General features: G+C 44.3%; 2 protein-coding genes, 1 long non-coding RNA gene and 1 pseudogene across 4 annotated transcripts; 2 read left to right on the top strand and 2 right to left on the bottom strand.

The window, feature by feature from the left end:
- The first annotated feature begins 6,463 nt into the window (after nt 1-6,463).
- On the top strand, nt 6,464-60,949 carry LOC120932907 (cystine/glutamate transporter-like). Its single transcript, XM_040345747.1, has 12 exons — nt 6,464-6,789; nt 13,185-13,311; nt 19,253-19,368; nt 24,383-24,508; nt 27,792-27,891; nt 30,562-30,606; nt 31,663-31,786; nt 37,520-37,623; nt 37,700-37,796; nt 38,624-38,773; nt 53,555-53,732; nt 60,165-60,949. The coding sequence occupies exons 1-12, from the start codon at nt 6,585-6,587 to the stop codon at nt 60,227-60,229; spliced, it is 1,437 nt and encodes a 478-aa protein (XP_040201681.1). The 5' UTR covers nt 6,464-6,584; the 3' UTR covers nt 60,230-60,949.
- A 23,096-nt stretch (nt 60,950-84,045) lies between these two features.
- On the bottom strand, nt 84,046-205,490 carry KDM7A (lysine demethylase 7A). 2 transcript variants are annotated; one of them, XM_040345744.1, is made up of 20 exons: nt 205,321-205,490; nt 168,656-168,741; nt 131,718-131,835; nt 131,407-131,567; nt 119,555-119,696; nt 117,194-117,380; nt 115,967-116,129; nt 112,438-112,525; nt 110,519-110,625; nt 109,012-109,103; nt 107,680-107,769; nt 103,486-103,692; nt 101,969-102,099; nt 99,330-99,490; nt 97,497-97,594; nt 93,119-93,249; nt 90,973-91,169; nt 88,812-88,885; nt 85,140-85,425; nt 84,046-84,629 (listed from the first exon to the last, which is right to left on the bottom strand). In XM_040345744.1, exons 1-20 carry the CDS (start codon nt 205,419-205,421, stop codon nt 84,535-84,537), a joined length of 2,715 nt encoding a protein of 904 aa, XP_040201678.1. In that variant the 5' UTR covers nt 205,422-205,490; the 3' UTR covers nt 84,046-84,534. The 2 variants fall into 2 exon arrangements, with proteins under 2 accessions (XP_040201678.1, XP_040201679.1); XM_040345745.1 differs by having other exon boundaries at nt 93,119-93,246; nt 205,321-205,489.
- A 13,230-nt stretch (nt 205,491-218,720) lies between these two features.
- LOC120932905 lies at nt 218,721-249,160 on the bottom strand. Its single transcript, XR_005748040.1, has 3 exons — nt 249,018-249,160; nt 231,264-231,395; nt 218,721-219,005 (listed from the first exon to the last, which is right to left on the bottom strand). It is a non-coding gene; the product is annotated as an uncharacterized LOC120932905 (long non-coding RNA).
- Nucleotides 223,541-223,720, top strand: LOC120933959 (annotated as a pseudogene).
- Nucleotides 249,161-288,026: the final 38,866 nt, after the last annotated feature.

Below are 288,026 nucleotides of genomic sequence, written 5' to 3'. Positions count from 1 at the left end.
CTAAGGTCTCTATTACCGATCTATGAGGAGACCCTCTTAGTATCATTTTCCCACTTGCATTACCTCCCCCCTCTATGCTACATCCCCCCAAATGCTGCAACTGCGCCGCCAAAAAATAGCTATACGGATGCGGGACCGATAGCCCTCCTCTGTCTGTTGGCAGTTGCAGTGTTCGGAGACTGATCCTTGCCTTTCCCTTTTTCCAGATTAGGGTCCTAAAGAGGGTCTCTATCTTTTTAAACCATCGGTTATCAATCCACACTGGGGAGTTGTGAAGTATATACAGCAATTGTGGCATCCAGATCATTTTAATAAGGTTGCTACGCCCGGCCACCGACAGTGGCAAGTGTCCCCATACATCCGCTTTGCGTTTAAGTTTGCCCAAAAGTGGCACTAAATTATTATTTATAAATTGTTCTGGGTTACGTGTTACCACGATGCCCAAATACTCCATCTTCTCCCCAATTTCTTCCAAGCCAACACTTCTAATTGGATGTCCAGCAGCGGGGATCTCTTAGGATTCAGAAGGAGATCAGTGTTCTCAAGGGGACCATCGCAGCACTGGATCAGCGGTCCCTCCACCCAGAAACTGGCACCATCAGTGAGGGGACTTAGGTCTGTATATCTTAGCACCTCAAATTAGAGATGGGTAGGAGGGAGGCACCAGCCATTAAAGTTAGCTCACTCTGCTCTCTCACACTCATAAATGGTAGCAAAAGCCACAAAATTCCTGCAGATTCCTTAACTTCTTCCGATTTGGGAGTGGCTGGTCGGTCACATGACAAGATGCCTAGGCATTCTGTAATCTGATCTCTGGTGAAGCGGAGGATCAGAGTGGCCCATCTTTGATTTAAGCAGAGATCACATGACCATTTGGCCTAGGCACTGGGTCATGAGACTTGCTACTCTTGGATTCCTGAGCTATGAATTCTGTAGCTTGCGGCTTTTTCTGTTGTTTATGGGGAAGAGGGTAGAGAGAGGAAGTGAGGATGACAGGGTGCAATAGGTCCACTTTTATCAGCCTGGGGGAGTGTCAAAGGAGACATTAAAAGCAATGAGCACTAGACAATATTTTAATTTTCTATTCTGCATGGGGGAAATTACAGCTAAAATGACTTTTGATATAGATTCTTTTTTTCATATTGTGCTGACATTTTTCTCACAGTGCAGAGCAAAGATCATGTGGATTAGTCACTGTCCCTGGAAGGAGCTTACAGGCTAATGTCGGGCATAGCTGCACCAGTCTTGCATGGAAGCTGATTAACTTATCAAGACAAAAAGAAAGCCAGGAACGCAAAACCTGGGGAAACCTTTGTGAGAATAGGATTCAAAACTCCAGTGCTGTGAGGCAAGAGCACCAACAACTGAGCCATTGTACTGCCCCCATCTGATTGCTAGGTAAAACACACACTCTCCTTTAATAAAATGCCTTTTAGCCCTGGTTCACACTGGGTACGATTTGGAACGATTTGAGATGCGATTTGACATGTCAAATCGCATCTCAAATCGGCGGCAATTGTCGGCAATGGCACTGTCCTAATCAGTGCGACGCCGCATCTGCGATTTCAAAAAGTAGTTCCTGTACTACTTTTTGCGATTTCGGGCCGAGATTTACATTAAATTGCGGCCGAAATCGCGGCAAAATCGCAGCCGCGAAATCGCGGTAAAATCGCGCATTTTACCGCGATTTTGAATTCGCAGCAGTGTGAACCTAGGCTCAAGTAGAGAAGTATGTTTTTTTCCCCCCTAATCATACTTACCGGATGCAACATCGGTCCGTTGTTGTATCTGTCAAAATCTACTACCCTCATTGTGAGGGAGGAAAAAAAAAAGTTTTTTCTTTTTTTTCCTCCCTCATCATGAGGGTGGTAGATTTTGAGGTTTTAAATTTTTTTTTTTTCTCTCCTTCACAATGAGGGCAGTAGATTTTGAGGTAAAAAAATATATATATTTGTTTTGCCCCCTTAAGATAGAAATTTATAGTAGTCACAGGAACTAATTAAAGGTTAAGAGATGGGATAAACACGTACGATGCACTTTGAATAATATAGTATGGGTGGGTATGGGGGTTTCCCCCCTCCCCCCCCTCTTTTTATTTTTAGTTTTTCTTCCTCCCTTAAAATTTATAGAAAAAGTGCATTTACCCACCTTATGTTTATATAGTTTGATGTGTTGTACTAAAGTACAGTAAAACCTTGGATTGCGAGCATAATTCGTTCCAGAAACATGCTTGTAATCCAAGGCACTTGTATATCAAAGCATTTTTTTACAGGGTATAAAAGAGAAGAGAGGCACCTCTAAGGCCGGGTACACACGAACAAACATGTACGGTGAAAGCGGTCCGTCGGACCGTTTTCACCGTACATGTCTGCCAGAGGGCTTCTGTACGATGGTTGTACACACCATCGTACAGAAGTCCGCGCGTAAACAATACGCGGGGCGTGTCCGCGGTGTCGCCGCGTCGATGACGCGGTGTCGCCGCGACAATGACGCAGCGACGTGGGCGGCCCGCCTTTAAAATGCTTCCACGCATGCGTCGAAGTCATTCGACGCATGCGAGGGACGGCGGGCGCCTGGACATGTACGGTAGGTCTGTACTGACGACCGTACATGTCCGAGCGGGCAGGATTCCAGCGGACGGTTTTAAAACACGTCCAGGAATATTTGCCCGCTGGGAAAAGGCCCGGCGGGCAAATGTTTGCTGGAATTCGGCCCGCTCGCGCCCACACACGACCGAACATGTATGCTGAAACTGGTCCGCGGACCAGTTTCAGCATACATGTTTGGTCGTGTGTACGGGGCCTAAGTGTAGCAATAAGTTGCTAAATGTTGTACCTTCATTAAAGGTAACCATATTGCTAAAATTGGAGGCTCCTCTCTTCTTTTTTATACTCAGTTGTGACATGACGCTACTCTTATATCAAGACATCGCTTGTATATCAAGGCAAAATGTATTAAAACATCTTGCAAAACGCTCTCAAACCAAGGTTTTACTGTATGTTTTTTTTATGTATTTTACTGACATTTTTTTTTTTTTTTACAGTTTTCCATTGTTTGGTTGTTTATTTTTCTTTTGTTATAAAAATGCAAAGAGCATATTAGCCCTAGTTCACTAATATGTGGCTCTATGTGCCACAGGTGCACAGGCACGGCAGCCCACTCATTTGAATAGGCTGCTGTGCCTGCGTTTTCTGCAGGAAAAATGGCCCTGCGCCTTTTTTTAAATGCGGCTGGGGGAAACTGCACCTTGTTTTTCAGTGTGTCGGGTGCCATTAAAGAGTTTTCTGGATCACGTTTTGTGTGTGGCTGCTTGCGAGTTGCGACTGTGTGCGATTTACACACACTCCTGCACCCGCATATATGTGAAAGGATGTTGAGGCTTGTCTGTTGTTTCTCTACCTCTAGTTTCAGTCATGTTGGCTGCAGATTTTGGGGTTGGCTGAGACAAATACCCTGTTGTTACTGTATGCCTTGCAGGGCAAACGTGCCCCTGGGATGCCAATAATTGGCAGAGAACTGACCCCACAGTGAGGATACAGCGTTGGGCCCCTCTACATGGATGATTGCAGCAAGATACACTAACTGGAAGTGAAGGAATAACAATGCCAAGACTTCAACCAGCTATTCTATTCCGAGAAGAGCAAACTGTTATGTCTGTATACAAAACATTTAATAGATCAAGGGGAAGCATGGTTTTCATATATACAGTATCTCACAAAAGTGAGTACACCCCTCACATTTTTGTAAATATTGTATTATATCTTTTCATGTGACAACACTGAAGAAATTACACTTTGCTACAATGTGAAGTAGTGAGTGTACAGCTTGTATAACCGTGTAAATTTGCTGTCCCCTCAAAATATCTCAACACACAGCTATAAATGTCTAAACTGCTGGCAACAAAAGTGAGTACACCCCTAAGTGAAAATGTCGAAATTAGGCCCAATTAGCCATTTTCCCTCCCCGGTGTCATATGACTCGTTAGTATTACAAGGTCTCAGGTGTGAATAGGGAGCAGGTGTGTTACATTTGGTGTTATTATCGCTCTCACGCTCTCATACTGGTCACTGGAAGTTCAACATGACACCCCATGGCAAAGAACTCTCTGAGGATTTGAAAAAAAAAAAAGAATTGTTGCTCTACATAAAGATGGCATAGGCTATAAGAAAATTGCCAAGACCCTGAAACTGAGCCGCAGCAAGGTGGCCAAGACCATACAGCGGTTTAACAGGACAGGTTCCATTCAGAACAGGCCTCGCCAAAGAAGTTGTGTGCACATGCTTAGCGTCATATCCAGAGGTTGTCTTTGGTAAATAGACGTATGAGTGCTGCCAGCATTGCTGCAGAGGTTGAAGGGGTGAGGGGTCAGCCTGCCAGTGCTCAGACCATACACTGCACACTGCATCAAATTCAGGATGAAACCAAAACCAAAAATGACAGTTTAAGAAAAATATATATTTATATGTAATTGTATTATATGCCAAGAATATGACAGCAAACCCAGGTGGTTTTACACACAGCTGTCATGTTTTGAGAGGAAGTGAGACGAAATCTCCCTAATTAGGAACACAGACATCGATAAAAAAACGAACAGAGGTCCTAACCCCACACTACTCTATCCCCCCAAAAAAGGTTTTTTTTTAGTGAGTTGGAAACAGGCATCAATAAAAACATAAGAACCTGTGGCTAGACTATGGACATTGAATTGTGTGCACATTCATAAACATGCAGTAATCCAGCTTTATGCCCTGGTTCATACTGGTGCGATTTGACATGTCAAATCGCATGTCAAATTGACGGCATTTGCTGGCAATTGCACCGTCATAATCAGTGCAACAGAAACTGCACAGATATCTCTGTAATCGTGGCCGAAATCGGGACTGACAAGCGGTAGTGAAATTGTGCGAGTTCAGCTGAACTAACCATTGTAGCTTCAGGCACTGTGCAGAAATTCATTCACAAATTCACAGCAGATGCTTCTCTCAACAGCTCGGCTCCCAGCAGTGACTCAGCAGCTCACCTCACTCTGCTCCCTTCACAGTGGTTTAGCATCTGAGCTCACCCTGCTCTCCCCTCTCACAAGTTTATCTTCCCGTTTCGCCTCCCAGCAGTGATTCACCATCTCAGTTCACCATCCTCCTGCCCCTCAGCAGTGACTCCACAGTAAGGATGAGCTCCAGCGTGTTCGCATAGAACACGTGCAGAGCCTGCCAGGAAGTCTGCACGGCGCTGTGCTAATCACAGCCAGGGAGACATTTCCAGATGCTCGGCTGCAGAGATCAGGAAATGTCTCCCTGGCTGTGATTAGCACAACGCGGTGCAGACTTCCTGGCGGGCTCTGCACGTGTACTATGCGAACACACTGGAGCTCATCCTTACTCCACAGCTCATCGACCTGCTGCCTTCTCAGCAGTGATTTAGCAGCTCAGCTCACCCTGCTCTCTCCACTTAGAAATAACTCAGCAACTATGCTATACCATCTGCCCCCTTTTCCAGCAGTGACTCAGCAGCTCAGCTCCCCCTTCCAGCAGTGACTCAGCACCTCAGGTACTCCTTTCAGCAGTGACTCATCAGCGCATCACTATAGTGAAAAATCACTAGTAAAAGCACCGTGTCTGGTGACAACTCGCCAGCTATAAGATCACTAACTAGCGCAGGGAAAATACCTGTTTCTGCATGTGATTTCCTGACTGATAGAATCACTGCAGAATATCACTTGCCTGCAACAGAGCATCATCTCACTTATCTAACCAGCAAAGCAGCAATGTGTGAAAACGGAGGAGTATTTCTCTGCCCTCAGTGCCCTGTATAGTGATTTAATTGGGATGGCACCCTAGTATGCTCTTGGTGATTGCAAGTGATTTTTCTACTGAAAATCACCCCTGTAGCTCCACCCTTAGGCTCCATTCACACCTAGGCATTTTGTCGCCTGTAGCGCGACGCTATTGCAGCCTGAAATACGCTGGAGGGGTGATTTAACATTGTCGGCTATGGAGATAGTTCACATCTCCATGCCGAACGCCGTACGCCTGATGCTCAAAACAAGTCCCGGACCCCTCTTTTCAGGTGGCGTTCGGCATAGCCGACAATGTTAATCACCGCTTAAAAAACGCCACGTTTTGTCGCGGCAAATCACGGGACAAAACGCAGCAATTTGTCGCTGCAAATCGCGGTAACATACGCCGTGTTCAGGTGTGAATGCAGCCTAAAAACTAAGCAAGCTGCATTTCATGATTCATTGAATAAAATGTGGAACCTGATTGAATGTTCCTGGCTCCAGTTTTCATAAATCATCTGAACTTTTGATTGAGTTCTGCAGCTCTTGTGTACTTTAGACATAAAACAGCATGCAGCTGCAGAGTTTTTGCTGATGCTCTGCAGGGCATATTTGGGTACCCCCCATGTCCCCCCAGATGTGAAGTGCTTTCATACAGCGGTGACACACAGGCCCCTGGACCTCCCACAGCAAAGGGGCTGTGATCAGGAGCTGAAGAGAGAGACAGCCTTGTTCCTGACCATTCCACAATCTCTCCGAATTTTCCATCTGTAAGGAGTGAGGAATTGCAGGCTGCAGCTATACAGACATGGGGGCTTCCCAGGATATGTCAGGAGATTCTGGGAAAGTCTACCTGAGGAAGAAGATAACTCTGACCCGAGCCATCGCCTTAACAATCGGTACCATCATTGGTAGTGGTATCTTTATATCTCCTAAAGGGGTCCTGAAAAACTCTGGCAATGTGGGGCTGTCACTGATCATCTGGTTGGCTTGTGGGATCCTCTCCATGTGCGGTGAGTACTGTGCTTCGAATTGTTGCTTCATCCTAAATGGCTCACGTGGACTTTCTTGGGTGAGTTCTATGTACCTGAGATCTCAGCTCCACCCACTTGCTGCCACTATTTCAAAGTGGTCTGGCTACATTGGTTTATTGAAGTTCCTTCATATATTGGTGGTCTGGGTGAAGTGCCCACATACATTGGTACTCAAGGTGAAGTGCTCCTGTACATTGATGGTCTGTGATTAGGTTCCCACTTACAATCATGGTCAGTAGAGATGTGTCCTCTTATATTGGTGGCCAGTGGTGTGGTTACCCCATATATTGGTGGTCAGTGGTGAAGTTCCCCCTTACATTGGTGATTAGGGTGAAGTGCCCTAATAAATCTGTGGTCATATTGATGTGTCCCCTTACATTGGTGGCCAGGGAGGCGTGCCCCCATACACTGGAGACCAGGGTGTAGTGCTTCCGAGCAGTGGTGGTCAGATTGATGTGTCCCCTTACATTGGTGACCAGGGAAACGTGCCCCCATACACTGGAGACCAGGGTGAAGTGCTTCCGAGCAGTGGTGGTCAGATTGATGTGTCCCCTTACATTGGTGACCAGGGAGGCGTGCCCCCATACACTGGAGACCAGGGTGAAGTGCTTCCGAGCAGTGGTGGTCAGATTGATGTGTCCCCTTACATTGGTGGCCAGGGAGACGTACCCCCATACACTGGAGACCAGGGTGAAGTGCTTCTGAGCAGTGGTGGTCAGATTGATGTGTCCCCTTACATTGTTGGCCAGGGAGACATGCCCCCATACACTGGAGACCAGGGTGAAGTGCCCCCTTACTTAGGTGGTCAGTATGAAGTGTTTTATAGAATTGTGATTAGTGGTGAAGTGCCATCTTACATTGGTGGTCAATGTGAAGTGTCCCCATACAATTGTGTTAAGAAGTGAAGTGCCCTCTTACATTGGTGGCCAGTGTGAAGTTACCCCATGTAATGGTGATTACTGGATAAGTGAACCCTTTACATTGGTGGTCAGTGTGAAGTGTTTCCCAATACAATGGTGATCAGTGTGAAGTGCCCCTTACAATGATGGTCAGTGTGAAGTGTCCCTATACAATGGTGATAAGTGGTGAAGTGCCTCCTTACGTTGGTGGTTAGTATTAATGTGCAACTTATATTGGTCAGTGGTGTAGTGCCCAAATTTATTTGTTGTTAGGGTGAGGTGCCCCCATACACAGGTGGCCAGGGCGAAGTGCTTTTAAACATTAATGGTTAGGTAGAGAGTGGCCCCTAGATTGGTTGTCAGGGGTGAAGTGCCCCCTAACAATGATGCGTACAGACGGCGTTTTTTGTGATAGAAAAAAACGACGTTTTATGTGATGAAAAAAAACTACGTTTTTGAAACTTCATTTTTAAAAACGACGGAGCATACACACCATCGTTTTTTCAAAATGCTCTAGCAAAGCGCGGTTACGTTCAGCACGTACGATGGCACTCGTTGAATTCAAGCTCGCTTCATAACTTGCTTCTGAGCATGCGCGGGTTTAAAAACGTTGTTTTGCCCACACACGATCATTTTAAATGACACAAAAAATGACGTTTTGAAAAACGACACAAAAAATTCAAGCACGTTCGAATTTTTTTTTTGTCGTTTTTCAGAAGACATAAAACGACGTTTTCCCCACACACGGTCATTTTAAATGACGTTTTTAAAAACAACGGTTTTTTTTAATAACAAAAAACGACCGTCTGTACGTGGCATGATAGTCAGCAATGATGTGCCATCTTACATTGGTGGTCAGTGGGGTTCTGTCTCCTTACATATATTGGTAAACTTTCTCCCGTAAATTGGTGGCCAGGATGATGCCCCCATTACATTAGTGGTCAGTGGTATAGTGCCCCCTTACATTGGTGGTCAGTGATTAAGTGCTCCTTACATTGGCAGTCAGTGAAAAATGCCCCTGTACATTGGTGGTCAGAGGTGAAGTGCCCCTTACATTGGTGGTCAGAGGTGAAGTGCCCCCTTACATTGGTGGTCAGAGGTGAAGTGCCCCCTTACATTGGTGGTCAGAGGTGAAGTGCCCCCTTACATTGGTGGTCAGAGGTGAAGTGCCCCTTACATTGGTGGTCAGTGGCGATGTACACCCTTACAAAGATGATTAGTGGTGAAGTGTCTCTGTATATTGGTGGTTAGGTTGAAGTGTCCCTTACATTGGTGGTCAGTGGTGATGTGCCCCCATACATTGGTGGTTGGAGTCAAGTTCCCCTTAGGTTATTGGTCAGTGGAGATAAATAAATAATCAGATCATTGGTGTTAGTAGTTACCTACCTGAGAGGGCACCTCAGACGATGGGTCTTACAAATAAGCAGCTGCCTTAAGTCCAGTAGCTCCAACCACAAACCACTTCCACTCCATCTGAACAGATACTATATGCAGTGCCAGGACAAGGTAATCTAGAGCCAAAATTACACCCCCCCCCCCCAAGATGTATTTGCATATTGGGGGGGTGTATGTGTCAGCAAACACCCCCCCCCCAAAAAAAATGAGCGCTAACCTTCTGCATGTTAAGTTCAAATCCTCTCATTGAACATATGCTCCCATCACAATCCAACCCCCCTCAAAAAAAAGAATCCCCTTACTAGCACAAATGCACTACCCCCCAAATTACCCCTCCGAGGAAAAATTACCCTCCCACAATCCCCATCCTAACACAAATCCCCCCTCTTAGCACAAATGCCCCACTATCATCCCTACTAGCACAAAACCCCCTTCAAAATGTTTTTTTCTCCCAGCACAAATCCCCTCCCCTTCCCACCATATTATCTTTTCTAGCACAAATCCCCCATCCTAGCACAAATCCCCCCTCCCCAAATCACCACTCCTAGCGCACACCTCCCCAAATTTTCTCTTCTAGAACAATTCTTACCTCCTGTTACCCCCCCAAATCCCCCCCCCCCCCTCAACACAAATCCCCTTCCCCAATCTCCTTGGGGTGCCCACGGTCCTCACATGATACCCAGAGCAGCCGTCCCTCCTTTCCACCCCTTGTCCCTGCCCTGACTATATGTGTGTACATCTGTATACTGTTTATTTTATTTTTTTGAGAGGAGAACAGTTTGTACACATTCATAAGAGTCACCACATTAAGTAGAGTTTGTAAAGATAACCAAGCTGCAGAAAACCTGGATGAATTGGGAGACTTCTTAGTAACCCCTCTCAGGAATTCTTGTTTTTCTCCTACAGGTCAGACATTTGCTTCCAAGACCTTTTTCTGCAGCCAAAACCTTTCCCTTAGACTTGGAAGCTGCACATAATAGCAGCAGCTGTTTGGCTTATTTATTAGTATACAGTATGTAAAATGTCACACGATTCTGAAGTAAAACTATTAATACATTTCATGACAGAGTTGTATGAATAGGAAAGAAAGGTACAAAAACAGACACATGTAAGCGGGTCCCAGAACATGACTGAATTACCCACGTGTACTTCTCCAGTCCAGGGACCGCCTGTATCAGGGCTCATATAGGCCACACACTGGATATACTCAGTCCACAGCTCTCAAAGCATTCTTCTCCACCTTCACACCTGTACGTACGTGTGCCTAAACCAGGTGCGCCATGCTGGATGAGGCATCACTGGAGGCACGACTGACACTGAGACCAAGTAAGTGCCAGTGCCACTGATCCCGTCCCCACCACCGCTGCCTCTGTCTGAACCCCCTCACCACCGCTGCCTCTGTCTAAGCCCCCCCCCCACCATCGATGCCTCTGTCTGAACCCCACCACCGATGCCTCTGTCTGAACCCCACCACCACCACCGATGCCTCTGTCTGAACCCCACCACCACCACCGATGCCTCTGTCTGAACCACACCACCGCTGCCTCTGTCTGAACCCCACCACCACCACTGCTGCTTCTGTCTGAACCCCACCACCGCTGCCTCGGTCTGAACCCCACCACCGCTGCCTCTGTCTGAACCCCACCACCACCACCACTGCTGCCTCTGTCTGAACCCCACCACCGCTGCCTCTGTCTGAACCCCACCACCACCACCGCTGCCTCTATCTGAACCCCACCACCACCACCGATGCCTCTGTCTGAACCCCACCACCACCACCGCTGCCTCTGTCTGAACCCCACCACCACCACCGATGCCTCTGTCTGAACCCCACCACCACCACCGATGCCTCTGTCTGAACCCCACCACCACCACCGATGCCTCTGTCTGAACCACACCACCGCTGCCTCTGTCTGAACCCCACCACCACCACTGCTGCTTCTGTCTGAACCCCACCACCGCTGCCTCGGTCTGAACCCCACCACCGCTGCCTCTGTCTGAACCCCACCACCACCACCACTGCTGCCTCTGTCTGAACCCCACCACCGCTGCCTCTGTCTGAACCCCACCACCACCACCACTGCTGCCTCTGTCTGAACCCCACCACCGCTGCCTCTGTCTGAACCCCACCACCACCACCGCTGCCTCTATCTGAACCCCACCACCACCACCGATGCCTCTGTCTGAACCCCACCACCACCACCGCTGCCTCTGTCTGAACCCCACCACCGCTGCCTCTGTCTGAACACCACTGCCTCTGTCTGAACACCACCACCGCTGCCTCTGTCTGAACCCCACCACCACTGCCTCTGTCTGAACCCCACCACCACTGCCTCTGTCTGAACCCCACCACCGCTGTCTTTGTCTGAACCCAACCACCACCACTGCTGCCTCTGTCTGAACCCCACACCACCACTGCCTCTGTCTAAGCCCCCCCACCACCACCACCATCACCACCACCACAATTGCCTCGGACTGAATCCCCACCACCAACTCTGTTGCATGTAAATCTGACTTGCTGGTAAATGTAAATGTAGTTTCAATTATTATGCTAAAAAAAAAAAAAAATTCTTCCAAGTTCTTTATAGAGTGGTAGTGTACCTTTGCCTGATAGCAGGGGAAGAATAATGATGCTGTTTTCTAAAGCCGGGTATACACAGGCTGAATATTGGGCGACAATGCCAGAGCTCATCCTTAGTCGGCATTCGGCCCGTATGCCGGTGTGGAAAACCAGCATTTGACTAACTCCCGATCAGCGCTCTCAGCCAATGTCAGAACACAACAGCTCAGCGGGGGAGATCGATGAACTAACCTTGCATAGTTAGTATAGCGGCTCCGACCATAACTAGTTTTTTTTTCCGTTCAACCCCACGGGTGTGTACCAGGCTCCTAGAGTCAAAATTAACCCCCCCCCCCCAAGATGTATGAGCATATTGGGGGGGGGGTGTATGTGTCAGAAACCTTTACAACCCCTTTAAGTCATCATCCGTCTCCTATCTTCCCATCAGCCAGCCAAAGACACTACTCCCTCTGCTAAACTTCAACCCAGATATTGATATGATCCTGCCAGGAGGAAATTAACTACATTCTCTTTCCTGGATATAGTTTAATGTTAAATAGCATTTGTAGTCAGAGTCTTCGAGTATGAACTGTGATAACCCTAACAACCAAGGCCTGAGGTGTACCTTGGCCTAGCTGGTCGGTATGCCTGAGAAGAGGGCATACCCTAAATGTAAGAATAAGAAAAAGAAAAAGTACCAAGAGAAATAGTGTGTGAAAGCTGGGGGAAACGTGTGGGTGGGAAACCTAAAAAGGCGCCAACACAAGACCCGATGTGGGAGGAAGCTTAAGTACTCAGCAGACTCCTCCCACAAACCCAGGCTAGCCTTGGCCAGCCTTTACACTTGTGCATTTCTCTATTGAACATAGAGTTAGGCCTTGTACACACCAGTCGTGTGTACACTTTTCAACGAGGAAACCGCCGAGGATCTCGTCGGGCCAAAAAGAAAGCATGTCTTCTTTTTGCTCGACGGCAATGGGAAAATTTGGCTCGCCGAGATCCTCGGCGGCTTCACAAGGAACTCGCCGAGCAAAACGATGTGTTTTGCCCGTCGAGTTTCTCGGCCGTGTGTACGAGGCCTCAGGCCGCGTACACACGACTGGTTTTCTCGGCAGAATCCAGCAAGAAACTCGATGGGAGACGTATTCTGCCGAGAAAACCGGTCATGTGTACACTTTTCGCCGAGAAACCCGTCGGGAAACTTGTCGAGCCAAAAAGAGAGCATGTTCTCTATTTCCTCGACGGGCAATGGGAAAATTTGGCTCGACGAGTTTTTTGACAGCCGAACAAAGAACTCGACGGGGAAAATGATGTGTTTCGCTCCCGTCAAGTTTCTCGGTCGCGTGTACGCGGCCTCAGACTATTCCACAGTCAGTGTGGACACAAGTCCCCCAGCGTAGGTGATTCAGCTGTATGTATAGTGAAGTATTTTGAGTAAGAGAACTTGCAGACTGCTAATGAGTCTTTGTAAATCTCCTCCAATGTATAACGGGAATGTCTGTCTCTCTTGTGTGATCCAGGCGCCCTGTCTTATGCTGACCTTGGCACATCTATAAAGAAATCCGGTGGGCACTACATCTACTTGCTGGAGACTCTGGGGCCCATCCCTGCCTTCTTGAGGCTGTGGGCTGAATTTGTTATGATACGGTAACCTGTCACTGTCACACCTCTAAATGTGAAAATGATGGATGCCTGACTGTTATGCCAATCCTCATCCTTGATGAGTCCCTGACCTGAAACAAGTCTGCGGTTTATATATTCAGAGTAAAGTCAGTATGGCATTGGGATTGTTCAAGAATGAGGATCAACGTGACAACCAGGCAATTTGCATTTGTAAAGCAAGAATGTCTGTCTGTAAATAATTGGATAATTCTGTGCAAAAAAAGTGAGGGTAAATGAGGGTTATACCAGTTGTGACTAGAGCAAAAAGAGTGGTGCCCTGTCAGAAAGCTGCTACCCATCAGAACATGTAATGGAAGTGATGTTCCAGCACAGCCATCTTGGTACTCCCACACTCGTCCGCAGTAAGCCTACAGTCAGAAGGCGGCAAGCAGACATCTTTTTACACCCACCGGAGTCTTGCATTTCACACTGATTTTGATCAGTAAACTCAGCTGCTGCCGCATTTCACACTTATTTTTACCAGAAAACTGAGCTTATATAGTGAAATACAGTATTTGGAACTCAGACACTTTTTTGATGTTGAATTTTAAAAGCATCGGCAAGCCTGCAAATCTCACAGGTTTGCTAATCTGACAGAACACCGCTGCTTTTAAAAATTAACATCAAAACAGTTTCATGGATTTCTAAATACTGCATTTCACTATATAAGTTTCCTAGTAAAAATAAGTGTGAAATGCAAGACTCCTGTGGGTGTAAAAAGATGTGCACTTGGGGACTTCAGACTGTAGGCTTACTGCGGACGAGTGCGGGTGTACCAAGATGGCCACGATGGAGCGTCACTAAGGTTGCATTTTCTGATAGAACACCGGCAAATGTCTCAAAGGGGAAGTTTCTGAGGTGGAATTTTTCTATGCTGTGTGGAGCTTTCCTCTCCCTTCATGTCATGTCTCCAGGGCAGGCTGAATCTCCCCAGCAGGGAAACCAATAGCGAAAACCTGACAGAGGTTGTAAACCGTATTCATGTGCTGTCACTGGCTCCAGCACATGCCGATCAGCAGTTCCTGGCCAATGATTTATGGCCAGGACCCTCCGATTGCCGGAGCAAGTAATTGGAGAGACCTTTATGTATGTAAACACAAAGCTCTCTTCTGACAGCAGTGATGTGCTGGTTTTTGTTTCCCTGCAAAGCAGGGAATAAAAACTGGCACATTGCTTAGTAATATCAGCACACATTACACATAATAAACATTGCTAGACACACATTTTAAGCCCTTGATTGCCCCAGATGTTAACCCCTTCCCAGCCAGTATTATTAGTGCAGTGAGAGTGTATAGTATTAGCACTGATCACTGTATTAGTGTCACCGGAGATGTCAGTGGCAGTTAGCCAGTTCCCACAAAGTGCCAGTTAGTGTCAGATTTCCCGCTGTCCTGCTATAAGTGCTGAATAGAAAAACATGCCCTGGTCATGAAGGGGGTAACATTTTCTAGAGTTGAACTTTGTTTTGGACTGGAGCTTCAATTACATATTTTCATACAGTAATGCCACGTACACACGACCGTTATTCATGTCATGGAAAAAAACAAAATTTTTCTCGACGCGATTCCTCTCGCTTGTGCAAAGCGCGGTGACGTACAACACTTACAATTGCACTATAAAGGGGAAGTTCCATTCGAATGGCGCCACCCTTTGGGCTGTTTTTGCTGATTTTGCTGATTTCGTGTTACTGCGTGTTAGTAAAAGTTTGGTGAGAGACGATTCGCGCTTTTCAGTCTTCGTGCTTTTCAGTCTGTTACAGCGTGACGAATGTACTATCTTCATTACGAACGCTAGTTTTACCAGAACGAGCGCTCCCGTCTCATAACTTGCTTCTGAGCATGCGCCTTTTTCCCCCCTTCGTTAAAGCATACACACAACCGTTTTTCACGACGTCAAAAAGGACGACGCGAAAAACGACGAGAAAATATAGAGCAGGTTCTACATTTTTAACGCCCTTTTTTCTCGTCGAGAAAAATGCTCTGGAGCATACACGCGACCGTTTTTCACGACCAATTAAAAAAAATTGCATTTTTCTCGTCATGAAAAACGGTAGTGTGTACGCGACATAAGTGTTTGTGGTATATGCAGTCTGTATTTTCTGTTTTTGTGGTTCAACGCAGTGGACGCTTGTCCTAACCCACCACAATTTTGGGTCTTTTAAAACCCCTAGAGATGTGTTGAAATCAATGCACTGTCTAAGGGGCCTATCCTGCAATTAGTTTTATTTCAGTAGCTGTTTAACAAGGATGCTCACTGAGTTATCTGACTAAGCCCAGGTTTACACTGAGCTGCGGGAATGAAGCTGTGCAAGTTCAGCTGAACTTGCACGATTTCACTCCCGCATGTCAGTCCCGATTTCGGCCGCGATTTCAGAGACATCTGCACAATGCAGCATCACACCGATTAGGACAGTGCCATTGACGGCAATTGACGCCGATTTGACATGTCAAATGCTCCAGTGTGAACCAGAACTTACACATATAAAAAAAATAAAAATCATCATAAATCATCCTTGTTGGATCCCATAGTAAAGTGGTATCAAATATAAAACCAAGCATGTAATATATTGCAGTTTACGAATTCTTAGATGTGGTGACTGCATTCGTATTCTTTTTTAGGCTTTTCTCCCCTATTTGCACCTTGTGATCTGGCCAATAGCACACCTCCTGTATTAGAGTGATGAAGGAGCACAGGAGATACCTTTGGACAGCAGCAATGTCAGTCTGGAGGGGGGCACTGTTCTAGCAGATTTAGATACACTAACAATTTGAAGTCACACTCCAGTTCACACTTTTTAAGTACCCTGTCAGTGGTAAGTGGTTTGTCTCAACCAGTGGTGGGACAAGGTATTTCAGTGCCCAGGGCGGGGATGCCAAAATGCGCCCCCCCCCCCCCGAAGAGCAGGGGGTGGAGCTAGAAGCAGCATAAAAAAACATATGTAATGGTTGCGGAGTGCACCATTATTTCTATTTAAATTTGTGATTGGTCATCACAATGATCACAAAGTACACCGCTTTGCTTTGATGGGGTTCGCAGCCAATAATGAGTAACTTGGCTGCCCGAGGGTGATTTCTGAAGATTATAAATGATGCGCTAGAACGAACTAAACCTGATCTTGGTCTTGCTCAAAAACCTCTTTCGATGTATGGGCAGCTCTGATCATTGTATTCTGACAGTGGAGGAGTCCTGCTGTCAGAGTACTAAAGAAAAGAAGGGGGATTCCTCCATCCATCTTGTTTGAGTGAAGGCAGGAATCTGTTCAGCCTGCTGGAAAAAAATAGCGTGTACTAGGGTTGTACTGATACCGCTATCGCTGCTGACACTAAACATTTGCACAAGTACTTGTACTCATGTAAATGCTTCGATACCTAAAAACAATATTTTGCAGTGTGATTTGAGCTCATACATAATGAATGGGCTCATATTCCACTGCAAAGAATTGCATGTGATATGAACAGGAATACGGTGCGATTCCTGTCCGAATCCCATGCCTTGTCATAGTGACTTCAGCCTGGGTTCACACAGGAGTGGTGCAGGAAATCGCACTGCATTCCTGTTCAAATCACATGCGATTCTTTGCAGTATGATATGAACCCATTAATTTTGTATAGGCTCATATCTCGCCACAAAAGGTATCAGTTACTGGTATAAGTGAGTACTTGAGCAAGTATTGGTACTCCTAATTGCCAGTGCAAAACAGGTATTGGCGCAACCCCAGTGTGTACCCATCTTTAGACAATGTGTCCGGGTGTTTAATGGACTCAAAGACAAAGCTCCTAGGAAAACAAATCTGCAAAGATGAGAATAAAGATAACAGGGAAAACATGAAAACATTTGTCATTGTTATTACTCATGCACAAGAACACTATTCTGTAGGTGAGCATACACTATACAATCTGATTGTACAATCTCTACGCAATCTCTGTTAGATTTACCAAAATATTGTAATATATGGACAAACCTAAACAATTAATTTAACTAGTATCCAATCAGTCAGGCCTTTGTACTACATAGTTGGTGGTAGATCCAAAGGGTATTGTACAATCAGATTGTATAGTGTATTGTAAGCTGGAGGCTGCCCATAAATGAATCCGTATATATATATTTTTAATCGGCCTATGTCCAATCACAGAAAACTGAGCAGATCCCCCCCATCCACACAACTAAGGTGGTGCAGACATGTGTGTCCTGTGCAGAGCTCTCATTTATCAGCAAGGGGATGTACAGACATTGTGTGCATCCCTGTGCCAGCGTATCATTCACTTCTATTGGGACCTGCACCTGTATGTCATGTTAGGATACGGTGGCTGTGTCCATGCAGCCTCATGTCCCAGTAGATAAGAATGGGGTACTGGCATGGGGATACACACAACACCTATGCAGTTCGTTTTGCACAGAGTGACCCTGATCGCTGTCAACGCCGCTCGCGGCTCCTTCTCGCATCGGAAAATCCCCTAGGAGAAGCACTCTCCCTGGGGGTTTACCAAGCGTGCGCGCTCCTGAGTCCAGCATTTGCGTGCATAGACACAGAGAGCCAGACTCAGCCCCACCCCCGGCGTCCGCATCATTGGATTTGATTGACAGCAGCAGGAGCCAATGGCTGCGCTGCTATCAATCTATCTAATGAAGAGCCGAGACCCCCGGCTAGAGAGCGTTTGTGTGTCTCCGGCACGGGAACAAACGGGCTCAGGTCAGTAAAACACGTGGCTGGGGGCTGGTCATTGACAAAAGTTTTTTCACCTTAATGCATAGGATGCATTAAGGTGAAAAAAACATGAAGGTTTACAGCCCCTTTAACAGTGATATGAAGCATGAAAGTATGTTAGTTACCTGTTTGCTGAATAGTGAGTGGCAGCCCAGCAGCACAGAGACATCAGTCAGCTTGGCTGATCAGCTAGAGAGGAGGGGGTCCAAGGAAAAGGACACAGGAGGAGGGGGCACTACAAAGAGGAGGAATGGGCTCCAAGAGAGAGATAACATTTATGAGATTAGGGGGGCAGAGCTGGTGAGGTCCCTCGGACATCAGGACATTGTGAAAGTGAAAGTAGGAGTGATAGAGATGAGTGGAGAGGGGGGAGAGAAGACGCTGTTTAGGAGAGGGAAAGCACTGATAGCCGATGCTCCACTCTATCACTCACATGTACTGGTATAGTGCACAGTGCAGACAGGGGGCGGGCGCTACGATCGAGCTTACATGTAGGGACAAAGCCGCTCTCTGTCTGCTGTGTTACATTCTGCAACCTGTTCTGTGGTGGACATGATTGTACCAGGCAAACTGCGCCCTCCTCCTGCACTAAATCATTGCGCTCAGGGCAGCTGCCCGCCCCGCCCCTGCCTAGTACCGGCCCTGGTCTCAACCCTCTAACTCAGGGGTCTCCAAACATTATACACAAAGGGCCGGATTATTGTCCTTCAGACTCTTGGAGGGCCGGACTTTGGCAAGCGGGGGGTGGACATTTTCCTGGCATCAGTGGGACTTAACATATAGTATTAGGGGGAGAAATGGTGCCCCATCATTTGTATCATAGGGAGGAATAGTGCCCCATTAGTGGTGTCAGTGGGAGAAATGGTGCTCCACTGTCGGTGTCAGATGTCAGAATAGTGTCTCGTATTAGTGGGAGGGATACTGCCCCAAGGGCCGGATAAAGGCAAGCAAAGGGCCGCATCTGGCCCTCGGGCTGCAGTTTGGAGACCACTGCTCTAACTGCTACATCTGCAGGTCACAGACTTACCAGCTGGATCACCAGGTGAAAGAAAGCCTAAAAAAAGAAAACGAATGCAGCCATCACATCTAAGAAAAATGACACTTGGAAACTATACTATATTGACACACACAGCTCTTCTTTCAAATGCTTGGATAATTCCAGCCCATTAGATCCATGTCTTATGGTTCCATGTATGAATTATTCTAGTGTGTGTTTTCTAGGCCAGCAAATATCGCTGTGGTCTGTCTGGCGTTTGGACGGTACATAATAGAACCGCTGTTTGCACCATGTCATGCCCCAGCCATGGTTGTGAAAATCATCAGCGCCATTGGCATTGGTAAGCCGTGTGTTTTTTTATTGTTTTTTTTTAGCATATACATTTTTATCAATGTATTATACATTATTAATTATACAAAGCTTACAGCAGCTGTGCATACAACTTCAAAGCACAAATACACATAGTACAGATCTTGACAATCGTATTGCAACGCAATATGGAGATCTCAGAACCAACACGGCTAAATAACCTTTTTCACATTATTAACCCCTTCAATACAGGGCTTTCATACCCACCTCCATACCGGGCCTATTCTGGCACTTCTCTCCTACATGTCATGCTTTAAAATTGCGCTCACTCATGGAATGGCGCCAAACTTTGTTACTTAAAAATCATAGGCAACACTTTGAAAATGTTTACAGGTTACCAGTTTAGAGTTACAGAGGGGGTCTAGTGCTAGAATTGTTGCACACGCTCTAACGCACGCGGCGATACCTCACATATGTGGTTTGACCGACGTTTACATACGTGGGTGGGACTTATGTGTGCGTTCGCTTCTGAGCGTGAGCTACCAGGGACAGGGGCGTTTACATTTTTATGTTATTTTACTTATTTATTTATTTATTTTTTACACTTTTTTTACATTTTTTGATCACTTTTATTCCTATTACAAGGAATGTAAACATCCCTTGTAATAGGAATAGTGTGTGACAGGTCCTCTTTAATGAGAGATGCGGGGTCAATAAGACCCCACATCTCTCCCCCAGGCTGGAAAGCATGAGATCGGGAATTCACCGGGATCGGGAATTCACCGATCTCATGCTTACGGCCTCCGACGGTCATAGAGATGACTGGTGACCATCTGGTCACCAGTCATCTCTATGCTTCCTATCCGGCGCAAGGCGATCCTTTCTCCGGGCCCCCGATGGCACGGGAGAGCCCGGAGAAGAACCGGCGGAACCGCCGCTATGATCGTTCTTATGGTGCGCAGGCATCATTCAGATATCACCGTACAAAGTCCAGGACGTCATATGACGTCCACCCGGGATAGGAGATCCCCTTTGTGGACGTCATATGACTATGTGCGGTATTGAAGTGGTTAAACAAAAAAAACAAAGAAGCAAAGAAAACAAGATACAAAATACCAGCTGCAGTTCTACTGAGCCAAAATGAACACCAATGTTTTAAGATTATTCCTTAATTCCGCAAGTGGCAACAAGAAAATAAAAGACAGCCAAGGCGTTAGAATGCATCACAGAGCTCCTGGCCAAACCGATCCATGGCAAGAGATGGTTGGATCAACAGTCAGTAAATAATCATGTCAGCATCAATGGTAAACTGATGGAGGCTCCATTGTTTTACTGCTGATACTGGCACAATTGATTAACTATTACATTATTCTTTCTTGAGTAGGAATGATTAAGGGGGAATAGGGCCATCATGTATGATATAGATAGGTGGTCCATATAGCAGGGACGTGTGGTGAGGTCAGTGGCTGGTGAGGCACTGGCTAGTATCAGAACCAGACACACAGGTTACATACGCCACGATCGTTAGAGCGAGAGCAATAATTCTAGCACTAGACCTCCTCTGTAACTAAACATGTACAGTAATTTGTAAAAAATTATAAAGTGTCGCCTATGGAGATTTTTAAGTACTGAAGTTTGGCGCCATTCCACGAGTGTGCACAGTTTTAAAGCGTGACATGTTAGGTATTTATTTACTTGGCGTAACATCATTTTTCACATTATACAAAAAAATTGGTGTTTTTCTTTTTTTTTATATATTGTTTGAAAAATTGCTGCACAAATGCAGTGTAAAAAAAAAGTTGCAACAACCACCATTTTATTCCCTAGGGTGTCTGCTAAAACAATTTATATAATTATATAATGTTTGGGGGTTCTGAGTAAATGATGATTTTTACATGTACAAGAGAAGGGTCAGAATTGGCCTGGGTGGCAATGCGTTAATTACCATAATTAATATTCAAATAATATAAAAGTAAGTAATATACAAATAATTATTATATATTGTTTTTAAGGTAATTTACTATATTTTCTAAAACTGTACTCAAGCAGGGGGCTTAACCACTTAACCCCCGGACCATATTGCTGGTCAAAGACCAGAGCAATTTTTGCGATTCAGCACTGCGTTGCCTTAACTGACAATTGCGTGGCCGTGCGACTTGGCTCCCAAACAAAATTGGCGTCCTTTTTTTCTCACAAATAGAGCTTTCTTTTGGTGGTATTTGATCACCTCTGCGGTTTTTAGTTTTTGCGCTATAAACAAATTTTGAAAAAAATGAATATTTTACTTTTTGCTATAATAAATATCCCCCAAAAATAAATAAAAAAAGATTTTTTTCCTCAGTTTAGGCCAATACGTATTCTTCTACATATTTTTCGTAAAAAAATTGCAATAAACCTTTATTGATTGGTTTGCGCAAAAGTTATAGCGTTTACAAAATAGGGGGTAGTTTTATGGCATTTTTATTAATATTTTTTTTTTACTAGTAATGGCGGCGATCAGCGATTTTTTTTTCGGTGACATTATGGCGGACACTTTTGACACATTTTTGGGACCATTGGCATTTTTATAGCGATCAGTGCTATAAAAATGCATTGGATTACTATAAAAATGCCACTGGCAGGGAAGGGGTTAACACTAGGGGGCAGGGAAGGGGTTAAGTATGTTCCCTGGGTGTGTTCTAACTGTAGGGGGGGTGGCCTCACTAGGGGAAATGACTGATCGCTGTTCATACATTGTATGAACAGAGACGATCAGGCATTTCTCCCCTGACAGGACCGGGAGCTGTGTGTTTACACACACAGTTCCTGGTCCTTGCTCTGTAACGAGCAATCGCGGGTGCCCGGCGGCGATCGCGCCCGCCGGGCACACGCACGGGAGTCAGGGACGAGCGGGGGGGCACGCACGCGCCCCCTAGTGGCCGCTTAGAGAGCCGACGTTATACTACAGGCTCTCGCGCAGGGGAGCCGACCTTCCCGCCGTAGAACTGCGGAAGCTGGTCGGCAAGTAGTTAACAGACACATTACTGAAGTTTGAAGTTATAACTTCAAACCAGTCATTTCACAGTAAATAGATAAATAATAAATTATTATCTTATAAAATATAGCATATAAATATATTATTTAGCTTGATTATAAAAGTAACTTTTAACAGCAGAAGATCCTCATTCTCCCTCTTTTAACTGTGTGAGAAAAAACATGGGATTATGGGTAAATACTCATACCCTTGTATTTAAGAGGGCTGGGCTGGAAGGGAGCATTTGTCTTTTAGACACATGCCCCTTCTATGACACTGCAGTGAGAGGCGTGCCTCCACTGCAGAATTTTTATTGGACAGCTGGGGCTAATGGTACTTTTCTAATGGTACTTTACCATTGGTCCAAGACTCCAAGCTGTCCATTGAGCTCAGTGCATCTGACAGAAGTGAGAAGAGGCACTGTAAGCTCAACCTCTCAGTCCACTGCAAACAGAGTGTGCCAGCTTGTATTTAAACTGGCCGCTCTGTGTATGTAGCTTTTGAAAGGCTGTGCAAGGAGCCCCGTATCTCTCGAACCATAGGTCGTAGGAGCCCCACATTTTTACCAGAGGTGGGGTATGACTTAGGCTACATAACCCCAAATCTCTGTGATCTCATGTCGCTGAGCTATGACCCTCGATTTTTTTTAATTTATGTTCATGGCTCTGCCCCACCTGCCTCCCCTGACTGCACGTCCCTGCCATATAGTGAGCTTGGTACAGAGTTAGTCACTTGCAGCTCCTACCAGAGGACAAGGAGGCACACTTTGGGCCAGATTCTCAAAAGAGATACGACGGTGTATCTCCAGATACACCGTCGTATCTCTGTTTCTGAGCCCGGATATCTATGCTAGTGATTCTTAGAATCATTTACGCATAGATACGGCGTAGATCCGACTGGCGTAAGTCACTTACACCGTCCCAAACGTTTTTGCGCCGCTTTGCCATAGTTTACGTTGTTTCCGTAAGCGTAAGGTTACCCCTGCTATATGAGGGGTAACCTTACGTCGGTCCGCCGTATGCCATGTTAAGTATGGCCGTCGGGACAGCGTCGGGTTTTTCCATCGTTTACGTCGTTTACGTAACTCGTCGCGAATAGGGCTGTGCGTTAATTACGTTCACGCAACCAATGTATTTGCGGCGTACTACGAAGCATGCGCAGTGGCCTACGTTTAAGGCCGGCGCATGCGCAGTTCGTTCGGCACGGGGGCGCGCTTAATTTAAATACAAGCCGCCCCCTTTGATTTACGCGGGGATACGCCGGGCCATTTAGACTACGCCGCCGCAAATTACGGAGCAAGTGTTTGGAGAATACGGCACTTGCTCCAGTAAGTTGCAGCGGCGTAGTGTTAATGGCATACGCTACGCCCCTGCTCGTAGATACGCTGATCTACGAGAATCTGGCCCTTTACGTCTAGCTCAACAGTTTGTTTTAAAAAAGAGATAGATGCATTCCTAAAGGCACACAATATAACTGGATACTAAGATTTATAGGTAATAAAACCAGAGATTGTTGATCCAAGGAATATCCAATTGCCTTCAGGGGGATCAGGAAGGATTGGATCATGCTTTTTTTGTTTGTTTTTTGCCTTCCTCTGGATCAACTGTGCGTATAGGTTTTTGTATATGGAGGTTTTCTAGTTATTTTCTTTTTCTATTGGTTGAAATTAATGGACTTGTGTATTTAAATCAAACTGACTATGTAGCTTTGATATAAGAATAGTGAATAACAAAAATAATAATCACAACAGAATTCTTACAGAAATCAGTAAACACTATAGAATGACTATTTTATATACATGAGAATTAGTTTGAATCAATGGGAATTGTTGGAGAATAAAAATCACACACACACATGGGTTGAACAGGAGGGATCTGTTTTCACGCTTCATTCACACTTGGCATTTTGGGATCGTGGCAGAATCGCTACGATTCTGCCCGCAATCTCATAACACACTACAATCGCAAAATGAAAGTTCAGGTGCCATTATACAAATGATGTTACTCTTTCATTCAACCTTGTGTCTCTACAGCAGTCATCATCGCACTGAACTGTTGGAGCGTGAGCTGGTCAGCAAATCTTCAGACTATATTCACCGTACTGAAGTTAGTGGCTATTGGACTTATCATAGTGCCTGGAATGATGGCATTAGCCGCTGGTATGTAGGATTTGGTGATCTGTCTTTGTTGGTTGTTCCCTGTTATGTACGATGTCAGTGTGATTTCAGTGATCAGGTAAAGTCGGTCTTTGGTTGCTATGAGCTACAGCCACACCTATCGTGTATGTAGCGCAGGCATTTTTTTTTTGTAATGCAATTTCTCCTTTTGGCCACAAGATGGAGACAAAGAGATACTGACTTGTCCTTACAAAAAGACTCACTGAGGTAAAAGGGGAGTGTCGGGAAGTGCTGAACAGTGAGGAGAGGGGAAGCCTGAGGTGAAAGTGAGGAGAAAGGCTGACAGGACACTGAGGAGAGGAGATTGCTTGTGTAGCGCCTATGTACTATATAGTACTGGTGCTATCTAAATGTATGTGTAGATCAGAGTGTAGTTAAACTGATCCAGATTGTTAGTAGCAAAATGCAGTCTCTGTCTCAGCTTGGCTGTGCTGTGAGTCCATTCTGCTGTATTGGGGTGTTCTTCCAGCCCCGGTGCTGCAGGTGGCAGCAGTGGAGTCAAGGTTTGGGTGCTCTTTCCCAGCAGCAAACCACGGGGGTTTGTCCTCGCTGTGCATGCTGGGGAGGGGTATTTATGGGGCAGACGCCATTGGTTCGGGGTCTTCTTCGTCGAGTGTGGCACCCACCTTTAGGGTGGCCACATCACGGCGCTATGGGCTACCTGGCCGGGGCGTGCGTGCCACGTGGTGTTTCTGGTTCCGGGACCATGCTGGCCCGGAGCATCTGAACCAGCGATGGGGATTCAGTGAGCGACTGAGTTCCCTCTTTTGAAGATCCCAAGCTGTGTGCTGTTCGGTGGGGGAATTGGTCTGAGAAACGCCATTGAGAGACTGGTGGTCCAATAGGGCTTGGACTGATCACCTGTCAGTCGGTACCTGAGCGACAAGCTGAAGGAGATCCAGACGTAACTCAATTAAGGAGGCATATATCCAGGAATTCAATCCAGAGGGGACCTGTGGCAGAGGTATCTTCTGAGGCTCATTGAGAGGGGTCTGTGGCAGAGACTTTCTCCCAAGTTCAAGTTCACCTAGGAGGGTCTGTGGCAGAGACTTATTCCTACAATTGTCCAAGTGATACTCCAGCTGCCAGGTCAGTGAGAGAGGCCTGTCCAGGTACACTAAACCCATTCCGGCGGGAGTGGTGTTAAGAAGTGTTACGTTTGGGAGCAGGACTGTTTCCTATCATTACGCCTGAATCTGCTATTCTCCTATGTTCCTCAGATTTACTTTCCTCACCACAAGTTTACTGTTTTTACCCGAGTGGGTAATAAAGAGCACTGCAAAGAGCACCTGTCTGGACATTCCTTTTACTTCTACTAGATGTACTATACATCAATTACCCCTAGGAATTTCGGAGGAGCCAAGAGGTAACACGCCACCCAAAAATCCAGCAGCTCCTCCGGGGGTAGTGCTAAACTTAAAAGAGAGGGAACTACTGAGGAGAGGAGATTGCTTAAAAGTGAGGGAACTACTGAGGAGAAGAGATTGCCAATGCTCAAAAAGTCCTTTGCTGGGACACAGTGTCACTTAACAGTGAGGAGAGATGGAGTGTGTGAGGGGAAGGAACTGAGGTGCCAGAGTGAGGAGAGAGACACACACTGACACCAGGGACTGTGTGTGCCCCAACAGAGGAGGGATATCCTGAAGCCTGAGAAAAAGAGTCTGTGAGGAGAATAAGGAGAGCCGTCTGAAGAGAGGTGAGGATGCCTGAGGGGAGCCAGGAGCAGACAGCCATGTGGTCCACTACTATTTAGTCCAGGGACCCTACTCAGCAGCCCAGCACCACTCAGCTCAGCATAGACGACCCACACCTTTCAGGGATCGAGATATCCACCAGGTATCAGGTCAGCCGCTGCCAAGTCATCTTGTGAGTTTCGCTATCATTCATATCGATCGCCCAGCAGCAAGAGATCCAGTGCCTTATAACATTGCTAGGAGCATCAGGAGCCTGAACCAGCACCTGGGATTATTGTTGTGTCATCGCACCAAGGATTAGTGAGAGGGTGCAAACCCAACATCCTTCTTGACACCATACTGACACTGCATGCAGACATCAATTTCCCCTTTAATTGCCTTTAAATGTTTGTTTGAAAACTACCATTTCTAGTAGTTTGCCCCTTTTTAATCTCTACCGAACAGAACATTCTAGGGGATTACTGCTCCATGCAAGCTTGTTAAAACTACAAGGGCCCCACCATTTGCTAGCCGAAGACACTAGTATTCTTCACCTCAGAACCTGCAACATTACAGAACTGTGTCTACTGTACTTGTGTAATCCATTCTTTTCTTTGCATAGTTATTTGTAGCAAGGTTCAACAGTGTTGTAAGTTTCCATGTGCTTTAAACCGTGCTAATATATTCAACTTGTTTATCACTGCCAGGTGTGTGTCTATTTTTGATGATAATTCCACAGCCAGGATAACGGTATTTACTGCATGTGTCCTTAAATGTGTTTGGAGTAATTTTATTTAACCAGGAGGGGCTGAGGTCATTCTAGGAGTTGAGGCGGAGATCAGAGAATCCAAATTCACCAAGCGGCTCCTTCGGGGGTGGCGCTACATGTATTTCCACTTTTGCAGCCAAATTGGTATAACACTGACATTATGGTTATTAAAAATGTAAAATGATTTTTTGTGGTTCCTATATTTGCCTGCAGTTCCTCTTTAATTACAATGGCTGTATAAGGCCTGGGTCACCTCGGACATTTAGATCTCTATATGTTGGGTGAAAGATAAAGTTAAGCCCTGTACACACGGCCCGGATTCTCGTCAGGAAAAAAAAAATATTTTCCTGACGAGATTCCGGCTGAGTGTACACACGTACGATTCAAAAGCACCACCGTTCTTTTGAATGGCACGAACGCGGTGACGTCATCGACTTCGACGAGCATGCGCTTGTCACATTCAATGCCGTCGCCGCCATCTTGCTTCACCCTACCTATGCCTTGGAAGCTACCACGCATGCGTCAAAGTCATTTTGAGCATGCGCAGGTTTCCATGGAGACAGGTAAGTATACACACGCTCGGGTTTCTCGGCAGGAAAACACTGCCAAGAATCACGACAATTAAATAGAGAGCAGGTTCTCTATTTTTCTCGTCTAGATTCTGGGCAGTTTTCTCGACGAGAAACCTCAAAGCCTCGTACACACGCACGGTGTACTCGGCAAGAAAGCTCTGCCAGAGCCGAGAAAACCGTGCGTGTGTACGAGGCTTTAGACAATTTTTCATGATGGATTAAGACCTCTGTGTTTTGTCTTCTGCTTCCAGGACACACAGAGAACTTCCAGGATGCGTTTGATACCTCCAACCTAGCTCTGGATAAAATACCCCTGGCCTTTTATTCGGGGATGTTTGCATTTGGAGGCTGGTAAGTTCATTTTAAAAAGTCATTACGATTTTTACATTTTCGGCAGCTACATTCTAGTAGCCAGATTCAGTAAGACTTACGACGGCGTATAAGTAGATACGCCGTCATAAGTTCGAATCTGCGCCGTCGTATCTTTAAGCATATTCTCAAACTGAGATACGCTTAAATGTTGCTAAGATACGACCGGCGTAAGTCTCCTACGCCGTCGTATCTTAGCTGCATATTTACGCTGGCCGCTAGGGGCGTGCACGTGGATTTACGCCTAGAATATGCAAATGAGCAAGATACGCCTATTCACGAACGTTTCCATAATTTGTGAATGGGAGTAAAACTAAGCCTCCCATTCCCCACTGACTTCCGCGCAGCACCCGCACTGAAAGCAGGGGGGCGCTACAACCAACTGAGCGTCCACCTTGCTTATAATAACCTCCTTAATCCCCTTCAGTCTGGATTTCGTCCTCAACATTCCACAGAAACTGCTCTCCTAAAACTAACAAACGATATACTAACGGCCAAAACTAAGGGACACTATTCTGTGTTCTTACTCCTGGACCTCTCTGCCGCCTTCGATACGGTTGACCACCCACTCCTCCACACCTTTGGTCTCCGTGACTGTACTCTTCGCTGGTTCTCTACCTACTTATCCAACCGCACCTTCAGCGTTACTTACAACTCTACTTCCTCCTCTCCTCTTTCATTCTCTGTTGGGGTCCCCCAAGGTTCTGTTCTTGGACCTCTCCTATTTTCTATCTACACCTCCTCCCTGGGTCAGCGGATAGCCCCCCCCCCCTCGGCTTCCAATACCACCTTTACGCTGATGACACTCAAATCTATTTCTCTACCCCTCAACTCACTCCTTCATTCTCCTCACGTATCACTAATTTACAGTGATACGTGAGGAGTGATATCAGTTTGGATGTCGCACCACTTCCTCAAACTCAATCTATCCAAAACGGAACTTATCATTTTCCCTCCCCCACGTGCCTCTTCCCCTGATCTCTCTGTCAAAATAAATGGCACAACTATCAGCCCATCCCCACATGTCAAGGTCCTAGGAGTAGTCCTGGACTCTGAACTGTCCTTTAAGCCTCACTTTCAATCACTGTCCAAATCTTGCCGCCTCAACCTTCGCAACATCTCCAAAATATGCCCCTTTCTAACCAATGACACCACAAAACTCTTAGTTCACTCCCTGGTCATCTCTCGCCTTGATTACTGCAAAACTCCCTGACAGCCCTTAATTTGGTTTGAGATTTAAAAATAATCACTGGGTCTATGTGAGATATGTTCCAGGCCAGCATTTGGAAGCAAAGAAGGAGCACATCCTACTTGCCAACAGTCCTGGATTTGCTGCAACAATCCAGAATTGTGTTCCCCCCGCCAGGCCATGTCCCGGGATCACAAAATCAACCTAATCTGAGCTACTGCACATGCAGGGTAGAGCAGGACCAAACCATAAAGGGCACCAACCTAGAGATAATAGATATGCAGACAGTGTAGGGTTAACAGCGTCTCAGAATCCAGGACCACAATATAGGTGAGTATGCGATTGTGGTACAAAGGGTTCTCTGATTGGACAAGGTGGAGAGGCGGTGATGGCATGCTCTCCACCTCATTCAATCAGAGAACACTTTGCAATAATTCAGAAAATGTAAATCATCCTCTGAATAGTGCCCGTGCTATGTGGGGAGCACTGAATAATCTACTTCCCGGTTTTCCAGGTTTCAGGGGCAGGTCAGGTACGGTATACAGGGCCGCCATCAGGGGGGGGTACAGGCAGTACACCTGTAAGGGTTCGAAGGTCCCCAGGGGCCCGGATGGCAACCCCTTTTTTTTGTAAGGGGTCCGGAGGTCCCCAGGGGCCCAGATGGCAACCGCCCTTTTTTTAATTTATTTTTTATTTAAAAAAAAAATATATATTTTAATATATTTATTTTTTATTTTTTATTAAAGGGCCCGGAGGTCCCCAGGGCCCTGGATGGCAACCCCCCTTTTTTTTATAAAAAAAATGTACATTTTTTTTATATATTTTTTTCTTTCTTTTTTTTTCTTTTATTACCAGAGGTACCCAGGGGCCCGGAGGTCCCCAGGGCCCCATGTGGCAACCCCCCCCCCCTTTTTTTTATAAATGTTTATTTTTTTTATATTTTTTTTTATTTATTTTTTATTAAAGGGCCCAGAGGTCCCCAGGGCCCCTGATGGCAAAAAAGGGTTTCTTTTTATATATTTTTTTATAAAAAAAAAATTATATATTTTTTTTATTTATTTTTTATTAAAGGGCCCAGAGGTTTATTTTTTTATTTTTATTAAAGGGCCCAGAGGTCCCCAGGGTCCCGGATGGCAACCCCCCTTTTTTGTAAAGGCCCCCCCACCTCTCAATTAGCGGCGGCACCCCCCGCTTCTCAATTCGAGGCAGCCCCCCCCCCCCCCCCGCTTCTCAATTTCAGGTGGCAGCACCTCCCCCCCCTGGTTCTCTGCTCCAGGAGGCCCATGCCTGAAGCTGTGTAAGAAGGGGCCCCATAATTCCTGATGGCGGCCCTGACGATATATACATAGTTACAGTGCTTCAAGCTGAACCAATATACTATGCCTGGAGTTCATCTTTAGAGTCTTGAATATTATGGTCTGTGGACACAAAGTCTAATTATTCCTTTTTTATTTAAATTCCAGGTTTTATGTTACTTTTGTTACTGAAGAGATAGTGAACCCAGAAAGGTAAGCCGACTTTTTTCATTTGATGCAAAATAAACTTTGTTGAAGGGTAATAGGTAACAGGTTCAGGTGTATAACTTCTGTCCGGAAACACTCCTGTTTCCAGCAAGGTAGCTTTCGTCGCCACTCTAGCCAGAGTGGGTATTGCGCACTCGAATAGGCCTCTCTCACTAGCCTAGCAGCCAAGGTGACGCACGGAACTTTGGTTAAAGTCTCTGCCACAGACCTTCCCAAAGATGGAGGTATGTTCAGTCCAAAATCCTCTCAACACAGGATTCAGCACCCGGTTCTCTCCCAATTAACTTCTTGTGAACTTAAAACTGACAGGCGACCATCATTCAGCCTTTCAGTAATGGTGCGTCCTTCGATGAAGTTTAAGGCCTCTCCTGAGAAACCAGCATCGTGCTCTGTGTTTTCCAAGACAGATTCTTCATCGAGTGGCTTCCTCCCTCCAGGACGGACAGCACAGGACCACTCTGCAAACGTACACCCAGTCTGACTCCCGGGCTACTCAGTAGATCACAACTCCGGACCAACGAGCCAGGAACACTTGAACACGCATCCCCGGGAGGAGGGCCACACACGGGGGGTGGTGGGACGACAGACCCAGGATCGACGACGACCCGGACCAATGGCGTCTGTCCCTTAAGTACTCCTTCCCAGCATGCACAGCGGGACGATCAACCCCCGCTGATTGGCTGCCGAAGGGAACACCCAAAACACCTTGACCTGACTGCTGCCACCCTTGGCCTGGGCTGGTAACGGCACCCCAAACAACAATAGTGGTCACTCACAGTTCAGCCATGGCTGGAACAGAGGCCCAAATTTAGTAAATAATCATACAGTCTGAGTCAACTAACTCTCAGGCTACCCTCTAAATTTAAAGCAGCGCCGGCTAAAAAGTAGCAGGCCGCTACATATATATATATATATATATATATATATGTTTGTGTCTGCAAGAAAATATCACCAGGGTGAATTACATATTGCAATATTAGTTTCTATATGTTGGTAATAAAAGGTATGAATGCCTAATGTGCACCAGTGTGTTTTTCCCAGGAATATCCCCATAACTGTGATTGTGTCACTGATCATTGTCACCATCTGCTACCTGCTCACCAATGTGGCGTACTACACTGTCCTCACAACCAATGAAGTGCTGGCTTCTGAAGCCGTTGCCATGGTGAGTACTGACTTTACCTTTGCAAAGGTAGGTTAGCAAGCCTATAATGGCCCATTTTTTTTGGTGGAATAGTGACTATTTGTACAGTTAGTTGCCTTGATGATGTCATTGTTTTCCTAATTTCTTCTTATTGGAGAGGCCTTGGCACTTCTGCAGCAGTGACAACACAGCCAACAACATCTTGAAACCTGTAGACTTCCTCCACTGACTTTCCTTGGCTGAATATATTACCATTTGGCCCAGTATGTGTTATCAGGCAAACGTTTTACTGGATGGTCAGGCGGAGAAAGTCCATCTATACTGGTCTTTAGCTCTAAAATTAAAGGAAATCATGAAGCTAAGTAACTTTCTTAGAATCTTCTGATGTGTAAATTTTTTTTTAGATTTTATTTATGAAAGTCATTTTTTTTTTTTTAGCGTTTGCATAGAAATATGCTGCCTTGCGAGACAGCGAGAAAACCCCCCCCCCCCCCAAGGAAAACAAAGTACAGATCAGTATTCAAACATTTCCTCCAGCAGATATAAATTACACCACAGCAATTAGATGAAAACGTGCGCTACCTTAACCGCAAAGAAAAAGGCCTAGTAACCAAGCTTCCTCTAATGGCTGGGCACATAGCGCCAAATCCTCAAAAGGGATACGCAGGCGGAACTGCTGTTCAGCCTGCGTATCTCTGTGCCTATCTTTGGAACTGATCCTCAGAAGCAGTTTTCCAAAGATAGGCAGAAGATCTGACATCTGTAAGAGACTTACACTGTCAGATTTTAGGATACAGTACCGCATCCGCCGCTGGGGGCATTTCGCATTGAAATGCCGCTTTGCGTATGCAAATGAGGACTTACGGAGATCCACAAAGCTTTTCAGCTTTGTTTTTTCTGCGTAAGTTTACGTTTGCATACGTAAAATTAGGGCTGCTTTTACAAGGTGTAAACTGTTTACACCTTGTAAAAACAGACCTTTTTTTCGATCGCCGCGATTTTTTTTAAATTTTGAATTTTATTTTTCGGCGCGTAACTTTTTTTTTACCCGACGCAACTTTATTGTCCCGTCGCAATCCACAAAGCCCGGCGTAACGTAATTTCTCGCGCTGCCCGTCGGGAAAATGACGTCACAAGCATGCGCAGTACGGCCGGCGTGGGAGCGCGCCTCATTTAAATTGTAATCGCCCCCTGGATAACAGGACCGCCTTGCGGCGGGAGAATTTAGGTTACACTGCGTGAAATTTCTAGGTAAGTGCTTTGTGGATCAGGTACTTAGGTAGAAATTTCCCGCCAGTGTAACTTAAATGGGAAAAATTAAGTTAGGCTACGATTTTGAGGATTTGGCCCATAGATTCTGTCCAGCAAGACCATATTGAACCTAACGTTTGCATAGCATTATGTAGGAGAAAGCTATGTTCTTCAAATGAAATGCACTTATTGAATTTGGTGATCCAGTCTTCAAGTGAGGGTGGGTTGGGCATGGTCCACTTTAGAGCTATCAAAATGCATATAGTAAATAATGATCTAGTATTGCTATAACCATATGTTCATCCCTAAGGGAAGAGTCGTGATAGCCTAATGCCGCGTACACACGATCAGAAATTCCGACAAGAAAAGTCTGATGTGAGCTTTTGGTTGGAAATTCCGACCGTGTGTAAGCTCCATCAGAATTTTTCTGTCGTCATTTCTGCCAAGAAAAATTTGAGAGCTGGTTCTCAATTTTTTTTCCGACAAGAAAAGTTCTTTGGGGAAATTACGATCGTCTGTATGCAATTCCGACGCACAAAAAACATGCATGCTCAGAATCAAGTCGATTCATGCTCGGAAGCATTGAACTTCATTTTTCTCTGGCTTGTCGTAGTGTTGTACGTCACCGCGTTCTTGACGATTGGCATTTGGTGTGACCGTGTGTATGCAACGCAAGTTTGAGCCAGGATTCCGGCGTGGAAAAAAATCCATGGTTTTCTTGTCGGATTTTCCGATCGTGTGTAAGCGGCATAAGATACAAGTGAGCGTGGTAAGGTAGACCCCCAAAGAGACCATTGATTGTTCTGAGCACTTTGTCCCAATATCTCCTCAATTTCTGGCAGTGCCAGAAAAAGTGAATGAGATTCCCATTTGTTGCAGCAAGAGTCATCTCAAAGTAACTTAGGAGTGCGATAAATTCTACTCTATGAAGTATAAAGAGTCGTGTTAACTGTAATTCCGCGTACAGACAATCGGACATTCCGACAACAAAACCGTGGATTTTTTATTTTTACGGATTTTGGCTCAAACTTGTCTTGCATAAACACGGTCGCACAAATGTTGTTGGAAATTCTGATCGATAAAGAACGCGGTCACGTACAACACATACGAAGGCACTATTAAAGGGAAGTTCAATACCAGTCGTGTTAGTAGAAGTTTGGTGAGAGACGTATTCGCACTTTTCAGCCTCGTGTTTTTCAGTCCGTTACAGCATGATGAATGTGCTATCTCCATTACAAACGCTAGTTTAACCAGACCGAGCGCTTCCATCTCGTATTTGATTTGGAGCATGCGTGGAATTTTGTGCCTCGTTTTGTGCGTCGGAAACACACAAATCTGAATTTACGAGGGCGGATTTTGTTGTGGGAAAATTTGAGAACCAGCTCTCAAATTTTTGTTCTCGGAAATTCCGTCAGAAAATGTCCGATGGGCCCTACACACGCTCGGAAAGCTCCCATCGAACATTTGTTGTCGGAAATTCAGAGCGTGTGTACACAAAGATACGGGTTGTGAGGACTGTAGAACATCATCCCTTACATCATCTTTAATCGGTCCCAACTCTTTCTCCCATCATCTACTACATAAAAGTGGGAATCTGAACAGGAATCTGTCTATTAGCTGTGCCTAGGCCCATTTAGTGGTACCTGCTTGAACTATTGTGGCAGGTAATGTAGACAGGGAGATTGTAATCGAAAGCACATTTTTTGAGCTTGTAGTGAATTAATTCTGCTAGACGGAAGATGTCATCTCAAGGCCCATACACATGATCAGGCTTTTTGACAACAACGGTCCGATGGACCTGTTTTATCACACAATCCGACCATCTGTATGCTCCATTGGACAATTGTTGCTTTTTCAACGGACAAATGTTCGCTGTGCGTGCGCTCAAACTTTTCGACAACAAATGTCCGATGGAGGATAATCCGATCGTGTGTACACAAGTCCATTGGTCTAAAGTCCAAAGTACAAACACGCATGATCAGAACAAATGCTAAACATCAGACAACAATAGCAAAAGTTGCCCAAAGGGTGGCGGTAAAGAGCTGAAAAACCATGTGATTTGGTGAAAGTTGGCTGAAAATGTTCTGCCGTGTGTATGCAGAACAAGTTGACGGCCAACGCCAATTCGGACAAAAATCCACGGAAAAGTCTGATGGAAGTCCGATCGTGTGTATGAGGCTTAATTCTTGATAAAGCCACTGGACTAGAGCTCCAGGACTGCTTATTAATAACGAAAGGTGGAACTTTTTGGAAATATTATATTGTTGCTGTCTATTGTGACTTAGGAGACAGAGGGTGGAAACGCTGCACACCGGAGCCCAGCCACAAATACTGTAGCTGCTGACTTTTACTATAGGGACACCTGTCCAGGGAGCCCGCGATATCGGCACAACAGCCGATCTTTGGAACGACTGTTAGGGTGCAACCGCTGCCGTTCCAGGTAAGGGAACCTGGCAGTGAAGCCTATTGGCTTAGTGGCCGGTTCCATACTACGCATGCGGGAAGCACGCTGATTGGAGCAGTAGAGGAAGATGGAGAGGGCCGAACTTTTGGGAGATCAGGCCGCGACCCGGTTTCCCGGAAGTGGAGAAGGGGAACCATGAAAAACAGGCCCTCACTTTTGGGTGGAACACCACATTGATAGATACTGTTCCACCCCCATTTATTTTTCCTGCATTACCCACGTTTTTAAATGCTTCAATTGGCCCGCCAAAAAATATAAATATAAATCTGGCAGTGTCATTCCTGCTGCTGTTTTGGGTTGTTGTAATGTTATAAGTTTTAATTTACATCTACCGTTTGTCATATGAACTTAGAAATCTGAGAGTTTGGGTATCCTTACTTGGGAATGGAAAAACAAATATAGGCACTTGGGTAATATAATTGATTTAGGCTCTGTTTCCACTATTGCAACCCCAAAGTCGCGCGATTTTACCATCAAAGTGGGACCAAAGTAGTGCAGGGACTACTTTGAAGTTCACTGCTGGTCAATGACCGGGCCACTTTTTGCGATTCGGCACTGCGTCGCTTTAACTGACAATTGCGCGGTCGTTCGACGTGGCTCCCAAACAAAATTGGCATTCTTTTTTTTCCCACAAAGAGAGCTTTCTTTTGGTGGTATTTGATCACCTCTGCAGTTTTTATTTATTGCGCTATAAACAAAATCAGAGCGACAATTTTGAAAAAAAAAAATGAATATTTTTTTACTTTTTGCTGTAATAAATATCCCCCTAAAATATATAAAAAAACATTTTTTTTCCTCAGTTTAGGCCGATACGTATTCTTCTACATATTTTTCGTTAAAAAAAATCGCAATAAGCGTTTGATTGGTTTGCGCAAAGATTATAGCTTCTACAGTTTTATGGCATTTTTATTAATATTTATTTTTTACTAGTTATGGCGGCGATCTGCAATTTTTTATCGGTACTGCGACCTTATGGCGGACACTTTTGACACATTTTTGGGACCATTGGCATTTTTATAGCGATCGGTGCTAAAAAAAATGCATTGATTACTGTAAAAATTTCACTGGCAGGGAAGGGATTAACACTAGGGGGCGATCAAGGGGTTAAAAATGTTCCCTCATTGTGTTCTAACTGAAGGGGGGGGTGGGACTGACTAGGGGAAATGACAAATCACTGTTCATACATTGTATGAACAGATGAACAGTAATTTCTACCCCTGAAAGAACCGGGAGCTGTGTGTTTACACACACAGCTCCCGGTTCTCGCTCTGTAACGAGCGATCACGGGTGCCCGGCGGTAATCGCGCCCGCTGGGAACTCGCATTGGCACCAGGGGCGAGCAGGGGGCGTGCCACAATGCGAAATCACGTAATATTATGTGATTTTGCGCAGCCGACCCGACCTGCCGCCGTAAAACTACGGTGGTCGGCAAACGCTTAAAGTCGCACAGATATGAACGGTACTCATTGGAAGTCATGGGGAATGACTTGTCATGCGACTTTGCAGTGGAAACCGAGCCTTAATAAATGTATTCTTGCTGACATTGACAAGGGTCATTTATTCTATATCCTCAATTTACTCTTAACATAATCCAACAAGGGATATACACTAGCTTCCAAATTAATGTTTATTCCAAGATATTTAAATGAATCCACGACTTTTAATGAAGTTTGGGACCTGGGGCATGTGTATTCTTACATGAATCTTGGTGTGCTTTGTGTATTTCTTCCAGATCTGTGCAGTGATCCAGTGTGGGACTTTACCTCTGCAGTGAAGCTTCCTGTAATAAAGACCAATCGCTGCTCTCTCTTCTTGTGCAGGGTGACTGGTCTTGTCTCTGCCCCCTCCTGTAGTTTTCTGCAGGCAGTCTGTAGTGGCTGGAGCTTACTGGGTCTGCTCTCTGCACAGGCTTTGTGATGTTGTTTAGTGTAGAAAAAGTGGATTTATATCCTTTGTAGTTATTAAGGAATATAATTAATATTTAAGTTTTTGTGCAGCATTAAACTCTTCTGTCTTCTGTCCTGTTACCTTTCTATAAGACCTTTACTGACCACACCCTGAGTCAAGTCTCCTGGTTGATCTCCATACTGGTGGCGATGTCATGCTTTGGAGCTCTGAATGGGGGAATCTTTGCCGCTTCTAGGTAAGTTATCTTCACAGCCCCTGGTCTGGTGTATACGGCATGCAGCTCACCAATGTTATCTGTCCATCTTATCTAGGATGCTGTTTGCTGCTTCCAGAGAAGGTCAGTGGCCATCTCTGTTCTCCATGATCCATATTAGAAGGCACACACCACTTCCTGCCTTGGTATTAATGGTAATGTTGTTTGTACTTCCTTTCAAGTATGGTTCTTATTTATGCATTTCTAGTTTAGTATGTGTGTGGGCAGGTGCAGCGTGGTGCGGTGGCAGAAAACACGCAGAGTCCAGGTGTAGAGTAACAAGAATATATTATAATTTAAGTTTGGCAATACACAACAAGCCCAACAGGACCTCGAGCACTCACATGATGCAACAGTGATTTGTCAGTAGCAGAAGGTCCCATGTGTGCCGACAGCATCCATCTTGAGGAGCAGAATGCGATCTGGCCGGTTTGTACCCAAGTGGGGAGGCTGACATGTCCCTGCACTTTCCCTACTCCTCTGGAACCTTTTCCTAATGCCAAGCACTGTCCCTGACAGACAGGAGACCTCTCCCTACTCTAGCCACACTCAAATGCATGCCAAGCCAGGGTCTTAAGTAGACTCTGCCTGACCCAAGATAGCCACCAAAGTCACATGGGGCATCAGGATCCAATCAGATTGCTGCCTCTTGTGACCCAGGAAACCATAGAGCAGGGGTGTGCAACCTGGGGCCTCAAGCTGTTGTGGAACTACATTTCCCATGAGGCATTGCAAGGCTGGCAGTTACAATTACTCCCAGAGGCATGATGGGACTTCTAGTAGTTCTGTAACAGCTGCAGGGCCCCAGGTTGCCTACCGCTGCTATAGAGGAACTATGGTACTCTTGAATTCCTCTCCCTCTGCAATGTAGCTGCAGTCGAGCGCTACCTGCAGTGGAAAATATAGACTACACCTGCCTACACATTGGAGTGAAAGGTAAAAATTCTAAATCTTCACTAGGCCATGTGTTTATCTCTTCTAGATGCCTTTGGTCTTCGTAATGATTGGAATTGGTGACCTTTATGGACTGTTGAACTTTTATAGCTTTTCTCGATGGCTTTTCATGGGATTAGTAACGCTCGGTCTGATTATCCATCGCCGAAAACACCCTGACTTGCCCCGACCATTTAAGGTGATAAGATGTAGTCTACAGAATGTCATTAAAAACGTTTTGTTGTATTAAATATAGATATTTGTAGATTAGCTACTAGAGAGGCATTTGATTAATCCTGATCCAAACACTGTGCCTAAAATCTAATATTCTGACTCCGATTGTTGTGATAGCGATATATCCCTTGCTGAGACCTCTATGCCTGGCCTATATAAGCAGATATACTCACTGCGGACAATCCTTGCCAGACAGTTGAACTCGTCAATACCGATTCATTCAAAAGAGGTGTTTATTCCTTAACTTCAGGGGTTACAGCAGATAACAGGAACAGCAGATGAATGGTGATAGTATTGTGCGGTCAAAAGATGATGCCTTTCCTACCCTGGGCAGAGTACATGAGTGTCCTTCTACATGTGGCTTGCTGGCTGGAGAGATGACACAGGAAGTACTCCACACAGGAAGCAGGGAGGGGCATACATACAGTGAAAATATGTGGTAACTCAAAGAATCACATAAACATGTGCATGCAACAAAGGCCACTAGATGGCAGCATAGGATAACACATATATTTAGCTATGAGAAAATAGTAGGCAAACCACACTATATAAACTCTAATCTATATAACAATGCTAATATTAACTGAGGCTATGCATCTCATATTCTATGCCCCTATTGGGGCAGCACACTCCCCGTCTGGCATGATAATGCCACTATTTACATAATACAACGGTAGTTATGCAAATAAACAACAGCGCAATTTGCTTGATGTCTTGAAAACCTGAAAGACATAATGGAGAACATGCATATAATACAACAACTATAATATAAGGCTTCAAGTTGTGACAACTAAAGTTCCAGATACTTCCTTCTCGAAGTCACAGGTAGGATCCAACAGCATACCCAAGTAAGTTCAGTCTCCAAACGGCAAGAGCAAAATGAGTTCCGTGATAGGTCTGATAAAAGTCTTTACAGTCCCTATAATCCAAAGGCCTGCAACTCTTATGGCTCCCTCTGTGAAGTGTCTACCTTGGTGTTTCACCCTTTCATGGTAGTGCCGTATGAGCAAAGTGGTGATGTGATGGCGAGCAGGTATAATGAGAGGATTCTGTTCTTGCTCACTGAACTTAGCCTTGTTTAGGCGTCCACCAACCCTTAACGTGCCATCATTGTCAATGAATGGGTTCAGGTTAGCGATTGGACTGTTTTTTGGAATGTCCCCCTTGTCACGGATACGTCTGATTTCTGAGCCAAAGACATCCTGTTGTACACTGCGTATTACGATCAGTTCAGCTTCAGCAATGTCTTTTGCAGAAAGAAGCTTTTGGCACATGTGCCAACCTTGACAGTGAGCATCTGTGAGCTTCGTGTGAAAGCAGTGTGCAATATGAACTAACCTTGCGGTGGTGTGTACCAGCCTTGTCCACTTGGAGAAACGTTCAAAGCGTTGACAGCCCAAGGCACATCTTTGTTCAGTTCTGGTGACAAGGGTTTTAACTTCAGGACGAACCTCTGGATCTTTGTCGGGTTCTAGAAGACTGAAGACGTCAGCCGTGGTTTCTTCTGGATCAGCCAACAAGAATTCAGGACCTGTTAACCAAGAAGAATTTACGAAGGCACTCGCAGACACTGGCCTGGTGCCATGATCTGCAGGATTAATTTCAGATGGAACATAATGCCATTGTTCAGGTTTAGATGATTTTCTTATTCTTTCTACACGGTTGCTGACATAGACATAGAAACGTTTAGTCTGGTTGTATATGTAGCCCAGAACAACCTTGCTGTCTGTGTAGAATTTGATGTCATCTATCTGAATGTCTAGCTCACGCAGTATGAAATCTGCAATCTCTACAGCTAGCACAGTCCCACAAAGTTCAAGCCTAGGAATTGTGTGTTCAGGCTTGGGTGCTAACTTAGCTTTCCCAAACAGAAACCCTACATGGGTTAGATTAGCCGAATCCCTTACCTTGAGGTAGGCAACAGCCGCTATGGCCTCAGTAGATGCATCTGAGAAGATGTGCAGCTCTTTCCTCCGACTGGTAGCAAGGGAAGTCGGAGTGTAGCAGCGTGGTATACGGATTCCATCTAAGGCATGTAACGACTGTTTCCAGGACTCCCACCTTGAAAGTTTGTCTATTGGTAGTGGGGCATCCCAATCTTTGATAGTCTCTGAGAGCTGTCTAAGTATGGATTTACCTTGTATGGTGATGGGAGCCACAAATCCCATTGGATCGTATAGGCTGTTCACCACTGACAGAACTCCACGCCTGGTAAATGGTTTGTCTGCAGAGCTGACTTGAAAGCCGAAGCTGTCCTTTAATAAGTCCCACCGTAGGCCCAGACTTCTCTGCACAGGTGGCATGTCCATCCCCAGATTTAAGTCTTTAAACCCTGTGGCATGATCGCCAGGTTGAAAGGCTTTCATAACAGCAACACTGTTTGAGGCAATCTTGTGTAGTCTGAGGTTAGCCTCAGAAAGCATAACTTGTGTCCTTTGGAGCAGGTCTATGGCTTCTTCCGCTGTAGGTAAAGATTTAAGTCCATCGTCCACATAGAAATCTCTCTCGACGAAATGTCGAGCATCTGCGCCATACTCCTGTTCTCCATCAAGAGCAGTCCTTCGTAAACCGTATGTTGCGACGGCAGGTGAGGGGCTATTTCCGAAAACATGAACCTTCATGCGGTATTCAATCATCTCATTGTTCATGTTGTTGTCACGGTGCCACAGAAACCTTAGGAAGTCCCTATGGTCTTCTCGTACAATAAAGCAATGAAACATTTGTTCAATGTCCACAGTTATGGCAACTGGCTCTCTTCTGAACCTCATGAGTACACCTACAAGGTTGTTGGTAAGGTTAGGACCAGTGAGAAGAATATCGTTCAGGGATACGCCCTGATGCTTGGCACTGGAGTCGAACACTACCCTAATTTGTTTTGGCTTACGTGGATGGTACACTCCGAAGAAGGGTAGGTACCAGCACTCATCGTGTATTTGAAGAGGTGGAGCTGGCTCAGCATGCTCATTGTCAAAGATCCTCTTCATAAAGGTAATGAAATGGTCCTTCATTTCAGGCCTGTTCTTTAATGTTCGTTGAAGTGAGTTGAATCTGGATAAAGCCTGTTCCCGATTGTTTGGCAGTTTGACCCTTGCAGCACGAAGAGGCAATGGTGCAACCCAGCTGTTAGACTCATCCTTGAAGAATTCTTTGTCCATTATTTTGATGAACTCTCTGTCTTCAACTGACAAGGCTATTTTGTTGTCGTCACTTGTGGTACAAAACACTGTGGTACCTAGGTTGTCATCACACAGGATAGGAGTGGCATCAGGTACTTGGATGATGTCAAGAGGCTTCTCCTTTATTTCATAATGGTGAGGGCACTCTTTGAAGTGGGATGCGCGTCCATTTCCTAACATGTAAGTTTTGAAGGAGTGGATCTCAGATGATGTACACATTCTATCCAAGCATACATCGCCCACTATTACCCAGCCTAGATCAAGTCTTTGTGCATAAGGGGCATCCTCAGGTCCATCACACTGCTCACGTACCTTATGTACTCTAAGAATGTCTCTTCCTAGCAAGACTAAGATTTCAGCATTTATGTCCATTGCGGGAATCTCATCAGCAAGGTGCCTTAAGTGAGGATGGTGATATGCAACCTCTGGAGTAGGAATCTCTTCTCTTTCGTCTGGTATCTGGTCACACTCGACTAATGTTGGTAGGAGTATGCCCTCTTTCCCTTCGATATGAGACACCATGAACCCATCGACCCTTCTGCCGAAAGTCTCTACGCGACCAGAACAGGTTCTGAGAGTATACGGTGTGGCATGACCCTCAATGCCAAAGATCTCAAAGAATTTAGGCTTGACCAGGGATCTGTTGCTCTGTTCATCTATTATGGCATACATCCTGGCAGCTTTTTCAGGTTGACCCTCTGGGTATACCTTAACAAGGCATATCTTGGCACAGCACTTGTGATCTAAACCTTCTCCACAGACTTCTGTGCATGAAGAAGAAACATTCTCCTGGGCTAGAGCATGGCTTCGTTGCTCCCCGCCATGATTTGAGAGAGGGGTGGAGGTAGGTAGCTGCTGTGGGCTGTCTGTAAGTGGAGTAGGATGCATAGCTGTCACATGTCTTTCGCTGCTGCATTCTGTGCACTTGATGACAACTTTACAGTCCTTGGCAAAATGACTATAAGAAGCACAGCACCTGTAACATACTCCAAGTTTCTGGAGAATCTCCCTGCGCTCTTGTAAAGTCTTTGCTCTCAGCTCTCGGCATTTCTTAAGAGGGTGAGGCTTCTTGTGAATAGGGCACTGACGATTAGGATCTTTGTCACCCGAATTACTCTGGTATGCATGAGAGGATACGGGTGGTGAGATGTCTGTCCTTTTAACAGATATTGCTCTATGAAAGTCTCTGTGTTTAGCTGCTGTGTTGTCATACCTTGGAGATGGTGATGAAGCAGGCAAGTTGGGTTCACTGAAGCTGAAGCTGGGATCATTTCTCATCCAGGCTTGTTCACTGATGAACCTGCAAAAATATGAGAATGGAGGAAAGGATACGTTATAGTCTCTTTTGTACCTTGAGCCCTGCTGCGCCCATCTCTCCTGCAGGCCGTATGGCAGTTTAGACACCACTGGATTGACACCATGAGCAGTGTCCAGGAAGCTTAGACCAGGTAGACGTGGGTCTGTCTTTGCCAACTCTAACTCCATGAGGAGGTCACTTAGATCTTGGAGCTTGCGATAGTCTTTGTTCCCTATTTTTGGGAAGTTTTGCAGTCTCTTGAATAGAGCGCTTTCTATGGCTTCTGAGCTACCATAGGCTTGCTCAAGTCTTGCCCATGTGGCAACAAGACCTGCATCTGGGTGGTCAACATGTACTGTCCTCAGTCTTTTAACACGATTTGCAGATTCTGGCCCCAGCCACCTTATGAGCAAATCAAGTTCGTCCTTGCTATTAAGGTTGAAATTAGCAATAGCAGCCTTGAAGGTTGATCTCCAGGCCCTGTAGCTCTCTGGACAGTCATCAAACCTTGAGAGGCTGGTGATAATGAGCTCACGGCGTGCCATATAGCTGGCTAAGTCATTCAAGTCTGATCTCTCACTCTTTGGTGCCAAAGTAATCTGTGGAACCCCTTGGGTGTGAAAGTTCTCTGGTGAAGAAAGGTGAGGTTTACCAGGATGAAATGATGTTGCATGAGCGCTTAACTTTGGTGTAGTCTTTAAGGCTTCTGCTGGCTGTGGCTGGAGCTGCGGCTTGTCGCTGGAAGTCACCTTGTTGATGGCAGGAGTTGATGTGGTTTGCTGCGTAGATGCTCTGGCGTTGTGGACTTGAGGAGACTCAGGCATTTTGAGCTGGGAGGTCCCTGAGTTGAGAGTCAGAACAGTGTTGTTAGTAGGAGGTACAGGAGATGACTCTGTATCTTTGTAAACATTATGCTTTAGCACATAATCACTGGTGCGATCAATTGGATCTTCCAGTTTTGCTGGGATAAGACAGTCTGAATTAGTACTTTGACCCATTGCTTGTTCAAGGACTTTCAGCCTTGCTAGCGCACCTGCTTCCTCTTTCTCTATTTGCAGAATCTTTATTTGGGCTTCCATCTCTGCTTGGCGAGTTTTGCTCTGGGCTTCAAGAGCTTTGCTTTGGGCCTTCATCTCTGCTTCTTTCTTAGCAAGGGAGCTTTGCGCTTTTTTGGATTCAGCATCAGCGCGGGCCTCTATTAGCTTGTCGCTTAATGTTGAACTTCTGGAGCGAGAGGATCTAGAAGAACGTGCAGTGTGCTTGGTTGATGTTGATCTGTGAGATCTGGTCTCTTGCAGTTGAGCAATGCGGAGTTCTGCCTTACACTGAGCATTTTTCACTAAGAGATCCCTTTGTTGGTTCAATGCATCAGTCTTGGTCAGTTCTGCTGAAGAGTCCTCTATATTACAGTCTTGCAAGAAAGCAGTGTATTTTGCAGACAGCCGTTGGTAGTGTTCATACGCAGCAGATAGGCGAACTATAGAATCTCCTAGTTCAGCCGGTTGATCATTAAAGTGTGGCAAAACTGACATGCAGTGTGAAGTTCTGTCCCAGAAGTCTGATAGCTTGCTGGAGAACTTATCTCTAGTGTATTCGTAGTTTTCTCTGAGTTTCTGTATTGGTTTTATTGTACGCTTGGGTCTTACACTCTGTTCAGCAATATCTGCAGAGTCTGCTCCCTGTACGTCTGCGGGTTCAGAGGCATGATGAATCTGCGTTGGTTCAGCCGTAAAAGAGTGTTCAGAGCCTTGTCTAGACATTTCTCACGGTTTTGTAAAAAATGGTACTGTCTCTTTAAGAAGACGAACAGCAGCTTAGACAGGTGGGGTAACACAGTTCAATTAGAGAAACAGCTTTCAACATTCACATGAAGCGCAGTAAGCTTGTGCGACCATGTGCTTACACAAGATGGCGGCTGGCACTGAGCTTGATTGCAGATTAGGCACACACATATACCCAGCAGGCTGTAAGAATTCTATGCATCTTTTGACTATTCTGACTCCGATTGTTGTGATAGCGATATATCCCTTGCTGAGACCTCTATGCCTGGCCTATATAAGCAGATATACTCACTGCGGACAATCCTTGCCAGACAGTTGAACTCGTCAATACCGATTCATTCAAAAGAGGTGTTTATTCCTTAACTTCAGGGGTTACAGCAGATAACAGGAACAGCAGATGAATGGTGATAGTATTGTGCGGTCAAAAGATGATGCCTTTCCTACCCTGGGCAGAGTACATGAGTGTCCTTCTACATGTGGCTTGCTGGCTGGAGAGATGACACAGGAAGTACTCCACACAGGAAGCAGGGAGGGGCATACATACAGTGAAAATATGTGGTAACTCAAAGAATCACATAAACATGTGCATGCAACAAAGGCCACTAGATGGCAGCATAGGATAACACATATATTTAGCTATGAGAAAATAGTAGGCAAACCACACTATATAAACTCTAATCTATATAACAATGCTAATATTAACTGAGGCTATGCATCTCATATTCTATGCCCCTATTGGGGCAGCACATCTAAATCTTGAGGACATTTTTTTTTATTTTTTACATTTCATTTAGAAAATATATACATACATACACACACACACACACACACACACACATATCAGTGTTGCCAACCGCACATATTTTTACGGGCAGCCCGTAAAAGCGGGCACTTTTTTCTCCGTTCGTAAATGCCCGTAATGCTTAATTGCTCCATCGTGAACCTAACCTCCCCCACATGCCACTTTTATACTGGCTGGATCGGATGTAATTATCCATGCTCTTATTTGACATTGATTGGTTGCATCCATATTGTGGGAACAGTCTCCTTCTGATCAACCCCTGGGTGTCCTGGAGTGGCATGCTCAGCAGTGCCTTTTCATTTAAATGAGGCACTTCCCTCATCATCCAGCAACTTGTGTATCTTTATATCCCCCGCAGCGGTCATCCAGACAGGCTCACTGGGACTTCCACATACCCGCACAGTTGGGATTAGGTTCTGTGACACATATAGGAGGCATTCCAACACAGAGGTTGCCAGTACCAGTCCCCAGTCAGATTGTCTCACAGAACGATGAAGCGGCGGGATCGCCGATTTGATCGTTCTTGTCGTGCACAGAATCGGCGGCTGAAGACAGCGATATCTGAATGATGCCTGTAGCTGCAGGCATCATTCGGATATCACCGCACAAAGCCAAGAGGTTAATATCTACCTTAAATCACATTGCTTTTTGCCTTGCATACTTGTTTGTAGCCTAAATACTGAAATTTGCACCTAAAATGTAATTTTGTAACTTTTGTGAAATGCTAGTAAAAACGTGGCTGTGCCAGTAATTTTTGGGTGTGTCGTGCCCGTAAATTTCAATCTTGTAGGTTGGCAACACTGATTATAGATCTATATCTATATAGATAGATATAAAAAAAACATATTCAATAAAAAAACAAAATTACTTCATAAATTTAGCCCATTATGTATTCTGCTGCTACATTATTTTTGTAAAAAAATTAAATCTCAATAAGCATATATTGATTGGTTTGTGCAAAAGTTAGTGTGTATACAAACTATGGGATTTTTTTTTTATACTTGCAATGGCCATGATTATAGCAGGACTGCGATATTGCGGCAAACATTTAGAGACTAACCAACAGTATACTATACTGTGAGAGGTGCTTTTACTAGGGGAAGACATGGATCCTAGTCCCTGCTTAGTTCCACCCTGTGAGAATGGCGATCTGCCTTACATAGGCAGACCGCCATTCTGCCTGATAATCAGCGGGTGCCAGGAGACATCGAATCCGCAGTACCCGTTGATGGCGCGCATTCGTGCCCTCTACCCAAAAACAGTTGGATCACGTATATATATATATATATATATATATATATATATATATATATATATATATATATATATATATATATATATATATATATATATATATATATATATATATATATATAACGTGACCCAGCATAGAGGTGTCAACCTGTAGCAGTAAAATTGCTATAGGGTGGACCTTAAGTGGTTAAAGGCTAACACTGCAAAGCAGAGCGTGTGCATGCAACAAGCAAATACTGCTTGAATGGCCGGTGCTCAGGCATAGATTGAGGCCTGCTGAACTGAAGAAAGGAAGATCGTTTTAGCTTTATGACAACATTGGTTTATACAGCACAAACAATCAACGTGTTTCCGCCATAACAGCCTTACTCTGGCCAAAAGTAAGGTCATTATGGCGGAAGCACGTTGACTGTTTGTGCTGTATACACCAATGTCTTAAGAAATGAATGTTTTGTTGCACTTGACCGTGATGCCGGTCAGCTTCTTTTCTTCAAATTCTGTATAGCTGCCTCAAATGTATGAATCAATAGAACTACTAAATAAAATAAAAAATAAGATTGTTTACATTTAGTTCATGTCCTTTATTAAAATGATTGAAAAGACTATAAATCTCTTTATGGCAAAACTCTAGCTAAAAATAAGATTAAAACGAAGAGCCTATTAAAAGATAAACAAAACAGAGCCCTTGCACAACACAGTACCCGTACCATAGGCTCCTATTTCGGTGGCAGGGCGCAGCCGCGTGGCGGGACATCTAAAATGGTGGCCGTGAAAGGCAGGGGGATGGACGCTGCAGTGAAGACCACAGCTAAACCTCCATCACAGCCGCAGCCCGGAGGGTCCCCCATCCAGCCACCGCAACTGGTAAGAGATGCGAACCCCCCTGAATCCCCTGGCTCTTCAGCTTCCTGTGGTCTGGGCTCAGACATGTCTGAACTGGTGGGGGACAGAGACTTAAAGTGGAAGTTCACCCAAAAAGTAAATTTTTAACATTAGATTGAGGCTCGTTTTGTCAAGGGGAATCTGGTTTTTTTTTTTAAATCGAAGCAGTACTTACCGTTTTAGAGAGAGATTTTCTCCGCCGCTTCCGGGTATGGGCTGCGGGACTGGGCGTTCCTATTTGATTGACAGGCTTCCGACGGTCGCATACATCGCGTCACGATTTTCCGAAAGTAGCCGAACGTCGGTGCGCAGGCGCCGTATAGAGCCGCACCGACGTTCGGCTACTTTCGGAAAATCGTGACGCGATGTATGCGACCGTCGGAAGCCTGTCAATCAAATGAAAAAATGAATACCTCTAAATAAGGTGGAATTTTTCGGGCAACCATAAATATTGATGACAACTAGGTCATAAAAATATAAATTTATTACAAAATATAAATCAGCATAAATAATTCACAATACCATATAAATATTCAGATAAAAAATAGAAACATTGTACTGCTCTAGATCATCATATACCCCAGGACAAAGCTAAGGGTATGGATGGTCAAATGTTAACTGTACATCCTTCTTCAGGGAAAATAAGCAGTAGAATTTGTATCTGAAAGATGAAAAATACAAAATAAAGAATACAACAAAAGAAACTCCTGTGGTCAGGCATAGACATTGCAGCGTGTGGACATAATGGGGAAAAGGAGGAGGAACCAATTGTGCAAAGGAAAAGGACTCACCTTCTCCCAAGCAAAGGGCACCTAGGTTATCCCCAGGGAGCGGTAATACGGCCGGACCGAGTGGTGTGTCCAGTGCCCATGGGGTCTCTCCGTTCAAGAGGGCTCCAGAACCATGGGGGGTGGGATGAAAGTAAAATCCACCATTCAGGTCAGCAACCGACAGTAATACGCCTAAGCGATCACAGCTATAGGAAGATTTAAATGAATCATTAATATTATCACTTATCAAAGAGTAAACAACAAAGCAAATAGAGTGGGAGAGAAAGGCAAAAGCCTTAAAATACACTCACCACTCCCGTTGGCCCAACTCAATTGGAGATAAACCGATGTTCCAGTGGGAAATCCAGGGTCAATTATGACCAAGTATCATACACAAAAATCACCTCCCACTCCAGCAGGAGAAGGGAGGAAAGTGATTGCTGAAGCTACCCCCCTGACTTCCTTAAATACTTACCTTGGAAATGCTCATTGGCCCCAGATGGTGAGATTCCCTCCCCTTCAGTAGGACATGTGTCCTCTAATTAATTAAAAGGATGGCAATTAACTGGAGAAGCGGTGGGCATGTAACTAGTGCACCACCGCATTCTCCTTGTTGCAACGCTGGAGGTGCCGGGCGCGAGGACATCGCACCGAATACTGACGTCGGCACTCCGTACGTCACGTGACTGGCGGGCGGCGAATCCGACGCGCCATAGGTCACATGATACCAGCGTGTCGAATGCAACAGCTGGTGTCGCACATCGGACGCATCAATCACGACGCGACCGTGGGCGCCCAGCCGCTGCGTCACACATCCCAGAGGCAGTCAACGTGGTGTCTGCACGGAAGGTGAGAGAACATCCTTCAACCATCTATTGCCTGCAAAAATGCACGGCAACAGAAGGAGTATAAATAGACGGCCAATTGGGATAGTGACAACCAGGGGCATCCAATCCTAAAAAAATGTATATATATATAAATAAAAATAAAAAAAAGAGAAAAGAAAATGTATGTATGTGTATATATATATATATATATATATATATATATATATATATATATATATATATATATATATATATATATATATATATATATATATATATATATATATATATATAAAAATAAATATACATGTACAACATATGAAGGGGGATAGGGGCGGGGCCCGGCTGTCTCAACATTTACCACCCAAGGGGGAGGAAACGGAGACCAGGAAAGATATTAAAGTTCCTGGGACTCCTGAAGGGAGGGCTACGATGTTTACTGGCCCAAAAGCATTGGGAACTGACAGACTGGGAGTCTGTCTGTTATAATAAGGAATCAAATAACCACTGCCGGAGGGGAGAAAATGCCCTCTAGGGCATGACACGCCCCAGGGGCAAAGCACCTAGGTGCTACTCTCCCCCGGCAGTGGATGGAGGAGCCCTCTATAAGCGGAGAGGCCATGGACATCACAGATGTCTAGGAAAACACCCAAGGAGAGCCGGCCATAAGGTGGTGCCCCACCCACTCCCAGATGGAGGTCCACAAGTCATTCGCTGCAAAGACAATGCTATATCTGGTCACAGGTTAACAATCCAAAGTTAAATATTAACTGTAAATTCAACATATCAAAGTATCTCAATCTGTACAGTCACAGAATAAAAAAACATACAGCAGTTAAACAAAAAATCCTACTTTTACAAATCTCGGCTTACATCCTAAAAAAACTCAGTACCTATGCAGGGGGGGTGAAGGTGGTTTTTATGTCCCCCGAAGGCCTGTCAATCAAATAGGAACGCCCAGTCCCGAAGACCATACCCGGAAGCGGCGGAGAAGATCTCTCTCTAAAACGGTAAGTACTGCTTCGATTAAAAAAAAACACCCGATTCCCCTTGACAAAATGAGCATCAATCTAATGTTAAAAACATTTTTTCGGGTGAACTAGCACATCTTGTCTCTCCCTACACGAGAGGACCTGGATCGCTTTGCCATGGGAGTTGAAAAGGCCTTTAAGCAGGACATAGAGCAGCTGAAAACTTACACTATTATCATAGTTAATTAAATAAGGTATAAACCTGGTAAAGAATTCATCACCAGTGTCAGGTGCAGGGGAGAGGAGGTAGCACTGGACAATGGCTGGGAATTCTGGGAGCCCATGTCTATAGGCTCCCATGTCCCAGCCGTTGTTTGCGCTTTCTCCTCTCCCATGCAACTGCTACTGACTGACACAGGGGAGCCAGAGCAGCTGATCCCATGGCCAAACCAGAGTGCATTAAAAAAAAAAGTAAGTTGGGCTGGAATTCTACTTTAAATCCAGAGATTTCTCCTGTAGTACTATTTCAGCCACTAGATGTCCTCACTCTGATGGCCAGCATAATTTAACTCACTTCCCCTGAGCAATGGTAGTTCTGGACCAGCACCAGCCTGTGACTGAACAGAGGAAGGAGAAGCAGCACAGTGAGGAGACTGTCTCTGTCAGCAGTGATTTAAAAACTGCATTTCAAAATTACTCTGGTTACCTTTGTGTAATAATAAAATTGTTTTAGCCTAGGTTCACACTGCTGCGAATTCAAAATCGCGGTAAAATGCGCGATTTTACCGCGATTTCGCGGCCGCGATTTTGGCCGCAATTTAATGTAAATCGCGGCCCAAAATCGCAAAAAGTAGTACAGGAACTACTTTTTGAAATCACAGATGCGGCGTCGCACTGATTAGGACAGTGCTATTGCCGACAATTGCTGCCGATTTGAGATGCGATTTGACATGTCAAATCGCGTTCCAAATCGTACCCAGTGTGAACCAGGGCTTAAACCTGAATCATCTCATCAAGTGTAAAAAAATATGCAAATGAAAAAAAAAACAGGAAGGGGCAAATACTTTTTCACAGCACTGTGTTGAGCACCCAGGCCTGTTTTCTTTTGGATATATGTGCAGTGGCAACTACTAGTATACAGTTGTGCTCACAAGTTTACATACACTGGCATAATTTATGATTTCTTGGCCATCTTTCAGAGAATATGAATGGATTACACAAAAAAAAATTCACTTGTGGTTAGTGTTTGTTTGAAGCCATTTATTATGAATCAATTGTGTTTACTCTTTAAATCATAATGGCAACAGAAACTACCTAAAGGACCCTGATCAAAAGTTTACATACCCTGGTGATTTTGGCCTGATAACATGCACACAAGTTGACACAAAGGGGTTTGAATGGCTGTTAAAAGGTAACCCATCCTCACCTGTGATCTGTTTTCTTGTAATTAGTGTGTGTGTGTGTGTGTGTGTGTGTGTGTGTGTAGCTGGATTCACACCTATGCATTTTTAGTACTTTTTGCATTTTCCAGATTTGCACTACAGATTGTGTTCCATAGGAAACCATATTAAATGGACTGTAATGCAAATCTGCAATATGCAAAAAGCACTAAAACTGCATAGATGTGAATCCAGCCAAAAAGGTCATTTAGTTTCTGGACTCCTGACAGACCCTTGCATCTTTCATCCAGTACTGCACTGACGATTCTGAGTCATGGGGAAAGCAAAAGAATTGTCAAAAGGATCTGAAGGAAAGGGTGGTTGAACTGTGTAAAACAGGAAAGGGATATAAAAAGATATCCAAAGGAATTGAGAATGCCAATCAGCAGTGTTCAAACTCTAATCAAGAAGTGGAAAAGTAGGGGTTCTGTTGAAACCAAACCGTGGTCAGAAAATTTCAGCCACAACTGCCAGGAAAATTGTTTGGGGTGCAAAGAAAAACCCACAAATACATTCAGTCGAAACACAGGACTCTTTAAAAACATGTGATGTGGCTATTTCAAGATGCACAATAAGGAGAAAGATGGTCTGCATGGTCAAGTCGCCAGAAGAAAGCCATTGATACACAAATGCCACAAAGTATCCCGCTTACAATAGCAAAACAGTACAGAGGACAAGCCTCAAACCCTCTGGCATAAAGTCATTTGGAGTGAGGAGACCAAAATGTACCTTTTTGGCCACAACCATAAACATAAAACCTAAAGAGAGGAGTCAACAAGGCCTGATGATGAAAGGTACACCATATGTATGTTATCAAAAAATACTGGAGGAACATTTTCATTCATCAGCCAGGAAGTTGCGCATGGGACGTACATGGACATTCCAACATGGCAATGATCCAAAACACGAGGCCAAGTCAACATGTCATTGGCTACAGCAGAATGAAGTGAAGATTCTGGAGTGATCATCTCCTGACCTCAATATCATTGAACCACTATGGGGAGATCTCAAATGTGCAATTCATGCAAGACAGCCCAAGAATTTACAGGAACTGGAGGCTTTTTGCCACGAAGAATGGGCAGCTTTACCATCTGTGAATGAAGCTCTTTATCTTCTCAAATAGCACAAAAGACTTCAAGCTGTCATTGATGTTAAAGGGGGCAATACACATTATTAAGAACTGGGGTATGTAAACTTTTGATCAGGGTCATTTGGGTAGTTTCTGTTGCCATTATGGATTTAAAGAGTTAACACTTCAGCCAAACGCTAACCATGAGTGGAAAAAAAAAAAAAAAAAGGTTGTGTTTTCTATTCTATTATATTCTCTAAAAAATGGAATGGAAAATAAATAAAATTTTTCCAGGGTATGTGAAATTATGAACACAAGTGTATATACGCCTAATGACTTGTGGGTCATCTATGTTTGCTGATTGCAGATTGCTTTTATAATTAACAAATTTTAATTTCTACTTTAAATGATGAAAGTACAACTACAGGTTTATGAAAAGAGGATCTTGTTTCCGTGACTCACATTTCTTGTTTTCCAGGTTCCCTTGATCTTTCCTATTGTGTTTACTACAATGAGCCTGTTTATTGTGTCAATGTCCCTGTACTCAGATCCAGTGAATACAGGCATTGGCTGTCTTATCACTCTGAGTGGTTTACCTGTTTATTATTTAACGGTCCACAAGCAAAGAGTGCCCCAGCGGTGGAGAGATGTCTTCAGTAAGTAATTCACATTTTCCAAGTGCAGGCCTATTATCACACCTCTCAAGCATTTTCAAAACCGTCATTGAAGATTATCACACGTGTCTGTTCTGTAAATATTGAAATAAGGAGTTGGGCTTTAAGATGTAAAATATCTAACTGTTGAAGCTATAGGGTCCCCCTAAACAACATTTTTGACTTACAACCCCAAAAAAAGTTGAAACTCTAAAATCTACATAAAAACAGAATGCAATGATTTTCAAATCTCATTAATCCATATTTTATTCACAATAGAAAACATATCACTTTAAAATGAGAAAATGTATTTTAAGAAAAAGAAGGTCATTTTGAAATTGATGGCAGCAACACATCTCAAAAAAGTTGTAACAGATAAACAAAAAGCTGTAAAAGGAATTAGTACCAAAAGAGAAAAGCTGGAAGAACATTTTGCAACTAATTAGGTTAATTGGCAACAGGTCAGTAACATGATTGGGTATAAATAAAGCATCTTAAAGAGTCAGAGGGGTTGATTTACTAAAGACAAATCTACTTTGCACTACAAGTGCAGTCGCTGTAGATCTGAGGGGGACATGCAAGGAAAATAAAAAACTGAATCTTTTTTGCTTATACGTGATTGGATGATAAAATCAGCAGCGCTTCCCCTCATTTCAGATCTTCCCCTCAGGTCTAAAGTTAACTGCACTTGTAGTGCAAAGTGGATATTCCTTTAGTAAATAAACCCCAGAGTGTCTCAGTAAAGCTTGTCAGAGGTTCAGCAATCTGTGAAAAGCTGCATCTAAAAATTGTCAAACAAGTTAAGAATAATGTTGGGACAGGGCAATGCCTACGACTGTGTAGCAAACCCTCCTCTAACAACACTCTTTAAATGTCTGGGAACTGAGGAGACCAGCTGCTGGAGTTTTGGGAGAGCAATGTTGTCCCATTCTTGCCTGAGCATATGCTGCGCTAAAACCAGGATATACCGTATTTATCGCCATATAACACGCACAGGTGTATAACACGCACCTTAATTTTAAGAGGGAAGTTTCAGGAAAAAACGTAAATTTTAAATAAAGAACTTTGAAGCAAAATAAGGGTCATTTGCCATCAATGCAGCCTGATCAATGCCCATCTGCAGCTTCAAAATTGCCCAGTAATGCAGCTTGATCAATGCCCATCTGCAGTCTCACCATTGCCCATCAATGCAGCTTGATCAATGTCCATCTGCAGCCTCCCCATGGCCATGAATGCAGCCTGATCAATCTAAGAGGGGGGGCGGGATGAGCGCCGTCGGATTACATACAGCGAGAATCTCCTTTTTACTCAGCGGCCTCTTTAATACAAAGTCCCGCCTCCTGGATCGGCTTCTATGATAGACAGAACACTGGTCCAATGCTGGCCCAGGAGACGGGACTTCCTATTACAGAGGCCGCTAAGTAAACAGATTCTCGCTGTACTAATCTGACGGCGCACATCGCACCCCCCTCCCCTCCGAGGCCGTCCAAATTGCAGTATCGGCGTATAACACGCACACACTATTTGCAGCGTGAAAAAGTGAGTGTTGTACGCCATTAACCAGTTCCCGACCCCCGCATGTACATATACGTCCACAATATGGCACGTACAGGCACATGGGCGTACATGTACGTCCTCGCCTATTAGCGGGTGGGGGGTCCGATCGGGAACCCCCCCGCTACATGCGGAGGTCGGGTCCGCTCGGGGAGCGATCCGGGACCGCGGCGCGGCTATTTGTTTATAGCCGCTCCGTCGCGATCGCTCCCCGGAGCTGAAGAACGGGGAGAGCCGTGTGTAAACACGGCTTCCCCGTGCTTCACTGTGTCGGCGCATCGATCGCGTCATTCCCTTTATAGGGAAGACACGATCGATGACGTCATTCCTACAGCCACACCCCCCTACAGTTGTAAACACATACTAGGTGCACCCTAACTCCTACAGCGCCACCTGTGGTTAACTCCCAAACTGCAACTGTCATTTTCACAATAAAGAATGCAATTTAAATGCATTTTTTGCTGTGAAAATGACAATGGTCCCAAAAATGTGTCAAAATTGTCCGAAGTGTCCGCCATAATGTCGCAGTCACGAAAAAAATTGCTGATCGCCGCCATTAGTAGTAAAAAAAAAAAAAATTAATAAAAATGCAATAAAACTATCCCCTATTTTGTAAACGCTATAAATTTTGCGCAAACCAATCGATAAACGCTTATTGCGATTTTTTTTACTAAAAATAGGTAGAAGAATACGTATCGGCCTAAACTGAGGAAAAAAAATGTTTTTATATATGTTTTTGGGGGATATTTATTAACCACTTCCCGACCCCCGCATGTACATATACGTCCACAATATGGCACGTACAGGCACATGGGCGTATAGGTACGTCCTCGCCTATTAGCGGGTGGGGGGTCCGATCGGGACCCCCCCCGCTACATGCGGAGGTCGGGTCCGCTCGGGGAGCGATCCGGGACCACGGCGCGGCTATTTGTTTATAGCCGCTCCGTCGCGATCGCTCCCCGGGAGCTGAAGAACGAGGAGAGCCGTGTGTAAACACGGCTTCCCCGTCCTTCACTATGGCGGCGCATCGATCGCGTCATTCCCTTTATAGGGAAGACACGATCGATGACGTCATTCCTACAGCCACACCCCCAAACAGTTGTAAACACATACTAGGTGCACCCTAACTCCTACAGCGCCACCTGTGGTTAACTCCCAAACTGCAACTGTCATTTTCACAATAAAGAATGCAATTTAAATGCATTTTTTGCTGTGAAAATGACAATGGTCCCAAAAATGTGTCAAAATTGTCCGAAGTGTCCGCCATAATGTCGCAGTCACGAAAAAAATTGCTGATCGCCGCCATTAGTAGTAAAAAAAAAAAAAAAAATAAAAATGCAATAAAACTATCCCCTATTTTGTAAACACTATAAATTTTGCGCAAACCAATCGATAAACGCTTATTGCGATTTTTTTTACTAAAAATAGGTAGAAGAATACGTATCGGCCTAAACTGAGGAAAAAAAATGTTTTTATATATGTTTTTGGGGGATATTTATTACAGCAAAAAGTAAAAAATATTGCTTTTTTTTCAAAATTGTCGCTCTATTTTTGTTTATAGCGCAAAAACTAAAAACCGCAGATGTGATCAAATACCACCAAAAGAAAGCTCTATTTGTGGGGAAAAAAGGACGCCAATTTTGTTTGGGAGCCACGTCGCACGACCGCGCAATTGTCTGTTAAAGCGACGCAGTCCCGAACTGTAAAAACACCTTGGGTCTTTAGGCTGCATATTGGTCCGGGGCTTAAGTGGTTATAGCAAAAAGTAAAAAATATTGCATTTTTTTCAAAATTGTCGCTCTATTTTTGTTTATAGCGCAAAAACTAAAAACCGCAGATGTGATCAAATACCACCAAAAGAAAGCTCTATTTGTGGGGGGAAAAAGGACGCCAATTTTGTTTGGGAGCCACGTCGCACGACCGCGCAATTGTCTGTTAAAGCGACGCAGTCCCGAACTGTAAAAACACCTTGGGTCTTTAGGCTGCATATTGGTCCGGGGCTTAACTGGTTAAATACAGTATGTCTTTTAGTATTGACGATGCCCTTCCAGATGTGCAAGCTGCCTATTCTGTACGCACTAATGCACCCTCATACCATCAGCGATGCTGGATTTGAAAGAAGCGCTTATAGCGAGCCAGAAGATCCCTCTTCTTTAGTCCCGAGGATATGGTTGCCAAAAAGAATGTCAGATTTCAATTCATTTGACCACGGATTAAAGGGGTTGTAAAGGTACAATTTTTTTCCCCTAAATAGCTTCCTTTACCTTAGTGCAGTCCTCCTTCACTTGCCTCATCCTTCCATTTTGCTTTTAAATGTCCTCATTTCTTATGAGAAATCCTCACTTCCTGTTCTTCTGTCTAACTCCACACAGTAATGCAAAGCTTTCTCCCTGGTGTGGAGTGTCGTGCTCGCCCCCTCCCTTGAACTACAGGAGAGTCAGGACGTCCACTGACACACATCTCCTTTCTCTATTTGCAACATAGAGAACGTCCTGACTCTCCTGTAGTCCAATGGAGGGAGCGAGCACGACACTCCACACCAGGGAGAAAGCCTCACATTACTGTGTGGAGTTACAGACAGAAGAACAGGAAGTGAGGATTTCTCAGAAGAAGGAAGGACATTTAAAAGCAAAATGGAAGGATGAGGTAAGTGAAGGAGGACTGCACTAAGGTAAAGGTTGTAACCTTTACAACCCCTTTAACTTTGCAACAGCCCAGAGAAGACGGTCGCGTTTCTGAAGAACATTCAGATATGGCTTTTTTCCATGAAGAGCTTTACCTTGCATTTTTGGATGGCACGGTGAGCTGTGTTAAACAGAAAATGATTTTTGGATTTATTCCTGAGCCCATGCAGTGATGTCCATCACAGAATTATGCCTGATTTTAATGCAGTGCCTGCAGAGGGCCTGAAGATGACATCCAAATTCGTTTTTAGCCTTGTCCCTCATGCACAGAGATTTCTCCAGAGTCTCCGAATCTTTTGATGATTTGTACTGTAAATGATGATTTTAAGTCTTTACAATTTTACATTGTCAAACTATTTCAGAAAAATGTTCTTCAATTTTTAGACACAACTTTTCACAGATTAGTGAACCTCTGCCCATCTTTACTTCTGAAACACTCTGATTCTCTAAGATGCTCTTTTTAGAATACCCAATCACGTTACTGACCTGTTGCTAATTAACCTAATTAGCTGCAAGCTTTCTGTTGCCCTGTTGCAACTTTTTGAGATGTGTTGCTGCTATCAATTTCAAAAACACCTTATTTTTCTTAAAATGTTATATTTTCTCAGTTGTGAATTATTATTATTATTCTTTTGTGAATAAAAAGTTTTTATGAGATTTGTAGATCATTGCATTCTATTTTAATATAGCTTTTAGACAGCATCCCAGCTTTTTTTTGTAGTTGTAGAAAGGGTGTTTCTTTAGATGCAGTTAGTAGAGTACTTAACCACCAGGCACGTAAACCCACTTAATAACCAGACCAATTTTCAGCTTTCGGTGCTCTCACAATTTGAATGACAATTACTCAGTCATACAACATTGTACCCAAATGAAATGTTCGTCCTTTTTTTCACACAAATAGAGCTTTCTTTTGGTGGTATTTAATCACTGTTGGGTTTTTTATTTTTTGCGCTATAAGAGGAAAAAGACTGAAAATTCTGTAAAAAAAAAAAGAATTTTTGTTTGTTATAAAATTTAGCACATTTTGTATTTTTTCTTCATTCTTTTGCATAATGTGAAAGATTACGAAGTTACATCGAGTAAATAGATACCCAACATGTCACCCTTCAAAATTGCACACGCTCGTGGAATGGCGCCAAACTTCGCTACTTAAAAATCCCCATAGGTGACGTTGTAGGGTATTGTGGGGTATTGCAGGGTATTGTGGGGTATTGCAGAGTATTGTGGGGTATTGCACAGGGTATTGTGTATTGAACAGTATGGGCAGGGATAGCTGAGCATGTAGGGATGGATGGATGGCTGGATCTGTGACTGCATTTGTCACAGATCCAGCCCACAGCACTCGTGCTGCATCCGCTCTCTCCCCTCTCCTCTCACACTGTACCGTTCGGTACGGGGAGGGAGGAACCGGCGTCATCACATGACGCCGGTTTGTTTACAAGTGATCGCTCTGTCATTGGACGGAGCGATCACGTGGAAAACCGCCGCCATCAGCGGCGATTTACCGTGATGCGCCGGGTCTTCCGGACCCGGCGGTCACGGACATTCCCATGTGCACGCCCCATGGGGCGCGCGGGAGCGCAATTCTGGGAGGACGTCCATGGAGTTAAGGAACCGCCTTGTAGACGTCTTTCGTCTATAGGGCGGTGATTAAGCGGTTAAAGGGGTTGTAAAGGTTTGTCTTTTATTTTTTTAAATAGGTTCCTTTAAGCTAGTGCATTGTTGGTTCACTTACCTTTTCCTTAGATTTCCTTTAAAACATTTTTTTTCTTTTTTTTTTCACTTCATGTTTCTCCTCAGTAAGCTTTCCACCATTATCCGAGCGGTAGAAAGTAATTTCGAACAGCTTACTGAACAGCTTACTGAGGAGGAACAGGAAGTGAGAAATTCAGACAAAGAAAAAAAAAACATTTAGAAGGGAAATCGAAGGAAAAGGTAAGTGAACCAACAATGCACTAGCTTAAATGAACCCATTTAGAAAATAAAAATCAAACCTTTATAACCCCTTTAATGTAGAGTTCTTTCATGGCGGAAATGGAATTTTTTTGCTTTTATGTGGCAGTTAATCACTTAAAAGTAGAAGCTCTGGCACTTGTACCATAAAATAAATAGGAATAACGTGTTTTAAAGCTGAAATAGTTTTCACCTGTGGGAGTATCTTTTTTACTAATTCATTTTTTCCCCAATTATCTCCTAGATTTACTAACGATGAAACTACAAATACTGATGGAAGTTATCCCTCAGGAAGTTAAGACATACTAGACAGGAAAACCCAGTTGGCAACAGCCCCAGGACATGGCAGATGCAGTCTGACACGCATAACTCGTATATATAGAAAGATGGAATATGCAGACTTAAAACTGAATTTGTTGTCAGGTATATTAAATAATAATTCCAGACATCAGCATATTCTAGACATAATTACATTGGCCTAGCTTGGACCAATATAACTATGCATATGACCTACATAGCTGATGCCAGTGGAAGCTGAAAATCATTAAAGTAGATAAATACACTCTTGCTTCCAGATCCCATGCCGAGCCGCTACCCTACTACATTATGAACACAGGAGGTCAGCCACTGGGCATGGGCTCCATTCAGAGAACACTTCACATTTTCTGAATGGATGCAAAGCATGACATTCCTGTCCTGCCTTTCCACCTTGTCCAATCTAAGAAAGCTTTGCATTCATTTAGAAAACAAAAAGCATTCTCTGAATGGCACCTATGCTGAGTGGCTGACCTCCTGTGTTCACAATGCATCAGACTGGCTTCTCGACATGCATCCTGGAAGTAGGTGGCGATCACTGAAGTAGTGGTGTCTACTTGAGTGATTTCCAGCTTCCACTTGGCACCGGACTGGTATGTCAGTCATATTGGACAAAGCTGGACCAATGTAACCATGCATAACATACCGGTACCAAGGCCTACAATTATTCTTTAAATCATAAAAAACAATAAATGTATTTTTATATTCAACTAGGTTAACTGGCTGATTTTTTTTTTATTTTTTTTAAATATGAGACTCCTGTATACCTCTGCACAGCAACACCTAAGAGTGGGAGTGGACTGGACAGGAACCAACCAATAAGGTTCTGCTGCAATGGTGACCGGAGAAGAGAACCAAGTCAGCCAGAGCAGAATTTCATCAGTGTGCTTCCTTTTCATTGTCAAATCAGCACGCTGGGAGTGTGTCCTTGACTAAGCTGTGCTCCTGCAGTGAAGGTTGAGAACCAGGCTGTGCTGTCTGGCAAGAATGCCCAGGAAAAAAAAAAAGGGACTGCCCAGCAGAACAGAAATACAAATACTTTGACTGGCAAAACAATTCCCATATACACTAGAGATTAAAATGAGAGAACAATGAACATTTGATTTTTTAGAGAGAATTTCCATTGCTCAAAGTTTGATGAAATATTTGTTGTGACTATACCATGCTAATAGAACAGTGTTTTAAAAAATAACCGAGATACTTGAACAAAAAATAACTATTTTGTAGAAAACACAATAATCAAAATTAGAGCGCAGCAATGACTGTAGCACGAAGAAAGATTACAACTAAAATTCCTTGAAGGTTACAACAATCAACAATTAGTAGAGAGAAGATAGTCACCGCTCCAATTAGGTATGTGGATGAATCCGTATCCTCTCAGAGAAACCCAGGTGCCGGCAATGCACGAAGCAATTGTAGAAAGAAATGTTTGGACAGCCGCACTCTGGAAAAACCTTCTCGGTTGCCTTTTATTGGTAAAAGTATTCAAACACCACACATCACAGCAAAGACAGGGGCATACAGCTGACGTTTCGCACTACAATCAGTGCTTACTCATAGCTATGAGGAAGTGTACAGGCCCTTGCTTTGAATGACTTCAGCACATCTGCAGCCACAGGACATCACTAGTCTCTAACACAGCTCTGGTGCGATTTTGTTCCAGTCTCTTCCACAATTCGGTGTCTGCAATGGGTTTCTTGGCCATAACTTTGTCACCAAGGATTTTCCAGAGGTTTTCTATTGGATTTAGATCAGGACTTTGGGCTGGCCATTTCATTATTTCAATGTTTTCAGCTTCCAGGAACAGCTTTACCCATTTTGCTGCGACAGGGGGCATTGTTGTGCATGAAAATTGCTGGCTGATGAACGCATGTTGTCGAAGGTTCTGCATTCACTCTGCCAGGTAGCTTTATAACAGGCCCAACTTCTGCTGCAGAAAACATCCCAAAACCATGACGCTTTCCCCTCCACCTTTCACGGACTTCTTTACACACTTTAGGTTGTCGTTCCCCAGATAGATGACAAACATAATGTTTCCCATCGGACCCAAATAAATTAAAATTGCTTTCATCACTAAAGTGAACTTTGGGTCAGTTCTCCTCAGTCCACACAACATGCTCTTAAGCAAACCCGTTTGATTCTTTCTGCTAATGAGAGGTTTGGTCACTGCAGAGTGGGCTTTCAGTCCAAAATCTCTTAAACGACGAGACACTGTATGACAAAACAAATCCTTAGTCTGTTTAGTGCTAAATTGGTGAGCAATCGCAGCTGCAGTGTTGAACCGATTGCCCATTGAGATTCTCTGCATAGCCTGTTCTTTCTTGCATTTGTCTTCCATGGGCGACCCAGTCTTCTTGGGGGACTTGAAATATTTTAGAAGACACAGATTTGGAACAACAAACTTCTCTGGTCATAGCTGAAAGGATCATCCCTTTAGCCTTCATCTGGACAATCTGCTGCCCAAGGGTTTCAGTCACTTTAGAACAGCTCACCATCTTGCAAAGTCAGTGAAAACTGGAAAGTTAAGCTGGTGTTTCTCAACTCCAGTCCTCAAGGCGCCCCAACAGGTCATGTTTTTAGGCTTTCCATTATTTTGCACAAGTGATTTGATCAGTTTCCCTGCCTTAATTATTACCACAGCCGTTTCAACTGAGGGAAATCCTAAAAAACATGACCTGTTGGTGCGGCTTGAGGACTGGAGTTTAGAAACACAGAGTTAAGCTGCCAGTTAAATTGGGTCTGTCAGACAATTTAAAGAAATTAGCACAAAGTGCCAGATTAAAACACCAATAACTGGGAGGGATCTGAAGGTGTTCTCCAATTTTGATCTTTTTCAAAGTTTATTCTGTGCTTCAAAATATATGTAACTCATGAAATATGCTTAACAAAACTGCTTTTACTCCAGTTTAGATAATTTCAAATAGGACTAATCAGTGACCTTGAAACTTAGGAAATCGTAGGTTGTTCTCCAATTTTGATCTCCAGTGCATCCAGCTGATCTACAAAAAGTGTAGCTGCTGACTTAATAATCAGACACTCGCCTTTCCCACGGTCCAACAATGCGGGTGCAGGAAGCCTTGCTCTTCACTCCCTCCTCTCCGCGGCGCCGGCATTCTAACTGTGGGCGTGCACTGCGTGAGCCTGCAGTGAATGGCCGGGCAATCTTCTGGAACCTGTGACATGTCCCAGAACATTGCAGAGAGGGAGGGGGAAGAGGTGATCTTCCTTCCAATAATCAGACCTCTGAAAAGTATAAGCGTGCATACGTACTCAGTACCTGGTTTGGGCCCCTTTTGCAGCAGTTACTGCCTCAATGTGGCGTGGCATGGAAGCGATCAGCCTGTGACACTGCTGAGGTGTTATGGAAGACCAGGAGGATGCTTCAATAGCGGCCTTCAGCTCTTCTGCATTGTTTGGTCTTATGTTTCTTTCTCTAGGCAATGCCCCATAGATTCTCTATGGGGTTCAGGTCAGGCAAGTTTGCTGGCCACTCAAGCACAGTACTCCCACTGTCATTGAACCAAGTTTTGGTGCTTTTGGCAGGTGCCAATTCCTGCTGGAAAATTAAGTCACCATCCCCATAGAGCTCATCTGCGGAAGGAAGTGTGAAGTGCTCCAAAAATCTCCTGGTAGACGGCTGCGTTGACCCTGGACTTAATGAAGCACAGTGAACCAACACCAGCAGATGACATGGCTCCCCAAATCTACACAGACTGTGGAAACTTCACACTGGACTTCAAGCATCTTGCAGTGTGTGTCTCTCTATTCTTTCTCCATACTCTGGCTCCTTGGTTTCCAAATGAGATGAAAATAGGACTTTGGACCACTGAGCAACAGACCAGGTCTGTTTTTCTTTAGCCCAGGTAAGACACTTCTGACGTTTGTTATTCAGGAGTGGCTTGAAAAGAGGAATACGACATTCGAAGCCCATGTCCAGGATCCGTCTGTGTGTGGTGGCTCTTGATGCACTGACTCCAGCCTCAGTCCACTCCTTGTGAAAATCCAACACTTTTGAATGGCCTTTTCCTGACAACCCTCTCCAGGCTGCGGTCATCCCTGCTGCTTGTGCACATTTTTCTTCCACACTTTTCCCTTCCACATAACTTTCTATTACAGCACTTTGGGAACATCCAACTTCTTTTGTGATTACCTTTTGAGGCTTTCCCTCCTTATGGAGGGGGTGTTAGTGATGGTTTTCTGCACAAATGTAAGGTCAGCAGTCTTTCCCATGATTGTGATTCCTACTGAACCAAACTGAAAAACAATTTAAAAGGCACAGGAACCCTTTGCAGGCGTTATGGCTTAATTAGCTGATTAGAGTGCGACACTGAGCCTAGAATATTGCACCTTTTCACAATATTCTAATTTTCTGAGATTGTGGATTTGGGGTTTTCATGAGCCGTAAGCCATAATCATCACAATTATGACCAAATCACGGCTTGAACTATCTTGCTCTGCATGCAATGAGTCTCTCATATATTAGTTTCACCTTTTAAGTTGCATTAATGAAATAAATGAATTTTTGCACGATATTTGAATTTCTAGAGTTTCACCTGTACTTGGCCGAAAAACCTGTCCAGCTTTTTATTAAATGTGGACACCATGGTGTCCACATCTGGTGTTCCTCATTTCTGACAGAACACCAGAAAGATCTTGGGGTGAAGCGATCACTTTCCAGAAACAAGGCAACTCAGGAAGTCAGCTTGCCAACATTCTACTCCTGGTATGTGGCTAGCCGAAAGTGTTGGAATATGGTTCATTGCCCATGAGAGAATCAGACTTGCTTTTTTCAAGATTTCCCAACTTCTGGTACCCACTTGATGGTTTATGTATTATATAGCCACAGCATTGTCTGACTGCAACCTGACTGGGTATTTTGTAGGCGAGTCAGTCTTATGGGTCTCATTTCCAGAATGTTGATCAGGAGCATCAACTCCTGTACGGACAAGGTCAGACAGTCAAGTAATTGTAGATCACAGGCTTGCATCCATCATGACCATATTCCATTGAAGAAAAAAAAAAAATTTTTCCCAGATTCTAGGGCAAGAGTAGTGGCAGATCCAGAGCCGTAAATTGAAAAAGTGTTGGTCTCCCACAGTAAGGTGTAGAAAGTGTTGTTAAAAAGTATACATACCTAAACTATCACCTTTCTATTGTATGTTAAATCAATTATTTTCCTACTGTGAAAATCCTTTGAATAATAAATTGTAAATCATGTCATCTGTATCTACATCATGCTTAAAAAAAAAAAAAAAAAAAAAAGGTATTCACAGCATTCTAATGCAAAAGAGTCCAATGTTAAAATACACAGCTGTAGTGCTTTAAATTCACTATATTGCTTCACAAACTTTTCACTGTTTAGAACTAAAAGTGCTTCTTCCATATGCCATTGTGCAAAAACATCCAGCCCCTCCATGATCCTCAACCAGCCACACTGAAACTCACCAACCCTGAATGATATGGATCTCTTGTTTCTTTAGAGCACTCCCAGAATTGGCTTTTTCCTCAAAGATACAAAAAAGGTAGTATAGATCTCTCGCACTCATTTATACCAAAATACCTTTCTCTCAAAGGATGCTTATATTATTGGATGGAAAGTGAAGAACAAAAACTCATAGTGTAAAGACATTAAAAAATATTATAAAACACAATCCTTTAAACTCACATGTATTAAGTGTCTCTGGACACTAAGGGGGAAGATTTAATCCGCTTTTAACTTCAGGTTGTTCAGTTAAACTAGAACTAACTAGAACTAAAGGCAAAACTTGTCTATAGTTCCACTTTAAACTCTGGAAAAAAAAAGAGAAAAAACACTGATTTTGCACTCTCCAGTTTTGGTAAATAACCCCCCAAGGATCAAACAATTGTAAGAGGAAGATGGGGATATGAAGACAGGCAGCTTGGAGATTCACTGAAGCCAGAAATTACTTTGATCAAATAGAAATGTTGGCAGATCTTACAGACTCCATACAATTTTGGGGACATGCAGATAATATTTTATGGATTTTAGGTTCAAAATATGGTGAATGCCTCCATTCAGATTTGGAACTGTAAATAGGTTTAAGGAAAACCCTTTGAACCGCACCTCTGCAGAAACTAAGAGTACCACTCCTTGAATCTGAAGTGTCTCACAGAGGCCCACAAATATGGCCGTTTGAGATGTTGGCAGATTGGAGGGAATGAATTGAGAAGGCAAGGAAAGAACGTTATTTGTAGCCCATGGAAATATGATAGAGGCCAGGACATCTTTGATCCAGGTTGGTACAAAATGCCAGTGGTCATGCCCTGACTCCAGAGACTGAGGACGACACCACTTAATTATCAGTAGGGTTTCTGGGTAGGCTTGGAGGGTTTTGGAGTCCAAAGCTTGAGATGAAGAGGGCCCCATCCTTGACTTAGAGAAGGACACCTGCATGGAATAAAAGAACCTCTATCGAACGATTTAGTAGCCATAATAATAGTAGTCTTTTTGTGGTGTGAAAGTACTTTCTTCTAAGAAATGGTCTTGATAAATTTATCAAGGTATTCCCAAACAAGTTCTTACCATCAAAGCCCAAGCATAAAAAAAGGTGCCTTTTAGAAGTAGGCTTAGCAGACCAAGCCTTTAGAGAGCAGTGCCATCCTTGAGACCCCTGGCAAGGTACATTCTCTACGGCAGTGGTGTCCAAACCGCAGCCGGTTGCATGCCTTTACTGGGCCTTGGGAATTCCTCCCACTGATACAGATGGGGGCATTATGCCTTTACACTGATACCAATGATAAGAATAATACCTTTGTTTTTTTTTTTTCCACATCAGACTCAACCAAAAAGCAGGATAGCGAGACATGCTCACAGTAATTCCACCCTTCACCTCTCCTGAGGTCTCGCATCACATGTGGTTTATCCATTCATTTACCTTTTTTTTATATTTATATTATATACTTCTTTTCTTTCTGCTATATACCAAGAAAAAATCACTCTTGAATGAGCATTATTAGTTATGGCCATCATTTCATGGAGAAAGTCCCGCCCCTGAATTACTACTCTTCTTTCATCTTTTTGTTCCCCTTTTTTTTTACCCCCCCCATCCCCCCACTCCCTTCGGTTCTGTCGGACACTGTTTAGGTTTAATTTCTCTGTTTATACCTAGGTATAACCTGTCTATTTCTATCATTGCCTGCACAAATTTTTCTGACGTTTTAAATGCTCTCCATTTCTCCCAGACTGTTCTGCTTCTAGCCTCTCCTCCCATATATTCCATTTCTGATATGTAATCAACTCGGTGTATCCATTATTTTATGGATGGCCTCTGTGGGTGTAGCCAATTTTTTGGGATTAGGCCCTTTGCTGCATTCAGCAACACCGGAACCAAAGTCGCTCCGAACTGTTTTTTTTACCTGTCCGTTCCGTGGAACACAGGTCAAGAAATTTCGTAGGATCTTTTCGCCTGTAATTTCTTCAATATATTCTAGGACTTCTTTCCAGTACTCTTGTATTTTTTGGGCAGTCCCACCAAACATGCACTGTGGTTCCTACTTGATTACATTCCCTCCAACACCACGCAGAGTTATTTGGATGAATTTTATTCATTCTCTCAGAGGTCAGATGCCAGCGAACCATACATTTATAATTTGTCTCAATTGTGGTAATGTCAGTAGCATCATTGAACACTGCACCTATCATTTGTGAGTCCTCTAGCTTTTTCACAATATCTTGTCCCCACTTTGCTACGCATGTCAGTGTTCCCTGCGTCTCCAAGTCTGTTAATATCCCATATAGTGCCGCAATTCCATGTTTTAATGGTTTTCCAATGGAACATAACTTTTCTATTGAATTTAATGTTTTATCATCTCTTATCAGCTGTGGTAAAGCGCTCACAAAATGTTTTAATTGAAAGTATTCCCAATCGCTAATATGTTGTTTGCAGATCGTTTAACCTTATTTTTCCATTGTGTAACAAATTCCCCTAATCTTTTAGTACCCAAATACTTTCCCATTCGTGTCTTGTTGCCTGGTGGAAAAAAAATGTGTGCCTGCTAATGGGGAGTTATATTCCCATTTTTCCCGCCTATATATTGTGTCCCATATTTTAAATACATTCTTCGTTATACTATGTGTATCCGTGCTCATTTTTCTAAATTTAGGTGGAATCCAAACATTCTTGTTTAATTGTGTTAGACTTTGTGTCTTCCAACTGTGCCCACTTCTTTTTAGTGTATGTGTTTGTCCATTCTGCTAACCTTGCTAAAATTACAGCACGGTAATATCTCTTTATGTCTGGGAGCGCCAACCCCCCATTTTTTTTTTTTTTTTACGACTTAGAATAGTATAATTTACTCTGGCCTTTTTAACCTGACAAATATATTTCAAAATTATAGTTTTCATTTTCTTAAAAAAAGCTTTGTGGAATTTTTATAGGGAGCATTTGGAACTTGTAAATCATTTTTGGTAAAATCATCATTTTAAATGCATTGATCCTACCTACCCAGGAGATCGGTCTCTGCTAGCTTTTTCAGGTCTTGTTTTATTTCATTAAGCGGTGGTTCACCCTCAATAACAACATTCTAGCATTAAATTAAGCATAGTAGCGCGAGCTACAGTATGCCTTTATTTTTATTTTTTTGCCCCGTACTCACTGTTTAATCCTATAGTGAAGATTCAGATGCCCCGCGGGGAATGGGCATTCCTATCCAGAGGGAATATGATTGCCGGCCGGCTATGGCACGTCACGCTCCCCGAAGATAGCCGGAGTAGGTCTCGGCTCTTCACGGCGCCTGCGCACAGACTAGGCGCAGGCGCCGTGAAGAGCCAAGTCCTATTTCGGCTATTTCTGGAGAAGCGTGACGCGCCAGAGCCGGCCGTCAATCATCTTCCCTCTGGATAGGAACGCCCATTCCCCGCGGGGAGTCGGAATCTTCAATATAGGATTAAACAGTGAGTACGGGGCAAAAAATTAAAATAAAGGCATAGTGTAGCTCGCACTACTATGCTTAATTTAATGCTAGAAAAAAAAAAATTATAGGGTGAATCCCCTCTTTAACTAATGGAATATAATTAGCCACGTATAAAAACGGGGGGGGGGAATTAATGCGCAAAACCAACCTAAACAAGGGCACAACAAAGCTAAAATAAGAAAATCAAACTAATAATGCAGCTGCCACGACTAATAGTGTTCACACACTTAAAGCAATTAATGACAAGGGGGGGTGTAATGGCGCTTGCAACAGGATCCAATTAAAACTAAATACCAATAACGATTTCCATAATGTGAATAAGTTGTCAGGAAAATGTGCTCCACTGGTTCCTGTGTAAAATGTGTTCCACTCTGAATAAAATCAAATACCCACCCAACATTAACTGAGTAATGTGGAGAGTAATAAGAGTGGATAAATGATAAAAAAGACAAATGTGCCAGTGACCCGCACAATATTAATACCGAGTGATCTGGAATCGTTCAGATAAAATTAACAAGCAGTAGCTATCTTCATAAACATATAACATATATAGTGCAAATATGCAAATGAGCTCAAACCAATCCAAAGTGCATAGTGCAATAAATGAATAATATCCATAAAAGTGAAAAAAACATCAAAAAGTGGAAGAAATATAAATAATAAAATTCCAATCCATGCATAAAAGTGAAAAAAAATTCAATCCATAAATGACTGCAGTGAAAAATGTCCCATATAATTCACCAAGGAATTAAAAAAAAAAAAAATATATATATCAAGAAATGTCAATATAATTTTTTATATATATATATATATATATATATATATATATATATATATATATATATATATATATATATATATATACACACACACACATATATATATATATATATATATATATATATATATATATATATATAAAAAGAAACGTGTCCAGTGCAATAATAACGTGAAAATGAAAAACAATCCAATAGTCAAGAACACAATATCAAACAAAGAATGAATGAATATAATGTGCATCACTTCTATTAAGATTCCATGATGAGTGCTTCAGTGCAAAGTAAAAAACGTGCTTCCAAAATGACAGACTCCAAACCTTTCCACAGTGCAATAGTGAAGATGGAAATAGTTAATACAAGCCCCTTACCTTGAAGCGGCTTGTATGTAAGCCTTATAACATGTAAATGAAGGATGTCCCACAGCCAGCCTGCCGTTCTTACACTGCATAAACAGAGACCTGATCCCAGCAATGACACTCAAAAAGAACACAAGGAGGCTTCCATAGCGTAAGACCATTCACAATTGAATGAGTAAAAACGGTTAAAACACTTACAGACAGAGCTGTATAAACAGCGTGTAGTACGATCGGATCTCTGCTCTGCGGCCGCGAGCGGATGAAGTCACCAGCAATCCTCCTCTTCCTCACGCGTATCGTAACGAACACACGTTACTTAATCATATGATTAACTACTTAACCCCCGGACCATATTGCTGGTCAAAGACCAGAGCACTTTTTGCGATTCGGGACTGCGACGCTTTAACTGACAATTGCGCGGTCGTGCGACGTGGCTCCCAAACAAAATTGGCGTCCTTTTTTTCCCACAAATAGAGCTTTCTTTTGGTGGTATTTGATCACCTCTGCGGTTTTTATTTTTAGCGCCATAAACAAAAATAGAGCGACAATTTTGAAAAAAAATAATATTTTTTACATTTTGCTGTAATAAATATCCCCCAAAAATATATAAAAAAATTTTTTTTCCCTTAGTTTAGGCCGATACGTATGCTTCTACATATTTTTCGTAAAAAAAAATCGCAATAAGCGTTTATTGATTGTAAACGCTATAACTTTTGCGCAAACCAAAATAGGGGGTATTTTTATGGCATTTTTATTAATATATATTTTTTTACTAGTAATGGCGGTGATCAGCGATTTTTTTTCGTTACTGCGACATTATGGCGGACACTTCGCACACTTTTGACAAATTTTTGGGACCATTGGCATTTTTATAGCGATCAGTGCTATAAAAATGCATTAGATTACTATAAAAATGCCACTGGCAGTGAAGGGGGTTAACACTAGGGGGCGGGGAAGGGGTTAAGTATGTTCCCTGGGCGTGTTCTTACTGTGGGGGGGGGGGGGTGGCCTCACTAGGGGAAACACTGATCTTCTGTTCATACATTGTATGAACAGAAAATCAGCATTTCCCCACAGCTCCCGGTCCCCGCTCTGTAACGAGCGATCGCGTGTGCCCGGCGGCGATCGCGCCCGCCGGGCACACGCACGGGAGTCGGGGGCGAGCGCGCCTCCGGCGGCACGCACGCGCCCCCTAGTGGCCGCTCGAAGAGCGGACGTATAGCTACGGGCTCTCGCCCAGGAGAGCCGACCTGCCGCCGTATAATGACGGTGGCTGGTCGGCTAGTGGTTAAAACATTTTTCCTTTAGTGACCCTTTAACTATGCCTTCTGGTTTCAATTCTGCTGGGTCTTGAGCCAACATTACAGTCACACAACAAATCTTAAAAGGCAAATTTTCTCCTTTGCTTCGGTGAACACAATATAAAAAACTGTTATATGTGTGTGTGTATGTATATATATATATATATATATATATATATATATATATATATATATATATATATATATATATATATATATATATACACACACACACATTAGGGCTGTGCAAATTAACTTTTAATTGATCGATTAATCTTAAATTTTTTTAAATCGATCAAAATCTTTTCGATCGATTAAAATTCTTTTGATTGGTACTCACCTCTCCGCCGGCTTCTGGGCCTTCAGGGAGTTCCGTCGGAGATCTAGTAATGTCACCGGCGGGGCTTGCCGTGTCCATCTGAAGGGCTCCTTTGCTGTGCCTTCATATCTGCATGCCGGCGGGACCTTACTATCTGCCACACGCAAGGGCTGTTACACTTCCCTCTATCAGCCTGGGATTCTACAACCATCCACTGAGAGTTGTGATAGTTCCCTTCACGGGACATCTACATGCCGACGGACTGATGTTAACCTCTCCTCATCTGTATTCAGCAGTGGTATCGTTGTACACATTTTTATACCAGTGTCATACTTAGCTACATGTTTTTATGACTGCTTTTGCTACCGTTTGGTATTACTCGCACCATTTTTACAGTTTATGCAGCTACATCGATTTTATCTCCAGTGCAATATTTATTTGGTTACCTACTTCAAGACTATAAAAGTTTTAATGCTATTCCCATCGAGCGTTGCCTTTGTGTGTTTTTGTATCCTGCTATCCATTTTTCCAGTGGTTGGGAATCAGCCTGGAAGGAGATCAGCTAAAAGTAGTTGGATCTGTATGTGCGTTATAATTAATCGAAATTAGTCGATTAATCGATTAAAACTAAAAACGATTAATCGAACAGAAAAATTTTGATCAGTAACAGCCCTAATATATATATATATATATATATATATATATATAAAGTCACAGTAAATAACTCTGCTTTTATCTCTCACATATGAACTGTATTAAAGTTATTAGCAGGTCTAGCTGTATATACATACAAGTCACGTTAGCAACCTAGCACAGGTCTTAGCTGGCCAGCTACACCCTGCTTTAAGACACAGTTGCTGTGAAATCTGCCTTAAGCAGATAGGTTGAGTGTCTGAGATGGGGCTAGAATTAGAGGAAGGGAGTTCCGTTAGTGTAGGACTTTGCTCTGGTGCAGGGAAGCAGCTATCACGCTCAGCATTATGCTGGTTTTCCTACATGCCATCTGTAGCATGAGTGATATTAGGCCCTTTTTTCCTCCGCTCTTTACCTCAACTGTAGGGTACTCCCAAAATGGATGCAGAATGGGTCAAGGAAAGGAATCAAAAATAACCCAGGTTGACTGATAGTAGCGTCATTGGAACAGCAGGCTGTCAGGAAACCAGCAGACATGCTCCTTCTATTCTTGGAGGAAGGCATAGAGCAAATATGTCACCATCTGAGTAACAGTGTTGTGTGTGTGTGTGTGGAGAACTCTGCCACGTTGAAAAGGTAAGCATTAGAATAACATTACCTACTGCCAAAGTAGAAGCCACATATACAGTAGTAAAAAAGCACAATAGAGTAAATAACGCCCAACATGTAGAAACAGGACTTGGTCCCAAATACTGGGAAAACCTGGTCTTGCCTTATCCACATGCATGCTCCCAGAGGAAACCAAACTATCAACCACAGCGAGCATACATCTGTAAGGGTCTTCAGGGTCTGGGTGGCATAGGAATGGACCACTGCCTTGGACCTGTATAACACCCTGCACCTACATACACACATTACACCCCATGCCAAAGTGAGCACTGAACTCAGGACCCAGTGCCAAGAGCAAACATTACAGGCTGGCCTGCTCTCACAGTTCCCAAAGTGTACATCAAGTGTAACCGATCCAGAAACTAATATTGTGCCCTGAGAGAATAAGAAGTAGTTGGATCTGATTAGGATGGTCAGTTCAGGTAGTGAATACATTTTTTTTTTTTTTTTAAATAAAAGTTTAGAAACCATTATCATAAAAGAGGTCCATTACCTACAGACACTAGAAAAACATGTAGACCCATTGAGTGGGTGGGGTTTATACAAAGGGTGTACTGGGGCATTCTCAGCTAAGCTGATTTGGGTTACCATGGCCCAGACAACTAGCAATCACAGGAGGCGTTAAGCACAGGTTTCCTTTACATGGCAACTAAAATTTTAACTGTGTTAAAGAGGCAAGCTTGCATCGACCACATTGCTGCTGTCCAGCTTTCTTGTTAAAGCGGAGTTCCAACCACAATTAGCATTTTTTAAATGTATGTCCTTTCATCCTGCGTTTTTATAATATAAATCCGGTCACTTACTATTTTACAATCCGCCGCCGATCCGCATAGATATTCAAAAAAGATAGTTTATAAAACTATGCCTACACCGTTGTCATTTTGCTTGAGGGCATTGTGAAGTCTACAAGCACTTCCTGAAAGTCTTGGATGGGGAGTGATAATTGGACAGCGCACTGCATCCTGGGAAATGATGACACACATTTCCCAGGAGCATTAGAGGGAGATGTCAGAATCCTAGGTGGTTTCAAAGGCAGATTTTGTGGGACCGCATAGCAACAGGCATTTCCAGATGAGTAAAAAAAATATTTTTTTTACTTTTTAGGTCTAATGAGCACAATAATGAAAAAAACATTTTTTTGGGATGTAAACTCCACTTTAACCACAGAAAATACAGCATACAGATTTTCAGCCACCAAGATAAACACCTTTCTTCCTTCAGTCTATGCAAAAGCACAGGTCACAGCTCCTGAAGCGCATTGGCTGTGTCGGATCCTTTATAGAAACAGATTTTTATTTCTGTGTACTACAACACAGTGCACCACTTCATTCAACCCCACTTTGTTTTCCTGCAGTGCAGTACACAGCCATCAATTTCAAAACCCCCTTTTTCCCCCCCTCCTTAACCACTTGCCGTCGCCGCACCGTCATAATACGTCCACAAGGTGGCTCTCCTAGGCGAGATCACGTATTATGACGTCCTACCTTTTAGCCGCCACTAGGGGCGCACACGCGCCGCCGGAGGCGCGCGCCCCCCGCTCGCCCCCGACTCCCGTGCGTGTGCCCGGCGGGCGCGATCGCCGCCGGGCACACGCGATCGCTCGGTACAGAGCGGGGAACGGGAGCTGTGTGTGTAAACACACAGCTCTCGTTCCTGTCAGCAGGGGAAATGCTTTTCTTCGGTTCATACACTGTATGAACCGAGGATCAGTGTTTCCCCTAGTGAGGCCACCCCCCCCCCCCCCCACAGTAAGAACACACCCAGGCATACTTAACCCCTTCCCCGCCCCCTAGTGTTAACCCCTTCACTGCCAGTGGCATTTTTATAGTAATCTAATGCATTTTTATAGCACTGATCGCTATAAAAATGCCAATGGTCCCAAAAATGTGTCAAAAATGTCCGAAGTGTCCGCCATAATGTCGCAATACCGAAAAAAAAATCGCTGATCGCCGCCATTACTAGTAAAAAAAATATTAATAAAAATGCCATAAAAATACCCCCTATTTTGTAAACGCTATAACTTTTGCGCAAACCAATCAATAAACGCTTATTGCGATTTTTTTTTACGAAAAATATGTAGAAGAATACGTATCGGCCTAAACTGAGGAAAAAAAATGTTTTTTTATATATTTTTGGGGGATATTTATTACAGCAAAAAGTAAAAAATATTCATTTTTTTCAAAATTGTCGTTCTATTTTTGTTTATAGCGCAAAAAATAAAAACGCAGAGGTGATCAAATACCACCAAAAGAAAGCTCTATTTGTGGGAAAAAAAGGACGCCAATTTTGTTTGGGAGCCACGTCGCACGACCGCGCAATTGTCTGTTAAAGCGACGCAGTCCCGAATCGCAAAAAGTACTCTGGTCTTTGGGCAGCAATATGGTCCGGGGGGTAAGTGGTTAAAATGGCAAAATTCTCAGTTTAAATATTTTCTATTCTTAATACAATATGGTTTTGTGAGATTAGCAAATCAGTGCATTGTGTTTTGATGTAGATTTTACTCAGCGACCCAATTTTTTTTTAATTAAGAGCTATACAGTCTCACCTAGTTATTTTAGGGATTGTGTCGTGTCTTTGGGGATTTTAAATTGTACCTACCAGGAAAAAAGAACAAGGCTGCCATTTCAGGTCTTCTGCAGAGTTTGTTGCCTGGATGTGTCCAACTTCATCATATCTGGGCATTGCAGTGCTTTCTCTGTAAAACACATAATTACTGCAATGCAAAGGTCTTAATGCAGTGGTTCTCAACCTTCTAGTGCCGTGACCCATTGATAAAATTTCCCAAGTTGTGGGGACCCCTAACAGTAAAATTATTTTCATAGCGTGGGTTGTCAGCACCCAAGGCAAGAAAAGTAATTTGCGCCCCTAACCCACAGACATTTAGCGCTCCCTGAGTTCTTTTAATGGCAACTATAATCGCAGGTAGTGTCACTCACTGTGTCTCCAGCTTCACTGCGTTTCCGACTTTGTGGTATATCGTAGCAGTGACACCAATGCCGAAATCAGGAGATCGGGTCTCCTCCAGCCCCTCCCATTTCACATTCCTCACCAGTCAGCTGACCTCTAGTCTTTGCCCCCCAGCCATGTCGTGAACTGAATGAATGAGCACCTGCGAAAAGGCTGAGTGGGCAGCTGCGGGCTCCAGGGATAGCCCTGCTGGGGGGCTCCAAAAAGGCTGGGAGAGTGATGCGGGCTTCAGGAACAGCCCAGGATTTGGTGACCCCTGGCAAATCATCATTTGACGCCCAGGTTGAGAACCACTGTCTTAATGGGACCTAATCCACTTTCTAAATCTGTGCTGTATATAACATTTACTCTCCACTCTATACAGCAAAGTCAATGTTCTAAAGCAGGTCCGATTCCGACTGCTGGAGGAGAAAGCACGCTCTGTACGGATACTTTCATAGGTTAGGTCCATGAGGGATAACAAGTAGGCTACAGCGAGTGTGTTTTGGAATAGCGCCCCTGCTTTACATATAGGTAACAGAGTGACAGACTGGTGTACCAACGCTATACTTGGTTAAAAATACAAAAAATGTAAACACGTAACCAGCGTTCCCCGTTCGCATTTAAAAGGCATCATTTATAGTTTTGACTAGAGTACCGTTTGGAAAGGTCCTTCTAAGCCCAACTCTGACTCAACTTAATTGCAAAAGTGGCTACCACATACATAGTCAGGTTGAAAAATGACATAAGTCCATCTAGTTCAACCATGAATATAAAAAAAAAAAAAAAAAAAAAAAAATGGATCTCAAACAATCCCATATACCCAATTCTATACCCACAGTTGATCCAAAGGAAGGTGAAAAACCCCAGCAAAGCATGATCCAATTTGCTACAGCAGGGGGAAAAAAAAATATATAAAATCCTTCCTTGAGAGGCAATTGAATTTTTTCTGGATCAACTACCTATAAAAATGTCAGTACCCAGTTATATTGTGTGCACTTGGGAAATAATCCAGGCCTTTTTTAAAGCAATCTACTGAGCCGGCCAGAACTACCTCCGCATTGGAGTTTGTTCCACTTTTTTTCAGCTCTCACTGAAGAAACCCCTCTCTATTTGGAGATGAAATCTCTGTTCCTCTAGGCGTAGAGAGTGCCCCCTTGTCCTTTGTGTTGACCGTAAAGTGAATAACTCAACATCAAGTTCACTGTTCATCATATCCCCCCTTAATCTCTTCTCCAGAGAATAAATCCAGTTCCTCTAGTCTTTCCTCATAGCAGAGTTCCTCCATGACTTATCAGTTTGGTTGCCCTTCTCTGCACTCTCTCCAGTTACCCTATATCCTTTGAGAACTGGTGCCCAAAACTGAACTGCATATTTCAGATAAGGTCGTACTAGGGATTTATACAGGGGCAAAATAATATCTCTTTCTCTGGAGTCCATACCTCTCAATACAAGAAAGGACTTTGCTCTCTTTGGAAATCACAGCTTGGCATTGCATATTATTATTGAGATTATGATCTACCAAAACACCCAGATCTTTCACTACAGATTGCCCCAGTTGTACTCCTAGTATATATTCTTAGCTCCAAAGTGCATAACTTTAAATTTATCAACATTAAACCTCATCAGCCACATAGTCACCCAATTAAATAGTGCATGGAGGTCAGCTTGTAAGTTGGAGACATCCTTTAACCACTTACCCCCCGGAACATATTGCTGCCTAAAGACCAGAGTACTTTTTGCGATTCGGGACTGCGTCACTTTAACAGACAATTGCGCGGTCGTGCGACGTGGCTCCCAAACAAAATTGGCGTCCTTTTTTTCCCACAAATAGAGCTTTCTTTTGGTGGTATTTGATCACCTCTGCGTTTTTTATTTTTTGCGCTATAAACAAAAATAGAGCGACAATTTTGAAAAAAATGAATATTTTTTACTTTTTGCTGTAATAAATATCCCCCAAAAAAATATAAAAAAACATTTTTTTTCCTCAGTTTAGGCCGATACGTATTCTTCTACATATTTTTCGTAAAAAAAATCGCAATAAGCGTTTATTGATTGGTTTGCGCAAAAGTTATAGCGTTTACAAAATAGGGGGTATTTTTATGGCATTTTTATTAATATTTTTTTTACTAGTAATGGCGGCGATCGGCGATTTTTTTTTCGGTATTGCGACATTATGGCGGACACTTCGGACATTTTTGACACATTTTTGGGACCATTGGCATTTTTATAGCGATCAGTGCTATAAAAATGCATTAGATTACTATAAAAATGCCACTGGCAGTGAAGGGGTTAACACTAGGGGGCGGGGGAAGGGGTTAAGTATGCCTGGGTGTGTTCTTACTGTGGGGGGGGGGGGGGGGGTGGCCTCACTAGGGGAAACACTGATCTTCTGTTCATACATTGTATGAACAGAAAATCAGCATTTCCCCTGCTGACAGGAACGAGAGCTGTGTGTTTACACACACAGCTCCCGTTCCCCGCTCTGTACCGAGCGATCGCGTGTGCCCGGCGGCGATCGCGCCCACCGGGCACACGCACGGGAGTCGGGGGCGAGCGGGGAGCGCGCGCGCGCCTCCGGCGGCGCGCACGCGCCCCCTAGTGGCGGCTATACGATAGGACGTATAGCTACGGGCTCTCGCCCAGGAGAGCCGACCTGCCGCCGTATAATGACGGTGCGCGGTCGGCTACTAGTTAAGGACGTCATTCCACTGCATAGTTTGCATCATCTGCAAAGACTGAAATACTTTTAATCCCAGATACAAAATTATAAAGATATTAAAAAGTAAGGGTACCAACACTGAACCTTGGGGTACACCACTGATAACCTTCGACCAGTCAGAGTAAGAATCATTAACCACAACTCTAAAATCTGTCTTTTAGCCATTTTTCTATCCATTTACAAACTGATATTTCCAAGCCTGTAGACTTACCTTATACATTAGCCGCGTGTGGGGAACGGTGTCAAGTGCTTTTGCAAAATCCAAGTATACCACGTCCACCCCTCTGTTTTACTTACCTCCTTATAAAAAGAAAAATCGGGTTTGTTTGACAAAGTCTGTCTTTCATGAATCCATGCCGTCTCTTGCTTAAAATATTTTTTTCCCAGCAAGAACTCATCTATGTCGTCTTTTATTAAACGTAATAGTATCTTCCCAACTAGAGAAGTTAAAAAATAACAGATCTATAGTTACTTGGCAAAGACGTTGTTCTCTTTTTAAATATAGGCACCACATTGGCCCTACGCCAATCCAGTGGTACCATTCCAGTCATTGAGTCCCTAAAAATTAGAAACAATGGCTTTGAAATGAGAGAGATCAAAAGCCATACGATACAGAATGTCATAAAATGTACGTACAATTTATTTTCTTAGTAAATAAACACAAACACCAAGGTGATTCAAGATTTTTTTTTTTTCCATCTCAAACAAGCCCTTATTTACACATCTGATATTTACACTTTCAAAAGTTCAGAGCACACAAATTTGATAAAAGGAAAAAAGAAAAAAAAAAGATTGTACAGCTATAAGCTACATATAAATTAAGGAAAAATACAATTTCATTTTTTAAAAGTTATAGAATACAAGTAAAACTGACAAATACATGGAGGAAAAAATGAAAAATAAAAATAAAAATCACCCACAATATTTGTGTGTGCTTCAAGAGCCACTGTAAGAAAAAAAAAATACATAGAAAAATTTGATTTCTTAACACACTATTTCCTGCCTGCAGGTGAACAGGATATGTATAAAAACACAAGACTTAAAATATACCTCTTTCAAGCTTGTTGAAGATTATGCTTCCGTGTCTACATCACAAAGATTATACTGAATGTAACCAAAAGAGAAATACTGTTTTTCCAAAATGACACAAGCCAAACTGGCCCACCTACAGATTCCAACAGTGGTTTGGTGCACTTTGAAGACCCCAGATCTTAACTGGGATTTTTTTAATTTGTATAATATATTAATAATTTTCTTTTATTTGGTTATATATCCCAAGTGGCATATATAACATTTTCATACATTTTGCCAATTAAACCTATATAAATCCAAAAAGTTTCTTCATGCAACACTGCTTTTACATTAGTGCTCGAAAATGTTAGTTTTATTTTAATGAAAAAACAAAACACTGAAGATATTGTGAGCGAAATTATTCAAGAGAAAAGAGTGTTTAAAAAAATCTAAATTATATATATATATATATATATATATATATAAATAAATAAATAAATAAAAGGTTGGCAAAGTTTAATGTGTATCCTGTTCACCTACAACTCACAAGCTTTACTAGAACAGTCATTTGGTCATGATACACCAATTAAAGTGTGACAATTGTGTTAAAGTGAGATATAAATCCAGTGATATTTTCTTACACAGTAATAAAAACATTCCAGTCTGTAGTTTTTACTATGAAGATTTTGTGGGTTCTATTTTTACTTTCACAATAAAAAGAAAAAAAAAAAAAAAAAAACACACCTCCCCCTCTGTACAATTACACAGACATGTAACAAGGTTATTTTATTTTGTGGCTCATATATAGCGATGTATATGTAGGCATTTGTAGTCTAGTTTAGGCTGCATAGGTAAGTAACTGAGGTGCTCTGTGGTAGCTTTGAAGCTCAATACAAAGTCATATGAAGGGCAGAGACTGAAAAAAGAAATTCTACAATAAAAAAATTCCTGTGGTTGGATAAAAATGTTCATTTCCGTTACTACTATAAACGTTTGTAGGCAGAATGACATTTGGTATTTTCTTTTATAAAATCCAGTATGCCAAGGTCATAAAAACAAGTTCAATAATGTCCTCCAAAACCAATCTAGCATACGGTCAACTGTGTCCAGTGCAAATGACATTCCTGAACACAACAAAAAATGTTTTAATAAAGTGGCCAACACCACCCCCCCCCCCCCCCCCCCCCCCCCCCGCACACTACTATAAAAAGGTGGAAGTCTGATAACGAGGAAAATGGCATACAAAAGAACAGTGAATCTCAAGTCAAATACAAGTACACAACTTCATAAAACATTGTCCCATTTGGGCCTGGTATTTCTACAATTTAGTGGTTTGAGTAAACACAGCAAAAAAAAAAAAAGAAAAAAAAGAAAAAAGAAAAAAGGACTTGTCTATGCCAAAGCAGCAAGTTAATGTCCGGATGAATATGTTGAAGCCACTTGCCATCCTAGCAAATGGACTTTTAACACTCTGAGCAGTTTTCGCTGAGAATGTGTTTCTTTGGTTAATTTGTAAATCCAAGAAATTAAATATCCTCTTTCCTTATACAGAAAGAGTGGCATTGGGAAAGTAAAGATGAATGTTACACATTACAGAAAGCCCAGAATACAAACAGGATATTATAAACAGAATTGGCATCAGAGAAAAATGATCCTATGAACAATTAAATAACCTTAAACAAACTTAAAATAATGAAAAAATTAAAATAAAATAAAAAATGAACAAACTTATGAATTGAAACAAAATACAAACTATACGCTGGGGGGTGCAATTGAGAATTTGAATATCTAATCTTCTTATATGGCAGAGACCCTTAAAATGTAATTCCAAGAGCTCAATTAAAAAAAAATTAAATAAAATAACCAACATGTCATACGCGCTGCTCTGTGCAGTGATTTTGCACAGAGCAGCCCTTACTAATCCTCCACTTCTTGGGTCCCTGTCAGGGCTAGTTTCTCATACCTTTGAGCAAGGCCCTCCCCCCAACAAGCGGCTTGCTAGTGGGGGTACTCATGCAGGCTCGCTCTTTAGCCCCGCTGGCTGCGTCCATAGACACAGACAAAGGAGCATAGAATGCAAGAAGGTAAAATTCGGCCTTTACAACCACTTTAAAGCTGAACTTTGCCAAAATGTAGTTGATCCACTATTAAACTTTAAAAAATGGTGGCCTTACTGGTCAAAAATATTACATTATATTAAAAGTTACACCACTGGGCTGTCAAAATTCCAATTGTGGCCAGATGCCAGGAAGAGGAACGGCACGTCACGTTTGATGGGTTAAAGTGCTTGTTGGAAGCATTTGCATGGGTTGCTAATCAAAGATGGGGGCAATGTCATATGCTCTGTTGACTGGATGCTCTGAAGGCAGCACCGATGTGAACATCAGCCTTGCCTAATCATGACAACATGGGGGAGGCAACAAGGCCAATCACCTTGTTTAATGAGGAAAGAGCGACAGGTTGTTATGAAATATAGATAGCAATGACTTTCAGAGGAACGCGTTTAAGGCCATTACTTCTGAAAAAGCCACACTTTCCGAGACAGATGCATGTTTTAGAGCCAAAAGTGAATGCTTTTCCTTTAAATTTAATAATTTGAACCCCATTTGGTGTCCAGCTTTAAATTAATTAAATTTTTAAACAATATTGACTTAAGTTTACAGCTTTTTGAAGGTTTAATAAGATGCCAAAACACTGGATCAGGGTAGGAAATTTTAGGAGCAACGGGAATATTGAGATATACAGTATTTTAAATTTGTTTGTAGCAACAACTAAAAAAAATATAAATAAAAATAAAATTAAAATAAATGAAATTACTGTCAGAACCCAATTTACCCTAAACATAAAGGACTGTGATCATTGCCAAAAAACACACGAAATGGAAAAAATAAACCATATTACAAGCAGAAAATAAAGTCACATGAAGAGTTAAATATTTAATTTTATATTACATGAAATACAAAAATCTAGATTTCACTTTATATACAAGAGAATCAAAACTGGCGCTCACTTGCAATGCAAAAAACTGGCACAGAAATTGAATTAAGTGGATGCATACATATACAAAAACATAACAGTAAAAACAAAAACCTTTAAAAAATACAATACTTTAAAAACAATAAAAGGGAAAATGATTTACACAAGTAAAATCGGCTCAGAGTGTTGCAGTCCTTTTTTTCTGTGAGCCAATGCTGGAAAAATTTAATGCCAAGTATGGTTGAGAGAAAAAAAAAAAGAAAAAAAAAAAAAAAAAGAAGAAATAAAGGAAGGGGCATGAGGTTGACACAACCTGATTCATGAGGTACCTGGCACCTGTCTGCAAACTTCCGAATTCATTGCCCTGAGATTCATGTGGTTTTATTGAAAGGCTGCTTGTTTAAAAATGTCTATATCATTGAGTTAAAGCTTAAAAATAATAGATAAAAATAAAATAAAAAAAATGAATTCATGTCAGGGACAACAGCTAAAGATAAAAACCATCACTGGAATATTGAAGCCCGATGGTAACTAGCTAACTAGATATTCACTGCATGTTCGCGAGTCCGTCTTAAGGTTTTTAAAAATGAGTGGTCAACATAGGCCAAGTAGAAAGCAAAAATACTTGAATGTACTGACACTGCATTCCAAAACAGAAAACCAAGACCAGCGCACCTCCCTTTCTAGCACCAAGTATCTGCTCTATGAATGCTAGGGAGAAGCTAGAACACAATTGTATGCAGAGAACGATGATTTAAAAGCAATATATACATAGCAAAATTAGCTTAGCCCTTATATCTCCCAGGAAGAGCAAAGAAGGATCTTGACAAAAAAAAAGATCAGCTCCACACATAAATAGAATACAGTGTTAACTTTTGCTCGGCTGTGACACCTCCAATAGCTTACATTAAAAAAAAAAGAAAAGAAAAAAAAAATCTTTAAAAAAATTGTTAATGTCTTAATTTACACCAAAATAGAAGAAAAAAAAAAAGAAAAGAAAAAAAAATCAAATCCCTGTTTAAGACTACACCTGAATATCAAGTAAAAAGAAAAGCATTAAAATTGCCCTGTATTTATGGCCCTCGCTTTCATCACACACAAAAAAAAAAAAAAAAAAAAAGAAGTTCACATTGCTTATAACCTAAAAATTAATAAAAACCCTCAAAAAATTCTCTGAAATAAATTATTAAAAAATCCAAATGATTCTTAAAAAAGCGAAAAAACAAAAACAAAAAACATTTGGAACTCTGTCTGCAATAAATTATTAAAGAATGCCAAGCACCTTTGTGCCCCTTTTTAACCACTCTAACCCAAGCTGCGGAAAACAAAACGAATAACCTCAGATAACAATCGGAAAAGCAAATTGTTTTCCAATCTCAAAGGTAGGACTTCTACTGTCCCTACGCTTAAGAAATATGGTTCGATAATTATCCACTGGTTATTGCTGAGCGGGTGTGGCACAGTGAAAGCTTTGAGAAAAAAAAAATATATATAAAAAAAAAAAAAATAGGGAAAAAAATAATTTGTTCATCAGGCAGTGTTTGGTGTGGTACTTCCATGTCCACCCTTGGTAGAGGAAGAGCAAAAGGCTCCAGGCCTGGGCTCTATTCAATACTGTTATAGGATGTAGAATGGTCAAAAGCTAAAAAGGTGTCAAACAAAGAAGCGCGCATGACCGTGTCGATTGAGCTTCAAGATTTTTCCGAGCCGTTGCTTAGCAGTAGCCATGCCCTTCTTTGGCCGTTTACCTAAAAACAAAAGAAAACAAATTAATAGGAGTAATAATTCTAAATACAAAAACTATAACCTATGGCGGGGCTCAACAAGTCCCAAGTGCCAGGCCATCTTGGCGACTAGATATTGCATCCTGCCACCTGTGTTACGGTTAGTCCATTTACTGCTGGGGTTGCTGGCTGCAGGGCTCAGAGTGTCTCATGCAGCCCAGAACCTGTGCCGACACCCCCCCCCCCACCTGTAAAATCCATTACTTGGGAGTACTTCACTGGAAAAAGTGATCTAATCTCTGTATTGTGATCTATGGCTTACTACAAAACTGAAGCACTACCTACAGGGGGAGTTATGCCTAGGGGGACTTTCCTGTTTTTTTTTTGCCAGAGTTCGTTTACCTGTAGGTGGTACATAACCCGTTTGTAAGGATTACAAAAGCTGCTCAGTGTCCTGTGATGTTGTCAGGTCAAAGAAAGTACAACAGAAAAAATATAAACAATTAAGGAAATGCATGTATAGGACTTTGGTACCTTTAGTTGCCTGGTTGCTGATCGGGGGTGGGTTTGAGGCAGGTCTCTTGGTAGGGTGAAGGGGCACAGAGGGTGAGGTTTCTCCATATATCATGTCTGGACTCATGCTGCCATCACTGAGGCGAGAGTCTGCTGGGCTCAGGCTGCCCTCCTGGTCATATTTCTCTGGCTGGTAACTCAGGGAGTCCCAACTCTCGCTCACAGAGTAGCGTTTAATCTTGTGAGTGTTTCCACCAGTCTCTCCCGAGTGTTCCCGCCTGTGACTTTTTGAAGCTTTGCAAAAATCCTGTGATAAGACAGTGGATGAAATACTTTAAAGTGGATGTAAACAAACATTTTTTTTTGCTGTCACAATGTAGAGTAAACGATTTCCTATCTGCGCCCAGTCTTGCCACGAGTTAATCCAGCTCTGAGCAATCCTCTTCTTTTTTTCAGTGAGATAAAACGGACAAACAGGAGAAAACTTTTGTCCGTTCTTCCCCCTTGCTGTGAATGGCAGGTTATTTACATATCTCATGCACTAGCCCAGTGATGGAAAACCTTGGCACCCCAGATGTTTTGGAACTACATTTCCCATGATGCTCAACTACACTGCAGAATGCATGAGCATCATGGGAAATGTAGTTCAAAAAAATCTGGGGTGCCAAGGTTCGCCATCACTGCACTAGCTTGAGACAGGCATTTTTTTAATTCCCACCCCCAAGACATGGGTTAAAGTGCTAGTTTAAACTTTACAGAAAATCTATAAAAAGGTGACCCAACACCAGACCCCCTGCCGACCGCCCCTGGTCCCTGCTGTATAGTCCGGGAACTTTAAATCTCTGCCGCTTTTCTTTCCATCCAGCACTGCCAGTACAGCCCAGACAGATTCTAATTGGTCAGCAGTCACATGGATGACCTTTCTGAATCAGGATCTGTCTGGTCTATACTGGCAGTGCTGGACAGAGGAGAGAGAGAAAGCAGCAGGGATTTCAAATCGCCAGCCCTGTGGGGCAGTTTACAGTAGCCTTGACAGCTTAGGATTGTGAGAGGTAAGTACAGAGGGGACAGGGAGGGTGTCAGTGTTAGGTCACATTTACAAATTTCCTGTAATTAAAACTTTAATCCTGTCGCTGCCAGGTCTGTATGCCATACAGGCCAACAGGACTGCTTCCAGCTGATGGCAATCTGCTGATCAGAACAATTCACCCAAAATGTTACACCATGTCCCCCCCCGCCGGTATCACCTTCCCTGTGCCTGCAGCCTCTCCACCTACCGCAGCTGTTCTGTGCCTTTAACTCACTTTTGGCGCCTTTACCACCTGATTTAAACCCCCCCAGCACCAACCTCGCCGCCAACGAATCCCTCTCCCGCAACCCCGATCCCCCATAGCTGCCCTGCAGCTTCCCTCCTCTCACGCTAGCTTCAGGGGTTTTAAAAATAGCCATCGAGGTCTCCTCCCCTCGGCCATCTCCCCATTACCTTTCCGACTCCAACACCCCCCCACTACCACAAGGAAGGCACGCTCTTGCCCAACTTTCTGCCCGGGCCAACCCCAACAGGGTTGGTCTTAAAAAGAAAGAAGGAGACATTCCAGCTGTCTGCACGGAGATGATGCATAACACCACGGATCGGCATGAGCTGGCCGGGCGATGAGAGAGAGGTTCCTTACAGATCCAAATCACTCATGGGAGATCCTTTATTGGCATAATACTAGGATTTGGAATCATACTGAAGGTATACCAGATGAGGGGGGAGCCATCTTGGAGGTTGCCTGGGATAACTTATAAGCGTGTTTGACCCTCTGTAATATGGGAGTCAACACTATCTGCTAAACGGCTGTGAGTGGTGGTGTTAAAGGTGGCAGTCCCCAGTCTGGATATAGGTCTTCTGTCTAGCTACAATTTTGCCTTTAAACTGAACGTGGTTGTAAACTGTACAACCACTTTTATCTACAGGCAAGCCTATATTAAGGCTTACCTGTAGGTGCTGGAAAGATCTAAATCTCCATGGTTTAGGAGACATTTACAAATAAAAGCCGCGCACCAAGGTCTTCAGGGCATGCGCACTTCAGATCGCGTCGTTTCTAAAGGGGTCATGCCATGACTGGATGTCACGAGACTCCGGCTAGTCACAAACTTGAGTTCACGGCCCTGGAAGGAAGAGGGGTGAAGGATGGACGCTTCAAGATAGTGGGGACAGCAGTGATATCGCAGGCTTTGGTTTCAGGTAAGGGACACAATGGGCTACTATGAGATGCATAGTAGCCCATTATGCTTTACCTTTGCAGGGAAATGAAGAGAAAAGTAAAACCCATCAGAAGCACCGTTTTATTTCAACCTTCCCATATTATGGTTTATTGTTAATCCTTTTCAGTAATGGACTTGGTCAATATTGCAATTTAATTATAGAAGCGCTGCAGGAGGCACATTTAACCAAAGACACAATACAACTCTTGAATTATTTAAAATACCCTGTGCAATACCACTTCACGCATACGCAATACTCTAGGGGAGCAAGTATCCCGATCTCAAGAACTGCTCCATTTAAAAGACGTTCTCTGTCCGAATTGACTCAGGGCAGATTTTAACGCTTCAGGAAGTGAAGCGTTGCGGCTCCACTGCCTGATTCCCTACTGCGCTGCTGTGTTCTGGGAGCCGTGTGTTTCCCAGAAAACAACGGGGGATGGGAAGTGATGCACTACCCCCTCCCCACTGAAAGGTCCCAAATGTGACACCGGAGGGGGAGGGTTCCGATTAGCAGAAGTTCCACTTTAGGGTGGAGCTCCGCTTTAGACCACCTCTAGTATTGGATGGGATGCCTTAATGGTGTATAATAGAGGGTTATACATTCAAGAGATATCATATAATAAGACCACCAGTAGGCAGTGGGCACTAGATGCCACCATGTAAACAAGGCAGATCGCCGTTCTGTGACAAGTGAAGACAGGTCCTGTGTTTCTGCCAAGCAGGAACATGGATCTCCATTTCCCACAGTACAAGCACCCCCCACACAGTTACAAAGCACTCCCTAGGGACACATTTTACACTTTGATGGCCCGATAACCACTTCCCTGCTAGGGTCATTTGTACGGCGACAGTGCATTTATTTATTTTTTTAACACTGATCACTGTATTGGTGTCCATGGTCCCCAAAAAGTGTCAGTGTCCAATTAGTCCACCGCATTGTCACAGTCCCGCTATAAGTCGCTAATCGCCACGATTACTAGTAAAAATAAATAAAAATTCCATAAAAATATCCCATAGTTTGTAGAAGCTATAACTTTTGTGCAAACCAATCAATATACGCTTATTGGGATTTTTTTTTTTTTACCAAAAACATGTAGCAGAATACATATTGGCCTAAATAGATGAATACATTTGATTTTTTTAATTGAGTATGTTTTATAGCAAAAAGATCTTCAAAATTGTCAGCCTTTGTTTATAGCACAAACTTTGTGTCACGCCCCCTCACCCCTCCTAAAGATCCAATTGCTGTATTTAACCAAAAGTTTTAAGAGACGACCAAACAAAAGTGTGTGTGATATATATATATATATATATATATATATATATATATATATATATATATATATATATATATATATAAAAAAAAGCATAAAAATTATAAAGTACCACTTTGAAAGCACCCATTGTCTAATGCTCAACTTCCATAAGGGATGCTTCTCTCACCTGAGGATCTGACCCACATGAAAGGTCCATATTACTGCTCCACCCTGTAATGGAGTCATCGTCGCCACTGTAACCTGTAAAATAAAATAAAAAGTCACTAAGGGGAGATAGAAAGATAGACAGAGCATGGACGGTGTCAAGAAAGACTGCGCTACAGACAAAATATGGGAAACCAAGTCACGTTGTCCAGCTTTCTTTTTCTGCGCTCCACGTCCTACCATCGACTTTTTAGAAGGTTGGTGTCCCTCATTGTTTCTTACAACCTAACCTCTCAGCGTTGTCATGATCACTAAGGAATTTAATGCTCAACTCCAGCAACTAAACTAAATATATAGCTGGAATACATAAATAGGACATGCTTAACCTGCCTAGGATAGGTTTTTTTGTCTTGTCCGTTTCCTGGCATTTATACAGCTGTGTCAGCCAGCACATACCAACTTGTGATCTTACTTCATTTCTGTAGCTAAGCAATAAAGTCTGCTTAATGTCTTGGCCCCAGCCAGTGATTGGAAAGTGATAAAGTCTTCTCTTTCCGTTGGCATTTTTTGTGAACTGTAGCACGTCTGACATGCTATTAGTACTGCTCCTCATCCTCTCCCAGTCTGAGAGCTGCTGTAAAAGGAATAACATGACCCTCATAGTCTAATTTAGATAACTAGAGGGATAGTGGGGTCAATTTTTACTAAAATTGGTGCACTCTTGTACCGCTGTGCATGTTAGCCAATCAGCTTCTAACTTCAGCTTGTTCAATCAAGCTTTGGCAATAAAGCCTGAAAGCAGCTTGGTTTCTATGCACCAGATTTTGCACGCTCCAGTTTTAGTAAATAACTCCACAGTGTAGCTTAGTCCTCATTTCAGTGACCCACAGGATTGAATCAGAATTTTTCTTGGCTCGTTCATTAGTCATTTGAAAGCAAATTGGCTGTTATGGGTTATGTCATTTTTCACATTACCATTACACTGCCTTTTTGAATCAACAGATGTGTATCTAGACACCAAAAAGTAGGGATCAACCGATTATCGGTAAGGCCGATATCAGCATTTTCTGAAAATTTGGCATCAGTCGCAAACTAGACCGATATTACCAATATTGCTTCAAGGGGTTTTACCGGGGTGATGACTGCAGCTGCAGGCATCACCCCAGTACCGTTCTTTAGAGTGGATGGTCAGCTTTATTGTAAGAACATCCAATGCTGCTCAGAAGTCACTTGGCTGTTATTACAAACAGCAGGAGGGGACATCCCTCCCACCGCCTTCCACCGGGAGGGACGAGCAATCAGCCAGCTGACCGAAGACCCAAACAAAGCCGATGCTTTGTTCGGATCTTGGATCTAGTAACCCGGAAGCGATGTCATGACATCACTTCCCAGATTACTGGCATCTTAAAAGGCGCCAGTTTTAAAAAAATAGAAAGTATTCAAAAACGAAGATCTTGACGTTTTGAATACTTTCAAGTGCAGAAGAGGGGTTTGAGATCTTCTAGACCCCCGATCCCTCCATAAAGACTACCCATCATTGCCTATCACTGTCACAAGGGATGTTTACATTCCTTGTGACAGCAAGAATAGTGATAATTATTTTTTTTTTTAATTTACAGAATATCAGCAGACATTGGCCTTTGAAGTTGCCAAAATATCAGTATCGTATCGGCACCAAAAAAAAAAAAAAAGTAAAATGTCTACCAAAAAACTCCATATAAGAATCATTTTAAAGGGGCCTACACCAAGGACATGCATTGTAACAAGGCTGCTTAAAATGCCCCACATATAGGAATCCCTTTTATACCCTCAACACTGGTGGGGACAAACAGAACAGGCAGTGTGAACTGATCACTACAGGATTTGCAGGCACAGGTTCAGAGACCCAAATTACTTCTTTGGAGTAACTGCTGCGTCAAGCAGGGGCTATGTACCAAAGAAAAGCCTGCCTTTCTCAATACCTTAACCAAAAACTATCCAGTCTCTGGTCAAAAATTGACTAGCCCCCCCCCCCCCCCCCATTTCCCTAGGGGTACCACAGCAGTCACTTGGGCTGCCATTGCTTTAGTTATAACCTTGAATTCCAATATTTTACTCTCCAGAAGGAGCAGACTGCCCAAAGCTAGGTCAGATTTGGTGCCCAAGGACACAACCTTCTATTCAGTGACCAAACACATGCTCACCATTTTTCAGCAATTCTGGCTCTCGAGATTCCATCTTCTCCTGAGAGAACTTGATGTGCAGCTGAGGATATACACGCCCCATTTTGCAGCCTGTGCTCTTTGTCTCTGCAGGAGGCCGAGAAGGGTAGTGCAAAGATGCCATAGACAGCATGCCCTCGATCGCGTCTTCCTCAATGCTGGTCGAGCTGAGATATTCACTGCAACAGAACAACATGTTTACTAGAAGAAACTTACATCAGGAACAGAACAACGCAACAGGCATACTGTTTCGATGATCAAGTGAAACACTTAATTTAAACCTATGGACATGTCAATCTACAGTCTCCCCCTTACTGCATCTCGGTCATGTCTTTATCCTAAATTAGAGCTACACAATTAATCGTTAAATCGTGATCTCGATTCAACCCCCTCGCGATCTTAGTCCTGCATTTCCACAATTCATGTAAAAAGTGCAGAGCAGTTCTCTGCTCACAGCGGTCAAAAAAAAAAAAAAAAAAAAAAAAGCTGGGAATGAACTGCAAATGTGGTCAGTTAACCACTTAAAATCAGTGGTCATCAACCCTGTCCTCAGGGCCCACCAACAGGCCAGGTTTGCAAAATAACTGATCACAGGCAATATTTGCTGCTCAGTGATTGCAGTATTCTAGTTGGCATCTCCCCAAGGTAATACTTCAAATCTGGCCTGTTAGTGGACCCTGAGGACAGGGTTGATGACCACGAACTTAAAAGACTAAACCTTTTGACACTTGTTGCTTACAAGTTAAAATCAGTAATTTTTGCTAGAATTATACATTAGAATTATACATTTTAGTAGAGACCCTAGAGAATAAAAAGGCAGTCGTTGCAATGTTTTATGTCACAATGTATTTGCACAGTGTTTTTTTAAACACAATATTTTTGTAAAAAAAAAAAATACACTTCAATTAAAGAAACTAAAAAACAGTAAAGTTATCCCAATTTTTTTTGTATAATGTGAAAGATGTTGCATCGAGAATCGTGATCTTTATTCTAAGCAAAAAAAATGATAATGCTCATTTTAACTGGAATCGTGCAGCTCTAACCTAAATCTGTCCTCCCAACACAAATGAAAAATGGTGTTGCCCTTTCCCTTTAAATATTGCATTAAGTAAAAATGATAATCATACGACTTTATAAAAAACAGAAAAAAAATGCATCTCCGACACAAAAAAAAAAAATGTATAGTGCAGCAAAAATGGTCAGTGAAAAATGTAGAAACCTAGGAAAAAAAAAAAAAACAGTAGTCCATCGAGTCTGCCCATTTATTTTGTGTTATTAAATGCAAAGTCCTGTGTCACACAAACTCCATGTAGTTTGTGTGATAATATCTGACCACTCAGTGCTCCTTCACCACTGTACATGCCAACTGCTTACCAGATTTAGATTAGAAAAGTTATTTCAATGAGACCATGTAAGATTTTACATTTTTTTAAAGATGCACAATGTGATCTGCGTAAAGCAGTATTAAACCCAAGTGCATACATTATATGCCAGCTTACCAATTTTTAGATGTGAGAAATGCATTTGTATTCCTATTAGGCCCTCTTTGCTTTATGTTAACCTGGTGATCTGACCAGTAAATCTGTTTTTCAAGAGTATAAGCTCACCTGCAGATTTAGCCGTTAAAGGGGTTGAGACAAATCATTTGCAACTGACAGGGGTGATTACAACGATCAGCTTTCATTTCTGTAAAACCTTTATTCCAAAAAGGAACGAATTTGTTGGCGCAACTGCTTTAAAAAAAGTATGAGCTGGAGTTTAGCTTAAATTGGTTAGCTGCGAGTAGTACAGCCAACGCTCCCCTCCGCCTATTTCTCCTTTATCAAGGTGTGGACACCAATACAGGAGGAAGTGTTACTGGCTAGATCCCCAGGTGACGGAGGAAAAAATAAAAAAATACAAATGCAGCCTCCACATCTAGTGATTGGTAAGCTACAGAGCAGTAAACTGCCTGCAATGTCACATCGGCTCATTGAGATCACACCGAGGGTAGCCCTGCAGGTTCCCATCGGGCTGTAGATCAAGGAGGCAGGATTAGGGTATTTATGTTTACCCAGCTTGTCTGTCACTAGTTATTACCCTTCAAAACTGCTGCCTATGTTGGGAGGAGGGACACACACACACACACCTTTTCTGTGACGTTTCACTAGCTGACCAGTAGAATCCATTGTTGCAGGCCGTTTCCTCTTTGACACTTGCTGTGTGTTCCTCCGGCTGCTCGTCACCTGAGCTGTCTGAATCCTCTGAGTGACTTCTCTGCTGAAACCAAAAAAACAGACTGTGATAAACACTCCGATGTAATATACACATAATTGCTGCAGGTTAGGATCATTGTCTTGAGATATATTGATGTTGTCCCTAAAGTTAATGGGTTGAAAAAAAAAATGGGTAAGGGGTTGAGCGACTGAAAAGCCAAATTGTAATGCCTAGACTACATGGTCAGAGCAGCTCAAAAACTGCAGCTCTTGTGGGATGTCTGCAGTGGTCAGGACTGACCAAAAATGGTCCAAGTAAGGCAAACAGGGTCATGGGTGGCGAAGGCTCACTCATGTACATGGGGAGTGAAGGCTGGCCGGTGTAGTCTGATCCAATAGAAGAGCTACTATAGTTGAAACCACTAAAAAAGTTAATGCTGGTTCCGGTAGAAAGGAGTCCGAACACACAGAGCACAGCAGTTTGTTGTAAATGCGGCTGCAAAGCCACAGACCGGTCCAGATGCCTATGCTGACCCGTGCCCACAGCCATAGACAATGGTCACGTGAGCTTCAGAACGGGACAATGGAGCAATGAAAGAAGGTGGTCTGAACTAATGAATTCAAGAATGGTTTGAGGAACATGAGTTCAAGGTGTTGACTTGGCCTCACAATTTGTACAACACTTGCCCTTTCCAAGATGAAAGGACCACTGTATCTAAATTGCATAAAACAGAATACATAAAATGCTGTTGGTACAGCAAGCAGATACTTTGACAATCAATGTCCTGCTAAACAATGTCCTGTTAATTTCTTAAAGTGGTTGTAAGGGCACATTTAAAAAAAACAAAAAAAAAAACCTTGTGCGCGCAGAAGCCCCCCTCCCTAATTCTTACCTGAGCCCCCTCTCGATCCAGTGATGTCCATGAGAGCCTTGCCTCTCCAGGGACTCAAACTCCTGATTGGCTCACTGGCTGAAGCCAATCAGGAGATGGGGTGTGGAGGCCTAGCTGCAGCTGTGTGTGTGAATGGATACAGAGCGACAGGTCAGGAGCATGCCTGCCTGGGTGACCCCAGAGCAATCCGTTTACTGTGGGGGCACCCAGGAGGGAGGAGCCAGAAGTGCCAGCGTGGACCTGAGATGAGGACCTGGGCTGCTCTGTGCAAAACCACTTTTTAAACAAGGCTTTAACAATTTAAAGCATTTGTTATCCCAACACTTCATATTCCTTATATGTACCTGGTGTACCATGTACTTGTATGAGAAAACATCCTGTTCTTTTTGTATTGCTTCCTTTATGTGAAATCCCTGGTGTTCCTGCCAGTCCCCCTGCTTTCCTATTAAAAACTGAATACACTAAGCAGGAAAGCACACAGTAGTCAGTTGTCTAGCTAGCCAAAGCACAGCCATTCACTGGGAAGACCAGTGGGCTACTGCCGCTCTCTCCTCTACTGAGCTAAAGAGAAGTTCTTTTTAGATCAAAGAAGAACTTCTGTCTGTAAATGAGGTCAGTTTAACCACTTAAAGACCTCTGTCAAAACTTGTTGCTTACAAGTTAAAATCAAAATTTAGCACCCCCAACCCTAGAGAATAAAATGGCGGACGTTGCAATATTTTATGTCACACTGTATTTGTACAGTGGTCTTTCAAACAACTTTTTGGGGAAAAAATACACTTTAATAAATTAAATAGTAAAGTTGGCACAATGTTTTTGTATAATGTGAAAGAGGTTACACTAAGAATCGTGATCTTTATTCTAAGCAAAAAATAAATAAAAAATTGCGATTCTCATTTTACCCAGAATCGTGCAACTTTACCTCACACTGACATCAATGCAGTGCTATTCCTCCCCCTAATACCAAAGATGCATCGCTTACTTCCGCTGATGCCAGGATGATTTCTACTCCCACAGTCCGGCCCCCCAAAAGTGTGAAGGAGAGTAAACTGGCCCTTTGTTTACCACGTTTGGAGACCCTTGCCGTAGTTGTGCAAAATATCCACTAGGTGGCAGACAAACTTCAGCAAAAGCTCCACGTGGATTTTAAACATTCCCACAAGACCTAGGAACATTTCTGGTAACACCATTAACATGGGACAGAAGCATGCAGAGGAAACTGAGATCATGAAATCTAATGACCTTTAATTATTAACAGAAAGGATTTCAGTATTGATTAGCTAGGACCCTTCCCCACCCCAGGAGGCAGATTAAAAGCATTTCCACTAAACACGCCACTTTCTACAGGCTTCCAGGATTGACCCTTTAAAAACAACATGAGCAGTTAGACATCTGTGCACAAATCTTAAAAAGGATGATAGAGAACCACAAGTTCTATCATGGTGCATCATACTACCTACTTTACCGTCAATTTAAGATGGGTTAACCCTAACATTATTATCTCACGTATTGGTAAATAAGGGTTTTCCAGAAGCATATTCTACAACAATATGCCGATTGCAGGAAAGTGACAGGTAGACCACATCCCTTCCATGCCAAATCTAACAGCAACAATCCCCTATATTTTCCTCCTGCAGCAGCTGAAAGCCAGCTTCCACTCCTCTCCCTCCCACCAGAATTCAGCTGCCGCAGGAAAAAGTGGTTACCCCCATTCAGCTGCCGCAGGAAAAAGTGGTTACCCCCATTCAGCTGCCGCAGGAGTAATATACCGACCTCTTACGACTTAAAATTAGTGATTGGTCACGTGTTCATTCATAACGGAAGCATAGTAAACAGTCTACAATGCTTCAATTTGTGAATGAATAGGAAGACTTTAGAGCTCTTCCTGTTCATTAATTCTCAGAGTTGGCTTGGATACAATCAACTGCGACATCTAATGCAAGACAATGCAACCGAGGATGAAGCAGCAGTTTTTAAAAATCAATATAGAATCAAAACAAATTTTAGTCACTTGAATGTACACAGTTCAGGCTTGGCGCACTGCCATGGAACTGCGAACAAGCCGTTAATTTCGCTAATAAGACAAAGGTGAAACCAATATGAGATAGTTCAAGCTGGGATTTGTCATAATTGTGATGATTATGGCTTACAGCTCATGAAAACCCCAAATCCACAATCTCAGAAAATTCGAATATTGTGAAAAGGTGCAATATTCTAGGCTCAAAATGTCCCACTCTAATCAGCTAATTAAGCCATAACACCTGCAAAAGGGTTCCAGAGCCTGTAAATGGTCTTTAAGTCTGGTTCAGTAGGAATCACAATCATAAGAAAGACTGCTGACCTGACAGTTGTGCAGAAAACCATCATTGACACCCTCTATGAGGAGGAAAAGCCTCAAAAAGGTAATTGCAAAAGAAGTTGGATGTTCCCAAAGTTTTATATCAAAGCACATTAATAGAAAGTTATGTAGAAGGGAAAATTGTGAAAGAAAAAAGGTGCACAAGCAGCAGGGATGACCGCAGCCTGGAGAGGATTGTCAGGAAAAGGCCATTGAAAAGTGTTGAACTTCCACAAGGAGTGGACTGAGGCTGGAGTCAGGGCATCAAGAGCCACCACACACAGACAGATCCTGGACATGGGCTTCAAATGTCGTATTCCTCTTGTCAAGTCACTCCAGAACAACAAACGACAGAAGCGTCTTACCTGGGCTAAAGAAAAACAGACCTGGTCTGTTGCTCGGTGGTCCAAAGTCCTCTTTTCTGATGAGAGCAAATTTTGCAACCAATTTGGAAACCAAGGAGCCCGAGTATGGAGGAAGGATGGAGACACACACTGCCAAAAGCACCAAAACCTGGTTCAATGACCGTGGGATTACTGTGCTTGATTGGCCAGTCAATTCGCCCGACCTGAATCCTATAGAGAATCTATGGGACATTGCCAAAAGAAAGATGAGACATGAGACCGAACAATACAGAAGAGCTGAAGGCCGCTATTGAAGGATCCTGGTCTTCCATAACACCTCAGCAGTGCCACAGGCTGATAACTTCCATGCCACGCGGCATTGAGGCAGTAATTGCTGCAAAAGGGGCCCAAACCAAGTACTGAGTACATATGCATGCTTCTACTTTTCAGAGGTCCGATATTGTTCTATGTACAATCCTTGTTTTATTGATTGCATGTAATATTCTAATTTTCTGAGATTGTGGATTTGGGGTTTTCATGAGCTGTAAGCCATAATCATCATAATTATGACAAATCACGGCTTATATCTTGTATATTAGTTGCATTAATGAAATTTTGCATGATATTCATATTTTGAGTTTCACCTGTAATCACCACTAGTCCAAAGTGATGCTGTAGACGGCCATTACATGCACACTTGTAAACTCAAACAAATTCAACTATTCTATTTGCGTACCTGGTTAGTGCAATTTGCTTCGGATCCTTCAGAATCAGAAATATCGGAATATTCTGAGGTTCCATTCCTGAGTTCCGATTTGACACTTTCAAAAAACACTGAAAAAAAAAAAAAAAAAAGACAATTAAAAATTAAAACAAGAATAAATCAGCAATTCCATGACCGGCTACCAGAAAGTAAAGAGAATGTGTTTCAGACAAGACTGACCAAGTGCCTCACTTTTAAAAACTAGTATGTCAGACGTTTTAAAACAAGACAAGATGGCAAAATTGTAAATGTACTGAAGATATCAAACGATATATCTTCTGCGAGATCAGGAACTAAATCAGCAGCGTTCATTTATGGTAGGGGGGACAAAATACTTGGAGCCCATGGGCTTATAAGGGACCAGCAAGAGCTTGTAGATAAGGTTGCCATACACTGTACACATGCATACAACGTACAATATCGCCTATCGCCACTGCTCTTGCATTTGTATTGTATTTTTGGACGACAACTGTACTGACAAAACAAAAATCGTACGATCTGGTATAAGGAACATTTTTGTTCTTGTCTGATCAGATATTCGGATGAACGGTCACGATTGGCTATCCAAAGCTGTGTACCAGCGATCAGATTATCGTACAATCGCTTCAAAACTATTTTTCGTACGATTTTCAAATAGTGTACGGGCCTTTAAGGCTCATACTAACTATAGGAAAAATCGGAACATTTTTTTCTAAAGAATTTTCGTATAGTATGTACACAACTTTCAACAGCCGATTCTGACTTTTCGTATGAAAATTCTTAAGAGACAAACTCCAAAAATGTTCTTTCGGCAACAGAACTAAATCATTCTCAGTCAATGTGTACCTTTTTCGTACAAGCAAAAAATCTGAAAAGACTGCACAGGATCAGAAACCAAAAAAGCCTTTACTGTACGAGAATTTGTCCAAATTTTTGGTTTCATCGGTTCCAATTTGCTGTGAAACAAGGAAAAGCGGACAATTGCTCGGCCGATTTTCTTATAGTTTGTACCCCACTTTAATGTGTAGCAGTGCCCCATAAAGGTCTCACTCAGAAGGGGGGAGCAAACATCAAGAGTGTCTGAATAGATTGTGCAGGCTACACGTGTTGATATGTAGATGCAGGCCCCTGAGCAGCAGTGGCGGCCAATAAGGTCCACGTACGCATGCAAGTGCAACCTGCATACAAGATATGGTATTTACTCCAACTCTTAAGCCTCATACACACGATCGGAATTCTGTCGGACAAAGCGTAGGACTTGTCCGAAGGGCGTTGGCTGTGAACTTGTTCTGCATACAGGAGGACAAAAAACTGTCAGCCAACAAATACAAAACTATGTGGTTTTTCAGCCCTTTAGCGCCACCCTTTGTGCAACGTCCGCTAATGTGCCATGGTTAGCATTGCTTCTGAGCATGTGTTTTTGTACTTTGGATTTTTTCCCGACGGAGAGTACACATGATCGGATAATCCAACATTACACATTTGTTGTTGGAAAATTTTAAAGCATGCCATCAAACATTTGTTGTCGGAAAATCTAACAATTGTCCAATGGAGCATACAAATGGTCTGATTTTCCGACAAAACCCTGCCATCACACAATTCCCGTCGGAGAATCCGATCGTGTGTACGGGCCATAACTAACTGCTAACGCAGCTCTTTCTAGTTTTGATTTACAGAGTTAAACTTTGCAGACAAATGCCAACTACCATGCTTGGGTCCATAGCTTACAATACTGCTGCATTTATATCCAATATAAAATAACGGATCTGTATGCAGCAAATTGTATGCCCAGGAGCCCTCAAGTATACCCTGCTTTGCAAGACCTACTATTAAGTGGGTTCTGAGGTTCTCCTGTGCCCTCGGCCTCCGAGCTGGAGCAAGGCTTTTCTTCTTTAATATCCTCGGCTTTTCTCAATCGGGCCCGGTCATCTTCATCGTCGCTGTCTGCAGTGTACAGACTGCGGTCTGTGAACTGCTGTCTTTCATCTCTGTTGAAAGAACACGGAAAACTCATTAAATCAGAACAGGCAGTGTGTTGTGGAGCACTGATAATACATAATACACTGATAAAAGGAACAAACCTGGAAAGCAAAACTGTGCAACTACAGAGCAGATCTACATCACACTCATTGTGCACAAGGCTTAACCCACTCACCACTTCCAATTAGACCACTTTCACACTGGAGGCGTTTTTCAGGTGCTTTAGCACGAAAAATAGCGCCCGTAAAGCACCTCATCTGCAGTCCCAGTGTGAAAGCCCGAGTGATGCGCTGGCAGGACTTTCACTACTTAAGAACCGAACGTCTGAGGTTTGGTGTTTACAAGTTGAAAACTTTTTGCTGAAAAAATACTTAAAACCCCAAGATTTCACCCCCCACCCCCAAACACCCTAGAGAATAAAATGGTCGTTGCAATACTTTTTGTCACACCGTATTTGCGTAGCGGTCTCACAAGCGCACTTTTTTTGGGGGGGGGGGGACAAAAAAAAATATAAGACAGCAGTAAAGTTAGCCCAATTGTGTTTTATATTGTGAAAGATAATGTTATCCAGAGTAAATTGATACCCAACATGTCTCACTTCAAAAGTTGCCTCCGCTCGAATGGCAACAAACATTTACCCTTAAAAATCTCCACAGGCAACGTTTTTTTCTTTTTTTTTTATATTGAATATGCACGAGGAACACAACAGTGATCAGGCTTGGTGATTGGCTCCTCGGGTCTGTGCATTGCATCCTGGGAAACATGTCATATGTCCACACCCTCCATACACAGAAATACTGGGCATTTCCAAATAATGGTAGTAAGGGAGTATCAGTATGAGCATATTTTACACCAGCTTTTTATACAGTGCCTTGAAAAAGTATTCATACCACCTGCAAATGTCCACATTTTGTCACGTTACAACCAAAAACATAAATGTATGTTATTGGGATTTTATGTGATAGACGAAAATGATAAATGGGTCTCAAAATATTTTACAAATAAAAAAAACTTCTGAAAAGTGTGGCGTGCGCATTTGTATTTAGTCAATACTTTGTAGAACCACCTTTCGCTGCAATTACAGCTGCAAGTCTTTTCGGGGATGTCTCTACCAGCTTTGCACATCTAGAGTGACATTTTTGCCCATTGTACTTTGCAAATAATCTCAAGCTCTGTCAGATTACATGGAGAGCATGAACAGCAACTTTAAAGTCTTGCCACAGATTCTCAATTAGATTTCGGTCTGGACTTTGACTGGGCCATTCTAACAAATGAATATGCTTTGACCTAAATCATTCCATTGTAGCTCTGGTTGTATATTTATGGTCGTTGCAGACTCTAATAGGAGTTCTTCTAAGATTGTCCTGTATTTTGCTCGATCCATCAACAGCTTCCGTGTCCCTGCTGAAGAAAAGCATCAACGCAACATGATGCTGCCACCACCATGTTTCACGATGGGGATGGTGTATTTATGGTGATATGCAGTTTTAGTTTTCACCACACAGAGTTTTGCTTCAATTTTGATCTCATCTGACCAGAGCACCTTCAATGTTTGCTGTGTCCCCCACATGGCTTCTTGGAAACTTCAAATACGACTTCTTATGGCTCTTTCAATAATGGATTTCTTCTTGCCACTCTTCCAAAAAGGCCAGATTTTTGGAATGCATAACCTAGAGTTGTCCTGTGGACAGATTCTCCTACCCAAGCCGTGGATCTCTGCAGCTCCTCCAGAGTTACCATGGGCCTCTCGGCTGCTTCTCTGATTAATGCTCTCCTTGCCCTGCTAGTCAGTTTTGGTGGTCAGCAGCTGTGACACACTCTTTCTATTTTCAGATGATGGACTGAACAGTGCTCCAGGAGATGTTCAAAGCTTGGGATACTTTTTTTTTTTTTTTTATAACCCAACTCTGCTTTACACTTCTCCACAATTTTATCCCTGACCTGTCTGGTGTGTTCCTTGGCCTTTATAATGTGGTTTGTACACCAAGGTTCTCTAAAAAAAAACGGAGGGCTTCACAGAACAGAAGTATTTATACCGAGATTAAAATTACACACAGGTGGAATCTATTTACCAATTAGGCGACTTCTGAATTGGTTCCACTTGATTATAGTTCAGAGTATCTGAGTAAAGGGGGCTGAACACAAAATGCACTCCACACTTTTCAGACATTTGTAGAAAAAAATAAAAATGAAAATCATTTATCATTTTCCTTCCACTTCACAATTATGGGCCACTTTGTGATGGTCGATCACATAAAATTTAAATTTTTGGTTGCAACATGCCAAAATACGAGCTCCACCCACCCATATTGCATTGTACAGAAGAAAAAAATCCAGGTTCACTAACGCAAATCATATTCACCAACATGTAACAAGCCATCTTTCTTTGCAAGGTCAACCATGGGACAGAGCGTTGTTCAACTGGAGTGCTAAATTGGTACACCAAAATGAGAATTTATCAGATTGTTGAGTTTCCTTTTAATTACCTTATTATTTTTCCATTGGAAAGTAGCAGCCGCATGTCATTATCTCTCAGCTGATCAGGGACGGTTGAAGACGGCTGCAGTGGCTGCAGTGGCTTGTTAAATTTCATGTTCAACTTGTAACCGCCCGAATCCTAACAAGGCAAATAATTACAGTAAATTATCCTGCTCTTAGCAGAACGTTGGCACAAATCTACACTATATGGTCATCATCATAGGCGTGTGCCAGGGCACACCCCAATCACTCTGCAGTGCCAATTCCCTGTACTGCCCCCACCCCCCTTGTGTTGCACTCTCCCACCACAGTGCTGCTGGTATCCCTCCTCTCCCCCCAGATTCTGCGGGGGGACATTTCAGGAAAAAGAGTGGGGGAAAGGACTGATCAATATTCCCCTTCCTTTTCAAAATGAACACTTTCACTGTGCTCATTCATAGCTGAAGCAGAGTAACCATGTGTAAACTGAGTTTACTATTCTTCAGTTTGTGAATGAACAGGAAGCGGCACAGAACATTTCCCATTCATTCACTGTCTAGTGCACTGGAAGGCATGTGTGTTTGAGCTTTGGGGTGCACACCCTAATGCAATAGGATGCGTCACAATTAAAGGCTTTGGACATTTAAGTATTTACATAGATGAGCTTTTTTTTTTAAAAAAAAAAAAAGAAAAAAAGCCCTCAATGACTTCTGTAGCTGCAGGTACTGTGGAGGAATTCATCCTCAGTGTCTTCAGAGGCAAGAGATCCATGTTAGGTCTCAACTGTGCTCTCTCCACTGTTCCTGTTTTGTGTTTCCTCTAGAAATAAGGCTGGCAGATGCCAAAGTCAATGCTGAGGAGTAGCATCGAGACCCAAGCTGCTAAATTATTGTGGGGAAGGTGGAGCTAGCTAAACTTCAAAGTTACTGATTGAAAAGGAGAAACTGAGCTGCCAATTCACTACTGGAAAGATGTGAGGGGGGTGTAGCAGGGGGAGCTAAAGCTGCTGAGCCACTACTGGAAAGGGGGAATTTGACAATTTCTTTTAAAGCCCATTTACTGCTTGTGAAGAGTCTGCAATGGGGGCAATTTCTGCAATGTGAAGGAAATTTTCAGACAGGTGTCACCTAAACAAGTGTCCCCATTGGAAGATTTCCCTTTTTATTTCTGTTCTGTTGACAACTCAAAATTTGGAATTTTCTATTACTTTCAGTCCTGTTGACAGCAGTAAAGGAAAGAAAACGCCTTTAAACATAAAACCCTCTACATTTGGATACAAAGTCTTGCCTTTAGAGCCATGTTAACCCCATTGTATTTTTCTACTGATCCATTCTACTTTAGCACATTGCTTAACTTTACCAATTAAAGTTCTATCCAAGGTCCCTCTAAAAAGGTAGTGGGTACCGGTGGTTTAGACACAGTCTACTACTTACTACACCAATGCTGTGATACTCTAAATGACATTATGACCCAGCGCCACTCCCAACCCAATTTGTCTTGTCTGTTTTCAGTCCTTTAGGGTGCGGTACTGTGGGGAAAGACTGACCTCTTCCCACGAAGACATCTCGATCCTCTTCAGCACCTCCTTGGTGTGATGCTCCAGAATATCGAGGTTAGAGGGTGCTTTGTTTGAGAGGTCGCGCAGTCGCCGTGCTTTCTGCCTGGAATGATGGGAGGATTTCTCTTGCGAGGATCGGGAGAGCGGGCTCAGACTTTGGATTTCCTGAGATTTGACTGGCTTGCTCCCCTCCTCCTGCGAATCATAACCACAAGTTACACAAATGTCATGATTAATTCAGTTTTACCAGCACAATATATATAGTATTGCAAATACAATAGCGCTCTTTACTACATGTGCTCGTTGGCCAACCCATTGAAATCGACAATTGCTGTTAAAGCAAATCTTTACTCTTTTTAAACCACTTCAGGTCCATCCTATACATTTTTTACTGCTACAGGGTAGCATCTGTGCGCCGGACCACGTATATATACGTATTCCAGGTAGGGGGGCACGTATGCATGGTGCTGGCGGCTCGCTTACGCTGCCATTACACAGTGAAAGACAATTGGAGGATGCCAGCAGGGAATAAATTCCATCCCTTCCCCTAGTAAAAACACCACACACAGTAAAGTAAAACACTGGCTAGGCACATAGTTAACCCCTTTGATCGCCCCTGATGTTAACCCCTTTCCAGCCAGTGTTAGAACAGCAACAGTGCATATATTTTAGCACTGATCACTGTATTAGTGTCACTGGTCCCCAAAAAGTGTCAATGTCTCCCGTAATATATAGCAGTCCCGCTATAAGTCGCTGATCACAACATTACTAGTAAAAAAATAAAATGGTATCATTGAATACTAAACAAGGAAAACATTGTACTTTTCCCTTTAAGCATGTTTTTTTTCCTCCAATACATGGGCCAATATCATCAGAAAATATTTAAAAGACAAAGTCAACACATTATTGATTGTCTATCTTCCCAGCACTCCTTATGCCTGTCCAATCAAAGAAACAACAGTACAGCGCAAACACGGCAATGTTCCTTGTACTGAACACCAGAAGTGTTTGTCTATAATACACCAGCAGGTCTTGCAATCATTATAGATTTGTCTCTCTGTAGGGCTGAAGTGGCAATTTCATAATCTGTTGGGAACTGCGGTCCTGAGATGCTCTATGTGCTGGATAATTGAATTTACAGCTCCCCTGACAAAAACCAATGCAGGAAGCAGAACAGTCAATATGAAATGGTTTTTGTTCCGCTGTATCGGGCTGAGATGCATTTAAAGGGGAACGAATGTGCACTTCTGGTAGGCAATCATTTTGTGCATTTAATTTATAATCTTGGATCCAACGTTTATTGACTAATTGCTATTGTGTAAAAGGGCATCCTTACTGCACAGCAAGATTCACCTAAGCATTGTATTCAAGACCATCAGACTTAAAATCTCTGCCCATTTAGCATGAACTGGCCAACATTCAAACCATGTATGGGCAAGCTGAATGTACCCAAGTTGACTGAACGATCAACTTGGGTACAACCATCCTGTTGGATTTTACTTGCGATTATTGCTAGCGGCTAGCAAAAACTTACTGCGATCTTCTGAAGGGAAATGCTGTTGTGCGAGACCCAACACTTCCTATGGAAAAACTACATCCTGCAATTCCTGGGTCTCTCAGTCTAGAGACTGCGCAGGTAAGAGATACACAATAATAATAATGGCCCAGATTCTCATACATTAGCGCTGCTCCTGGGCAGCGTAATGTATGAGCTCTACGTTTCACCGCCGCAGGTCTACAGGTTTAAATCCTGATTCTCAGAACACTTACCTGTAAACTTGCGGCGGTGTATCGTTAGATTGCTCGGCGCAAGCCCGCCCAATTCAAATGGGGCGGGCACCATTTAAATTAGGCACGCTCCCGCGCCGAGCGTACTGCGCATGCTCCGTCGGGTAAATTACCCGACGTGCATTGCGCTAAATGACGTCGCCCCGACGTCATTTGCCTAGATGTATACGTAAATGGCGTCCAGCGCCATTCACGGACGTCTTACGCAAACAACGTAATTTTTATTCAATTCGACGCGGGAACGACGGCCATAGTTAACATTGGTTGCGCCTGCTAATTAGCAGGGGCAACCTTACGCGTCGGGTACGCTACGCAAACGACGTTAATTCGCTGCGTCGACCTCGCGTATGTTCGGGAATCGCCGTACTTACCTCATTTGCATAGACGACGGGGAAAAGCGACGATGCGACACCTAGCGGCGGGAAAAAAAATTACTTTTAAGATCTGACAGCGTAACAGCCTTACGCTTGTCAGATCTAATGGGTACCTATGCGCAACTGATTCTAAGAATCAGTCGCATAGATACCCGGGGCCAGATGAGGAGTTACGACGGCGCTAATGGTGTTGCGCCGTCGTAACGCCTTTGAGAATCTGGGCCAATATCTGATAGACTCAGGCAGGCAGAGCATTCACAGACACACAGGGCTCACACATGCAACCAGATGATGCGTTTCATCACATCAGCACTTTCACATTTGTGATGCAACACAGGGGAGCATAAAGCATGCAATTGATGCTGTAAATAAAAATGGTGTGCTGTTCCTTTAAATAGTGAACTTATGCAATGATGTCTCCATTTCCCAGTAGATGGCAGTTGTGTGGAAACGCGCCAGTTCGGAGAGTACTTGCAACACCGCAACACCATTTGAGCTAGTTGGCACCACCACCAGATATTGTTCATGCTGAAATTTAACCTCTTTGTAAGTGAATCTACACAAATTTTTTATATAAAATTGGCCGATTTACACATCCCTGCAAGTGCATCAAGACACGCTGTTTGAAATCTCCACACCCGATAATTCTAGGAAAAGGTTCTTTGATCTCTGTAGGGATCCATCAAATCTGGCAAGAGGCCAATCTTTTCTTGTGGATGGAACACATTGCCATTTTTCTTTAAGGCCCCTTTCACACTGGGGCGAAAAGTGTGGTGGCGGTATAGCGCCGCTATTTTTAGCGGCACTATACAGTTGGAATTGCAGCGGTATTCAGCCACTAGCGGTACGGTTTTATCCCCCGCTAGCAGCCGAAAAAGGGTCAATACTGACCGCAATGCGCCTCTGCAGACAACAGGACATTGTCATACCCCCTTGGCGCATAGGGACCAGCTAGCTGATGCAACACATCGATATAGGGGAATCAGTTAGCCATTAGACTACAGATGGCATCTATGATGTGTGAGCCCATTGTTACAAGGCAAACAAAACAGGGAATATGACTACACTAAAATCTAGTTAAAACAAGAAAAACATTTTAAAGTGCACAATGCCTTAGATTTTTTTTTTATTCAGCCAGTTAGATAAATGGAAAGACTAAAGCCAGCCATAAAAGGTGTTACTCTCAGCTGGTTCAGCAGGGACCGGACGAGATTTGAATCATGTATGGGCAAGCTGAATGTATCCAAGTTGATCGATCAACTTGGGTACAACCTGTCTAACGGATTTTACATGCGATTACTGCTAGCAGCTATTCCTCCTCAATACTGTGTTTATAAGGGAATTGAGCAATTTTCTGCCCCTATTGGCTGCAGGGAAAAAAAGAAATCGCTCCGTCTATGGCCTGCTTAAGATTCCTCCAGTCACACAAATGAGGTAAATGGAAGAATTCCCCCTGCTGGGATTTTGTAATCTGAATTTCTATTTATATCTATGGTCAGCTTAACTCTGGTGCCTCCTGGACAACACAATCATAATTAAAAAAAAAATAAAAAAAATATATATATATATATATACACAAATATAAATATATATATATATTATCTAAATTTACTGAACTCATATAGAAAAATATTTTAACATGTTATATAAAGTCTAACCATTTTCAAGTGTATGTACAGGAGAATGATGCAGGTGGTTTTCCTAAAGCCTGCACTGTGAAGGGTACAACGCCTGCACTGGTGACTGGCACGGAGGACGAAGTTATAAACAGTCCAGATGTATTCCTAATCCACAGCAGAAACTCAATATAAAACAAAGAACCAAGCATTGCTGGCCTCTCGGGCTGCATTTCTAGACAGCTGACATTTCAAAATCAAATATAAAGCAGAGAAAGGAGAATTTTAGAATTATAAAATTGTGTGAAAAAATAAAAAAAGATAATTACATTTGAGAATCACCTTACTACAGTATTGTAATGCATGCAGGTTTTAGGCAATAAGAAAAAAAATTGTTCTCTTACCTCTACAGAGCGAATGACTTTAGACAGCTCTTTAATAAGATGTCCAGGTCGGATGTTGTCTGGGATTTCGAACGCATGCTCTGCTACAGACTAAAAAAAATAAAAAAAATCCAATCAGCCCTCGTCTACCTCAAGCTGAAGCCCAAGTTAAAACCACCAAAATACATTCCAGATGCATCCAAATACAAGGAGTTTCAAGTAATACAGTTAATTTTCTTTACAAAGCAGCTGCAGCCTGAGTAGAAAAGTATATCTCCTGCCAGCATTCAGCAGAGAAGAACCCTCGCTCTGTGTGTGGAAGCAGTGGAACCTTTGCATAGAATTCGTTTTGCCGATTGTAGAGCCTGACTAAGCAAGACCAAGTTTTAGAGGAACTGAATTTATTTCACTCTTGAGAAGAGGAGATTAAGGGGGGGATATGATCAACATGTACAAATATATAAGTGGTCCATATAGTGAACTTGGTTTTGTTATTCACTTTATGGTCAACACAGGAGGACAAGGGGGCACTCTTTACGTCTAGAGGAAAAGAGATTTCATCTCCAAAGACGGAAAGGTTTCTTCACAGTAAGAGCTGTGAAAATGTGGAACAGACTCCCTCCAGAGGTGGTTCTGGCCAGCTAGATTGCTTTAAAAAAAGGCCTGGAATCTTTCCTAAATTACTATTTTTTTAGGTACTTCTATAGCGCCATCAATTTACGCAGCGCTTTACATATACATTGTACATTGACATTGGTCCCTACGCTTAAGGAGCTTACAATCTAAGGTAAATGTACATAATATAACTGGGTACTAACATTTAAAGGTAAAGTTGATCCGGGAAAAATCCGATTGCCTCATGGGGGATCAGGAAGGATTTTTTTTCCCCTGCTGTTGCAAAGTGGAGCATGCTCTGCTGGGGTTTTTTGCCTTCCTCTGGAAGAACTGTAGGTATAGAATTGGCTATATGGGATTGTACGATATTTTTTATGGTTGAACTAGATGGACTTGTGTCTTTTTCAACCTAACTGTGTAACCAAGCTGGACAAGTCAATCGGGGCTTAAAACCGTGTATTAGGCATTCATGTTGACTAGCTGGACACCAAGTGCTGGGGAATTTTTGCACTTTCCTAAAGGAACAGATGACTGTGGAAGGTTTTTGCAATAGGTATCAGTTTGCACAAGCACTGCCTCTGACTGAATATTTGTAACCAAGATAATGGGTTTAAACAGCATAGATGGTGCTGCTACTGTACATTGGGTTTTATCGCCATAAAAAATGTTCAGAATCTTTACATATATTATTCAGTCGTGACTCTTCATGCAGGAACTCTAATTCCAAAGTAAACTCACTTCTTTTTTCATCCAGCTTTTCAGTGCAGTAATTAATGCTTTCACACCTTGCTTCAGATAGTTTGGAGGATGGAAACCATCTTCTCTTAGCTCTATGGTAAAGAAAGCAAAATTCAGTCAGCTTGTGCCATGTCAACACTGGCTAATCTACTCAAAAGGGAATTAATAATCCGATCAGAGTATTTTAGATATACATGTAAAAAGACTAGGCATTCCAATATAATTTGTAATTAATAATACACATGGGGGTAACTATATTGTCGCAAATTACAGGTTCCTAATGCCGCATTACTCAAAGGTTTTGCTTTACTGATCAAATTCACAAACTAGGTCTATGCGTTGGCCAACACACTGAAAGCAATGCACTCCCTGTGTGACCAATATCCTACCTTAACAGCGAATAAGTCCGATAAAATTGTACCGAGCCATACATGGATCAAACGTTTGGCTGGTTCAGGAGGAACTGGCCCGATTTCAATACATGTATGGAGGTCCAGTGCATTACCATACCTTTAAATAGAGGTGGGCTCCCTCCAGACATACCTGCGCGCAATCTATATATATATATATATATATATATATATATATATATATATATATATATATATATATATATATATATATATATATATATATATATATATATATTCCAACTTTGAAGACTCAATTTATAAAAGTTAGGACCGCAGTACACTAGGTTGCCGTGAAATCGTCCTGCAGCCAACGCATATATTTGCAATTGCGTGCAAACTAAACTCCTGGCATTAACATGAACTGTTAGGTCAATTTGGTTTGTTGTAGGCTGGTAATTGAGCTGGGAAATTTTACTTTGTTGGTTTTTTGACATGCGTCACCCTTCCATGTGCTCCTTGCTGCAAAAGGCCAGTTATAGGTTGGAAAAACAGAAGGGGAGCCGCAGCGCAAACATCAAGGGAAGTAGAAGTCATTTATTTAAAACAATGATAAAAAAAAACTTACATCTAGGTAAGCAGATGGCTGTGTCAGGTGAGAAAGCTTCTGTGGCTGGCGAGGCTGGCAGAACCGGCTGTCATGCACGGATTGCCCAAGCCGCAGAGGAAGTCGTAGGTGGTAGCGGTGTCTCCTTCAGGCAGTGTGACAAGCCATGGGGGGTGGGGTTTTTTTTTTTTTTTTTTTTACCTTCTAACATTTCATGTTTATAAACAATTGAGCATAGAGATACTTGCTTTTCTTTCAGATATAGGTTGGGGTAGTTGCCATTTGTTTGTACTGCCTGGATAAAGTGTTGGTTATCAGCATCAAGCTCAGGCAGGAGATAACTCAGCCTCCATAGGGGCCTTTTACAGCCTTACATTGGGCTGACATTTCTGCTATGACAGGGAGAAAAATACCCATAGTAACAGCACACATAGCTATACCTGTAGGCATTATTAAAAAAAAAAAAAAAAAAAAACTGAAAAGAGGAGATTTAGAATTTAACCAGTTCCTACAATTCCTACACGGTTTTTTAAGTTAGATGAAATTTTACCTTTTAAAGTTTCAAGTAAGTTTTTGGCCACAAACCAACAAATCGCTTCGAAAAACGGGAACTTGAAAAGATCTGGGGTCTTTAGTCTTTTTTCCATCTCATAACACCTGAAGGAGAAAAATCGATCTTTACTAAAACGAGAACGTAAAACCACAAGAAGCTATTTTTAACCCCCATTAACACATTTTTTTTGAATGCATTTAATTATGGTCAGAACTATAAATATATATAAAACATTTTTAAAGGCAAGTTAACCTTTTAATCTCTGGCCACTCCTATTTTTAACAAAAAAAAGTGGCCAGCGTTTAAAAGGCTAACTTGCCTTATTTTTAACTAAAAAATATATATATATTTTTAAAAGTAACCAAACAGGTCATACTTACCTGCTCTGTGTAGTGGTTTTGCACAGAGCAGCCCAAATTCAACTCTGGTCCCTCTTCTGTGCTCCTGGCCCCTATCTCCTGTTGTGTGCCCCCACAGCAAGCAGCTTGCTATTTGGGCACCCGAGCCGAGTCTGTAGCAGAGTCATTCGCTCTGTAGAGGTCCTGTGTCCATATGAACATGGAGCTGCGGCACAGCCCTATCCCCTTTTTCTCCTCATTGGCTGACTGACTGACAGCAGTGGGAGCTAATGGCACGGCGCTGATGTCTCAGCCAATGAGGGGAGTACCGGGCAGCCAAGACATTTGTGCAACATTGCTGGATCTAGAAGGACCTCAAGTATTAGGGGGGCTGAAAAATAGAATGCATTAAGATAAAAAAAACCTTCTGCCCTTACAATCACTTTAAAGAATTCTTGGGCTTCACAAACATGTGACAACTGTGATTGGCCGTCACAGCGATCAAGTAATCAGGAGACCCTCCTATCAGCCCCTAATTGTTACCAAGTGACCGGGAGTGGTCAGTGACAGTGCAGTTGCAATGCTGGGGTCATGGAATGAAAGTTCCAAAAAAGGAAGAGTATTGTTTACCCTTTCACAACTAGAGGTCATTGAGGACTAGATGCTTATTCCCAATTTAGCAGCATCAGTATGACCTTTTTACATTGAGTTCCCAATGGGACAAAAGACAGTGCTTTGTCCCATCTCCCTAGCTACAATATCAGAAGGGTGCTCCCCAGTTTAAAAACCTTGTTTTTTTGATGAGCAAAAGATATAGATTTTAAACTGTAATTGTATTTGACAATTGCAATATTAAACAGATAGAGGACCACCCTCATGATGCAGTGGCATCTGCAATCTAAAGGCTTAATTTAGCCAGGAAACTCGAAATCCTGCATGGGATCACAGTAACAGCTGACAGTGATCACATGATTGGGAAACAGGTTGGCATCTGATAATAGTGGGGACCAGAGTGGTAGCTACATGGTGTTGGCTGGTGGTTAAAAAAGCTAGGCCATCTATTAACGCATCTCAATCATGAGGCACGGTGCTAAATACTGGATAGGAGGAACCAACCTGCAATAACTTATCTGAGAAACATGCAGTCAAGGGGAAATTAGGTCATCACAAATTTTGGCAAACAGGTTTGTTCTAAAGAAAATGAAGTGGCGGCACATCCAAGGATTAAAAACAATGACTTTATTGAAGATCCATAAAAAGATGAAACCCGATACAAACGATCCAAAGGTGATCACCTTATGAAACCGGATACACAAACGATCCTAAGGTGCTCACCTTTTGATAGTTTGTATTGGGTTTCATCTTTTTATGGATCTTCAATAAAGTCTTTGTTTTTAATCCTTGGATGTGCCGCCACTTCTTAGTTTTCTATGAATTCTTCTGGCTGCGGACCAGGCGGGCACCCGGATTTGTACATCAGCATATAAGATCCCGCTGGCTGCTTAGGAGCAGTGTGTATCCAGCTTTCTCCTTCATTAGGTTTGTTCTAAAGTTTAGAAAATGTAGAGGAGATCTCACCTGAGCTGCATGCCAATGTTTAGGTTGTGCAAAAAGTTCCCACCAAAGGCCATGCAATCCTGAGACGTGAACACAGCGTGAATCCAACCTGCATCAAGAAACCACCAATCAGAAAACTGTACTTAACAGAGCCAGTGCATCTCTTCAACCAAAAAAGCAATTATTCTGAAGATAGCAGAAACAAAAAAAAGGTTACCTTTTACCTACTAGTTGTTGTAGATCGTTTAGGATTCTTCCAATGCATGAAATGTGCTCTAAAAAGCATTGGCTAGCAAAAATAAAGAAGACCTTTCTGCAATAACATAGCTATCCCTTGATACTCTGCGCTAGTTGAATGACCTACAACTTGACCCTTCGAAGCTCTGCATTGCAGACACCAGCAATCATTCACATGCAGACAGTTGAAAGTCCTAGCATTAGATACAACATGGACAGGGACTGATGAAGCATCTCTATGTTAGGCTTGACGGGCAAGTTTATGTTCTTTCAATAGATCCATTTACTCAATGATCTAAAGTATACCTAAATGTAAGGTCTCATGCAGTATATATGGAATTTTTTCTGCTGCTTTTAGGAGCATCAGGAGTTTTTTTTTCCAGCTTAAAAATGCCTCTTAGTGTTATTCTATGTTGTATAATTGAACAAGTAGTGGCGCCAAAAAATTTTAAGTGAAAAATAGACGCAAAGAAGCGCAAGTTCAGCAGCCCCTTTTGGAGTGAAATAAATCCACCTTACAAAAAATAATAGTTGTGGGAATGAATGTCCGGGGCTAACACAAATCACATATATCAATATAAGTCAATATACAGCTGGATATGCTCATTCAGTTCAAAAAAATTGTTTGACAGTAAAAAGTGAAAAAAAAAAAAAAAAAACGTCCTCATAAAAATCCAATCACTGTGGTAGAAAATATGTGCAGTGGCCAATAATCATTTTTACTGTGCTCCATCACTTGTGTGAGAAATGCAAGCTCACCAGATATCTTAACCACTTTCCGCTCGCCGTCAAATGGAGGGACTGTGCGGCTCTCGTTCTGGGTGGACGGCATAATGCTAGGACACGGCACAACCCCGATCTCTGTAAAGAGCCAGTAGAGTGGCTCTTTAACCATGTGATCGGCTGTGTCCAATCACATGTAAATACAAGTCCTAGTAATCCGCTCTTATCGCCTCAGACATCTCCTCACAGGGGACATCAGAACAGGTATTCAGGACACTGAATTAACATATATATACCATAGCTGTATATGGACTTAAAATTTATTTGTGTGATTTGCGCTAGCGCCAGACTTTTATTTCCATACCGGTTATTCTATGTGCCCATGCACGCAAGTGGCATAGACGTATTCAAGCTACAAAAAAACAAGGGCCAGCGCATTAAGACCAGCGTTACAGCTGTAAAAATGCCTGACGCGGCTAAGCGCAAGTTAGTGCCGTATACACAGTGTTAAGCCGCATCAAAATGTTTTTAAAAACTGTAGTTATGTGATGTAGAAGTGGAAAACAGAGGGCAGTATTCTTAAAAAAAAAAAAAGCAAGCTACTAAATGCGCAATACCGTTAATGCAAAACACATCTAGAAGCTCGTTTTTAAAGCTGCTTTTTCCTGCCATTGGTACGGTTTTTGCAGCTCATTTTTTGAGGCCTAAGTATTATATGGGCAACGTCTGACAAAAAATACGTGGCAATTTTGTAAGCTTTCCATCAGCTTTGGACTAGCATAGTCAAGAGGAATACAGTTGCACTTGTAGTTTTTCCCAGAGACCAAAACATCAAGACTGGTGGTGAAAACAAACAAAAAAAAAAAAAAACCTAATATCTGAATGTTTTTCACCCCAGAATCCGGAACCCTGCATTCACTATATATGATGATCTCCCACAGAACATGGAAATGCAATTAGTAAATTAAAACTGCTAAACCAACCACTTTATTAGGTACACCTGTTCAATAGCTTGGAAACACAAATTGCTAATCAGCCAATCGCACAACGGAAACTCAGTGCATTTAGGCAGCAGAAGACAATACTGCCAGTGTAGAACACACAATTGGACAAAAAGTGACATTCAGATGATAGGGTCAGAATTTGGCGTAAACATGAAAGCATGGATCCATCCTGCCTTGTATCAACTGTTCAGGCCGGTGTAATGGTGTGGGGGATATTTAATTGGCACACTTTGGGCCGCTTAGTACCAACTGAGCATCGTTTAACCACCTCAGTACAGTGCACTTTCACCCTCTTGTCCAGGACATTTTTCAGCTTTCAGTGCTGTCGCATTTTGAATGACAACTGCGCGGGTCATGTAATGCTGTACCCAAATCAATTTTTAATAATTTTCTTCACACCAAATAGAGCTTTCTTTTTGTGGCATTTAATCTCTGCTCAGCACTCCTCGCCACTAACGGTCAGTGTGAGGCAAGGAGAGACGGTTACCGGCACTTCTGTATTTACATATGAACGGCTGTGATTGAACACAGCTAATCATATGGTTAAAGACCTGCACCAGCACGGCCGTTTTGGTGCCCCGTCATAGGACATCCACTCAGAATGAGAGTCGCACCATCCCTACAGTGGGGAGGGGCGGCAAGTGGTTAAACACTACAGCCTACCCGAGTATTGTTGCTGACCATGTCCATCCCTTTATGGCTACAGTTTTACCATCTTCTGGTGGCTCCTTCCAGCAGAATAATGCATCATTTAACAGAGCTCAAATCATCTCACCACTGGTCTCTTGAACATGACAATGAGATCACTGAACTCAAATGGCCTCTAGAGTCACTAGATCTCAATCCAATAGAGCACCTTTGGGATGTGGTGGAAAGGGAGTTGCATCATGGATGTACAGCTGACAAATGCAAACGACATGATGGCATCACGCAGTTGCAATAAATACCAAAATCTCTGAGGAAGGTTTTCAACACCTTGTTGAATCCATACAACGAATTAAGGCAGTTCTGAAGGCAAAAGGGGGTCCAACCCAGTACTAGCAAGGCGTGCCTAACAAAGTGGCCGGTGAGTGTACCTTTTCTCATCAGCAATATATGTCAGCCTTGTGACTTCTATCAGTATCCAGCGGAGCGCTGGTTAAAGCTTGTAGGAGGAGTTTTCATTTCCATTCTCCTCCGACTGTCCTATGACCCTAGGCCCTCTGTCTGGGCAGTGATGATTTGCCTGTGCCGACCACACACACACCCTCCCAAGAAGAAAAAAAAAAACTCTAGCAATACATCAAACTGAGCATGTGCAAAGTGCCCCTAAGGCTCTGTTCTATCAGGAGGTGGATTGGGGAAAAAAGGAGAATCCGAGAAGACCGGATCAAACAGCCTACAACATATTACACCCCAACAATCTAACTGAAATCAGAACACAGGTCTTCGTATGAGGAAAAAAAATTAAAATATATCGGGCTGTTCATAACACCCAACCCATTTGTTCATCATTCTGTTTTTTATACTTCAAGCCAACCAACTGGCCCCTAGGTTGTATGACCACTAGCCGGGATATACAATTTTATGCTGAAAACACTACATACCTGTTGGGACAAATAGTGTGTGACCCTGCTTTACTACACACTTGTAACACTTGTCCACCTTCTCCCCAAAAAACTCCTCGCTTTGGGTAACAGACGAGCTCCATGCTTCATACTTTTCCAAGTTCTCATCGGTAGGCTTTATCAAGTAGAAAATCTTTTCCCCCTAAAGATCAAATCAATAACTGGTCAATAAAGGAATATCCAGGAAAATAAAAACTCATGTCCGCTATACACACACATCGTATAGGCGAGATCTCTGTGCCAAGTTCAGCATACCTGCCGCACGCATAATGTGGGTTTCCACCATCCAATCTGAACTCTATAGTAACTTTATAATATGGAGAGTGGAACAGGTGGAGATGGGAACACACAAAGCTTCCAGGCTGGCCGGAAAAGAGTCAGGAATTATGGAAGGGATATCTCACCAATGGAGCATTAAAGTCTTAGGGCCAAAAATGCATTGAAAGTAAATTGTATGGTTTCCAGTGGCATAGTTCACACCAGTGCAGTCAGTTCCAGGCTGCATTTTTCCTACACTTGACTGTACTGGAACGCATCAGTAACGCTTTAAAACCGCACTGGAACGCATCAAAAATGCACTGGAGCCTAGTATAATTTTTTTTGGATAGAATAGAGACAGATTAGAACCCCTGTGAAGTTTTTATTGGCGTCCCTATTGGTGAAGATTCATCCCCTCTGTGTCCTGGAGACCAATGCCACAAGACGCAAACTTATGGGAATGCACTAGAACAAGAGGTACGAGTAAATCTTCCAATGGGGACACCTGATCCTATGACAACCGTCTAAGGAAAATTCCTCTTATTTTGTAGCAATCTCCTTTTTCTTTCTATACGGACTTTAGGAAATCTCACCACAGGGAACAGACGGCAACAAATAACTGGAAGGGGTTTTAACCCTTTCCAACTGTATCCAAAACAAAGCATTTCGGGTCATTAAATTATACCAATTAGTAAACAGTCAAATCAAATACTGACAAACTTGCACAGTAGCAGGCACTGCAAAACATCTTACATTTTTTCCTGCATGCCCTGGGAGCCAACAACCAATATCCAGGACTACAAAGGGGTGATGCGTCTGAACAGATGTTTGGTGTCAGGTTGAAGACTGCCATGAGTTTTGACTTACAAGAGAAGCGGGTTGGAGTTCTCCATTACCCACGTCTAAACAAATACTTTTTTTTTTTTTTTTTTTTAGGCAGATGCTTACCCACAAAACGTGATACCAGACAGACGTGCCTCCGAAGTCTATGTGGAAGTCAGTGTAGCTGTCCTCTACCCCCATCAGACAATACTTTTGAACGAACGGCTTGGTGAAGAAAGAGTCATCAGGCCAGTAGTTCTCCACCCAAGAAAGCTTTTTACTGATGTCCGGCACTTTTACTAGTTCTGCCATCCTGAAAACACAAACGGGGGAAAAAAATTCTGCTTAGCATCCACAAGGAAGAATTTGGACGACACCTGAAAGGAAGCAGTTATTAACCACTTTAAGACCTGCCACGCTTACATGAAAATTTGTATTTCTTGCAAGAAAATTACCTTGAACCTCCCAACAAACACACACACACACACACACACACACACACACACGTTTTTTTATAGCAGAGGCCCTAGAGCAGGGGTATCACACTCAATTTCATTGTGGGCCGCATCAGCATAATAATTGCCCTCAAAAGGGCCAGTTGTATCTGCAAGATTAGATGTCAAGCGCATCCCCTCCCCTTACATTAGATGTCAAGAGTCACCCCACCATCAGAAGTTAAGTCCCCCACTCTCCCTAACATCAGTGCACCCCCCTTTCCATATGCTGCTGGGAAGCAGCTGGATGCATTGCTTGAAAGCAGAAAGAGGGTCTGGAGCTGCAGGAGATGTGCGAGGGGGCACATGAAATGGCCTGGAGGGCAGGATTTGGCCTGTTTGCCTTGTGTTCGACACCTGTGCCCTAGAGAATAAATTGGTGGGTGTTGTAATTTTTTATGTCACATGGCATTTGCGCAGTGTTTTTTAAAAAGCAATTTTTCTGGAGAAAATGCACTGGATTTTCATGCACAAAAACTCAATACCCAATTGTTTCGTAAAACTTAAAAGATGTTACGCCACGTAGATACCAAATATGCCACGCTTTAAAATTGCACATGTCCGTGTAACGGTGACAAATGACGTAAATTTTACTACGGTATTCATAGGGGATGCTTTAAAAGCTTTTACAGGTTACAACTTTAGATTTTCACAGGTCTAGTGCTAGAATTACTGCCTATGATCAGACGTTAGTGGCGATACCTCACGTGTGGGACGCTCGTTTACGTGCGCGTGAAAGCACGGGCCATTATTTAACCGGTTCCCGACTGGCTCCTGTACATATACGTCGGCAGAATGGCATGGCTGGGCAAAGCTCCGCCAGCTCCGTGACCGTGGACTCTATGTCCGCCGGTGTCCCGCGATTGGGTCACAGAGCTGCAGAACGGGGAGAGGCAAGTGTAAACAAGCATCTCCCAGTTCTGCCTAGGGACACTGTCACTGATCGTCTGTTCCCTCTCATCGGGAACAGCGATCAGTGACGTGTCACTTGTAGTCACACCCCCAACAGTTAGCACTCCCTAGGACACACTTAACCCCTTCAGCGCCAAAAAGCTCTATTTGTGGGGGGAAAAAAATTTCAATTTTGTTTGGGAGCCACATCGCACAATTGTCAGTTAAAGCGACGCAGTGCAGAATCGCAAAAATGCTCTGGTCTTTGACCAGTGAAATAGTCCGGGGATTAAGTGGTTAATTCTCTTGATTTTTACTGTCTCTATTTTTGATCTCTTTTATTGTTATCACAGGGAAAATATCCCTTGTGATAGCAAAAGGCAGTGACAGGTACTCTTTTTGAAGAGATCTGGAGTCTATTAGATCCCAGATCTGCCCTTAAAAACATTTGATCACACCAAGATTGGTGTGATCAAAGGCTTTTCATTTTTTTAAAATGGCGCCATTTACATCCGAGGAAACCGGAAGTGATGTATGCATATTGCTTCCGGGCTCCTATATCAGAGGCGAACTAAGCCAATCTGGTCTCGGTTTGCCTCTATGATCAGCCAGTGGAAGTGCCGGCCCATCGGAACTTCCAGTGGGATGAGATATTCCAGGAAAGCGCGGGAGGGAAGGGGATGTCCTCTGCCACTGTTTGTAAGAGCAATCCAAAAGCTAGTTAGCTTCTAGGATTGCTTTTACAAGACAGCCAACCTTTGGCTCTAAAAAAACAAATACCAGGATGTTGCAAGTCAAGCAAAACATTCATAAATAAAACAATGGAAAAAAACATTTGAGGTGGAAAAAATACCGAACGATATACCAGAAAATAGTTTGTATATGGTAAGAAATTGGTATCCACCAGTTGCTTTTGTTGGGCGTAAAAACAAAACAAAAAAACAAAAACAAAGCAAAACATAAAAAGTAAGAACATGCGACAGGCACTTTACTGTCTGCCACGAACAAGTGGGACAACATCTTCACTCTCCTTAAGGAGATTGGCCAGTAAAAGCAGCTTCTGTTTCATTCACATTGAGGCCCAGCAACACTACTAACTTACTTGGTGTCAGAGAACTCCAGGCTGATGACGTTTAATACTTTGGGTCGATCGGGGTTCATAAAATACTTCACAAAGTTCTTCAGCCTTATCTTGCTGTCTGCTTGTCTGGCCACATCGATGACATCAATAATCTTCTCTCCGCCTGTAGAGGAAGAGATTGTGCATTTATCTTTTTTTAAAATCACAGCCTCAGATAAATCACTGAAGTATAAATTAGTTCACATATCCCTTCATAATAGCAAGCACAACATTACTTATGTCTAGAGCTCAGCAAAAAGTACATCAGACAAAATGTACAAACAACTTTTTCCTGATAGAACGTGGGCAACAACAATGTGCCTCTGTACACTGTCCTTGGTGATGCAATGGTAGACCACTAGGCCAACAGTTGGCCGTAGTAAAATTTGTCAATCCTTCAAATTCCACCTGTGGTCTATTATTGTTCAGACACTAACTGAAATATATCCAGAATGAATGAAATACTGCCCGTTACATCAAACACATCTGTGCAAAATTGTATAGGTGCAAAGCCTGGACGTATTGCCATTTTCCCCAATATTTTGGCACCCTCCATGTTGATTTTTCAAATGGGAGAAGCATAATAACCGATTGTTTTCATAAATCAAATGTAGGTTTTGGGCTATAAATTTCCATGCAGTAACCAATAATAAAATTAAGACACATACAGTATCTATGTGAGAGAGGAAATAGTGTTATTGGGAACATCGTTCCAATACTGAAAGCTTGTAAAAATATTTAATCTCCATTTTATGCCTCATGCACACTGGGCTTTAAAAAAAAAAAAAAAAAAGTATTTTTACAGGCTTTTTTCCCCCTGTAGCCAAAACTGTTAAAAAAGTGTCTCATTCCATCAGATGAAGGCACTGTTCAAGCAGCCGCGGGTGTCGCAGTGGTCTTATTACAGAAAGCCAGAGTGGAGGTGCCTTCATCCATACTCTTCAGCATGCCAAATAAGTAAAATCTAGCCTGGTATGGTTAACTTTGTACTAACTTTGTGAGAGAAGCACAGTTGCTGGACAACATTAACAAGCAAGAAGGGCAGCCTGTATATACAGTTGTACTCACTAGTTTACATACCCTGGCAGAATTCATGATTTCTTGGCCATTTTTCAGAATATATAAATAAACACAAACTTTTACTCAAAGTTGGTGTTTGGCTGAAGCCATTTATTATGAATCAACTGTTTACTCTTTTTAAATCATATTCACAACAAACTACCCAAATGACCCTGATCAAAAAAGTTTACATACCCCAGTTCTTAATACCGTGTATTGCCCCCTTTAACATCAATGACAGCATGAAGCCTTTTGTGGTATTTGTGGGTGAGGCTCTTTTATCTTCTCAGATGGTAAAGCTGCCCATTCCTCTTGGCAAAAAGCCTCCAGTTCCTGTAAATTCTTGGGCTGTCTTGCATGAACTGCACGTCTGAGATCTCCCCAGAGTGGCTCAATGATATTGAGGTCAGGAGACAGATGGTCACTCCAGAAACTTCACTTTATTCTGCTGTAGCCAATGATAGGGCCGCCTTGCCATTGTGTTTTGGATCATTGCCATGTTCAAATGTCCAAGTACGTCCTATGCACAGCTTTCTGGCTGATCAATGCAAATGTTCCTCCAGTATTTTTTGATCACATACTCCATCCATCTTGCCATCAGTTTTAACCAAATTTCCTGTGCCTTTGTAGCTCAGACATCCCCAAAACATCAGCGATCCACCTCCGTGTTTCACAGTAGGAATGGTGTTACTCATCATAGGCTTTTGTTAAATCCTCTCCAAACTCAATTTTGATCTTCTCACTCCAAAATAATGTGCCAGAAGATTTGAGGCTTGTCCCTGTGCCGTTTGGCATATTGTAAGCGGGATACTTTAGCATATGCGTAGTAATGGCTTTCTTCCGGCGACTCGACCATAGAGCCCATCTTTCTTCAAGTGCCTCTTGAAACAGCCACACCACATGTTTTCAGAGAGTCCTGCATTTCACCTGTGGGTTTTTCTTTGTATACCAAAACATTTTCAGGCAGTTGTGGCTGAAATTTTAGTTGGTCTGCCTGATGGTGGTTTGGTTTCAACAGACCCCCCCCCCCCCCACTATCTTTTTACACAGTTCAACTACCTATTCCCGCAGATCCTTTGACAATTTTTTTGTTTCCCCCATGACTCAGAATTCAGAAACATCAGTGCAACACTGGATGAATGATCCAAGGGTCTGTCAGGAGTCCGGAAACTCATTGACCTCACACTTCAAAACCCTTTGTCAAACCCATTTGTCAACTTGTGTGCATGTTATCAGGCCAAAATCACCAGGGTATGTAAACCTTTGATGTTTGTTGTCATTAGGATCTAAAAAGAGTAAACACAGTTGATCGATAAATGGCTTCAGCCAAACACTAACAACCAAAGGAAATACATTTTTGGTGTTATTCGTATTCTCTGAAAAATGGCCAAGAAATCAAATTCTGCCAGGATATGTAAACTTATAAGCACAAGTGTATAAAATTAGGCAATATGGCTGCCCTCATGTACATATACATCTTATACAAAGAAAAACGTTTTAAATAGATAAAAACATATAAAAGAAGGTCAGAGAATAAAAAAAATAAATGAAAAAAAAGAGAGGTATATATTATCTCTATATCTATCCACACAAAAAGTTTCCCCTCAAGCACAACAAAATGTAAATCAGAGCAGGTGTGAAAACACGGGATTACCAAATAAAAATGAAGACATTTGATACGGAAAGAGCAAAGCATCGTTTCAACGACACCAACATAATCTCTGCGCTCTCCAGGGGCGCCGAAGCCCCTATACACTCCTACCACGCAGCTTTTTACCTATCTGCACACATCCCAGACTGAACACATTAAAATGCGTGTCACTTCACCCATGGGCATTGAGCCATCTGCTGCTTTTATGACAGCCGTGCCCGTGCTGAAGCTGAAAATAATTGCATCGATAAAGTCCAGATAAACAAGTATGAGTCGGGATCCCATTCCAGACGCAATAAGTGAGCCAAATTAATATGGGAAAACAGCCAAAAGCAGATTAAAAATTCTGTGCATCCTGAAACATGGCAAAAACACTGAATGAGTGGAGAACATACTGCAGATTATTCCTACAGAGATTCTGTCATGCCATTAAATAGGCGCACAGGGACAGGCTTCCGCAAAATATACGATTCAGGCATTATGGTCTAATCATGCCTCATGCGCGCTTCACATCTGTCTCTTCAACTCTTTGCTAAAGATCTTGAATGCCCAGACAGAGAAGGGGACCTTTTGGTTCATATTGGCCTACCTCAAACACAAGTACAACTCCACAGACGTTATCCTGACAAGACAAAGCAGAAAACATCTAAAGAATGTCGCAGTAATAACAGCTGTTCTGTAAAACAGTGGACCTAGATGGACCACTGATACTGGAGTATAAATTCATGAAAAGCCATAACTTTGTTTAGCAGACCACCAAAACAGTTTTCTTAATGTCAGAGTGGTGAAGGGTTAGATCTGCCAGGTTTTTACAGCTGCCAAGACCCCCATTGACCTCTATGGGAATTAAAGGGGAAGCTACTGCAATAACACCAGATGGAAATCCTAAGACTCCCTTTACCTTTTGCAAACCCTCCCCCTTCATATACCAACTTTGTTCCTCAAACAAGTGCGTACGGAATTTAGACAATTTCTTTGGTCTTGTAAAAGCCATCACTTGAATTAATCTTTTCTGTCACAGCTTAAATTGCGGTGGCTGGGGCCATAGGACTGTCAGATCCCTTAACATATGACTAATGCGGCATATATGACACGGGTCCCTGACTGGTGTACACACCACTAGGTTAAAAGATGGATCAAGCCTCCTCACTTGCCCCACTTTACTGCCTCCTGTGGCCTCTAAACGATTTACATCCACAGGTCCGACTTCACATCCATTGACATGGGATACTCTTGACGTGCTGTTTCGAAGCAGGAAACATTCTTCAGAACTACCCCTCGGGCATGATCAAAGTTAATGGTCACCCCAAATTTGTCTGTGGTCTGGTGGACAAAAACATTTAAAATCGCCTGAAAGACTCAATTCTTGACATCAACATTTTCAACGCCATATGGACTTGAATCCACGTCAAAAACAGATTTCTGAACCCCCACCCCCAGCGGCAAGCCATGTAACAGACATTTCCTTACGCAAGCCTTTAAAGAACCCCTTCCCTCAACCAGTCCCCACTGCCTTTCAGTGATTATGCTTAGAAACTTCTCCTGTTCAACACAGACGTTCAGTCTCTCAAGCTCCTCTCACAGCTTCCTGATAACTCCCCCCCCCCCATCATTTCTATCCCCTTGGGAAAGGGACATGAACGTGACTTTTTGGGGGGGGGGAATACTGCAACTCGCATACAAATCTTCCATATCTAAAAGTGCTCACACCTTTGTTGGAGATGCTAAAACCATGAAAGGTCATTCATACAAATCTTTTGGGATTGCCCAATCATACAAAGGTTGTGTGACAATCTGATTTTGTCTTCTGACTGGTGTTTGGTTGGGGGCTGACCCCGCTGCCTCTCTCCTTCACTTGACACCAATGCTCCTCAAACATTACAAGTTGTCCCTTCATGTACATCTTCTCAAAACGGCAAAAGCCTGCTTACCACTATGTTGGAATAAGACTTCCACTCCCATCAACCGATTAAAAAGTTGATCTGTTAACAATTTGACTTGGACAGAAGTAAAGGCCCACATGTTAAAGGACCCAATGGTGCTCTACGGAGATCGACCAGCACAGTTAACCTGTAGCTACTAGAACATGTCTGCACTTGAGCACAACAACCTAAAAATGTTAAAACCCAATCCAGGTTACCTTAGAAATGTTTAAAGTTTGGTGAAGAAATAAAAAAGTAAACCACCCCATTAGATAGAAGGGGGAAAAAAAAAGAGATTTTTAATACAGCTTACCTGTAAAATCTTTTTCTTGGAGTACATCACGGGACACAGAGCGGCATTCATTACTATATGGGTTATATGGAGTACCTTCAGGTGTAGACACTGGCAATCTCAAACAGGAAATGCCCCTCCCTATATAACCCCCTCCCATAGGAGGAGTACCTCAGTTTTGTAGCAAGCAGTATGCCTCCCAAAATGGTCCTCAAAAAAGAGGGGTGGGAGCTCTGTGTCCCGTGATGTACTCCAAGAAAAAGATTTTACAGGTAAGCTGTATTAAAAATCTCTTTTTCTTTATCGTACATCACGGGACACAGAGCGGCATTCATTACTATATGGGATGTCCCAAAGCAATGCTTACAATGAGGGGAGGGAGAACATCTCCAAGACAAAAGGATTTAATTTAGAGATATACTCAAATCATAATAAATCCAACTTAGTTGAGAAAAATAAAATTTTTAAATTTAACTCGAACAAGAGGAGCCCCCGGAATCCGAGGGTCTCAAACTGCAGCCTGCAGCACTGCCTGCCCGAAGGCAGTATCAGTATTCCTTCTTACGTCCAACTTGTAGAATTTTGTAAACGTGTGGACAGAAGACCAGGTTGCCGCCTTGCAAACTTGAGCCATAGAGATCTGGTGGTGTGCTGCCCAGGAGGCGCCCATGGCTCTAGTAGAATGAGCCTTTAATGATACTGGAGGAGGCAACCCTTTCAAGCCGTAGGCCTGAGTGATTAATTGCTTAATCCACCTAGAAATGGTGGACTTTGCAGCTGCCTGCCCCTTCTTGGGCCCATCCGGTAGAATGAACAGCACATCTGTCTTCCGGATCTTCTTTGTAGCTTTAAGATAGGCCTTCATGGCCCTGACAATATCCAAGGTATGCAGCAACCCTTCCTTTCTGGAAGTAGGTTTAGGGAAGAAGGATGGTAATACCAAATCCTGGTTCAAATGAAAACTGGATATGACCTTCGGAAGGAAGGAAGGATGAGGGCGGAGAACGACCCTGTCCTTATGAAAAACAAGATATGGTTCCTTACAGGATAAGGCTGCCAGCTCCGAAACTCTTCTTGCGGAAACTATGGCAACCAAAAATACTAACTTCCTTGTCAGTAAAACCAAAGGAATATCAGCCAACGGCTCAAACGGTTGTTTCTGTAAACTTGACAGAACAAGATTTAAATCCCACGGACAAAGCGGGGATTTAACTGGAGGTCTAATACGTAAGACCCCTTGAAGGAAGGTCTTAACCAGCGAGTGGGTGGCCAGCGGCCGCTGAAACCACACTGACAGAGCAGAAATCTGTCCTTTGATTGTGCTTAATGCCAATCCTTTATCCACTCCTAGCTGGAGAAAACTTAATACTCTATCGATGGTAAATTTGCGAGAAAGCCATCGCTTGGACTCACACCAGCCTACATAGGCCTTCCAGACCCTGTAATAAATCACCCTAGAGACCGGTTTCCTGGCTCTGATTAGGGTAGAGATTACTTTCTGAGACAGACCTCTACCCCTGAGAATCAGGGATTCAGCTTCCAGGCCGTCAAATTTAGATGCCGTAAGGCAGGGTGGAGGATCGGACCTTGCGATAGCAGGTCTGGCCGTAGAGGAAGAGTCCAAGGGTCTCCCACTACCATCCTTAAGATTAGTGAGTACCATGCCCTTCTGGGCCATGCTGGAGCTACCAGGATGACTGGTATGTGCTCCACCCGGATCCTGCGCAGCAGGCGGGGTAGTAACTGGAGCGGGGGAAACGCATAAAGAAGTTTGAACTGATGCCAAGGGCAAACCAACGCATCGGTTCCGCAGGCCATCGGATCCCTTGAGCGGGACATGAACCTGTCTAGTTTCTTGTTGAGTCTCGATGCCATGATATCCACGTCCGGCACTCCCCATCTTTGGCAGAGTGCTTGAAAGACTAGTGGATGCAGAGACCATTCCCCCGGCCATAGAGTCTGGCGGCTTAAGAAGTCCGCCTGAAAGTTGTCCACTCCTGGAATGAATATTGCCGATATGCAGGGCACATGAGCCTCTGCCCATAGAAGAATCAAGCTCACCTCTCTCTGAGCGGCTTGACTCCTGGTTCCCCCTTGGTGATTTATGTATGCCACGGCCGTGGCATTGTCTGATTGAATTCTCACCGGGAACCCCTGCAATTTTGACGTCCAAGCCCTGAGGGCTAGTCGAGCAGCTCTGAGCTCCAAGATGTTGATGGGCAACTGCTTCTCTGGCTTTGCCCAAGTACCTTGGCGAGTGCAACCATCCAAAATTGCTCCCCAGCCCGTCAGGCTGGCGTCTGTGGTCACTATCTTTCAAGCCACTGGGCTGAAAGACCTCCCCTTCAGTAGATTCTGAGGGTCTAACCACCAACACAGACTTTGTCGGACTCTTGATGAGAGCGGCAACGGGATATCCAAGGCCTGTGGCCTTCTGCTCCATGCTGACAGGATGGCTGCCTGTAGGATGCGAGTGTGGCTCTGGGCGTATGGTACCGCCTCGAATGTGGCCACCATCTTGCCTAGTAACCTCATACATAGGCGAATAGTCGGTTCTTTCTTGCTTAGAACCAGTAGGATTAATTCCTTGATGGCTTTTACCTTCCTCAGAGGTAGGAACACTCCTTGTTGTTCTGTGTCTAATCTCATGCCGAGATATTCCAACTGCTTTGTGGGCTGGAAAGCTGACTTTTCTCGATTTAGGACCCAGCCGAACCTCTCGAGGTATTGGACCGTGAGGGCCACTGCTCGCTCCAAGCCGGGAGACGAGTGATCTATGACTAGGAGGTCGTCCAGGTATGCTAGGATCGTGACCCCTTGGATCCTTAGTTTGGCTAGGATTGGAGCTAGGACCTTCGTGAACACCCGGGGGGCCGTAGCCAACCCGAAGGGAAGCGCCACGAATTGGAAGTGACGCGAAGCCACCATGAAGCGTAGATATCTTTGATGTGGCTGATAAATTGGAACATGAAGGTAGGCATCCTTTATGTCTATGGACGCCATGAAGTCGTCCTTCTGGAGTGTGGCAGCTGCTGACCGCACGGATTCCATCCGAAATGAGCGGATCTTTAGATATGCATTTACCATCTTTAGGTCCAAAATTGGCCTGACATCTCCATTGGATTTTGGGATGATGAATAGGTTGGAGTAGAAACCCAGCCCCTGTTCCAGGACTGGTACCTCTACTATTACTTCCTGGGAAAGTAGATGATCTAATGCCGATCTTAATGCGGCTCCCTTTTCCGGATCGTTTGGAATCCTCGACTTCTGGAAATGAGGAGGAGGAAACCTTAGGAAATCTAATTTGTAGCCTGTGGCCACGGAAGACCGTACCCACTCGTCGGGAATGCTGGCTTCCCAAATCTCTGAAAAGAGTCGCAGCCTTCCCCCCACCTTCGTGGGTGGGGGCGCCCCTTCATAAGGTTGGCTTGGGGGCTGGTTTTGCTGGTTTGCGAAACCACTGCCTTTTGCCTCTAACAGCCTGTCCTTGTGATCTGCTGTTGAAGCCGAAGTTTGCTTTTGCAGGAGGCCGTCGATACTGCTTGGCATTAGAGGGCCCCTGCCCAGGGGAATACTGTCGTTTAAACGCAGGTCCCTGAACCTTCTTCTTAGTTGGCAAGAGAGTACTCTTGCCGTTTGAAATGGTCTGAATGTATTTATCTAGGTCTTCTCCGAAGAGTCGTCCTCCATGGAAGGGGAACCCTACCAGGAGCTTCTTGCATGGGGGCTCAGCCTCCCAGCTTTTTAACCATAAGAGTCTTCTCATATGGATAAGGGATAACGATAAACGTGACGCTTGCTGGATAGAATCCTTGATTGCGTCTACCGTAAAACATATGGCCTTAGGGACATCCGAAAATTTTTCTGCCTGCTGGGCCGGAATAAGTTTAAGCATCTGCTTAAATTGATCCGATAATGCTTGAGCGACCCCAATCGCAGCCACAGCTGGCTGTACTACTGCCCCTGCAGTAGTGAAGGAGTTCTTAAGTAGTGCTTCCAAGCGCTTATCAACTGGATCCTTGAACACCTGTATGTTTTCTACAGGGCATGTTAACGATCTGTTAACACATGAGATGGCTGCGTCCACTGCAGGAGTAGCCCATCTTTTGGAAAATTTTTCTTCCATAGGATATAGGACAGAGAACCTTTTAGGTGGTAAGAAGATCTTATCTGGCTTGTTCCAATCTTGGAACAAAATTCCCTCTAATAGAGGATGGATCGGAAACACAGCATTGCTTTGAGGCGCCCTCAGTGAGCCCAAAGCTGAAACCGTCGATACCTGGAGATCTGGTACTGGCAAGTTGAATGTCCTATGGACCAAGTCCGACAATCCTTGAATCCACCAGCTCTCCCTCAGGGAGACTGCCCCAGACTCCTCTGTATCCGGGTCTTCGATCCCTGAACCTACTTGGTCCGTGTCCAAGAGGTCGTCCAATTCCCCTGAGGAAAGGACCTCCTCTTCTGAGGGTCCGCGCTCGGGCAACGGAGATCTATTCCGCTTACTGCCCCGCATAGCTGCGGATATCATTTTTCCCATGCTTTTCTGCATCTCTTTTAAAGAGGTGAGTAATACCTCCTCCGTGACCATCTTAGGGTTGGACTGACCCGCGTCAGCTCCAGCCCCAGATCCCGATGGCCCCAAGGCTCCCTGTAGGGAAAACAGCGGCATACCATGGTACAATACCGAGGTACACCTGCTACCTATTGGTATTTGGAACTATAAAAGTTAATTGTCCAAACACCTGTTTGGGGGATAAAAAAATGCTTCCTCTCCCCTAGATGACTTTTTTTTTTTTTTTTCGTTTTTGTTTCAAATCCAGGAAAGAAAAAACATTCTGTCCCCCTGAGTAGTATTGCAAAGAAAAACTATGAGATGGAAAAGAAACAGCCTATTTCTAGGCTTGACAAAACAGTCCTCTGGAGACTGCAATATCCTTTCTGGCCACTGTGTGTCCTCGGCGCCCCGTGCTGCCGCTCTGGTCTTTCTCCTCAGTTCCAAAGTATTGATGGAACAAACAAGGAAGGGCCGCCCCTTCCTTTAGCCACTGACCCGCCCTTCCCCCCCAGCAACCTCAAACAGGAAATGCCCCTCCCGACAGGGGGAGGAGGGGGGGGGGGATTTTGGGAGGAAGGGACCTCTCTGTTCCAGCAAACTGCAGCCTGCAGCCTGGAACCATGAGGAGGTCAGCGTTTTGCCTGCTTGCAGGCTCTGAGGAGGAAGACTGAATGGAGCATCGCCTGGAGGCCTGCAGGTAAGCAAAGCTCTCTGACACACACATATATTTTTATATAACACAGGCCCCACTCAATGCTTTTCCAACACTACAAGGGAGGTCACATCTTATGGGGAATAATACATAGAGAGCCATCCTATCTTTATGATACGTGACTAGTTTGCCAGATGCAGTGCATAACTTTAGGCATGTCCCCTGTGACCCCCCAGAAAAAAACCTGCTAAGAACCAAGTTCCGCAAGTTTTCCCCTCACTTACCTGCTCCATGCCGCAGGACTTTGCCAAGCAAGAGGCCCAATCTTCCCCCATCTCCGTGGGGATGTCTAGACCTTCAGGCCCTGGGTTCCTATGAAGGATCCACTGTCCTGGGCCCATATAGCACCCTGGCAACAGAAAACTTTAGGTACCCAAAGGTTTCTAAGTTCTGGGCCCAGGGTCCAGCTCTCTAAAAAGAAAAGCATTATGGGCTATACCCCAAGGGTTTGGGGTCCGGTTACTGACCACTTTAGCGCTGAGGCTTTTTTGGACAGAACCGGTAGCTCACCTAATCCCAAGGATGCGGAGGCAAGCTAAACCATGACTAACACCTAAGACACTGGCGTAAAAACTGAGGTACTCCTCCTATGGGAGGGGGTTATATAGGGAGGGGCATTTCCTGTTTGAGATTGCCAGTGTCTACACCTGAAGGTACTCCATATAACCCATATAGTAATGAATGCCGCTCTGTGTCCCGTGATGTACGATAAAGAAAAACACGCACACTTTACTGAAATACTCAGCTCCTCTCTAGTTCTGTCCCTTCAGAAGGTCCCATTCATCCTGTGGGCACCCCATTGTGTTTCCTTGGGCTTAACGTGCTTCTGTACCAAACAATGCGATTTTATGCGCAACTTTTATGTTTTTTTACAGCGTTTGAGCTTTGGCGTTTTATCAGCCAACAGAGAAAATTATTCTGATGCATCATTTGTTGCTAGGCATTTCATGTTTTAATTCTTTTTTTAAATACACAAATTCAATAAATTAATACTGCGTAATTACCCCCAAACATATATTTTTTTTTTTTAAAACACCAAAATAGATTATAAATGTATTTTTTTGCTCAGGTGTTTATTTTATCATTAATATTTTTAAGGTTGGGGATTATGCATTACATATTTATGATTTGTATATTACATTTATTAATATTCATACATTATTATTTAACTTTTTTTTATTTGGGTAGAAAATCTCACAAAAACGCGCAAATGGCGTGTTTCCATTCTGTGAGAATAGATGTGCCAAAAATGTTTACATCTGCCCTACTTGAGCTACAAAAAAGCTCCAGAACTTTGAGCTTCAGACGTTTGGCTTCAGGCAACTTGGAGTGGAGATGTGAACCACAGAGAATAATTGATTTTTTTTTTCTCCTCCAGGGTTTTGGAGCTTCAAGCAACAAAACCTTGAGGTATGAATGGGGCCTTAGGGTATACAGCCACTGTAGGGAAGAAAAAAAAAAAAAGACCCAATGCATCACAATACCACATGATCAAAGCTCTCGGTTTAACTTTGAGTTGGGCTTTAAGGCCATGGCTATCCTCAAAAGGCAAGTGGTATGGATCATGGGTAGCAGACAAAGATTAAACACAAGCATGGGAAATGATACCAAGCTCTACTAAAATAACAGAAGCGCCATCTTACCAACATAGCGTTCTACGTCCATTACAGAAAACGTTGGAGGGGGCAGTCTGAGGCCCAGATCATCTAACTGCGGCACCATAATTGGAAGGTTGAATCCATGTTTCTCCAGGTACCTCTGTGTCAGTTGACCACCATTCATCCGCAATATAATCTCGTCAGCGCTACAAAAAATAAAAATAAATATATTGGTATGCCGACATACCAAATTTCTTTCTGCAAGAACTCGTGGTTCCCAATGACCAAATTCTCAGATTGATTTCTAGCAGGAAGGATCTGATGGCAGATACACTCAATATGAGAAAGACACTAACCTTGGAAAGGACCGCGCTCGCAGCTGTTGTACAAAGGTTCTTGTTCCGGCTTGAACTGGCTTTGTCCCATCATCGGTCTCTGTATAGTCATGTCTATGCCAGTTCCTCCTCTTCTTCACTAAAGAGAGATAAAAAGAATATATGTTAATGACTGTAGAGAATGGCAAAAAAAAAACATCGGAAGGAACCTCGACCCCGCCATACCCTTGGCACTTGAGTGAGGAAAAGTCAAAGCATTCAGGTTAAATGAAAGACACATTTCAGAACCAGGAAAGAAAAAAAAAAAACTCATTGCTCCCGAGTGGTTTCCAGCACAACTATTCCTATATATTGAACTGGTACAGTCAGAATTCTTCAAAAGAAAATGTAAAAGTTTCTAGGTGGACACACAGAAAACTGACAGTCTGGCACAGGGGCAGCAAACCTTAGGAGGTACAAAAATATTTTGTGAAATTTAGGGAAAAAAATATCACGTTTCCCCAGAATCTTTACATTAAAGAAAATATAGTACAAAAATAGTAATGACAAAGAGACATTAAGTGGAGTTCCACCCAAAAGTGGAACTTCTGCTTAATTGCTTTCTGCTAAAGCGCCTGAAAAACGCCCCAGTGTGAAAGGGGTCTTGGGTGCAACGATATATGGAAAACCCAACAATGAATATCTCATTTGCTCCTTTTTGGCCCATTCAATAAACCAAAAGTTAATTGAAAAATGTTTTTGTATAGCATCTTTTTGATAAGTACAAAAAAATACCCGTTCATCCTGCCAGAATTCCAGTGCTGTTCTGTGCACTCTGCAGTGATATCTCAAAGAATGTTATGTAGTAGGTTACTAAAAATATTTTTGTCAGTGGAGTTGGGATTTAAGGGCTGGTTCACGTCAGATGTGGCAAGACTGCACTTACAATGGCTGTTAACCTGAACAGGATATACAAGAAAGCATGCAACAAACAGTCGAACCAGTTTGAGGGGGACAGAAAAGAAATGTTGCTTTTTTAAAAGGGAAGCTTTGGCAGCAATTAAAATGTTTAACTTAACACGTTTTTAGCTTTTTTTTTTTTAACCATCAATATAAAATCTGTTTTTCAAGTAAAAATGTAATAGTGCCAATTCCTAAGTTGGTCTTCATACAGTCTAACTCCTAATTAAAACTGCCACAGCCCCTCCTGAACAGGGTAGAAGAGGAGAGGAGACACTACACTTATTTACTTGCGTGCAATTGACAGCTTGAGCTATTGAGATCTTACAACAGGTTTTTTTTGTTTTTTTAACTAGGGAGTTAAGGACTAGTCCCTGCAACTATAGATTTCCTTTAAAATACAACATGCATACAGTTCTTGCTGAAGGTCAACAGATATGAGTAACCAAGAGGTCAGTCTGATAAACAATACAAAGAACAGGTGTAACTGATCCATAAAATTGAATTTACTTCACAATTTTGAAATCTCACTTCATATTCGATCCAAGAATGTCTTCAGATTAACAGAAGTGTTAAAGAGGAAGTAAACCCTTAGCATACTAGCTCATTATGTGTCACTTACCTGAGATCGAAGCCCCCGAAATCCGCCTCAGTCCCGTCCACCGACATGTCCCCTGTCGCTAGTTCCTGTTTTAGCTGCTCCGGCGCTGTGATTGGCCGAAGAGGCAACGTCACTCCCGTGCATGCGCAAAAACATGACATTAACCCAGTTAATGTCATTCACAAAAAAGGCACCACTCCGTGCGCCTGCCCGTTTCTGTGAAAATATCTCCATAACTGTGTAGGTTAAGGAGATATTTCTTGCACCTACAGGTAAGCCTTAATCTAGGCTTACCTGTAGGTGCAAGTGTTAACAGTGGGTTTACAGCCACTTTAAGTGACCACAAATATTCAAAATTGATAAAATGGATGATTACACCGAAAGAAGGATAACTAAAAAGATAAAATATGACTGCCTTAGTGTATTTATGCTCATCATCACTAAAGAAACTTAATGTAGGCAGTCATCACTAAATGTTTCTTCTCGTGCACCGACCTTACCTGCCTCTGAGGTACTAACCTGGAACAAGTATTTGGATCAGGAGTTTGGACTTCAATCTGACCCCAGTCTGCTGAACGATCATGCCAGGTCTGTAAAGCTGAAGTCCAGGCAGATATTGATTACAGTGCATTCATACGTTTAATACTAAAACTAGTATAGATCTCTGAATTTAACGGACTTCAGCCTCTTATTCTCTGTACAGCAGCACTCAGACTTGGGAGAGGACTTGGAGCCAATCAGGTGTGTTGCATTCACATGTGCTGATAAGGAGACAGCAGAGTTTCATCAGTCTGTTGCTCCAATATCAAATCACAGGCTGGGTGCAGGACACCCATCTAGTTGTGCTTAGCAGCAGAGAAAATCAGGTCACCAGGCTGCCTACAGCCTATTGTAGGGCTGAGTAAATCTTAGAACTAGGGCTGCAACTAACGATTATTTTCATAATCGATTAGTTGGACAATTAAAAAGTTAATAACTTTAAAAAAAAGTGTGGTGTATAATTTAGTTAATGTTTAAAAAAAAAGGCCATTTATTCTTAAATATATCTAGGCAGTGTTTTGTAAAAATAACTATATGGTTAGGGAGAAAAATATCTTATCCACTCTGAGAATAACAAAGATATATTGTATATACTATTCAAGGGTGAATCTGGTAAATAGAGTCAGATCAAATTTTTTTATTTAAAAAGGAAAAAAAAAAAAGTTAGACCGTTTTGGCCGCTTTTCAAACAGAACTGTAATATATACGCTGGCCATACAATTTTTTTTATTATAAATTTTAAGAACTTTTGTTCGACTTTCTAATTGTTAGTTGAGTCAAATCAACCAGTGACAGGAACATTTAGAAATTGAAAATTTCTTTGACCAAGAAGCTGACAGTGTAAGTGGTTTTCGTTCAGAAATGACATGCATTTTAAAAACAGAATGTTAAAAGCAAGTGAAAATTTAAAAAAGCACTCTTTAATACAGCGAACGTACAAAGATTTTTCGTATGAATATTCTCATCTGAAAATGTATCCATGTGGCCAGCATAAGGCTCAGTACACACCAACGCAGTTAGCTTTTGCTGTGCGTTTAGATTTTTGCCACAATTTGCGTTTTTTCATTTTTATGGCCAATTATTTGTTGGGCAGATAAAAAAAATATAAAAATAAAAAAATGCTGCAAAAACGCACTACATGCATTTTTTTGCAGCTTCTCCACTGAAGAATATTGAACAAAAAAAAGAAAATCACTGCTTTGCGTTAAAAAAGTCCATGACCCTTTCCAAATACGCAGCAGTTGAAAAAAAGCATAGGTGTGAACGTGTCCCATAAGAAACTGGAAATGAACTGAACATTTCTGCAACCAACACAACACATGGGTGTGACCCAGGTTTAAGATGTTTAGTAACAATGGGGTTTAAAAAAAAAAAAAAAAAAAAAAAACACGGAAATTAGCCCTTTATAGTACAAAAAAATAAAAAAGCAGATACTCAATACTGTAAGGGGATCATTAACCGTGGAACTGTGAAAGTAATATTTACAGTAGCGATTTGCTCTTTGTACAATAATTTGAGTTTTTTTTATAACCCCATTATGTTACTGGCCGAATAATCGATTATGAAAATAGTAAATCGATTTCATAATCAATTACTCGATTCGTTGTTTCAGCCCTGGCTAGAACAAAACATTCTTGGGCAGGTAAGACAAGTCCTGGTAATGCATTTTAACTGTGTATTTAGCCGTTAGGCTGGAGTTCAGCTTTAAAACACTTTGGCATTTTGTCAAGCCGCTAGCGGCACTTCTAACAGACCGAGTTGCTTTATTGTTTCTTAGTATACATTACTTGGAAAAACAAAACATTGTTAAAAGATTGGAAACTACAAGGTCAAGGGATAATTGGAGAAAGGCCTTATGTTGAACATCACACAGATGTTGAGAAAGCAACTCCTGACTTGGCTAGTGACCAAAACGATGAGCGCTTGGCCAAGAATTAACATTCGGCACATCTGTGTTAGCCATTTTGGTGGCAGCTGTGCCTAATGCTCATTAGCCCCATCTGTAAGTCGGTTACGGACAATCTGGAACCAGCATCTTCCGACACAGACAATGAAGAAAGATGGCGTTGGAAACATGAGGCAACGCTTCACAGTGAAGGAATACCAAACCGATGACATGAAAGATCTTAGGCAACATAGGGTGATCAATCCATGCAAAGGCTCACCTACATAGAGATGGCCATTAGTGAACTCTCCTTGGCCATTATGCAGGTACTCTTGATTCATTAATTGGACTTCAGACTATTTTCTGACTTTCCTGATTGCATACGCTTTCCGGGTCTGTGGCTCAAAGCTCTGAAAGGCAGCCGTCATCTAGGCAACTAGCACCATAGTCAGCAAAGCAGCCCCTCATATTTCTTTGAATATAAAAACGCCGGACAAAAAACACAAGATGACCAATTTTTTTAAATAATGAGGTAAAAAACGTGCAAATGTCACACAAATTGCACCTGTGACAGTAAGGCTACATTAACATCGTGATTTAGGCCAGTGCAAACTATAGTGGCAGGAATCCTTAAATTCCTACTGCCCCCGGCCCAATTCACGGACACGTCACCAGCACCTGCAGTGGTCTGCGGTGATCATTGCTGGACACAGACACACACAGTGTGTCCAGCAGCAATCACAGAAGGTAATCGCTGGGTGTGCACAGAGCAGCTTATAGCTGCGGCCCCCAGCGATCTGTCATTGTGAACAAGGATGCCGGCCACATCTAGCTGCTCAGAGCCGCAGCAGGAATCACCGGTGTGAATGTAGCCTAACTATGTCTGGGTCATGGAGGCCCAGAAAAAGGGTATTCTCAGTACCACAAAAACAGAATCCACAATTTGAACTGGTTTGATCTCAGCCTAAGATCTTTCATGTTAAACAATTGTATCACTGATGAGATGCAAGTGAACCCTAGAGACAATTTGATAGCTGCAAACAGAAACATTAATAAACTTCATCTTGGCAGACGCAATTAGACAAAATGATGGCTGTGGAGAGGAACAATACCATGCATGGTCAAAGCATCAAGTTGTTTGCTTCAATTCTGAACTGAACTGTGACTAATAAACTATGCACCACTGGGCCGGACCTTTGTAGAAGTCAAAAAGTCTTGCAGGAAAAAGATAAAAAAAACTGCATTCAGCAAAATCTACATCTAAACAGGAGATCAGTCCTATTTCAATGATAGTAGTGCATGTTGGGCCCTTATCAGCAAAGCTCATGCTCCATGTTGATTGGAGCACTCTAGATCTGACTCAGCAGGGGGCGTGTCAGACCTTTTCAGAGAGGCTACTGCTTCTACAAAGAGAAAGGGTTCTTCCTCATAGCATGCTGGCAGGGGACAGCTTTTTCTACATAGGCTATGCAGAGGCACCGAGTTAGTAAAAATCAATAGATCCTGCGCTTAGAACCAAAATTAACCAAGGCTGCTGCCCCCCCCTAAAAACCAATCCCCCAGGAGGGATAGAAAAATTAGTGAAACAATGTGAGTGGGGGTGGTGGCGCTGCCTGCCCCTAACACAGGTAAGGTAAAAAAAGACCCCAATCATGGGTCAAATAATGTGAGCTACTAGTAAGTGAACTTAAGAATATTCAGTATGCGAACATCCAAACCAATAACAGTGACTAAAATAGTGAAACTAATGTATAATCATCAAATAGTGTAGTACTGTAGCACGTAAGTGAACCTGCATCAACCCTTATACAGAGGCACAGACTTGTCATCTCAAAAAAGAATTTAGATGCACACTAGATTTCTGGCAGAACGACTGGTATTTTTTGTACCTTCAGAAATTTTAGGAATGAAACATGGGGAAATGTGCAGATATTACAGAGATTTACTCTTCATTTTACCCAAACTTGAAAGGTGTATTTGTATAGTGGTTCCGTTTGCTTTTCACTAGGGAGGTACCAAGAAAAAGAAATCTTACAATGAATAGCAGTTATGTCTATTTGCTAAACTTCCACAGCTTGCAGAGTGTCTCCATCTGTAAATAGCATTTTGCTCTGCAAAGATTTAAGCCGGCTTGTCTAACACTGGGAAAAGCAGAAGTGCTTTTATTATATTTATTCAGGTATCAGTGCTGATCATTTTGCTGCTTGGATGACACATACTCAATGATGGCTCATGACAGGTAAAAGGGGTGACATTTCTTTGCCTACTGGGCCCAACGGGCACAACAGCAAAACTTTGAGCATGAAGTTACACAATTAAAAAGTCTTGCAAAATTTGTGCAGGCTGCAAATTGGGAAAATTCCATGCAATTTTTTGAAGTGTACATTTAAATAGATTTTATGATGCATAGCTGCACACTTGGTTTCATCATTGCAAAATAACTATTTCCATACAGGTGCAGAAAGGATTCCGTTTTCAGATATGTAAAATGATTTGCCAAATAGTTTGAAGTAAACCAGTTCGCCATTTCAAAATGTTAAATCCAGTCAGAGTGACTCAGCTGCCAATGAAGTGGATTTTTGGACAGGCAGATAGCAAAAAGGCAAGGCTCAGTTCTGCCGGCAGGACTTGGTCCACAAGTCAGTATATGTACTTTAGGACTTTATATGTACCGTACTTTAGGAGCATGGCCTTTAAACACATTTAAAATAGTAATATTGGGTGAGCGTGTTGACCGAGTGCTAAATATATTTAACATTTCAGTCTCTAAAATATATTTGGCAATACTGAAATTATGTTCATTGAATACAACATTTAGGAATCCCTTCACCATTAAGAGAATGGTATCCAAGCCAATTTAATTGGCACCAAAATGATCAGCAAAGGAAACCCCAAAATATTAAGGCAAGTCTTGGGCTTGCATTTAAAGATCCCCTCTAAGCACCAACACAATGGGGGTATGCCAGATCTTAAAGGGTGAACTGGTATCTGCATGAAAGTAAAGAATTCTCCATGGCATCATCTAATGGCACCGGTTCACACCAAATTAGGATCCAAAAATGCGAGCCAAGCCTGACCTCCAGTGTAGGTGAAGGGGATCTTTTCTTACAAAATTACACTGGCATTAAGACAACTCCAGGCAGATCCAAATAAATAATCTAGGTTAACGATTCATGAAAAAAAAAAACACTTTTTTTAAAGTGTTGGCAGATGTACATAAATTTTCCTTTGAATCAGTCTCCCCTGCAGAGCAGCACTTGAGCTGGCCATAGATGGAATCAAAATTCAACCAGGTCAGCAGAGGCCGGCCTTTGATCTATCTAGGACCATTCCCTCAAGAGAATTCAATCTAATGATCAACTTATCTCGAAAGGGACTGTTGGAAAACTTCCACCTGATCAGTGCCTGCAGCCAATCGGCAGCAGCGCTGATCAATTCTGACAGCACAAGTGTCTCTGCTGTCAGAATACAACACCGTTCCTTTATCCACCTTGCTTGTGTGGATGGGCAAAAAAAAAAAACATTGTTTTCTTCAACCTGCTAGCTGATGGAAAAATAATAAAAAAGGTCCATATATGGCCAGCCCAAGTCTAGGAGAGGGAGGGCAGCACTCTGAGCCAATGTACCAGTATGCACAGTGCTGTCCAGTCCCCTGGAAACTTCTTGACAAGAGGAGAGCACAGAGCAACAATACAGTTTTGTCTGGGACCAATACCAACCTGTGGTTGGCTGCAATGATCCACTTTCAGGTAGTCTGCAAAGAGATTACAAGGCAGGACCTGCATGTGCTGACTGGCAGCGGTGCCTGGATCACAAGACTAGCTGAAAAATTTAATTGGTTCCCACATAATGGAATTCAGTCACTTGCCTGGAGCTTACCTTTAAATGCCAACAGGATAAATGCCCTTTAATTTAAAATTGTCCTTTTTTTAAATACTGTGCTAGAAGTCCAAGCATTCTTGGTCATGTGTATATTGGTCCACTTAATAGTGAAGATAAACCAGCCTGGAGTTACCAGCACAGTCCCACAGTTGAGTAAAAGACCCTCCGGTAGGTACTAGTCAGTGATGGGGGAAGCTTGCAGTTATTCTGTCCCAACTTCCAGTAGGGGGCACTGCAGAATTAAGAACACACTAAGAACCTAGGAGAAAGAATAGAAAACACGTTATTGATGATTTAATCTCAGTTTTCTATGACCCAAGAGGATTTATACCATCCAATGCCACCAGGACCATAGGTCTTATTACCATGCAACAAACAGCCGTATACCTTGTACCTTAATTTCTGATAATCTGCCAAGCTTAGGCTGCAATATGATGGCAATTAGATAATTAACATTTAAATTTTAACAAAAAGCAGGGGTCTCCAAACTGCGGCCCTGGGGACGGATGTGGCCCTTTGCTTGCCTTCATCCGGCCCTTGGGGCACTATTCCAGTGACAGCAACAATGGGGAATCATTTTTGTTGCGGACACGAACAGTGGGGCACTATTCCTCCAACCGACACCATCAAAAGGGTGCAATTCCTTCCATTGACACCAACTATGGGGCACTAGTCCTCCCACTGACACCAAAGATATGGTATTGTTTACTCCCACTGGACACCTGGACATGTTTGACTTCCAAAAGGCCACAGTCCGGCTCCCCCCTAAAGTCTGAAGGATAGTAAACTGGCCATCTCTTTAGAAAGTTTGGAGACCCCTGATTAACAATGCAACACAGGGGCCATTCACAACTTTGTTTGCAAAGCATGCTGCGTTTTTACTGGCAGTTGACTAAAGTGGACAAAGTATACATGCTTTTATGGTAAGCACATACATGCCAAGTAATGTTCAAGTGTTCGTCACACACTTCCAGGTATTTATTACCTCTCACAGAGATCAGAGTACTCCCCCTGACACATCTTATCTCTCCGGAGGGATGGCACCAGCCAGAGTCACCATCTAATTCAGTTCTTGGCTGTGTTCATAAATATCTGACATAGATCAGTCCCTGATTTTGTGACTTGCTCCAAAGTTATAATGTTGCAGTCTGATCACTGGGAGGACAGGGGTGAGGGGAACAAAAATGTTTTCTCCTGCCTGCAGCAAACTGATGACATCATCTCAGCCTAAGACACACATTCAATGACGGGGCCCCCATTAACATTTTATTGTGTCACATGTTTAGTGGGGTTTTTGCACTTTGGCCTCGCACCAGTCATCTGAATGGCTTCCCTCCACTCCAACAATGCTCTAAAGAGGCTCATGCACCAAATTTTGGACCTGAACTAAGCTTGTTTTGTGTTCAACTGCCAACTGTATTTGGTGTGCCATTAAGAAATACGAGGGATGGACAAAATTATGAAAACAAGTATGGTAAAAACTAAATGGTTATCGAATTTGGTGTTGAACCCCCTTTGGCAGCCTCTTTTTTTGTACATATAACAGGGATGGAGATACATGTTTACATATTTCTCATTCAAAGTCCCAAAACCCCCTTTTTTCTCACCTTTGGCATCCAATACATCCTAAATTCTCCTGGGAATTGACACATGCAAGTATTGAATGGTGGATAATGGAATCCGATACCACTCTTCATGCATGGGTCACAATCCTGTGCAATGTCCTTTTGGTCAGCTGCCCATGGCGAATGTGCTTTAATACAGTCAAAACACGGTATTTTAAACACACGTGAGGTATCGCCACGATTGATAGAAAATTACTTTATTGCTCTCGCTCTATCAAAAAAACACATTGGCCTCTGGGCATCGCATACAAGCACATTATCACAGACTTACCTGAAAATTAAGCGTTCCAGCAGCGCTTCCATCTTCACCGGGTATTCTTTCCGGGCTCATGGGCTTCGGCTATCTGATTGACCGTGCCGGCAATGACTCCCGCAAGGGAGTCGCCGTTTACGGCATGGCTCTGAAGGAATGCCCGTTCCTTTAGAGCGCATGCGCCGGTGACATCAGCAACATCTACATTAAATACCTCCTAAACTGTGTAAACTTAGAGACATTTACAGTACCTATAGGTAAGCCTCATAGTTTACTCCCACTTTAGGATAATCCCATCCCTACTATTAACCACTTGCCGACCAGCAGTTATACAGCGGCAGGTCGGCTCTGCTGCACGAATCACGCAGCTATACATCACTTCGAATTGCAGCCATTATGGGCGCGCGCACCGCCGGAGGCGCGCCCCCTGCTGCAGACGAGCGTGCCCGATCACCGCCGGGCACCCGCGAGCGCTCGTTACAGAGTGAGAACCGGGAGCCGTGTGTAAACACACAGCTCCCGGTCCTGTCGGGGAGAAATGACCGTCCGTCTGTTCATACAATGTATGAACAGCGATCTGTCATTTCCCCTAGTCAGTCCCACCCCCCCTTCAGTTAGAATACACTTAGGGAACATAATTAACCCCCTTCCTCGCCCCCTAGTGTTAACCCCTTCCCTGCCAGTGGCATTTTTACAGTAATCAATGCATTTTTATAGCACTGATCACTATAAAAATGCCAATGGTCCCAAAAATGTGTCAAAAGTGTCCGATGTGTCCGCCATAAGGTCGCAGTACCGATTAAAAAAAATATATATATATTAAAATGCCATAAAACTATCCCCTATTTTGTAGACGCTATACTTTTTGCGCAAACCAAACCAATAAACACTTATTGCGATTTTTTTTACGAAAAATATGTAGAAGAATACGTATCGGCCTAAACTGAGGGAAAAAAGTTTATATATATTTTGGGGGGGTATTTATTACAGCCAAAAAAATTTCTAAATTTTCGCTCTATTTTTAATTATAGCGCAAAAAATAAAAACTGCAGAGGTGATCAAATACCACCAAAAGAAAGCTCTATTTGTGGGGGGGGGGGGGGGGGGGGACGCCAATTTTGTTTGAGAGCCACGTCGCACAACCGCACAATTGTCAGTTAAAGCGACGCAGTGCCGAATCGCAAAACGTGGCTCGGTCGTTGACCAGCAAAATGGTCCAGGGCTGAAGTGGTTAAAATGAAGGGGAAGATTGGCCGCCCTCTGAGCCATTTAACTTCACGTGCAACTTTATTATACCCGATCTCTCACAGCAACAGTAATACCTTACCTTGAAATCTGCTTCCTGTAAGGGACATGTATAAAATATTTTAATATAATTTTCAAAAAAAAAAAAATTAATAAGGTGATACTAAACAAAAAATGCATAAAACACGAACCATCGCATTGGCTTCCCTTTAAGTCAGAGCTGTTTCTAATAAAACCGTACATATTTAAAGAATTAGTTTTGCGGAGAGCCGTCACAACATTTCAGCAGCCAAAGTAGTAGCAAGATACAAGAAGTAGCACATTATCTCTATAAACAGACTACTGTGGCAGTGGGAGGGAGGGGGCCCACTTACCATGTAATTTTATAATTTAACAAAAAAAAGTTTGTCCCTTTCTTTAAGCAGCCTGCTTTTTTGGCACACAGCCCACTGCAAACGTTTAAACATGCTGGCGCCTAGGAGTTAAAGGAGAGTAATTTAATCCCGTGTCACTCTGCACTGGAGTTTTCAGAACAGGAGATTTTTTTTGAGTTAAAGCAGCTCTACTCGATAAGGCAAACTCGGGTCAAGGTACACCAGAGGTCAAGTGCCCCGAGTCTAGCTGCCTTTCTTTGCAAGCGCAGAGCAGAAAGCTACTAAGGGGAATTTTAGGATTTAATCACACCTCAGTGAGGAGCCTGCTGAAAACATCAAACGGCGACTTGGTGTGTTAATTACTTTGATGAAAAAAAGAAAAAAAAAATACAATAAGGAAAGGGATTGGGGTATTTGATTCTGTGTCTGGAAAGCTGTTCAAAAAGTTAATTTCATCAGCTCAGAAGGGGTTTTTCACGGCAGAATGTTTGATTTAAAGCACCTTACATTGATGTATACGCGGGGTGGCGCTTTGCAGCAGCGGTTAATGATGGGATGTGGGGTTCCAGCACCTTCTACCTCTGGACCCCTTTACATTATACAGCACCTTGCACCTCTGGACCCCTTTACATTACACAACACCCTGGACCCCTTTACATTACACAGCCGCCCCCCCCCCCCCCCCCTCAGTTTGTTACACAGATACCCCCCTAACAGTTCTGGACCCTCTGCATGTTACACAGACCTCCCTACATTACAGAGCCCCCCTACAATACAGCCCATACAGACCCTCTTCCCTACAATATGGAACCCCCCCCCCCTCCTCTACATTATAGACCCCCCGGGCCATCGTGGCCCAGCGGGAATATGCCCGGTATGCCCTATGGCCAGTCCGGGCCTGAGCCCATGTATTCTTAATTAAAGTGGAGGTTCACCCGGAACTAACATTTTTGAACCTTAGAATAATGTTCATTTTGTCTAGGGGAATCGGCTAGTTTTTAAATCGAAGCTGTACTTACCGTTGTAGAGAGCGATGTTCTCCGCCGCTTCCGGGTATGGGCTGCGGGACTGGGCGTTCCTATTTTGATTGACAGTCTTCCGACAGGCTTCCGACGGTCGCATCCATCGCGTCACGATTTTCCGAAAGAAGCCGAACATCGGTGAGCAGTATAAAGCCGCACCAACGCGCGGCTTCTTTCGGCTACTCGTGATGCGATGATGCGACCGTCGGAAGCCTGTCAATCAAAAAAGAGATTTTTAATACAGCTTACCTGTAAAATCTTTTTCTTGGAGTACATCACGGGACACAGAGCGGCATTCATTACTATATGGGTTATATGGAGTACCTTCAGGTGTAGACACTGGCAATCTCAAACAGGAAATGCCCCTCCCTATATAACCCCCTCCCATAGGAGGAGTACCTCAGTTTTGTAGCAAGCAGTATGCCTCCCAAAATGGTCCTCAAAAAAGAGGGGTGGGAGCTCTGTGTCCCGTGATGTACTCCAAGAAAAAGATTTTACAGGTAAGCTGTATTAAAAATCTCTTTTTCTTTATCGTACATCACGGGACACAGAGCGGCATTCATTACTATATGGGATGTCCCAAAGCAATGCTTACAATGAGGGGAGGGAGAACATCTCCAAGACAAAAGGATTTAATTTAGAGATATACTCAAATCATAATAAATCCAACTTAGTTGAGAAAAATAATTTTAAATTTTAAATTTAACTCAAAAAAAGAGGAGCCCCCGGAATCCGAGGGTCTCAAACTGCAGCCTGCAGCACTGCCTGCCCGAAGGCAGTATCAGTATTCCTTCTTACGTCCAACTTGTAGAATTTTGTAAACGTGTGGACAGAAGACCGGGTTGCCGCCTTGCAAACTTGAGCCATAGAGATCTGGTGGTGTGCTGCCCAGGAGGCGCCCATGGCTCTAGTAGAATGAGCCTTTAATGATACTGGAGGAGGCAACCCTTTCAAGCCGTAGGCCTGAGTGATTAATTGCTTAATCCACCTAGAAATGGTGGACTTTGCAGCTGCCTGCCCCTTCTTGGGCCCCTCCGGTAGAATGAACAGCACATCTGTTTTCCGGATCTTCTTTGTAGCTTTAAGATAGGCCTTCATGGCCCTGACAATATCCAAGGTATGCAGCAACCCTTCCTTTCTGGAAGTAGGTTTAGGGAAGAAGGATGGTAATACCAAATCCTGGTTCAAATGAAAACTGGATATGACCTTCGGTAGGAAGGATGAGGGCGGAGAACGACCCTGTCCTTATGAAAAACAAGATATGGTTCCTTACAGGATAAGGCCGCTAGCTCCGAAACTCTTCTTGCGGAAACTATGGCAACCAAAAATACTAACTTCCTTGTCAGTAGAACCAAAGGAATTTCAGCCAACGGCTCAAACGGTTGTTTCTGTAAACTTGACAGAACAAGATTTAAATCCCACGGACAAAGCGGGGATTTAACTGGAGGTCTAATACGTAAGACCCCTTGAAGGAAGGTCTTAACCAGCGAGTGGGTGGCCAGCGGCCGCTGAAACCACACTGACAGAGCAGAAATCTGTCCTTTGATTGTGCTTAATGCCAATCCTTTATCCACTCCTAGCTGGAGAAAACTTAATACTCTATCGATGGTAAATTTGCGAGAAAAGCCATCGCTTGGACTCACACCAGCCTACATAGGCCTTCCAGACCCTGTAATAAATCACCCTAGAGACCGGTTTCCTGGCTCTGATTAGGGTAGAGACTACTTTCTGAGACAGACCTCTACCCCTGAGAATCAGGGATTCAGCTTCCAGGCCGTCAAATTTAGATGCCGTAAGGCAGGGTGGAGGATCGGACCTTGCGATAGCAGGTCTGGCCGTAGAGGAAGAGTCCAAGGGTCTCCCACTACCATCTTTAGGATGAGTGAGTACCATGCCCTTCTGGGCCATGCTGGAGCTACCAGGATGACTGGTATGTGTTCCACCCGGATCCTGCGCAGCAGGCGGGGTAGTAACTGGAGCGGGGGAAACGCATAAAGAAGTTTGAACTGATGCCAAGGGCAAACCAACGCATCGGTTCCGCAGGCCATCGGATCCCTTGAGCGGGATATGAACCTGTCTAGTTTCTTGTTGAGTCTCGATGCCATGATATCCACGTCCGGCACTCCCCATCTTTGGCAGAGTGCTTGAAAGACTTGTGGATGCAGAGACCATTCCCCCGGCCATAGAGTCTGGCGGCTTAAGAAGTCCGCCTGAAAGTTGTCCACTCCTGGAATGAATATTGCCGATATGCAGGGCACATGCGCCTCTGCCCATAGGAGAATCAAGCTCACCTCTCTCTGAGCGGCTTGACTCCTGGTTCCCCCTTGGTGATTTATGTATGCCACGGCCGTGGCATTGTCTGATTGAATTCTCACCGGGAACCCCTGCAATTTTGACGTCCAAGCCCTGAGGGCTAGTCGAGCAGCTCTGAGCTCCAAGATGTTGATGGGCAACTGCTTCTCTGGCTTTGCCCAAGTACCTTGGCGAGTGCAACCATCCAAAATTGCTCCCCAGCCCGTCAGGCTGGCGTCTGTGGTCACTATCTTCCAAGCCACTGGGCTGAAAGACTTCCCCTTCAGTAGATTCTGAGGGTCTAACCACCAACACAAGACTTTGTCGGACTCTTGATAAGAGCGGCAACGGGATATCCAAGGCCTGTGGCCTTCTGCTCCATGCTGACAGGATGGCTGCCTGTAGGATGCGAGTGTGGCTCTGGGCGTATGGTACCGCCTCGAACGTGGCCACCATCTTGCCTAGTAACCTCATACATAGGCGAATAGTCGGTTCTTTCTTGCTTAGAACCAGTAGGATTAATTCCTTGATGGCTTTTACCTTCCTCAGAGGTAGGAACACTCCTTGTTGTTCTGTGTCTAATCTCATGCCGAGATATTCCAACTGCCTTGTGGGCTGGAAAGCTGACTTTTCTCGATTTAGGACCCAGCCGAACCTCTCGAGGTATTGGACCGTGAGGGCCACTGCTCGCTCCAAGCCGGGAGACGAGTGGTCTATGACTAGGAGGTCGTCCAGGTATGCTAGGATCGTGACCCCTTGGATCCTTAGCTTGGCTAGGATCGGAGCTAGGACCTTCGTGAACACCCGGGGGGCCGTAGCCAACCCGAAGGGAAGCGCCACGAATTGGAAGTGACGCGAAGCCACCATGAAGCGTAGATATCTTTGATGTGGCTGATAAATTGGAACATGAAGGTAGGCATCCTTTATGTCTATGGACGCCATGAAGTCGTCCTTCTGGAGTGTGGCAGCTGCTGACCGCACGGATTCCATCCGAAATGAGCGGATCTTTAGATATGCATTTACCATCTTTAGGTCCAAAATTGGCCTGACATCTCCATTGGGGATGATGAATAGGTTGGAGTAGAAACCCAGCCCCTGTTCCAGGACTGGCCGGAATCCGAGGCGGATCGTTTGGAATCCTCGACTCCTGGAAATGAGGAGGAGGAAACCTTAGGAAATCTAATTTGTAGCCTGTGGCCACGGAAGACCGTACCCACTCGTCGGGAATGCTGGCTTCCCAAATCTCTGAAAAGAGTCGCAGCCTTCCCCCCACCTTCGTGGGTGGGGGCGCCCCTTCATAAGGTTGGCTTGGGGGCTGGTTTTGCTGGTTTGCGAAACCACTGCCTTTTGCCTCTAACAGCCTGTCCTTGTGATTTGCTGTTGAAGCCGAAGTTTGCTTTTGCAGGAGGCCGTCGATACTGCTTGGCATTAGAGGGCCCCTGCCCAGGGGAATACTGTCGTTTAAACGCAGGCCCCTGAACCTTCTTCTTAGTTGGCAAGAGAGTACTCTTGCCGTTTGAAATGGTCTGAATGTATTTATCTAGGTCTTCTCCGAAGAGTCGTCCTCCATGGAAGGGGAACCCTACCAGGAGCTTCTTGCATGGGGGCTCAGCCTCCCAGCTTTTTAACCATAAGAGTCTTCTCATATGGATAAGGGATAACGATAAACGAGACGCTTGCTGGATAGAATCCTTGATTGCGTCTACCGTAAAACATATGGCCTTAGGGACATCCGAAAATTCTTCTGCCTGCTGGGCAGGAATAAGTTTAAGCATCTGCTTAAATTGATCCGATAATGCTTGAGCGACCCCAATCGCAGCCACAGCTGGCTGTACTACTGCCCTGCAGTAGTGAAGGAGTTCTTAAGTAGTGCTTCCAAGCGCTTATCAACTGGATCCTTGAACACCTGTATGTTTTCTACAGGGCATGTTAACGATTTGTTAACACATGAGATGGCTGTGTCCACTGCAGGAGTAGCCCATCTTTTGGAAAATTTTTCTTCCATAGGATATAGGACAGAGAACTTCTTAGGTGGTAAGAAGATCTTATCTGGCTTGTTCCAATCTTGGAACAAAACTCCCTCTAATAGAGGATGGATCGGAAACACAGCATTGCTTTGAGGCGCCCTCAGTGAGCCCAAAGCTGAAACCGTTGATACCTGGAGATCTGGTACTGGCAAGTTGAATGCCCTATGGACCAAGTCCGACAATCCTTGAATCCACCAGCTCTCCCTCAGGGAGACTGCCCCAGACTCCTCTGTATCCGGATCTTCGATCCCTGAACCTACTTGGTCCTTGTCCAAGAGGTCGTCCAATTCCCCTGAGGAAAGGACCTCCTCTTCTGAGGGTCCGCGCTCGGGCGACGGAGATCTATTCCGCTTACTGCCCCGCATAGCTGCGGCTATCATTTTACCCATGCTTTTCTGCATCTCTTTTAAAGAGGTGAGTAATACCTCCTCCGTGACCATCTTAGGGTTGGACTGACCCGCGTCAGCTCCAGCCCCAGATCCCGATGGCCCCAAGGCTCCCTGTGGGGAAAGCAGCGGCATAGCATTGTCCGAGACCTCAGACTCTCTGGGGGAATCCCCACCTCTTGTACCCTTGTTTTTTGATGCCATGGTACAATACCGAGGTACACCTGCTACTTATTGGTACCTGGGACTTATAAATAGTTAAATGCCCAAACACCTGTTTGGGGGATAAAAAATGCTTCCTCTCCCCTAGATGACACTTTTTTTTTTTTTTTTTTTTTTCAAAAAAAAAAATCTTTTTTTTTTTTTTTCAAATCTAGGAAAGAAAAAACATTCTGTCCCCCTGAGTAGTATTGCAAGAAAAACTATGAGATGGAAAAGAAACAGCCTATTCCTAGGCTTGAAAACAGTCTTTCTGAAGACTGCAATATTCTTTCTGGCCACTGTGTGTCCTCGGCGCCCCGTGCTTGCCGTTCTGGTCTTTCCTCCTCAGTTCCAAAGTATTGAATGAGCTATATGGAACAAACAAGGAAGGGCCGCCCCTTCCTTAAGCCACTGACCCGCCCTTCCCCCCCAGCAATCTCAAACAGGAAATGCCCCTCCCGACAGGGGGGGGGTGGGGTTGGGAGGAAGGGACCTCTCTGCTCCAGCAAACTGCAGCCTGCAGCCTGGAACCATGAGGAGGTCGGCGTTTTGCCTGCTTTGCAGGCCGTGAGGAGGAAGACTGAATGGAGCATCGCCTGGAGGCTTGCAGGTAAGCACAGCTCTCTGACACACACATATACTTTTATATCACAGGCCCCACTCAATGCTTTTCCAACACTACAAGGGAGGTCACATCTTATGGGGAATAATACATATAGAGCCATCCTATCTTTATGATATGTGACTAGTTTGCCAGATGCAGTGCATAACTTTAGGCATGTCCCCTGTGACCCCCCAGAAAAAACCTGCTAAGAACCAAGTTCCGCAAGTTTTTCCCCTCACTTACCTGCTCCATGCCGCAGGACTTTGCCAAGCAAGAGGCCCAATCTTCCCCCATCTCGGTGGGGATGTCTAGACCTTCAGGCCCTGGGTTCCTATGAAGGATCCACTGTCCTGGGCCCATATAGCACTCTGGCAACAGAAACATTAGGCACCCAAAGGTTTCTAAGTTCTGGGCCCAGGGTCCAGCTCTCTAAAAAGAAAAGCATTATGGGCTATACCCCAAGGGTTTGGGGTCCGGTTACTGACCACTTTAGCGCTGAGGCTTTTTTGGACAGAACCGGTTAGCTCACCTAATCCCAAGGATGTGGAGGCAAGCTAAACCATGACTAACACCTAAGACACTGGCGGAAAAACTGAGGTACTCCTCCTATGGGAGGGGGTTATATAGGGAGGGGCATTTCCTGTTTGAGATTGCCAGTGTCTACACCTGAAGGTACTCCATATAACCCATATAGTAATGAATGCCGCTCTGTGTCCCGTGATGTACGATAAAGAAATAGGAACGCCCACTCCCGAAGACCATACCCGGAAGCCGCGGAGAAGATCGCTCTCTACAACGGCAAGTACAGCTTCGATTTTAAAACTAGCCGATTCCCCTAGACAAAATGAGCATCAATCTAAGGGTAAAAAATTTTTTACGGGTGAACTCCCACTTTAAATCTCAGTGTACTTGTGAAATGTTACCTCTGTGCAGGAGCTTTCTGTAATAAAGACCAGTTACTTCTCTCAACTTGTGCAGGGCGACTGGTCAGGTCTCCGCCCCTTCCTGTAATTACCTGCAGGCAGCCTGTAGTGTTTGAGCTCTTCCCTCTGCACAGGCTATGTACAGCAAAGTGATGACGTCACTGCTACTTTTACAAGGTAATGGCTAGGTTACAAGATGTGTGAACACAAAGTGGATTTTATATAAAAATTGATTGGATTAAAAGTTTTTGCTTCTGAAATCCAACTTTTAAAAAACAGCAATAACCTGCAGAAACACTTAAAAAAAATTATCATTTAGAAAAGTCTGCTGCAGGACCATCACAATTTTTAAAAAGGAAAGTTTGGGTTACATCCCACTTTGAAAAAATAAATATCCAGACTTTTCATAATAATTTACTCGCTCGATATAATAGTAATAGGATTTCAGGGTCACCTTAGAAGTTCCAGGACAGGTATAAAAGCCCACTCAGCCCCTGCGGCCTTGTGCTTTAATGTATTTATTCCCGTAGCCTTAATATCTTTCTATTCTGCAGAAGGGTATACACATCAGCCATTAAGTACATAATACAAAAGCCGAGGTCAAGAAAACGAGCATTGAACTGAACACTCTGAAGCACGCATCTCCTACAACTCTCCAGAGGGGTCAGAGCGCAGAACATGGCCTAGATCCTTGCAACAACAATCCACCCGTTTCAAGGCGAGAGGCTGCGAAAACAATGTACAAGGTGAAGTGATGGGCATGCCTCCGAAATCCGTCAACAGAGGTGGTGACAATCACAGCCAAGTACTAGGTGGGGTGAATGCAGTTACCCTGACATTGGAGAAATGGCATGATTTTTTCTTCTTCCTTTTCCCTTCAGCTGGGGCCAGGGGATTGTTCTAAGATTACTTCCACCTCAGACTCGCATATTACACGTTTTCATAAAAAGGGCCCAGCTGTTCCTACAAGTCAGGCCTGGTCCAGCTGTTCAACTTGTCTCAGACTTCAATTTAACATATTACCTGGTTGCCAGCCATCGATAAATTTACAGTGATAAGAAATCCAGGTTGTCAGCAAAAAAATAAAAAAAATTTGGGCGCCAGGAGCCATATGATAAAAAAAATCAGTTGATATTTCCCTGCCCAGGGAGCCACACTCATGGAAATCAATAGCTGTACAGGGTACTTGTGTACAGACATATGATCCTGGACACAGACTTGGCATTTGTTTGCATGTGCTGTACAGATACGGATTAAGGGCTTCTTTTATCATATGGCTAAAACTTTGTAGACATTTGACCATCACACCTACCCACTACATACGGCTAAAAATATGTTTCCAGTGTACGGTTATCATTCCAACATACAAAGCTAGTTAGACCAAAACGTGCGTTTTCCAACATGCAGCTACATTTTGGGGAAGACCCTTCTCTTTTTCAGCAGCTCCGGGGGACTCTACTGATATTTCCAAGCCACCAGGTGTGCCGTCTATACTGAAGGCACCACCTTTTGTAAACAAACTATTAAATGCACATGTATTTGCAGCATAAAAAAAATATTTTCTGCAAAAGCATTGTAACCTTGATCACTTGGCTACAGGTGCAATGCCAGGCTCCTGTAGGTACCAAGGTACAGGCTTTTCCATTACTGAGCTGGAGGACTTGTCAATGGACCAAGTGCAGTAATCAACTCGGTTGTGTTGCATTGGTCTGGGAAAAAAAAGTACAAATCAGTGCCGATGGATCTAACATGAAGTTATTCCTCAACAGAAGAAAATCTGTGACTGAAGTCTGGTGTAGGTAAACCACGTTCTAGTCCTAAGCTGCTACCTCTTGACAGCGACACAAAGAACCGCTCACCAAATAGAGGATTCTTGAATGTGTGAGGAAGACATGTCAAATCAGAGGCATTTGCCAGCAATGGCACAGTCCTAATCTGTGCGACGCCACACCATTTTCAAAAAGTAGTTTCTGTAATCGCGGCGGAAATCTGGACTGAAATGGTGCAAGTTCAGCTGAACTCGCACAGCTTCACTCCCGCAGCCCAGTGTGACCCTGGGCTTAAGGTTTTTCAAAAAGTCTTTACAGCGAGATGAACTTTTGTACCAGGTGCTCTTCCTTACACAATTGTGTGCCACAGACAGGACATTATAAAAAAGGAGAAGTACAGCCAAAGCTCATCTGGTTGTACTTTTCCTGTGGATCACAGTACGTTCTGCACTCCCATGACCCATTTTCAGCAGGGCTGAAGCAGAGTTACCGACAGTCACCAGCTCTCTGCTCAGGGAGCTCTGAGAACCGAGCGATCGGCGGTGTTGGATCGCTCAGGTCTCAGTGTTAGAGCCTGCAGGGGACAGATGCAGCACTGGAGCAATGATTCATCCACTTTAGGTAAGTAGGATTGTAAAATAAAATAAAAAAAATCCTAAACTACTTCTCTCAATTTGCAGAGCTTTGCAAAATTTAAAAGCGTCAGCTTTCATGGAGGAGATGATTCACTACATGCTGTCACATGGGGGACCGCTTGGCACCCTAAATATGGGTCCAACATGGTCTTGACAGTGGAGTTATCCTTTAAGGCAGTGGTGTCAAACTGGCGGCCCTCCAGCTGTTCCGAAACTACAAGTCCCATCATGCCTCTGCCTGTGGGAGTCATGCTTGTAACTGTTAGCCTTGCAATGCCTCATGGGACTTGTAGTTTTGCAACAGCTGGAGGGCCGCCAGTTTGACACCCCTGCTTTAAGGGCTCTGACTCTAAAGCTGGCCATGTAGATTCATCTATTGATGCTATACAGGGCGAAGAAATGTACCACTGTGGTTATTGTATTAAAAAAACAAAAGACAAACACACATGCGTGCACAATTGCAGGTGACTCCGGCAATTAGATCCCACCCATCACTGAAAGATGACTTTTGAAAAGCTCAGTTGTGTTCCCCGGCATTTGCGCTCTCAGTCTCGGTGTTAGCAATTTGTCAATCCCAGTGAGGTTGCATTGAGTGCTCTCTTCTGGCCTCAACTTAAAGTGGAATGAAGTCAAACTCCCCAATCTTGGTTTTCCTCAGGCTGTAATGTCAGCGGTAGATATTTTAGTACTATATGACCTTGCCAGTCACAATGGCTGAGCAAGTCACTGGCGCTAAGCTCCTATTCCCTAGTCATGTCTGAAGTGTCTGCAGGACACATCAGTCTGCCGCTGCAGGCAAATGATTACTTAGCAGGCAGAAACAAGCCACCACAGCATGCTTCATACCATGAACTGACATGTCTGAAGTCCTGAAGATGTCATGTCAACCAGCACACCTTTCCTTTTCACTTCTCTTTTTTTTTCCTCTCTCTTTTTTTTGTGTATTTTTTTTGTGCGTGTACTCGAGAGAGGAGCCGGACTGCAGGAGTTGGGAGTAGGCAGGCCTCCCCCAGAGGCAATCTGCCACCTTTCTCCATGCCCCGGGTGGCAATGGCGGGTGTGTGAGGGGGTCCTCCAACACAGCCCGCCCTACCTGCTCCGCTTTGAAGCCCAACGGGGCAGAGGGACTCCCTATAAGGGAGTGAGAGGATTTGCCCGCTCAACCAGCCCCGTTAGTCCTTTGCCTCTCTTTTTAGAGACCGTGTGGTCAAAGTGCGTGCATGATAACCCAATTTTGAGTGCGTGTAAGTGTGGTGGTTTTTTGCTTTTCACTTCTCTTTAGTACAGCATACAGCCAGCATAAAAAGGCATACATAAAAAATGGACCCAGCATCAGATATATTATTCATGCTAGGAGCATGCATGCTAAAGCAGTTCATGTTACAAAACTTTCCATATAAGATACACAGAGTACCCCATACACAACTTGGGTGCGTACAACAGGTAGCCCTTCATGTGACCTCCAAGTTCTTCTACATCCCCAATGTATGAAGGACAGGGCATTGTAAAGAAAAAAAAAAGGGACTACAATACTGTGAAAGCAAATCTCACTTCCTTTGTGATGTCCATAATGTGGCTTCCTGGCCGGGATGAGAAGGATAAATATAGTAAAAAAAAAAAAAAAGTAACACGCAGTTCAAGAGTAATTCGACTTCCTGTGTATCTGCAAAGGATATCAACCTTTGCAAATCAGCACTTAAAATTATAATAGAAGAACAAGGCCTCCAAATTCCTAAATTCCCAATCCACCAATAACTGGGCTTCCTTTTTATATTTTGAACAGAAACGTAATAAAAAAAAAAAAAGTTTGAATTGAGCAGTCAGACATTTTAGCTCCCTTATATCTGCAAGTGATTCAGTGGATCCATGACCACTTTTTTTGTACTGGAAGTCAGGAACCGACAATGCTATCTGCTATAGTAGGGATTTATGTATCACCTGGTTGGCTAAACAGAACCACACACATACTTGCTCCTGGACTTTACATTTAGCTTTTCATCCGGAGAATCTTCACATTGCCCATTTAGGGAAGATACCCCCATCCGCAGGTACTCACCCTTGCCATGCTGCAAGTAAATCCATAGGCCTTCTGGGTAAAAGGAAGCACATGGTTCCCTCCCAGAAGCAAACAGTTGGGCCTGAGCACCCAATAAGCAGCATCTAACATGAGGAGGAAGAGAAAACATAGAAATTGATTGAACAGACGCGTCAGCAAGTGGGAAGTTCTTCTTACAAAAAAAAAGCGCCTGGTGAGTTTAAAAAAAAAAAAAAAAAAAAATCAAAAATGATAGGGTCTCCTTAATGCCACTTATTCATAAAGTTTTAAACATTTCTGCTCAAATTAACAGGAAACACTAAACTGACCTACATACGTGCACTTGTATCCCTTTTTTCCCCACTGTAAACCAAGGAGAACCCAATGTAAACAAATGGTGACAATCCAAAAAATTTAACAGGCAGTCTCCACAAGGAACTGAACCCAAGACCCCGGTGCTGCAAGTTAGGCATGCAAAGACCTCTGCTGCTGTTCTGTGGTATTGATATATCTTTAACCAGTTACACACAAAAAAAAAAGGCAAACGCCTCTCTTGCGCAGATACAATTACTAAAAGCAATACCGCTGAGAGGCACGGGACTCATATCCAGCCACATCACTGGCCTGTCATTAGCGGAGCCACATGGTGCCCGATCAATGATGCAGTTATCTCTCCATTACCAAGGATCTTCGTTAGAGAGCAGAGTGCTCCCCCCCTTTCCACCCCCAATCAATTTTACTTGGAAAGAAAGAGAAAAAAATGGAAATGAGGCTGTCTGGCTCTCCAAAGGATACGCACATTAGCGAGCTTATGTTACGCGATAGGTCAGCAGAGCACTAACAAGTAAGGAGACTTATGGGACATTCCCTGGGAAGTGCGGGCAAATAAGCCACTGCAACGGGAGAGAGGTGGGTAAATGGCATTACAAGTGACTGAACATGCTGGGTTTAAGAGGAACTACAGCAAGCAAAAATTGAAAGCTCAATTGATGCCTTGCACAATTTTGCCTGAATAGGCCTTAAAGCGGGGGTTCACCCTTAGAGGGCACTTTTCCCCCTTAGATTCCTGCTCGTTATTACTAGGGGAATCGGTTATTTATTTTAAAATATGTGCAGTACTTACCCGTTTACGAGACGCATCCTCTCCGTCGCTTCCGGGTATGGGCTTCGGGAATGGGCGTTCCTTCTTGATTGACAGGTTTCCGAGAGGCTTCCGACGGTCGCATCCATCGCGTCACGATTTTCCGAAAGAAGCCGAACGTCGGTGCGCAGGCGCAGTATAGACCCGCACCGACGTTCGGCTTCTTTCGGCTACGAGTGACGCGATGGATGCGACCGTCGGAAGCCTCTCGGAAGAATGTCAATCAAGAAGGAACGCCGGCTCCCGAAGACCCATACCCGGAAGCGACGGAAGAAGATGCAGCTCGAAAACGGGTAAGTACTGCACATATTTTAATATAAATAGCCGATTCCCCTAGACCGAACGAGCAGGAAGCTAAGGGGAGATTTTTTTATTTTTTTTAAATGGGTGAACTCCCGCTTTAAATGTGGTCCCTGGTGTTACACACTAGCCCTCTGTGGTGGCAGAGCCGAGTACCAGCCACACCCACCACCCCAAGTGTGCACACACAGACCTGCAGAGTTAGAAAGGGGGTATGTCAGATTACAAAGTGCAAAAGGCAGCGTGGTCAGCACAGTCATATAAAGAGCCCATGTACATGGGTGAAAAAAGGGATTTTTAATAACAGCTTACCTGTAAAATCCTTTTCTTGTAGTACATCACGGGACACAGAGCAGCATAGCCATTACATATGGGTTATATAGTGTACCTTCAGGTGATGGTCACTGGCACTCTCCGACAGGAAGTTCCCTCCCTATATAACCCCCACCCATAGTGGGAGTACCTCAGTTTTGTAGCAAGCAATATGCATCCCAAAATTCCCCATAAGAGGGGTGGGAGCTCTGTGTCCCGTGATGTACTACAAGAAAAGGATTTTACAGGTAAGCTGTTATTAAAAATCCCTTTTTCTTTATCGTACATCACGGGACACAGAGCAGCATAGCCATTACATATGGGATGTCCCCAAGCAATGCTCCATGAGGGGAGGGAGACAACCAGAAAAAACCAAACAGGAGGTGCCACCGGACAAGAGGAGATTAAACTGCGGCCCGTAGTACCGCCTGCCCAAAAGCTGAATCAGCGTTCCTCCTAACGTCCATTTGATAAAATTTTGCAAATGTGTGGACAGATGACCAGGTTGCTGCCCTGCAGACCTGGGCCATAGAGACCTGGCGATACGCTGCCCAAGAGGCACTCATAGCTCTAGTGGAATGAGCCTTAACCGACAAGGGTGGACTCTTCCCCTTCAGGCCATAGGCCTGTATAATCGTCTGCCTAATCCACTTAGAAATAGTGGCCTTAGACGCTGCCTGGCCCTTCTTGGGCCCTTCCGGCAGAATGAATAAGACGTCCGTCTTACGAATCTGGGCTGTAGCTTCCAAGTAAATCTTTACAGCTCTAACTACATCCAAGGAATGTAGTAACCTCTCTTCCTTAGAAGAAGGTTTTGGAAAAAATGATGGAAGAATCACATCTTGATTAAGGTGAAAATTCGATATCACCTTAGGCAGGAAGGACGGAAGTGGCCGCAAAACGACCCTGTCCTTATGCATTAATAAATAAGGTGCCTTACATGACAAGGCTGCCAACTCCGACACTCTTCTGGCGGATGCCATGGCCACCAGAAACACTAGTTTCCTAGTCAAAAGGACCAAAGGGATCGCGGACAAGGGCTCAAAAGGCTGCCTTTGCAAGACCGATAGAACCAAATTTAGATCCCAAGGATACAGGGGAGCTTTAATCGGGGGATTCACCCGAATAACACCTTGTAAAAAGGATTTCATTAAGGAATGGGCAGCCAAAGGTCTCTGGAAGAAGACCGACAAGGCAGACACCTGCCCCTTGATTGTGCCGACCGCCAAACCTTTTTCCACTCCCAACTGTAAAAACTCCAGGATTCTCCCAATGGTATATTTGCGGGGATCCCATTTCCTGGTTTCACACCAGGTAATATAGGCCTTCCACACCCTATAGTATATTAACCTGGAAACTGGTTTTCTTGCGTTTATAAGGGTGGAAACGACCTGCCCTGAAAGGCCTCTGTTTCTGAGAATCAGGGACTCAGCCGCCAGGCCGTTAAATTTAGGGCCTGTAAGGCAGGGTGGTGGAATGGCCCTTGTGAGAGGAGGTCCGGACGTAGAGGGAGGACCCAAGGCTCCTCTACGGTCATCCTTTTTATCAAGGAGTACCAAGGTCTTCGGGGCCACGCTGGGGCCACTAGAATCGCTGGCTTGCGTTCCCTTTGAATTCTGTGAAGAAGACGGGGTAGCATCCGTATTGGAGGGAAGGCATAGATTAGCGCAAACTGATGCCAAGGGCACACCAAGGCATCCGTGCCGCAGGCCAATGGATCCCTCGTTCGGGAGACAAACTTTGCTACTTTGGCATTGAATCTGGACGCCATAACGTCCACCTCCGGGGTACCCCACTTCCGGCAAATGTCCTGGAACACTTCGGGGTGGAGGGACCACTCCCCTGGGGACATCTGTTGGCGGCTGAGAAAGTCCGCTTGCCAATTGTCCACCCCGGGGATAAAGATAGCTGAGATGCAGGGGACATGGGCTTCTGCCCATAAAAAGATCCGATCTACCTCCCTCTGGGCTGCCTGACTCCTGGTGCCACCCTGGTGGTTTATATAAGCTACGGCAGTGGCATTGTCGGATTGTACCCTTACTGGGGAGCCCTGCAGAACCTCCGTCCAGCCCAAAAGAGCCAACCGAGCTGCTCGGATCTCTAAGACATTTATGGGTAGGGCTGATTCTGCCCTTGACCATTTCCCCTGTAGGGTTAAATCGTCTAGGACTGCACCCCAGCCTGATAGGCTGGCATCCGAGGTTACTATCCTCCATGAGGGGGGACTGAACGATCTTCCTTTCAGAAGATTTTTTGTGACTAGCCACCAACACAGACTCTGCCTTACCGCATAGGGAAGGGAAATGGGAAGATCCAAGGCCTGGAGTCTTTTGTCCCAGGCCGTGAGAATCGCTCTCTGTAGCCTCCGAGAATGGATCTGGGCATAGTGTACTGCCTCGAAGGTGGCCACTAGCTTTCCCAACAGGCGCATGCAGAGGCGTATAGATGGCCTTGTGCTGCTTAGGACTAAGTGGATTAACTCCCTTATCGAATCCACTCTGGACTGGGGCAGGAAGATCCGTTGTCGTCTTGTATCTAAAATCAGACCTAGATACTCCAACCTTCTTGTGGGCTGTAGGGCCGATTTGTCCCGGTTTAGAACCCAACCCAGGGACTCTAGGCAGTTTACTGCTAGCAACACTGCCCGATTTAAGCCGGCCGCTGAGTGGTCGACTACCAGAAGATCGTCTAAGTAGGCCATGATCAGAATGCCCTGTTCCCTTAGGATGGCTAACACGGGGGCCAGGATTTTCGTAAAAACCCGAGGGGCCCGTGGCTAGTCCGAACGGAAGAGCCACGAACTGAAAATGCCGATAGTTTAGGGCAAAACGCAGATACTTGTAATGACCCGGGAATATCGGAACGTGCAGGTATGCGTCCTTTATATCGATGGAGGCCAAGAACTCCCTTCCTTGGAGGGCGGCCACCACCGAACGAATGGACTCCATTCGAAAGGACCGGACCCTTAAAAAGCGGTTTAATGACTTTAGGTCCAGTATAGGCCTGACGTCGCCGTTTGGCTTCGGGACAATGAAGAGGTTTGAGTAAAACCCTTGTCCTTGCTCCCCTGCTGGTACTTCCATAATCACTCCTTGAGATAGGAGTCGCTCTAGGGCGGACAGAAGTGATGCCTGCTTTTGAGGGTCGCCTGGAAGTCTTGACGTTTGAAAGTGAGGAGGGGGGAACTCCCGAAACTCCAGCTTGTACCCCTGAGTCACTGAGGACAGAACCCATTGGTCGGTAACTTTGGCCCCCCACAACTCCGAGAACAACCGGAGTCTTCCCCCCACTCGAGAGAGTGGGGGCGCCCCTTCACAAGGCTGCCTTAGGGGCAGCCTTAACCGGCTTACGGTTCCACGGTCTTTTGTTCCCTGCAGGTTGGCCTTGTGGCCTGTTTGCAGCTGCGCGTCCAGGAGGCCGTCGATACTGCCTAGAGAATGAGGGCCCTGGAACTGGAGAGGTTGGACGCTTAAAGGGACCCCGGAACCTTTTCTTAACCGGCAAGAGGGTGCTCTTACCACTAGAGATCTTTTGAATATATTTGTCAAGATCTTCTCCAAACAATCTCTCTCCTTGAAAGGAGAATCCTGTAAGGAGCTTTTTGCAGGGGGTTTCTGCAGACCAGTTCTTTAACCAAAGTAATCTTCTCATGTGAACCAAATACAGGGATAGGCGGGACGCCTGTTGGATTGAATCCTTGATAGCGTCTACCGCGAAACATAAAGCTCTAGGTAGGTCGGCCAAGTCCTGAGCCTGTTGAGCCGGGAGGTCCTTTAGGGCCTGCTTGGCCTGGTCTTTTAAAGCCTGGCAGACGCCAATGGCAGCTACAGCTGGGTGGACCACTGCCCCCGCTGTGGCAAAGGATGCCTTCAGTAAGGTCTCAAGCCTTTTATCCACAGGATCTTTGAACATGTGAATATTGTCCACTGGACACGTTAAAGCTTTATTGACACATGATATGGCTGCGTCAACAGTGGGGACAGCCCATTTTTTTGAAAACTCCTCCTCTAAAGGGTACATAACTGCGAACCTTTTAGGAGGCAAAAAAATCCTGTCTGGCTTAACCCAGTCCTGAAATATCAGGTCCTTTAACAAAGGATGGACCGGGAACACCAGGTTGGCTTGGGGCGCTTTTAGGGAGCCCAATGAGGAAACAGCGGAAGCCAGAGGCTGAGCAAAGGCATTTTAAAGGCTGACCGCACCATATCCGTTAAGGACTGAACCCACAATTTTTCTGCGTGAGAAGCTGAAAAAGGTTCTTCTATAGTAGAATCCTCAGAACCTAAATGGTCCAGGTGATCCTCAGCCTGGTCTCCTGTATCTTCCAATTCCTCAGTGGAAAGGACATCTTCCTCAGGAGATTCAAACCTGGGAGACGGGGATCTAGCCCGCTTCTTCCCGGATAAAGAGGCCGTAATAAGAGCGGCCATCCTTTTTTCAAATCCACCCAAGGTGGAGGCTAACATCTCTTCCGTGACATAGGAAGGAGTTGGTTGAATAGGGCCCGCCATAGCACCTAGCAACCCCGATGGCTCACCCAGGGCAGCAACCTCCGGATCCTCCGGGGAGGTAGGGGCAGGTGGATTCTGGGAAATATCCTCCGAGCCCGATGGGGAACCCTTCGGCTTTTTAACACCTTTAGCATTTTTAGCGTTCCCTGCACCCTTAGGAGCCATAATAAACAAATCTGAGATACTCCGCTAATATACAACTAACTGTAATAGCTGGAGGAAAACACACATTTACATAAATGAGGAAAAAATTAGGCTAGGGTAATGTTAGACAGAAACTAAACTTCCCAAAACCTAACAAGAGAAAACAATATTGAGCCCCAAGGGCTTAATCACATCCTAATATTGCTTCCCTTAATGCTGGGCTAGGAGAGTACCTAATAATAAAAGTACTCTGACTGCTACTTAGTACACCGGCTTTCTGGAGAAAATATGAGCTTAAACAGCTCTTTAGCAAGGTGTGTACAAAAAAAACGGCCACTAGGTGTCACTGTGTCAGCATAACATAGGCAAACCTATCCTGCTCAGCATCGCTGCTCCGTGTCCCTTCACAGCCTTCAGCAGACTGACAGGCTAAATAGAGTTTTCCCCTCTGATGTGCAGAGGGGAGGGAACTCCCCGGGCGTCCCCCGCCCCCTCCACGCAGCGTCGGCGCCTATAACAGTGCGCGCGCGCGCGCGCTCCCGACGCCGCTCTGCAGGAAGCCATGTGGGGAGAGGAGCCCAGGAGCTGCTGGAAGCACACACAGACATCAGGAAGTAAGTATTTTACCTGACATGCTCCCCTTTTACATCTCATGGAGCAAAAAAACACCTTGTAGCAGCAGCAGCAGTCTATTAGCCCAGCCAGAGGAACAGTATACCTGGGTGTTTGAGCCATCCAGTCATGCAGACTTTGTGGTTTCTCTTTAGCCCATGCACAGAGGCATAAAAAGGCTTTCCCCCAGAGTCCCCCTGTGGGGTGCCCACTGACAAACCAAGTTCCGTAGGCCCCCCGCTTACCTTTCCACGCCGCAGGGTATTGCTCATGCAAGAGGCCCAATCTTCCCCCTTCACCGTGGGTATGGTCATAGACCTTCAGGGACCGGGGTCCAAGTCAGGAACACCACACACCTGGACCTATACAGCACTACTGGCAGCAGGTATTCATAGGTTAAAAAACCCAGTCCTGGAACCCAGAGTCCAGCCCTCCAAGGAGAGGCATTATAGGCAAAACCCCATCCACGAATTGGGGCCCGGGTACCGTCCACTTTGGCTATGAAGCACCTTGGACGGATCCGGTCGGCTGGCCCTGGTCCCAAGGACAAACTGCAGGCACAACCTTCAACGTGCACCAACACCTAAGACACTGGCGAAAAAACTGAGGTACTCCCACTATGGGTGGGGGTTATATAGGGAGGGAACTTCCTGTCGGAGAGTGCCAGTGTCCATCACCTGAAGGTACACTATATAACCCATATGTAATGGCTATGCTGCTCTGTGTCCCGTGATGTACGATAAAGAAAATATGCTGCATTCAGATGCATGAAGCACCATTTTTTTTTTTTTTACTACACGGATGTGAATTCAGCTGTATTGAATTCTATGGGCCTGCTGATTACACACTATTAATGTTACATGTCGGTCCTGAATTGCCACATGCGTCCTAGCAACCAAGAATCCTAGGAAACAGGAGCAACGTGCATTCTAGCAACAAGGGAAGCCCAAGTATCTGGAGCCGCCTGCGTCCTAGCAACCAAAGGATGAAAGGAAGCTGGAGCAGTCTGCTTCCTAGAAACAAAAAACACCTAAGCAACAGAAGCCACATGCATAACCGCAATTAGAGACACTACGATGCAGAGGTTACATGCGTCCCAGCATTCAAGGACATTAGCTCTGTACACTATGCACATGTAAACAAAAGCAACAATTTGTATGCTACCGACCTTACTAGATTAGATGGGCGCTATACATGCGGGCTGAACGTTTTTGGACGATTTTCATCCCGTGTCTACCCAGCATAATCCTTTGTCTTCCCCTTTCATTCATTTGATTTTCATTATTTTAAAACATTGAGGTTCAGCATCACATGTAGGCATCTAGGGCCGGGGTCGGCAACCCCTCGACCGCCAACAGGTGACTGGTAGCTCACGAGCACATTAAAGTGTTGCCCACTTGGTCTTCTACTGAGCTGTGGCGCAGGTGTGCTAACCCAATCCTAGGCTGGGGACACAGCCCCTTGCATAAGTGCAACTGTGGGGCAGGGAAAGCCTCCGAAATAGCTTGGGAGGGTTCATGCTCTTCTTTGTACATGCCCGACCTCTTCCTGCTCTGCGCTCATCCCCACTAGCCCCCCTCCTCGTTCCAAGAGGCCTGTGGGTGAAGCCAGGTGGAAAGCCGACACAGAATTGCCAGAAACGCTGCACCCCAGTGATCTTTGATCTCTTCAATGTTGTCCATGTAGATCTCCATCTTTCAAAAGGATGCCTACCCTTTGCCCTAGGGCAATCTGCATGCAAATACAGCCTGCCTGGGAATGCCCACTCCTCCAGACTGAGCTCTACCCCATGAAAGTATTTTCATATTTGCACTCCTCCCAAGAGCCACCCCACTGCTTGCATCTGGAGTAGGGTTCTTGAGAGCAAGGTGATGTGATGTTTCAGGAGGCACCCTTCTGTAAAAGCACCCTGCTGGCCTCTCCCACCGGCACTGGTTCTCCTCCTTTTTGGAAAACCGATCACAAATCGTGAAACTGGGGGCTTTCACTTCTGAAGAACGCAGTGTCATGCGGAGTCCCTCAGGGATCCCCTCTGTCGCCTGTTAAATATCTATTTCCACCCTCTTTTTTAAATCATCAGTAACCAGAAGTTACTTTACCACTTATATGCAGATGACACACAACTGTATTTTCGCATCTGCAACAATAAGGATCATTATCTCGGACTAGAGAAATGCCTTACTTTGATAGAAAAGTGGATGACAAAGAGTTACCTTAAACTCAATGGCTCTAAAACAGAACTTCTCCTGTTTCACGCCAACCGGAAAAAAATCATTCAGCAACAACATGGACACCCCCGCCCATTCTGGGTAAAACCATCACCCCTAGCACCAAAGTCAAAAGTTTGAGAGTCATTTTCGACACCAACATGACAATGGATGCACAAATGGGGTGCAGTGGTCAGTGGATCGCACCACCTGTTGCGCCTACTACACAGACTCACCCCCTTTATCCCGAAAGAAGACATAGCAGTCGTGGTGGGTACGATTATCAACTCCAGACTCGACTATGCAAATGCCCTCTATCTCGGACTCCCCAAATACCAAATCACTCGTCTGCAAGTCGTTCAGAATACAGCCGCTCGACTAGTGACTGGGAAAAAAACATGGGAATCAATCTCACCTTCACCGGGATCCCTTCATTGGTTGCCAGTAAAAGACAGAATCACTTTTAAAGCACGCTGCTTAACGCATAAGTGTATCAGAGGAATCACCCCCCCAATAGCTATGCGAAAAAATTAAAGCTCACAAACCCAATCACGTTCTGCGATCCTCCAACCAAAATCTACTCCAGATAACCAAAGTCAGATACAAGTCCAAAGGAGAACGTAGATTCGCAGTCCAAGGACCAAGGCTGTGGAACGCTCTGCCAACCACCATCCTATTGGAGGTGAACCACTTGGCCTTCAGAAGAAAGATCAAAACCCATCTCTTCTGAGATCAAAAAGTTCACTCAGGGAATGCATACTAAGCACCCAGAGGCAATTCAGTTTGCATGTGTTGCGCTATATACGGTAAGTCTCACTCACTCAATGATCTGCCTTGCACAGAGAAGCACAGTGATCCAGCAATGACCTTTATAATTAAAAAAAGGTACTGTAAGTAATGAAAAGGGTTTACTTAAAGCGGGAGTTCACCCAATTATATATTTTTTTCTCTTTTCCCCTTAGATGGATGCTCGTTTTGTCTAGGGGAATCGGCTAGTTGTTTTAAAATATGAGCCGTACTTACCGTTTTCGAGATACATCTTCTCCGTCGCTTCCGGGTATGGGTCTTCGGGAGCGGGCGTTCCTTCTTGATTGACAGTCTTCCGAGAGGCTTCCGACGGTCGCATCCATCGCGTCACTAGTAGCCGAAAGAAGCTGAACGTCGGTGCGGCTCTATACTGCGCACCGACGTTCGGCTTCTTTCGGAAAATCGTGACGCGATGGATGCGACCGTCGGAAGCCTCTTGGAAGACTGTCAATCAAAATAGGAACGCCCAGTCCCGCAGCCCATACCCGGAAGCGGCGGAGAAGATGCATCTCGTAAACGGTAAGTACGGCTCATATTTTAAAACAACTAGCCGATTCCCCTAGACAAAACGAGCATCCATCTAGGGGGAAAAAAGGGTCATGTGCGGGTGAACCTACGCTTTAAAAAGGGAAAATATAAGCAAATTAAACTTTGAAGACAAGGTATGCTCATTTTTAAGGCCTCCAGCATATAAAAATCACTGTATTTTGGCAGTAAAAATAAAAGCACATGCAGAGAAAAGAAAATAAAGAGGGCAACCTCACCAGCCTTCTGGTAAAGTCCAGAGAACATTGATTACCCCAAAAAAAGCAAAAGGACGCCCCAGCAAAGTGCAGGAGGTCCTTGTGAGATTTTAGACCAAAACCATTTCCAGCAAGATTTTCAACCTTCACCCAGGCGCTGTGGGTGTAAGGTGGCTGTAAAGCATATTTTCTAACCTCTCTCTCTACTTTTCCTGCAGTGTATATTATGGTGAAATCCCATTTCTATATACAAGGGAAGCGCCATGACATGAGCAGACCGTGCCTTTGAAAGCCAATTTTCTTTAGTAATCCACACGATTTAAAGCCCTTTCGCTCTTATAAGGCTTAGTATTGGTTTTTCAACAAAGGAGTTTTTTTTGTGTGTACAATACATGGTGCTTTAGCAAACTATACATCACTTAGCTTTGAGTTTACATTTCCTTTGAAAAACATTGCTTTCTTAAAGGGTGGTCACACATAAAAAGCCCTGGTCATTTACCAAGGACCCTGATGGAATGAAGATGGGCAATTGTTTTTTTTTTTTTTTTAATAAGAGGACCTGTCACTTTGCCCCCAAATAGGCAAGTGACATGGCCTTTAACACACAGATGTTAAAAATCAGTGACAGTATAATTAATGAAGCCTTTGAATCGTCATGACAACTAGCTTTTTTAAATCCAGCAATGGCCGACTAGAAAATTCTCAGTACAGGTTTCCTTTAAAAACAGCAGAGGGCGAAACGTTCACTTGGACTCCCTTATGTAAATATGGCATTTACCCAGAAGGCTTTTCTCCTTTTGGAGAGGCTTATTTGAATACACAGAGTCTTCTGTGCATAGATCCCCTTCTCTCCCTTATTCCCCCTGCATCTCCTCCCGTTTCCCAGGGGATATTTTATCAGCTCGCCCCAGTTTGGAAATCCATTCGCCACGGACAGTGGCTTACAGCTCGGCACAGGAACCCCAACTGAGCAAGTGCGCCGGGGATTGAAATACCAGAGCGCTTTGTAATCATAAACCCTACATTGTCCTTACATGCCTTCATCTGCCACAAGGCAAAACGCCAGATAAACTCTCGGGTCGGGTCAACGCAATTAACGTCAACACAGGAAAAAAACAAGAAACCAAACAGTATAACTAACCCCAGACTGCATAAAACATGCATATAACACAGATTAAACGGTTTTCTTTACATGGAGAGGGAATAAGGATGGGAGTTAAGAAAACCACATCTGTGCAGTGGAAAAATAATGAGTACACAAAAAAGAACCAATAAGCAGATTATGGCATTTAATTCAATGTATTTATGCAGTGAAGTCCTATGGGGGGAAAAAAAGCCAATCCAATGTCCCTACCACACCAATGTACAATTTCCAACTGGCTAAAAACTTGACAAATACAGAATTCTTTGGGTGGCTTCCAGTAGTTTTACAGCTGGCCATACACCAGTAGAATTTTGTTCAAAATTTTTAGTTGTAGGTGTTGATTCAATTTTCTTATTAGTGGGGTCAGGTGGATGTTCATTTTCCACCACAGTGACTAGAAAAAATGGAAGGAACAGGACGGAAAAAAAAAAAATTTACGTTCAGGAAGGCCGCGTGCTGTCGGGGCGCTGAACAGGCGGGAGAGGCCAGGATCGCATTAAAAAGGCACCCGGGAAGAGGAGGATTGGGGCTGCTCTGTGCAAATTTTAACACTACTGAACACATTTTTTTGCCCCAGAGGCAATCTGCCACCTTTCTCCATGCCCCGGGTGGCAATGGCAGGTGTGTGAGGGGGTCCTCCCACACAGCCCGCCCTACCTGCTCCGCTTTGAAGCCCAACGGGGCAGAGGGACTCCCTATAAGGGAGTGAGAGGATTTGCCCGCTCAACCAGCCCCGTTAGTCCTTCGCCTCTCTTTTTAGAGACCGCGTGGTCAAAGTGCGTGATGTTAACCCAATTTCGAGTGCGTGTAAGTGTGGTGGTTTTTGTGGGAGGGGGGTGGGCGTACTAAGCGCAGGCTTACCTTGCATAGCACACCCACCGGGAGCCGGGCTGAGACCACCAAACTCAATTCACATGTAGCCGAGACCGGGATCCGAACCCCTAGCTGCAGAGGTGAATGGCTTGTCAGCGCAGTGCCAATCGCGTTGAGCCACCGCAGCTCCACAACTGAACACATTTGGAACCAATTGGAATGCCTGTATAGAGTCCTGACCTTAACCCTACTGTACACATTTGGAATGAACTGGAATGCCGGTTGTGGGCCACGTCTTCTCATCCAACATCAGTATCTGACCTCACAAATGGGCACAAATTCCCACAGACACTCCAAAATCTTGTTGCAACCCTACCAAGGAGAGTGGAGGCTGTTACAGCTGCAAGAAAGGCCAACTTCATATCAATGCTTAGGAAAGAGATGCAACAAGCGCTTATATGTATGATGGTCAGGTCTCCATTAACCTTTCGTCATATAATATATGTAGTGTTATGGTCTTCCGAAAAAAACTCAGTCAATTTATATCCAGTTAGGCTCAAAAAAGCAATGATTTTTAATATTAAGATTGAATCAAACCCTTATTTTTCAATAACTCTTCCATGAAGTTTTTGCATGATCGACCCAAAGTAGAAAACGGTGAGATGGGCTGGAATATTACATTTGTTCCCAAGCCAACTGCACAACAATAGATTTGGAAGCAGCCAACTTACGTTTGACTCTTTCCAATAGGTACAATGACCGCAATTGGATCGATGCATGTTTATCAGCTGCAACTGTTATTGGATTGAATGGTTGATCAGACAAACAATTGATATGGCCAGAATCAGGTCCACATTTCAATATACCATTTTTTTTTTTAAATAAATTGTAAAATCTTTATGTAGGAGGACCTGAGAAAACAAAAAAAACACACACACACACACACACACACACACACACACACACACACACACAGGATGTACTTACACAGTGAGGGTCCGTGAAGCACTTCACAGTTCGGACAGTGATAGAGATCTATATCGGCTGCCTCGTGCTCTTCAACTTTTACGCAGCTGCGGAGGGGAAAAACGTAAACCATTAGCGACCCAATAAATACAAAGCTACATGAAAGGTGGTCAATAAAATATATACTTTTGTTAGACTATATCCAGGTGTTCAAGAATTAATGCATATAAAACGGACAACCCAACATAATTAAAGTGCATCCAAACCCAAGGAAAAAAAAAAAAAACAATTGCAGCTTGGCAGTCAATAGATGTGGTGGCTAAATTGTTTTTTTTTTTCTTCAGGCTTCTCCCCCTTTCACCTGGTGGTCCTGCCAGTAACACACTTTCTGCTTTAGGGCAACAGGGACAAAAGTTTTGCGATTACAGAATGCCTCCCCCTCACCAGCCATTTGGAGGTGTTCTGTAATTCACAAAGACAGCTAGGAACAATAAAGGCACAGCACATCCAGGAACCGCAGGAAGTTAGCTTACAAAATGTAGGTTTTGCGTTTAAAACATGAGGCATGCTACATGGTAAATGCACTACCTCTGTAGTCTGAGAGCCGACACTTTCTGTGAAGAAACTACATATCCCACAATTCCCAGGTCTCTCAGTCTAGTGTTCTGCAGTTGAGAGCTAATCAGTAAATGGATCTGACACAAAAAGCAATTAACAGATCACCATGCTGGAAGAAATGTGTTTTCATTGCATCAGAATGTCCAGTTGTGTGACACAACAAAGGAATTAGAAAAGCATGGACTGGACACTGCAAGACCCAGAACAGGACGTTGCATATACTTTTGATGAATACGGACAAGCTAGGTGAATACATGACATAGGGGAATCGGAACTACAAGCTGCAGCAACATGTGATTTTACCATGTAATGATGGGCTCACACCGATGCCGCTTTTGAACATTTACCCATATAATGGCCATATAATGGCCCTTTATATCTCCCCTGCCTAGTAAATGATTTGAACGAGGCAAACACTAGGCAGCAGACATGTAAACAATGGTGTGTAATTAAGGGCAGCGGCGACGGCTTCTTAAACACTATTGTTTACATGTCAGCCCTGAATGGGTCATTCATGAAGTACTGGCACATGGGCAGAATGACCTTGACCTTCAGGTATGACGACTTTAGGACGAGTTTATTCTACAAATGTGGCGACTTTTGGTTACATGCTACATTTACATTTTTTGGCCCTGAGCTGTGACAGAAGGGTCCATTAAGCTCCAAGCATGTAAAATGTTAGTGCAAGGTTAGTGCAAATATTCACAAGCATAAAATACAGTCCTAACGCAGGACTGAACTCAGATTTCTCTAGTTTTGGTTTACGCAGTAAACTGCTAAGGACCAAAGTGGAGCAGTGTGCATGGACCCAAAGAATAAAAAAGGTACTGCTGCCTTCTGTTCTGATCCATATAAATCATAGATGTGAACACAGTAAATTGTAGGAACAAGAACCCCTATTCTTGACACTATTTGTTGCTGCCATTCTGCCTACAATTTGCAAACCCTCTGCTAAAATTAAACTGCGCATGGGTCATTTTAGTGACACCTAAAAAATGTGGTGCAATTCTGTCGCACAGTAGTGTCCGGCTAACCGCATCACACCAAGCTTGCCCAAAAAAAGCTCCTGATCCCTTTATGAACGACAAGCTTCACGTGATGCAATTGCTTGCGCGACAATGATGGTGCAATTGTGTTTTTAGGTGCCATTCAAATAAATGTCATCTGAAATTTGCATTGCGTCATTTATCATTTTAGCAGAGGTCCGAATCGCAGTGATTCAAAATGCCCAGGTGTGAATGGTTGTAAACTTTTTTTTTTTTTATCAAACACACATGCCTATACTTACCTGCAATAGTTTTGCACAGGAGCAGCCCCTATCCTCTTCTGGGGTCCCCTACTGGCACTCTATGCCCCTCCCCTTCACCACAAAGCCATTTTTAACTGGGGGTGCCTGTGCATGCTCGCTCCAGAGTCCCGTTGCTGCGTTCATTGACACAGACAGCGTGACTCGGCCACGCCTTCTATGTCGCAGCTTTTAAATTGACAGCAGCGGGAGCCAACGTCTCTTGGTGATATCAATATGTCCAATGAGTAGAGCGACAGCGGCTTGAGCCACTGAGCTTGTGTACATCTCTGGATTACATTGAGCTCAGGTGGTTTTTCACCTTGATGCATAGAATGTATTAAGGTGAAAAAACGCTTTACAACCACTTTAAAGCTATTCTATAGCCAGTAATAAATAAAAAGAAGCACATAAAAGTATTGGATTTGTACATCATTATTGAATATTTTTTTTGTTTAGTACAATCAGTGCAAGTATCAGAATTGGGCCCCTTTCACACTAGGCGGACTCCGTCTCAGCAGAGTCCACCAGCTCAGCGGGAGATCTCTCCGCAAATCTCCGATTGAGCCGGCGGATGACAAGTCCCTCTCTGCTCACTGAGCGGGCAGGAGCATGTGCAGCGCCGCTGTCTCCTATGGGGAGATCTGATGAAAACGGACAGCATGTCCGTTTTCATCAGATCTCACCCAATCCGCCATGGACGTCACGCAACGCCATCGGTCCGATTTTGGGTGGATTAGGTCGGATGTCAGCGGACATGTCTCCGCTGACATCCGACACTCCATAGGATTGCATGGAGCGGCCGTTCAGGTCCGCCGTCAAAACGAATAAGTCGGATCGCGTGAAAGGGGCCTTAGACCTGGCACTGTCTTTCCCTATACAGCAGTGCTGGAGTGCAAGGCTGCATTCACACCTGAGCGTATTGTTTTAAGGCAAAAAGTCACGCGATATTGTACAGGTCAAAAAGGTCAACAATGTAAAAAAAAAAAAGCAGCAGAAAAATTCCAAAAATCTGCCCGCAATCTAGCTACAAAAAAAAGCTCCATAACCATCTCCATACAGAATTGATTTTTTTCTCTCCTTTAGAATTTTGGAGCTTCAGGCTCCAAAATGCTGAAGTGTGAATGGGACCTAATAGAAAGAAGCAGGAGAAGTCAATCAGTTGATGTGTTGACAAATGACATGCTGAACGGAAGAGAAAGCAAAGCGACAAGAGATAAGTGAATGTGTTGCTTGTTCTTTCACTGTCCAGTCATGGGGTGAGGTGGGGTGTGTCCAGGATGACCCAGGCTCAGCGATAAATGACACTGCAACAAAGAAGTACTGCTGGGGAAAGCTCCAGATTGAAGAAGAGTATTGCAGTAAAAGTGTCTTTATTTTGCCATTATTTAATTTTCATTATTTTTGACTGAGTTTTGCTTTAAATGAGCATTACTTGGTCCAGCTACAAAAATAGCACGCCGTCTCCTGCATGACAAAGGTGGGGGACATGTATGCCGTCACAAGAGCATCGGAAAGGGAGACGTAGCCAAGGGAAAGCCGGAGCCTGTTTAGGCGAGAAATGGCTGGGACAGCTCCATTTTGTCTTTGATCTTAATTACAGGAAGCAGTCTTCACAATGTAATTAGGGCAATTCCCATTAAAGAAAAGAAAAAGCCGTGCAGACGGTACACTGTATCACTGAAGCCTTTCAAGCGCTACAGACTGAGGGAGGAGGACAATGAGATCGGCATTGTGCTATACTGCTGGGGAACTGGAGCACAATTACAGCGCTCGCTGCCAACAGCATGGGAGATTTTATTCCACTCATTCATACAAAGCTGGGATACTCTACAGCCATTTAAAAACAAACGATCAGCCATTCACATTGGTCCTGGTTGCTAATGGAGCTTACAATCTAATGGCCCTGACACTGTCTCACACGCTTGAAGTGGATGTAAATCCTATCACTAAACGCTCAGAATCCTTGGCACTTTAATGGATCTCTGAATAGTATTTTAATGCAAAATGAATAAAATAAAAAAATGCATTTAAAGTGTAAACCCAGTTAAAATTCTAACCAAGTCTAAACCTTCTCCCATTCTATCTACCCGTCTATACTGAGAGGGTGCTTCAGTCTGGTCATGTGATCAGGTCCCAGTGCTGGCTTCAGTGTAAGGCTGGATTCACACCTATGGCATTTTTAGTGCATTTTGCAGATTTGCACTACACAACGTGTTCCATAGGAGACCATGTAAAACGGACTGTAGTGCAAATCTGCAAACCGCAAAAAAGCACTAAAACTGCATAGGTGTGAATCCAGCCTAAAAGGACGGACAGCCGGCCCCATAGTAAGTCTATGGCTGAATTCCTTGCCAACCCGGCGCTGGGACTCGATCATGTAACCGGATTGGATGCAACTTCAGAATAGGTAAGTAGGTATCTTTTCTGTTACTGGGCAGATACAATTGATTACAAATGGGGGAGGGAGTAGGTTTCAGCTTAGTTAGAATTTTAATGGAATTAAACAAAAAAAATAAAAAAATTTGAATCTTGCGTGAACACATTGATGAATGGCCCCCTTAGCGATTCCATAATGAAGGCACATCCTGTGATAGGGTGACGGTGCTATGTCCCTGGTCTCCCAGTTCCTGCATGGTCTATGGAAGCACAAGTGGCCATGTTGATGCTCATTACGTTCCACCATTGCCACCATCAGGACACACCGAGTAATGACACGCAGCTGCAAAGCGGTTGCAGGAGATCAGTACAACAGAGGTGCTAAAAATGGTGAAGGCAAGGTATTTATCATACAAATTCTAAAAACATATGCACTACATCTCTACACTACATGGACATTTCCCCAGATTTTATACCATTTAAAATACCTCACAAGAAAAAGAAAAATACCTGCTAGAAATGCACTTTGCTCCTAAAGCTGGCCACATAAATGGGTTGTATTTTTTGTTCAGCCAATAGTCTATAAAAAAAAAAACTACAGACTGATCCATCCACACAAAACGCAGGTAGATGAAAGCATCCCCAATAGGAAATCTTATTCTGACAACAGGACCTGGCACTGTCAGAAGCAGTTGCGGATTGTCAAACGTTTTCCAACTTGTTTATCCAATGATTGGCTTTGGTCAAACAGGGATGAACACACAGATCGAATCGATTCCTGCTGAACTGGCCCAATTTCAATCCATCTATAACCAAATAAAGTCCTGCTCTAGGCTGATCATATTGTGGACTGAGTGGTGTCAGCCCTGCTCAGCTGTCTTGGTAAACTGCTCAACGGCTCCAACTCTTTACAATACAAACACCGACACCAATTACTCCATAGTCCTAGGAGAGTTAATTACACTACTTGAGAGAACATAGAAGTGTGCACAGGGCAATAGACAGCTCTGAATATCTGACATGATCATTTGACAGGCTTTTTTGGGGGGGAAAAAATTAAAATACACAATTATGTATATTGAACAGGCTAAAAGAAAGAAAATAAGGTCATTGTTGGGGTTCACATGAACGTTAAAGTGGAGGTTCGCCCCAAAAAAATTTAACATTACATTCAGCCAAGTTGTCCTAATGACAATCGGCTGGTTTTTTTTTGGTACATACCGTATTTTCACCGCCGCTTCCGGATATGTCTTCTGCGGGACTGGGTGTTCCTATCTGATTGACAGGCTTCAGACCGTCACATACTGCGCGTCACTAGTTGCCGAACGTCGGTGCGCAGGCACCGTATAGAGCCCCACCGACGTTCGGCTTTTTCCGGCAACTCGTGATGCGCTGTATGCGACGGTCAGAAGCCTGTCAATCAGATAGGAACACCCAGTCCCGCAGAAGACTTACCCGGAAGCGGCGGTGAAATACGGTATGTACGGGGGGGAAAAAAAAAAAACAGCCGATTGTCATTAGGAAAACTAAGCTGAATGTAATGTTAAACATTTATTTTTGGATGAACCCCCGCTTTAAAGTGAACTGGTTACATTCTTCTGCAGAGGCAAAAAAAAGGGGGACAACTTTAATGTACGTTATGTAATAATGTATATTTGATTTTACTACTATAATGTTTTAAATCTGATTAGATATCAAGTTATGAGCAGTGTGTGTATACACATACACACACACATATATTATACACACATATATACACACACACACACACACACACATATATATATTATACACACATATATATACACACACACACACACACACACACACACACACACCTGGAAAATAGGAACTGCTGTGCAGATTTTTGTAGAAGTGTGTAAAAAGAAAAAAATTATATAGCACTGGAGTTCCCCTTTAATTCCTTTTCATAAGGAAATAAAAGGAATATTGAATCAAGTTCTGCAATTCCATTTCTAGATCACAGTCTCACCAAGGTAACAGGTAAACAGCTGTCGCCATGGAAACAGAAGATGTTGGGGTCGCGAGACAGGTTACGTTTTATTCCGTAACGTGAGAAAGGAAAATAGGTTTCCATCAAATATCAGGCGTTTGTTACACATGTGTGAGCTACCATGATGCTCTGCGTTCACCTGGAATGAAGTACGGCGTGAATGGATCATTGTGAAATCTACCATCATTCACATAACTACAAAACGAGAGATGCCGACATTTTTGATTAGAGGTAGCGGATGTCCTTGGGGTTTGGTGAATCACTGAAAGCAGGTAATGTGTAATATTAATTCACCATAAAAAGAACACGGCTCAAATTACCGCCATAATAGTGGTATGATCAATCACATACTACAACACAACAGTGATAATCGTAAAGAAGAGATAATTATCCCAAGACCATATACGGCATGTGAAAATATTAACTGACAAGGTCAATTATATTTTAGGATAAATTATCCCAAGTGCATATTTCTGAAGTTAAGTGACAATCCTTTTCATTAATACAATCCATGTTGGTCAACACATGATCCATCGCCAATCCAAACTGTCCTAACCTACAGTTGTGACCCCCAAAGTATATGAAGGTCAAATAGGCTCCCCAACAGCTCATACTTGCCACAAAAAAGGACTGGTAATATATATATATATATATATATATATATATATATATATATATACACACACACAAAATTATATATATATATATATATATATATATATATACACACACAAAATTATATATATATATATATATATATATATATATATATATATATATATATATATATATATATATATATATATATATATATATATATATATATATATATATATATATATATATATATATATATATATATATATATATGCAGGGGTTGACAAATTTGCTTGGAATCTAGGAGCCAGGTAAAAAAAGTTAGGAGCCAGAAAACGCGCCCCGTCCCGACGAGCTTGCGCGCAGAAGCGAACACATACGTGAGCAGCGCCCGCATATGTAAACGGTGTTCAAACCACACGTGAGGTATCGCCGCGATTGGTAGAGCGCGAGCAATAATTCTAGCCATAGACTTCCTCTGTAACTCAAAACATGCAACCTGTAGATTTTTTTTAAACGTCGCCTATGAAGATTTTAAAGGGTAAAAGTTTGTCGGCATTCCACGAGCGGACGCAATTTTGAGAAAAAGTGCGCTTGTAAGACCGCTGCGCAAATACGGCGTGACAGAAAGTATTGCAACGATCACCATTTTATTCTCTAGGGTGTTAGGATAAAAAATATATATAATGTTTGGGGGTTCTAATTAGAGGGAAGAAGATGGCAGTGAAAATAGTGAAAAATTACATTAGAATTGCTGTTTAACTTGTAATGCTTAGCTTGTAATACCAACGGCCACCACCAGATGGCGCCAGATCACATCTGGTGGTAATAACTTAATACCAACGGCTCACCACCAGATGGCCCCAGCTCACAAAAAAAAAATTTTTTTTTTATTTGCCCCCCTTCCAATTCAAGTCGCCAGGACCCTATTTCTAGTCGCCATGGCGACCTGGCGCCCGGGATTTGTCGAGCCCTGTATATATATATATATATATATATATATATATATATATATATATATATATATATATATATATATATATATATATATATATATATATATATATATATATATATATATATATATACACACACATATACATACATATACATACATATACACATACACACACACACACACAGTGTCTTGTGAAAGTATTCGGCCCCCTTGAACTTTGGATGGAGCCAAATACAGAAAACCTGATGGCGTCTGCAAAAGACCTGAGACTGCGACGGAGATTTGTCTTCCAACAAGACAATGATCCAAAACATAAAGCAAAATCTACAATGGAATGGTTCACAAATAAACATATCCAGGTGTTAGAATGGCCAAGTCAAAGTCCAGACCTGAATCCAATCGAGAATCTGTGGAAAGAACTGAAAACTGCTGTTCACAAACGCTCTCCATCCAACCTCACTGAGCTCGAGCGGTTTTGCAAGGAGGAATGGGCAAAAATTTCAGTCTCTCGATGTGCAAAACTGATAGAGACATACCCCAAGCGACTTACAGCTGTAATCGCAGCAAAAGGTGGCGCTACAAAGTATTAACTTAAGGGGCTGAATAATTTAGAACGCCCAATTTTTCAGTTTTTTATTTGTTAAAAAAGTTTGAAATATCCAATAAATTTTCACTTCATGATTGTGTCCCACTTGTTGATTCTTCTTCTTCTTCAAAAAAAAAAAATTACAGTTTTATATCTATGTTTGAAGCCTGAAATGTGGCAAAAGGTCGCAAAGTTCAAGGGGGCCGAATACTTTCGCAAGGCACTGTATATACACACGCATATTTTTTTTTAAATAAACGCACTTACATTATACACATGAGCAATCACATATGGGTTGTAAATGGAATGCAAAAAAAATGCCAAGACATAGGGGAGGGTGTTGCCCTCACCCTTAAAGCAGCTTGCAGAGAACCAGCAGAATCTCTCAGAATTCCGTATGTAGCGCGCGGGGTGAAGTCACATCCCTACGTGTCACTACCCTTTGCCCTGAATGCAGACTCACTATTGCAGCCTCGTGGACATCTACAGCCTTGGAGGAGACAGGGAGGGGGCGGGACAAGCACCGACAAACATACAGGAGAATTTCCTGTTTAATCTGCTGCCTCTTTAATCGAAAGTCCCGCCTCCTGTGATGGACAGAACAGTCGTCCAATGGCGGGACTTCCTGTCGCCGTGTAAACAAGAAATACTCCTGTATGCTCGGCGCTCGTCCCACCTCCTCCAAGGCAGCCAGCATGTATTTCTTTTGTGGCCCCCGGGGATTCGTTGGGGGCCACAAAAGACATAAATGTCAAAATGACCAGACGGGCCGTCCGGAACGTGGGCTGCGATTTGCCTGCGGGCCAGTCTTTGGACAAGCCTGCCCTAGAGAATAAAATGGAGATCGTGCAATTTTTTGGGGGAAAAAAAAACAAAAAACCCACACACACTTTCATGATTTTAAAAACAAAAAAAAACAGTAAAGTTGACCCAACTTTTTCGTATAATGCGAAAGATGTTATGCCGAGTAAATAGATACCAAACATGTTATACTTTGAAATTGCGCACACTAGTCTATTGGTTACCAGTTTAGAGTTACAGTGAAGGTCCTGTGCTACAATTATTGCTCTCACTCGATCACGATACCTCACATGTGTGATGCGATTTAAAAAAAGTTTACATTTGCGGGCGCAACTCGTGTATGCATTTGCTTCTGCACGCGAGCACGGAGCGCTTTAAAAATGTATTTTTATTTAATTTTTATACAATTTAAATTTTATTTTTATTGATGTCACAAGGGATGTAAACACCCCTTGTGGCAGTAACAGGTACTCTTTAGGGAGGGATCCGGTGTCTATAAGACCCCAAATCCCTCCTTTGCACTTAAATGTATTAAAAAAAATAATTTGGAATACTAGGGATTTTTTAAAGTCAGAGTAAACCAGAAGTAATGTCATGACATTGCTTCAGGGTTACTAGAAAGGAGACCCGATCGGAGCAGATTCCGGCTTCATGCAGGTCTTCGGCTAGTGGGTCGCAATGGCTTCCCGGTGGGACAGGAGAGCCCAGGCGAGCCGCGGAAGACGGCACACGTCTCCTCCTGCTCCTTAGGGCTTTTAGCCGCATCGGTTATTACAAAAGAAAAAAAAATGGTACCATGGTGATGCCTGCAGCTGCATACATAACCCCGGTATAACCCCTTCAAGCCGAGAACGCATATTTGCATATGGTCGGTGTTAATGCATTCTCTGCATTAAGGGAGAAAGAAGAAGAAAAAAAAAAAAAAAAAAACTTTCATGCAGCTCCCCTCACAAAACCATTGAGCAAGGATAACACGTTTGTGTGTATATATTTATTTATTTTAAACAGGAAGATTTAGCATGTGACTGGACAGTGCAAGAGCAGAAACTGACTGATGAGGTCATCTCTCTGCCCTCATCTCCTATCCCTAATTTCTTGCAATGAGAACTTGCAAGACACCCCATTGGCCCCCAGTGCTGCCCCTTCCACTCTGGGTGTTACTGTACAAGAGGTTTCTACGTTACATTAGGATGTTAAACGCGTTTGTAAAGGTTTTTTATTTTCTAAATAGGTTCCTTTAAGCTAATGCACTGTTGGTTCACTTACCTTTTCCTTAGATTTCCCTTCTAAACGTTTTTTCCTTTTTTTTTCTCACTTCCTGTTCCTCCTCAGTAATCTGTTGTGACTGACTTTCCATTGGTGGAAAGCTTACTGAGGAGGAACAGGAAGTGAGAAATTCAGACAAAGAAAAAAAACATTTGGAAGGGAAATCGAAGGAAAAAAGGTAAGTGAACCAACAATGCACAAGCTTAAAGGAACCCATTTTTTAAAATAAAAAACAACCTTTACAACCCCTTTAAGTTCGTTGCATTTAATCATTTTTGAATATACACATACCTGCATTCATAGTTTTTTCTTCTTTGGTAGGCAAGGTTGCATCCAGCGATTGCATTCACATACATCAGAAACACAAGGAGATGTGAAGCTCATTATCAGCGCTGCTGACAGTTGGTGTGTTTATGCGACAGACAAATCCAGCAGCTCTTCCCTGGGCCAATCCGCACATGCCGGCTGCGATATAGCATTTGCGCTGGCGAGAAAGGTCACTCACAGCTGTGCTATCTCCGCCATATAAGCCTGTAATCGCTTACTGCCAGGTTTTCTGCACCCATCAGCTTCCAAACCCCCCCCCCCCCCCCAAATCCCCCCCCGCTGTTTAAGCTGTAAAGACCCCCAACAACACAGACAAAACACTCTGCTTCTAACTGAGGAGGCCGACGGGAAGGGAAGAGGACAACTTGTATAAATGGTAATGGAATCTACATCCAGTCACAATCAATAGCAATGCATTTGCCAACGTTTGCTTTTGCAGAAACATATTTAGGGCCAGTTCACACCACATGAAGCCAAGTTTGGCCTTTTCCACATCAAAAACACATGGAAAGTAGGTTATATGGTTTTTAATGCCATTGTTCACACGAGTGCTTGCCGTTCCAGAAGAGAAAAAAAAAAGTGGAACATGCTGCATTTTTCCCGCACTGGACTGTATTGGAACATTTTAAAAAGCTTAAAAAAAAATGCACCGGAAAACACGCATTTTCTTGGTTAAGTAAAAAAGAGGGGAAAAAATGCACCGGAATGCATTAAAACCACGCATGCAGAAAAAGCACCTGAAACGCTACTGGACTGCGTTTCTATGGTGTGAACTGGCCCTTAAAGCGGAGGTTCCATTACAAAAAAATAATAATAATAATTTAATAAGGACACTTAGCTGTCCTAGCCACAGCGATGTCGGCCCTCGCCGAGGCCGATCCTCGATCCTAGCGCCGCCATCCACATTACGGCTTCACTGCCCGTTTCCTACTGCGCATGCGCGAGCAGCGCAGCGCTTTGTGAATGGCCCGGCTGCTTTCTGGGACACAGTTCCCAGAATGCATTGCAGCGCGCCCCATTCACAAGAAGACACCGAGTGTAGGAGGAGGAAGAGAACCCGCTGTGGAGGATGAAGAGGCAGATTCGGCACTTCCGCATAGCAACAGCTATTTAGGGTAAGTAAAAAAAAAAAAAAAACATTTTTTCCCCATTTATTTTTTTCAGATTTCTGGTGGAAATTTTTTTTTTCAGGTGGAACCTCCACTTTAAAGAAGCACTGAGAATTTTCAAACTTTAACACTGGGGCGTTTTTGAGGCGCTTTAGCGCTAAAAATGGCTCCCGTAAAAAGCCTCATCTGCAATCCCAGTGTGAAAGCCCGAGTGCTTTCACACTGAGGCACTGCACTGGCAGGGCATCCAAAAAATGTCCTGCAAGCAGCTTCTTTGAAGCACTTCAGAGGCGGTGACTACACCGCTCTAAAAGCGCCCCATCCCATTGAAGTCACTGCAAAGCACCTGCAAAGGGGGTGCTTTTAACCCTTTATTCGGCCACTAGCAGGGGTTAAAAGTGCCCCGCTAGCGCTCGAAAAACACTGGTAAAGCGCTGCAAGTTTTAGCAGCGCTTTGCCAGCGTTTTTCAGGCCCTGGCAGTGTGAAAGGGCTCTTAAGTGCAGTCACCAGACAACAACTTTGCATTGTGTGGTAGTAGTGTGCACAAAATTGCATGTTTTCCCGTCACACACAGAAACGTGCTGCCCTTTAGCAGATGCATAGCGATGTCATTAATTTCATGAGGTCTGGTCTGGTGATTGCCAGGTCTGGCAATGCTTTTTGCGTTTGTCTTCTCTTTGCAAAGCGTGTGTGTCGCCGGGCAAGGGTAACATCGCTGGATCGGGTGAAAGGCAGGAATATAATGGGTAGGCTGCATTGAGGGGGGTGGGGGAACTAAAGGAAAACTTCATCAAAATGTGAAGTGGTCCTTTAAACCTTGACTATACAAAGAACAGACTTCAACTTCAATTCTTCAGCCAGGCATTGGCACCAACCAAGTCACGCTCCTCATTTGTTGGTAATCCGGTGATCTGAAATACTCCCAAACACACCCCTACCGTTTTTTGTATTAAAGGGTCAGTCCAAGCAAAACCGATATGCTGAAGAGGTAAACTCCATGACAGTCTCTACTTCTCGGGAACTCTACTGGTGAGATCTCGGTGACAAGTTCCTTGCTGTGCTCAATGTGATGGCCTTCCGCCAACCTTGATATATATTTTTAGGAACTTGATATTAAAACTAGAACAAAGGTGGGTTGGCACACCACAACCTCCATGCAGGAACAGTTATGGCAGGGAGATCTCAGTGTTGGATGATTCAAGGCCTTTAAGTCTATGCCCACCAGAGCCCAATTATAACTAAAATATCACTTTGGGGTAGACTGACCCATTACTGATGACAATATATACTGAAAAACTACAATTCCCCCCCCGAGACCGTAATGAAAAAGTAGATTATAGACAGACGGCTCTACAATTTATCGGCATACACAAGTGTTGCACCCAAATCCCTTCACTGTATGTCAAGAGCTGCTGAACCCGAGGTACTCGTAGGGGGCGAATCCTGACTTTTCTCCAAGTTTGGTACCACTGGCCAGAAAAGAAAAATTGTGTAAATCTTCTACATTGCAGAGTAAAGTTGGCCATACACAGCTTGCATTCCTGCCAATTCTTGTCGAATCACTTGAAAATCAAGCTGTGGGTGGCTCAGTCAGCACCCCGTGGCGTGACAAACTTTAATCTTAACCAAGGAGCCTAGAAGAAAATTATGAGCCAAACTAGTGGCGGCTGGTGCTCAAAATGGTTGGGGGGCGCAAAAAAAAACAAAAAAAAAACGCTGCCACTGTGTCTCCCCCACCCGCCCAGCACTTAGCTTGTCTCAGTGGGGCAGCGGGTCACGGCTATGTCCTACACTCGCCTCGATCTCTTCCCATCCTCTGCCATGATTGGACGCCCGATAGGTGGCATCCAATCACAGCGTGTGTCGTTTCAGCCAATCAGGTGACAGGTAACAGACCTGAGCACCTGATTGGCTAAGATGGGGTCCAGTGTTAGGCAAGCGATTCATTCACCTAACACACAGCTAAATGAACAGCGAACGCCCAGCATAGCGCCTGCTGTTCACCTTTTTCGATGCCTACAGCTCTAATCAGGTGCTTCCAAAAAATACCATGCATGCAATGCATGAATCTATCTATGGTGATAGACAGGTGGCAGGAGAGAGGGGGCAGTACCCGTGCGCCCTTTATGGACACACCACCACTGAGCCAAACTGACAGCCAGATAATCCCTGTTTGGGTATTCTGACAGCTGCGGGAGCAATCACTGCTGTGGCTGTCTGAATACAATATCTAGCAGGGAGGGTTGCTCCATCAACACTGCTTAGAGCAGAACATGAGAAGAGTGTGCATTTAACCAGCCTCAACACAGGCCTAGATGCTGAGCAGCCAAAACAGTAGATACGGCATGATATAGGCCCAGACTATGGGGTACAGATAAAGATCTCTCCATGTCCCTCCAGAGGTAAGGTGCTATCTTCTGCACAGTGTAAAAGCTTTGATGCTGATCATCAAAGCTATCGCTGCACACCATTGGAGAACCATCCAACATGGTGAAAGCAAACAAGAGATGAACATAAAAAAAAAAAATCCCCAGAGAATCTAGCAGAGCTTTGCACCCACGGATCAGCAGATCATGGGTGCAATGTCCGACTCCTGCAGACTCTCAGGATAGCGGTCTGCCTGTACCTTCGATACAGGGAGTCAGACAAGCCGGCCAAACACGGTTCAACAGGAGCCGGCGTCAGATTCAAACTGTTATTGGGCATGCCGAATGTACAAAGTCGATCCATCAACTTGGGTATAACCAGCCTGCTGGATTTGCTTCCGACTATCGCAAATATCTGCTATAGCAATAACCAATGTCTTCTCCTGGTGGGGACGGCTTCCCCCGTCGACCACCACCAGGAGAACACAATTGTCAATTCCCTTGTCAGCACTGTCTGTGTAGATGGGGGAATTGTGCAAATTTCTTCCACCGTCTATGGTCAGCCTTACTTGAGAGAAGGAAGATCAATGAACTACAAAAATACTCACCTGCACCCTCGCAGTTCATTGAAAAGTACAAGACGTCAGCTGCAATGGCCGACAGTACTTGTAGTTCATTCATTCACAGGAAACTTGTGTGGGCAGGTGAAGGTTAATCGTTCAATGGGGATGCCTATTTAAAAAAAAAAGTGTTACATCTAAGAGGACACTGCTCTCACTTTGCAGAGATATCCTCACTCTTCCTTGCAGGAAGTAAAGGGAAATCTTTCCATTAGAACACATACAGAAGAAAAAACGCTGGGAATTTAGCACCTCCAGCTCCCGCTGGAATCTGCTTTAACCACTTCCCGACCGCCTCATGTAGATATACGTCGGCAGAATGGCACGGACAGGCACATCAACGTACCTGTACGTGCCTGCCTAGACGTGGGTCGGGGGTCCGATCGGGCCCCCCCCCGCTACATGCGGCGGTCGGATCCCCTCGGGGAGCGATCCGGGACGACGGCGCGGCTATTCGTTTATAGCCGCTCCGTCGCGATCGCTCCCCGGAGCTGAAGAACGGGGAGAGCCGTATGTAAACACGGCTTCCCCGTGCTTCACTGTGGCGCTGCATCGATCGTGTCATCCCTTTTATAGGGAGACTCGATCGATGACGTCAGACCTACAGCCACACCCCCCTACAGTTGTAAACACACACAAAGTGAACCCTAACTCCTACAGCGCCCCCTGTGGTTAACTCCCAAACTGCAACTGTCATTTTCACAATAAACAATGCAATTTAAATGCATTTTTTGCTGTGAAAATGACAATGGTCCCAAAAATGTGTCAAAATTGTCCGATGTGTCCGCCATAATGTCGCAGTCACGAAAAAAAAAAAAATCGCTGATCGCCGCTATTAGTAAAAAAAAAAAAAATATTTATAAAAATGCATTAAAAACTATCCCCTATTTTGTAAATGCTATAAATTTTGCGCAAACCAATCGATAAACGCTTATTGCGATTTTTTTTACCAAAAATATGTAGAAGAATACGTTTTTTGGGGGATATTTATTATAGCAAAAAGGAAAAAATATTGCATTTTTTTCAAAATTGTCGCTCTATTTTTGTTTATAGCGCAAAAAATAAAAACCGCAGAGGTGATCAAATACCACCAAAAGAAAGCTCTATTTGTGGGGAAAAAAGGACGCCAATTTTGTTTGGGAGCCACGTCGCACGACCGCGCAATTGTCTGTTAAAGCGACGCAGTGCCGAATTGTAAAAACCCCTTGGGTCATTTAGCTGCATATTGGTCCGGTCCTTAAGTGGTTAAAGGGGTTGTAAAAGTACAATTTTTTTTCCCCCCCAAATAGCTTCCTTTACCTTAGTGCAGTCCTCCTTCACTTACCTCATCCTTCCATTTTGCTTTTAAATGTCCTTATTTCTTCTGAGAAATCCTCACTTCCTGTTCTTCTGTCTGTAACTCCACACAGTAATGCAAGGCTTTCTCCCTGGTGTGGAGTGTCGTGCTCGCCCCCTCCCTTGGATAACAGGAGAGTCAGGACACCCACTAACAGCTCCTTTATCTGCAAAGTAGAGAACGTCCTGACTCTACTGTAGTCCAAGGGAGGGGGCGAGCACGACAGTCCACAGCAGGGAGAAAGCCTTGCATTACTGTGTGTAGTTACAGACAGAAGAACAGGAAGTGAGAATTTCTCAGAAGAAATAACATTTAAAAGCAAAATCAAAGGATGAGGCAAGTGAAGGAGGGCTGCACCAAGATAAAGGAAGCCATTTGGGAAAAAAACCTTTACAACCCCTTTAAGCTCAGATCATAATCTAAAATGGCTCTGACCAGAAGACATGTGGGGTGAATTGGTGACATCACATACAGGGGTGATGTATGGTCATTGTGATGGGCTGGATATTGGATAAGGGAACAGCTGTGGAAGGGTGACAGGGACACTTCACCTGCCTATGAGGTTTAATGACCTGCTGATGTCAGAGTGATGCTTCCAATTGGTGTTTAACAAGCAGGTGTGGATCTTCTACTGATCACTGAACATCGACATCCATCACTCATCCCTGCCTCTCTCAGTATTGCTGTAATCCAGAAGGTAGTCACTCTCCACCTCTTCCTTCGTGTTTGTAAACTCTTAGACCAAGTTCACACTGGTGTGGGGGAAAACACCACGCGGTCCGCACCGGAATCAGACCACATTCTTATGCACATCCCATGCAATGTCTGTGTGGTGCGATAACAGCCATACATTTTGCATGGCTGAAATCGCATCCGCACCAAAATGGTGCGGGACCTTTTTTTTCTCCTGCACCTGAATTGCATTGTAAGGGTGTTTACACCCATGCAATCAAACTGCGTTTTGTCATGCGTTTGGGTGTTAAAGCGGAGGTTCATACGCACAGGACACTTTTTCCCCTTAGATGGATGCTCGTTTTATCTAGGGGAATCGGCTATTTGTTTTAAAATATGAGCTGTACTTACCGTTTACGAGATGCATCTTCTCCGCCGCTTCCGGGTATGGGCTGCGGGACTGGGCGTTCCTATTTTGATTGACAGTCTTCCGTGAGGCTTCCGACGGTCGCATCCATCGCGTCACGATTTTCCGAAAGAAGCCGAAGGTCGGTGCGCAGGCGCAGTATAGAGCCGCACCAACGTTCGGCTTCTTTCGGCTACTAGTGACGCGATGGATGCGACCGTCGGAAGCCTCTCGGAAGACTGTCAATCAAGAAGGAACGCCCGCTCCCGAAGACCCATACCCGGAAGTGACGGAAGAAGATGCAGCTCGAAAACGGTAAGTACGGCTCATATTTTAAAACAACTAGCCGATTCCCCTAGACACAGCGAGCATCCATCTAAGGGGAAAAGAGAAAAAAAAACATAATTGGGTGAACTCCCGCTTTAAGAACATGGATACCCACAGCAGATCGTGCGAGTCGCGATGCGCTGTCTGAATGGTTCAGCTGTCTTCTGGGACATACAGATCCCAGGAAGCAGCAGGAGAAGGAGGAGGGGCCAGACATGACAGATTGCTGTGTGATCTTACCAGGAAGTGGAAGCAGGTATCTGTCAAAACCAGGTACCCGCTCCCCCAAAAGTGCCAAATGTGAGTGCGAAGGGAAGCTTCTCCGTTTGGGTGGAGCTCGGCTTTAAGGAAGTGGCCTCGTCCACCTGGCTCTAGCAGTCTCAGGATTGGATGGATGGATGAGGTAAAATAGATCGATTAAATGCATTTCATTTGTGTACAAGTTTGCCTGGAGGTCAGCTTTAACAGTACAAGCACTGGTGCCACGCACAACATGGCTGCCCCCAGGCCCCACACGGCATGCCCACACTAAATTACAGAAGTCCTTTCACACAATTAGGATATGTCACGGCAGCTCTTGAAAAAAGCAATAGGCACTGATGTGTGCTAATAATTCATGAGCGCCCCATCTGGCACGATATCAGATTAATGCACAGCAGCGAGTACAGTACCGAGCGCCTGCACTGGTTATTGTGACCAGGGAAGAGACGTGCGTCCTTTTTCCCTTCGGTAACATAAGGTGCGGGGGATGGGAGCGCTGACCTAAATTGCTCTCTCAAGTCAACCCTTTGATGTTCCTTCAAGTCGGCCCTTCAGACTTTCCCCCAGTGCTAGAAAACCAGTTGTTTCAGGAGGGAAGGCCTCTATCAGGCCACTTTCAGGGGCAGCGTTTGTTAGGACAACTGTGAAAATGCCTTTTAAGTCAGACTCCACCATCCCACCCCAGGAGAACAAAGGGGAAAGAAATAAAAAAAAAAAATCCTTTTCAGGCTGAAAGAAGAAATCTGCTTCATATCCAAGGCCTCAGTCATCTCTGATGTACCCAGAACAGGAAGATCAGCGTGCACCAAACAATTCATTCCTCTCTCATGCAACACACTTTGCTTGTTTGATCAGGTCAATTCTTATTCATTTCATCCAAAGCAAAACGACCAAGTCAAAGGACAAACACACACGCTACACTCTACTGCCACGTCCCTCCGCCACTTTGTCCAATCTCTGTGCAAGCTCCATGCCATATGTTCCCTTATACCTGGAAGTACAGCATCACCCAAGCACTGATAAAGCAGCAGAGTTTTCACTGGGTAGAGGAAGATTTTTTTCTATCTTTTAAGAGAACCTGTCATTTCGCCCTGTATGTGCAAAGTAGCTTATTTTAATGAATGCATAATAGAGATAAAAGGGTGTTTTTATTTGCCTGGGGATGTGCTCCAGCATTTCATCACAGGTCTTATTTAGGTTGCAAACAATTACATGTAAACCACAGATTCCCTTTAAACAAACTTGTTCTTTTCTCATTCAAGGAGAACAAAGCGGTGGGGAAAAGTGTATTTTGTCAGCTACATTTAAAAAGATTATATGGAGAAGTGAGGTGAGGGTGTGGAGGAGCTTGCTCAGCACAGAGTAATTAGACACACCAAGGGGAAGAGAGTTTTGAAGTGCAAGAAGCCTGTACTAGGGGAATTGACTCCTCCTGACAAAGTCAAATTCCCAAGTTTAACCAGTTACTAACCGCCCTATAGACGATATACGTCTACAAGGCGGTCGCTTAACTCTGGGAGGATGTCCATGGACGTCCTCCCAGAATCGCCCTCTGGGGCGCGCACACGAGAATGTCCGTGACCGCCCACGAGAATGTCACGGTACATCGCCGCCGATAGCGGCGGTTTACCACGTGATCGCTCCGTCCAATGACGGCGCGATCACTTGTAAACAAACCGGCGTCATGTGATGACGCCGGTTCCTCCCTCCCCTCTCTGTACCGAACGGTACAGTGTGACAGGAGAGGGGGGGGGGGGAAAGAGCGGATGCAGCACAAGTGCTGTGGGCTGGATCTGTGACAAATGCAGTCACAGATCCAGCCAGCCATCCATCCCTGCTCAGCCATCCGTGCCCCACACTTACCCTGCAATACCCCACCACTTACCCTGCAATACCCCACCACTTACCCTGCAATACCCCACCACTTACCCTGCAATACCCCACCACTTACCCTGCAATACCCCACCACTTACCCTGCAATACCCCACCACTTACCCTGCAATACCCCACCACTTACCCTGCAACGTTGCATATGGGGATTTTTAAGTAGCGAAGTTTGGCACCATTCCACGAGCGTGTGCAATTTTGAAGGGTGACATGTTGGGTATCTATTTACTCGGCGTAACTTCATCTTTCACATTTATGCAAAAGAATGAAGAAAAAATACGAAATGTGCTAAATTTTATAACAGAAACAAAGAAAAATTCTTTTTTTTTTCGAATTTTTAGTCTTTTTTCTCTTATAGCGGAAAAAATAAAAAACCCAACGGTGATTAAATACCACCAAAAGAAAGCTCTATTTGTGTGGAAAAAAAGGACGAAAATTTAATTTGGGTACAGTGTTGTATGACTGAGTAATTGTCATTCAAATTGTGAGAGCACCGAAAGCTGAAAATTGGTCTGGTTATTAAGTGGGTTTACGTGCCCAGTGGTCAAGTGGTTAAAGATACATTAGGGAGTGTTTTTACTGGAAAAAAAAAACACCCATAAACGCTATTCAAAAAAACTTTACCAATAGCCCGTTTTTAACGCTGCTTTTTTCTGGCAGCAAAGCTGGCATTTTTTTAAACGTCCTGTGTGCATGAGGCCTAAATAATAGAGCTCTAGGATTAATGTTCCTCCTTGGACTTACCCAAGTGTGCCTTCAATTTTTACAAAAGTAGCTGAATTCAGTTTTAACAACACTGCTGCTCCACAGATGCAGTACAGTGAGCCCTCGTTCACACAGAATGAGACTTTGAAATCGTTTTTCTTCCCTTGACGTATCACGATTTCAAAGCCACAGGTCAGTACGATTTCAGGTGCGACTCACCAGACATCAGTACAACTTCCTGCACAGGCGTCTATGCAAGTCGCACCTGAACATAAAATAGTGCAGGAACCTTTTTTTCAAATCTGTGCGGCACCGCAGTCGCACCGATTTCAACAGTTCCATTACAGACAATAGGATGCGAATTGTCATGCAATTTGGAACAGTCAAATTGCATGACAAGTCGCACTGGTGTGAACGAGGGCTAAGCGAGCATTGTCACGTCAAGTTAAAGGGGTTGAAAAGTTACAATTTTTTTTCATAAATAGCTTCCTTTTCCTTAGTGCAGTCCTCCTTCACTTACCTCATCCTTCCATTTTGCTTTTAAATGTCCTTATTTCTTCTGAGAAATACTCACTTCCTGCTGTTCTGTCTAACTCCACACAGTAATGCAAGGCTTTCTCCCTGGTGTGGAGTGTCGTGCTCCCCCTCCCTTGGACTACAGGAGAGTCAGGATGCTCTCTACTTTGCAGATAGAGAAAGGAGCTGTGTGTTAATGGGCGTTCTGACTCTCCGGTAGTCCAAAGGACGGGGCGAGCACAACACTCCACACCAGGGAGAAAGCCTTGCATTACTGTGTGGAGTTACAGACAGAAGAACAGGAAGTGAGGATTTCTCAGAAGAAATAAGGAAATTTAAAAGCAAAATGGAAGGATGAGGTAAGTGAAGGAGGACTGCACTAAGGTAGAGGAAGTTATTTAGGAAAAGAAAAATTGTACCTTTACAACCCCTTTAAGAAGTGTGTCACTGGCTGGATCACCAGCTGAAAATAAAGGGAGCATAAAACCAGAAAAAATAAAAAACCAATGTCACCATATCCAAAGGACTGGTAACTAGTTCTTGAAAAGGATTAAAAGAATAGGCACTTGTTCCAGTTTTTTTATTTTTTTTATCTTTTTTGGCACAGAGACTACCTGGTTTGGAGACTTGACCCAGCTTCAGGTACTAGTACCCATTGTATACCCAGCACGGTATATTTTCCCTTTAACAGCCCTTTGAATCCCTGTGTACAGCACGCTGTGGGAACTTGCAGTGCTCCGACAGGCCTGCACACTCGCCAAGCAGAGCGGATTAGGTTACGACTCGTTCACACCACCTGTTTGGCAGTGCGGAGATGGGGTTAAGAGCTGTAACGACCCAGCGAGGAAAGATCTGTTCATTACTGCCAAGGAAAATTACACATTAAGCAAGGTACTTGAGAAGTCTCTGCGGGAGGACTGCGGCCTTATCCGCTCCCTCCAACGTAAAGCATGCTGGGACTTGTGACTTAAAAAAAAAAAGCGAATGTTGTACCTGTCTGCATTGTGCACAACCCACACAAAACATCTCCCTTACTTGAACCAACAAGGTAGATGAACTCCAGGCAAACAAAGGCACAGTTGAAGACAGTACACATTTTTGAAACGTTCTACCCGCCCAAGCATATGTCAATCCTGTGATCCAGGTGGCACAGGCAGGAACAGTACAGATTGGTCAAGACAAAGAGGAGATGGGTACTAGCACTTGCATAATTGGCAGGCATCAAGGATTGTGGATCCCACCCCACAGAACCCAGGACACTTGGATTGTAGAACAACAGCAGGGTGCCAGGCACTAGAACACCTATTGCATTCCAGCACCAAGATGATGGTAATTGTAGGCAGACTGACAGTCACCCGAAAGTACAACTGTAGTTCTGACTGTCACCCCGGGAGAGAATTGGAAACATATGTGCAGATGCTATGGTAGGAAAACAATGCAAGAGGAACTGCCACTGACCACTAATGCTGGAAGGGGAAAAATTTCACTGCCACTGACCACCAAAGGAGGAGGTTCAAATCCAATGCCACCGACACCAAATGCAGGGATGGGTACCACTGACACCAATGCTGGGGTGGGTACCATTACTCTCACTGACACCAATGCCGGGGTGGGGGGTTACCATTAATCCCACCAATGTATTGGGGGGGGGGGGGGGGTACACCATTTCACCCACTGACACCAGTGCTGAGAATCATTACTTGCACTGGCACAATCATGCTTATTGAACCATCATTCAGTCTTCAGTGTACACCCAGTCCCTATTATAAAATACAATTCAGCAAAGCGAGAAAGATCACTACAAGTCATACACTAAAGCAATACCAACTTGACTGGCCACCCCCAGAAAAGGGGTGTCTGCGAGGGGGCGGGAGGGGTGGGCAACGAAAAAAAAAAAAAAAGCCCTCATCTACACACATTCCCAATCTGCTGATTTGGCAATAAAGAATCAGCAGTATATTGATAAGGTCATACCTCTGCTCACCATCAGCACATGGGCAATACAACACAGCCTGATAGAACAGAAAGTGGTTGAAAATGTTTCCAATAGGGTCACAAAATACAATCACATTGTTTTAAAAAAAAATGCTCACTCTTCACTTTTTTCTGACAGCTCAATGTACCGGACCTAAATTTTCCTTGAAGCAACAATTATTTGTGAACCAGACTCACTGACAGAAATGATGCCAAAACCGTATTTGAGGTGTTGTAGCAAGAGAGTCATAGCACACGGGTATGAAGGCCCCCTTAACAACACGCATTATGCTAGCGCGATTCTTACATGGAAATGCAAATAGTGAATTGGGCAGCTCATTTACTTGAACTATTCTAAAGAAGCTCAGGGACCAAATTTTGGCCTTAAGCCAGGAGCGATTTTACATGATTATCACGCATTTTATTACGCCGCATTTGAAGTGCCAATCGCCTTTTGTGTTCATCACGAACTGGAATTGCTGCGATTTTGCCAGTGATTCCGCATCGTCCATATATGGCTAAGATCCCGTCTGTTTCATATAGGAAGATTTATACATTTTAATTATGAATAATAAGTATTTTCTTGGACACAGGCTTTAATCATGTGCACTGCTATTCATATATACGGGAAAAAAAAAAAGCTTTCAGGAATTGCACGCAAAACCGAAACATTCAAACCGATAAGTCCGACAGCATCCAGCCAATTACACAAAAAGTCTTCAATGCCATCCAGCCAATGACAGAAGTCTCCGTGTTCTTCAGATGCAGGAAGTTCTGCTAACAAGCAGAGGTGTGAATTTTTCCCCGAAGCACAGGAGTCCTCCTTGGTCCCAGGCTATTAATAGCGGATTTAAGGTCTATCCGTCAAGCAAACAAACCTCTGTCACCATCCGTCTTCCCAGCTTTTTGTCTGACGGACGGCTCGGGATTCAATCTGAAAATTAATTATCCCATCTAATCCTGCGAGGTAGTGTACAGACAATGCCTGGAAGAGAAGACATTTGGGACAGAATTTTTGCACCTGGGAGTTGCGCCAAAAAAAAAAAAAATGTTGACCAACACTTGGCAGCCGGAAGGAGACATAAAACGGTTACCAAAGGATAAACTCGGGCTGATCTGCAAAGTACACGCAGCTTTGCCTCCCTCGAGCATGCATCACTGACAGGTAATAGTTTACCACAAGGGACCCCGACATGGAGAGCGTACTAATTGCCTCTAAGAGCTGAAGTAGGCAGTTTATGATGTAATCAGGCAGAAACACTGGACTTACCATTAAAAGGCATATTAGACCTTATGCAAGAAAATACACCCACATCAATTAAAAAAAAAAAAAAATGCATATGTTGTCTTTTTTAACGCTAAAGTGCCTGAAAAACGCCCCAGTGTGAAAGGGGTCTTAGGATTCGCAAAAGCACCGAACTGTGGATGTGATGCTCCTATAAACTATTTCTCCAGCCACACATCTGTACCAAAAGACACACCTTCGCTTATGGGGCTGGAGGAAGTATGAATGGACAACAAATCAGGCCACCACATTTGTGCTCAAAAATTACCTTTACTCTTCAACCTACAGCACTGTCATTTTCTATGGCAAGTTTTAGGCCTTCTATACACAGTTGGTGTACAGGACTTCCCCAGAAATGCAATTTCCTGCTTGTGCGATTGGCTCACTGATTTTTCTAGAAGTCTACACCAAGATTCAGGTCAGATTTTAGGCATCCCCTGCAGTAGAAATGTCATTTTTGGTGAGCTGCTATCTAATGGTTCAACACTTCTAAAGGGATGCAGATCCTGCAACTTTCCTCATTAGAACACTGCAAGTGCATCAGCTGATAATGTAAAAGTCACTCCCATGCTCCTTTTTTAAATCACTTATTCCTATTACAAGAAAAGTAAACATCCCTTGTACTAGAAATAAGGATGACAGGTCCTCTTCATGGGGAGATCTGGTGTCAAAAAGATATCAAATCTCTCCTTTACTTCTAAAAGCAAAAAAAAAAAGGTTTACTTTCACCCTGGACAGGAAGTGACATGACGACGGGCCTCCAAGGTCATATAGGCGATGATCTGGTCTTTAATTGCCTTTGAGACCAGCCGGCTGCACCGTCAGATCGTTTCTCGGGCGAGCCAGTGGAAACGGTAAGCCCAACACACACAGGTGAGCGGCTTCCCCATCGCCACTCGGAACATTTGGAAAACCAGTCAGCTGAAAAAAGAAAAAATACCGGGACTGTAGCCAATATCTTCAGCCACAATCACGATAAACCACTTTGAAAACCACAACATAAATACATGTTGCAGTTGGCAAGTGGGTAAAGTAGAACCATAGGCAAAACTGGCCAAGTTGAAATTTTTGGGTCAATCCCACTTGGTTCACCATTGTTAGCCCCATAACAGCACTGTCAAAAATCCCGGGGGGGGGGGGGGGGGGGTTGGGACGACTAATGGGGAAGACCTTTGCTATGCACACTTTGCATCTCAAGTGGCCACCTAACATAACACCAGTGCCATCCAGAAGGAAAAGTAACAAAACCCCTCAGTTTATGGCATCTCTTTGTCTCCAACAGTCATAAACCCAGGACTAGGAAGCGTTACATTAAAGTAAAAGTATCTGCCAGGTTTTATTGCTGTCTGTGTCCCAGGCTGAGGATATTCAATTTGTCCTGGTGACCATTGTCACTGAGACAAAAAGCGAATGAAAATCCAAGGATTTACAGTCAGCAGAGGTGAGGGGAAATCTTTCAATGGGGACACCTGCTCTAGCAACAACTGTAAGATTCCCCCTTGCTTTGTAGAGACTTCCTCTCACTTCCTGTTGTCTTTCCAGGATATTACATAAAAGGGAAATCTCTCCCAACTGGACAGAAAACAACCTGACGGGTGTTCTAACCTTTACCTACAAAACACACATTAAAGCCAAACTCAGGCCTACAGTTGTACAGGCTCCTCTGCTGTACTACAATTGCTCACCCCAATTTCACTTATCCTCTTATTGTTCAGTGAAATAAAACAGAGAAAAACCTTAGTCCGTTGCGCCCCATTGCTGTGAGTGACAGGTTATTTACATATCTCATGCACTAGCCTGGAGACGGGCATTATTTTTTAATTCTGCCCCCACTCCTTTTCTGAAGTCATGTTGTTACTTTTCTGGATTTTGACTGGATGTTGGTGATCATAGCAGAATTCAGTGTAAGGAATACAAAGGAAAAAATGCATGTTGACAAGGAGAGTGTAGAGGTGGGCGGGGAGTCTACTGACATCACATCTCTACCCACAGAGCTCCAGACAACAGACCCACCCACAGAATCTGCAGTTTTTCAGTTCTTAAAACAGAGGGGAGACAATTGACAGGTAAGGATACATGCAGGAGGCATGTATATCCTTATAGATCAGCACCATGGCAGTAGTTTAGAAAGGATGAGAGTGGGCTTACATCCACTTTAAGAAAAGTTTGCTTTTAACATTTAAGTTTTTGAATGAATGGGCTTTCTTGAATGAAAAACATTTAGGGCCAGTTCACACCAGATGCAGTTCTGTGCGCTGTTTTTCTGCACTAAAAATTCCAATGGCTCTAGTTCAACTTCACACCATGCAGAAACTGACCGGAAACGGACTGCATGGTGTGAACTTGAGCCATTGGAATACATGAAAAACACTGTACATGTATTTTGTGCAGAAAAACGGAACTGTTGGAAATTTGCTCATTCGAGAAGTTTTCTCCTCCTGCTCCTTCATATTTTCTTTTCACTTCAGTCGAACGCAAATGTTGATTTGACTCCACCAATGATTACAAAATCAATCCGTTTCTTAAAACAAGGCTTGACAAAGCCCAGGCGCTAGGTGGCCATGGCAACTAGAAATTGTGTCCTGGCGCCTGGGCTTTTGTCGGCCCATTCACTGTTGGCACCATTAAGACCCACCTAACAGCCTCTTCACTGTTGCCATCACTTGTGCACCCATCTGTCCTGTGTAACTTCATCCACCACGCCGCCCACAGTCACATCGCCATACACCTGAAACATTTGTACACAGCCCTGGAAGCTGTGTAGAAGAATATTTGCACAGGCTCCGGGCCACTGGTCATGAGACGGCAATGACGAATAAGAGACTCATTGGGCAGCAGTCACATTTTATTTTTTGGTGTGAAGGTGGCGATATCCTTTAAAGCAGTTGATTGTCCGGGTGGTAATTTTTACAAACAGGTAAGCCTATAATAAGACTTACCTGTAGGCAAAATAAATTTCTCCTAAACTTGTACGTTTAAGATATTCACCTTGCATGCAGCCGCTGATGTCAGCAGCGCATGCGCAGCGAAGATCCGGCACTTGCCAGAACGGAGGGCTCCAATGTGCAGGAGTGACGTCATCGTGGCACCGGTGCTGTGAGTGGGCTGGAAGAAACAGAGGGAACATGTCAGCTCCCTCAGCGATGACCGGGTGGCGCATAGTTACTAGCTCATTATGCCTTTGCCTTACAGGTTTTTTTTTTTGGGGCATACAACCGCTTTAACCACTTCAGCCCCAGCAGGATTTACCGCCTTAATGACCAGGCTATTTTTTGCGATATGGCACTGCGTCGCTTTAACTGATAATCGTGCGACGCTGTACTCAACAAAATGGATGTCCGTTTTTGACCCACAAATAGCGCTTTCTTTTGGTGGCATTTGATCACCTCTGCGTTTTTTATGCTATAAAGACTGACAATTTTGATTATATATATATATATATATATATATATATATATATATATATATATATATATATATATATATATATATATATATATATATATATATATATATATATATATATATATATATATTTTTTTTTTTTTTTTTACTTTCCTTAAAAATTTAATATAAATAACGATGTATTCAGTTTAGGCCAGTATTTATTCTGCAGGGAAAAACACACACACACACACACACACACCACACTTTCCTGTGTATTTACAAATGCTAGAAGCAAAATAATTAAAGTGGTTGTAGACCTCCATTTTAAGCCTATTGCTTACCTATAGGTACAGTAAATATCTTCTAAACGTGCGCCGTTCAGGAGATATTTACTCTGTACGTGCAGTTTCTTCACTAGCGAGTGCCGTGACTGGTGTCTCCCACGCGCATGCGCGGGAGTGACGTCCCGCAACTCTGGCCAGTCACAGAGCTAGAGTCTGCAGCCTCAGAAGGAAGTGGGACGAAGATGGATGCAGCCTCTGACGGGGACATCTTAGGCTTTGTTTGCAGGCAAGTGCCACATAACGGCATAGTATGCGATCTATACTAGCCCATTATGCTTTTACTTTGCTGGGGAATAAAGAGGCATCAGTGTTTACTTCCTCTTTAAAAACAATCAAAGTAGTTTGGGAGAGTGAAGTTCTGATTTTATACCTTTCTGGTGGGCTCTGAATGCTAGAACTAACAAATACTGCAGCTGCTGACTTTTAATATTAGGACACTTGCCTGTCCTGGAGTCCAGCGCCGTCCGCAGCAGAGGACGAGCGATCGCTCGTCACTCTGCTGCCCCCCGCCATCCTCGCTAAGGGAACCAGGAAGTGAAGCCCTCCGGCTGCACTGCCCGGTTCCCTACGGCGCATTCGCGAGTCGCGCTACGCCTGTCGATTGGCTCCCACTGTGTACTGTCTGCCTGAGACTGTGTGGCCGGAAGTGGGTGCAAATATCTGTCTTTAGACAGGTATCTGCACCCCGCTCCCCCCCTGAAAGGTGTCAAATGTGACACCGGAGGGGGGAGTGTTCTGATCAGCGGGAGTTCCACTTTAGGGTGGAGCTCCGTTTAACCATCAAGGCCATTTTGTGCCTCAAGTAAAATCGGTAATCAGATGATTGCTTTTGGCTTTAACAATTAATTGGTAATGAGGTTTTTAGGATAAAAACAGAAAATAGTAAAGAAAGAAAAAAAAAAGTTGGAGTCTCAGCAGGTGGAACATTATGTAAATGCACATTTCCTATAAGATGTCATTTTGCAAGCTTGCTAAATATTTACACAGCAATTAATTCCAAGTGCCGTTTACACAGACAATCAATGCGCGCACACACACACAGCAACCGCTGCACATGAGGGGCTCTGATTAGCAGTCTAAATGGCTATTTGAATGCAGAGCAATGCAATACTGTCTATATGGCGGGGGGGGGGGGGGGGGGCTGTGTTGGGGGGGGGGGGGCTGTGTTGGGGGGGGGGGGAATTCACAAGAGCTGTGACAGCATGGCAGCTAAGCGCTTAGTTGGTTTACAGCACTGATGGTCTGGGTCTGCACGTCAAACAAATGTTCAGCTCAAAGTCTGTATGGGTTAGCCAAAATATTGCTTTGTTGAAGCCTAAACTCTGGGCATTCTTTGACCTGTCACACGGGGCGGACTCCATTCTGATCACCAGTGTGTGCAGAACGGGCAGATGAAAGGTCCATGTCCACTCAGTTTTTGCAGATCATAGAGCGGGCAGATGACAGGTCCATGTCCACTCAGGTTTCTGCAGATCATAGAGCAGAGCGGGCAGATGACGGGTCCATGTCCACTCAGGTTTCTGCAGATCATAGAGCAGAGCGGGCAGACAGGTCCATGTCCGCTCAAGTTCCTGCAGATCAGAGCAGAGTGGATAGATGACAGGTCCATGTCCACACAGTTTCTGCAGATCATAGAGCAGAGCGGGCAGATGACAGGTCCATGTCCACACAGTTTCTGCAGATCATAGAGCAGAGCGGGCAGATGACAGGTCCATGTCCACACAGTTTCTGCAGATCATAGAGCAGAGCGGGCAGATGACAGGTCCATGTCCGCTCAAGTTTCTGCAGATCATAGAGCAGAGCGGGCAGATGACAGGTCCATGTCCGCTCAATTTCTGCAGATCATAGAGCAGAGCGGGCAGACAGGTCCATGTCTGCTCAGTTTCTGCAGATCATAGAGCAGAGCGGGCAGATGAAAGGTCCATGTCCCCTCAAGTTTCTGCAGATCATAGAGCAGAGCGGGCAGATGACAGGTCCATGTCCGCTCAAGTTTTTGCAGATCATAGAGCAGAGCGGGCAGATGAAAGGTCCATGTGCGCTCAAGTTTCTGCAGATCATAGAGCAGAGCGGGCAGATGAAAGGTCCACGTCCACTCCAGTTTCTGCAGATCATAGAGTAGAGCGGGCAGATGAAAGGTCCATGTCCGCTCAAGTTTCTGCAGATCATAGAGCAGAGCGGGCAGATGACAGGTCCATGTCCGCTCAATTTCTGCAGATCATAGAGCAGAGCGGGCAGACAGGTCCATGTCTGCTCAGTTTCTGCAGATCATAGAGCAGAGCGGGCAGATGAAAGGTCCATGTCCCCTCAAGTTTCTGCAGATCATAGAGCAGAGCGGGCAGATGACAGGTCCATGTCCGCTCAAGTTTTTGCAGATCATAGAGCAGAGCGGGCAGATGACAGGTCCATGTCCGCTCAATTTCTGCAGATCATAGAGCAGAGCGGGCAGACAGGTCCATGTCTGCTCAGTTTCTGCAGATCATAGAGCAGAGCGGGCAGATGAAAGGTCCATGTCCCCTCAAGTTTCTGCAGATCATAGAGCAGAGCGGGCAGATGACAGGTCCATGTCCGCTCAAGTTTTTGCAGATCATAGAGCAGAGCGGGCAGATGAAAGGTCCATGTGCGCTCAAGTTTCTGCAGATCATAGAGCAGAGCGGGCAGATGAAAGGTCCACGTCCACTCCAGTTTCTGCAGATCAGACACGGACAAAGCCTGCTCTGCTCTAAGGGCGGCTGGGGGTAAGTGGACTGTCTGCTTACATCAGACTACCTACGATCTACCTACATGGAGAACGGATCACCTTTGGTTTGTTTTTAGCAGACCGGATGGGAGGTACAGTGGGTATAGAAAAGAATCACCCCTTCCTTTAAAATAAATTGCATCTTGATGCTTTGCAGCTTGAAATTAGGACAGACACAATTTTGGTTTTATCCAGCTGTGTTTACTCAGCGCAACTTATAACATCCAAGTGAGTAAGTCCCCATGAGTACGCTCTGGTGGGCGGAGAAAAACATGTTAGGGGTGTGGCCTTGAAAGGGTCATTCACTATTAAACAGCAGCCTCTACTTGATGTGCGGCTCCCGGGACACCCATCCCTATCTACTATTGCTTGGAGCACAGACGAGCTCCCTTCCTGGCCAGCACCCACCAGAACTTAATTTCCATACAGCCTGAGCGCCTCACACACACACGAGTGTTTTTTTCCTGGCAACCATCCTATACAAGCCACATTTGTGGAGTATTTGTGATATTGTTGTCACTTGCACGCAATGACCACTCTGTCATAAATTCCTGCAATGGCTTCAGGAGTTGTTGTAGGCCTCTTGGTAGACTGACCACTTTCCTCCTGGCTCATTCATCCAGTTTGGGGTAACGTCCTAATCCAGGGAGGGTCTGTGTTGTGCCAAATACCTTCCACTTCTTAAAACTTCTCTGTTTCTAGACATTGATAAAGCATTCGACTTGTTTTTTTGTATCCATCGCCTGACTTGTGCCTGTTCACAACTTTTTCCCGGAGATCTTTTGACAGTGCCTTACCACCCATAGTTGATTGTTTGCTTCATTTGCACTACCAGAGACTCAAATGCTCCAGGAAAGCTCTTTTCATGCTGAGCTAATCAAAATGACCACAGCTAATCACAGTTGAAAGTCAAATGGCTTGGTGTGTCATTGAGAAGGTGATTAGCTATACCCGATTGAGTTTACAAGCCATTTTAGGAGGGGGTAATCCTTTTTCCAACGCAGTGATTCTGTTTGATTTTTTCATGTTTTTCCTGACATGTTAATACAGGGGGATAAATCAAAAACTGTCTTCATTTCAAACTGCAAAGCAACAAAATTTGTTTTTATAAAGGGCGGCGATTCTTTTCTACACCCACTGTAGATGGGTGTAAACAGACAACTGGGTTTACACATTTTTTTTCCCCCTCAGTTTAGGCCAATTCGTATTCTACATATTTTTGGTAAAAAAAAAAAAAAAAAAAAAAAAAAAAAAAAAAAATCGCAATAAGTGTTTATTGATTGGTTTGTGCAAAAGTTATAGCGTTTACAAAATAGGGGATGGTTAAAGATTAATATTTTTTTTTTACTAGTAATGGCAGCGATCTTTTTCGGGACTGCGACATTATGGCGGACACATCGGACACTTGACACATTTTTGTGACCATTGTCATTTTCACAGCAAAAAGTGCTATAGAAATGCACCGATTACTGTGAAAATGACAATGGCAGTGAAGGGGTTAACCACTAGGGGGCGCTAAAAGGGGTTAAGTGTGTCCTATTGACAGAGGCCCGCTAGCCTCCCCCTGAGCCGGTTCGTTCCCTGGGCATAGACGGGCAGACCCTCTCGGCACTTGATTGGATAGATTGATAGCAACACAGCCATTGGCTCCCGCTGCCGTCAATCAAATCAATGACTGTTTGTTCATGCCTGCAAATGCTGTACTTGGGAGCACACTCACGGTAACCCCCAGGGAGAGCGTTTCTCCCAGGGGGTTTACAAATGCGAGGAGGAGCCACGAGTGCTGCCGGGGACCCCAGAAAAACAATGATCGGGGACCACACTGCAAAACAAACTACACAGTGGAGGCAAGTATGACTGTTATTTAAAAAAAAAAATTATATATATACCGTATTTATCGGCGTATACCGCGCACTATTTTGCCCTGAAAATCAGGGCAAAATCGTGGGTGCGCAGTATACGCCGATACCCGATTTCCCGCCATGAGTTTGAATACTGCGCCCGCATATAGCGAGCGCAGTACACTCGTGAATCTTCGGCCAGTCTCGGCGCCTCTCGTACTGACGTCCTGAGCGTACAGGACGTCAGTGCGAGAGGCGCCCGAGCCTGCCCGAAGATTCACGAGTGTACTGCGCTCGCTATATGCGGGCGCAGTATTCAAAGTCGTGGCGGGAAACGAGCGGGAGGACGCCGCCGAAGGACGCCGCCGAAGATGGACACCGGACCCGCCGAAGATGGACACCGGACCCGCCGAAGATGGACGCCGCGCAAGACATCAAAACTGTAAGTACAAAACAACAAAAAATCTTTTTTTCCCACAGGATTGGGGGCCACTTTGGGGGTGCGCGGTATACGCCAGAGCGTGTTATACCGCGATAAATACGGTATATATAAAAAATCACTTTACGATAGCATGGGGAGTGTCCTGTTTTTGTTGCGGTCTGTGACCCCGCTGGTGAATCTCATCTATCTTAATCACTATTGTCCTTGTAGTAAAAGAAAAAAAAAAAAAAAGAAGAAGAGGTTCAATTCCAAATCCAGCAGTTGTCATAGGAACAAAAAGGTGATAGTTATCTTCCGATGGGGACACTTGTGTTGGTGAAAACCAAGAGGCAAATTCTCATTACTTTGGACCAATTTCCTTCTATTTCCTGTCGTGCCTCTAGAACAAGGACTGTAGAGAAATCTCCCCAATGGGTACAGATAGCAAAAAAAAAAAAAAAACCCAACCTAAGAACTGGCCCTCTAATCCCCTTGGTCTATAACCCATTGGGTGGTCAACCTGCAGCCACCCAGCTGTTTCAGAACTACAAGTCCCATGAGGCATTGCATGCCGCTGACAGCTACAAACATGATTCCCAAAGGCAGAAGAAGAATGCGGGGACTGGCAGTTGGAGCGCCCATGCTCTTCTAGTCTAACCAATACAACAAAAGTTTTGACTTGAGATAAACTAAGGCTGCATTCACACCTCGGCGTATATACGCCTGAAGCGCGACACTCGTGCCACTGGAGGGGCGAATTTCCATTGCTGTCTATGAGATGGTTCACATCTCACGCCGAACGCCGTACGCCTGAAAACAAGTCCCGAACCCTTTTTTTCAGGCGGCTTTCGGCATAGACAGCAATGGAAATAATTTGTGAAAAAAAAAGTTAAACAAATCGCGGCAAAATACGCCGCATTACAGTGTGAATGCAGCCTAATAGACACAGCCAAACACATGCAAAACAAAAACGCAATTAGAAAATACCGCTGTATGGATAAAGACTATTTACAATCAAGAGGGAAAACATTTGAGAAATAGAGAATATATAATATATATATATATATATATATATATATATATATATATATATATATATATATTTTTTATTTATTTATTATCTATCACACACACAGCTGAACAACCAGGGCCAAAAGAAAAAAAATCAACAAAAAGCACAAACATACAGAGCAATTTGCAATCAAATTGAAAAAAATCAACAAAAAGTATGTTTATTTTTGTTATACTAGCAGATAAAGCCAAGCAACACAAAAACAACCTTAGCAAAACAAAACCCAAAATGCACAAAAAGAAAAAAAAGGAGTATACACGTGCAGATTTGCCATCAAAGGGAGGAAAATCAAGGCAAACTTTTTATAATAGCAGCAGATACAGCTAAACAACCAGAGCAAAACAAATACCAAAAAAAACAAAAAAAACAGTAAGACCCCAAAAAGTATGAACCAAATTAGAAAGGACAGATGTACAGAAAAGATTTATGATCAAAGGGTGGACAATCAACAGTAACGTATATAATTATATAACAATAGTAGATACAAACAAAAACACAAAAACAAAACAAAAAGCCCCAAAAGCACAAACAAAATCCGATAAAATACAGATGTGCAGATAAAGGTTTTTCCATTAAATGGGGGCAGTAATGTTTGTTTTTCTTGTCGCAGAGGAAGAACAGAGGCAGAGCAGGACACGGATTGAGGTCACCGTACAAAACAAAGTGTTTTCCTCAATCCAGAGAACAAGAATTGTCACCTCGGGGTGCAGTTGCAGCGTGTGGCCGCGGGGGGCAGCAGAGAGCGCGCAGCTGAATGGGAGGATTTAAATGTCCTCGGAGCCATGCTGTCAATCACCCCCCCCCCCTCCTCCTCCTTGTACACTCACATCCCCCTCCTTCTCCCCCCTCCGGCGTCTGAGCACATCACCCGGCCTGATGACTGGAAACAAAGCTGGAGAGCGCCCCACACACAATGATAACCGGGGACACCGTGCGATCGTACCGTACGGGGGAGAGGGGAGCGATCACACATCCTTTGTTTAATGTCCCCCCCTCCCATCATAACACGGAGACAGCAAAGTTTCCACAAGTCTGGTGACACCGTCCGGCCATTGCACACAGCGGGGTCACCTCTTTGTTGTCAGTGACAGCCAATGGGGTGATCGGAGGAGGAGATCCATTGTCCTGCAGATCGGATCGGCCGGCAGATGTGATCGGTGTGTACAATGAGCCGCACTGACAGCCGGAACATGCCAATCACATACACATCGGCCCAGGACACGTGGGTTTTTGTTTGGAGGGGGAGGGGAAAAGTTTTGGAGTTATGGGCTGCTCACTACCAGCTAGGACTTGGGGGGGGGGGGGGCACATTTGAGCTCCGTAATGATTACTTGGGGGGGGGGGGTTACAGACTGGGGTGTTGGGGACACTGTTTGGATACGGGGGGCATCAAGCACTTCAGAGGTGTCAGAAATCTGGGAGAATCAATATTTGCAGCATTTTTGGTGTGACGTTGGGGATGTGACCCAATAATTTAGGGTTCCCCCCCACCCGATGTCAATTATCTTGGGGAAGTGGGGTGATGAGACCTTTTTGGGGGGTTAGGATTGGGTAATTTAAAGCTTAACACTGCGTGTGCCAACAGTTTGGGGGTATGCTGAATTTTATTGCATAGGTTTGGGGTGCCCCCGACAGCGTTTATATTAAGTGGGGGGGGGGTGTTAGACCCTGGCATGTCCACACTTTTTGGGGTTAGAATTGGGCAAGTTAACGCCTAACAGCGGTGTAATTTGAGGGTATTATGGGCATTTTTGGGGGTAGATATTGGGCAATAGTTTGGGGTGCCCCTAAGAGGTCCCCTATCTTGGGGAGCGGTTCATTAGACCCTGGCATGACCACACTTGTCAATAGTTTGGGGGTCAGTTAAAACTGGGGGCTATGACCTTGGCATGGAAGTACCTTTTCAGATAAGATGATACCCAACAAGTTAATGTTTGGAGGGGCTATAACCCCAGTTGGTCAAAATAAATTGGGGTGCCTCCGATATTATGGGGTGTGCCTGTCCAGAAGGTCAGCTATCAGGGTGGTGGGCAGCTGTGACCCCCTAACATGACCATACTATTGGGGTAGGTTAGCACTTTTGGGGAGCCATGACCTACCCAGGCACTTTTGGGGGACCCCTGTGATGTGAAATAGCTGGTAAAGGGGCAGCACTTTGAGGGTCCCCAATGTGGATGGACCCATCATGTCACTTTGGGGGGGCAGTGATATAGGTGACAACTTTTGGGGGTGACAGGTGACCCCCAAAATGGACAGAACCCGTGACTGTGTCCAGGTCACCCCCTTTTTGCTTGGCACCTGACCCCCTGAACACGTGACTAGTTTGGGGTGGGGGTGACATGTGTGCCCCCCACTATTTCTAGGACCCCCGAATAAGTTGCAGATCTCCAATCACAGCGGGGTCCCGGGGGGAGGACAGCGAGTGAAGGCGGACAGTCCCTTGAAGTGTGTCTGCGGCCCGGACTTCACTCCATTGCCCCAGACCACCTTATTGTTATGATCCTCCCTGTCCCAGCAGTCTCCGGGCAGCTCCCCCCTCCTCCGTCCCCTCTCCCAGGGCCCACCGGCAGCCCCAGCCCCCCGCTCACCTGCTGTGGAACCAGTCCTTGCAGATGTCGCACTCGATCATGAACCGGCTCACATCGTAAGGCTGCCGGCAGACACAGTAGACGGGAGCCGCTCCGGCCATCTTTAAAATCCACTCTCCAGCCCAGACATCACACACACAGCACGGAGCGGGGGAGGGAGTCACTGCGCATGTGCCGGATCTTCTCTCATTTCCCCCGCCCACCTCGTCCCCCGTGCAATTACACACACACTCACTCTGCCCTAGCTCCTGCCTTCCGATTGGACGCTCGCTCGTCCCGTAGGCGTGGCCGGCCGGCGAGCCTGGTTAGTGATAACCGAAAGGGGCAATCGCCTCGGAGGTTTTTTTTTTTCTTTTTTTTCCGAAGAGTTCCGGAAATAGCCGAGCCTCCTGACGTCTCCACTTAAAGGGTACGCAGCAGTAATTATGAATGAACGTGTGGTTTAATGTGATCTCTCTGCAGACAGCGTACGGAGAGAGGAGGAAGTGTGACCCTGTCATCAGCTATTCATCACCAATACTACAACATACACACTGCTCCGGATGGAAGAGTACCTGTCTACAAGCAAAAAACAGCAGAAACTTTTCATTTTCAATCATTACCCATTGTTATCTTGGAAATCCAGCTTAAAGTGTTATTAAACCTACAACAGTAAAATCAGTCTGTATATACAGTAAAGCATGCGTGTTATACTCACTACGGTTCCTAAGGGGTTGATCCTCTGCATTGTGTAAAAAGGCTGCCTGATCCCGTCTTCTCTGATCCTCCCTTTCTTCCAGTGTCTCCAAAAATAGCCGATGTCTACAGAGCCTTAGGGGGCACTCTGCACATGCTCAGTTTGGTGTGTATTATTATTATTATACAATGTTTTTATAGCACCAACAGTTTGTGCAGTGCTTTACAACATGAGGGCACACAGTACAGTGACAATACAGGAGGAATCAGAGGGCCCTGCTCATTAGAGTTTACAATCTAGAAGGGAGGATAAGAGAGTGTGCATGTGATCAGCACAGGGCCAATCAGCACTGTCCAGACAGAGGGTAGGGGACCTGCATTCTCATTGGACAATCGTGTGAGAATGAAAACCCCTCCTACAAGCTTTAACCAGACACTGATAGAAATTGCAAGACTTCTATATACTGCTAATGAGAAAAGGTATTTATCAGTTTATATTTACAAAAATAATGCATTTCCATGTTCTGTGTACTGTGGGAGACCACATATAGTGAATGCAGAGTCCTGGGTTTAGTAACACTTTAAGGCCCCTTACACACGGGGACGGATCCAACAGCGGCGCCCGCCAGCTCAGCAGTAGAGCTGTCCGTTGATCTCCGCTGAACAGCGGATGACAGGACAGGTCCCTCTCTGCTCACTGAGCGGGGAGGGGCTTGTCCAGCGCCGCTGCTTGTCTATGGAGAGATCGGACGAAAACGGATAGCATCAGATCGCACCCAATCCGGACATGGTCACCGCTGGCATCCGATGCTCCATAGACAAGCATGGAGCGCCTGTTTAGGTCCGCCTGTCAGTTTATAATGTTCCGGCAGTGTGAAAGGGGCCTAAGGCTGCGATCACACCTTTGCATTCTGGGAATGAATTCAGAAGTGCGCATTTCTGCACACGTTCCTGGAAACGCACAAACAAAGTGCCAAAGCACGCATTTTGCCTGTGCCTCCATTATTTCCTAATGGCGCACCAAACGTGGGTAGCAGTCAGGTAAAGAAACACGCCAGGCTCACTGCCACAAAAGGTGCAGGAGCTACTTTGGCGTGTTTGTCACACATAGGGCAGCCCATCCTGCCCTATGTTGCTGCGCAGCAAACATGTTGTGTCACACAGGTATGAATGGGGCCTAAAAGTATTATTATTATTATAAAAAAAAAAGCACTTGTTGTTTAACCATATGTAGCGCCCCCTTGCTTTCAGTGTGGGCGCTGTGCCGAAGTTGATGGGGAATGGGAGGGTTAGTTTACTCCCATTCACAATTTGTGGAAATTTGGGTTGTTGCCAATTTCAGAGTTTGTCCTGTGGGTCGGTCTGCGCTCCGGGGGTGCGTTGTCACCCCTGGGCGGCAGTTGGCGCTAGAGGGGTTCTGACCGACCCACTTTCCCCAGCAGCCAATCAGAGGAGTTCTGCCCTCGTTGGGCATGCTGGGGGGAGATATACCTGTGGCAACCGCCATTGGGTTCTGTTCTGTGCGGGGGCCCGAGTTCCATGTGCGGTATCCACCTTCAGGGTACGCGCATCCATGGGCCCCACCATGGCCTGCTTCAATGAGGTTGTACACCATGCGGAGCCTCACCCTAACATTGAGAGGGGCCCCAGCGACTTGCTGGGTGATCTTTAAGTGGCGCTCCGGCTGCCAGGCCTGTGATAGTCGTCTCTCCGGGGGCACTTTACCCACCCTGATCGGGGTGGCGACGAACTGAGTTACACTATTGCTAAAAGCAGGCTTGCTCTTTTTCGTATCCAAGGCCTGATACTAAAGTTTCTCTATGCTCATCAACCTTTCTCTATTGTGTGCCATGTTGATGTTGGCCATGTTGGGCCTTGGAATAAAGCATTGAAAACTCATTTCGTGTCTGCACACTTGCTCTTCATCTACACTCTTGGATGTCACCCCTAGACCAAGCCAAGAAGGTAACTCAATATGCCGATCCCAAACTAATCAGCGGCTCCTCCGGGGGTGAGCGCTACACATATAAAATTGGTTAATATAATATAAGCAAACGTCTGAGCTGGCCCCTCTCACCCCCTCCACGGCCCAGAGCTCCAGTGAGCGTGGGTGGGGCAAAGCAGTGACTGACAGTCACAAGCTCTCTGCTCTGGGAGCCCTGAGAATCAAGTGATCTGCAGTGTTTGATCGCTCGGTTCTCAGTGTTAGAGCCGACGAGAAACAAATTGTCAGGAAAGGCGTTTCAGGTAGTCTGCCTAGCAACAGCAGTGTCAGAAGAATGCCCGTGCGTGGATGAGCCGTTCGGCAAACGAGCAATGGCGCGCGTGCTGTGACAGCACTTGGCGCCAAAATAAGCTATTTAAAGAGATCAGACACCTTGCTGCCTTGCTGTCCGGTCTACAGTGTTCCTGAGACCCCTGCTACCTGTGATTCTGTTTGCTGACTTTGTTACCTGATCCGGCTCTCCCTTCACTACTCCTGCTTGCTGCCTGTCTTTGATCTCGGCTTGCCCTGACTTCGCTTTTGCTTTTCCTTCTAACCTGATTGCTGCCTCCCTAATGAACTGACCTGGCCTGGACTTTGACTATTCTCTGGATTCTGCTCCTGTACCCGATCTGCCCGCCTGTGTTTGACCAGGCCTGTCCTCACCTGCCAATCTAATATTCCACGAGTGCCGTGCCACTGTCTACAGTTCTCAGACTGCTGCCTGCATCCTGCTTTGGACTACAGTACACCTCCCTGCTGCTGCATCCAGCCCTCTACACCAGCTTACCTGCCAGGCACTTGTGCCCCTTTGCACTCTCAGGCTCCTGTCTACTCTACCAGGGGTTCTTGAGCCAGAGGTTTATGAGAGGCCGCTCCCTGCACGTTGGGCTCTACTACCAGGTACGTGACACAAATTCAGCATTGGACAGATGCAGCATTCACCTAGGTAAGTGTGATTTTGAAAAAAAGCCAAACCCCATACAGCGGAACCGCAAATTGCGAGTAATGCGGTTACCGAGCCTTTCGCAATACGAGCACTGTATTTTTAAAAATCCTGACTCGGTTTGCGGATGTTGTCTTGCAAAACGAGCAGGATTCAAGCCACAGCGGTGTGCAGTACCGCATTTGGCCTGAGGTGGGGGGGCGCCGTTCGGAAATGCTCGGAAAGACTTGGAAATACTCAGTTCCCAAGCCTTTCCGAGGTCAGCCGAACTGTCCTTTGGACTTTTCGTGTGTTTCTGAGGCTGTGGCGCCCCCCCACCTCTGGCCACATGCGGTATTGCATGCTATTGAAGTCAATGCAGAACAAATTATTTTAGTTTCCATTGACTTCAATGGGGAAACTCGCTTTGATATGCAAGTACTTTGGATTACAAGCATTCTCCTGGAACGGATTATGCTCGTAATCCGAGGTTCCACTGTACTTCTCTTTTAAAGGATCTGCTACAGACTGCTTGGTTCCAGTTACCACGGCATACCTTGAGGGGTCTGGTAGCGTCCATGCCTTGATGGGTCAGGATGCCATTTGGGCAACAAAAGGGGGATCTACTTAATATTAGCTGGGTGGTCATAAAACTAAGGACGATCAGTGATTTTAAAACAGTTTCTACAGCCTTTGGGCATGACATCGCCCTGTAACGCCCTACCGTGTCTTCATGTATTGGTTGTATCCACAAATGGTGCTTGTGCTTTGTCATGATTACGGTACACTTTAATATTATTTTTTAGCCCATTGTGCCAAGGCTGTTCTTTCTCTCCACCTTTGTTCAACCATTGAACAGGTCATACCCACCCCAGTGTTGCATTGTTACATGATCATCTACTTTATAGGACACCCAGAAATCAGAGGAAAATGCAGAAATAAATCTATCCAAAATGATGTTTCCTAGTGGGGGGGGAATCATCCAGCTCTTGCTCTTTCACAGACGCTTATATCTGAATGATAATATAAACACTGTAGTACAGTATGTCATTACGGAAGAAGAGGATGGCACTGCCAGCTGTTACATAAGAACGACTCTTGCATCATTGGGCGTGTTTCATCTTCACAGTGGTAATATTTTATGAATACACATGAGAAATGCACTGCAATTTTTCTGAATGTGCCTTGCATTTGTGGAAGAGTCTTGCCAGTGAGCTAATAACGCTGCCTTTGCTTCAAGTATAATTAAAGGCAAAACTTTTTTTTTGTTGGCTAGAGTAGAGATGGATTAGAACACCTGTCAGTTTTTTTTTGTTGCTATTTTTGCCCCCATTAAGGATATTCACCCTTTATCTATTTGTATTGTTTACCATTATCATTAAAAGTGAAAGTAAAAGAAAATCCCACATTTTGGGTTGTCCTTAGAAAAGTAATAATGTGAAAATCTTCCAATGGGGACCCTAGTTCTGGGGGTCCCTAAGGAATTCCCTTATTTAGTGGGATTTCCTCTCACTTCCTGTTTGGCTATGGGACAGGAAGTGAAGGGAAATCTCCTCAATGGGGAACAGATGTTGCGGTGGACAGATCAGACACTTTTGACGCATTTTTGGAACCAAACGACAATTATACAGCGATCAGTGCTATAAAAATGCATTGATTACTGTATAAATGTCACTGTCAGGGAAGGGGTTAACACTAGAGGGCAATCAAGGGGTTACCTAGGTGTGTTCTAACTGTGGGGGGATGGGACTGACTAGGAGGAGAGAGAGCTCTGTGTTCATACTTAGTATGAACACATGATCAGTCTCCTCTCTCCTGAGGCCTCGTACACACGACCGAACATGTCTGCTGAAACTGGTCCGCGGACCAGTTTCCGCGGACAAGTCCGACCGTGTGTACGGCCTAGCGGACCGGATTCCTGGCCAAGCGGACCGGATTCCTGGCCGAGCGGACAGGTTTCCAGCGGACAAAAGTTTCTTAGCATGCTAAGAAACTTGTCCGCTGGAAAGCTGTCCGTCGGACATGTCCGATGGTTAGTATGACTCATCGGACATGTCCGCTGGTTATGACGTATAACCAGCGTCCCGAAATCCCGCACATGCGTCAAAATGATTCGACGCATGCGTGGAAGCATTGAACTTCCGCGTCAGAGAACGTCGGTGTCGTATACGTCACCGCGTTCTCTGTCCATCGGGGATTTTGGTCTGATGGTGTGTACACACATCAGACCAAAATCTCCGAGCGTACATGTCCGATGAAAACGGTCCACGGACCGTTTTCATCGGACATGTTCGCTCGTCTGTACAAGGCCTGAGAGAACCGAGATCTGTGTGTTTACACACACAGATCCCCGTTCTCGCTCTGCCACGAGCGATCGCGCCCACCGGACACTCGCATAAGCTCTGGCGGCGAGCCACGGGTGCGCGCACCCCCTAGTGGCCAAAAGGTCATATCGTTTTTGCCCAGGGGAGCCAACCTGCCACAGTAAAACTGCGGCGGCTGGCACAGAAGCAGCTAACTTCCTGTCCCATAGCCAAACAGGAAGTCAGAGAAAATCCCTGCAAATGAAGGGAATTCCTTGGGGACCTCCAGGTCACTAGAACTAGTGTTCCCGTTGGAAGATTACTATTACTTTTCTGGGGATGACCCAAAATGTGGGGTTTTCTTTTACTTTCACTTTCAATATTAATGTTAAACAGGGCAAATGAAGAGGGTGAATCTCCCTAATAGGCAGGGGGGGGGGGGGTGAATTCCGCGGGACTCGAGCACTGATCGCGGGACCGTGGGATTTACCGCGAAATCCGGGACGGTTGGGAGGTATGCTAATAGGGACCCAGACAGCAATAAAAACTGACAAGCATTCTGATCCCTCTGCAATCTATCCAAAACTAAAACAAAGTTTTGCATTTAGGTATACCAGTTGCCTGGAGTTTGTTTACATCCTTTCTCCTGGCTGCCAGGTATGCACTAGAAGTGAGTTACAGTTGCTTGATTACTTGTACCTGCTTGGCAACATGCTGTTCCCCTTCCCCACCACTAAGTGTCCCTTTTGGATACCTAGGCTTTCCATGGTGTCCATTGATGTTCTGCATCCACAGTATTTCCCTGAAGCTGGATCAAAATTCAACCAAGTTTAGTAGGAACCAGGCCAAATTTCAATCCATGTAGGGCCACTGTGGTTGAACAGAAATCGATCTGCTGATTAATTTCTGCTCAACAGCCCTGTAAAAAAAAAAAACATTCAATTAGCACTGCAGGCTGTAGCCTGCAGTGCTGATCGGTGTATTGTGATGATGAGGAAGTCTCCCCACAGCCAGAATAATAAGACAAAGAGGGGAGGATTCCCCTATTCACTTCAAATGTGTAGATTGGGAAAGCGTCAGTTTTTTTTTGTTCAACCTGCTGATTGAAGGAAAAATACTGACTCATCCTGAACAGGAAGTTACGTTTATAGGAATCCTACATCCCCACCCATAATCTTGGAAGTTTATATTTTTGGGGGGAGTGGGTACCTAGTTTTGGCAGGTGATCGTTCCTTCTTCCGGAAGTTATCCCCCTGCTCCTGCTTCCCAGCGGATGTTCTCCCCCACTTCCCGCAACCTCTTAGGGACATGTCACAGGTCCCAAGAGGCTGAAGGGCCATTTATAATGTCTTCTAACACTAAACATGCCTGAGCCGGGAACCCAAAGGGTGGCGAAAAACCGGCCTGGGTGAGGACAGTGCTGGATGCCAAGACAAGTAAGGCTCCATTCACACTTCTACGACTCAGGACTCAGGACTTGTCTTTGGAGTGCAACATTGGTGCAACTGTGATGCAACTTTGACCCAACTTTAGATGGGTGCAATTTGGATACGACTTTGGCTTTGACCAGTGATAATGGACAACAGTTGCACACAAGTTGCATTGTATAACATTTAGGTACGACTTTCATGCAACTTTTGAGGGTTAACATTGAAGTCTATGGCCCTCAAGTTGCATGAAAGTCGGACCAAAGTAGTGGATGAACTACTTCGAATTTGCTGCAACTTCAAGTCGTGCATATATGAATGGTTATCATTGCAAAACACGAGGGAACGACTTGTCATGCAACTTTGATGTCCAAAGTTGCGTGACAAGTCACACAAGTGTGAATGTAGCCTTAAGCCTCGTACACACGTTCAGACTTCCATCGGACAAATCCGTGGAATTTTGTGCCAAGGGCATTGGCCGTGAACTTGTTCTACATACAGACGGCAGAACTTCTTCAGCCAACATACTCAAAACTACGTTGTTTTTCAGCTCTTTAGCGCCACTCTTTGGGCAACTTCTGCTAATGTTGTCTGATGGTTAGCATTGGTTTGGAGCATGCGTGTTTGTACTTTGGATTTTAGTCCGACGGACATGATCGGATAATCCGACAGAACACATTTGTTGTCGGACAATTTGAGAGCATGACCATCCAACATTTGTTGTCGGAAATTCCGACAATTGTCTGATAGAGCATACAGACGGTCGGATTATCCGACAAAACACCTCCATCGGACAATTGTTGTCGGAATATCCGATCGTGTGTATGGGCCTTTAGTGACCTTTTATTAAAAGTCAGCATCTACACTACTTGTAGCTGCTGAATTTTACTTTTTTTTCTAGAGACTGAAGATCCTTTTTAGGTCTTGCACTGGAAACAATCTAAAGCAGGGCTGGACTGGGACAGAAATTTGGCCCTGGACTTCATCCAGACTGGCCTATTTTGACATGTCTCTCCTATGGTGGCCGGACAACTCCCGCACCCCCCCCCCCCCCCCCCCGGCCACCCAAGCCCCCTCTCCCCCTTCACTAGCCACTAGCCGTTCTACTTCATTAGAGTAGAACGGTTGGTACTGGTACTCTTATAGGCAGTACCAGTGGGGAAGCTAGACATTATTTCACCCGGGTCAAAGAATCAGTTCGGTGCCCCCCCTCATGGGACAATATTAGGCAGAAGGGAGAAACTCCCAGGCCATAGATGTTGAGTCAGCTGTCTGTCCCCTCCCCCATGCTCCTCTGTCGTCGTCCCTGCTCCTCTGGTCCTCCCCCTTGCTACTTTGTTCCCCCGAGGTCAGCGCTGTGGGGAGGGAGAGGAGGTGAGTGCTGCGGGAAGGGAGAGACAGTGGACCGGAGGGGGGGGCAGCGGTCCACTGTCACTGAAGCCGGCCCACTGAGCCATCGGCCCACCGGGAAACTCCCTGTAGTCCCAATGGCCAGTCCACCCCTGCTCTAAAGCCCCGTACACACGATCGGAATTTCCACTGGAAAAAGTCAGACAGACTTTCGACCATGTGTATGCCCCATTGGACTTTTTTCAGAGGAATTCCATCGGAGTTTAGATAGAGAACATCGTAAGGCTGGCCATACACTATACAGTTTTCTTATTCAATTTCCTTTAGATTTACCTTCATCTGTTTAGTACAAGGGCCTGCCTGATTGCATACAAACTTAAAGTATTTAGGTTTGACCTCATATTATATGGTTTTGCTAAATTTAAAGGAAATAGAATAGTTTATGGCCAGCCTTAGTCAACCTGAAAGACAGAGGACCTCTTGTGGCGGAGAAGAAGTACTGTGGGTGACAGCTCTGGATTGAATATGAGTATTTTTAAACCAGTTGGGGGACCAAAAGATTTCACATCAACATGTGCACTAGTATATTACAACAAATGTTACAGCTGTGGGTCCCAATCCACCTTTGAGCATTGACCATCTTGAGTTGGTGAATCTCAGATTTTGCCTATTGCCCCGTAGGGAGGACCTGTTGTGCGCACTCGTTGTAGCATGCATCTGCTGGTCCCCGGGGGAGCTTCTTCTGCCGCGTATACATTACACCCATTCCAGCGGGCACATCGCCAGATTTACAGCTCGCTGATTGCTGGAAGTGCAAACTTTATCATAACATATTATTTTAATTATGCTTTTTATGCTTAAGCAAAGCTCTTATCATTTCCGAATAATTTTTCTACACAGTTTTACATAGATCACCCAGCCAGCTTCTGCACACAGCGGCAATGCACACTGTTTTGAGCTTGCTGCCATAAGGGGGCAATGAACATTGTACGGAAACTGAAAATGTTAAATCTGTCGGCAGCTAGGTTATAGAGCCATATAATTCATCTCAGAGTTGTAGTTACTGTCAATTTGTTAGTTGTTTTAGAAGCTTATTTTAATATATTCATTTTAATCAACTCCTAAAACATAATGTAAAATCATGTATTCATTTCCGCATTATATTTCATTTATTTTTAGCCTACATCTATTAATCTGAACAATTTTAAAGTTTGTAAACTTACTTTGTGAAGATCCTACACATTTACTTTCTCAAATTCTGTGACACGTATTTACCACTCCTTGTGGGTGGGCACTGCTGTGCCACACATTTCACAGAGCCTGCCTTCTGAACTACAGAGGAGCTGAGAGGAGGAGCTGAGAGGAGGCAGAGTCAGTATAGGAATGACTGCTAACAAACAGCAAGGTACCATGGGATATGTAGTCCTTTGGAATTTAAAGTAAATAGCAGAAGATAAGCTCATAGTTTCCAACATTATCAAATACTTTATAGGTACACTTTTTTGTCTGTAGGCGGAGTCTTATTAAAAATGGTCCTGGTTTAAACTAAATATTGGGCGTGGCTTAAAGGGATGTGGCTAGAGTCTGAGATGAATGAGGGATGGAGGGAGAAAGAAAGGGAGAGAGAAAGAAAGAGATAGGGAGGGAAGGAGAGAATGAAGGAAGGAAAGAAAGAGGAATGGAAGGACAGCAGGCCCAGATCCTACACTACAATAGCAATGTGTATTCAAGAAAGATTAACAATCAACAGATAAACATACTCCAAACACCTGGTGTTGGCGCTTCAATCATCACGGCACCATGGTTAATATGGTGTCAAGATGATTGAAGCGCATTATTTATATTATTACATTGTAATATAAGTTTAACTCACCATAATGCAGAATCAGTGGAAGCCCTGAGCGTGTCACTTGCCAGGACACAAGAGGCTGTATTCCTGAGCCTGATCAGCAGAGGGGGCGGGTCCGGGAGCTTCACTAGCGCTCTCACCCCGCCTCACGCAGCTTGTATGCTCTAAACTGAGCGGCTGTAGTGAGAGCAGTTATCGGAGTGGGAGCCCCACCCCCAGATCTCTGTATTCCCGAGCCAGTATAGAGGAGGCGGGGCTGGTAGCTCAACTGATGCCCCAACCCCGCACCATGCAGCATGTATGCTCGGAAGGGAGCAGCAGTAGTATGAGCAGAGATCAGAGTGGGAGCCCCACCCCTGGACGGCTGGCCAGGTATGTCCTTACACCCATAGAATACTTGACTGTTATCTTAAAACCTTGAGCTGTGTCATTTAACTGTAAAGGTATGCATTGCTGAAAGTTCGCTGGCCATCTCCTCTAGTATGTCCGCGGTCGCTGGTTGTCTCCTGCAGTATGTCCTCAGTCTCTGACCATCTCCTGTACAATATGTGCAGTCTCTGACCCTCTCCTGTAGTATGTCTGCAATCTCTGACCCTCTCCTGAAGTAAGTGTATATGTGCCGTTTTACTTGCTCAATTATTTGGGATTGCTCCACTGCTCAGTGAGTCGCAATGATGTGCAGTAACATGTAGTAACCAATCAGTGAACAGTGGTGATCTGCTGTAATCTCTCGTAAACTAATCAGTGAGGGGTAATGATGTGCTGTAATCTCTAGCAACCAATCAGTGAGCGATAATAATGTGCAGTAACCTGTAGCAACTAATCAGTGAGCGGTAAAGATAGGCTGTAACCTCTGGCAACCAATTTCAATGCGTCATCTGCTGCAGTAAACTGATTTTGAATCTACCTGCTATTTTTTTGTATGTCTCAGAATGGAGGAGGGGGGGGGGGGGCAAGAAAATGTTTGCCCAGGGCCCAATCAATATTAACCACTTCAGCCCCGATGAGACGCTGTACCCAAACAAAATTGATGTCCTTTTTTTCTCACAAATAGTGGCTTCTTTTGGTGGTATTTGATCACCTCTGCGGTTTTTAATTTTTGCGCTATAAACAAAGAGTGACAATTTTGACTTTTTGCTATAATACATATCCAAAAACAAATAAATAAAAAAACACATTTATTCATTAGTTTAGGCTGATATATATTCTTCTACATATTTTTGGTAATAAAAATCGCAATAGGCATATACTGATTGCTTTGCGCAAAAGTTATCATGTCTACAATCTATGGGGTAGATTTAGGGACTTTTATGTTTTTTTTTATTGTTTTTACTTTTAGTGGGACTACGACATTGCGGCGGACAAATCTGACCCCAAATGACACTTTTTGGGGACCAGTGACATTATTACATTGATCAGTGCTATAAAAATGCACCGATCAATGTAAAAATGACACTGGCAGGAAAGGGATTAACACTAGGTGCGATCAAGGGGGTTAGGTGTGTTCCCTCAGTGTGTTCTAACTGTAGGGGGGATGGTCTACCTGGGACATGACAAATCACTGTTCCCGATCACTGGGGACAGTAGATCTCTGTCATGTCATCTGGCAGAACGGGAACCGCTTGTTTACACTGGCAGATCCCCGTTCTGCCTCTGTACTATGCGATCGCGGGTCGCCTGTGAACGTCAAGTCCACCCGACCCGCAGACACACTCCCACAGTGTGCAGCAGGCGCAAGGCGCACACCCGCAACTGCGCATGTGCGAGCCGCCATACAGTTACGGCGAATCGTGCAGGAGAGCCAATCTGCCGCCGTATAACAACGGCAGCTGGTCGATAAGTGGTTAAAGATGGCCCTGACTATGCACATGCTCAGTTTGGTGTGTATTGCTGGAGAGGTTTTTGTTTTTTTTTCTAGGAGAGTGCATGTGATTAGCACATGGCCAATCAGCACTGTCCAGACGGCGGGTCAGGGGTCCTGCAGAGTCATAGGACAGTCAAAGGAGAATGAAAATTCCTCTTACAAGCTTTAACTAGTGCTTGACCAGACAGTATTAAAAGTCAGATAACTGCTGTATACTGCTGATGAGAAAATGTATTTACCGTATTTATCGGGGTATTGCGCGCTCCGGCGTATAGCGCACACCCCTAAAGTGGACCCGCATTCCTGTGGAAAAAAGATTTTTGTACTTACAGTTTTGGTGTCTTGCACGGCGTCCATCGGCGGCCTCGTCGGGTCCGGCGTCTGTCTGCGGCTTTGGGTGTCCTCTTCGTCGGGTCCGGCGTCCTTCTGCGGCGTCCTCCCCGCTCGTTTCCCGCGCAGAGTTTGAATACTGCGCCGGCATATACCGAGCGCAGTACACTCGTGTATAGTCGGGCAGGCTCGGCTACTCTCGCGCTCACGTCCTGTACGTCCAGGACTTGAGCGCGAGAGGAGCCGAGCCTGCCCGACTATACACGAGTGTACTGCGCTCGGTATATGCCGGCGCAGTATTCAAACTCGGCGCGGGAAAGCGGGTATCGGCGTATATCGCGCACCCACAATTTTGCCCTTATTTTCAGTGTACTGAGACCAGATATAGTGAATGCAGGGTCCTGGGTTTAATAACACTTTTAGCTACACTTGCAGATCTCGTCCTTCTTCCCCAGTTTGTGACTGGACAGTGAAAGAAAAAGCAGAAGACTGATCTACTGAAGCTCATCTTTCTGTCACTCTGCTCTTTCCTCTTATCAGCATGTTTCTTGCACCACAACTTGTGCTGCTTCTCCTTCTCCCAGTCTGAGCTATGCTGTACAGGGGCCTGTAATAGGCTGATACCAGGTCAAATTCAGGTAAATACACTGATTTGTGTTAAAAACAAAATACATTTAATGATATATTAATGAATACAGAGCTGAATTGATTTGTGTCTTTTATATCTGCCTGGAGTTCAGCTGTAAGTCGGCAGTTTGACTTATTGTTCCCGCTGATTAGCATCAATGACTGCTCAAGCAATAGGCGATGGACTGATACAATCTTCCTTTATGCTCTACTCCATCATAAACGTGAATGAATCCTTTGAGGTATTCAGAGCTGGGCGATCTTGACGTGCCGTCTGTAAACGCCGCGAGCCGTCCTCTGTTAAAAGTGAATGGAAATCACTGAGTCACTTTACCGCCCACGCCGGAGTTTCTAAAATAAAAAAAAAAAGGGGAAAAAAAAAGAGCAGTTTGGTGATTCAGGATTCCCCCACTTTTCTTGTTGTGTGGAGAAGACAAACACAGAAATGTCAGCAGTGCGTTCCTCCCCCGGCCTCCTACACAAACCCCCAGTGTTCTGTTACACAATGTGTCAGGAGAGAACAGACTGTGAATTAAGTCATCTCTACAAGTTCCTCAATGTACCATTCTCATCGCAGCCACTTCCTCTGTTGCAACGAGCCGCCGAATCCCAGAGGATTCATTGTGACTGTGTTATCTACTGTGTGTTGTATCGCCGCGCTCCGTGTCGCTGAAACATTGAACAAGATGGGAAGGAAGAGCAAGCGCTTATTTATCCATATATACGTAGCTCTATGGGCTTTCATATAGAGAATTTTAGTTGGCAATGTCGCCATTCCACACCCATGTACGATAAAAATAAACGTCGTAATAAACCCAAAACTAAAAATGTAATATATTGCAGCTTACCAATTCTTAGATTTGGTGGCTGCATTCGTTTTTTTTTAAGGGTATTTCCCCTCTTTTTTCACCTGGTGATCTGGTCGGTAACCAGTGGTGTGCGCAGACTCTTGCATTAGGGTGTGCATCCCAAAGCTCAAACGCACAAGCGCGTGTGTATATACTGTATATACAGCGTCAGCCAGGGGCGGACTGACCATTTGGGCACTCGGGCACTGCAATAAGCATTTATCGGTTGGTTTGCGAAAAATTTATAGCGTTTACAAAATAGGGGATAGTTTTATTGCATTTTTATAAAAAAAATTTTTTTTACTACTAATGGCGGCGATCAGCGTTTTTTTTTTGTGACTGCGACATTATGGCGGACACTTCGGACAATTTTGACACATTTTTGGGACCATTGTCATTTTCACAGCAAAAAATGCATTTAAATTGCATTGTTTACTGTGAAAATGACAGTTGCAGTTTGGGAGTTAATCACAGGGGGCCCTGAAGGAGTTAGGCCCCATGCACACGAGACGCTATTACAAACGCCTCTAATCTCAGCTTTTCAAAGGCAAAAACCGGCATTTAAAACGCCCGTTTTTGCCGCGAATTGCGCAGCGTTTTGCCGCGATCGTCTAAAACGCAAAAGCTGAAAGCTTCTGAACCCAAAATTTGGGGTTTGGAAAAACGGCCCTAAACCCAACTGCTTTGAAACGCCAAAAAACGTGATCGTGTGCATGGACACTTAGGGTTCACCTAGTGTGTGTTTACAACTGTAGGGGGTGTGACTGTAGGTCTGGCATCATCGATTGTGTCTCCCTATAAAAGGGATGACACGATCGATGCAGCCGCCACAGTGAAGCACGGGGAAGCCGTGTTTACACGCGGCTCTCCCCGTTCTTCAGCTCCGGGGAGCGATCGCGAGGGGGCGGCTAGAAACGAATACATGTACGCCCATATGCCTGTACGTGCCATTCTGTGGACGTATATATACATGCGGCGGTCATTAAGTGGTTAAAAAAAAAAAGACACCAGACTTACTGGCTTGATCACCAGGTGAAAATAAAAGAAAGTCTAAAAAAGAAATCTATGGCAGCCATAATTTCTAATTGTTGGTAAGCTACAATATAGTAAATGTTTGCTTTTGGGTTTACTACTGCGTCGGAGCGCGGTGTTGTCAGCGAGCGCCAGTAATGACAGATATGAAAGGACAGCTGTTACTGGTTTTTTTAAGAGATCTAGATATCAAATAGCAGCACTATGACCCAGATAATATCTGTCTATCCATCTATTCATTATGTCTTCCTTCATCCATCCTTCTATCTCTTCACAACTATCCTCAAGTCCACTTTATCTCTCTCTCTCTCTCTCTTCTTCTTCCATCTATCAATTATCTTTTTATCGCTTGATCTGTCTCTCCGTCTTCATCCATCCTCCCTTCCTAGTTCATCCATCTGTCTCTCTGTATCACTTAATAACTATCATCAAGTGTGCTTTATCTGTCTCATCATCCATCTACACTTCAATTATTTATCTATCTATATACCTCACTATATACCAATTATTATTACAGCTATCTATATATCAATCTCTTGATAACTATATACCAATTACTATTACAGCTACCTATATACAGCTGTCAATTTACACAGCTATTTACATATGCAGTATATTATGCACTTACATCAGTCCCTGCCATTGGTTGTAAAGGCTCTATGCATGCAGATAAAAAAAACTTCTGTGTGCAACCCCGCCCCCCCATAACTTACCTGAGCCCCCTTCTCGATCCAGTGATGTGCACGAAAGCCTTGGCTCTCCCGGGTCTTTCCCTCCTCATTGGCTGAGACAGCAGCGGTAGCCATTGGTTTCCGCTACTGTCAATCACAGCCAGTGAGCCAATAAAGAGAGAGCAGGGGAGGGGCCAAGCTGTGTGCCGTGTGTGAATGGACACACAGAGCAGCGGCTCGGGAGCGAGCCTTCTCAGGTGCCACCATTAGAGCTGGCCGATATGTTTCCCCTAAAAAAACAGGGATTTTTTTATAAAAAATTCGATTTACGATTCAAATCTAGTTTTTTTTTTATGGACACCGTTCCGGTCCTGGGGAGCTGCGGGCAGGAGTTTTTAGGCGAGGCCGCGACTTCGGCCTAGTCCACGGCGTCCGGGCTCGCAGTCTAGGTCGAAGCCGCAGTCTTGCCTAAAAACTCCTGCCCGCAGCTCTCTAGGACCTGCGCGGTGTCAGCGCCGGTCCTGGGGGGAAAAAATTTGATTTTCTGAAAATCTGAATCGATTTGACTTTGCATCTCGATTCACGATTCAAGCCGATTGTTTCCCAAGCCCTAGCCACCATAGCAAGTTGCTTACTCCTGGGGCACTAGGCAGGAGGGAGAGGCCAGGAGCACCAGTGAGGGACCCGAGAGGAGGAGGATTGGGGCTGCTCTGTGCAAAACCGCTGCACAGATCAGGTAAGTATAACATGTTTGTTATAAAAAAAAAAAAAACTTTAACCACTTAAATACTTACCCCCTTACTGCCCAGTCCGATTTTCATCTTTCAGCGCTGATTATCAGTGCAGACCCCCCCACCCCCCGTCAGGAGAGCAGCCGATCATCTCTCCTCTGCTTGCGCCTGTCAGCATGAATAGAGGAAAAGCCGATAAACGGCACTTCCTGAATACCATGTGATGAGCTGTGATTGGACACAGCTGATTACATGGTAAAGAGCCTACGTCATAGGCTCTTTACCTGGATCGAAGATGCGGTGTGTCAAACCACCAATCACCACGCTCCCCCCCGGAGCACGCTAGTGGCTTATCCTGCTGGACGTCATATGATGCCCAGTCAGGATAATAAAACTACTTTCCGGCCGTCATTTTGTTATATGGTGGCCAGGAAGTGGTTAATGTCACTTTAGGGGCTTACCTTCTAAGGTCCCTAATTGACATTCATACACATATACTAGGAGGCAATTAACCTACCAGCATGCTTTTGGAGTGTGGGAGGAAACCAGAGTACCCGGAGAAAATCCACACAGGGAGAACATGCAAACTCCATGCAGGTAGTGCTGTGGTCGGGATTTAGTGTTACTAGACAGAAATCTTATTATAATTATCCACTAATAAAGTTCACTCTAATTAAATTCTTTATTTTTATTTTCGGAAATAAGTGGCAATGGACAGGGGTGGGCAGGAGGAACGGCAGCCCTGGGCGGGGTGGTTTGTTGCAGGGATGGGGGCACCCTGACCCTAATGCCCCGTACACGATCGGAAATTCCGCCAGCAAAAGTCCGATGTGAGCTTTTGAATGGAAATTGTGACCGTGTGTATGCTCCATCGGACTTTTGCTGTCGGAATTTCCGCCAGCAAAAGATTGAGAGCTGGTTCTTAAATTTTACAACGGAAAAAAATTCCTACCGGAAAATACGATTGTCTGTAGCAATTCCGACGCGTAAAATTCAGACGCATGGTCGGAAACAATTCGACACATGCTCGGAAGCATTGAACTTCATTTTATCGGCTCGTCGTAGTGTTGTACGTCACCGCGTTCTTGACGGACGAAGGGAAGGAGGAGGGCACAGTTTGGCATCTTTGCCCAGGGCACTGGATGACCTGGTCCCGGCATTGAAAAAAGGTTAGCATTCTATTTGGGAGACTTCTTTCTTCCTGTCTAGCTAACAGAAAGTGAGAAGAAAATCTGTAAATTTCCTGACTGTTGAACAGGTGTCCGAACAGGAAGTAAGGGGAATTTCCTGCCCAAATGTACACGGGTAGCAATTAAAATACCTTTACTAGGTTTAGATCTTCAAAGTCCTACAGTTCCATTTGGCTACCAGATGCCATGGAGCAGGTGCTTCAATGACCTTTCTCCCAAGTTACAGCTCTGGTGCTTAGAATTTGGTTACCCAGGAGCCCAGCGCTGGGTCAGAGAGGTACTATTCATTTGGAGGTTACACAGGGCTTTCTCTCGTACATTAAAGTGGTTGTAAACCCATATAAAAAACAAACAAAAAAGATGCAAGACAAAGGCATGATGAGCTACTATGCATCGCATACAAGCTCATTATCAAATACTTCTCGGCCTTTTGGCTAAGATCAAGTGTAGTATCTGTTCTTATCAGTTGCCAGTAGGGGGGGCGCTATTCTAACCGTCCTTAGTACACGGCGAGGTGGAAAGGGATTGCAGTGGCAGATGCAGAACCTGCTGGCATGGAGGTGAAAGCCTTCTGATCGGGACAGAGAAACATGAGGTCGAAGCTGAAGGGCCGGGATCCTTGGCCTTCTGGCCTGGATTGGTGTAGTATACGCCCCTTTCAGTTTTTCGGTTGGGAAAGCCTGCCTCTTTTCGGTGTTATTAAGGGGAATTGGCCGGTACCGCCGAATATAATTAGGTGGGAGCAATGGGAGCGATGGAGACTCTTCATCTCCATAGGTTCCTACTTGTTCAGTGTGAATGGGGGCATAAAGTATAATTTTTTAATTTTGAATAGAGTGGAGATGGATTAGGACACCTGTCAGTTTTTTATTGCGGTCTATGACCCATTAGGGAGATCCACCCTCTCTATATGTCATTGAAAGTGAAAGTAAAAGAAAATCCCCAAATTTTGTGTTATCCCCAGAAAAGTAAAAGAAGGCAAATCTTCCAATGGGGTCACTAGTTCTGTGACCTAGGGGTCCCCAAGGAATTCCCCTAACTTTCAGGTATTTACCCTTACTTCCTGTTTGACTTTGGGACAGGAAGTGAAGGGAAACCTCCGCAATGGGACACAGATGGTGAAAAAAATTTGACTGGGGTTATAACCAGAGTCGCTGATAAGGCAGTACAGTTGGCCCTCCTGTACTGGGCCCAGGCTCAATCAGTTCAAACGTGGGACCCAGGCACCTGAACGGGAGGGCTGGTTGTACTGCTTTGTGGAGGGCTGGTTGTACTGCCTTGTGACTACTGCCTTGTAGATTCCCCTGAAGCGCTGTTGGCTTTCTCCCTCTGGCTGTGCTGCAGGAGGATCTGTTCTTTTATCTGCACCCCCTTCCACCTGCTGTCCGGTTTGCCCTGTGTGCCCACTTACAAAGCAGTACTGCCGGCTTACCTCCCTGAAGCTGAGCCAACCCAAGCAGTGCAGCTACTCCACCTGTTCCTAGCTCCACCCACACCTTCAGTGAAAGCTCCTGGTTTAAACCATAGGTACATCCAGTAGTGTATCCATAATGGAGACAATTTTTTCACCTAGTGGCTACAATATTTCTTCTTTCAGATATTACATCTGATATTCATTCCATCTCTTCTGAGGAAGCAAAGCTGTGTGAAACGCGTCGAGAAGGTGTTCCATTACTCACTGTAGAACACGGTTAATCCATAGCATAGTGTATTTTTTGTATTTCTATAGGATAATTTGAAAATTGGTACGAGGGAACACTGGTGATAATAGGACACCTGTATATGGGGGGGCATATGTAATGGTATATCACAAGTTTATTCTTTATATGGGCTGTGGCTTGAGCTTTTAACTTTATACTGTACATTCTAACCTGAATCAAGATAACATTTATTATTACATTTTTATATTATGTGTGATCTAAATTGCACCTTCAATGCCCCGTCTACTTGTTTTGTGTTTGGGTCTTTCACTAAATGTTGCTATTTACTGCTTGGATGTGTAACCCCTTATACCGTCTATTTTCTCTATTACAGTTTTTCTCCATTGTTTTGGCTCATTTCTTGAAACAGAAATGACATTCTCAAAACAACATGGACAAATCTCCAAACCACTTCGCAATTGTTCACAACTGAATGGCATTTCTCATTCATTTCATCAAATTGCAAATGTCTCAGTACATGTCTCCATGTCTTAGTACATTTTTCAAATGATTTAGTACAAGTAGCCTACATTTAGCACAATTTCCAATTGAATAGATCTTGTTGATCTAAACTGATTGTCATTTCTTCAGTCTAATGGTCGTTCTCTCCAAAACGTGTCAGCGTCATTTCATTGTTTAAGTCATCACATGCACAATAGTCTGTTCAATTGTCAAAATTATTCAGGAACATAATACCATGAATACCATATATGAATCTCTTGGAACATTTGATAAAATGATAACAGCAATTGACAGTCGGGTGCAACTAGAACTTGACTAACGAAGGAGGAGTTGGTCTCAGATGACCAATCAAACAGTATGTTTAGTTACTGTACCCGACAGGTGCTGTCCATGATTGTGAATGCTGCCAAATATGTATATATAGAGCTTGACCATGCAGGAACAGTACAATTTCTGAACATGGAGTCACCTGGCCAAGTAAATGAACAATGGCAACTGTCTGCTCGAGGAAGAAGAAGAGGAGGAGGAGGAGGAGGAGGAGTAAGGGTGTGTGGTGGTGGAATAGGGGGAAGAAGCTGAGGAGCATGAAGACACCATGCTGTCCCTGATGAAATTCGGGCCACAATTATAGACCATGTCATCAACCATGGCCTCACAATCAATGATGGAATTATATAATGTATAGGACAGGACACTGTGCATAGAGCAACAAATATGTTTTTTCATTTACATATTCATTTAGTGTGTGTGTGATAGGCCTACAGTATAACAGTATCTTACCTCAGTGGGATGTTACGTATGATACTAACAATGACAAGAAAAATATTGTAGATGTAGCGCCTGTGTACTTCCATGTACCGGTGCTATTACTGTAAAAGTTAAGGGATAATCAGAGTGTAGTTGACTCTGATTCTGATTGCAATTTTACAAAGGGTCTCTGTTTCAGCTGGGCTGTGCTGCGGGTCCATTCTGTGGTTGCTGAAGTGTCATACCACCGACAGTGGAGTCCAGGCTGGGGTGCCTCTTGCCAGCAGTCAATCGGGAGGGAGTTTCTCTCGCGGGGCATGCTGGGGGAGGGTACTTCTGGAGCAGACGCCATTGAGGCGGGGTTCTTTTCCTGAGGTGACACCCACCTTTAGGGTGACCACACATCACGGCCCCCGGGCGAGATGGCCTACCAGACAGGGGTGCGCGTGCCACGCGGTGTTCCTGGTTCCGGGACCATGTTGGCCCGGAACATTTAAAGCTGTGGCGGGGCCCCAGTATTCGACTGGGTCCCCAATTCTGAGAAGAACATGTACCCCAGGTTTGGAACCACTGGAATACTGGCCATTAGTATATTGAACTTGTGGAACATAGAACATTCCTATGTAGCTGTCTGTAACTCTAGTGTATGACTCTTCTGTATGACTGATTTGATGTTTTCCTTTTTTACTCTATTGTAGAGAATAATGGCACTGGAAGGAAACGAGACCTCTCACATACCCATGTATGTGGATGAGGCTGGCTTCAACCTGGCCAAGGGCCAAAGACGTGGCCGTAATTTTATTGGCCACCGGGCCACGATGGATGTCCCAGGCCAGCGAGGGGGTAATATAACTATGTGTGCTGCCATTTCTGAGAATGGTGTGGCCACTCACATCCCCTGTCTTGGCCCATACAATACACAGAAGCTCCTCATCTTCTTGGACCACCTTCATTTGGATTTGATCCCTGAAAATGAGAGAGGTCTCATAGGGCCTCACCTACCACAAAATATAATTATATGGGGCAATGTGAATTTTCACCATGGCCCGCTTATCAGGGCCTGGTTCACTGCTCATCCAAGGATGGATATGGTGTTCCTACCACCTTACTCTCCTTTCCTCAATACTATTGAGGAGTTTTTCTCCGCTTGGAGGTGGAGAGTGTATGAGCATCTGGCTCAAGATCAGAGGTCCCTGCTCCATGCAATGGACGCTGCCTGTGAGGATATTACAGATCAGTGTAGGGGATGGTTGCAACATGCACGCCATTTCTTCCCTCTTTGCATCGCAAGGGAGAATATACGCTGTGATGTTGACGAAAATCTGTGGCCAGACAGACAGCAGCGTGTGGATGGGCAGGAGGGTGAGGACGGTGGACAGGAGAGGGAGGGTGAGGACAGCGACCAGTGAAGAGATTTTACAGTAGTTGTAAAACTCCAGCTTTATTTACAGCATTGTAGGCTAAATTTAATTTTCCTTGTTTCATGTTTGTGTTTTTATATTTCCGTATTTATTATGCTGTATACATTTTCTTTTTACTCTGAAGTATCGAAGTTACCGTATTTATCGCGGTATAACGCGCTCCCGCATATACCGCGCACCCCTAAAGTTGCCGCGAATCCTGTGGAAAAAAGTTATTTTTTTTACTTACAGTTTTGGTGTCTTGCGCGGCGTCCATCGGCGGCCTCGTCGGGTCTGGTGTCCGTCTGCGGCTTCGGGTGTCCTCTTCGTCGGGTCCGGCGTCCTTCTGCGGCATCCTCGTGTCCTCCCCGCTCGTTTCCCGCGCCAAGTTTGAATACTGGCAACAGCGCGAGAGGCGCCGAGACTGCCCGAAGATACACGAGTGTACTGCGCTTGGTATATGCCGGCGCAGCATTCAAACTCGTGGCGGGAAAGCGGGTATCAGCGTATACCGCGCACCCACGATTTTGCCCTGATTTTCAGGGCAAAATAGTGTGCGGTATACGCCGATAAATACGGTACTTTGTGTGTGAATGATAATGGTTACAATACTGTAAAGTAATTTTTCCTTGGCAGTATGAGTGCAGTGTGTGATGTCAAACCTTGGAGGCGACTCTTACCCTAAAATCTTTTCTTTTTTTTTTCAATTTTATACACAATTGTATTCAGTTAGCTAGACAAAAACTGTACAGTAACCATTGTCAATAAAGGACTGGGCTAAGACTGAAAGGTGGACATGAGGGATATTTCAATGGTTCTCTGCCATAGAGAGAAAACATTGAAACATTTTGACTTGCAGTGCTTATACAATGCCAAAGGGATGAAGCATTTTGGGGGCACTGACTATTTGAATGAGAAAGAAATTTAGTTTTGACACATGAGTGAACTGTTTTGGGAAAGATATGAACTTTTGAAGGTGAACCATGGTGTTGTGCCGAACCATCCAGGTTATTTTGGCAAAAGTACCAAGAGAGCTGAGAACGTCCGGTCTGTATCAAGAAATGAGCCAAAGCAATTGAGAAAAATATTTGCCATTTTGAGGGCACTGACTCTTTATATGGGAAATGAATACGGTTTTGAAGCATGAGTGATCAGTTTTGGGAGAGATATGAGCTTTTGCACGTGAGTTATAGTGTTGTGCTAAACTGTAAGGGCCATATTCTCAGAGAAGTTACGATGGAGTAAGTCAGATACTCCATCGTAACTCCCATTTTAGGCCAGTGTATCTATGCTCCTGATTCTCAGAATCATTTTTGCATAGATACACTTAAGATCCGCCATCTTACACTGGCGGATCTTAAATGCAATGACGCCGGCCGCCGCTAGATGGCATTTACGTGAAGGAGTCATTTGCATATGCAAATGATCCTTCTACGCCGATTCCCGAACGAGTTTGCGTCGCGTAACCGTCGCTAACGTCGTTTGCGTAAGCGGAAACTTACCCCTGCTATATGAGGGGTAAGTTTCCGCAAGTCTCGCGTAGGCCATGTTACGGATGGCGTCGGGTCCCCGTCGTGTTTTTTCGTCGGATACGTCGTTTACGTAAGTCGTTCTTGAATACGACTTTACGTCAATGACGCACACGTCGGCGTCATTGACGTTTTCCGCCGAGAACTGGAGCATGCGCACTGGGCTTTTTGCAGCCCGGCGCATGCCCAGTTCTTTTGCATCGGGGGCGCGCTTCATTTGAATAGAAGCCGCCCCCTTGGAGATCCGCCAGGCTACGCCGGGACACTTACACTCCGCTGTCCCAACTTATGGAGCAAGTGGTTGGGGAATACAACACCTGCTCCAGTAAGTTGGGACAGCGGAGTGTAAGTGCCCTAAGCGAGGCAGGCGGAGATTCTTTGAGAATATGGCCCTAAGACTGTTTTGCCAAATGATCTTAGAGTTTTGAGAATGTAATTTCTGTTTCAAGAAATGAGCCAAAACAATAGAGAAAAACTGTAATACACTAAATCCAGAGATGTACATAAAACGTGACTTCTGTAAAACGTCAAAGACTTGGCCTTCATCCCACCTCTAAAACCTTCTTATTGGTCAACAATGATACCCATCACATTATTGGACCATTTAGAAGACATAGGAGGGGTGGGCCTAGTTCAGTAGTATTTAAGCTTTGCAGACACCTTCACCTGTCTCTACCTCTGAATCTTCTGATCATTTGAACTTGCAGTTTTGATATTCTTATTTTCATCATATTCTCAGTTTGAACTGCTCAGTTTTGTGTCAAGTTTATTTTAAAGTGGACCTAGCAGCTGATATTTTTTATGTTATCTACATGCATGCTAGGTACTGTGTAATGGCGCGTACACACTATCGGAGTATCCGATGGTCTAAAATCCGACAGATTTTTTCATTGGAATTTCATTTAAGCTGTCTTGCATACACACTGTCAGACTAAATTCCGATCGTCCAAAACGCAGTAAAACGTAAAACACCACGGCGAGCCAAGAAAAATTAAGTTCAATGCTTCAGAGCATGCGTCGACTTGATTTTGAGCAAGCATGGATTTTTCTCCGACGGAATTCCACACAGACGATCGGAATTTCCCATCGGATTTTTTATCAATAGAAGAATTTAAAATATGATCTATTTTTTAAGGGAAGAAAAGTCAGATGGGGCCCACACACGATCGGAATTTCCGATGAAACAAGTCCATCGGACTTGTTTCATCTGAAAATCTGATCATGTGTACGTGGGATAAGTGTACACTTTGCAAGAATTTATTACCTCACAGTGAACACAGTACTCCTCCTGACAATGTGATTCAAGTGATTTGATCTCAAGAAGTAACTTTGTTTAGGCATCACCCAGAGACATCATCTACTTCCTGGACTGAGATGCTGGCTCAGGCACAGTTATGATAATCCTGTTGTCTATACAGTTACTGCCTGTGTTCATAAATGACTGACACACAGGGCTGGTGCAAGGATTTTTGACACCCTAGGCGAAAACTCATTTTGCCGCCCCCATTGGCTTCACCCCTGACTCCACCCCCTTTGCCCTGCCCATGTGATAGGAGGCGGCACTATACAGGAAGCATCGGCTCTGCTTCCTCTAGTGCTAGCTCCAGTGCTGCACTGCGCCTCTAATTACCGTATTTATCGGCGTATACCGCACACTTTTTTGCCCTGAAAATCAGGGTAAAATCGTGGGTGCGCGGTATACGCCGATACCCGCTTTCCCGCGCCAATTTTGAATACTGCGCCGACATATACCGAGTGCAGTACACTCGTGTATTGTCGGGCAGTCTCAGCTCCTCCCGCGCTGACGTCCTGGACGTACAGGACGTCAGCGCGAGAGTAGCCGAGCATTGCCGACAATACACGAGTGTACTGCGCTCTGTATATGTCGGCGCAGTATTCAAACTCGGCGCAGGAAACGAGCGGGGAGGATGCGAGGACGCCGCAGAAGGACGCCGGACGAAGAGGACACCCGAAGCCGCAGACGGACCCGACGAAGCCGCCGATGGACGCCCCGCAAGACACCAAGACTGTAAGTACAAAAAAAACTTTTTTCCACAGGATTCGGGGCAACTTTAGGAGTGCGCGGTATACACGATAAATACGGTACATTACAGTTCGGATGGAGCAGCTGCCTGAGACTGAGTTAGTTACATGCTGCAGCCTGCAGAGCATGCAGACGTGGAGGGAAACCAGTGGCCGGGCGCCCCTAGGCAGCAGTGCACTCTAGGCGGCTTCCTAGTTTGCCTTGTGGTAGCACCGGCCCTGCTGACACAGTTTAGGCCCTCTTGCGACCTCTCACCTTATGACTTGCTACAAGGCAACACCGTTGCAGTCTGATCACAGAGGAAATGGAGGAAATGCTTTCTCTTGCCTGCAGCCTAGGCAAAAATCACCGGTCTGGCACTGTAGGACAGCTTTTCAATCATTAAAGCTGGAGTTAAAAAAAAAAAAAAAAAAAATACAGTTACTGTATATTGAGACATGTCAGGAATATATTCATGCAGATTTATCAAGTTACTAAAGGGTCCACCTTAAAGTGTTAGAAGGTATGCACACATAGAATGATCCAGCTTCCAACTATAAAGGTTGCCTAGCTACAGTGTTCTTTTTTTTCCCCTTTTTATCTTAAATGGCTTTTAAAGTACACATTTGGTTGCCAGGCTCTTTTTTCAAAGCGACACACACGCAGGATCAGCAATTTCACCTGTTTCAGCGTGACGGAGAAATCTCACTGCCTGCTCAGCAACTAAATATTAAAACCCCTTTTCCATTCACGTTTCTTCCTACACACAATATGGCATTTGTTTGTCTTAGCCGACGTTCCTGGCTTCCGAGCCGCGTTTGCTTTCTGCGTTTTACTATTCTCAATATACTTATTTTTCGTAATGCTTTGGCTTACCCGGTATTGCTTGCACCTCTGCACTAATTGCTCATTCATTTCCATCAGTCATGTAATAGTGAAACTATTAATCTAAAAACACTTTCCTGGAACCCCCTAATTACATTAGCCTGGTAAATGCAAAGGTTGGCACAAACCGTTTCATTCCAAGAATGCATTAGTAAAACATACATAGGAGCTCGGAGGAAGGAAAAAAAAAAAAGTACAATATCATTTTCTTCTGAAACAGGAAATGTTGTACATTTACGGGGAATTTTATAATATTTCTGATGTATTATATACATGTAAAAGAGACAAACCACATTTATATATTCATTACAATACTGGACCATGTTATAAAAGCTTTGGGCCAGATTCAGGTACATTTACGTTGCTCCGCGGCAGCGTAACGTATCTGATTTACGTTACACCGCCGCAAGTTTACAGCGTAAGTGGTTATCTATGCGTAACTGATTCTATGAATCAGCCGCATAGTTAGGACGGGCGGATCACAGAGATACGATGGCGTATCAGGAGATACGCCGTCGTATCTCTTTTGTGAATCTGGCCCTTTGTATGTACAAAATGTAATGATAGCCTAGATCAGGGGTGTCCAAACTTTTTTCAAAGAGGGCCAGATTTGATGAAGTAAACGTGCATGAGGGCCGACTATTTTGCCTGACATTCTTTAAACCATTAAAATTCGGTCTAAGTGTGTTCATCTGAGCACAAATACATTGCCCAACAAGAATTCTCTTGCCTTTGTGGCTGTGTGTAGTGAAGTGATGAGCTTGGGCGTGTTATTTGGATATGACGTATTTATCGGCGTATAACACGCACCTTCACTTTAAAAAGGAAGTTTTAGGAAAAAAAATCTTACATTTTTAATAAAGAACTGTGAAGCAAAATAAGGGTCAGTGCCCATCAATGCAGCCTAATCAGTGCCCAATCACAGCCTCACTGTTGCCATGAATGCAGCACCCACCGTATTGCCATGAATGCAGCACCCACTCCATTCCCATGAATGCATTACCCTCTCCATTGCCATGAATGCAGCACCCACTCCATTGCCATGAATGCAGCACCCACCGTATAGCCATGAATGCAATACCCACAGTATTGCCATGAATGCAATACCCACCATATTGCCATGAATGCAGCACCCACCGTATTGCCATGAATGCAGCACCCACCGTATTGCCATGAATGCAGCACCCACCGTATTGCCATGAATGCAGAACCCACCGTATTGCCATGAATGCAGAACCCACCGTATTGCCATGAATGCAGAACCCACCGTATTGCCATGAATGCAGAACCCACCGTAATGCCATAAATGCAGCACCCACCGTATTGCCATGAATGCAGCACCCACCGTATTGCCATGAATGCAGCACCCACCGTATTGCCATGAATGCAGCACCCATCGTGTTGCAATGAATGCAGCACCCACCGTATTGCCATGAATGCAGCACCCACTCCATTCCCATGAATGCATTACCCTCTCCATTGCCATGAATGCAGCACCCACTCCATTGCCATGAATGCAGCACCCACCGTATAGCCATGAATGCAATACCCACAGTATTGCCATGAATGCAATACCCACCATATTGCCATGAATGCAGCACCCACCGTATTGCCATGAATGCAGCACCCACCGTATTGCCATGAATGCAGAACCCACCGTATTGCCATGAATGCAGAACCCACCGTATTGCCATGAATGCAGAACCCACCGTATTGCCATGAATGCAGAACCCACCGTATTGCCATGAATGCAGAACCCACCGTAATGCCATGAATGCAGCACCCACCGTATTGCCATGAATGCAGCACCCACCGTATTGCCATGAATGCAGCACCCACCGTATTGCCATGAATGCAGCACCCATCGTGTTGCAATGAATGCAGCACCCACCGTATTGCCATGAATGCAGAACCCACCGTAATGCCATGAATACAGATTTACCATTGCCGTCAGTGCAGCCTGCAGAGGATGGGGCGGGACAAGTGCCAACAGACAAACAGGAGAAATGCCTGTTTTCTCGACGGGGCTCTTTAATTGAAAGTCCCGCCTCCTGTGATGGACAGAACAGTTGTCCAATGGCAGCACAAGAGACGGGACTACCTTTTACACGGGTCGCTGTGTAAACAGGAAATACTCTCCTGTCTGAACGGCACTCGACGATCTCCTCCAAGTCAGACGGAAGCCTTTTATCGGATATTACGTCCGTGTATATGCCCGATCAGACTTTTTCCATCAGGAATTCCGAAGGAATTAGATAGAAAACATGTTCTCAATTTTTCCGATGAAAAAAATCGTCTGGATGCAATTCCGACAGACTAAAAACCACGCATGCTCAGAATCAATTCGACACATGCTTGAACTTAATTTTTCTCGGCTCGTCGTAGTGTTGTACGTCACCGCGTTCTTGATGGTCGGAATTTGGTGTGACCGTGTGTATGCAAGACAGCTTGAGCGGAATTCCGTTGAAACTCCGTCGGAAAAACCGTCAGAGTTTATTCCGACGGGAAAGCCGGTCGTGTGCACAGGACATAATGGGAGTTTTCACCATGTTTCATCCTTTGTTGCATCTCAGTGCTGCTCATCTACTGCTGTCTCTTTGCAGTCACTTTCTGTCTCCGTGCAGCCAAGTGGTGGCTACATGGCATTTTTCAGAGCAGGGTTTCCTGATGGGGACAACAATGGACCGTGACTGCATTATGTGTGTCGAAATGGTCACTTGTAATCTTTATTGGAAGCCTGTGTGACAGGGTGAAAACCCAGTAGCACATTTGGGAGACAGGAACAGAACATTGTCACCCTATAACAGGAAGTACCTAAACATGGCAGGATCAAAAGGTATAGGGCTAGATTCAGCATTGATTTACGCCGGCGTATCTATAGATATGCCGTGTAAATTCAAAGCTGCGCCGGCGTATCTTCTTCCTGTATTCAGAAAGCAAGATACGCCGAAATTAGCCTAAGATCCCACTGGCGTAAGTCAATTACACCGTCGTACCTTAGGGTGCATATTTACTCTGGCCGCTAGGTGGCGCTTCCGTCGTTTTCGGCGTAGAATATGCAAATGACATAGATACGCCGATTCACAAACGTACGTGCGCCTGGAGGAATTTTTTTACGTTGTTTGCGTAAGGCTTTTCCGGCGTAACGTTGCTCCTGCTTCTATGAGGCGTACGCAATGTTAAGTATGGACGTCGTTCCCGCGTCAAATTTTTTATTTTTTAAGTCGCTTGCGTAAGTCATTCGCGAATAGGGCTGGACGTAATTTACGTTCACGTCAAAACCAATACGTCCTTGCGGCGTACTTTGGAGCAATGCACACTGGCATATGTACACGGACGGCGCATGCGCCGTTCGTAAAAAACGTCAATCACGTCGGGTCACCATCCATTTACATAAAACACGCCCCCCTCATACTCATTTGAATTAGGCGCGCTTACGCCGGCCCCATTTACGCTACGCCAACGTAACTTAGGAGGCAAGTGCTTTGTGAATACAGCACTTGCCTCTCTGATTTACGGCGGCGTAGCGTAAATACGATACGATACGCCGCCGTAACAATGCGCCCAGCTACCTGAATCTAGCCCATAATGTATAAAAAAGCTGCAGATTTAGAAAATGACTTCAAACTACAAAAAAAGTAATAATAATATGTTAAGGCCTATATGAGAATTTAGAGGACATTGTAGATACAGTCATTTCAATAATTTACATTTAAAGTGATTTTCAATAATAAAGTAAATGATGAAAATGTAATGTATGATTATTATTTATTTTTTACTAGGGTGAAACAGTGGTGTTTCAATCTCAGGAAATTTGATGAGGGCCGCATGTGGTGAGATTTTCTTCTCTTTCCCCATGTGAATTGTTCTTTTTGAATATGTGGCAGGTTTAATCTCTCTGGATATTCAGTGCAGGTGCAAAGAGTTTTGTATTAGCAGATCTCGGCGGTCCCCCTTTATGTGTCTCGTTTAGCACATGTTCCCTTTCAAGAGTCTCTCTGTGCGCATAGCACAACACTCGCGGGAAGAGCAGAGCCAGGCGGCGGGCGTAGAAAATGCGACGGTTGTTCACAACCCTGGAGGGTGTATTAAAAATGTATTGTTTGCAGGCTGGTGACCGAGCATTAACATATGTATCAGAATTCCTCACTGAATTGTTGTCTGATTTGGGAAAAAAACATTACAGTGTGCCAGTTCTGTATAACCCTAGATGCCACATACTCAAAGGGATGCCAATTTATTACAGGTATTTTTATAGCACCATCAATTTACACAGCGCTGCGCTTTACATATTGCACATTCACATCAGTCCCTGCCCTCAGACCCCATACACACTATTAGATTTTCTGCAGATTTTTGTCTTCAGATTTACCAAAACCATCTAATATGAGGTCAAAACTTAAAGTGGAGTTCCACCCATAAATATAACATTACATCAGTAGTTTTAAAAAAATGTCATTAGTCCTTTAAGAAAAAAATATTTTTTTTAGATGCCTTCAAAGTGTTGTTGCTAGGCAGAATAGTTAATCTTCCCTCTTCCTGCACCTAGGTGCTTAAGCTTCCTAACCTACACCGCACAGACTCCTGGGAATGTAGTGGGTGTAACTTTTCAGGAGTCTGTGCACTCCCCAGTCTCGAAGAATCATGTGACTTGGACATTACAGGTGCTGAAACCTGATCTGAAACCTATTACACTGCTTGTGCAGCACTGAGCATGTGCGAGATCTGCAAGGCTGAAATCCAGGAAGTCATACAGTCTGGCTTCATGATGCCCACACTTAAGATGGCCCCAGTAAATTTATATTTTATAAAGTGTCTAAATTCTGTAACAACCTAACAAAACGGACCTTAGTTTAAAGACTAACTTTACTAGAATACATTAAGCTTGTGTATTACAGGGGTATTTATATTTAAAAAGTGAAATTGTGGCCGGAACTCCGCTTTAAGGCTGGATTCACACTTGTGCGTTGTGTTTTTGAGCTCCGGTTTCTTTGCCAAGTTCTCAAACAGTTGTTCAGCGGTTCCTTTGCGTTTTAGCTGCGGATTTGCTCACCTGGGAGAGGGGTGGGAAGTCTGGCCGCTGTTATCATGACGGGGAACTCCACGCCAATTTTTTTATAAAAAAACGGCATGGGTTTTCTATGCGTTGCGGCATTGCATCTAGGCAAACTAAAAGCCGTTCGGTTGTTATCCCGGAGGAGCGGAAGGGGACATTCCCTCTCCCACCGCCTTCCGCCACTGTAACAGGGCCTCCCGTCCCACCGGTAGACCCGATCCGCGATCCGGTGTAAATGGCTTTGTTCCAGTCTCCTGAATGTAAACACGGAAGTGACGTCACAACGTCACTTCTGGTTTACTCGGCTGCCATTGGCGCCAGATTTAAAAAAATATACAGTATTCGGAATCACAGTTTTTGGTGATCTAAATACTTTGAAGTGCAAAGGAGGGATTGGAGGTCTTTTAGACCCCCGATCCCTCCATAAACCTATCACCACCTACCGTATTACTGTCAAATGGGATGTTATGACCCCATTCACATCTAGGCGTTTTTACGCCTGTAGCGCTACGCCTCTGCCGCCAGAGGGCTGGAAATACATGTCCCTCTATGGAGATGGTTCACATCTCCACGCCGAACGCCGGACGCCTGTCGCCTGCGGCGTGAAAAAAGGTCCCGGACCTTTTTTTCAGGCGTCTTCGAGCGTTCGGCTAGGAGATGGCAATCATCTCCATAGAGGGGGTCATCTTGGGACACATCTAGGCGGACAATACCCGCGTTTTGTCGCCGCAAATCGCGGTACAAGACGCCGCTATTTTTACCGCGATTTGCGGCGACAAAACGCCGCGATTTCGTCCGTCTAGATGTGAATGCAGCCTAACATTCCCTGCGACAGCAATAAAAGTGATCAATGTTTTATTTATTTTTTAAACACAATTTAATAATATAAAAATAAATAAAATATATAAGAAAAAAACACACAACAAAGAAAACGCATACGGAAGTCGCGCCCGCATATGTAAACAGTGTTCAAATCACACATGTGAGGTATCGCCGCGATTGTCAAAGCGAGAGCAATAATTCTAACCATAAAAAAAATGTAAAGCTCCGCCTATGGAGATTTTAAGGTACCGTAGTTTGACGCCATTCCACGAGTGCGTGCAAATTATAAAGCGTGACATGTTTGGTATCTATTTACTTGGCGTAACATCATCTTTCACATTATATAAAAAAATTGGGCTAACTTTACGGTTTCGCTTTTTTACCAAAAAAGTGTGTTTAAAACACAGTTGCACAAATACCATGTGACAAAAAATATTGTAACTATCGCCATTTTATTCTCTAGATTCTCTGCTAAAAAATGTATATATAATGTTTGGGGGTTTTAAGTAATTTTCTAGCAAAAAATACAGATTTTAACTTGTAAACACCAAATGTCAGAAATAGGCTTAGTCGTGAAAGGGTTAAGGTACCTATCTCACATACTAGGGTTTAATTTAGACAGGAAGCATTTAACCGACCTACATGTCTTTAGAGTGTGGGGGGGACCCAAACAAGCACAACAAAAACATGCAAACGGTGTCCTAACCAAGATTTGAACCAAGGAACCCAGACGTGCTAACCACTGAGCCACTGTGTTGACAATGATTGATGTCTTCAGCTGCCCTATGTGTGTCTGATATCCTTAACTGTTGTTGTACATGCAAATTGGTCCTAGCAGCAGATGTGTTCTTTCATGTTAAAGTGTCACTAAACCCACAGTAGTAAAATCAGTCTGTATATGCAGTACAGCATGCTTGTTATACTCACTGTGGAACCTAAGGGGTTAATCTTCCGTATTGTAAAAAAAGACTGCTTGATCCTGTCTTCTCTGATCTTCCCCAGTCCCTAATCCATCTCCCGGGGGCACTCTGCACATGCTCAGTTTGGTGTGTATAGCTAAAGAGTTTGTCCCTAGGACACGGCGCGACCCCAATCTTGGTAAAGAGCCGTGGTTCTTTAACCATGTGATCGCCTGTGTCCAATCACAACCAGTCACATGTAAATGCGGAAGTGCGGTTTATGGGCTCTCTTTGCCTCACACTGACAGAGTGTGTGGCGAGGAGATACGATCAGCGGCATCTCCTCGCAGGGGAGACCAGCACAGGTAATCAGGACACTGACCATCAGTGCACTGATTACGGTAAAGCCCCAGCAGTGCCCATCCGTGACACTAATCAGTGCCCATTAGTGATGCCAGTCAGTGCTGCCTTTCAGTGCTCATCAGTGCTGCCCATCAATGCCCATCAGTGCCACCTATCAGTGCTGCCTACCAATGCCCATGACTGCTGCATATCAGTTCCCCATCAGTGCAGCATTTTAGTGCCTCCACCTCAGTGCAACCTAATCGGTTTGTCTTTCCATCAATTACTAGATGACAAAGCAACAGGTTCACTTTAATTGCTCTTCATCAGCCACAGAAACTAATTTTCCCTTCTCTTTATTGCCAATCTATTTGGTCGGCGATAGGAAAGAAATATTATTATTATACAAGGTTTTTATAGCGCCAACAGATTGTGCAGCGCTTTACTACATGAGGTCAGAGAGTACAGTTACAATACGATTCAATACTGGAGGAATCAGAGCGCCCTACACAATAGATCTTACATAACCTGTATAGAAAATACTGTGCAATATGTCGCTTCTATTTAAACATGGTAAATGGTAATAATAACAACACACCTTATCTGTTACCTGAGACAGGTTACAACAGTAGAAGAACGCCATGGTACAGCGACCGCCTTTCCTGTCTCAGACACAGAACAGTTCCTGTGTGAGCACAGGTGAGTCAGTCAACTGATTCACATTTTCATGGACCGTGATTCGACTCGCATTACTGGGACATATAAATAAAAGAATACTTATTTTGCGAGTATGCTACTCACAAAGAAAGGCTACAAAAAGGATCGATATTTTGGTTTTTGCTAAATCTTAAAGGTCAAGTTCACCTTTGTTCCCCCTTTTTTTTTTTTATTCCAGCCCCCCTATGTACCAATATAGCATTAAGGTACTTATTTTGTAAAAATAAAACAGCTTTCCAATTATTCTACACCCGCTTACCTCACTCTCTTCAGTAGCTGTTTAAAAACCATTATCTATTACTTCTGACTTACTTCCTGGACAAACTTTAGGTCATGACACAGGAAGGAGTTGACCAGCTGAGGGTGGATGATGAAGGGTGTGTGCTAATGAGATCAGCTGGTCAACTCCTTCCTGTGTCATGACCTAAAGTCTGTCCAGGAAGTCAGGCAGAAGTAATGGATATGTGTTTTTCAACAGCTATGAAGAGAGTAAGGTAAGCCTGTGTAGAATAAATGGAAAGCTGTTTTATTTTTGCAAAAGAAGTACAATAAAGTAGAAGTCCAGCCTGAGCTTGTTTCTCCTATGGATCACAGGAGTGCAATTCCTTTTGCACTCCTGTGACTTGTTTTCAGCAGAGAGCGCTCTGAAGTCCGCTCTCTGCTGATGTCACTGGAATCAGTCCAGGCACCGTGTCATTGCGACAATAAAGTCGGGATCTGCCTGTGGGGGTATCTATACCCGACCCCAGCCTCATATTGGTTGCCCTCTCTCCCCCCTGATATAGATACAGAATTTCTGGCCTTACAGGTTAGTTATCCGTATTACATTCGTACCCCTTTCCTCTGCATACATTATTCTCTATATGGATATCTCTGTACTAATATAAACTTTGTATAAAATCCTTTTTTCTAGTGGCTGTTTAGCCCTAGCAAATCCATCACCTATCCAATCACCCATGTCCACCACAGGGTTCTAGTGACACTGCTGTTTGGTCCCTAATCTTTCTATGGGCCCTCACTGGTAAGCGATTGAATTTCCCCAAATTTGTTGTTTTTCACTTTGCCTATATGCAGTATTTATTGGTGCTTAACATGTAAACTTTATTACTTTATCTGTAGAGTTTATTCTCTGTTCCTCCTGAAGAAGCGGTCTAGAGCCGCGAAACATGTAGAGGATGTTCGTGCACTGTGGAATATATAACTCCTGTTTTTCATCATGTTGTATACTGAGTACCAGTGTAATGTAAACGTTGTATAGTTTTATCTACATCTGTAGTTTTTGTTATAAATTGTATGTGGATACTTCATTATGTTTTAAAGTGGTTGTAGACCCAGTACTACCACTTTTACCTACAGGTAAACCTATAATAAGACTTGCCTTACCTGTAGGTACTGTGACTATCTCCTAAACTTGCACTGTTTAGTAGATATTCACCATATACGCTTGGGCCGGCATCATCGGCGCATGCACACTGAAGAAGCAGCTCGATGGTGCTGTTTCTAAAGGGCCTGCGCCATAACCGGCGGCTCCCACGTGCATGCCTGGAAGTGACGTCAGCGCAGCTCCAGCCAATCACAGTGCCCGAGCCTCCTAACCCGTTCCAACAGTGTCGATCTAAGCTAAGTACTTCATAATGAGCTAGTATGTGATGCATACTAGCTCATTATGCCTTTGTCTTGCATTTTTTTTTCATATGGGTTTACTGCCACTTTAACTATGTATCAATAAAATTCATGTTTTTTACTTGATGTGTAATCTGTTCAGGATATCGAGATAGTCCATTTTTTTCCCCTTTTTTCCCTTCCCTGCTTTGGAGACCCTCTGTGGGGAACAGTCTCCTTGCACTCAATTATCCACTATTGCTACTCGGATGATGGTACCCCCTATTTTTTTTTTACTCTACTTAATGTTACAGTCTTGAAAGCTGAAAATTGGCTTTCCCCAGTGCCCTGTATTTAAGTGGTTACAAAAAAATGAATAAAAAAGTGTTTTTCACTTCAAGACGCTTCAAGCCCTATGACAGAAGGTTGGTACAGCTGTTATCTTACTATTTTGTGGCGATGTGATTGGCGATGTGATTGGACGCCTATCGCAGAGGACAGAAAGAGACGATGAGAGAAGACATCAAGGAGCATGGAGGACACCGCTGCCTCACCGAGACAAGGTACAGTAAGTGCCGGGCAGGCGGGGGATGAACATTGGCAGCATTTGATGGGCACACTGGCAGCAAATGATGGGCACACTGGCGGCAAATGATGGGCACACTGGCAGCAAATGATGGGCACACTGGCAGCAAATGATGGGCACAGTGTCAGCAATTGATGGGGCACAGTGTCAGCAATTGATAGGCACAGTGTCAGCAATTGATGGGCACAATGTCAGCAATTGATGGGCACATTAGCGACAATTGATGAGCACAGTGGCTGTGTTTGATGGGCACAGTGGCTGCATTTGATGGCACAGTGGTGGCAATTAGTGGGCACAGTAGCTGCATTTGATGGACACAGTGGCTGCGTTTGATGGCACAGTGACTGCATTTGATGGCACAGTGGCTGCGTTTGATGGCACAGTGGCTGCGTTTGATGGCACAGTGGCTGCGTTTGATGGGCACAGTGGCTGCGTTTGATGGCACAGTGACGGCAATTAGTGGGCACAGTGGCTGCATTTGATGGACACAGTGGCTGCGTTTGATGGGCACAGTGGCTGCGTTTGATGGCACAGTAGCTGCATTTGATGGACACAGTGGCTGCAATTGATGTGGGGTTTTTTTTCAGTTTGTTTGCGCCCACCCAAAACTTTTGAGCACCAGCCGCCACTGAGGTTGACGACACTGCTCCCGCACAGATACAGTACAGTAAATGAACGTTGTCACACTAGGACAGGAAGCGTGTTATTGGGGGGATTACTTGATGAAATTAAAGGAAAGAAAAAAACATAAAAACTGAAACGAGTGCAGCCACTGCATCTAGGGACGGTCCTTGGGTTTAAATACACTTTCAAACTGTTCAATTTTCAAATCCGTGCTGTAAAGAAAAGGCAGTTATAATCTTATCAGTTGCTACAGGACAACACAACATCTTCTAAAGCTGAACATTTACACCTGACAGATCTTTATGAATAATATGCTGCTTACTGAGCTCATGGCATGTCAATATTTTCTGTAGCCGTTAGACGCCGAAACCAGGTATGCGACTCTTGACAGATTGCTTGTTTCTGATATGCAAGAGCGCCTAACGAGAAAATCCAGCTTGACTTGTTTTTCTCTCCATTTGTCTACATTGTAGATAAGATTTTTTTTTTTTTTTTTACAAAATGTTTTAGTAAGGTGGGGTGATCATTAATTTACTGACAGAAATATATACAGTAACTATTTTTATTTTCTTGCATGCATTGATGGCAAAATTGCTCAAATGCCATTTGTAGTTTTACTAGACTCGCCTTCATTATATGGAATCTGATATTTTATATCTTGTGCTGACAAAGCTGAAACTTTACCCATCATGCATTTCAAAGGCAACCTCAAGGTATTTATATAATTGCATTTGTGTGTATATACAGTGTATACACTATAGTATCAAAAGTATTGTGACGCCTGCCTTTACACGCACATGAACTTTAATGGCATCCCAGTCTTAGTCCGTAGGGTTCAATATTGAGTTGGCCCACCCTTTGCAGCTATAACAGCTTCAACTCTTCTGGGAAGGCTGTGCACAAGGTTTAGGAGTGTGTCTATGGGAATGTTTGACCATTCTTCCAGAAGCGCATTTGTGGGGCCATCTGGAAGGGTGCTCCTGGTGAGGATGGGTGCTGCGTTTGGTCCTGGTCTTTTTGCCGAGTTCTAGTCTGGCCTTCTGGCTGGCTGGTGTAAGTGCTATCTCTGTCAGCGACCTGGTTGGAGGAGCTGGTAATGCCCTGTGGTAAGACGGGTAGAACCATGCAAATCCGCCGGGTTGACGGAGCGTCTGGAAGGGCTAGTATTGGCGAAGGCTGCTACCTGAGAGGCAGTTCTCCCCAAGAAAACCTTGAAGGGCTCTCTAGCTGGCAGGGGTGGAGGGCTGCACTGGCCGGTCGGGGGGTCGGATATGGAACGAAAAGCCTATGGTGCATGTGCCCCTGGAGTGGCAGTCCAGGGGTATCTGAAGATCACTGTGTGTGAGGGACACATTGATTTAAGATACCACGGTCACTGCACCAGATACACGCTTTTTTTAGCACCTGCCTCCTGGGCCGGGCCTTTTGGCTAGGACCGGAGGAATTTTTTATTCCTGGCCGGAGGGCCTGGTCATTGTTGAACACAATGACCACTTCTTCACTCTCCTCTCCACTATCCCTTTCCCCCACTTTATTTAATTTAAGCCTATGTTTGTCACATTTTTGTCTTTTTTTTGTTGTGCACGTTTTGTGTCACTGTGTGATTAGTAGGGTGCGGGTCCTCGGGCCAGCCCTGAACGTCTTGGGAGTGGGTGGACATGGCCTTCTGGCTTAGTTCGCCTGCTCTCATGGGGTCTCCCTTCGGGGGAGCCCCACCTAGTACTGGGAGGGTTCTGTTTCGGCAGTCCCTCCGAGGAAGTTGGGTCCGTGTCGGCTTCGGTTGCTCGGACCACAGTACCTCAGTCCCCGTCTGGAGCCTAACGCCCCGGGGGATCAGTGTTTGGGTCCCTCTTCACAGGAGGACCACTTGACGTTGCACCCGTCTGCACGTTTTTGTGAAAACTCTTTGGGCCAGATTCACGTAGCTCAGCGGATCTATAGATCCGCTCGATCTACGTGAATTAAGATCCGCTCCCGCAAGTTTAGGAGGCAAGTGGCTAATTCACAAACCACTTACCTCCAAACTTGCGATCCTAAATCCCCCAGCGGAATTCAAATTCCGCGGCTAGGGGAGTGTCATATTTAAATCAGGCGCGTTCCCGCGCCGATTTAAATGCGCAGGCGCCGTCCGCGAAATTTCCCGGCGTGCATTGCTCCCACTGACGTCGCTAGGACGTCAGTGGTTGCGACGCGTACGTAAACTACGTAGTTCCGTATTCGAGAACGACTTACGGAAACTACGTAAAAAAAATCAAATTCGACGCGGGAACGACGGCCATACTTAACATTGGCTGCGCCTGCTTTTAGAAAGGGTAAGTATACGACGGGTACCGCGCTACGGAAACGACGTAAGAACACAGCGTCGGGTCCATGTATGTTCGTGAATTTGCGTATCTCGCTGATTTACATATTATTCAGTGTAAATCAGCGGGAACGCCCCCGGCGCCATTTTTAAATCAAAAAAAAGATCCGAGAGTGTAACACAGTTACACCTGTCAGATCTTCGCCCTATCTATGCATAACTGCTTCTATGAATCAGGCGCATAGATAGGACCTGTCTAAGTCAGAGATACGATGGTGTATCTGTAGATACACCGTCGTATCTCTTTGTGAATCTGGCCCTTTATGTGTGTGCACATTTTTCTGCACAGGGTGGAGTTTTTGGGTGTGTTCACACGCCATAGGCTTTTCAAAAAAAAATTAAAAATTGTGGGGTCAGGCACTGATGTTCTATTGGGTTGAGGTCAGGACTCTGTGCAAGCCTGTCAAGTTCCTCAACCCCATACATGCTCATCCATGTCCTTATGGACCTTGCTTTGTGCACTGGTGTGCAGTCATGTTGGAGAACAGGAAGGGACCACCCCCAAACTATTGCCACAAAGTTGGGAGCAGGAAATTGTCCAAAATGCCTTGGTATGCCGACGCCTTAAGACAGGGGTGCCCAACCTTTTGAAGAGCAAGGGCCACTTAAGCGACTTGGTAACCAGTCACGGGCCACAATAAGCAGAGCGAGTGGATGGCAGCCCACTCGGATCTATAGAGCCCACTCTACTCACAGCACACCAAACTCCCAGGTAGTAACAGTCTACAGGTCAGTGCAGGTAACCCACAGGTGCACTTCTCTGCACCTGTGGATCAGTTTGAAAGCAGCCCAGTAACCACTGAAGAACAGATATGCCCATATATACACTATTAGGTAGATTCACAAAGAGTTAGGCCGGCTTATCAGTAGATAAGCCGGCCTAACTCTGAATCTACGCCGGCGTTTGTTTAAGCGTATGCTCAAACAGAGATACGCTTAAAAAAAGCTAAGATAGGACGGCTTGCGCCGTTCTATCTTAGCTTGCAATTTTTTGGATGGCCGCTAGGTGGCGCTTCCATTGCGGCCGGCGTAGATTATGTAAATTAGCTTTTACGCCGATTCCCGAACGTACGCGAGCCCGCCGCAGTCGATTAACGTCGTTTCCGTAAGGCCTTAGGCGGCCTAAAGTTATTCCACCTATGAGGTGGAATAACAATGTTAAAGTATGGCTACCGTTCCCGCCGCGAGGTTCGAATTTTTTACGTCGTTTGCGTAAGTCGTCCGTGAATCGGGAGTTACGTCGTTTGCGTCCGCGTCGAAATCAATAGGCCAGTACGGCGTACTTAGCCGCAATGCGCCCTGGGAAATGTAGGCGCCCGGCGCCTGCGCAGTAAGAAGGAACTTCAAAAAACGTGAGGTCAAGCCTCATTAGCATTAAACACGCCCCCCCCTACCCATTTGAATTAGGCGCCCTTACGCCCGCCGTGTTTACACTACGCCGCCCTAAGTAAGGAGGTAAGTGCTTTCTGAATCATGTACTTTCTTACTTAAGGCGGCGTAGTGTAAACACGCTAGGCTACGCCGACCTATTTTTAGGCGCCCCTACCTGAATCTACCCATGTGAGTGTAGTAACAAACTTACCTTTAATAACAGTATTCCATTCTATTTTATTCCATTCCAGAGCAGGAGGTCGCGGGCCACATCAGAGGGCTCCCCTGCCTTATGAGTTCCTTTCACTGGAACTGAGGGGCCAAGCCCAACCACTGAAAAACAACCCTGTACCATAATCCCTCCTCCACCAAATGATTTGGACCAGTGCACAAAGTCAGGTCTATAAAGACATGGATGAGTGAGTTTGAGGTGTCCGTCGTGCGTACACACCATCAGTTAAAAAAACGATCTTGTCAGAACGCGGTGACGTAAAAAAAACGAAGTTCAATGCTTCCAAGCATGCGTCGACTTGATTCTGAGCATGCGCGGGTTTTTAACTGATGGTTTTGCATACTAACGATCGGTTTTGACCCATCGGTTAGGAATCCATAGGTTCAATTTTAAAGCAAGTTGTCATTTTTTTAACCTAAGTTTAAATAACCTATGGGGCCCACACACGATCGGTTTGGACTGATGAAAACGGTCCTTCAGACCGTTGTCCACTGGTTAACCTATCGTGTGTACGAGGCCTTAGAGCCGGTTCACACAGGGGCGGCACGACTTCGGGGGCGACTCGGCCAGGCGACATGAAGACAACATCTAAAGGCGACTTGCAAAATGACTTCTGTATAGAAGTCAATGCAGGTCGCCCTGAGTCGCCCCCTCCTATTAGAACGGTTCTATTCACTAGAATGGGACGCGACTTGTCAGGCGGCTGCGTCGCCTGACGAGTCGCCCCAGTGTGAACCGGGTCTAAGGGTTTACAACCACTTTAACCATGCTACATTATGCACTCATTGAACAACGTGGCACTGGAATACTTTACTGTTTTTGGTAATTAGTAAATGTTAATATATGTTTATGAACTGCGCTTAGTTAAAGCGGGGGTATCGTGGCGGCGACTGAGGAGGTGTCCGTGGACCGCTGCGGGGGGCTTCGTTCTCAGGTATGTAATTCATAATGAGCTAGTATGATATGCATACTAGCTCATTATGCCTTTGTCTTGCAGGGTTTTTTTTTTTTTTAGAGAGGGTTTACTTCCTCTTTAAGATTTGTGGGCAATCTTTGTTGCCTTCATACTTCAGATGTATTTGGAAGAAACCAAAGACGTCATTCTCAAAAGACCACATAATTGTGCCAAAATACAAGTGTAAGTAGGTGGAAGATAACAGTTCTTCATTTCACAATTTTTCTTGAGTTTCACCAACAATTGCCTCAATGTATACAGTATATAGATTTGTAATTATCGTATTTATCGCGGTATAACGCGCTCCCGCGTATACCACGCACCCCTAAAGTGCCCCCCAATCCTGTGGAAAAAAAGTTATTTTTGTACTTACAGTTTTGGTGTCTTGCGCGGCGTCCATCGGCGGCCTCGTCGGGTCCGGCGTCCTTCTGCGGCTTCGGGTGTCCTTCTGCGGCTTCGCTGTCCTTCTGCGGCGGGTCCGGTGTCCTCTTTGGCGGGTCCGGTGTCCTCTTCGGCGGGTCCGGTGTCCTTCTGCGGCGTCCTCGCGTCCTCCCCGCTCGTTTCCCGCGCCGAGTTTTGAATACTGCGCCAGCATATACCGAGCGCAGTACACTCGGGCAGGCTCGGCAACTGTCGCGCTCACGTCCTGTATGTCCAGGACGTGACCGCGGAAGAAGCCGAGACTGGCCGACTATACCCGAGTGTACTGCGCTCGGTATATGTCGGCGCAGTATTCAAAACTCGGCGCGGGAAAGCGGGTATCGGCGTATATCGCGCACCCGCGATTTTGCCCTGATTTTCAGGGCAAAAAAGTGCGCCATATACGCCGATAAATACGGTAGTTATAATAATTTTTGGTTCATTGTTAGTGTTATTTTATTTTTTTGTAATTATTATTTTATATTTATTAATACAATTTTTTAATAATGTTATGCTATGTTGAATATTACTATAATGTTTATATATTTTAATATATATTTAAATTATTGTTATGTTTTATTATTATTGTGTTATTATGTTATGTTTTATTATTATTGTGTTTTTATTATTATTATTATGAAGGTGTTGATGACGAGATTTTCCCTCTTCCTCCTGGGACCAGGCAGATCCTTGCTGAGCAGACATATCTCTCCCTTTGTGGTAATTGCTAGTCTCCAGGCTCTCTCATATATTAACTGGGAGGTAAAGCAGAAACCTTTATTGAGAAAATGTCAGGTTTCTGCTTAGTTCTGCCTTCCCCAGAGTGGCGTTTCTGATGTATGAGGCATCAGCACAGAAAACCAAAAGCAAAACAAGAAAACTCTAATAGCCTCATATATAAAAGTCCTCACAATATATATAAATAGCACACATTAATAAAAATGAACATATTAGAGCGGAACTCCCGCTGGAGCGTACCAACTACAACTGAGGGGTAAATAGCAATGCAAATCTGGCTCTTGGGGATTCGTTTTTATAGGTGTGAGTGTTTTGTGGAGTTTTCTGTTAATACTAAATTATTCTAAATCTGTGTAATAAAAATGAACAAATTATAGTAAATAAAGGAAAGGGAAGTTTTTGTTTGATAACCGGCTTACCCTCAGGAAGGAATGGTTTGACCCGCTCCCCCTCCCGCCTCATACACTGGAGGGCAGACTCCGCTGCCAGCCAGGGGACGTGCTGAACGTGCGGTCGGCACTGATTGGCTGGGGGCTCGTGGTTACCATAGAGAGGGGGACGCCAGGGCAGGGGGAACGTGAGGACACGGGGACTGGCTGCGTTTAAAGAGGGAGGAGCCAGCGGAACAAGGAGGGGAGGAGACTCAGGAGAGATCTATGGGGAGGGGTGTGCAGCAAACAATACATTATGGGGAATCTCCACAGATACCATACATTATATATCATACATTATAGGGATTCTTTACAGATATCATACATTATGGGTAATCTCGACCGATACCATACATTATGGGGAATCTCTACAGATACCATACATTATAGGGAATCTCTACAGATACCGTACATTATGGGGGAATCTCTACAGATACCGTACATTATATATCACACATTATAGGTAATCTCTACAGATACCATACATTATATATCATACATTATAGGGATTCTTTACAGATACAATACATTATGGGGAATCTCGACAGATACCATACATTATGGGGAATCTCTACAGATACCATACATTATGGGGAATCTCTACAGATACCGTACATTATATATCACACATTATAGGGATTCTTTACAGATATCATACATTATAGGGATTCTTTACAGATACCATACGTTATAGGGAATGTCTACAGATACCATACATTCATTATATATCATACATTATGGGGAATCTCTACAGATACCATTCATTATAGGGAATCTCTACAGATATCATACCATACATTATAGGGAATCTCTACAGATACCATACATTATAGGGGATCTCTACAGATATCATACATTATGGGGGAATCTCTACAGATATCATACATTATGGGGGAATCTCTACAAATACCATACATTATGGTGAATCTCTACAGATACCATACATTATGGGGGAATCTCTACAAATACCATACATTATGGTGAATCTCTACAGATACCATACATTATGGGGGAATCTCTACAGCTATCATACATTATGGGGGAATCTCTACAGATACCATACATTATAGAGAATCTCTACAGAGACCATACATTATGGGAGAGCGCTACATAGACCTGTATGGTCTATATAATCTCAGTAGAGTTCTCCCATAATGTATGTCATATGTGGAGATTCCCCTGAGTATCTCTACAGATTATAGGGATTCTCTACAGATACCATACATTATGGGAGAACTCTACTTATACCCTACATTATGGGAATCTCTACAGATATCATACATTATGGGGAATCTCTACAAATATCATACATTTTAGGGAATTTCTACAGGTACCATACATTATGGGGAATCTCTACAAATATCATACATTTTAGGGAATCTCTACAGGTACCATACATTATGGGGCATCTCTACAGATATCACACATTTTAAGGAATCTCTACAGATATCATACATTATAGGGAATCTCTACAGATATCATACATTATAGGGAATCTCTACGTGTACCATACATTATAGGTATTCTTTACAGACACCATACATTATGGGGAATCTCTACTGAGACCATACATTATGGGGAATCTCTACAGAGACCATACATTATGGGAATCTCTACAGATATCATACATTATGGGGAATCTCTACAAATATCATACATTTTAGGGAATTTCTACAGGTACCATACATTATGGGGAATCTCTACAACTATCATACATTTTAGGGAATCTCTACAGGTACCATACATTATGGGGCATCTCTACAGATATCACACATTTTAAGGAATCTCTACAGATATCATACATTATAGGGAATCTCTACAGATATCATACATTATAGGGAATCTCTACGTGTACCATACATTATAGGTATTCTTTACAGACACCATACATTATGGGGAATCTCTACTGAGACCATACATTATGGGGAATCTCTACAGAGACCATACATTATGGGGAATCTCTACAGATATCATACATTATAGGGAATCTCTACAAATACCATACATTATGGGGAATCTCTACAGATATCATACATTTTAGGAAATTTCTACAGATATCATATAGGGAATCTCTACAAATGCCATACATTATGAGGGAATCTCTACAGATATCATACATTTTAGGAAATTTCTACAGATATCATATAGGGAATCTCTACAAATGCCATACATTATGGGGGAATCTCTACAGATACCATACATTAAGGGGGAATCTCTACACATACCACACATTATGGGGGAATCTCTACACATACAACACACTTTGGGGGAATCTCTACACATACCACACATTATGGAGAATCTCTACAGATACCATACATTATGGGGGAATCTCTACACATACCACACATTATGGTGGAATCTCTACACATACCACACATTATGGGGGAATCTCTACAGATACCATACATTATGGGGGAATCTCTACAGATACCATACATTATGGGGGAATCTCTACACATACCACACATTATGGGGGAATCTCTACACATACCACGCATTATGGAGAATCTCTACAGAGGGGTCGGACTGTGGGTGGTGGGAGTGGATATTTTGCTGGGAGTAAGCATCACCACATTTTCCAGCAAAGTTGACAAAAATAAATGAAATGTAAGCAGTGAGATGTCAAATGATAACACATCTGGCAGGGCTCTCTTCACGTCACACACAGGCAGCCACAGTTTAATATGTCTGCTGGTGTGATTGAGGCCAAAATGTTCCTTTTTAAAGCAAACATTTTATAAAAACTGTGATACAACAGGATACAAATATGTAAACTCACAAAAATAATAAAATTCATCCAAATACATTATAATTCCTCCGTAATCCTGTAGTACCCTGAATCTCTCAATTGTATCGTCAATTTTTTTTCCTTATCGTCGTTCTTTTTTTTTCCGGTAATTTTCTAAAATATTTGCTTAGCAATTCATCCAGAGTGAATATAATAATTTCTTTTTGGCGAATTGGGCAAAAACAAATGTTCTATAGACTATTTTCTCTTCTGAGCGAATGTTTTTTTTACTATGTGCAGCAGTATAATACCACATTTTGCCCACTAGATGGAGCAGAGGAGTATAGGAAATATGTACCTTTTTTTTTACTATGTGCAGCAGTATATTACCACATTTTGCCCACTAGATGTAGCAGAGGAGTATAGGAAATATGTACCTTTTTTTAACAAGAGAAAAAATGTAACAATTAAAGAGAATGCTACAAAAAATTTGAAAATAAATGTAACCATTGGTTAGTATTCCCTATTATTGTTACATTGTATCTCTTGGTACAAAGGGTATACTAAAAGCTGGCCATCCTGTGATTAAAATGCTGGTTCAGCAGGGAGCAGCTTAATTTCAATCAGTATGTGGCCCGGCGGCTGTCCCTACTCAACAGAAGTCTATTGTTTGAGCCATGTTCCAGCAGGGAAGATTCCGCCATCCACCTCATTCGCGTGACTGGAAAAATCTGTTTGTTTTTGTTTTTGCTCAGACCGCTGGACAGCTTAACCACTTGCTTACTGTGCACATAAACCCCCTTCGTGCCCAGGCGAAATTTCAGCTTCCGGCACTGCGTCTCTTTAACTGACAATTGCGCGGTCGTGCGACGTGGCGCTCAAACAAAATTGACGTCCTTTTTTTCCCACAAATAGAGCTTTCTTTTGGTGGTATTTGATCACCTCTGCGGTTTTTATTTTTTGCGCTATAAACAAAAAAAGAGCGACAATTTTGAAAAAAAACACAATATTTTTTACTTTTTTCTAAAATTAAATATCCCAATTTTTAAAAAAAAAACATTTTTTTCTCTCATTTTAGGCCGATATGTATTCTTGTACGTATTTTTATTTAAAAAATCGCAATAAGCGAATAAGTTTGCGCAAACGTATTCGCTTATTGCGATTTTTTAAATAAAAATACACCTAGGGGACAGAATTATTATTTTTTTTTTTACTAGTAATGGGACTGCGACATTACGGCGGACATATCGGATACTTTTGACCCATTTTTGGCACCATTTACATTTATACAGCGATCACTGCTATAAAATGCATTAACCCTTTCACGCCGACGGATCGCATATATGCGTCCTCGGCTTTCAGGGGTTATACCGGGATGATGCCTGCAGCCGCAGGCATCATCCCGGTACCGTTGTTTAGAGCCGGCGATCGGCTTTCCAAACATAACAACCGATGCGGCTAAAAGCCACTCGGTTGTTATGCCGGAGGAGCGGGAGGGGACATCCCCCCCCTCCCGCCGCCTCTCGCCGCTCTGACCGGGCCTCCCGTCCCACCGGGAGACCCGATCCACGATCCGGCGCCTCCAGCGTCTCGGCGCGCTCTGAAACAAAGCCGTAAACGGCTTTGATTCAGTGTCCGCATCGAAACCACGGAAGCGGCGTCATGACGTCACTTCCGGGTTTCTCAGATGCCAATGGCGCCGGATTTAAAAAAGTATACAGTATTCAGAATCGCCGTTTTCGGCGATCTGAATACTTTGAAGTGCAAAGGAGGGATCGGGGGTCTTTTAGACCCCGATCCCTCCATAAAGAGTACCTGTCACGACCTATTGCTGTCACAAGGGATGTTTACATTCCTTGTGACAGCAATAAAAGTGATCAAAATGTAAAAAAAAAAAAATAATAATTTAATATTAGAAAAAATAAATAAATAAATAAGAAAACAAAAAAATTTTTTTTTAAAGCGCCCCCCTCCCCGCGAGCTTGCGCAGCAAAGAAAGCGCATACGGAAGTCGCGCCCGCATATGAAAACGGTGTTCAAATAACACATGTGAGGTATCGCCGCGATCGTAAGAGCGAGAGCAATAATTATAGCACTAGGCCTACTCTGTAACTCTAACCTGGTAACCGTAAAAAAAAGTTTAAAGCGTCGCCTATGGAGATTTTTAGTTACCGTAGTTTGTCGCCATTCCACGAGTGCGTGCAATTATAAAGCGTGTCATGCTTGGTATCTATTTACTCGGCATAACATCATCTTTCACATTATGCAAAAAAATTGGGCTAATTTTACTTTTTCATTTTTTTAAAATTCATGAAAGTAAATTTTTCCCAAAAAGTTGTGTTTAAAACACCGCCGCACAAATACCGTATGACATAAAATATTGCAACAATCGCCATTTTATTCTCTAGATTCTCTGCTAAAAATATATATAGAATGTTTGGGGGTTCTAAGTAATTTTCTAGCCAAAAATATGGATTTTAACTTGTAAACACCAAATGTCATACATAGGCATAGGCATGAAAGGGTTAATTACTGTATAAATGTGACTGGCAGTGAAGGGGTTAACACTAGGGGGCGAGGAAGGGGTTAAATGTGTAAACTGGGAGTGTTTCTAACTGTGTGTGTGGGGGGGGGCGACTGACTGGGGGAGGTGACCGATGCTGTGTCCCTATGTACAAGGGACACAGATCGGTCTCCTCTCTCCCTGACAGCACGTGGATCTGTGTGTTTACACACAGATCCACGTCCTTGTCTGTGTATCCGCCGATCGCGGGTGCCTGGCGGACATCGCGGCCACCAGGCACGCGCATCGGCACTTCAGTGATGCCGTGGGAGCGCACCTAGGATGCATTAAGGTGAAAAAACATTTACCTTTACAACCCCTTTAAAGTGGAACTAAACTCTATTGTTTTCAACCAAGGAAGCTGCCATCTTGGCCTCTGTTTGATCTTCACCTGCCATGTGATCAGTTATGACTCCAGCCATTTGATGGTTTGACAGTTTGGTTGAGCCCAAAAGCAAATGGGACAGTTACATTCTCAGCACTTGCCGAATGTAACTGTTTTTTGAAACTGTTAAATTGACAGAATTATTTCGGATTTAACTATTGTATTTTTGTTTTTTGCTTTTTTTTTTGCTTTTAAAAGACTTTCGCACAGAGGAGAAAAGGAATAAAGGGGAGGGTTCCAAAACAAGTAATCACCGTGACTGGCTCTTCTATTCCCATTCTTCTTCGCAGGACCTCTTAACCACTTAAATTTGCAAAGGTTATAAACCAACTTCTTTCAGGTTGTCATTATGGGGTCCCCTGAAGAAGTCACGTGGAGTGTGACGTAACGCCGTAGGGAGATTGAGGCTGACAGCGCAGACCGGGAGCAGCGGAGGGCACAGTAAGACAGTGTGATTACACTGCAATCATACCCTGCTTGCTCTATTTATTTTAATTGTCAGAGTCCAATTTTTTATAATACATTAAAAGTTTACCGAAAATACTACACTATAGTAGTCTCCTCTCCTCCTTTTGGGTTTTGGGCTGAAGCGATCCCCCACCGCCCCCCTCCCCATATTTAAGCTACCAGTTTTAGGACACCGGATCGTGGAGATCAGTGGACCATTCGTTTGGATACTCCACAGATGCAAGGAGGCTGACATTACTCTTATGTGCCTAATACACAGATCAGGGAGGTGAGAGTTTTGGGAGACAGGTGGAGGATCACCATTATCGTTCAATACTACAACTAAACCAGGGGTGGACCGGAAATTTGGACTGTAAGGCCTCGTACACACGGACGGACTGTCCGCTGAAATCGGTCCGCCGGACCGTTTTTAGCGGACATGTCCGCCCGGAGATTTCTGTCTGATGGTTCTACACACCATCAGACAGAAATCCACGCGTACACGATCCGCGGTGACGTGGCCGCGCCGTCGCCGCGACGATTACGCGGCGACGTGCGCGGCCCTGGAAGGTAAATACTTCCACGCATGCGTTGAATCACTTTGACGCATGCGAGGGATGTCGGCCGATCGGACATGTCCGGTGAGTCTGTACAGATGACCGAACATGTCCGACGGACAGGCTTCCAGCGGACATGTTTCTTAGCATGCTAAGAAATTTTTGTCCGCTGGAAACCTGTCCGGTCGGCCGTACACACGACCGAACTTGTCTGCTGAAACTGGTCCGCGGACAAGTATCAGCGGACAGATCCGGTCGTGTGTACTGGGCCTCAGGAGGTTTTTTACCCTCTCATCCATGGGAATAATTACACAATTTATTATCTTCACTTTTTTTGCATTATTGAACCATATCCATCACGGACATTGATGGTCAAGGAGGCACGTGTTGCACTTTTATAGTCGTTGCATTCAGCAACAGTTCACGTTTTTTACCTCACTGTTTGGCACAGGAGCACTTTACATTTGTTATTTATATTTATTTATATTGATATTAATATTTATCTATATACATTTGATTCTACACATTTGTATTATATTGCCTGTTAGATTTATCAGCACCACGTCACAAGGTGTTAGCATTATATGTATGTATGTATTGACTTTAGCGCTAATCATTTATTTATGCTTATCCATTATGGGGTATTGTTTGTAGAATTTTGAGAAAATGAATGAATTCAATCTATTTTGGAATAAGGCTGTAACATTCTTTAAGCCAAACCCGAACACTTTAGCTGTGTGGGACACCTTTGGGTGCCCCGAGGAGAGTAGTAATGCGGTGCGCATAGCCTGCCGCAGCGAATGGTGGGTGTGGCCAAATTACTCTTCCTGACATCATCACCCTGCCCTCCAGTGATGCCAAACCTGCCACCAGATGGCCACTGCAGCTCTCGGACGGCAACAGATTTGTGTGTGACTATCTTAGTTACTTGGGGAGCCACAGCCTGGTCTGAATTCAATAATGTGTCCGGGTTTCAGTCCACCTGAAACCCGGACACATGATTCAAAACCCAAACTGTCCGGGTGAATTCCATACAGGTAGCAACCCTACTGCAACATAACAAAATATGGAAAAAGTGAAGCGCTGTGAATACTTTCCAGATCCACTGTATATGTATTTTGACATGGCATCAGCATTGTATCAGCCTCAGATTGGGGGGTGGGAAATGTAGCACAAGGAGCCAAACGGAGAAAGCATGCTACTGTTATGCCGCGTACACATGATCGGAAATTCCGACAAGAAAAGTTCGATGTGAGCCTTTGGTCGGAAATTCTGACCATGTGTAGGCTCCATCGGACATTTAGGCCTCGTACACACGATAGGTTAACCAGAGGACAACGGTCTGATGGACCCTTTTCATCGGTCAAAACCGATCGTGTGTGGGCCCCATAGGTTAATTAACCATCGGTTAAAAAAAAGCCAATTTGCTTTAAAATTAACCTATGGATTCCTAACCGATAGGTCAAAACCGATCGTTAGTAGGCACGACCATCGATTAAAAATCCACGCATGCTCAGAATCAAGTCGACGCATGCTTGGAAGCATTGAACTTCGTTTTTTTCAGCAAGTCGTTGTGTTTTACGTCACCGCGTTCTGACACGATCGGTTATTTAACCGATGGTGTGTGGGCGCGACGGACCATCAGTCAGGTTCATCGGTTAACCTAGGACAACGGTCCTTCAGACCGTTCTCATCGGATGGACCGATCGTGTGTACGAGGCTTTACTGTCGGAAATTCTGACCATGTGTAGGCCCCATCGGACATTTACTGTCAGAATTTCTGACAGCAAAAATTTAAGAGCTGGTTCTCAATTTTTCCGACAAGAAAAGTTCTTGTCGGAAATTTCGATCGTCTGTATGCAATTCCAACGCACAAAAAAAACACGCATGCTCGGAATTAATTTGACGCATGCTTGGAATCATTGAACTTAATTTGTCCCGGCTCATCGTAGTCTTGTACGTCACCGCGTTCTTGACGGTCAGAATTTCAGACCGTGTGTATGCAACACAAGTTTAACCAAAATTCAGTCGGAAAAAAATCCACGCTTTTCTTGTCGGAATGTCCGATTGTGTGTACGCGGCATTACTGCTGTTCCTGGACTGCAGCAGAGAGAAAGCAGGTCTCCCTCCCCTACCAGACAGGGCTGTGTTATTCTCAGGACCGCATAGATAGAAGATACAGATGTGTTTTGCAGCCCCTTATACGCGGTGTACATTGTTGCCATACAATAACTGCTATAGAGGCAGTTGCCTAGCCGCCAATGCTATGTAGGCTGATTTTCTCTCCCGAACATTAAAATGATGTCTTCCATCTATTTTTCACAATAATCATAATCTTTCTACTCAAGTGAATTTACAAATAAAGCGGCAGCAGACTGCCTATTGTTCGGCCACAGATAAGGGCAGGCTGGCCGACAAAAGTCTCGGAGACTAAACACAGACGCGCTGGTGTATACAAAGATAGGCCGGGCCAGGTACGTGCAGGCGGGCCTTGTCCTTTGTATAGAGCAAGCTTGTGTTTTTATTTCTCAGCCTGTGTCTCTAGCCTGGCATCAGCATGTAGGACAATAATTATTAATAAATATGTTAATATAAGGATTTATGTGAGAAGAAAGGCGTCAGAAGTACAGCCAGCTCGCGCGATTTGCAAGGATTATAGCGGTGCATTAGCATTATTGCGGGATTATGGAGAAAAGGGCTGCCATTGTTTTTGTACAGTGTGTGCAGATAAATAGCTGAAATATGCAACAACACATGACAGCTAATCAGTTTTCTGATTTCTTTTGGGCTTATCTAAATGTATTCATAAATATGAAATCGTCATCCTATCTCTACACAATGTGATGTATTGGGGAAAAATTAGCTGAAGACATTAAAGTTTATAAAAACATTTTTTATACCTTTTTTTTTTTTTTTTAATAATGTTTATTTTACTATATATATATACAGTAAAACCTTGGATTGCAAGCACAATTTATTCCAGAAACATGCTTTTAATCCAAAGCACTTGTATATTAAAGAGAATTTCCCCATAAGAAATAGTAATGTGACCAGGTTGTTTAACCCCTTCCATACCGGGCACTTACGCACCTTCCTGCCCAAGCCAACTTTCAGCTTTCAGCGCTGTCGCACTTTGAATGACAATTGCGCGGTCATGCTACACTGTACCCAAACAATTTTTTTATCATTGTATTTCCACAAATAGAGCTTTCTTTTGGTGGTATTTGATCACCTCTGCGATTTATATTTTTTTGTAAATAATTACGTTTTCTTCTTCAATTACGGGCACTGATATAGCGGCACTGATGGGCACGGATGAGGTGGCACTGATGGGCACCAGTGAGGTGGCACTGATGGGCACTGTGAGGCGGCACTGATAGGCGGCGCTGGTATGCGGCACTGATGGGCACTCATAGGCAGCACTGATGGGCACTCATAGGCAGCACTGATGGGCACTCATAGGCGACACTGATGGGCACCTATGGGTGGCACTGATGTGTACTTATGGGTGGCACAGATGGGCACTGATAGGTGGGCACTGGGCATGGATGGGCACTGAGAGGTGTCACTGATGGACACCGAGGGGTGGCACTGATGGACACTGAGGGGTGGCACTGAGGGCATTACTGGGCATCACTTGTTTATCCCAGTGCCTATGTTGCCAGTCAGTGCCCCTTTGTGGGCACTGATTGGCATCTTTCTCATTTTTTTTCACTGCCCCCTTCCCTGGTGGTCCAGTGTGGGCATCCGAGGGGGGGCTGCGCTGATAAACAATCAGCGCGAACCCCCCCTGTCAGGAGAGCCGCCGATCGGCTCTCCTCTATTCGCGTCTGTCAGACGCGAGTGAGGAAGAGTGATCAATAGCTCTTCCTGTTTACATCGTGATCAGCCGTGATTGGACACGGCTGATCACGTGGTAAAGGGCCTCCGCCGGAGGCTCTTTACCGAGATCGGAGATGCAGGGTGTCAGACTGACACCCCGCATCGCCGTGCTGCGCGCCCCCACGGGCGAGCGCCGGCATGTAATCCTGCAGGACGTCAATAGACGTCCAGTCAGGATTTCACAACCACTTCCCGGACGTCAATTGTCTATTGACCAGGCGGGAAGTGGTTAAAGGGGTTGTAAAGGTACAATTTTTATTTCCTAAATAGCTTCCTTTACCTTAGTGCAGTCCTCCTTCACTTACCTCATCCTTCGATTTTGCTTTTAAATGTCCTTATTTCTTCTGAGAAATCCTCACTTCCTGTTCTTCTGTCTGTAACTCCACACAGTAATGCAAGGATTTCTCCCTGGTGTGGAGTGTCGTGCTCGTGCTCGCCCCTCCCTTGGACTACAGGAGAGTCAGGACGCTCTCTACATTGCAGATAGATAAAGGAGCCGTGTGTTAGTGGGCATCCTGACTCTACTGTAGTCCAAGGGAGGGGGCAAGAACGACACTCCACACCAGGGAGAAAGCCTTGCATTACTGTGTGGAGTTACAGACAGAAGAACAGGAAGTGCCTGATTCACCAAGCACGGCGCAAGGCGGGCCAATTTAAATGGGCGTGTGCCATTTAAATGAGGCGTGCTCCTGTGCCGGACCTACCACGCATGCTCCGTTTCCGAACTCCCGCCGTGCTTTGCGCGAAGTGACGTCATTTTTTCGAACGGCGACGCGCGTAGCGTAATTCCGTATTCCCGGACGGCTTACGCAAACAACGTTATTTTTTAAATTTCAGTCGCATAGATAGAAACAGGGATACGACCGTGTATCAGGAGAAACGCCCTCGTATCCCTTTTGTGAATCTGGCCCATAGTTCTTAAAGTGGAGTTTCCATCCCAATTTTTTTTTTCATTATTGTGCTCATTAGACCTAAAAAAAAAAAGAACATTTTTTTTTTTTTACTTATCTGGAAATGCCTGTTGCTATGCGGTCCCATGATATCTGCCTTTGGAATCACCTAGGATTCTGACATCATCTCCCTCTAATGCTCCTGGGAAATGTGTGTCATCATTTCCCAGGATGCAGTGCGCTGTCCAATTATCACACCCCATCCAAGACTTCCAGGAAGTAAGGGCCAAATCCACAAAGAGCCGGCGTAAAGTAAATTTTTCCATTTAAGTTACACTGCCTTAAAATTTCTACCTAAGTGCCCGATTCACAAAACACTTACCTAGAAATTTTGGGCTGTGTAACTTAAATTCCGCCGGCGCAAGGCGTTCCTATTTTCATGGGGGCGATTCCCATTTAAATTAGGCGCGCTCCCGCGCCGGCAGTACTGTGCATGCTCGTGACGTCATTTTCCCGACGTGCATAGCGCGAAATTACGTTACTCCGAGCTTTGTGGATCGCGTCGGGTCAATAAAGTTGCGTCGGGAAAAAAAAAAGATACAGCGGGAAAAAAAAAATTTGCGTCGCTGGACAGAAGGGTCTGTTTTTACATGGTGTAAACAGTTTACACTTTGTAAAAGCAGCCCTAATTTTGCGTTTGCAAACTAAAACTTACGGAGAAAAAACGAAGCGTAAAAGCTTCGTGGATCTCCGTAAGTGCTAATTTGCATACCCGAGGCGGCATTTCGACACAAAATGCCCCCAGCGGCGGATGCGGTACTGCATCCTAAGATCCGGCAGTGTAAGTCCCTTACACATGCCGGATCTTCTGTCTAACTATGGGAAACTGATTCTGTGGATCAGTTCCATAGTTAGAAACAGGGATACGACGGCGTAACAGCAGTTACGCTGGCGTATCCCTTTTGAGGATCAGGCCCATTGTGCCTGTAGGCTTCACAATGCCCACAAGCAAAATGACAACGGTGTGGACATCTTTTTTGAATAACTATGCGGAGTGGCGGCGGATTGTAAAATAGTAAGTGACTGGATTTATATTATAAAAACACATGATGAAAGGATATTTAAAAAATGCTAATTGTGGTTGGAACCCCCGCCTTAAATGACATTGGCTGTATGTTTGGAGTCATTGTAATCACATGCCTCCCTTATGATATGGCATGGTAGATGAGTACCTGTCTGTATTTCTTAGCACTGAGGACGCCACTGATTCTGACCAAATCCCCAACTTTATTTGCAGAAATGCAGCTCCAAACTTGCAAGGAGCCTCCACCATGCTTCCCTGCTTCATGCTGACACTCATTATCATACCGCTTTCCAGCTCTTCGGTGAACAAACTGTCTCCTGATGCAGTCAAATATTTCAATTTTTTCACTCATCAGTCCAGAGAACCTGTTGCTATCTTTCTGCACCCCGGTTCCTATGTTGTCATGCATAGTTGAGTCACAAAGCCTCATTTCCATGTCGGAGGTATGGCTTTTCCTTGTTCAAATATTTTATTCAGGTATAACAATGTGCAAGTAATTTTACAATTGCCAAGCAGAAAAAGAAAAGCACAACAAAGAGGTTCAAAGTACCGTATTTATTGTGGTATAGCGCGCTCCCGCGTATAGCGCGCACCCCTAAATTTGCCCAGAAATTTTTTTTGTATTTACAGTTTTGGTGTCTTGCACGGCGTCCATCGGCGGCCTTGTCGGGTCCGGCATCCTACTGCGGCTTCGGGTGTCCTCTTCGTCGGGTCCGGCATCCTTCTGCGGCGTCCTCCCCGCTCGTTTCCCGCGCCGGGTTTAAATACTGCGCCAGCATATACCGAGCGCAGTACACTCGCGTATAGTCGGCAATGCTCGGCTACTCTCGTGCTGACGTCCTGGACGTACAGGACATGAGCGCGAGTGTAGCCGAGACTGCCCGACTATACACGAGTGTACTGCGCTCTGTATATGCCGGCGCAGTATTCAAACTCGGCGCGGGAAAGCGGGTATCAGCGTATATCGCGCACCCACGATTTTGCTCTGATTTTCAGGACAAAATAGTGCGCGGTATACGCCGATAAATACGGTATATGTCATCAACTGAGTAATGGCTTTGTAGCTGCAACCACTTCTGGTCAGACTTCTCTGGACAGTAGCTGGGTGTACCTGAGTCCCACTGGTTTCCACCAGTTCTGTGCTCATGGCACTGCTGGCCATCTTCCGATGTTGAAGGGTAGTAAGCAGTGGTGGTGCGTCCATAGTGGGCGCAGAAGAGCCGCCCCGTCTCTCCTGCACCCATCAATCAACAATACATTGATTCATGCATTGCATGAATCGATGTATTGTCGCCGCCGCCCACTATTCAGGTGTCCGGCCCCCTGTTGAGCACCGGCCATCTGAATAAAAGTGGTGGGTGTGTTTTGTAAGTGCCTGATTAGAGCCAGAGGCTCTAATAGGCTTCCTGATTAGAGTCTCTGGGCTCTAATCGGCTTCCAAATGGTTAACCGGAGGGCTCATGGCTGTGCGTTCTCTGGTTAAACAGTGCTGTGTGTAGGGATTTGCTTCCCTAACACTGACCTGCCTCTCAGCCAATCAGGTGCACCGGGTCTGACCACTACATCTACTGTCCTCAAAGTTGCTTGATCAATGGTGTCCTCAATGTGGAGAAATACAGGCAGATACTTATTCACCATTTCATACCATAAGTAGGGTGTGTGACTGGCCCCAAATGTATTATGCAGCAGGACAACGACCCCAAACATACAGCCAGTGTCATTAAGAACTGTCTTTATCGTAAAGAAGAACAAGTTGAAGTGGAAGTAATTGAGCTGGAGAGGGGGCTTCTCTTGCACCTCTTGTCCAACACCTCTAGTAGTGATGACAGGAGGCGTGAGGACACAGAGTGGCACGAGGGTTGGTGTAACAGACAGCAACAGCTGGTGTTTGCAGGAAGCAAATGATCATAGATCACCAGGCAGGAACCAAGAGCTTAAACACGTAGACACTTGATCAGCAGACATGAGCATAGCTAGTACAAAGCCAAAATGTCATCAGCACAAGTGCAGCAAGGTACAAGAGTTTCAGGCAGAGTCAAGATACAAGCCGGGATCAGTACACAGCCAGGCAGTGCGGTACAAGAGCACAAGACAGGAGCAGAGTCAGAGTACAAGCTGAGGTCACAGCAGACAGGCAGAAATCCAGAGACAGGTCAGGGGCAAGCTGGGTCATACACGGCTAGGCAAGTACAGCAGGTTAAGGCGCAGGTAAGCAGGAACTAGCTGAAGACCTTTAACTCTCTGCTTCGTTCCCCACCCCCTCTACCCACTAAGTCACTCACTGCCCAAGAGATTGCCAATCACTTCAAAGACAAGATTGATGCAATACGTGAGGACACCTCCACCAGTGCTGTATTATGGCCTAGGCCGACAAGGCCCAGGCCTAGGGCGGCACTTTGCGGGGGGCGGCGAAAAAGTCCCTCTGTCCTCATCCCATCCTGTCCCTCTGTCCTCATCCCATCCTGTCCCTCTGTCCTCATCCCATCCTGTCCCTCTGTCCTCATCCCATCCTGTCCCTCTGTCCTCATCCCATCCTGTCCCTCTGTCCTCATCCCATCCTGTCCCTCTGTCCTCATCCCACCCTGTCCCTCTGTCCTCGTGCCATCCTGTCCCTCTGTCCTCATCCCATCCTGTCCCTCTGTCCTCATTCCATCCTGTCCCTCTGTCCTCATTCCATCCTGTCCCTCTGGCCTCATCCTACCCTGTCCCTCTGGCCTCATCCTACCCTGTCCCTCTGTCCTCATCCCACTTTGTGCCTCTGTCCTCATCCCATCATGTCCCTCTGTCCTCATCCCATCCTGTCCCTCTGTCCTCATCCCATCCTGTTCCTCTGTCCTCATCCCACCCTGTCCCTCTGTCCTCATCCCATCCTGTCCCTCTGTCCTCATCCCACCCTGTCCCTCTGTCCTTATCCCACCCTGTCCCTCTGTCCTTATCCCACCCTGTCCCTCTGTCCTCATCCCACCCTGTCCCTCTGTCCTCATCCCATCCTGTCCCTCTGTCCTCATCCCATCCTGTCCCTCTGTCGTCATCCCACCCTGTTCCTCTGTCCTCATCTCATGAAAATGACAGGACGGGTCTTAAAAAGGAAGGGGTGTAGTCTTGACAGGAAGGGGTGCGTCATATATAAAGTAAGGGGTGCGCGAGTTTCGTCAGGCCTAGGGCAGCACAAAACCTAAATACACCACTGACCTCCACTGTACGTAAATCTTCCCCACTCAACATACCTTGCCTAACAGCACAGTCAACACTTTGTTCTTTTGAACTGGCTACTACTGAAGAGGTTAAAAAGCTTTTTTCAGATGCCCACCTAACCAATTGTCCCCTGGACTCTGTTCTCTCACAACTACTATGGTGACCCTCTTATTCTGTCCTATGCTCCCTCACTCACACCTTCAATCTTTCCCTTTCTAGTGGCATCTTCCCATCCACATCCAAAACATGCGCAGATCACTCCCATACTAAAAAAGCTCTCACTGGACCCCACCAACCTGAACAACTTAAGACCTCTCAGCGGCTTTTGATACTGTTGACCACCCGCTCCTTCTTAATAAACTCTGTCTCCTTGGCCTCCAAGATTCTGCTCTGTACTGGTTCTCCACCTATCACAGCGCTCCTTCAGTGTTACCTACAACTCTGTCTCCTCCTCTCCATACCCCCTTTCTGTGGGGTTCCCCCAAGGCTCTGTTCTTGGACCCCCTCTTCTCTATCTACGTCTCCTCTTTTGGTCACTTGATAACTGCCTACGACTTCCAATACCATCTATACGCTGATGACACCCAAATCTATCTGTCTACTCCTCATCTCTCTCCTTGTCTCCTCTCGCACTACTAATGCCGCGTACACACAATCATTTTTCAGCATGAAAAAAAAACGTTGTTTTTCAGCATGTCCAAAAAACTACGTTTTCCCAACTTCATCATTAAAACGACGTTGCCTACACACAATCGTTTTAAAAAAATGATCTAGCAAAGCGCGGTGATGTACAACACGTACGACGGCACTATAAAGGGGAAGTTCCATTCACCTTTGGGCTGCTTTAGCTGATTCCGTGTTAGTAAAAGACGATTTGCGCTTTTCTGTCTGTTACAGCGTGATGAATGTGCTTACTCCATTATGAACGGTAGTTTTACCAGAACGAGCGCTCCCATCTCATAACTTGCTTCTGAGCATGTGCAGGTTTTTTACGTCGTTTTATCCCACACACGATCATTTTTTACAACCCTAAAAACAACATAGTTTAAAATGACGTTAAAAAATGGAGCATGTTCGAATTTTTTTTTTTTAGTTTTTCAGAACCTAACAAATTATGTGTAGCCCACTACACAATCATTTTAAATGACGTTTTTGAAAAACAACGTTTTTTTCATAACAAAAAATGATCGTGTGTACGCGGCATAAGACTTATCAGCATGGATGTCTCACCACTTCCTTAAACGAAATCTCTTTAAAACCGAGCTGGTAATATTACCCCTCACATGTGCCCCCCTGCATGACTTTTAATAATGTAACCATCAATCTCTCCCTTCATGCCAGGGTACTAGGGGTAATTCTAGACTCTGACCTGTCCTTTCAGCCCCAAATACAAATGTTGTCAAAATCATCTAGACTTCACCTCAGTAATATCTCTAAAATATTCCCTATTTTAACAAATGAAACCACCAAGCTACTCACTTCACTCCCTTGTTATCTCTCGTTCTGACTATTGCAACTCCCGTCTCATTGGCCTACCTCTTCATAGGCTATTCCCTCTTCAATCTATCATGAATGCTGTTGTCAGACTCATCTACCTTACCAACCAATCAGTGTCTGCCACCCCTCTCCGCCAATCCCTACACTGGCTCCCGATCGCCCAGCGAATTAAATTCAAAATACTAAACACAACATACAAAGCCATTTACAACTCTGCCCCGAGCTACATCACCAATCTTGTCTCCAAATAGCGGCCGATAAAGGGTTAATAGTACCGCCCGCAATGTGCCTCTATAGAGGCGCATTGCGGGCGGTATTGCCGTGGTTTCCCATTGTTTTCAATGTGAAGGAGCGGTATACATGCCGCTCCTCTCACCGCTCCAAAGATGCTGCTGGCAGGAGATTTTTTTATCTCCCGCCAGCGCATCGCCTCAGTGTGAAAGCTCTCTGGCTTTCACATTGAGTCTGCAGTAAAGGAGTTTTTCAGGCGGGATAGCAGCGCTATTTTTAGCGCTGTACCGCCTGAAAAACTCCTCAATGTGAAAGGGGCCTTATGGTATCTTCATTTGCCATTGGTAGTAGCCAATCTTGTAAGCAGAATGTTGCAATTGTGTTTGGAATCTTGGTCAGATCGTTTGAAAATGTGCCCTTTGAGCCTGCCTGGTATATCAGGCACTCTTTATAGAGGCCTTTGGAAAAGAAAGAAAGCATACCATACGCAGGTAGCAACTGGCAAATGATGACATGTTTAATTACAGCAGCCTTGGGCAACGCAAACTATAAATACAACTTTTTGTTTGCCAACAAGCCATGGAAGCGTGGGACCCATTTTACATTCTACAGAGCACATGTCAACACAGGATAAAGTTGTATAACCTTTTCTCATGTCAGGATTAGCCCAGAACATCACAGAAACTGGCAGCACACATGCTGCATTCATGACATATCACTCACAAGCCAATGGAGAGTCTTGGAGTTGTGTCAAACTTGCAAAGCATTCTGGGAAAGATTGCACAGGGACTCTGATACTCCACATGGGTGAGAACACTGTCAAGATGGATCAGATAGTCAGTCCCCTCTACTGCCTCTTAATATTCTTCTGTCTCCAGACCTTCTTGAGCTTTGTATTTCTGCAGACAGCCAGATGCTGGCTCCCTTCTGAATTGTAATACGGAGCTTAACGATCGTCCCTTTTTGACATTTCCCTTCTAATTATAGTCAAGGCTGAGGTGATGTGGAATTCAGAGTAACGAGACGACGCTAACTCAACAGTCACACAGCTGGTGGCATCTGTGATGGTGAATCTGGGCAGATAAGGAATGAAGAAAAAGGGAAAAAGAGGCTTTTTTTTTTAATATCAAGCAACCAATGAGAATACAACTGTCAATACTTTTTCTGGAAAAACAATGCCTGTGAATTTATGTAAAAGGAAATGTAAATTGGATTTGTATATACTACATTGTTAAAAAGTAGGAGTTATTTTTTTCGTTTGCACAAAAATTCTCGGACAAACTAGCTCAAAGAAAAGACAAATTCGGCAACAAGTGTGGCAGACCATTGACATATACTACACCCCTGGACCAACCACACTTATATACATCAGATTCATTCTACATCCCAGTGTCCACTCCCCAACTGATATATAGGAGGCTTTTAGTACCTACTACTCAGATTTGTATAACCTCCCTGCTCCAAATTCAAAGGAGACTAGTGAAGAGGGAGAATTAAGAATAGTTGACTATATTGCGCAGATCCCCCTTCCCACTATTGATAGCCACGCTAAAGCCTTTTTAGGGGCCTCTTTTACAGAAAACAAATTTAGCTACAATAAGTCAGCCCTCAAAATTTCCACTCGCCTACTAGCATTTGGCGAGTGGATTTAAGCCGGGGGCGAGTGATGACAGGGCTGCATGACCAATCTCCCTCCAATCTGTGCCTACACTTAGAGTCCCGATGAGATTGGCGGCCGAAGAGGAAAGGTGCATGCTCGGGAAAAGTAGTCTGGTGAGCCGCGCACAGGCAGAGCAGTACACAGGTGCTCTCCTTACAATTCTCATTAAGCCATGGGACCTAACAGTATGACCTCTCTGAGCCTGCCCCCCTCCCCCGGGCCCCGACCAATGTAGCTGGAGAGCAGAAAGTAATGAGTGAGGTGGAGGATTGCAAAAATTACCACTCCGGTGCAGCGCTCACTGAAAGTTGCCCTGACATGAGAGCGGCAGCCTTCTAGTTTGTGCAGTTTTCTTCTCCTTGTGCTCTATGTAAGTGTCCAACAGTTTAGCCTGAGCACTGTGAACAGACTGGTCTCAATGTGTGCTGTGCGCTGTCAGTGTGCGCTGTGCTATGGTGTCAAGGGCTGTGCAGTTGTGTGGATCTCAGCGCTGGATTGTACTCCCTCCCGCTGTGCTGCAGCTCCTCTCCTCTCTGCCAGCCTGATTAAAAGGGGGAAGTGGGGACATGCAAGCGTAGAGCCGCACACACAGGCTCCTGATGATGAGATGAATGGGAGAGAGAGAGAGGATGGATGGGAGTTGCAGAGGAGACAGCAAGAGAATGGGGAAGACACCCAGTTCTAGTGCCCTGTCCCTCTGGTCTGCCCCCAGTGCCCTGTCCCTCTGGTCTGCCCCCAGTGCCCTGTCCCTCTGGTCTGCCCCCAGTGCCCTGTCCCATTTTATTAAAGTTGTTGCTGGTAATATTTAATTTTGTAACTTGATTCTGCATTAAAAATTGTCATTCCATGAGATAATCTACGAGGGCGTGTTTACGGGTGCAATTAGGCGCAGGGCAGTGTATGAATTAGGTGGGGAAACTGGTGGCCAGTAACTCTTGAGGCCTCGCTAGTAGCTCAGGACTTGAAATTTTGAGCCCTGCAATAAGTGATACACCAGCTGGTAAAAACCTTGGCACAGATGGGTTCACTGTAAAATTTTATAAAATATATAGAGATGCACTGCCATTTTTTTTACCAAAGTGTTTAACTCTATTGCCCAGGATTCTTCTTTTCCTCTGCAAGCACTTGAAGTTAAAGTATGTTTTTATACCCAAACCAGATACACTCTATTCCATCTATTGGTCCATATCATTAATAGGGATCAATCTTAAATTATATTCTAAAACAGGGGTGGCAAACACAAGGCCCGCGGGCCGAATCCAGCCCGCCAGACCTTGCCATGTGGCCCACGCAACGTGCTGTCCGTTGCCACTAGTGATCCGCGATCCGCACCGCTGCCTCAGCCTTAGGAGAGGCCGCGGCTTCGACCTAGCTCCGGAGCGGTCGGCCATCTTGGTACACCCGGCTCCTATGATGGACGTCCTGGAGATCCAATCGCGGGACATCCATCATAGGCGCCGCAGACTCCAGAAGGCGGCAATTACAAGCCTCCCCTGTAAAGAAAGATCCCGGTGCGATAGGGAGAAGAATATGACAACACACCGGCTCGGGCGGGCGGCTCTCCTCTCCTCCCCTCCTTTCTGGCTGGCTGCCGTGACACATGATGGGTGTATGTCAGGTAGGTCCATGTTACATGTATGTCAGGTAGGTGAAGTCATTGTTTATGTCAGGTAGGTCCATATATGTCAGGTAGGTGAGGTCAGTGTATGTCAGGTAGGTGAAGTCAGTGTATGTCAGGTAGGTCCATGTATGTCAGGTAGGTGAGGTCAGTGTATGTCAGTTAGGTCCATGTATGTCAGGTAGGTCCATGTATGTCAGGTAGGTCCATGTATGTCAGGTAGGTCTATGTATGTCAGGTAGGTGAGGTCATTGTGTATGTCAGGTAGGTCCATGTATGTCAGGTAGCCCATCCCATCCCATCCTATCCCACCCCACCATACCCCATACCATTCCATCCCATCCTACCCCACCCCCATCCCATCCTACCCCATCCCATCCCTCTCCACCCCCACCCCATGCCATCCTATACCACCCCAGAGGGGGTTAGCTCTTGTGGGGAGCAGCAAAAAGGGCCGTCGTGGGACCCCAGAAGAGGACGTTCAGGGCCACTCTGTGCAAAACTAACTGCACAGTAGAGGTAAGTATGACATGTTTGTTTTTTGTTTTTTATAAACCCTGAACCTTTAGTGTCCCTTTAAAGGGTCACTAAAGGATTTTTTTTTTTTAGCTAAATAGCTTCCTTTACCTTACTGCAGTACTGGTTTCATGTCCTTATTGTTCGTTTTTGCTGTGAAGTTGCTGTAATTCTGCTGTGATCTCCACACTTCCTGGTTGTCTGGCTCCTTATAACCACAGTACTGGGAGCTTTTCACGGTGGTCTAAGCTGTCATTACTGTGTGTCTAAAACTTAACAGAACCAATCAGATTCATTTTAAAAACAAAACACTGCCCTGGATTTGTTTGTTTTTGTTCTGTGGGTCTCTTTACTTCACAGAAACATGAAACCAGTTTAAAACCGAAAGTGAAACTAGAGGCACATTATATGATTGAATTTAATCTATTTTTAATCATTTTTAAAAGGAATCAGTTAACTTGTATGTCTCTATACCCTGTAAACAGTCATTTCAGCAAAAAAAAAGTTTTCCTTTAGTGACCCTTTAAGCACCAAAATGTCCTATGTGCCTTTTATCTGTAAATGCAGAAAACGCTTTTGATTGGTTGGTTGATTGTTTCTTTGGGGCAAGTTAATCAAAATGATCATGGCCCTATATTCACCTCCATCTCAGTGTACATTGGTCTCTATCCCCTAGGCTTAATATCTGAAATAGAAACCAGACAGAGATGTCCCCTATCTCCCCTTTGGATCATACTAACTATGGAACATTCAGCATTAGCTATATGTCAAAACCCAGACATTGCAGGTCTTCAAATAGGTCCTACACAGGTGAAACTGTCATTATTCGCATGTGTCTTGCTAATATATGTCACTATTCCTCATATTTCCATGCCTTTCTATAGTTAGTGAATGTCAAAGTTTTAGTGCCTTTAAGGTCAACTACTCAAAATCAGAAATCCTAAATGTGTCACTCCCACCCCAACTACTCAAAATCAGAAATCCTAAATGTGTCACTCCCACCCCAACTATTGCAATTGATTCAATCCAATTACATTTCCCCTGCAACCAATGCACTAAAATACCTTGGAATCCATATCCTTTATGATTTGTCCATACTGATCATATTTAGCTACCAACCATTTATTTAAGACAGAGGTCTCCAAACTTTTCAAACAAAGGGCCAGTTTATTGTCCTTCCGACTTTGGGAGGGCCAGAGACTGTGGCCAGCAGGGGCAGAAATGTAACGGGCCTGGAATCAGTGAGACTAAATATGGACTCAGGGTTGGTGGTCAAAGAGGAGGAGTATTGCCCCTATTAGGAGGAATAGTATCCATCACTGTTATTGGTGGAAGAAATAGTGCCCCATTGTTGGTGTCAGTGGGAGGAATAGTGCCTCATATCAGAGGGAGAAATAATGTCCCAAGGGCCTAATAAAGGCTATCAAAGGGCCGCATCTGGCCCTCGGTCTGCAGTTTGGAGACCCCTTATTTAAGAGAACAGTAAGAGATCTTCAAACCTTTGATTGCAAAAGGTTGCCTTGATTCGGTAGAATCAACATCCTAAAAATGGACAACACCCCTTGGTTCTTGTACTTATTTTAAGCTCTCCCGTTGTGTTTTACGTCACCGCGTTCTGACCCGATCGGATTTTGTACTGATGGTGTGTACACACATCAGACCATTAGGCCACTTCAGCGGTGGACCGATGAAAACGGTCCGTCGGACCATTCTCATCGGATGAACCGGTCGTGTGTACAGGGCCTCATACCTGAAGCTGGCAATAAATGAGGTCTCATAATCCACCTGGTAGAACTTGGAGAACTTGTGAACAGAAGAGCAGATGGCAGCCTAGCAAATCTGAGAAACAGTAGCTTGATGCCCATAAACGAAGACTCACCGACCAACCAAGTAGAGTGCATCTTGCCATGAAAGAGAAGAACCCAATACCTAAAACCATATGCTTGTATGAAGGTTTGCATGTGCCACCGAGAAATAGTATTCATGCTTATTTGCGCGTTTGCATACAGCGTCGTCCGACGTTTTTGTACTTCAACGTTTTTTATTTTAGCCAATAGGAAAAATTATCATCTTTTCATCACTTGTTGCTATGTTGGTAGATTTTTTTAATCTTCTGCTTCGGTGAAATGTTCTATTGATTAAAGTGACGAAACGCCCATAGCAAACGCTCGTTGTCGCGCAAGTCGCTTGAATCCAGCTTTTCCATTACTTTCTATGGGAAATGGAAACGCTCAAAAACTACCAAACCGCCTGATACGCGCGACAAAAAAGGGTCCGGAACTTGTTGGAGCTTCAGTCGTTCGGCGTCAGGCGTATTGGCGTGCAGATGTGAACCATCTCCATAGAGAATAATGTATTTTTTCCCCTCTAGCGTATTTGAGCGTCACGCTTCAGACGACAAAACGCTCAGGTGTGAATGCAGCCTTAAAGGGCCATCTGAAATTAAGAAAAGGGATATCAATCATCCTGAAAGAAACAGTGGTTGAGAGATACATTTTCAAAGCTCTAACCTCATCCAGACAGTGGAGTGAAATTTCCTTGGGTCGAACTGAAGCCAGACAGCGGGATGAAAAACAATGTCCAGGTTGAGGTGAAAGGAGAGACTACCTTAGGTAGAAAGGAAGGCCTTTGCCCCAACATCACCTTGTCCCTAAAACACAAAAAAGGTTCATTAGACCAGCCTTTGTCAACCAGTGTGCCGCGGCACACTGGTGTGCCGTCAGAGGCTCTCAGGTGTGCCGCGGGGGTCAGTGGAGAGAAGGCTGTCAGATGAGCTCTCCTGCCGAACTGTGAGAAGCTCTGTCGGCTTCAAAAATGAGTAAAAAAAAGTAAAGTGCAGAGGAGTGTGCTGTGCTCTCTGCTTCCCCCTAGAGTGCAGTACCCGGCTAAAGAGAAATCTGGAAAGGTACTGAGCTAGAAGCTACATTATTTTTTTTTTAAATGGCTTTATACATGTGTCTGTGTGTGTGCACATGTGACTGTCTGTATGTGTGTGTGTGCGTGCATGTGACTGTATGTGTGTGTGTGCACATGTGACTGTCTGTCTGTGTGTGCACATGTGACTGTCTGTATGTGTGTGTGTGCGTGCATGTGACTGTATGTGTGTGTGTGCACATGTGACTGTCTGTCTGTGTGTGTGTGCACATGTGACTGTCTGTATGTGTGTGTGTGCACATGTGACTGTCTGTATGTGTGTGTGCACATGTGACTGTATGTATGTATGTGTGTGTGCACATGTGACTGTCTGTATGTGTGTGTGTGCACATGTGACTGTATGTATGTATGTGTGTGTGCACATGTGACTGTCTGTATGTGTGTGTGTGTGTGCACATGTGACTGTATGTATGTATGTATGTATGTATGTGTGTGTGCACATGTGACTGTGTGTGTGTGTGTGTGTGCACATGTGACTGCCTGTCTGTATGTGTGTGTGCACATGTGACTGTCTGTGTGTGTGTGTGCGCATGTGACTGTCTGTCTGTCTGTGTGTGTGTGCGCGCATGTGACTGTCTGTCTGTATGTGTGTGTGTGTGTGCACATGTGACTGTCTGTGTGTGTGTGTGTGTGTGCACATGTGACTGTCTGTGTGTGTGCACATGTGACTGTCTGTCTGTGTGTGCACATGTGTCTGTCTGTCTGTGTGTGTGTGTGTGCACATGTGACTGTCTGTGTGTGCACATGTGACTGTCTGTCTGTGTGTGTGTGTGTGTGTGTGTGTGTGTGTGTGTGCACATGTGTCTGTCTGTGTGTGTGTGTGTGTGCACATGTGACTGTCTGTATGTGTGTGTGTGTGTGTGTGTGCACATGTGACTGTCTGTCTGTGTGTGTGCGCACGCATGTGACTGTCTGTATGTGTGCACATGTGACTGTCTGTATGTGTGTGTGCACATGTGACTGTGTCTGTATGTGTGTGCACATGTGACTGTGTGTGTGCGCATGTAGACTGTCTGTTTGTATGTGTGTGTGTGTGTGTGTGCGCATGTAGACTGTCTGTCTATATGTGTGTGTGTGTGTGTGTGTGCGCATGTAGACTGTCTGCCTGTATGTGTGTGTGTGTGTGTGTGTGCACACATGTGTCTGTCTGTTTGTATGTGTGTGTATGTGTCTGTGTGTGTGTGTGTGTGTGTGTGTGTGTGTGTGTTTATGTGTATGTATGTATCAGGGTTGCCAACTTTCAGTAAATTTACGAACAGTTTGTAAAATCCATACTTTTTGCATCTGTCCATGAATGTCAGTTACAGACATGCAGCCTACATGTCCGCAATGGACATTCAAGGACAGATATAAAAAGTACGGATTTTACAAACTGTTCGTAAATTTACTGAAAGTTGGCAACCCTGGTATGTATGTGTATGCATGTGTAAGCCTGTGTCTATATGTATGTTACTTTTAATCCTGACCCCCCCCCCCCCATTCCTGTACCATGACAATGGATTTTGTAGGGCTTGTTTGATAGCAAGGACCGCTGCTTCTCTGAAAAGCAATCCATGCACAGATCGCTTTTCAGAGGCATTTGACAGGCCGTAAAGAGGCATTATGTTGCCTCTTTACTACCTGTTTTAAGCCCGTAAATGCAGCATCACTGCACCGCAACCGGGCAATGCACACAGTTGCGGGGTAGTTGCAGTGCACCCCCATTCACCCTCGATATACCTCCAGTTGCAGCCACAGCATGTGAACACCCCAGCTGCTGCCTCTGCAGCTAAAGGTAGAGAAGTTGGGGGTGGTAAAAATGGCTCAACCATGTGGGTTTTACCGCCCCTTTGACATGTTAACAAGCCCTTGGTTCACATCTGTGCAGACCATTCATTTCAATGGGCTTCTGTACCCACAAAAATGCAGGGAAACAAGTCCCCAACCTTCTTCTTTTTTTTTAATTGGACTGCAGCAAAAGCACCCCACATTTTCCAATGTGTGGGTGTACCATTAAGAATTAATGGTACCTCTAAAGAGCAGAGCATTATTCTGTGTGTCAGGAATGAGCGCGATTTTGCGCGTGTTCTGCAACACACCGTAATGTGAACCAAGCCTTGGACTGGGGTGCCTCAAGACTGAAAATACTTTTTAAGGGTGCCCCAACTGGAAAAAGGTTGAGAAACACTGCATAAGACCTTGCAGAAAGTAGACTATCTAGCTTTTCAAATTGTGGGGATCACTGATTCAGTGATGTCTCTGTCTCTCAGAACCTGGGCTTTAACAGTAATGCGGTTAGAGCCAGTGATTGTGAAGCACAATGCAACTTTGTCTTTGAGACAGAAGATCTGGATGATCTGACAAAATCCATGGATATGGAACAAGATTTAGGGGAGGAGGTCATAAATCAGGGTGTGCTGATTCCACCGATTCACCAGAGCATCCCTGTACCTGGAGACAAACCTGTCCAGTTTATGGTTGAAACTGAAGGTAAGAAGGTCCATATCCGACATCATCCACCTGTGACATAGGTCCTGGAACACCTCTGGATGTAGAGACCAATCTTCCAGGTCCAGAAGCTGTCTGCTGAGGAAGTCTTTAGTAACAGTTACAGGATTCCTTCTAAAGGCCAGTCAAGCAGAGTTTGGCAAAGCAAAATCACAGCTAAGACGGGATGAAGAGCATAACCTGCCAGTATGAGGAAAGCTCTCAAGGCACCTTCCAACCACTTATTGATTGGGCATTAAAAACAAATGCATACTCCACCAGTATGATGGTTGCTTTGTTAGGGTAGGAGACTCCTGGATCCAGAGGGGGCAAACAACTTCTTAACAAAATCCTCTACAAAGAGGTATAAGGCTAAAAAGGTCTTGGGGGAGCAAAGATTGTGTCAGGGTGTTTCCAGTTTCTGTACAGGAAGACTTTTAACAGTGGATGTGGTCTTAGGGACTCTGAAGGGACAAGACAATGGAAGACAGGGAACAGCACTGGTAGAAGCAACATGCCGATCCCTTAGGCCCTGTACACACGACCGGTTCATCCGATGAGAATGGTCCGACAGACCGTTTTCATCGGTCCACCGCTGAAGTGGCCTGATGGTCTGATGTGTGTACACACCATCAGTTCAAAATCTGATCGGGTCAGAATGCGGTGACGTAAAACACAACGACGTGCTGAAAAAAACGAAGTTCAATGCTTCCAAGCATGCGTCGACTTGATTCTGAGCATGCGAGGACTTTCACACTGGAGTGGTGCGCTTGCAGGACGGGAAAAAAAATCCTGCTAGCCTCATCTTTGGAGCGGTGAAGGAGCGGTGTGTATACCGCTCCTTCACCGCTCCTGCCCATTGAAATCAATGGGACAGCACGGCTATGAGTGAGTGAGTGACTTATATAGCGCAACAAATGCGAACTTAATCGCCTCAAGGCGCTTGACATCCAGAGTCGTACCAGTCCTTCAGAAGAGGTGGGTCTTTAGGCTATACCACCGGCAATGCAGAGGCGCATTTCGGGTGGTTTTAACCCTTTCTCGGCCGCTAGAGGGGGTAAAACCGCCCCGCTAGCGGCCGAATAGTGGCGCGAAATTAGCGGTAAAGCACTGCTAAAAATAGCGGCGCTTTACCCCCACCGCACCTTCCGCTCCAGTGTGAAAGGGGCCTTAGAGTGGTGTATCAATGACAGCTGAAATGGTCTCTTTACATCTGGGAATAATGACTGCAACTCACCAGAGACAAGCTCTTTGAGTAAGTAATGGGGAGTTCCAGTGACTGATGGCTCAGTGGCTGCAAAGGCCGCATGCAGATTAGATAAGGAATCTGTAGAAGAATGCACAGGAGTGTACTTGTGGCCTGTGTGGTCAAAGTCAGAAAATAATACCCTGTACACACTTTGTATTCCGTCGGAAAAAAGTCGGATGTTTTTTTTTCGACGGAATTCCACTCGAGCTTGGCTTTCATACACATGGTCACACAAAAGTTCTCTGAACTTTCGAGCGTTAAGAACGCGGTGACATACAACACTATGACAAGGCGAGAAAAATAAGTTCAATGCTTCTGAGAATGCGTTGAATTGTTTACGAGCATGCATGGTTTTTCCCCGTCGGAATTCCATACAGACAAACGGATTTTCCGACAGGAATTTTTTCCGTCTGAAAAATTGAGAACCAGCTCTCAAACTTTTGCTGGTGGAAATTCCGACAGCAAAAGTCTGATGGGGCATACACACGGTCGGAATTTCCGATGAAAAGCTCACATCAGATTTTTGCTGGCAGAAATTGCGCTTGTGTGTATGGGGCATAACTGTGAGATTTTGGGCAATAAGGTTGTATATGACTGTAGTAAATACCTCAGTTGAAGAGTACAGGAGCTGCCCTGAGACTCTACAGATGGGAAGTAATCTAAAACAAGAGGTCAAAATGGTTCCAGGCTGCAGACATTGGTTGCATTGGTGTTAGCCTGGGGGCACCCAGTCTCTCAGCTCAGAGTCAAGACCTCAGTTGTGATGTTTTAACCTCATGAAACAGCTGATAGAAAATGAGAGTCAGATGGCCAGAGGATTGGCGCTCCATGTGACTGTTTGCAATGCAGAACAAGCACTTGAGAGATGCTTCCTTAATGCTGAATGGTGGGAAAGAGAGTGCAGAGTGCTCACATGAGACACTCCCTATATGGATGATGTCAGTTTCCTGCCGTGAGGTAGCAGTGTTCAGCCCGATCAGTCTACTCACAAAGTGAGTCTCTGGAGAAAGGGCAATACCAATGGCTCTAGACCTGAAAAGAGCTTTGCAGGCAGCTAACTTGTTTCCAGAATGGGGCCTGCAAAGCACCCTATGTGGGACTCCAAAGGTCACTTCCAAGCTAGCCCTGTAATATCCAAACAAGTGGGGATCCAGACATGGCACTCCAAACACCACACTGAGAATGACCATGGCACATACAGTCAGGGCAGCCATCAGGTATTATTGTATTATTGGGCCTTACACAGCTTCAGGCATGGGCCCCCTGGAGCAGAGAACCGGGGGGGGGGGGGGTGCTACCGCCTGAAATTGAGAAGCGGGGGGGGGCTGTGCTGCGACTTGAGAAGCGGGGGGGGGGCTTTACAAAAAAAGATAAAGAAAAATATAAGAAAAGGGGGGTAGCCATCCGGGGCCCTGGGGACCTCTGGGCCCTTTAATAAAAAATAAATAAATATATATACAATTTTTTTTTTTTTTATAAAAAGAAATTACAAAAAAGGGGGGTTGCCATCCGGGACCTTTGGGCCCTTTAATAATAATAAAAAATAAATAAACCTCTGGGCCCTTTAATAAAAAAAAAATATAAAAAAAATAAAATGAACATTTAAAAAAAAAAAAAAGGGGGGGGGGGTTGCCATCCAGGGCCCTGGGGACCTCTGGGCCCTTTAATAAAAAAATAAAAAATAAATATATATAAACAAAAATAAAAAAATAAACATTTATATAAAAAAAAAGGTAGTTTGCCATTTTATATATAAAAAAAGAAAAAAAAAGAAATAAAATAATATAAATTATTTATTTATTTATTTATAAAAAAAGGGGGGTTGCCATCAGGGCCCTTGGGACCTCTGGGCCCTTTAATAATAATATATATATATATATATATATATATATATATATATATATATATATATATATATATATATATATATATATATATATATATATATATATATATATATATATATATATATATTATAAAATAAATAAAAAAAATATATAAAAAAAATTATTAAATTTTTTATAAAAAAAAGGGGGGTTGTACATCCGGGGCCCTGGGGATCTCTGGGCCCCCCGTACCCCTAAAGAAAAAAATTGGCTCTTTAATAAAAAATAAAATAAAAATATATTAGAATTTTTTTTTATAATAAATAAATAAAAAAAAGGGGAGTTGCCACCTGGGGCCCTGTAGGCCTCCGGGCCCCTGGGGACCTACGGACCCCTAAAAAAAAAAAATGAATGAAATCAGATTAAGCAATTTCAATACAGGAGAGGAGCCTGTACAACTGTGTAAGACCAAAAGGAAAGTCAGAGTTAAAAGGGTTGTAAAGGTTTGTTTTTTATTTTCTAAATAGGTTCCTTTAAGCTAGTGCATTGTTGGTTCACTTACCTTTTCCTTCGATTTCCCATCTAAATGTTTTTTTTCTTTGTTTTCTTTGTCTGAATTTCTCACTTCCTGTTCCTCCTCAGTAAGCTGTTCTGGCCGACTAACCACCATGGATGATGGGGGCAAGTTTACTGAGGAGAAACAGGAAGTGAGAAATTCAGACAAAGAAAAAAAACATTTAGAAGGGAAATCGAAGGAAAAGGTAAGTGAACCAACAATGCACTAGCTTAAAGGAACCTATTTAGAAAATAAAAAACGAACCTTCACAACCCCTTTAAGAATGTTATTAACATGTTGATGAGGGTTGAAAGATGGGACCAGGGAATGCAAAATATAAGCAGATTTAAACCTCAGCTTTCTGATACGGAACCCAGGGCCATGAAACGTAAACTTTCCAGTTTTATTTATTTTTCTGTATTTATGTGACATTAGGTTAGAACTGGGTAGCGCTCAGTTCTCAGATGCCGGCATCTTGTGACATTTGGGTAAGCGAGGGGTTAAACGCCGGAGGCACAGAATTCGATAACCAGCCAGGCCCGGTGACAGGCAAGGCTCGGTATAATGTTATTGCCCCAACAATTCTGCAGCTGTCTAACAAGCGTGCAAAGACCGACTCACCTGCCTGCAAAGGCGGCGAGACAAAGAAGGTGGGGAGGGGTGTCTGATGGGACTCGGGCACCGTTCCAAGCCGGCAAATTGAAATCAAGAATGGCGCTTACTTTCCCGCGTCCCAGTTATCCCCACAGATAATTATTGCTGACAAAATACGGAGGTGATGTGTTCAGAGCTGACTCTCGCCTCATTTAGACATGCAAGTGACAATCGAAGCCTGGAGACTCATCTACATTAAAGATGTCATGTGGCCTGCGAGACAGTTCCGTGCTGTAGTCTCATTAATCATACATCTGACGGGAGCGAGAGGAGGCCCCGGTGAGAGCAGGCTGCCAGCCATGCTTTGAAATGAGCCCCCTCAGTGATGGATGCCTGCTACGTTCTGTGTGATGTATTGTGTGCAAGAGGCACAAAATATGGAATGCCAAAAATCCCACAAAAGTCTTCCAGCCTAAAGCAGGACTCTGAACTGAACAGTCTACAATAGATGTGTTCGGTTTGTTTGCCAAAATATCAGTTGTTTTGCTCAGCCAGTCCTGTTATTGACATGGCCAGGCCCGTCGCTACACGATAGGCAAAACAAACAATTGCTTGGGGCCCAGAGCTGGCATGGGGCCCCCAACTTCCCCTTCCCAGGCTGTAACGTGGCAGAGCTCCTCTTCCTTCCTCCTGGAGTCCTGTTAGTCCGGCCGGGTACCGCGCGTGGTACAGGAGATTTTGTTTCCTATTCCCGGCCAGACTGACAGGAAGTGCACACTGGGAACACAGGAAACTGAATCTCCTGTACCGCGCAGTGCCCGGGCACTATCTGATAGGAGACTGGGGACCCATAATGATAGAAAACCGGACTGCCAGGAGGAAGAGGAGCTCGGCCACGCTACAGCGGCAGCCTACAGAGAAGAAGGGGAGGTGAGAATAGAAAAACGTAGGGACTGGGGGGGGGGGAGTAAGAACACGGGTGTAAAAAATTTGTGTAGCGCTAACGTTGGCTTTGCGTGCAGGGGGGTTCTTGGGGGCCCCCATTTTGCTTGGGGCCCCCAAATTCCTTCAAACGGCCCTGGACACGGCCATACAGATAGTGACACCACTCTTCACAGCCTGCAGCTTCTGGTGTCTCCTCGCCCTCTTCAACCTTCTCACTAAGTATGAAGCCTTGTTTACACAGGTGACGCGTATGTGTGATTTTTTGCACATTGTTGCGCTACCTATTTTGGGCAGCCATTAATAGGTTGCACTATATGCGACAATTGGGGAAAAGTAGCTCACGCACTTGTTTGCCTTACGAGCTACATGTTTTGCTGTTTTTTGCAAAAAGAAAAAACAGTACGTCTGCTTGCCATATTTGGGGTGCCATCAACGATGAATGGCACCCCAATGGTGCATGCATTTTTTTGTGCATTTCACACATAGCCTGAGTTATCAATGCATGTCCTCTGCCCTCCCTTTCTTGTAAGTTGCCCTAACACCTCCTCTCCAGCTCCCAGTGTCTGAGACATGTTATGACAAAAGCCCTTTGTAGGGCCTGGCACTCTGACTCTTTCACCCATTTTCTCCAAACTGCGGCCCGGGGTCCAGATGCGGCCCTTTGCCTGCATTTATCCGGCCCTTGGAGCACTTTTTTTCAACTGATAAAATACACCATTCCCCCCTCCGACACCAACAATGGGCCAATATTCCTGCTACTCACAATAACAATGGGGCACTATTTCTCCCATTGACACCAATGACAGGGCACTATTCCCCAAACTTACATCAACAATGGGGCACTATTATTCCCACTGACACCAATGATGGGGCACTATTACTCCCACTGATAGCAATGACAGGGCACTATTCCTCCCACGAACACCACTGATAGGGCACCTTATTCTCCCCCTAATACCAAAGATAAGGGGCCGGATTCAGATAGGTTAGCGGATCTTTAGATCCGCGTAACCTATCTGATTTACGATCCGCCGGCGGAAGTTTTTGAGGCAAGTGCTTAATTCAGAAAGCACTTACCTCAAAACTTGCGGCGGCGTATCGTAAATCCCCCGGCGGAATTCAAATTCCGCGGCTAGGGGGCGTCTACAATTTAAATCAGGCGCGTCCCCGCCCTGATCGAACAGCTCATGCGCCGTCTGCGAATTTTCCCAGCGTGCATTGCTCCAAATGACGTCGCTAGGACGTCATTGGTTTCGGCGTGAGCGTAACTTGCATCCAGCTCTTTTCTGAATCGACTTACGCAAACGACGTAAAAATTCAAAACTCGGCACGGGAACGATGGCCATACTTAACATAGGATACCCCTCACATAGCAGGGGTAACTATACGCCGGAAAAAGCCGAACACAAGCGACGTAAAAAAAAAGCGACGGGCGGGCGTTCGTTTCTGAATCGGCGGAAATCCTCATTTGCATATTCGGCGCGTGTAAAAAACGAAACGCCACCTAGCGGCCGGCCTGGAATTGCAGCCTAAGATCCGACGGTGTAAGTCACTTACACCTGTCGGATCTTAGGGAGATCTATGCGGAACCTGATTCTATGAATCAGCCGCATAGATCCGACCATCGGAACTCAGAGATACGACGGCGTATCAGGAGATACGCCGTCGTATCTCTATCTGAATTCGGGCCACATTGTTTACTCCCACTGGTGTCAGGATAATTTCTACTGCCAACGGCTCTCGTGGCTCCTCCCCACATCAGATAACCCCCTAGGAGAAGCACTCTCCTGGGGGGTTGCCTTGCGGGCACGCTTCCGATTCATTCATTTGGTGTCCATAGCCGAATGTATGCCTCGACCCCGCCCCCGGCACCTGCATCATTGGATTTGATTGACAGCAGTAGGAGCCAATGGCTGCACTGCTATCAATCTATCCAATCAAGAGCCGGGACCCCGTGAAGAGAGGGACAGCGCGTCACCGCTGAGTGAATTCCACGGCTCAGGTAAGTAAAACTATGGTTTCCCCCAGCTTGAGGCGGCTCTTCATTGGAGATTGATGGAGATCCTTTTCACTTTCACTCTCAGTGACCCCGGACAAATAGAGAGGGTGATTTTCCTTAATGGAGAACCAGACAGCAATAAAACCCCCTGACAGGTGTTCTAATCCCTCTCCAGTCTTTCCAAATCTAAAAAAAACAGCTTTGGCTTTTGTTCTACATTAAGTGTCAATTTACAGGCATTAGACAAGCGATATCCGTGTGCTGTAGCCGTATAGTTGATTTTCCTAGTTGTAGTTAGGGATGGGCCGACCATCCCCCTAGTTCGGTTCACACCAGAATATTTAGAACAGGGAAAAAGTTCTACTGAACATGCAAACTCTATGGCCCAGATTCTGAAAGGACTTACGACAGCGCAGCGCCATGTACGCCGTCGTAAGTCCTAATCCGACCAGTCGTATCTATGCAAATGATTCTTAGAATCAGTTACGCATAGATATCCATTAGATCCGACAGGCGTAAGTCTCTTACGCCGTCGGATCTTAACTGCATTTTTTTTTTGACCGCTAGGTGGCGCTTCCGTCGAATTCCGCGTTGAGTATGCAAATTAGCTAGATACGCGAATTCCCGAACGTACGCGCGGCCGACGCAGTAAAGTTATGACGTTTACGTTAGGCTTTTCCCGGCGTAAAGTTGCCCCTGCTATATGAGGCGCAGCCAATGTTAAGTATGGCCGTCGTTCCCGCGTCGAAATTTGAAAAAGTTACGTCGTTTGCGTAAGTCGTCCGTGAATGGGGCTGGACGTCATTTACGTTCACGTCGAAACCAATGACGTCCTTGCGGCGTACTTTGAAGCAATGCATGAAGCAAATTCCATGGACGGCGCATGCGCCGTTCCGCAAAAACGCCAATCACGTCGGGTCACAGTAGTTTTACATAAAACACGCCCCCCTGATCCAAATTTGAATTAGGCGGATTTACGCTACGCCGCCGCAACTTACGGAGCAAGTGCTTTGAGAATACAGCACTTGCCCGTCTAAGTTGCGGCGGCGTAACGTAAATCGGATACGTTACGCCGCCGCAGAGATACGCCGCTGGACGTGAATCTGGGCCAAAGTCTATGGGACACGAACATGAACAATCAAAAGTCCTAATTTTAAAGGCTTATATGCAAGTTATTGCCAAAAAGAAGTGTATGGGGCCCTGAGGAGTGCCCTGGGAGACATGTATCAATGCAAAAAAAAGTTTTTTAAAACAATAATTTGTAACCAGTGTTTACTGGTTTAAAACTGTTTTTTTTTGCTAGAAAATTACTTTGAACCCCCAAACATTATATATATTTTTTTCTAACACCCTAGAGAATAAAATGATGGTGGTTGCAATATTTTATGTCACATCGTATTTGCGCAGCGATTTTACAAGCGCACTTTTTTTGGAAAAAAAAAGAAAGAAAAAATAAGAAAACAGTAAAGTTAGCTGATTTTTTTTTTAATCTTGTGAAAGATGATGTTACACTGAGTAAATTGATACCCAACATGTCACGCTTCAAAATTGTGCCTGCTCAAATTTTTTTTTACAGGTTGCATGTTTTGAGTTACAGAGGTGGTCTAGGGCTAGAATTGTTGCTCCTGCTCTAACGATCGCGGCGATGCCTCACATGTGTGCTTTGAACACAGTTTACACACGCGGGTGCTACTCACGCATGGGTTCGCTTCTGTGCACGAGCTTGTTGGAACGGGGCACGTGTAAAATCCTTGATGTACCCGAAACCCATTCAAATAGGGGGTGTGGTATCTGGGGGGCCTCCTTGTTAAAGGGGGCTTCCAGATTTCCATAAGCCCCCCGCCCACAGACCCCAATAACCACAGCCCAAGGTTGTCAGGAAGAGGCCCTTGTCCCCATCAAAATGGGGACACGGTGCTTTGGGGGGCACCCCAAAGCACCCTCCTCATGTTGAGGGCAAGGGGCCTGCCCTGGTATGGTTCAGAAAGGGTGGAGGGGCGCTTGCTCCCCCCTTCCTTTCCTAGCCTGCCAGGCTGCATGCTCAGATAAGGGTCTGGTATGAATTTTGGAGGGGACCCCACACCATTTTTTTTTTTTTTTTTATGTTTTGGCGTGGAATTTCTATTAAAATCCATACTAGACCCAAAGAGGCGTGTATGGATTTTGGGGACCCCACACCATTTTTTTATCATAGGGTTCCCCTAACAAATTTAATACAGGGGACTTTCACCCCCTTCGTGTCCAGACCAATTTTCAGCTTTCATTGCCCCTTGGTGTCTATGGGAAATGGCTGCTGGTGCAGGCTGTCAGAATACAATAACCTCATTGGGAGGTTCACCCAGCCTATATAGATCAGACCAAAATGAGGCCCCTTTCACACTGGGGCGAGTGGTGCGCTGACGGTACAGCGGCGCTATTTTTAGCAGCGCTATACCGTCGGAATTGCGGAGGTTTTTGGCCGCTAGTGGTGCGGTTTTAACCCCCGCTAGGGCCCGGGAAAGAGTTTATCCTGCCTCTGCAGAGGCGCATTGCCGGTGGTATTACCGCGTTTTCCTATTGCTTTCAATGGGAAGGAGCGGTGGAGGAGCGGTATACACACAACGCTCCAAAGATGCTGCTAGCAGGACTTTTGGAGCGGTCCTGCTAGCGCACCGCTCCAGTGTGAAAGCACTCAGGCTTTCACATTGAGACTGCAGGGCAGGAGTTTTTTAGGCGCTATTTTTAGCGATAAAACACCTGAAAAACTCCTCTGTGTGAAAGGGGCCTAAGGGACAAAGGAAAGAGGGACAGAGGGACTTTGTTCCATAGCTGGGACAGTCCCTCAAAATCAGGGACAGTTGGGAGCTATGCCTAAATTATTTCTCTGCGGTCTCTGACAGTCTTCGGTAACGTTATATATACTGAATTTATTGTGCAGCCCCATGTCATTGCAGCCCTCTATACCTTATAGCTTGGTATGTTTAGACCCCTTTCACATTGAGGAGTTTTTCAGGCGGTACAGCGCTAAAGATAGCGCTGCTATACCGCCTGAAAAACTCCTGCCCAGCTACCTTAATGTGAAAGCCGGAGGGCTTTCACACTGAGGCGATGCGCTGGCGGAAGACAAAAAAATCTCCTGTCAGCGGCATCTTTGGAGCGGTGAGAGGAGCGGCGTGTATACCGCTCCTTCACTGCTCCTTCCCATTGAAAACAATGGGAAATCGCGGCAATACCGCCCACAATGCGCCTCTATAGAGGCGCATTGCGGGCGGTATTAACCCTTTATCGGCCGCTAGAGGGGGTTAATAACGCACCGCTAGCGGCCGAATCCCGCGGCAATCCCGGCGGTATAGCGCCGCTATTTTTAGTGGCGATATACCACCATCGCGGCTACAGGACCAATGTGAAAGGGGCCTAAGGCAAAAAATCTACAATTCACTGATCACTTGATCTGCAAATCTATTGGCTCATCGCTGTCCAGGAGCTTCAGACATGGCGGCAGTGGTGGATATTACATTGGGCTCTATCAGTTAGCAAAGACCCAGGTGGTGAGAGGAGTGTATTTGCATGATCTGCGGATTACATGGCAGTTGTTCATCTTTGGCCGTTCCCTGATCTGTCATAGAAGCCACCAGCTTTCTCCATCCCATCCCACGTCCCCAGGGATCCCCCGGTGTGATTACTCCCAGGTGTGTCTGTCGGATCCTTTTACAGGTCAGACACCTGCACAAAGGCCATTGAGAGGGCAGGAATGTGTCAGCTTAGCCCTGTGTGGGTCAGTGCAGGATGCAGGTGGCGGGTGGGCCGCCCAGGTCACCCATCGCCTATCCAGGCTTTGTTTTTCCTGTGTGCACCTAAATCATTACCCAAAGCTAACAATGTACACAGTCCTATAGAAAGAGCAGAGCCTGGAGAAAAGTGACCACACCCCCCGGGGGGGCTTCACATTGCTCACAGGTGTCAAAACACAACCCCCATGACAATTATCCTTTATACACATTCAGGGGTAACAGCTCTTTATGACCCCTAATATATTAATACAGGTGTTACAAATCTAGATTACTATGCAAGGTTTTATTTCCAGCAGTAATAGCGGGTATGGCATGAAATCTCTTCCCTTATTGCTGGAAGACTGATTATTTCTCTAGGGAGTCTCAGCTCCATCTGCTGAAACATGCCTGAACTCTGCCTGACCTCTTTGATGTGCGGCCTCTAAACACCTACCCCCAGTGATGCATGCAATATGCTGCTTCCATGGGATTGAGGTCCCTGGCGACTTATCTCTGCACCCTTCTTCCTATGTCTCAGTGTATTCATACAATTCTTCACAATCATTCAAATGTCATAAGCTTAAACTCTACTTGTTAATGTCATTGCAAATATGATTGAATCTATAGATTCAATCATATTTTTCAATCACCTCTGGTGATCCTGCCATGAATGTCCTTGTACAGGCACTTCCTGTTATAAAGTGACAACGCTCTGTCCCTGTCTCCCGATTGTGCTCCTGTGTTGTCACCTTGTCACAAAGGCTTCTAATGAAGATTGCAAGTGTTTGTTTCAACACACATTACACAGGTATGGTCCACTGTGGTCACCATCTGGAAACCGGCCCTGAGAAATGCCATGCAGCCATTGCTAGAGTGGATGTAGACAGGAAGTGGCTGCAAAAAGCATGCAGGAGATCAGCAGCACCAAGATGCAACAAAGAATCAATATGGTTTAAACAAGTATTTTTACAAATAGCAACTGTTTAGCAAATGCCATTACGTTGGCATTAGGACCAGTTACTGCTTCTGGTAATACAGTTGTGAGACTTAATATGTGATCGTAGCAGAAAGAATCTCTCACTGAGCAGCCAGCTTGAAGAGGCGGGGGTGGGGGGGGGGATGAATCTGGCAGCATTTTATAGGGCGAACTGGTGGATTATGAGGGGGCAAACTGGCAGCAATTGATGGCCACAGTGGCTGCGTTTGATGGCATGGCACAGTGGTGACAATTGTTGGGCACAGTGGCAACAATTGATGGCACAGTGGCTGCGTTTGATGGCATGGCACAGTGGCTGCGTTTGATGGCATGGCACAGTGGCAACAATTGATGGCACAGTGGCGACAATTAATGGCATGGCACAGTGGCGGCAATTGATGGGCACAGTGGCTGCATTTGATGGCACAGTGGTGACAATTAATGGGC

Source organism: Rana temporaria, chromosome 3, assembly GCF_905171775.1.
Source record: "Rana temporaria chromosome 3, aRanTem1.1, whole genome shotgun sequence".
In the NCBI taxonomy this organism is placed as follows: Eukaryota; Metazoa; Chordata; class Amphibia; order Anura; family Ranidae; genus Rana; species Rana temporaria.
Note: the sequence above shows the minus strand (reverse complement) of the source record. Positions and strands in the feature narration are given on the sequence as shown.

What these genes read in the sequence shown, in the direction of transcription:
- KDM7A (XM_040345744.1), bottom strand. Translation starts at nt 205,421, where the DNA reads ATGGCCGGAGCGGCTCCCGTCTACTGTGTCTGCCGGCAGCCTTACGAT. An exon ending in AAGGACTGGTTCCACAGCAG is followed by an intron (nt 168,742 to 205,320) that starts GTGAGCGGGGGG and finishes TCCCCTCCGCAG; the next exon opens with CTGCGTAAAAGTTGAAGAGC. An exon ending in AGATGTCTTCGTGGGAAGAG is followed by an intron (nt 102,100 to 103,485) that starts GTCAGTCTTTCC and finishes TTGCCTTGTTAG; the next exon opens with GATTCGGGCGGTTACAAGTT.
- LOC120932907 (XM_040345747.1), top strand. Translation starts at nt 6,585, where the DNA reads ATGGGGGCTTCCCAGGATATGTCAGGAGATTCTGGGAAAGTCTACCTG. An exon ending in GGAATCTTTGCCGCTTCTAG is followed by an intron (nt 37,624 to 37,699) that starts GTAAGTTATCTT and finishes CATCTTATCTAG; the next exon opens with GATGCTGTTTGCTGCTTCCA. An exon ending in TTCCTGCCTTGGTATTAATG is followed by an intron (nt 37,797 to 38,623) that starts GTAATGTTGTTT and finishes TATCTCTTCTAG; the next exon opens with ATGCCTTTGGTCTTCGTAAT.